The sequence below is a fragment of the Ambystoma mexicanum genome, chromosome 6p (assembly GCF_040938575.1).
Source record: "Ambystoma mexicanum isolate Mex_15411 chromosome 6p, UKY_AmexF1_1, whole genome shotgun sequence".
Taxonomy (NCBI): Eukaryota; Metazoa; Chordata; class Amphibia; order Caudata; family Ambystomatidae; genus Ambystoma; species Ambystoma mexicanum.
This window is the reverse complement of record NC_090935.1, coordinates 2,470,399-2,758,756: the sequence shown is the minus strand read 5'-3', so window position 1 is coordinate 2,758,756 and position 288,358 is coordinate 2,470,399. Positions and strand designations below refer to the sequence as shown.

At 50.8% G+C, this 288,358-nt stretch overlaps 1 protein-coding gene across 2 annotated transcripts; it reads right to left on the bottom strand.

Annotated features, from left to right (window-relative positions):
* Positions 1-68,736: 68,736 nt before the first annotated feature.
* LOC138511112 (zinc finger protein 615-like) lies at positions 68,737-179,359 on the bottom strand. 2 transcript variants are annotated; one of them, XM_069626595.1, is made up of 3 exons: positions 179,271-179,359; positions 107,028-107,183; positions 68,737-71,522 (listed from the first exon to the last, which is right to left on the bottom strand). In XM_069626595.1, exon 3 carries the CDS (start codon positions 71,066-71,068, stop codon positions 69,395-69,397), a length of 1,674 nt encoding a protein of 557 aa, XP_069482696.1. In that variant the 5' UTR covers positions 71,069-71,522; positions 107,028-107,183; positions 179,271-179,359; the 3' UTR covers positions 68,737-69,394. The 2 variants fall into 2 exon arrangements, with proteins under 2 accessions (XP_069482696.1, XP_069482697.1); XM_069626596.1 differs by lacking the exon at positions 107,028-107,183 and having other exon boundaries at positions 179,271-179,358.
* Positions 179,360-288,358: the final 108,999 nt, after the last annotated feature.

Below are 288,358 nucleotides of genomic sequence, written 5' to 3'. Positions count from 1 at the left end.
ATCTCTTATGCACAGAATGAGCATTTCTATTTTTTTACATTTCACTGACTGAAATGAGGAGTATATAGACACAGCTCTCCATCCATGTTACTTAAGGGTACAAATGCCTAAGATGGTTGGTTGTGACACACTCACTGGGATGTGCAAGCGCGGTTGGACTGAGGGCCACTTGCCCGTCGCAACCAAGCTCTCCAAATACACCCATGTCACCATTAGAATAAGAGGTCCTTGGCGCCGTCTTTGGTGGCTGTGAGAAGATTGCTTAATGTATCTGAGACCAATATGTCTTCATTAATTACCCGTAACACAAAGAGACACCTTTCAAATGAATAGACAGAAGAACCTAATTTCCATTGTTTATTTCGGTAAAACAAAGCACAGTGTACTAGAGAGGCGGCGCATCCTCTGACGGGCCCATAGGTCAGAACTCACCCTCTAGTACCTGTAAAACAAGATAGCTGCACCAAGTGAGACATGGGGGTGCAGGATTCACTTACTCCAACACAATTCAATAAGGACATCTCAATAGTTTGGCAAAGGGAAGTCAGTTTAATGACAAGTACATAAAACGGGGAAACAAATGTGAATCAGCAGTGTTGCGATCGCCTGTCTCGCTTCAACTTCCTCGAACTTCATGCAAACAGTAACATTTATACTCAAAGCTCGTCATCATTGACGTCCAACTCTAAAAGTTTGTCATGCAATATAATTGGTTAGGAAAGGTAACTTTAGTATAGGTGCTATATCTGTATATGGTAACAGAGCATGCAGATTGGATACCTCTTATCTGGTGGGCTTCTAGGCCCATCCCTCTACATCACACGTGATAGACGTCACTACAAGTACGAGGTCCTATTGGTTCTACTATCTATAGGACCCTAGATTACTTGGTCCATTGTAATTGGGTAGGTTACACCCCTAGACATAAATCTCCACTTTAATTAGCAGCATGCAGGATGGACACCCAGGTGCCTAGTGCCCCAAGATTCACCCTGCCTCCTTTCCCTCAATCAGTGCTTTAGGGCTGTGTGTCAATTAGTTGGCTGTGTATGGCCTCGAAACTGTAGCCTCTTATCTGGAGAAGTTATGGCATCCTTGGTCCTGGGTGACATCAGACGCTGGTAACTCTTCGCGCTTGGCGAGTCAGGTGTCTGTTCACTGTGAATCTGATTGAATTCCCTTCTTTTCGAGTATTTGATTCTCCTTCGGTCTCGCCACCTGCCTGGGCCCCCCTTATCTTGACCTTCACGGGGCAGGCTGGTATGCTCTGAAGTTTCGATTCTTCAGAGTTGCTGCTCTTCTCCCTTCCTTAGGTTGACCTCGAATTCCCAGGCATGAGCTGCTTCTTTGCTGAGTTTCGATTCCGCTCTTCCTTCTGGCTTTAGCAGGAATATGAAACCTGGCCTGGTAGGCCTCTCGTCGCCTGGACCTACTTCTGCTTACAAAATGGAGTCACACTTGTATAGTGTGCTTTATTGAGGTAGATATATGGTTGGCGCTTGCCGCTCTATTATTCTACTAACCATTCCAAGCCTATTTACATGTGTTAGCTGGTTGGATACTTCCATTTTGTTTTACAGCGATGTTTCCTTTCGTTTCAACATCGTCTCCTCTTCTGCATCCATTACATCTGTTTTCATAGCTACTCGCACTGGCGTGTTATCTTTGGTTGTCGTTTTCGTTCATCCATTAGTCTGTCCGGGCCCGTGTGTCATTACCACTTGCCATCCATTAGGGCTCTTTGGGTCTCTTCGTGGATAGTCTGTGGGTGTTCTTCATTTCGTGTCAGCTGCTGGTACGGTTGTCTAAGAGGGTACCGTGCAGCCCATGGTTGTCTGGTTATGGGTGCTTCAACAGGTATGGCTCTTCTGATGTACACTGGGCAGAGTCCAAGTGCAGCTCTCTGTTGGTTCATCTGCTCCTCATACGTCACATACCTTGGCGAGTATGTTTCTGGTACCTCGAAATGTGGGGCAGGGGTGCAGGTCATGTCTGGGACCTCCTCTACAACAGCATAACAACATGACAGAAAGATTAACAATTAACAATATTACACTAAATTAAAATAGCTAAAATTAGGCCCAACAACCATAAAAAGACTAAACTACAACACTCAAGATCGAACTGATCTAAACAGAGATTCTCTCCAAAACAGAGCAGATTTCAAAAAAGTCAACACAGCCCAACCCACTTCTACAGAATCCACCCGCAGCAAGTAATACAATGCCGGCTCGTAACAACGAAAGCCCAAACCCACCAATACAGGTTTCAGAGTATGCTCTCTAATAACTGAAAAAGCTAGGCCGAACACGAGAAAGCGTGCCAAGTCCTCCTTAGGCGCCCCACAAAGCAAACACGATTGGTCCGCAGTCCGCTTGAGCCTCGCTGCCAACACAGCTCTTAAAAGAATACAGTTAAAACATGCCCTAGAAATAAGAATATGTTGAAACGGGTGCTGTGCGCAGCTCAAATACTTGTTATGTTATATTCATTTATATAGCGCACGGCCGCCCGAAGGCATCATGACGCTAGAGAGGGAGATCAGACCAATCAGTGTTGAATCACAGCATGAGACGTAGAAAAGGGTCGTTTTACATGCTCTTCTAAAAGCTTGATGATTGCAAATGTTCCTCATTACAGAGGGCAGGCCGTTCCATAGGTTAGCCGCAACTATGGAAAAGGCCCAACCACCTATCCTAGTACGCCGGAACCTCGGAACAACAAGGAGGTCAGCGGTGGAAGAGCGGAGATTCCATTCTGGATGGTAACGAAGAAATTTGGCCTGCAGAAACTCAGCCCTTTGGCTGTGAATAGCCCCATGGACTATGAATATAGCCTTGAAGCTGATACGCTGCTTGACCGGCAGCCAGTGAAGCGAACGCAGCACCGGGGTGATATGAGCTCCATATGGGGTGCCCGTAGCCAGCCTGGCCGCCAGGTTCTGTACCGTTGTAACCGTTGTATCAGGCAGATTGGCTGGGCCAGATTCAAAGAGTTACAATAGTCCAAGCGTGATAGGACCAACGCTGAAACTACCGGAGGACTAAGAGGTTCAGGTAACATAGGGAGGACCTTCTTCAGAATCTTAAGTTGATAGTGGCCTGCTTGGCACACAGCTGCAACTTGGTTTGTCATGGAGAGAGAGGCAGAAAGAATAACCCCAAGCATTTTTACCTTGCTAAATGGGCAAGGGAGGGGACCAAGAGTAGGGGGCCAGAAGGCAGTATCCCATAGTGAAGGATCCAGGGGACATCCCACCACCAGCACCTCAGTCTTATCTCCGTTAAGCTTTAGTGAGTTGTAGTCCATCCAGTCGCCAATGGCCCTCAAACAGTCACGAAGGCACGACGACACCTCCGCTAGATTTGCAAGCCAGGAGACGAAATAATGCAATATTTTCTATTGGCCGGTCTCATGATCTCCAAAGACTCTCTCTTGGTCTGAAGAGACCGGAGTACACTGTTTTTGTAGAGATTACATCCTTCTTAGAAAAAAGGGTTGCAGTGGAAAAGATGTGAACCACGCCCGCCTCAAACAGCACGGTTTTCACATACCTCAACCATGGGGTCCTCAAAAGGGGATCCATGCACACAGGGTGACTAACCAGTTCATGGGTCAAGGTAGGTTTGGCGTTGCCCCAAATTCTTAGCCAATGACGAACTACGAAATTGGGGGCAGACTCAGGTAGCCCCTAAGTGCTCTTGAAAAAAGTGTTCTCAACCAACTGGATAGCATCATTTTTGCCAAATCCCAGAGTTCTATGCCATATCTTGCCACAGAAGAAGCTTTGCCCTGAAAGACTTAGGGCCTCATTACACAGATGGCGGTAAGGATTTACCGGTAAAATACCGGTACCGGTAAATCCTTACCGCCTTACTACGAGGTCCCTTTGCGGGTTGGGGGATTTATCACCTGCTTTTTGCAGGCATTAAAAACCAACCCGCAAAGGGACCCAGGGAGCTAATTATGATACCGCAATTTGCGGTACCGTAATTAGCGCCTTCCCCATTCCCATTGAGCCCTATGGGGCAAAAATGGGAATGGGGAAGGGCAATGGTGGAAGGGGGAATTACCGCCCCGCCAACCTTGGAATGGGGCGGTAATTCCCCTTTCCACCAAGGCGGTGCCGGTATTTTACCGGCATGAACCATGACGCTAATAGCGCCATGGTTCTCCGCCATCCGTGTAATGAGGCCCTTAGAGTATTTGCTCAATTGGTTTTATTTTAAATGACCCCAAAGCTCTTGCTACCCTAATTGCCTGCTTAAATCTCAGGGTTGGCTTCTCCACATGTGCCTCTGCCCTACAATTCGATGCGAACCTCACCCCCAGCTAATCAAACTGAGCCACTCTTGGGAGTAGCTCTCTTTTATAAAAAATATCTGAAAACCTCGGAGGGTGTTTCCTCCTGTGGGAAACCATCACAGCTGACTTCTGAGCATTTATCTTTAGACCAAGGGTATCCGTGAATTGGGCATAATCATCAATGAGGCACTGAAGAGACCTAGGTGTGCAAGTGAATAAAACTGTGTCGTCTGCATAGGCAAGTAAGGGCGGATGCTTTTAGCCCAGGCTGGGAAAGTCACAATTAGATTTAAGTAAATGGTCATAGAGGCCATTTATATAAATACAAAGGCCCTCATTACAAGTCAGGCGGTGGACCATGGTGCTACTAGCACCATGGTCCATGCCGGATTCCACCATGGTGGATGGCGGAATTACCGCCCCATTCCAAGGTGAGTGGGGCGGTAATTCCCCATTCACCATTTGCCCTTCCCCATTCCCATTTTTGCCCCATAGGGCATAATGGGGATGGGGAAGGCGCTAATTACGGCACAATAAATTACGGTGCCGTAATTAGCACCAAGGTCGCTTAGCGCCTTGGACTTTAACGCCTGCAAAAAGTGTGAATCAGGCGTTAAGGGTTAACGGCGCCGATGGCGCCGTTAATCCCTTAACGCCTGACTTGTAATGAGGGCCAAAAAAGCAAAGGGGCAAAAACACAGCCTTGATGTACTCCTCATTTGACTTAAAACAAAAGGATGAAATGTCGAGTATGTCCACTCCTCACTCAGGCCACCATCGTGTGATGTAATCCTTCTAAAAGATCCACCACGGCACCAGGGCAATTCATGGATCTGAGCATGCTCCATCGCCTGCCACGATTGACCTTGTCAAATGCAGTGCTCAGGGTATAACGTCATTTCATCGCAGTCATATTTACGGCTGCCTTCCAAACGAGTATAAAATTATGAAAAAGGTTATCGAAATTATTTGGTGGGTGGGAAAGGGCAGATAAGGTGTTGGGGGTGAGTAATAGTTAAAAATCGGTGGGGGAGGAGGCCTTGGGGGGGTAACCTCCACCCACCAAAAAAAAGAATTGGATGACCTTTTTTGTAATTTTGTACTCGTTTAAAAGGCAGTCACAAAAATGACTGGGGAAGAAAGAACATAGAATTGTGCTCAGATCCATGAAAGCCAGATAGATAGGTCCATCCTTGATAAAGAAAGAATGCACCACCACCAGATCACTGTTCAAGGCCTGTTCATGACTTGAAAAATCATTAGGTTTATGCTGAACAATAATCAAATAATTTTGTAACCCATAAAAATACAGAATATCGTTATGATACTGTTTAAAAAAATACTTAGATTTGGGACATGGTGATTAAGAATGACAGCCGAATACCAGAGTATTTTTTTTGTTGTAGAAACATAGGGTTGTTTGGTACATTTTGTAACCATTTTCCAAGCGCTCTGATGCAGGCGTTGTTCTGTGTGGCTCCTTATCCGGTTCTTGACCAACTCTTTGTCCTCAAGATTGGGGCGAAACATTGACCCATAGCCACAAACATAAGCACTTACAGACACGGGTAAAGATATATTGCGCCTCATTACGAGGTAGGAGGTAGCCATGGTGCTATTAGCATCATGGCTACCCCCTTATTGCAATCAGGGTCCGGGTTCTCGAAATAGGGACTTACCGGGTCATTCCAACCTTGGAGGACCTGGTAAATCCCCATTCCGAGAACCATTCCCCATTCCCATTCGAGCCCCCATAGGGCTCAATGGGAATGGGGAAGGAGCTTATAACAGGCCCGCAAATAGCGGGTCCGTTATTAGCTCCCTGATCCCTTAGCGGCTCCCGCTAAGGGCGCCTGCTAAAACCAGCCGTCCTTAGCGGGATCCGCTAAGGGACCTCGGAATAGGACGGTAAGGGATTAGCGGCACCGGTCTCCTTACCGGTGCCCATTAACCCTTACCGCCCACCTCGTAATGAGGCCCATTGAATTAACTGATCATTAGACATTCACTATGGTAGTGTCTTTCTGAATTAAAAACAAAAAGATTCTCCCCGGAAAAATCCATTGAAAGGAAAGTATGTTTACATTAAATTTAGCCAAGAAGTTTGAATTCAGTTGCTTCTAGTAATACTTTGCACTGCCTAAGTGCAATAGTCAGTCTTACAGATAAGTGGAGTCCAAGCCATTTTTCATCCCTAAACACAGGCAAATACCCCAAACAAAAAAAGGGACTAAAAATAAAGCAAAAATAGAAAAGCATGGGCACATAGTTGCCTGAACCCGTCCCCCCCCAGAGCTCGAGGCACATGTTCCGATCAGTGGTACCAGCAGACCAGTGCCGCAGGAAGAAGCACTGATATCATGGGCCTCATTACATGGTAGGCGGTAAATCCTTACCGCCTTACTACGAGGTTCCTTTGCGGGTTGGGGAATTTAACGCCTGCTTTTTGCAGGCGTTAAACATCCAACCCGCAAAGGGACCAGGGAGCTAATTACGGTACCGCAATTTGCGGTACCGTAATTAGCACCTTCCCCATTCCCATTATGCCCTGTGGGGCAAAAATGGGAATGGGGAAGGGCAATGGAGGAAGGAATAGGGCGGTAATTCCTCTTTCCTCCAAGGCGGTACCGGTAAATTACCGGCATGAACCATGGCGCTAATAGCGCCATGGTTTACCTCCTACCGTGTAATGAGGCCCCATGACTTGCTGATCTGTAGAGGGACTTTCACGTAAAGAGGCATATTTTAATTGTCATGAATCACTCGGTGCAAAGAGGTATGCATTACAAAAAGATATCATTTCTACACTTACAATATAGTAATATATTTGTATCAAACTAAACAAATACTCCCATTGGATAGTCTCATGAAATAATACACAGACAATAGTTGCCGCTTCCTGGGTCTCTGCTGAAATGATCTTTGCGTGCCAGCAGAGCCCCTTTTATTGCAGGAGCTTTCTCTTAAAGGGGCACCAAACCCACACATAACTGGGCCACACACAACCACCTACACGACTCTGCTCATGGTCCTGCTAGGATTTTTCCTACCCAGATGAAGTAACATTTTACTTCACCATTCACCAATTGGATGCAATGTGCAGTCTTTAGGGCCATTTTAAGGCGAATTTGGCATCTCTCTGTCGCAGCATAGCCCAGGAACTGGCCCTGACTGCACTATATTAGCCATGGCACTTTAAAGGGTTAAAGGGTCTGCGTTTTGCTTTTTCACCTTCTACAACACAAAGATACTTAGCTAAGGTGAACGATAACGATGTATCCATCACCAACGCGAATAAATATGAGCAGAGGTTCGTGCCATTGATATGCCAGGGTGAAGTGCTTCCATACCTCCATCCATAGAGGCTTGTTTCAGAAAAAGAGACAGTCCTACTGAGCCTGACCAGCGTAAGCCTATCATTTCCTTAAATGTCTCTTATGAGAGCTAGGCCCCACTGTACCTTCAAGAGGCCCTTTGCATATATTTGCTGTCCTCTGCAAACATCAGACAAAGGATCTGTAGCCCACATGGCCACGATATGCTTTCTGTCACCTGTGCTTAAAGCACGGGTTCGCTGGCAGCCATTTTGAACCATGCCCCCCCTGCTCATGTCGCACATTTACTGCAGCACCAACCTAAGCCGCTTTGGCTCTTAGTCCCAAAATGAACGCCCCGATTGGAAGCTAAATAGAGTAAACCATGCTCATGTGTGCTTTTGTTTCAGGAAATATCTATGTGTGCAGCTAGGTGTGAAGAAAATGCAGTAATTCGAGGTTAAAAGAATTCTGGGCAGTCGGTACAGCCGTGTCCTCATTGCAAACCTATCAGAAGTGATGCCAGCCTTTCTGCCATAGAGTGGCAAGGCGGGTGCAACTCCAGACGCTAGGGGGCACCAATGTTTAACCTACAGGCAAGTCAGGTCCAGGTGCAACAACAGTCGCTTGTGGGCATCAATTTTCAATCTAATTGACAAGCTATGGGTCTAACCTGCCTGATTACCAGTGGTAAGATTGTTAGGAGCCGGCTCCCAATAAGGTCCATGATGAACGATGTATTGACAAGCTATGGGTCTAACCTTCCCGATTACCAGTGGTAAGATTGTCAAGAGCCGGCTCCCAATAAGGTCCACGATGAACGATATATTGACAAGCTATGGGTCTAACCTGCCCGATGACCAGTGGTAAGATTGTCAGGAGCTGGCTCCCAAAAAGGTCCACGATGAACGATGTATTGACAAGATATGGGTCTAACGTGCCCGAATACTAGTGGTAAGAATGCCAGGAACCGGCTCCCAATAAGGTCCACGATGAATGATGTATTGACAAGCTATGGGTCTAACCTGCCCGATTACCTGTGGTAAGATTGTCAGGAGCCGGCACCCAATAAGGTCCACGATGAACGATGTATTGACAAGCTATGGGTCTAACCTGCCCCATTACCAGTGGTAAGATTGTCAGGAGCTGGCTCCCATTAAGGTCCACGATGAACGATGTATTGACAAGCTATGGGTCCAACCTGCCCCATTACCAGTGGTAATATTGTCAGGAGCCGGCTCCCAATAAGGTCCACGATGAACGATGTATTGACAAGCTATGGGTCTAACCTGCCCCATTACCAGTGGTAAGATTGTCAGGAGCCGCCTCCCAATAAGGTCCACGATTAACGATGTATTGACAAGCTATGGGTCTAACCTGCCCGATGACCAGTGGTAAGATTGTCAGGAGCCGGCTCCCAATAAGGACCACGATGAACGATATATTGACAAGCTATGGGTCTAACCTGCCCGATTACCAGTGGTAAGATTGCCAGGAGCCGGTTCCCAATAACTTCCATAATGAACGATGTATTGACAAGCTATGGGTCTAACCTGCCCGATTACCAGTGGTAAGATTGTCAGGAGCCGGCTCCCAATAAGGTCCACGATGAACAATGTATTGACAAGATATGGGTCTAACGTGCCCGAATAACAGTGGTAAGAATGCCAGGAGCCGGCTCCCAATAAGGTCCACGATGAACGATGTATTGACAAGCTATGGGTCTGACCTGCCCGATTACCAGTGGTAAGATTGTCAGGAGCCAGCTCCCAATAAGGTCCACGATGAACGATGTATTGACAAGCTATGGGTCTAACCTGCCCCATTACCAGTGGTAAGATTGTCAGGAGCCGGCTCCCATTAAGGTCCACGATGAACGATGTATTGACAAGCTATGGGTCCAATCTGCCCGATTACAAGTGGTAAGATTGGCAGGAGCCGCCTCCCAATAAGGTCCATGATTAACGATGTATTGACAAGCTACGGGTCTAACCTGCCCGATGACCAGTGGTAAGATTGTCAGGAGCCGGCTCCCAGTAAGGTCCACGATGAACAATGTATTGACAAGCCATCCGTCTAACCTGCCCGATGGCCAGTTCAGTAGGCTATTGTGAGGACTGGCTTAATATTCTTTAGCACCACTTGACATGTTCCTGAGGTGAAACACTTGTGTATAGGCACGTTATAAATGCCTTATCATATCATATCATAGCATAAAGAACTGTCATGGTGTTATTTCTGAGAGGCGTGTCTCCTGGATCGAAGCTTCATGAGCACCATTGTCCCAGAATTTAATGATCAACAACATCTCCAAGTCGATAATTAGCTGGCGGGGTCTGAGCCCCGAGATGAGATTGGGTCATCGCGACTCGGCCTGCAGGCACGAAATGCTTGCAAAAACATGGCAATTTCCACACCTTCCCAGACCGCGGAGCCTTGCGGCCTGCGCCGAGTGCAATCCACATGAGGACTATCGTGTCGAGCTAAAGATGTCCGACACCCTGCTTTTCACCTAGCTGTGACAAAATGACTGAACCCTCAAGCCTTTCCCAAACCTACGGCACTGGTCATTGCAGCTGAACACTCAACAAACCATTCATTTAAATGGAAGAGAACTTGCTACTCCCAGACTCAAAAACACTCAAGGGGTGGCCGTGTGAGCCCTCTACAAAAAGGTGCACAGATGCACTGCTGTCGCCACTCCCATCCCCTTCTCAGCACCTACTTTCACTGGGCCTGGAAAACTCTGGAATCTGGAGTCTGACTTCAGGGAACTGATAATTCAAACCCTGAAAAGGATGGGATCTACGTTCATTTCTCTTTCTCTCTCCCTTTTTCCATCTTTATGTGTGTACAAAGTACGTCTTGTGCGTCTCTCCTTTTCATTGTTTTGTGCGTCTGTGCTTTCATTTCAGGAAAGAAGAAGATGGACGTTACTAATGTAAATAATTTGTGAAGTAGGCACCCGAGTTGGTGATGCACGAATGAGAGAATATGGACCTATGTCTATTATTCTAGATCAGCAATTTCTGTATGTCTCTGTGTAATATCGCTCGTACTGTTGGGAGTGTATTGGGGAGGGTGTTAATGGGGATGTCCTAAAAAGGGGCAATGGTGGAAATAGGATTGTATATTATCCAAATGGAATCCAAATGTAAGTATACTCCTGGTTGCGCCAGACCATCAGTTTACTAAATTCTTTTTTGGTGAGAGAAGAATAATCACAACTGTGCTTCTTATTCGTTTTCGTATGCACATCCTTTATTGTTATACATTTTCAGAACTCTCTACACGTTTATCACCCTTTTATGGTAAAAGGGCTCATCAGGAGAGTATCGAGTGAATAAGAAAAGTTTCATATTCTTAGGCATTCATGTATGTAAGCATTCATTGAAATTCAACAAAGTGAAAGCGAAGATGAGAAAAAACAAAAAACAGTTTGTTTTTGCAATAAGGCATAAATGAAAAAATGAAAAAGAACCTAAATAAAATCATGTGAACATACTTTGAACACAACAGGCCATCTTAATATCATAAAGTCTACTTTCTTTTTTATAGGCTTCCTTGTCAATCTTTACCATTGGCTTATTTAAAGCTAGAAAGTTGTGAGAAACTTTAGGTTTGTTAGAGGGCTACTCACCTATTTGTACACACTCGGGAAGCGTAGTGTGCACTTTCTTCTAATGCAATAGTTTTTCTTCAATTTTATAATCACAGATCTCTTTTAAATTCTAGGTCTTTTCAGTTGCTGGAACTAAGTTAGAAAGGGAAAAACAGCCATATTTTTGACTGTTATTCTGATAACATATAATCGTAGATTCCCCCATCTTTAAGGTTGTCACTTATGCAGCTTTTATGTAGAGGATACGATTGTACTTTCATGCAGGAGATCTGATGCATAAAGCCCAAACAAATTTGTGGACTTTTATAGGTCGGGTAGATGCTGAGGTGACATCATCACGCTCGTATGATGCGTGTGCGATGATGTCATCCCGTAGGAGCAGCGTAGCCATTTTGGATGAAATTGTTTTTATTTATTTTGATATTGCAATGTTGTTTTCGTCTAGTGTCAGCATATAAGGATTCGGACAAAACAATGAATTACTTCTTCTTCTGGGAATTTACTAATAATACTGTCATTATGGTTTGTCTCTTAGATCATTAAGGAATAGAAAAGTAGAAATGTAAATGTTTAGACCAAACCATTTGTGAAGATTTACAATTTGTAATGTTACAACAGTTTGCCTATTAAAGCTAAAATACAGGTATATTCCTGAGTTATTTTAATAAGTCCCTTTCTCATTACTCATCTAACAATAGTACATAAGGGTAGAGAAAATACCTGCAATGCAAGGAAAATTTTGTACATTTCTACAGCCAGTTAGAAAACTCATGATCACAATTTAAGCCTTTTTGCCTCAATATTAACTCTTTGATTCCACCTCTAGGTAGGTAGTTAATTTGTTCTAACCCATATATTATCATCTGTTCTGCATTTAGGCCAGGGTGCTCCGTATTGCAGTGGATTGCAAGGGGTATCTTGAGTCATTTTTCCTAATTGCCCGAAGAGGTTTGAAGACGCTGGTTTAAGGCATCTGATGGTGCTCCCAATATAAAGTTTCATGCAGACACACTTTATGCCGTATATTCCAAATGTACTATTACAGGTCATTAGCTGTAAGGCTGGCCTTTCCTTTCCATTGGGTAGAGGGATGTTCTTTGCTCCATTTGCAATTTCATCAACTGTAGATTCCACATGGAGGCTTCTGAGATCTTTTGTTTTTAGAGGTTTCAGATGACTTGGGCTAATTATGTTTTTCAAAGTCGGTGCTCTCCGATAACATATACAAGGCGCTCATCTTTGCTTTCACAGTGTTTAATTTCAATGAATGCTTACATACATGAATGCCTAAGAAGGTGAAACCTTTCTTATTCACTCGATACTCTCCTGATGAGCCCTTTGACCATAAAAGGGTGAAACACGTGTAGAGAGTTCTGAGAATTCTGAAAATGTATAACAATTAAGGATGTGCATACGGAAACTATGAGAAGCACAGTTGTGATTATTCTTCTCTCACCAAAAAAGAATTTAGTAAACTGATGGTCTGGCCCAACCGGAAGTAGACTTACATTCGGATTCTATATGCTCCATCTCTAGCAATCAAGATACCAGTATATACCCTGTGCAGACAACCAACAATTAAAACAAACAATTGTGTCTGGATTGTGTCATATTGTCCAAATGGGATGATACATATACATTTTAATAATACGAGTGTATTTAAATATATTACCACTAATGTGAACACTAACAATAATAATGGAAATGCATTGAATGACTCTAATATTCAGGATAGGTTGGTGGGGGAGCAGAGAATAGGTTGGTTTCATTAAGTATGATATGGTCTACCACTGCAATATAATGTTATCTTTAATAGCACCATTAAAGTGGCGGCCATCCCTGAAAGCATGTATAGAAAAATGAAAAGAGAAGTACGACAAAAGTATGACACATACCAAAGGCTGGGTTTGGATGTGAGTCTATTCACCATCCTGACTTCACCAACTTAGGGTATTCTGTGTGAGTGCAGTGGGGAGAAACGCTGTGAATGGAAGCTGTTATGCGTGTTCACTCATTCCACACACGTCGTCAGGGGCTCCCATGGTGTAAATACTGCAAGCAGTCCCAATTATAGAGGCACAATGCCTAGTGCATCTTGCACTATGCAGAATAAAGCAGCGTTCCAGGCACATAGTGTGCAACTGCACATGGTGGGTTCTGTGAGGAAGACATGGTATCGAAGTAAGACAGACACAAGTGACCACAGTTCAAGGGTGTTTATTGAACTTTCACATATGAGCACAAAACACCTATCTAAACCTAAATCCCAGATAGGAGGAAGCTACAACCATAAAAATAATAATAACGCAGTCCTAGAGAGTCTCGTCAAAATAAAAGGGCCTATACCAAAAAATAAAACTATTGCCAATCCTTACCGCCAAGCTGCAAATAGTGTGGGTTAATGTTCATGAGAAAGAAAGAAGTGTTCACAAAATGATAAGTCAGGATGTTCGGGCCGTTGACCTACGTTTTCAGCACACTGCAAGGCAGTTCACTCGAGCTAGGGACACACTCTGGCTTCCTCGACACAAGGATAAAGTTCCAATACCAGCATCAGGGCCTTCTATGCCCAAGTCTCTTTCCTCTTCAAAGTTTCTTGATTCAGAGGGCCTGATGCACAGAACAAAAAAAAATAGAAAGTTATTTTCTTCTTATAATTTTCTATTTCGGGTGTCTCACCCTCGATCCCCCTCAGTCGGGCTCAGATCCCTTTTCCGTTACTGCGGATCCCCCTTCTTCCAGACTCAGATTCCTTTACTTTAATGTTCAGAAACTATTCTTTCTCAGGTGACTCACGGTTCTCCCTGGGTCCCCCTCAGCCGCGCTCAGATCCCTTCTTTATATTTAATTAGTGTACCTCAGCTGGGCTCATACCAATTGCAGTTCACTTTACACTTATCGAAGAATTTCAAATGTGCACAGGGTTTAGCTTGACCTGTCGCAGGGCCACTTCGACATGAAGTTATTTTTACAATATAGTTGCCAGTAATTTGGATACCAAACAGAGACCTTCGACTGAGCACCCATGTGGCGCCGGACTACTCTGTACATGGAATCTTCAAAGTACATTCATGTCGCGCACTCCACTCCCTCTGGGGTTCCCATTCCTCATCCCCGTGCCCCGAACACCCCTCGCACTCTTGCCCGGTTCCGGGACTCACAGGTTGTCTCTTCGCCCCACTTGCCACGGCGCCGACTGCCACGAAGCTTGGGTCAGCATGCTCTTTGCACGTGGAGACGTCGACCTCCCTGGCATCTTCCGTGGCGGCTGCTAGACCGACTTCTTCCGCGTCACATGACCGCCGCCTTCCGCTCACGTGTTTCTGGACTACACTCACGTGATGTGCTCGCGGGTCATGTGACTGGGAGGAATTAGCAGCGCCAGTATTTAAACAGCTCGGTAACGGGGCTTCGGTGCTTCACAGCTGTTTCTTCGGATTCCTGTATGGCGCTACATACCTTTTTGTTTCACACCTTTTGGATCTTGACCTCGGATTTGTTTCACGGACTGGCAACGGATAACCCTTGGCTTTGATACTTGCTTTTGGATCTTTATTACGACCACGGACTGCTTCACGGACTCCTTCTACGTTTCGCCCTGCTTGTGCGGATTCTGGCATCAGGTGGGCCTGGCACTTGCAACCTTGCTGGGATACATACATTCTGGAAGAACAGCTTTGCTGGGTCTCGGAACCTTCCCATAGGTTAACCGCCACTCCACAGACATCTTTTGGTAAGACCGTTCCACTTACTTGTTGATTGGTTGTTGATACTGTTTTGGCTTGACACTTTACCGGTGTTTCCTTTACAGTGGTTCGGGGTTCCACGAGTACCGCAGTTCCGGAAAGAACATCTCCCACCTGTGGCCTCAAGGGCGGCACAGAGAGTGACTCTGATTCTCTCTGTGCGGCACTTGTGGAAAGAGGACTCTTTGGCTACACGACAGTCAAGACACAACAATTCACTCCCTTAGTTTCCACTTATTCGCACCTCTCGTTACATGCGCTTCAAACACTGTTCTTTGTGGTATTTTGCTGCTTGCAACCTTGGTTCAAACACAAGTTTATTCTGTATCAGTTTCTCCGACTTATCGACTGTGCTGCTTTTAATAGCGCAGCTTTATTGCAGGAGCCAAGGACAGTACCACGCAATCGCTCTTCCCGCCTATGTTATCAACATGGGAGTGGTCCGGATACCTTTGATGCACGGTGTAGGACAGATTAGCATCAGTTCCCAGTCTTAGGCTTCTCACTCTCCCAGACACGATAAGGTAATGGTTTCTTGAGGTCAAGGGCACTTCCCTCCATGCAACCCTCTCCGGTCTCGCCTCCTTTCTCCTTGTGTTAAATCGCCATCTTGGAACTGCTGCTACCTCGTGTGCTTTTCCTCTCTCAGAGCGTGCTTATGAATTCTGCATGTGTGGGAAAGTCTGATGGGAGTCAGGTGTGTGTAATGATCAGTAATTGCTTAACTAGTACTTTTTGACCTATGGAAAACAATCTTAAGCTCACCTTTTTGTCGTAAGTGGATTTTTGTTGGATTTGGGCTTTTTCCATATGGTTACAGACTAGATCTCGAACAAGTCTCATATGCTCTCGCAATCTGATAGCACTTTGCTATAGGGGAATGGGTGCCACTTCTCATTCTTCCCAGGTCTCCCGCAGCATGTCCAGGACATCTCTATGTTCACTACCATAGAGTAGTTCAAAAGGAGAGACTCCAGTGGATGCCTAAGGACTTTCCCTACATGCAAATAGTTCCCAGGGAATCATTCAGTCCCAGTACTTCCTGTCTTTATCTACCAACTTTCTTAGGATCATTTTATGTGTTTTATTGAATCTCTCTACCAAACCATCTGTTTGGGGATGGTACACAGAGGTTTGTAAGGTGGTAATATGGAGTAGCTCTTTGACGTCAGCCATGAGCTTGCTCATAAAATTTGCACCTTGATCCGTCACGATTTCCTTGGGAAAGCCAACCCTGGAAAAATACAGTAGGAGGTGCTTTAGAATTTACTGTGTGGTATTGTTCCGCATAGGGAATGCCTCAGGGTATCTGGTTGCATAGCCAACCATCACGACAACTTATTTGTTGCCCAGTCTAGATGTTTCTAGAGGTCCAATGATGTCCATCCTGATTCTTGAAAAAGGGACTTCTATGATTGGTAAAGGATTCAGATTGGCAGGCAATCCGATGTGAGTGCTGGTTTTCTGACATATTTCACACGTCTGAATACAGGCTTTTATATCAGTGTGGATACCTGGTCAGTAGAACTTCCCACTGATATGTGCCTGTGTTTTAGATTGTCCTAAGTACCCCCCGTCAGATTAGAATGTGCAAACTCTAGCACAATTTTTTAGTGGGATTACTAGTTGCGTTTTACTTAAGCCTTCTATAGATGTTTCTTTTCTAAACAGCAACCCCTGCTTTAAGAGGAAAAAAATGGCTCCCCTTTTCTATACCTTCTTCTTCTGAAATAGCTTGTAAAAAAGCTCCAGCAAGGGCTGGATAATTTTGCTGGGCGAAGGCTAGGTCGGGATACATGGTAGGCTCTTCTCCCTTTCTCCCTTCGATGTTAGGAGGTGCATCAGCTTCCCCAAAGCCTAAGCTACCTATTTCTGTTTTGTCTGGTTCACTTTCTTTAAAATGCGTAAATGGAGCCTTTTCCAGAATTCCTTGGGCAATTTGGTCTCAACGATGTACTTCAAATGGGATTTCACCATGACTCTGTGAGAGAACCTTTATGGGCCTCATTACGAGTCCGGTGATAACCGTGCCGTTGCTACTGGCGGGTTTCCGCCGGACTCGTAACATTTTACTGGCGCCTGACTTCCCGGTGCTACCGGGACATTACACGCCTAGCGGACCGGGAAGTCAGGCGCTCGTAAAATGTTAGTCCCCATTCCCATAGAGTCCCATAGGACTCTATGGGGGTGAGGACTTGGAAGCGCTGTCACCGTTGCTAAAGGTGGCAGTGCTTCCATGAAGAGTCTGCCTACCGTGGCCGCTGCACCCGGCAGGGTCAGACCTTATGGGCAAAGTGGCCCCAGCAGGTAAAGTCATAGTTTGCCGGTCCAGAAAAAAGAGTGCCGGTGCGCTTACCAGCAACCTTGTTTCTGGATCGGCAAACTTGTAATGAAGCCCTATGTCTCCCCAGAAGTCGGGATCGATGACGCCTGCTATTATGTCTATACCAAACTTCCAAGCCAGGCCAGATTTTGGGGCCAATCTTATGTAACACCCAGGAGGGAGTTTTAAAACCAAGTCTGTGGGAATCATTCCTCTTTTCCCAGGAGGGATAGTAGCCACTTTACTGCTACAGATATCAAAGCCTATTGATTCTTTTCATGGAGGCTCTATGACTAAGCTTCTGAAATTGAGGTTTCCCCAATTGTTTTCAATTTCGTCACTTCCCACTCTAACACCATATGTAAGGAAGGCATGGTATTGAGGTAAGACAGACACAAGTGACCACAGTTCAATGACGTTTATTGAACTTTCACATGGGGGTGAGAATTGACTATCTAAACCTAAATCTAAGATGGGAACAAGTTACGACCATCAAAATAAAAATAAAGTAGTCCTAGTGGAGTCAAAATAAACAGGCCTATACTAAAAAAAAAAAATATATTGCCACTCCTTATTACAAGTTACAAATAGTGTTGCGTTTCAGTCTTACTGCATTTGGCTAATGAGAAAAATAATGAAAGCTTTGACAGTATGTATATGTATCTGTCCTCTAGCTATAGAACTGTGTAAGCATGTTCTTCATGTATGCAAATGTGTGTTCGTGTAATGCAGTGCAGGGCGCAAGTGTGCTTCATGACTAACGCTGCAATGTCGTGGTGCACTAATGACGTCAGCACAGTGGCTTCTTGGTGCTTAATCGAGACTGCCCATTAGGGTATGCCCATCCACAATCTCTGTTGTGTCCCCTATACCTGTAAAGACATGCCCTGGATTCGGTCTGAATGGCTGACTGAGGGAGTACCTCTCTGCGTATGAGTCAGCCTGTGGTGCACTTGGTGTTCGCCTGAAATAAGATGGGTGTTTTAGAGCATTCCTGGCCCTCTGTCCTTTCATGCTCATGGGGGTGCGGGGGGGCATTGCTGGGACCCTCTATTCATTCATGAGCAAGAAAGAAGTGTTCACAAAATGATAAGTCAGGATGTTTGGGCCGTTGGCCTCCCTTCACCGTGTTTTCAGCACAGGGCAAGGCGGTTCACTCAAGCCAAGCACACACTCTGGCTTACTCGACACAGGGATACAGTTCCAATTCCAGCATCAGGGCCTTCTGTGCCCTAACCTCTTTCCTCATCAAAGTCTCTTGATTCAGAAGGCCTGATGTAAAAAACAAAAAAAAATAGAAAGTTCTTTCCTTCTTACAATTTTATACTTCAGGTGTCTTAACCTAGATCTCTCTCAGCCGGGCTTGGATCCCTTTTCCGTTACCCCTCAGCTTGGCTCAGATCCCTCCTTTACATTGAATTAGTCTCCCTCACCAATTGCAGTTCACTTTACACTTATTGAAGACTTTCAAATGTGCACAGGGTTTAGCTTGACCCGTCGCAGGACCACTTATACGATATAAAATTTGTTTTTACAATATAGTTGCTAGTCACTTGGATACCAAACCGAGACCTTTGAATGAGCACCTATGTGGTATCGGACCACTCTGTAGACGGTATCTTCAAATTACATTCACTCCTTAACTCATTACACGCGTTTCAAGCACGTTCTTTGTGGAATTCTTCATACAATGTTGCTGCTTGCAACCTTGGTTAAAACACAAGTTGATTTTGTATCCGTTTCCCTGACAGTGCTGTGCTGCTTTTACTCGTGCACAGTACCACAGTGGCAATCGCTCGTCCTGGCCTGGGCTATTCACACAGGAGTGCCCCCGATATCTTTGATGCACAGTGTAGGACAGATGAGCGTCATTTCCCAGTCTTAGGCTTCTTACTCTCCAAGGCTCATGAAAGTAACAGTTTCTCAAGGTCAAGGGCACTTTCCTCCTTGCAACCCACTCCGGTATCACCGTCTTTCTCATTGTGTTAAATCGCCATCTTGGAACTGTGCTGTAATGGGCATCTGTGTGTGGATGCAGGCTGGCGATGTCACATGGAACCTGGAGTGTTGGTGTGGCTCGGTTCTATGGGTTCCTACAGTGACATTTGGAGTTGCTGTGCTGGCTGGGGTGGATGTCCCAGTATTTCTATTAGCTAACTTACCTGTGCTCACAGTTAGGCATAAACATACCCATAACTTACCTCCTGACTCCAGCATAGTGTGTGAGCCTGAGTACCCCATTACTTCAAACTGCTGCTTCCTCGTGTACTTTTCCCTCGCTCAGAGTGTGCTTTCGTGCTCCGCCTTTTATCTGTGTAGGGAAGTGTGATGGTGTGTGTACTGATCAGTAATTGCCTGAACATGGTGTTGGTCCATTGTTGCTCATGATGAAATGCCCGTGAGAAAGTGTTTGCGTTGGGAAAGGGGTGGGGGTTTTCAGCTGCTAGGTATTGATGGGATGGAAATGAGCCTATCCCACTCCCCTAGGTGATTAAGGCGAATGCCATACAAGGCAATGGGCCTCATTACACGGACGGCGGTAAGGGTTAACGGTCACCGTTAATGGCAACGGTGACCGTTAACCCTTACCGCCGTACTACGAGGTCCCTTTGCGGGTTGGAGGAATTAACGCCTGCTTCTTGCAGGCGTTAAGTACCAACCCGCTAAGGGACCTCGGAGCTAATTACGGCACCGCAAAATTGCGGTGCCGTAATTAGCGCCTTCCCCATTCCCATAGAGCCCTATGGGGCAGAAATGGGAATGGGGAAGGGCAATGGCGGAAGGGGGATTTACCGCCCCTCCAACCTTGGAATGGGGCGGTAAATCCCCTTTCCGCCAAGGCGGTGCCGGTAATTTACCGGCATGGTCCAGGGTGCTAATAGCACCCTGGATTACCGCCTTCCGTGTAATGAGGCCCAATGTAACATACAAGGGAGGAGCAGCCCCCATCATCTGGTCTCATACAAAGGCACTGCAGCGCATAGAAGTAGCTGTATAGTACTAGAAATGCCCATAACCCACAGCTCCATTTTGTATTAGGCCCAGAAAGGACAAGCTGCAGGTTTGCACTGCTCATGTCCCGAGTTCACACAGGGTTACAAAGCCCAAGACCCCCAGGTCAAAACCTCCATAAAGTGCCCACCGCAGAACTAAAGCCTACACAACTGTATTTCTCTCTAGCAGCAACAGCAACTAGCAGTCCGGGTAGTTGGAATGGGGACTTACCGGGACATTCTGACCTATGCGGACCCGGTAAGTCCCCATTTAGAAAACCATTCCCCATTCCCATTTGAGCCCCCATAGGGCTCTATGGGGAAGGAGCTAATTGCGGGCCCGTTATTAGCTCCATGGTCCCTTAACGGGTCCCGCTAAGGACGGCTGGTCAAACCAGCCGGTCCTGGTGGGACCCGCTAAGGGACCTCGGAATGTGGCAGTAGGGGGTTAACGGCACCGGCATCCTTACCAGTGCCGTTAACCCCCTGCCATACTCAGAATGACCCCCTGTGTTTTATGCATGCCCTGACCTTCACCGTGAGGATGATCCCAGCTGACCAACGTGCCTCAAGATCGTCAGAGAAGGATCAGCCAATTACCGCCTGACATCCCATATGGAGTAGGCCCATGTGTAGGGTGCCACCAATCAGTGGCACAAACCCGTACTATATGTGAATGTTAGGCAGTATTATATGCAGTACCCTTTGGTAACACCACACACAATTAAGAATACAAGTTACAGTACAAATTCACCTTTGGTACAAGCCTGTACTACACAGTAAAAGTGGTAGCGATGGCTGAGCAGCCAGACTTATCTCAAGAGTAGAGTGAGCAGTATCAATAGTTACACAAAGGACAGCAATTACTATGATACAAACAAACACTGACTCAAGGTTTCTGAGTAAAAGAATATACATTTATTTACCCATCAGTTGTATAACATCTCACTAAAGTAAAGCAGTTTAAAAATCACACTCTTAATACACCACACCACTCCCAATAGATTCCAGACAAGTTAAGCTCACAAATGAAGTGGGAGCAAAATGTCACTGCAGCAATTTAAAAGGGAGGGAAAGACAAACTTAGGCAGAAATTGAGCAGCACCAACAGGTAAGTAAGCAGGGCAATCTAGAAAGCGGAACTACAGTGATGGAATCGAATCAAAAAAGCTTAGGGCCAAAGTCAATAGGACAAAAGTCTTTTGCTCAAGATCACACAGTCCAGGGTAGTTTGCGGTTAAGTCTTTGCCAAGAGTTCCGGACGAAGTTGGTTGGTAGAAAAGTTAGTTTAAAGAGTAAGAAGGACAAGCCCTCGGATTGGAGAAAGATTTCACACACTTTCACCACGGCTGAACGAAACGAAAAACCGGATTTGCACAGTACCTTAAAACGGAGAGGGAGCTGTAGCAGAGGCGGACATATCTGGCAGTTCCTGCAAGGTCATGGTTCCTGAAGCGACTGTCAGACTGACATGAAGTTGGAAGACTGGAGGGTCCTGCACTGCCCAGGGAAGAAACCAGCAGCAAAGCAACGAATAAAAGGTGCACTCCTTAAAACCCAAGCAGGGTCCGACCTTCCTGGCTATCCGGTTCATTGTAGCTCTGTACAGCAAATTCAACCAGAGGAGGGAGTCATGGCTTGCAGTTTGGGCGAACTGGTTAGTCCCACCAGCTCAGGGGAAGAAGATTCTTGGTAGGTCTTCTCTGTCGTTGGAGCTTGAAGATTAGGACCTGCAGCAGGGCTTCACTGGGCGGTTCAGTCGTTGTAAGGGTCCTCTTCTGTCAGCTCCTCGCCGGTTCTCTCATTCCAGTGGCGAATCTGCCTTTCCAGAACCAGTGATCTGCTTTTTATGCAGTTTTCCCCAATTCACACAGCCTGGCTGTCAATCACAAAGCAGGGTGGCTGTCCGGCCGGAACAGTCACCACAGCCAATCATTTCAGTGTGTGACATGAGTCTCCGAGGAGACCTTGTACAGGGAGTCCTAAACCCCTCCCTCACATCCTGTCCCCCCCAGACATGCAGGCGCCTAAGGAGGGCTTCTGAGTAGAAGCCTGTGAAAAGACGGTGAACAAAGGAAGCAATCCTGGTTTGGCACGCAGAGTAAACACGAGAAAGACTTTTACAACAAGAAATGGCGAATAAACCCAGCCGGAACCGAAATAAAACATAGATGGTCTAACGGGTTTAAGTTCGAGGCTACCAAGATAGCCTAAAACAATACCAAGGTTATTTAAGATAACCGCGGTAGGAAAAATAGGGTAGTCACCACTGCCACCAGCCAAGTCTTGATGAAAAGGGAGTGAAACAATGCTCCAAGAGAAACAGACAAAAAGGGATCACTAGTAACCCTTTCCAGTACTCTATGTAAGATAGGGTTGTACTGGGCCTGTGGTTTTACAGAGGCTAATAAAGTTAATGGCAACTTTGTGTGTTCTGGGAGACAGTAGTCAGTCCCAGAAAATGGAGTCTGAGTTGGGAAGTCTAAAAGACAACCCTGTGTCACTGCACTGAAGGTGCTGTGTAACACACAGTAAAAATATGATGCCTGTGGAGTAGGTGAGGCTCCACAGTCTATGAACACAAACATGTTAAACGCACACAGCAAAACACATGTAAGAGTGGGTAAAAAGGCTCACACTCTTAACAGGTTAAAAAAATAAATCCTAGAAATCCAGAAAAGCTGCTGAGGGACTCAGTAGGTAAGGGAAATTCTGGAGAATTCTCCCTAACACTGAATGACGATTTTATTGTTTATAAACCCATGCTTGTGAATGTAAGACCAGAGCGCTCTCGAGCAGCAGATTCCTTTGCTGGCATTTGTATTCTGTGCAATTAAACCTTGTTATCCTTGCAAAGCTATCTCTTGGCCTATTTCCCTAGCAGTATGTATTTACTCTGGAGTGTGCGTATAGAGGGAATTGCCTTAATTTGGTGAAACCTATTACGCGATTCCACCGCCCCCGTACTTGTGGTGATATCTAGGAGTCCTGTCTGTACGCAGTGGAAGTGGCCTTTGTGGGTGCATCTTTGCAGAATTCCCGCCTGCTCCTTGGAGCGGGGTGCGGCCCCAGGGAGAGGCCCATACCTGTTGTGGATTCCCCACAAACTGAGGATTTTGGAAAAACATGGACACGTGAGTATAGATTGCAAGAGATAACAATGTTTAGGGTTGGGTATGGAGCTGCATGAAAGGAGAAACACACAGTGAAAGTATAGTTGTTTCTTTTTAGCTGTATATATAAGAGATAAAAGGAGTAAAGATAGGGAGCCTCTCCGAGAGAGGGGAGAAGGTGGATCCAAAGTGCACTGTCTCGACCAGTCCTGGAAGAAAGAATACAAGGAAAGATGAGGAGCTCTGTATAGTTAGAGAACTTGGGAAGAGTTGTTGTTGTTTTAGTTTAGCATATTATTTTAGTTTGTTTTGTTATCATATCTCTTTTAAGTGCGGAGGAAGCACAGGAGGGGTGCGTAGGGAGTGTGTCTGTGTGCAAGTAAGAAGAATGTTATGAGAGTGAAAGATGGTGTTCTAGAATGGGGGAAAGAATTAAAGTGACTGTTCGTTTTTTGGCCTATTAGGGCATCATTACGACCCTGGCGCTAAGGGGTTAATGGCGCTGTAAAAGGCTGCGGCGCCGTTAACCCCTTAGCGCCTAATTACGAGGTCCCTTTGTGGCTCCCGACCTTAACGGCTGGTCTGGACCAGCCGTTAAAGTAGGGACCCGCAAAGGGACCTTGAAGGTAATTATGGTACCGTAATTTACGGTACCGTAATTACCGCCTTCCCATTCCCATTGAGCCCTATGGGGCAAAAATGGGAATGGGGAAGGGCCAATGGTGCATGGGGAATTACCGTCCCGCCAACCTTGGAATGGGGTGGTAATTCCCCATTGCACCATGGCTGACTCGTTACAATACCGGCAGCAACCATGGTGCTAATAGCGCCATTGGTTACCGCCGTTGTTGTAATAAGGGCCTTAGTGTTTCAACTGTATTTACTGACAACATAGATATGACTAGAATGTATATGCTTTAAAAGGGTGATGGGGGGGAACAGAGCAAATTGTACTTTTTCTCAACCTTAAGGGGGATCACATGGATAAGGACATTTCTGACACGACACAGACTAAGCCTCAGTATGGGGACAGACACACCCCTAGACCACATATGTAAGGCCCTACTGTCAAACGATCAAGAAGTATCACTATCAATGTGCAACGGAAACTAAAAGAGAAGGTATGCCCCATTCCTGGCCAGAGGGGGATGTTAAGATGGATTTCTGAACTCTGACCTGGAGGGGCAGAGGTTCAGAAGGCCAGCCAATGTTCTTGCAACAGGGTAACCTCTGGACAAGCCAGACCAATCAGGGTAACTATGGCAGGCGGTCAAGACTAAGGGGGTCATTACGACTTTGGAGGTAGCCATGGCGCTATTAGCGCCATGGCTGCCTCCAACATCATGTCCGGGTCCGGTCTGGTGGAGGGGGGTCTTACCGGGACATTCCGCCCTAGGTGGACCCGGTAAGTCCCCATTCCAAATGCCATTCCCCATTCCCATTTGAGCCCCCATAGGGCTCAATGGGAATGGGGAAGTATGATATGGTATGATATGATATGATATGATATGGCATTTGTAACGCGCCTATACACAAGTGTTTCAAGGCGCGACGAGGCAGGGAGGGGGGAACAAGGGGAAGACAGACAACGATCCTACTAGGCCAGGTGTCATTCAGACCGCGCAAGTGCAGGGGTAGGGGGAAGGGAAAAAGTGCAAGGGGGAGGGGGGGTGAGTGCAGTACAAATAAGTAGAATAGAATAAAATAATAAATAAATAGGGCCAGCTGGTGGCAAGTGCAAGGTAAGTGCAGACAAGTGCTGGGGGGGGGGCTGTAGTGATACAGAGACAGTCCCACAGTGCAGGGGTTGCCAGGGAGGCAGTGCAAGTGAAGAGTGACTGGGCCCTGGACCGAGGTCGTTGAAAGTGGCCCAGTTGCAGAATCAGTGCAGTTTTGGTGAAGAATTTAGCAGGGGAGAGGGAGAGAGAAAGCAGAAGTGAAGAGGAAGGTTTTGAGGTGCTTCCGCAATTTGCGTTACCGTTATTAGCAACCTGGTCCCTTAGCGGGAGCCGTAAAGGAAGTGTGGTCAGACCACACGTTCTTCACGGTTCCCGCCAAGGGACCTCAAAATCAGGCGGTAAGGGATTACCGGCACCGGTCTCCTTACCGGTGCCCGGTATCCCTTACCGCCCACCTCGGACTGAGGCCCTAAGTTTCAGGAGGGGTGAGGGACCTCAATGAGCACACAAAGCAAGGACACTTACAAATGACTCCAGACAGGTGTTATATCAAAAATATAGACACATTTATTATAAGGCCTTTGTAACATAGACCATAGCAAAAGAATCACAGTAACACCAAGTAAACCAACACAACACTATCAACACAATGGGCCTCATTACGACCTGGGCTGTAAGGAATTACCGGTACCGGTAAGGGCACCGGTACTGGTAATCCCTTACAGCCCTATTCCGAGGTCCCTTTGTAGGTCCTCCCTTAACACCTGGTTTTACCAGGCATTAAGGACGGGACCCGCAAAGGGACTTTGGAGGTAATTACGGTACCGCAATTTGCGGTACCGTAATAACCGCCTTCCCCATTCCCATTGAGCCCTATGGGGGCTCAAATGGGAATGGGGAAGTACCGCCCCCGCCAACCTTGGAATGGGGCGGTAATTGCTCCATTCACCAAGGCGGAGTCAAGTATGGGTTTGGGGGCAGCCATGGAGCTAATAGCTCCATGGTTACCTCCAACCTCGTAATGAGGCCCAATGTATATACAAGACCATTGGGGTCCAAAGGGTTAAATGCACGAAATATGTCGACAACCTAGATGGGAAAGAATCAGGCAGTGCAGATAGTCTTTAGGCCCCTTTGACATCGGCAATACACCTAACTAAAAGGCAGTCCACGCCCTAAGAAGAGAGGAGCCTTGTGCTCAATAGTATATGCAATGCAAATGCACACAGTTGTTCCAATGGGCAGAACAGGGTCTCTTCAGGGGTCTCTAGTAGCTCGGGACGGTGGATGAGGAGATGCAGAACAAGTTCCCGCTATTCAAGAAGGACTTCCACTTGAAGGAAGAGGCAGTTTGAGAGTTTGGGATGGAGTCGCTATTTCGCAATAGCAGTGGAAAGGAGAGGGACCCCCAGGGGCCACTAGTGCATAAAAATGGGCCCTTGTACTAGGGGCCACCGGTTGGGGTATTGAGTACTCACTGGTCCCCGATGCAAGCGGACCCCAACTTTGGCAGGTGTTAGGCGGAAACCTGTGCAGTTCCCTCTGGGACCACTGCAAAAGATTTAGGACTACAGGTGTTTGGCAGTAAACCCACTTGGTAGCAGTCTGTACCACACAGATTCACTTGGTAGCTGTGGCTGAACAGTCAGACTTCCCTCAAGAAGAGTTAGGCAGTATGTGGAGTATACAAAATAGGGCAATTTACACAGTAGAACAAGCAAACACGGAACAGAGCTTCGGTGTAAAGATATATAGTTATTTATTTATAAAAACACATCTATGAAAAACACATTGGCACTAATACGGCAAACAACTTCAATTACAATTGCTATAAGTAAATCAATCCCCCTAACAATAGTTCGACAAGTCTAGGTTCAACGGCACCACTTATTTGCAGACAGAGGTGAATGCTTTAACCTAGATGGTACTCTAGTATTCGTTAGGACGGGAGAGAAAAGGCAGGTTATGAAATCAACTCGGTACCAACACTTTTACGACCAAATGCAAGACAAGTAAGGCAGGGTCTACTGTACATTGCAAAGTTCAGAGGCCAAGCCCACTCAGAGAGAGGCAAGGCTATATGTCCCAAAAAGTATCACAGTGGAAATGCACTTTGAGTCCTTGGCGCAAATTGTCACAGAAAGATTGGACCAGTTCAGAACAGAAAGTTAAGAAGCCTTGGAGGCGACCCAATGGAGAGGCGAGGATTAAGACACCTCACGCTAACCGACACAAGGGAAGCCAGGCGGACACGGTACTTTGTATGTGGAGAGACAGCTCCGGCGGGGGCAGTTGTTCCTGGTGGTGGATGCAAGTCGGGGCTTTGCCAAGAGAAGAGATGCTCTCATCGTCGAAGGAAAGTTGAAGATTGTTGCACCACCAGGGAAGAGACCAGCTGCGGAGTGCTCCGTCACAAGGCACCACCTTTTGGTCACGGTACGGGTTAGTGGCTATCCGGTTGCCGGGGTGCTCAGCACGGGCAATTCGACCACTACGCCCTGGAAGCGAAGAAAAAGCAAAGGGGACTGGTTGTTCCCACCAGTCACAGGAAGAGACTCTCCAGCTGGGAGATCTCCTCTGTCGTTGGGAAGTGGTGAGTCGGTTCAGCAGGGCTCCACCAGAGGTGTCGTCGTTGCAGGTCGGCTCAGCTTTACCCTCGTCGGATTCGTAGGTCCTGTGGCGACTTCTGAAGATCCGGTCCCAAAAGCCCTGCTTTTATGCAGAAAACCCCCATTCATTCAGCCTAGCTGTCAAAAAAAAAAAAACGCTAAGTGGTGAGTGGGGTGGCTCACCACTTGGGCCAATCACACCAGAGTGCGACTTGAGTTGGCAAGGCAACTCAGTCCAGGGTGCCTAAACCCCCTCCCACACCCCCTGTCGTACCCAGACAGAATGGCACCACTTTGGAGGGCCTCTGTGCAGAAGCCCGCCAAAAGTGGAACAAAGGGCTCAACCTTTGGTTTAGGAGTCACAGAGACGAACACAGATGCCATTTTAAAAACTGAGTTCTGGCAGAAAATACCAACCGATAGATTTATTTAAGATAAATAAACCGGTGGTATGTTAGAGATTAACGAGAAAAAGTATTAACCTCCAACAATGGGAAGAATCCCATAGGGTTATATTCGGGGTCAAATATAACAAGTAGTTTCCACTGCCACCAGCCAAAACTCGACGAGGGGGGACGGGACAGTGCCCCCTCGAATAACAGACCCGGGGGTAATCGAATTACCCCTACTAGTACGTCCACAATAGGATGGTTTGTAATAGTTCTGTTAGTAAATTTAGGTCTAGTAAAGCCAATGGTGACTTTACATGCCCTGGGAGACAGTAGTCAGTCCCAGGCTATGGAGTCTATGGCGGGGATCCTCTAGGACGCCCCAGTGTTACGGCACAGAAGGTGCGGTGTAACACACATAGAAAAACATATGAGACCCTATGGAGTAAAAGACCCCATAGCCCATAGAACACATTGACATTCAAAGGAATTAACCACATTCATGTCCAAGAGTGGGAGAAAAAGAGTCTCACTCTTGGCAGGATGGAAAAAAACAAACTCCAGAAATCCAGCAAAGCTGCTGGGGGACTCACTAGGTTAGGAAATTCAGCCTAAACAGAGAATTCTCCCTAACACTCGCCCTCCCGCCCCCAGAATAAGGGACAGGAGGATTTAATCCACTCCTGGATGAATCTCATACCTCTAGTCGATGACATACATCCTAGAGAGACCATCAGCATTTTGGTGGTGACAACCTGACCTGTGCTCAATGGTGAAATCAAACCCTTGCAGGCAGATCGACCATCTCAGTAGTTTTGGGTTTTCCCCTTTCATTTGCATTAACCATCTCAAGGGTTGGTGGTCAGTCTGAATGACAAAAGTAGAACCATACATGTATGGCCTAAACTTCTTCAGAGCCCACACGATAGCAAAGCATTCTCTTTCGATTGTTGCCCACCTTGTTTCAGGATCCTTCAGCTTGCGGCTGATGAAGCAAACGGGGTGCTCCCTACCTTTCCCATCCAGTTGACTGAGTACGGCACCTATTCCTACATTTGAAGCATCTGTCTGCACAATGAAAGTTTGGTGGTAATCAAGAGCTCTGAGTACTGGGGCTTGGCAAAGAGCCTTTTTCAGGTTTTCAAAAGCCTGATTGCACTCCTCGTTCCATCTAAACTTTTTAGGAAATTTGGGAGAGGAGATGACATTCAGAGGAGAAGCTATGGTCCCATAGTTCTCAATGAAATTCCTGTAATACCCAGTGAGGCCTAGGAAGGCTCTCACTTGGGTCTGAGTAGTAGGTGTTGTCCAATTTTGCACAGCTTCAATCTTACTGAGCAAAGGCCTTATTTCTCCACCTCCTACCTCATGTCCAAGATAGACTACCTTACTCTGTCCAATTTGGCATTTACTCACCTTTATGGTCAGATTGGCTCGTCCAAGAGCCTGCAAAACATCTCTCAGGTGGGTTACATGTTCTTCCCAGGAATTGCTCAACACTGCTGTGTCATCCAAGTATGCCATGCAGAAGTCATCCATCCCATTCAGGACCTGGTTTACCATCCGTTGAAATGTAGCAGGTGCATTTTTCAATCCGAAAGGCATTACCTTAAACTGGTATAAGCCAACGTGGGTAGAAAATGCAGTTTTCTCCTAGGCATGGTCTGTCAGGGCTATTTGCCAATAGCCTGACGTCAAGTCAAATATGCTGAGGAACTTGGCTTCGCCAAGTTTATCCACCAACTCATCTGTTCTTGGCAAAGGGTGGGCATCAGTCTTGGTGACTGCATTAAGAGCTCTATAATCCACGCAGAATCTAAGTTCTTTAGATCCGGCCTTTGGTACTAACACAACTGGGCTAGACCATGGACTAGTAGAGGGCTCTATTACCCCGAGATCAAGCATCTTGCTGACCTCAACTTTGATGTGGATTCGTACGTTTTCTGACATTCGGTATCCTCTGCTTTTGACTGGCAGACAGTCACCAGTGAGTATGTCGTGCTGGCCCCAAGGGGTCAAGCCTGGTGAAAGCGAGAACAGAGAGGCAAACTGATTCAACATAGATTTGCACTCTTCTTGTTGCTCGGGTGTCAGATTTGAAGAGATATTTACTCCTTCAATTTTTTCGTCTAAAGGTAAGCCTCTGAGGAGATCCGGAAGAGCTTCACTCTCTTCTTCTTCCTCTGCTGATGCTAGAAGCAACACTCCTACATCAGGTCTTGAGACATACGCTTTGAGTCGGTTGGTGTGGAAGACTGTCGGAGCCTCCTTGGGATTTCCCAAGTCCACCAGATAGTTGACCTCTCCGAGTTTACCCACAACTCTGAAGGGTCCCATCCATTTGTCTTGAAAGGCCCTCTTCCTTGTTGGGATCATAACGAGAACGAGCTGGTCTTGAGCGAACTCAACCATGTTAGCTTTTTGATCATGCCAGTGCTTGACCAACGCTTGTCCAGCTTTCAAGTTATCGCTTGGTTCTGTCATCATGTGCGACATTCTCCTCCGGAGACCTATCACGTAGTCAGTCACTCTGACTGGCTTGGGGGAAGGAGCACTCGCCAACCCCTCCTTAATCGGGGCCAATGGACCTCTGATGGGATGACCATAGAGAAGCTCAAAGGGAGAATAACCTACTCCCTCCTGAGGGACTTCTCTATAAGCAAAGAGAAGGCATGGCAGTAGAAGGTCCCACTTACGTTCAAGGGGTTCTTCTAAAGCACCTATCATGCTCTTTATGGTTCGGTTGAACCGTTCTACCAACCCATTGGTTTGTGGGTAGTAAGCCGTTGAGAACTTGTAAGTAACTCCACAGGTTTTCCACATGGCTTTCATGTAGTGGGACATAAAGTTTGACCCCCTGTCAGAGATTACTTCCTTAGGAAACCCGTCCCTGGTAAAAATACCAAGGAGGGCCTTAGCCACAGCCGGAGCTGTAACAGTCCTCATAGGAATTGCCTCAGGATACCTAGTAGCATGGTCTACTACAACAAGTATAAATCTGTTGCCTGAGGAAGTTGAGGATCAAGGGGACCAACAATGTCAATCCCTACTCTCTCAAATGGGACTCCCACAACTGGGAGAGACACTAACAGTGCCACATTCTTGGAACCAACCTTACCAGAGGTCTGGCAGGTGTGGCAGCTCCTGAAGTGTTTTTCTACTTCGGCCCCCATCTTCGGCCAATAAAAGTAGAGAGAGAGCCTTTCCTTAGGCTTCTTGAAACTCAAGTGACCAGCCAAAGGAATCTCATGGGCTAACTGCAAGAACTGTGGTCTGTTCTCTTGGGGTACTACAAGTCGTTTGTAGTCTCCAGGTGCAGACTCGGTCGGTTCACTGTAGAAGAGGCCATCTTCCCAGTGCAACCTGTATTTCCCAGGCTCTTGCCCTTCATCCTAAGCTTCTGCCTCGTGGCAAAAACCTTCCAGAGTTGGACATTCTCTCTGTCCCTTACTGAAGTCTGCCCTGCTGGGTCCACCTTCTGCCAGTAAAGACTGCAGCTCAGGATGGTCAACAGGATCCAGATCTCCAATGAGTTCCTGGCCTTCCATTAGCTCTTCTTCAGAGTCTAATTCTACCACACAGGGTTGTACCTCCCTCTCAGCCTCCGCTGGAGGGGTAGTTACGGGTGTAACTTTGGACAATCGCGGGGAAGTCCTTGTTGGCTGCACTGAAATGCGGGCTGCGGGTTTCGGTATAGAAGTCTTAGGTTTCCCTTTCGCTTCTGATTTCTTGGAGACAGCAGCTGACAATTCCAGTGGAGCAGGAGTGATATCTTTCTTCATCATCTCCTAGAGAGTACCTCGCATGGTTCTCTCCCTTGCAGGTCTGGTTAGCTCCTGTAACTGTTTACTAGGAGGTCTGGGGGTATGCGACACAACTCAGAGAGTTTTCAAATCGTTACCCAACAGAACGCGTCCTGGTACCTCACTCTGTATGCTGACAGGTATCTTCACAGTCATGTCGTTACACTGGATGAGAACTGGTAATTGGGGAAGCATCTGCACAGGCCCTCCAGCTAACTTGGTGAGGCATTTGGGTGCCTTAGCAAGATCCTCAGCCTGAAAAAAAGATGTATCCACAACAGTTATGCTGGCCCCAGTGTCCCTAATGGCAGGAGTCTCCTGACCATTCACCTGGACACTGTCCTTATAATACTCTTTAGTATTATCGGGGATAGAATTATAGACATCTAAATTCTGTTGATCCCACAACCCTAGAGATACTAAAGAAACACTGAGACTACAATGGGTTCATCAGCCAGCAGTATAAAGTTTCCACTTGCCATTTGGACTTCCTCCTCTGGAGTAAAAGACCCCATAGCCCATAGAACACATTGGCATTCAAAGGAATTAACCACATTCATGTCCAAGAGTGGGAAAAAAGAGTCTCACTCTTGGCAGGATGGAAAAAAACAAACTCCAGATATCCAGCAAAGCTGCTGGGGGACTCACTAGGTTAGGAAATTCAGCCTAAACAGAGAATTCTCCCTAACAGCAGGTCAGTCCACTTCGCTTGAAGGTTGGAATGCAGAAAAAAGGACGTCTTGGCACCTTTTAGTTCCTGAGATACAGCGTTCATTCCCAAACGGGACAGTGGTGATTTCTCTGCTCTGGGTGGATGAATTGACCCAGTTTCACTGCAGCAGGCTTCAGGAGCAAGAGGATCACAAATGCAGTGGACTTACAAAGGACATTGCTGCGGCAAGACAACACGGTAACCGCGTTTACTCTGGTCATGATGCACTCGTCTATCTTCAGACCTGGGAACACCCAGTGTACGAAATTCGGTGTGAGGGTGCAGAGCTAGTAGTATAGCAAGTTTCGAGGGCCTCCTCAAAACGGCGGCAGTGACAGAGCAAAGCAACTGGGTAAGCTGGTCAGTCCACTGGTTGGCCCACGACACTTCCGAGAAAGCTTCCTTGCAGAGTTTGATGAACGTGACGAGAATAGTTGGTCCCACTAATCCAATCTGTCGAAGCGTCTTCGCAGACCTTCTAGGATGACCAGATGCAGAGGGGTCCCACGGGACAACAGTGGGCTCAGGGTGCCAAACCTTCCAGCGGGTCACCAGCGGTTCCTCGAGTCAGCTTCATAGTGGCAGCATACTTGCATCCTATCCTTTGTTCAGTGTGAACTCAGGAGATCGACATGGTAGTGGTGTTTTCAGCCTCCTCTTATCCAAAGTTCCCTTCGCGCCAATACAGAGGGGACCCAATCGGAGATCTGCTCACAAAAACACATTCCATACGGGGACCAATCACGGACCACGGTGGTCCTAGTCATTCATGGAACTCCAGACTCTCTGGCACCCAGGATGTGTATTGGAACCAGACGATCCAGCCCACATCCTGGAGGCACACACACAAGGCATGCAGAAGCCTGCGAAAGCATTGGGATTTGCGGGAAAGTGCATGACCAAATAAGGACTGACCCGGGTTGAACAAAGAACCGTGTGGCATGGCCATTTTGGGGCCAGGCCACCTATTCGTGCCAAATGCAGTTAACATGACAGGAAAGGGTTAAAAAGAATGCGAAAAGATAGCTGCCACCAGTCTTATCCATGACACATCTGCACAGTTCATAAAAAGTCCAGCGAGAGTTTCTATGGCTTTAGGAAAAGGACTATCACCCACGTGTGCTGTATGGTAAGATACATTGCACACTTGTTACATGTTGCACAACAGTTGCAACATGAGGAAAGGACTAAGGGAAACAAAGTCTCCCAGTACTGACTGTATTAAGAGCACGTTTCCCCATAAAAAGTGAGCGAAAGCCCAGAGGAGTGCAGCTGAGGGCTGTGCTTCTCTGGCAAAGTCACTCAATGGTGTCTAAATAGCAGCAAAAAGTTTGGGGGTTGACACATGGAGGGAAAATTACATACAATTATGAAATCTTTCCTAACACTCGCCCTTCCAAGACTAAGGACAGGGTGAACTAATCCATCCCTGGATGAGGTTCTTGTTCAGGTCGGTTAAACATTCTGGTCAACCCATCAGCATTGCTATGTTGGACACCTGGCCTATGCTCAATAGTGAAGTCAAAGCCTTTCAGACTTATGGACCACCTAAGCAACTTTGGATTCTCCCCCTTCATGTTCATTAGCCACTTTAAGGTCTTATGGTCAGTTTGCTCAGTGAAGTGGGTCCCATAGAGCTAGGGCCTCAGCTTCCTTAGGGCCCACACAACAGAGAAACATTCTTTCTCTACTAAGGACCATCTGAGCTCTCTGTCCTTAAGCTGGCGACTAATGAAGCCAATAGGGTGTTCCTTACCCTTCTCATCTATGTCAATATTGCATAACGGAGAGGGATATCAATCCCCTCTCCCAAATCACAGAAGCCAAATAGATCGACCCTCCCACCGTGGGTGGCACGGGTGCCTGAATGTTAATAATACAGGGAACCACGTGGCAGCCAATGGGGGGAAGACAGAGTTAGGGAAAGGGGATGGAATGACAAAGGTAAGGTAGGGGAAAGAAACATGCATACATAGACAGGAAGACCTAACGACTCCTAGCACCTGCCTGACAAGAAAATACACCTGACTTATTACCTCATGAACACTACTCTCCACCTCTTACTTTTAACCTGGGTATATGGCACTAGTAAAGAATGACATATGCAACATAGAGGTTAGTGGTCTTGACTTAAAAGACACATAGCACCAATAACCAACTTCTCATACACAGAACGTAATATTGCGTAAGCATGATGGCACAAACATAGGGGGTTCCCTGTAATGACTGTGACAGAGACACGTGGCCCTAAATGGGCAAGCAGAAGCCACAAAACAAGGAGCATAGCTCTGTACATGTAGTGAAACTAAACATCTTGTGTGCAAAAGCACCATTCACTGGCATTAACTGTTCTCCCAACACCTCCAAAGCGAATCAGTTCTTTTCTGTGTTTTAACAAAGAATGTCTGTAAGACCCTACAGGCACAGCAGGCATATATGATCTATGAAGGCTTCTTTAGCAAGTAGACACTTAACTGCATGCTCCTAAGGCATTCCGGACCCGAGGTAGTGAAGCAGAGTTTTGCGCCTGGCTACCTCCCTTCATCGCCGCGACCCAGGTATTAGCAGAGTAATAGGCAAACATATACAAGACTTGTGAGCCACTTAACTGGATGTCCAGGCGCCTCATAAGGACACACGGACCTGAAGAAATGAAGCAGAGTATCAGCGCTGCATGCTCCTCTCACCGCGGTGAGGCGACTCTCTCCATGCACGAAGATGTCGGGAGCGCTTAATCCAATGCCCCACCAGAGTTTGTTCCGCCTGCTCGCCTGACCATATCTCCAGTTTGGGACCTCACTGCCGCTGCCGCAGCGGTTGGTGGTTATAAGCAAGTCCCTGAGATTGCCTACAGCTGCTGAGTGGCACGCATGGGGAACTACACAATGCCCCATTGCCTACTGGGAAGTGTAGTTTCCCCACTTTACTTTCGTATTACACGCCTTTTCGTGCCCAACCGCTAACTCCTGACAATCTACTTGTGATAGTACAGCTCCTATCCCAGTGTCAGAGGCATCTGTCTGCACAATAAAAGGTATTTGTTAATCAGGGGCCCTGAGAACAGGGGCCTGGCACAAGGAATCTTTTAAGCCATTAAAGGCCTTCCCACATTCTTCAGACCAAATTATCTTCTTGGGTTTCTTTGTAGTAGTGAGAGCAGTCAGAGGGGCAGCTATGGTACCATAGTCTGCCATGAGTTTCTGTAGTACCCAGTGAGTCCCAAAAAGGCTCTCAATTGGGTCTGAGTAGTGGGGGTAGGCCAGTCTTGTACTGCCTGTACTTTACTGGGCAGAGGCTGTATCCTCCCTCCACCTACTTCATGTCCAAGGTAGACCACTGATCCTTGTCTAATCTGGCACTTACTGGCCTTTATGGTCAAGTGGGCCTTCTGAAGAGCCTGTAACACAATCCCAAGGTGTTTCACATGGTCTTCCCAGGTGGCACTGAAAACTGCTATATCATCCAGATATGCAAGACAGAATTCATCCAACCCATTCAACACATCATTCACAAGCCTCTGGAAAGTTGCAGGGGCATTCTTCAACCCAAAAGGCATTACCCTGAACTAGTAAAGACCCTCTGGTGTTGAGAAAGTGGTCTTCTCCTTGGCATGTTCTGCAAGGGCTATTTGTCAATAGCCTGTAGTGAGGTCAAACGTGCTGTGGTACTTGGAGGCACCCAAAGTATCCACAATCTCATCTGTCCTAGGCACCGGGTGCACATCTGCCTTGGTGACAGCATTCAGAGCCCTGTAATCCACACAGAACCTGTCATGATGCCTACCTCTAAGGAGCCAGGCCGGGCCCAGCAACCCCAGAGGCAGACATCATTTTCCCCAGGGAAGTCTCAGCGGGCCCAAGTCGGGGCCCTTTGGACTCAGTCGTGGCGCCTTAGGCGCCAGGCTCATAGCGGGCGCCAGGCTCATAGAAGAGTATATGTGTTGAAGTGCTTGGGTGCACACTTACCTGATGCAGACCTTGCTGCTTCATCAAGGCCCTCTTGAGGCCTGAATGGGACTACTTAACCTGTAGGACTACTTCACCACCCGGGTGTGGTCGGGGAAGGATACATACCTGATTGGTGGAAGGATACATACCAGGAACTTCTTCCAAGGCTATTTAAACCCCACCCGAACAGCCACACATGCTTCGCGTTGTTCTGCACCTAGCTGCTGGATGCTCACTGTGTCAGCTCCTGCATCCTGACTTCAGCCACGCCTGCCAGCACCCTGGAACACCTGCAAGGGGAGAAAGGAAGAGAATAGGAGAAGAAAAGCCCTTACCTGCTAAATCTGAGTCATTTCTCCAACGGCCCTGAAAAGGAAGACATCATTTTAAAGACATTTCGTTTCGATCGCTGCAGCGCTGCATTTTACTCACCTTTGCAAGGCGCTTCCATCTTCAGCAGCGATCTTCCGGATTCAGCTACGCCCCGGCGCCTAGAGGAAAAAAGACAAGAACAAAGGTGAGAGGGAGAAAAGGAATAAGGAAAGCTCAGTTTCCTTTTAAGTCTTACCTGTTGGATTATTCCCACTGCATTTCGGGTCCTGCCGCTTCCTGGCATCTCCGGACCCCGGCCCCTATGGGGAAAAAAGACAAAGACATTGAATGAGCGAATGCAAAGACATTACCTGAGCGCTCATCCAGAACTGTTTCACTTCGGGTCGGCGCCATATCTCCGGCACTCCGAACCCCGGCCCCTAAGGGGAAAAAGACATAAGCATTAGCGCTTGCTGCAATTAGACAACAAACATTATTATTAAGCTTGAACTTTTGAACAGAACTTTTACAGCGCCTTACCTGAACAGTCAAGCTTACCTGAACTCCCATCAATCCTCAATCCAGTGAAGTAACTGGGTTTCAATGCGCCCCTGCATCAGAAGCAGGATGGAGAGCTCATCCTTCCAAACCCTAAGGAGGATATCCAACGAGCCAGGGAAGCCAGAATAGAGGGGCCCTTCCTGTCCATCTTCAGAGTTCTGCGCCTTCGACGCCGCGCCTCCGTGGGAACCAGGTGAGCGTTACAGAACCTGATTTCAGAAGTACCTGCCTTTGGAACCAAAACCACTGGGCTGGACCAAGGACTACTGGAGGGTTCAATCACCCCTAGATCCAACATTTTGTTGACCTCTGACTTAATGGAAGACCTTACTTTGTCTGACATTCTGTATCCCCTACTTTTGGTAGGTATACTGTCTCCTGTGTCAATGTTATGTTTGCACCAAGGTGTCAAACCAAGGGACAGTGAAAGCAAGGGGGGGGAAGTTGCCTAAGCAAACCGTTCACCTCAGCCTGTTGATCAGAGGTCAGGTGAGGGGCCACTTGGACACCCTCAATGGAGCTGTCTGAAGGACTGCCTTGGAACAGGTCAGAGAGAGGTTCTCACTCCTCTTCCTCAACATCTGAAGCCAGCAGCAGTGCAGCAATTTCAACTCTTTGGATGAAAGCCTTCAGTCTATTTACATGGAACACTTTTGGAGCCTGTCCAGCCCTTCCAAGATCCAATAAATAGTTGAACTCACCCAGTGACTCCACCACTGTGTAAGGGCCTGACCATTTGTCCTGTATAGCTCTAGGCCTTATAGGATTCATGATCAGGACTTGCTGACCAGGTGTGAAATTGATGAGGGAAGCCTTCTGGTCATACCAATTTTTCACCAGAGCTTGCCCTGCCTTCAACTTTTCACTAGCCAGACCCATAAGGAGTACCATACTTTTTCTGAGCCCTAGCACATAGTCTACTACGCTGGTAGTGATGGGGGGAGTGGGCATCTCTCATCCCTCCTTGACTATGGCTAAGGGTCCCCTTAAAGGGTGACCAAACAGAAGTTCAAAGGGGCTGAAACCAACACCCTCTTGTGGTACTTCTCTGTAGGCAAACAGTAAGCATGGTAACAGAAGATCCCATTTTCTTCTTTGAGGTTCTTCCAGAGCCCCAATCATGCTTTCAAGGTTCTGTTAAACCTTTCAACCAGACCATTGGTCTGTGGGTGGTATGCGGATGAAAACTTATATGCGACACCACATTCCTTCCACATGGCCTGCATAAAATTTGACATAAAGTTGCTCATCCTATCAGACACAACTTCTTTAGGGAAGCCAACCCTAGTAAATATGGCAAGCAAAGCTTTTGCAGCTGACTTGGCAGTCACAGTTTTCAATGGATGGCCTCAGGATACCTGGTGGCATAGTCAACACTACTCACGGAGTGGGAACTAAGTGCGGTTGATGCCGCTGGCAAATGCGTCGCCGATCGTAACAGGGATCGCGATGGTCCCGCCGTTTGGTGGGGAGTTGCGGCGGTCAAGTTGGACCAGGCAAGACGGGGGCCGGAGGCAAGGAAGTCGGAGTTGTGGTTTTAAAGGGGGAGAGATGACCAGAACTCTGCCTCCCGATCACGTGACTTGTGGGTCACGTGAGCACGGAAATCCAATAAAAACAGCAGGACAAACCAATGGAGGCAGAAGGGAACGGCCGACGACCAGAGAAAGGAGTGTGACCCGACGGAAAGAGTGCCAGACAGCTTGATGAGAGCAGCCGTCCTAACTCCAGACAAGGTGGCAAGGGCATCACCTGTGAGGGTAAGAGCAGAGAACCTTAGGGCACATGTTAAACCCCTCTCATATTACATAACGGGACATAGATCCAAGGCCAAATATCTGATATATTCTCTCTCTATTGCTTCAGAACACACCATATTGAGCTGTGTTTCCCCTGGGACAATGGAAGAAGACTGACTTTAAAGAAGTGCTACACGTCAACCTAATTGATTATAGAAAATAGGAATCTGTCAAACCATTAATGTAGGTTAGTATAAAGGAGTACATGTGGGTATAGAGTACGATGTTAGGGGTAATAGATTAATGACCAAGTTAAGCTGTGTAAGTTGGCTCACTCGCGATTTATTGGTTACAGGAACGCCCCCCAGCGATCCTAGTGATTTCCATCCGCTTGAGAGTCATGCAATTCCATCATTAGAGGGCCTTGGAAATCGAATTTAAAACCAGAAGAACCCCATAAAGAAGACAAACAAAAAGAAGTCAGCTAACAGAAGGTAAAAATATTGAGGTTTACTCCGCCACCCCACGTAGTAACCTTGTTACTAACTATTGATTGGTGAGATACCTAGTAAAGGTGCCTAAGATCATAAGAGACCACAATGTAGTAAATGAAATGTTGTTAATCATTGTTGGGAGACACAGAGGTGTACCCGTGTTGAACTGTGTCTTAGAAAAACCTAGGAGCTAAAGAGGGGCAGAGATGTGATGCCATGATAGATGTAAAGAAGGTGATAATCTAAAAAATGATACCCTTCTGCTGATGATCGATACATAGCAGGTTGTGCATAGTAAAAATGTCAACCGGGATGATATTTCGAATACTAAATTTCGTCTATCCCACACTTGCTTCCCACAGCTTATCCATTGTGAAGGTTGGACCCTAAAGAAAAGTGTGACGGAATCCCATAGAAAGGGGTTTCCCACAAGAGATTAGGTCTACAAGAAGACTATCAAGATTGTACATTTAATTGATTGTTGTGTAAATGTTTACCCCTGAAGAATTTCCTTGTTATTAGTGTGAAAGTGTGGAAGGAATGAAACATGTCGGGTATGGTTTGAATGTTGTATGAAAGTAAGCATGGGTTTTATGAAGACAAAGTGAAAGGTTTTTATGGACTAAGTTGTTTGGCTCTATGATAGAGGTAAGCACCTTGTAGATCCAGTTTAAGAAATGAATTTTGTAAAATATTAAATGGTCTAAAGATACATGAGATTAAATGTGCACAGCGAAAATGTATGATAATGTTGCAGATACTGTGATTCGGTATACAACTTGAACAATTCTCCATATTAATGGAGCTGTGAAAAAAAGAAAAAAGATAAAAAAGCTTTTTTTACTGTTGAAACATGAAAAATAAATAACTATTTTTGATAATATGTGGAACAGTTTATGACTACTAATCTCACACAGTAAGGTTCAACCTTCTATGGACTTGGGGAAGCAAGAGACCGAGTGAACATTATGTATTGTTTGAAAAGTTCTGTTTTTAGAGGGCTGTTCACTCTTGGTCGTAGAAAATATTACCTCTAGTCTCTCTAAGTTGATTGATGGTCGACCAGCACCAGGATAAACCTATTGCCTGAGGATGTTTGGGGGTCAATGGGACCAGCAATGTCAATCCCTACCCTCTCAAATGGTACCCCTACGACTGGGATTGGTACCAATGGAGCTTAGATTGTTGGAACACTCTTAACAGATAACTGGCAGGAGGCACAACTCCTGCAGTGACTTTCTACTTGCACCCCCATCTTGGCCCAGTAGAAGTGCATAGATAATCTTTGCTTGGTTCTCTTGATTCCAAGGTGACCAGCAAGGGGCACCTCATGCGCCAGCTGAAGGAGGAGGGTCTTGCAGCAAGGGGAACCACCAACCTCCTATGGTCTCCATCTGTAGACTCTGTGGGCTTACTATACAGGAGCCCACCTTCCCAGTAAACCCTGTGCTTCCCAGGAGGTTCACCCTAAAGCTGGGAGCAGGCCTGTCTCCTTAGGCCTTCCAGAGATGGGCACTCACATTGGCCCTTACTAAATTCTTCCCTGTCAGGACCACCTTATACTAACATTGTCTTTTATCTATTGGTTGGTCAATTTGCGTTTTCAAGTTAATCAGGGCTGTATCTGTGCCATGAAGGGGTCTGAAATCTGATTTAATTAATCCTAGAAGGTTGTTAGATTCTAAATACAGCTGTATTTGGATGTAGGTGGCTTTATCAATTATCTTGAGTAAGAATGGGACAGTTGTTATCGGCCTATAATTGGTAGGGATAGTTGGGTCCAGTGAGGCTTTTATTTAGCAGGGTTAGTACCCAGGCATCCTTGAGGTTGTTTGGCACATTAGCACAGCGGAATGATGTATTTATTAATTTGGTAATTAAAGGAGCCAAGTCTCTGGCAGCCTCTTTGATAATTTGTGCTGGGCATAGGTCTCCCTGGCACCTCAAAGGTTTAAGAGAGGCGATGATCTTTTCCACCTCTTGTGAGGTGACTTGAGAGAATTCAAATTGTTGTATGTGATTAAATGAAACTTTTAGTGGGATGTCATTGGTGGTAGGATTGCTCAAGATAAGTTTCTTTGGGGGTCATTACGACCCATGGTGTTAAGGGTTTAACGGCGCCGTAAAAGGTGTCGGCGCCGTTAAACCCTTAACGCCTGATTACAAGGTCCCTTTGCGGGACTCGACCTTAACGGCTGGTTTTACCAGCTGTTAAAGTAGGGTGCCGCAAAGGGACCTCGGTGCTAATTACGGTACCGCAATTTGCGGTACCGTACTTAGCGCCTTCCCCAGTCCCATTGAGCCCTATGGGGCGAAAATGGGAATGAGGAAGGGCATTGTTGAAATAGAGAAATACCGCCCCACCAACCTTGGAATGGGGCGGTATTTCCCCATTTGACCATGGCGGACTCGTTACAACACCGGCACCAACCATGGTGCTAATAGCGTCATGGTTTAGCGCCGGTGTTGTAATGAGGGCCTTTGTTTCAATTTTGTTTTGGAGAGTGGCAATTTTGTTTGATAAAGCGTTTTGAATGTTGGTACACCATACTTTATTTTGTATGCTGGCGTCTTCTGGTGGAGTGGGGGTTTCCAATTCCCTCAGAATCACAAAGAGTTCCTTGGTACTGGAATTAGCTTTATTGATTATGTCGTTGTACTCATCACGTTGAGTTCATAGTATTTTTGATTTGTACTTAGTGAACATTTTGGTCAAATTCTGTTTATTTTCTTTGGAAGGCGAGTTTTTCCATAAGGCTTCTATTTTTCTTCTCTCAGCTTGAAGAACTTTTAACTGAGGTGTAAACCAGGAATTAAGATGATCTCTGGGTTTATCTTTTCGTGATTTGATAGGAGCTATCTTATCTAATGCTAGTGCGATAGATGAGTTATATAGGTCTACTAGGGCAGCAGGATCAGAAGACTCTGGTGCCGCATTCAAGGTAGGGATCACTAGAGGCATGAGATTGCCCTTAGTGATATTTCGTTTGTTCCTGGTCGGGAGAGGTGGGGCAATCGAAATGGACTTAGTTAATGGGCGTTTAGCCCATGTGGTGAAAGAAACTAGGTTATGGTCAGTCCATGACTGAGATTCAATCGCTGTAATTGCTGTCTCACTATTTAAGTCTGCGACCCAGTCTAATCTGCCTTTCTCATGGGTAGGCTGGTTGACTCTTTGTGTGAGGCCGAATTCAGTGGGGGTTTCAGCGAGTGTCTTGGCATGTTGGCCATTGGCGTCACAAAAGCCCAAGTTAAAGTCACTGAGCAGAAGTATTTGTGACAAGAGTTTAGATACTGATAATATGGTCATAACGTCTTCCTCAAAGCAATTGATAGGACCTGGGGGTCTATAGATTAGGTGAATGGTTAAAGTACTTGACTTAGATGTGGTTATTTTAGCCGTGAGTAATGCACATGATATCATAGTAGGGGAGGTGGCAATTCTCAGTATTAGGTTAGATTTAGCTATCAGGGCGATGCCACCTCCTTTTGAAGTGGATCTATCTGCTCTCACAATAGTGTAAGGGTCAGGTATAGCCAATAGCAGGGATTGGCCGAGGGAGTTAAGATTCCATTGCTTAATACATGGTGGGTGAGCAAAGGTCCCATTGTTTCATGTAATGTTAATAAGGTAAGGGCACAATATTTTCATGTATCATTGGTTTGATGCCCCATTGTTTCATGTATCCATGTTTAGATGCCCCATATGTGATGTGACTTCCACCACTAACATACCTGAAGCATATTTCATGTTACTTTTACTGCTAAGCGCGGCTTTCTTCACTTTCCCGTCGTCCCAGAACTTGCCGTCTTTGGCTCCCCAATATGGATGCAAATATCCGCTGCTCTTGCTGCGGGTTGCCTGAAAATGGATATCATTTAAAAATACAAGAGGTGAGGAATCTACACGCTAGGTCTAAGGGGTCCCCCCATGTACTTGCCAGGAATCACCCCATGTTGTGTTCAGAGGGACTGGTCCTAGTCAGACATCTTCTGCCATGTTATCACGGAACAATCCAACACATACTGCGGTGCTTGCAGGCCCATAGACAGTGCCCTCATTTGGGGGTGCAGTGGAATGGTATTCATGGCTATAACTGTATAAACCCTTTTGATGAGGTCCAAATGTGAAATATGAGAATTCAGAAGGTGAACCTGAAAATGGAGCTGCACAAGGCTGGTAGCGGGGATGAAAAACACACCCGACTTACAGGTAAGTAAACATCTCCAACGAAATATAAAGTGTCTCAATGTATCAGATACGTAGAAAAGTTCCAGAGGGATTCAGATCCAGAAAAGTCTCTTTCCCGGAAGGGAAAATGCAGTGATATGTGAAACAAAGGCTCAGCATTTTGTAGGAGAGACGAAGGGAGGCCACGTGTGCAAGCAGGGACGGCCTTTGACAGGAAATGTTTAACTTTAGCATCATTTTTTGGAAAGGAGTATTTCTGGAGGACCAGTGAGCTGGGCTCGAAGAGGGGGTATTTTAACCAGTCAAGAAAGAGGTGAGGAAGAAGAGGCAAGAGTTGAAGAAAACAGCAAATAAAAGACTCAACAGTAATGCCAGACAGTCAGGGGCGCAATACCCTGGCACAAAATAACACAGTTCTGTCTGCAGCAGGCGGCTGATGGTTCCCGGGAGCGTTTGCTCTTCATGTTGTTTGGCGACCACCTTAGGCTCCAGTGAATACACACTGGTGCAGGATGGATTCCAGGCTCTTGGGAGAGGTTTTATTGAGGATTGCAATACCCAGGACAAGTGGCAAAGGTCCAGCCCAGAGGAGTGGACATGCAGAACGGCTGTGATCGGCAGTAGTCATTGATGCAGACTTCCCACGTCATCCTCATGCACCGTTTCTGGCTTCTAATGCTGGGGTGTGGAGAGGAACCCCTGAAAAGAAGGATGATTGAAGACTTGCTTGTAGAGTCACATGAGAGAGGCACCAGCCATGGAATACAGTCTGGGAGGAGAGTTTAGCGGTGGTGGTATCCAGATATCCAGCCCTGAAGCGGCACCAAGCCTCCAAATACTTGGCCCCGAAGCAGCACCAAGTCTCAAGATACCTGGCCCTGAAGAGGCACCAAGTCTCCAGATACCTGCCCTGAAGCGGCACCAAGTCTCCAGATACCTGGCTCTGAAGCGGCACAAAGTCTTCAGATACCTGGCATTGAAGCGGCACCAAGTCTCCAGATACCTGGCCCCGAAGCAGCACCAAGTCTCCAGATACCTGGCCCCGAAGCAGCACCAAGTCTCCAGATACCTGGCTCTGAAGTGGCACAAAGTCTTCAGATACCTGTCCCTGAAGCTTCACCAAGTCTCCAGATACCTGGCTCTGAAGCGGCACCAAGAATCCAAATACCTGGCATTGAAGCAGCACCAAGTATCCAGATACCTGGCTCTGAAGCGGCACAAAGTCTTCAGATACCTGGCATTGAAGCGGCACCAAGTATCCAGATATCCAGCCCTGAAGCGGCACCAAGCCTCCAAATACTTGGCCCCGAAGCAGCACCAAGTCTCAAGATACCTGGCCCTGAAGAGGCACCAAGTCTCCAGATACCTGCCCTGAAGCGGCACCAAGTCTCAAGATACCTGGCCTTGAAGCAGCACCTGCTCCTAGGTTGAACGATGGAGGCATGGTGCCGCCCCAGCTCTCGAATGAGGGGCCACAGATCCTACAGGGCCCACAATCTCTACCACAGGAGGCTCGCTTTGAGGCACCATAGGCTGGGCCACAGAATCTCACAGGGACCTGGTCCACCAGACCACCTCCATGTCTGCCTCTTCCCAGCCTTCTCCTTGCTCCTCTCTTCCGCACGCCATCCCCTGAACTTACCACCTCCTCCTCTTTACATCAAGTCCTCTGCTGATGTACCACTCTCTAAGTCCTTTGGTTCTATTTTCACCACGTTCTCCGCTGCTTTCCGCCCTTCAGTTCTATGAGGGTCTTATGCTCCTCTATCCTTTCCAACCTCCTCCACTCTCGCTCCTTCACCAAACTCCAGCTTCCGTCCACTCTGAGGCCTGGTATTTATATGCAATCCTTCTATCCCCGGATGCTGGGCTTGTTCTACAGGATGCACATAAGCCATGCCTCATGGGTTAGGTGGTGGCAGTCACACCATGGTCATCCCTTATCACAAGCCATGCCTCATAGGGCAGGTGGTGGCAGCCAGCCACACCATGGGCATCCCTTATCACAAGCCATGCCTCATGGGGCAGGTGGTGGCAGCCACACCATGGTGATCTCTTATCACAAGCCATGCCCCATGGGGCAGGTGGGGGCAGCCAGCCACACCATGGGCATCCCTTATCACAAGCCATGCCTCATGGGGCAGGTGGTGGCGGCCACACCATGGCCATTCCTTATCACAAGCCATGCCTCATGAGGCAGGTGGTGGCAGCCACACCATGGTCATCCCTTATCACAAGCCCTTCCTCATGGGGCAGGTGGGGGCGGTCACATCATGGTCATCCCTTCTCACAAGCCATGCCTCATGGGGCAGGTGGTGGCGGCCACACCATGGCCATTCCTTATCACAAGCCATGCCTCATGAGGCAGGTGGTGGCAGCCACACCATGGTCATCCCTTATCACAAGCCCTTCCTCATGGGGCAGGTGGCGGGGGCCACACCATGGTCATCCCTTCTCACAGCCATGCCTCATGGGGCAGGTGCTGGCGGCCACACCATGGTCATCCCTTCTCACAAGCCATGCCTCATGGGGCAGGTGCTGGCGGCCACACCATGGTCATCCCTTATCACAAGCCATGCCTCATGGGGCAGGTGGTGGCGGCCACACCATGGTCATCCATTCTCACAAGCCATGCCTCATGGGGCAGGTGGTGGCGGCCACACCATGGTCATCCCTTCTCACAAGCCATGCCTCATGGGGCAGGTGCTGGCGGCCACACCATGGTCATCCCTTCTCACAAGCCATGCCTCATGGGGCAGGTGCTGGCGGCCACACCATGGTCATCCCTTATCACAAGCCATGCCTCATGGGGCAGGTGGTGGCGGCCACACCATGGCCATCCCTTATCACAAGCCATGCCTCATGGGGCAGGTGCTGGTGGCCACACCATGGTCATCCCTTATCACAAGCCATGCCTCATGGGGCAGGTGCTGGCTGCCACACCATGGTCATCCCTTATCACAAGCCCTGCCTCATTGGGCAGGTGGTGGTGGCCACACCATGGCCATCCCTTTTCACAAGCTGTGCCTCATGGGGCAGGTGGTGGCAGCCACACCATGGTCATCCCTTATCACAAACCGTGCCACATGGGGCAGGTGGTGGCAGCCAGCCACACCATGGTCATCCCTTATCACAAGCCATGTCTCATGGGGCAGGTGGCAGCAGCCACACCATGGCCATCCCTTATCACAAGCATTGCCTCATGGGGCAGGTGGTGGTGCCACACCATGGCCATGCCTTATCACAAGCATTGCCTCATGGGACAAGTGGTGGCAGCCACACCATGGCCATCCCTTATCATAAGCATTGCCTCATGCGGCAGGTGGTGGTGCCACACCATGGCCATGCCTTATCACAAGCCATGCCTCATGGGGCAGGTGGTGGCAGCTGTAAAGACTGGTAGGGGGGTGTCTGTACTTCCGCCCTCTATATGGTAGAGGTGAGGAACAGCAGACCCCAGCCAAGATTCTCTATAAGGTAGCAATGGATAAGGTAGCAATGGACGAGCAATCAAGGCCTAGCTTCTCAGGAGGTGATGCGGGCTGGTTCTTAAGTACAGTGTAGTCCCCGAACCCCCACAAAGGAATGTCCACACACTGTATTACTGAAAACACAGTCTTTATATAATTAATATTCAAAGGTATGTACACGATCACAATAACGCACTTTGTACGTGGAAGTCAATAATGATAAATATATACAGTTCTAAAGTGGTACCACTAATGTTATCCAATCTCATTAAAGTGCATCAACTGTACGGTTAAAATGTCACACAGATTAATAATGAGGAAACCAGCAATAGTGATAGGCAGGAACGTAAGATGGTTGAAACAATAGGCAGAATACTGACCCCTACCACGAGGCACAGTTCTGTGTGGAGATCCCCCCCACCTGGGCAACCTGTAAATAAACATATATCGCACAAGCCCATGATCAATAGTCTCACTTCTTCCTAATAAGGTTTTGCCCCCCCCCCCCAATGTACCTGGTGGAGTAGAGGTCTCCGACGATGCGCCGACCGATCCTTCTTGAGTGACTCCCTTTCAGGCAGGAGCCACGGATCATCGAGAGGTGACGAGGACCTTGGCGTTCTGTGTCGGGAAATCGATGGCCCTTCTTGAGTGCCCTCCCTTTAAGGCAGGAGTCACGGGTCGTCGAACGTCCGACGGTGAACCGGTTGAACTATGGCCTTGAAGTGGCAGCTTCGTTCCTGGCGGTGCTCATCGATGACAGAGCGTTGGCGTCCTGCAAGGAAGAGGCGTGCGTGGCACGTCGGTGACGATAGTTCTGGACCGCAAAGAGATGATGAAGAACTGTGGCCCAGCAAGGACGTTGAGTCGTCGGCATCTCTGTGATCTTTAGGTGGCGGGAAACCCACCGGTGGATACTCTTAGGCGCGTCGACGGTCGGGCCTTCTCCAGCGGTAGACAAGCGGGTGACGATGCAGATGAGAGCGTCCGATGATCAATTGAAGTTCTTAGGCAAACGGGAGCACTGCGGCTCCGGTCGGCGACAGCGGCGGACAACAGTCCGAGTGCTTCTCCTTGGAGTTCTGCAGCAGTCCCCGTATCGGTCGGCATCCTGTCAAAGGTCTGTCTATCAAGGAGCGTTGGCAAAGATCAGCTGTGCCCGATGGTCCCTCGTAGCTCAGGAATAGGGCGCCTTACCAGGTCCTCTCTGGGTCAGTCCTTGGAAACACAGCAGCTTTCAGATTGCGAGAAAGAGCAACAGCACTCCTTCTCGTCCAGCAGGGGTTCCAGGTGAAGCGTCAGTTACTCCAGTTACTCGTCGTAGTGGACTTCAGCTTCTGAACACGATTCCTAGCAGTGAGAGGTCCCCAGATATACTGTTGATCTCCCATTCATTCCGCTGGGTCACATTCAAGCATCCAATCACGACTACGGGCATTCATGCAGGCAGGCAGCCAATCAGGCACACGAGGTATTCAGGCCATTCACTTCTCTCCAGACACTCACAACAAGTTATGTGTATTGGGACAAGTACCGAGCCATTTAACACTCCAAGCTGCATTCATACCGGTTTCAGGCAGGGCTGTCTCAGTCATTGTGTCAACCACCAGACACTAGACATCCACAACACAGAATGCATATTCGTCACACACTCTATTCACCCGGGTCCCACCCACAGGAGGTACCCACAACATACATCACCGGGAAGGCTCCAGCTAGTCTGGCCGGGCCTTCACAACAACACCATATATGGCATTTCCACCCAACAGCCAGTCAGGGGGAAGGGACAGAGTCAGAGCTTCCCAGGACTTTGGAAAATCAAGAGAATGGGAAATAGAAAGCAAGAGGCCACCATGGCCATCTTGTTTTCCATCAGGAATCAACTGATCCCAATGGCAGGGCCGGGGTATCCCAAAATGGAGGATACTCCGCGCACCTGTCAAATTCAGCATGGAGCTGCCACCAGCCTATACCCTGCTCTGCGTGCCGCCCACAGGTGCCCAAAAACATACACTAGGGGCACAGGGTTGTACCCCCACCCATGGGTGCCATAAGGGTATCCCACGGGTCCGTTCACCAAACCAAAACAGAGAGAGCTGCACCGCCAGGAGTCCCACATGAACTCCTGCACGGAAAACATGACAGAACACACGATAAAAAGCAGTAAAGGACAAGGATACGGAGGCCCTGTCCCTCCAATGCATTTCCAGCATCACAGTCGCTCCCCCAGACTGAGGTGGAGGGTGCCTAATCTCCCACGGGATAGACACCCTCATCCAGACGGTCAAAATACCTTCTGGAAAGGCCATCTGCATTATCGTGACTCTTCCCTGGTCTGTGCTCTATGGTGAAGTCTAGCCCTTGCAGGCTAATGGACCACCTGAGCAGTTTCGGGTTCTCACCCTTCATCTGCATAAGCCACTTCAGGGGCTTATGATCTGTTTGGACCTTGAAGGTAGACCCCATAAGGTAGGGCCTAAAATGCCTAAGGCTCCAAACTATACTAAAACATTCCTTTTCAACAGTAGCCCACCCAAGTTCTCTACCCTTGAGTTGTCATATAACTTGGACAAGACAGCTCCAATTCCGGTGTTGCAGGCATCGGTCTGGACGATAAAGGGTCGGCTGTAGTCAGGCGCACACAACACGGGTGCTCGACACAGATTTTCTTTCAAGCCATCAAAGGCCCTCTGACAGTCTTCATTCCAATTGACCTTCCTAGGCTGCTTGGGTGAAGTCAGAGCTGTCAGTGGTGCAGCTATGGTTCCATAATCCGCCATGAAATTGCGCGAATACCCGGTGAGGCCCAAAAAGGCTCTCACCTGGGTTTGAGTAGTGGGAGTCTCCCAGTCCTGCACATCCTGTACCTTACTGGGGAGAGGTTGGATTTGACCCCCTCCTACCTCATGACCAAGATACGTGACTTTCGGGGGATTCTTCAACCAAAAAGGCATGACCCTAAACTGGTAGAGTCCCTTTGGTGTTGAGAACGCCGTCTTTTCCTTGGCATGATCCGTCAGAGCTATTTGCCAATAGCCTGAGGTGAGGTCAAAGGTGCTCACAAATTTGGCAGCACCTATGGTGTCCACGAGCTCATCAGCCCTGGGCAATGGGTGCGCGTCAGTTTTTGTGACGGCATTGACTCCTCGGTAGTCCACACAGAACCTCCAATCCTTGGTACCTGCCTGGGAACTTGCCTTGGGGACAAGGACCACGGGACTGGACCAGGGACAGGTTGAGGGTTCAATAACACCCAGATCCAACATCTTGGCGACCTCAGCCTGGATGTGGTTCTTAACCGTATCTGATATTCGGTAGCTCCTGCTCTTGACAGGCACGCTGTCACTAGTGTCAATCTCGTGCTTACACCACAGTGTAAGGCCTGGCGTCAGTGAAAACAGAAAGGCATACTGCTGGAGCAAAGTCCTGCAGGCCCTCTGCTGCTCGGTTGTCTCGGTTGTCAAATCTTGAGAGAGCTGCACTCCCTCCACTGAGCCATCCTGAGGGTTGCTATGCAGCAAGTCTGGAAGGGGCTTACTCTCATCCTCTTCTTGCTCTGAAGCTAGCAAGATACATGAGACTTCTGCTCGCCTGTGGAAAGGCTTGAGCCTATTAACATGGAATACCTGAGGGGCTACCCCTGGGATTCCCATGTCAACCAGGTAATTGACCTCGCCCATCTTGGAGATTATTCTGAAGGGTCCAGTCCATTTATCTGCCAATGCCCGAGGCTTGGTAGGCTCCATCACAAGGACCTCCTGTCCCGGAGTCCAATCCACTTGCGATGCTTTAAGGTTGTGCCAGTATTTGTTCAATTCCTGGCTGGCCTTGAGATTCGCCGTTGTTTGACCCATCATCTGTGTCATCCTCCATCTGAGGCCTAACACATAGTCCCCCACTTGCTTGGCGGGACCGGGAGGGGTGGCTTCCAAAACTTCTCTGATCAAGGCGAGGGGCCCCCTCACGGGATATCCAAAGAGTAACTCAAAGGGGCTGAAACCAACACCCTATTGAGGTACCTCTCTGTAAGCAAACAGCAGGCATGGCAGGAGAAGATCCCATTTCCTCCTTAGGGGCTCTTCCAAAGCACCTAGCATGCCCTTGAGAGTTTTAATAAATCTCTCAACCAGACCCTTGGTCTGGGGTTGGTAAGAAGTGGAGAACTTGTAGGTTACCCCACACTCTTTCCACATGGTTTTCATGTAATTAGACATGAAGTTGGATCCTCGGTCAGAGACAACCTCCTTGGGGAATCCAATATGGGTGAAAATGCCCAGGAGGGCCCGGGCAACCACCTTGGCAGTAGCAGTCCAAAGGGGTATAGCCTCAGGGTCCCTGGTGGCATGATCTACCAAAACCAGGATGAACCGATGTCCACCTGATGTGGGAGGGTCAAGGGGACCGACGATGTCGATGCCCACCCTCTGAAACGGTGTGTCAACCACTGGCAATGGTTGCAGTGGGGCGATGACACTGCCTCCAGTTTTGCCAGACAACTGACAAGTTGGGCAGGTCCTGCAGTGTGACTCCACTTCTACTCCCATCCGAGGCCAGTAGAAATGGGCAGAGAGCCTCTGATTAGTCTTCTTGGTGCCAAGATGACCAGCCAAGGGCACCTCATGCGCCAACTGCAGTAGGAAGGGCCTGCAAACCTGGGGTACCACCAACCTCTTGAAGGCACCAGGTTCAGGCTTAGTGGGCTCACTAACAAGGAGCTCACCCTCCATATAAATCCGGAATGTCCTAGGCACTTCTCCTTGTGCCTGGTACAGGGCCTGTTTCCTCAGACCCTCGAGAGAGGCACACTCTCTCTGTCCTTTACAGAAGTCTGCCCGGGAGGGTCCTCCTTCAGCTAACAAGCATTGAAGATCGGGATGATCCTCCGGGTTGAGAACCTCTCCCACAGGAGAGTCTTCTGGCTCTTCTCCCACAGGAGTTGAGACGGGGTTTACCACTGGACCCAGCCCGTCCGGAGCATGGATCCCAATAGGGTGCTGTAGGAACAGCAGGAAGAGAAGGAGCTCCCTCCACAGAGGTGGCCTTCTTGCTCTTCCTTTGTCGTGCCTTAGGCCGCACCTTGGCTCGGGTACCTGACTCACAGCCAGACCCGGTGTCACCTGTGACCTAGTGACCGCAGCAGCAGTCATCGGAAGACCATCTGTGATCAATCCCAACTCGACTAGATCGTTACCTAACAGAATGTTAGCAGGGACGTTGTCCTGAACCAGGACAGGAAGCTTTGCTGTCTTGTCTCCAATTACGAGTGTGACTCGGGCTACAGGCGATAACTTGGGAGGCCCACCAGCTAACCTGGTGGTTCTCAGAGGAGCATCTACATAGTCCTCTGGCTTGAGCAGTGTCCTGTCCACCACTGTCATGCTTGCCCCAGTGTCTCTCAAACCAGTAGAAGGCTGACCATTCAGGAGGACACTTCTCAAAAATCTACAGGTGTTCTGTGGTATAGTCGCCAGTACTTCCGCGTACTGGTCCCAGGCCCCAAGGGACACTAAGGAAATCTCTACAGGAGCACCAAATGTGATTCCTGTAGAGGAGGGGAGGACAGTGGCCTCCACCTCAGACATGGGGTAAGGGTAGGTCAGGCTTACAACCTGTACTCCGAGTGCCTTACCTTTACACTTGGAGTCACCCATTTTGTGATCCAGAGCCCCACAGTCCCAACAAGTGCCGGGAGTGCAGGGTATGGTACTGGAACCACCAGGAGCCTGCTTTGCGGCAGGTGGACCACTACTCTTATTCCCACCCACAGATGACTTATCCCCACTAGATTTTTTGGGTCTTAGGAGAGGAGGGTTTAGGTTTATTCGACTGTGACTGCGTTTGGGACTCCTCAGCTTTCTGAGAGGCCCCCTTTTCTTTGTCCTTGTCCTTCCCACTGGAGTCCTTAGGGGACACCCGGTGGGAGACCCACTTGTCAGCCAACCTAATGGGATCCAACATGTTCTGGTCAGCAACATACTGACACAGCTCTGGTGAACAGGCTTCAGAAAAATGCTCAAAAAAACAACAGGTGGGACAATTCAACAAAAGTTTTCACCTTGTAACCATCAATCCATCCCATCATATTCATGTGCGCAGCACTCACCCAGTCAACCCAAGACACATTCTCTCTTTTCTTAAAAGCCCTGAACCTTTTAAGGTATTGGGTAGGCGTCTTGCCAAACTTGGCAATCAAAGCAGATTTCATACACTCATACGGACCCCTTTCTTCCACACTCAGCTTCAGAATACAGTCATATCCAGTTTGAGGCACTCTGCTTAGCAAACACTTAGCCCAATCTCTTTTGTCAACATCATGAATTGCACAAGCCATTTCAAATGTTTCAATCCATTGGAGGATATCAGAACCCTCCGAAAACACACCAACCAAATCCTTCATAAAATTAGTTGCCGGGGACCTGACACTCTCACTGGGTTTCGCTGAAGTCTCCACTAGCTGGATTCTCTGACATTCAGTGTCCTTGTCTTTGAGTTCAAGATCCCTATTCTTGAGCACCACTTGTTGCGCCAACTCCTCCTTCTTAAGCTCAGCATCTATTTCCAACTTGCGATATTCAAAAGCCAATTTCATCCTTTATAACTCAAGCTCCAATGTATTGCTGGGGTTCGGAACAGAGGCAGCAGGAATGGCGACATTCCTAGAAACAGATTCAGTAGCAACCCCAGGGGCAGAGTCCTCATTGGTTGCGTCCCCCCCCTCATCAAGAGTTTCACCATCGGTCTGGTAGTCCACCAGGGCAGCTATCAGCTCAGCCCTAGACTTATCCACAAAGTCTAACTCCCTGGCTTCACAAGCACTCTGGAGAGCCTCTAAGCTCATCCGAGTCAATTTACCATTCACAATAGACTCCATTGCTTGTAATGCAGTTATTTTGTACACGCCCAAACCTTAATCTAATAAAGTGCAGATATTTTGTAAGTGGCACGGTTATACACTGATTCTTAAAACCATAAGCATCCCACCGCTACCACCAGTGTAAAGACTGGTAGGGGGTGTCTGTACTTCCGCTTTCTATATGGTAGAGAGGAGGCACAGCGGACCCCAGCAAAGATTCTCTATAAGGTAGCAATGGACGAGCAATCAAGGCCTAGCTTCTCAGGAGGTGATGCGGGCTGGTTCTTAAGTACAGTGTAGTCCCCGAACCCCCACAAAGGAATGTCCACACACTGTATTACTGAAAACACAGTCTTTATATAATTAATATTCAAAGGTATGTACACGATCACAATAACGCACTTTGTACGTGGAAGTCAATAATGATAAATATATACAGTTCTAAAGTGGTACCACTAATGTTATCCAATCTCATTAAAGTGCATCAACTGTACGGTTAAAATGTCACACAGATTAATAACGAGGAAACCAGCAATAGAGATAGGCAGGAACGTAAGATTTATTTGCATTTATCAAGCACGCTTGCAGCCCATAAGGCATCGAGACGCGGTTACAGATGATAAGCAGACTAGATTTACAGGCGGGTGCTCATGGTTACACGGTAACAAACAAATATGCAGGGAATTGTTCAAACCAACTCGTGATAGATATTCTGTTTAGACAAAGAGTCTAGTTTTAATAGCCTTGCAGAAGGCTAGGTGTGATTCAATCAGTCGTAGGTGAGGTGGCATTGCATTCCAGTGCCTGGCTGCTTGGGTGGGGAAGCTGGAGCCTCCAGCGCGCACCTTTCGTGAAGTGGGTGTGACAATCGTGTTGGCATAGCGTGATCTTAGGGGTCTGGTGGCCGTGTGCCTGATGATTCAGTCGGTCAGGTAAAGCGGTGTGAGCTCGTGGAGGCATTTGTGGGTGAGGGCAAGCGTTTTAAAGACAATTCTCTCTTTGACAGGGAGCCAGTGGGCCTGTCTTCTGATTTCAGAGATGTGGGCTCTTCTGGCGGTACCTGTGGCTGCCCTGAGCGCATTGTTTTGAGCTAGCTGCAATTTGGCAACGTTTTTGCTGGAGGTCCCAGCGAGGAGGGCATTGCAATAGCCTAGCCTTGACCCAATAATTGCCCTGGCAATGGTGAGGCAATTGTGGCGGGCCAGGAAGGGCCTAGCAGCGTTGAGGATTTTAGAGTAATAGGCTGAGGAGGTGGCAATAGCATTGACCGGTCTGTCCATGGAGAGGTCCGAGTCAAGGTAGACTCAGAGGGTCTTAACATGGTTTGAGACCTTGATAGGAATGTTATCGATGGTGAAGGAGTAGTACTGGTCTCCAAGGTTGCCCAGTGTGAACGGTGATCCTATGAGGAGTTGTTCAGTTTTTTCACTATTGAGGCAGAGCCAGTTTTCTGCCATCCAGGATTGGATGGTGGAGTAGATAGTGGTGAGGGTGTTAGTGTCTGCTTGGTAGTCGCCCGAGAGTGGGATGAGTACCTGTGTGTCATCCGGTAATTGGTGTAGGATATGCCAAGGGAATCCAAGATGCTGAACAGGGGCCTTGTGAAAAGGTTGTAGAACGTAGGTGCTATACAGGACCCCTGGGGAACACCGCAGGTGAGGAGGCTCGGGTTGGCGGATGCAGACTCCGAGAAGACTTTCATGGCCCTTTCTTGGAGGAAGGAGGTGATCCATTGACAGGCTTTCAGGGAGAAGTTGGCTTGGGTGGCTAGATGGTGGCACAAGGTGTTGCGGTCCACGAGATCAAAGGCCGCGGATAGATCAAGGAGCAGTAGGAGAGCAGGTTTGCCTGCATCTCTAAGATCGTCCATTTGATTCTTAAGGTCTAGGAGGGCCGTCTCGGTGCCGTGCCGTGGGCGGAATCCAGATTGCCGCAGGCCTAGGAGCCGGTTATCCTCTAAAAACTTCTGGACTTGCAGGTAAGCTGCTTTGTCCAAAATTTTGAGCAGGAAGGGTACAGTGGTAATAGGTCTGTAATTACCAGGGACTGTGGGGTCAAGTGAGGGTTTTTTAAGGAGTGGGCACACCCAAGCTTCCTGGAGTCCAGACGGTACCTGGCCTGACTGGAAGTAGGGGTTGATAAAAGCTGTAAGGAAGGGTGCTAGGATAGGTGCCGAGTCTTTGATGAGGCTAGCTGGGCAGGCGTCGCCCTTGCAATTGGAGGGTTTGATGGAGTTGAGCAGGGTGATGACCTCTCGCTCAGTGACATCTTTGAATTCAAATAACGGGGAGGCGCTGGTCTTGATGGGTGGCTCAGCGTGCAGTTTGGCTATGATGTTGGAGAGGGCTTTTTGGTGGCCGCGGATTTTGGTTTGGAGGGTGTTGAGCTTGTCAAGCATGGCCGACTGAATGCTATTACACCACTTGTCATCTTTGATGATTGATGGGGGGGGGGGTGCAGATGGTTTTTCCAGTTCCCTAAAGATGGTGAATAGTTCCTTGGACCCTGACTTGGCTTCAGCGATCCTGGTGTTAAAGGAGGCAGCCTTCGCTAAGGTAATGTTAGTCTTGTAGGATTTGGAGATTGTTTTGAACTTCAATTTGGTGGCCTCAGAGGGGCTGGCTTTCCAGGCGGAGCGGGCTGTCCTTTTTTGCGCACGTTGATCAAGAAGTTCTTTGGAGAACCATGAGTTGGCATGTTTGGCTTTTCTTTTTTTGCGTAAGATGGTTGAAACAATAGACAGAATACTGACCCCTACCACGAGGCACAGTTCTGTGTGGAGATCCCCCCCACGTGGGCAACCTGTAAATAAAAATATATCGCACAAGCCCATTCCATATGATCAATAGTCTCACTTCTTCCTATTAAGGTTTTACCCCCCCCAATGTACCTGGTGGAGTAGAAGTCTCCGACGATGCGCCAACCGATCCTTCTTGAGTGACTCCCTTTCAGGCAGGAGCCACAGATCGTCGAGAGGTGTCGGGGAATCAACGGCCCTTCTTGATTGCCCTCCCTTTAAGGCCGGAGTCACGGGTCGACGAAAGTCCGACGGTGAACAGGTTGAACTATAGCCATGAAGTGGCAGCTTCATTCCTAGCTGTGCTCGTCGACGACAGAGCGTTGGCGTCCTGCAAGGAAGAGGCGTGCGGGGCACCTCGGTGACGATAGTTCTGGACCGCAAAGAGATGATGAAGAACTGTGGCCCAGCAAGGGCGTCGAGTCGTCGGTGTCTCTGTGGTCTTTATGTGGCGGGAAACCCACCGGTGGATCCTCTTCGACGCGTCGACGGTCGGGCCTTCTCCAGCGGGAGACAAGCGGGCGACGATGCAGACGAGAGCGTCCGATGATCAATTGAAGTTCTTAGGCAAACGGGAGCACAGCTGCTCTGGTCGGCGACGGCGGTCGTCGACAGTGGCGGACAACAGTCCGAGTGCTTCTCCTTGGAGTTCCGCAGCAGTCCCCATATCGGGTCAGCAGCCTGTCAAAGGTCTGTCTACCAGGGAGCGTTGGCAAAGATCAGCTGTGCCCGATGGTCCCTCGTAGCTCGGGAAGAGAGCGCCTTACCAGGTCCTCTCTGGGTCAGTCCTTGGAAACACAGCAGCCTTCAGATTGCGAGGGAGAGCAACAGCACTCCTTCTCGTCCAGCAGGGGTTCAAGGTCAAGCGTCAGTTACTCCAGTTACTCGTTGTAGTGGACTTCAGCTTCTGAGCACAATTCCTAGCAGTGAGAGGTCCCCAGATATACTGTTGATCTCCCATTCATTCCGCTGGGTCACACTCAAGCATCCAATCACGACTACGGGCATTCATGCAGGCAGGCAGCCAATCAGGCACACAAGGTATTCAGGCGATTCACTTCTCTCCAGACACTCACAACAAGTTATGTGTATTGGGACAAGTACCGAGCCATTCACCACTTCAAGCTGCATTCATACCGGTTTCGGGCAGGGCTGTCTCAGTCATTTTGTCAACCACCAGATACTAGACATCCACAACACAGAATGCATATTCGTCACACACTCTATTCACCCGGGTCCCACCCACAGGAGGTACCCACAACATACAGCACCGGGAAGGCTCCAGCTAGTCTGGCCGGGCCTTCACAACAACACCATATGTGGCATTTCCACCCAAAAGCCAGTCAGGGGGAAGAGACAGAGTCAGGGCTTCCCAGGACTTTGGAAAAACAAGGTAATGGGTAATAGAAAGCAAGAGGCCACCGGGGCCATCTTGTTTTCCATCAGGAATCAACTGATCCCAATGGCAGGGTGGATACTCCGCGCACCTGTCAAATTCAGCATGGAGCTGCCACCAGCCCATACCCTGCTCTGCAGGCCACCCACAGGTGCCCAAAAACATACACTAGGGGCACAGGGTTGTGCTCCCACCCATGGGTGCCATAAGAGTATCAGACACGTCCGTTCACCAAACCAAAAGAGAGAGAGAGCTGCACCACCAGGAGTCCCACATTAACTCCTGCGCGGAAAACACGACAGAACACACGATAAAAAGCAATAAAGGACAAGGATACGGATGCCCTGTCCCTCCGATGCATCTCCAGCATCACAGCAGCCACACCATTGTCATCCCTTATCACAAGCCATGCCTCATGGGGCAGGTGGCGGCAGCCACACCATGGCCATCCCTCATCACAAGCCATGCCGCATGGGGCAGGTGGCGGCAGCCACACCATGGCCATCCCTTATCACAAGCCATGCCTCATGGGGCAGGTGGTGGCAGCCACACCGTGGTCATCCCTTATACACCCCAGTGGTGAGGTGGGAGACACCATCACATAATATATTCTTGTTGGAGTAATAAATAAATAGGCAAACACATTTTACAACATCAAGTTCACAAAGGGGGACAATGATTACAACGGGGAACAAGAGTGTGTGGAAACTTTAGCCAAGAAGAGTGTGGATGAATCAACTTGTATTAGATGAAACAGATGAAGTGTGATCTATTCACTCACAATGTTGCATAAAACCAACACTACCTTCCCCCAAACATTTTTGACTTGTGATCAATAGATGGGTGTACACTACTAAATGTGTGCTCGTCCGAGATTACAGAACCAATCAACGCAGCTTGAGGTGAGAGTCGCACCTTGTATAGGACATCTCTGACCAAAGCGTGAATTCTTCGATGTTTGTTCTAATCACCCACGTGATACGATGACGAGCATCTTCTTTGCCTCCCGGCTCTTTAATGTAAAACAAAAAACACTGTAAAGGCTCTAAACAGATGAAAAATGATAAAGTTGACCAGTGAAAAAGAAAACCATTTGGAAATTCACATTCCCTAAATCCCACGGTACACTTAAATACCTTTTGATACAGATGAAGTCAACTACTTTTTTGTGTTTATATCTTTCATACCTTAGTAGTTGGGTTCCAATAGATTTAGACGTATGGCACTCTTTTAATATTAAGTTCAATTGTGCTATGTAAATGTAATATAATGTTTGCTACCTGCCTTGGAGCTTTTTGATTTTATTGTGTAGAGCACAGACCTATTTATTTAATGTATTTATTTGCATCGCGCCATAGCCCGCGGGCATCAGGGCACTAGACCTAACTCGAGAGAAGCAGATCATTCACATAGTGTGGGTAGCCAGCGGTAGGGCTGGCATCTTTCCACAGAAGTACAGTCCGGTGGATGAGGTCTGTGTGTGGTTGGCCACACCACTGGGATTAGCGCCTTGATCAGGTGCTGTTGAAATAGTCACTATTTGAGAGATTTGCAAAATTGGAGAATTGAACATAAAACTGAAATCAAGATGGCCACCCCGATACTTAAAGCAAATACATCGCCTCTGTTCCAGGAAGCAGTTTACTCCAAAGTAAAGACAGAAACACACATGGAGGTGCTAGTAACAATGTATTTGTAATGTTAACACAGTGACGTATTCGCTGAAGGTCAATATTCTTTTAATCACCATTTTATTCAGTTAATGAGCACACTTGGGTGGGGAGTACATTCAGCATCTCAGCTTTTCAAGGACCAATTTCATTTAGTAAACATTTTTTTAATCTGGTAAATGTTTTTGCTCACTATTTCTTCTTGGAATTTCAAGAGAACAGATACGATATCATTACTCCCACAACACTTTCATTTTTGACAGAAAAGTACAATTTAATTTCCAAATGTGCATGGGTTTTATTGCTTCAACTCAGTGAATACTTCCATTTGTCCTTTCTACTCTATTCACAAAATGTCTCCTTTTTTAAATACATTTACATATTTTTTAATCGAACACTTCACATCTTTTTCATGCACTTCACACCAAACTAATTTCCTTTAAAACTGTGCTTCAATAGTGGGCATGCACCCTCACTTATGCAAGTACCTCCCTATGCCGACCCAAGGCCAGGGAACTATCTAGCAGGGTCCTATGCCGACCCCAGGCCAGGGAACTATCTAGCAGGCTCCTATGCCGACCCTAGGCCAGGGAACTATCTAGCAGGCTCCGACTGGCCTATTGGTCATAGTCTCTGGGCTGAACCAAAAATGCAAAATGCTTGTGTGTGCCACTTTTTTGGCTCAAGGTGGGCCACTTTTTTGGCTAATGTGGGCCAGTTTGCTGAGTCACTATGCAGCCAATAGTTTTGACCAGCGTTGCTGAATATTCACGCGCAAAGGGCATCTGGCTGAACTACCTGGCTGTTGTGCTGTGGCTGCGTCTCTACATTGCAGTCAGCAATCTTTCAGCTGTGGGATCAGCTGTTTTGGAAATCCCGGCGAGAACGTGAGGCGAGTGAACACGGCGAGAGAAAGGCAATTGGCAGGCAGGAAAGGACAACTCCATTGCGCCGTAGCGCTGCCTGGCCCCGCCCCCTGCGACCCCCCCAGGAGGGAGGAGTGCTACAAAGCCTGCACCCAGACACCCTTGCGGCGCTAAGCCCAAGCGCGCAAAGGGCGTCTGGCTGAACTACCTGGCTGTTGTGCTGTTTGGCTGCTTGCTGTGGCTGTGACCCTACTCTGCGGCTGGTGGCAAACCGAGGCAAGTCAGATAAACACATAGCTTTAAGCGGTGCGGCGGAGAGGAGCACCCGACCAGGAGATTGAGTTTCCCCTCTCTCCTGGTGCAAATAGAGAGGAGCTGCACGATGGGACGCCTGAAAAGTGACACCTCAGATCCAGGGGCGGAAGAAAGGGTGAAACCCCGACAACAGGTAAGGCAGCGGGTTGCTTCCTATCCGGTTCCTGCTGTGGGCCAATCACCAACTACGGGAGGCCTCAATAAAGGCATGTTGCCTTGGATACAAAGCTGACTGGCCTTCCCGAAAGAAATAGTCCCAGAGCAGGACCAGCACCTTGCGGTTGAAATGGCCAGGGAAGAACCCGCCCCAACGGTCGTAGCACCTGAAGATGGAGAACTAGTCCAAATTACTAGCGGGGTTAGAGTCGCCCAAGATCAGAGCCCTCCTGGAGTGGAAAAGGGCCAGGAAGGGGCAAACCCAGTTAACTCTGCCAAACGAACAGGGTGACAAGATAAGCCCCCAGAGGGTCCAGGAGACTGATGAGGCCCCGAATGAGCCCATCCATTCGAAGACGCTGAGCGGGGAAGAATTTGTTGGGGAAATGCCCGACATAATCGAGGAGAATCTGACTATTGAACAATCAGAGCGGGAGGCTCCACTAGAGAAGGCGCTGGGAGTGCGGGGGGGAAGGGGTCGAAACATATGACCCAATAACAGCAGAGGAGGGGGGGGTCGACCAAAAAGACGCATCAGGAACAGGAGTTGCCTGTCCCAAAGCAGGGGAGGCAGTAATCCCTCGGGATAAAACACCAACTCTGAAGGGGGCGATCACAGTACCCTCTATTACTGAGAAAGAGATGCCCCAGAAAAAAAGCGGCCACCCAGAGCATACTACCCAGCTGGGGGGAATCCCCACGACCAAATGAGGGGCAGAGAATGTTGGACTCAAACCCTTTGAATGTCTCGGACCCAAGTCTGGGAGATCGCAGGGAACAGAGGAATGGCCACTTGCCGACCCTTCTCCCCCAAAGTGGTTGCAACGGCACGATCCATGAAACGCTTAGTAACTCAAACCTTGCTGCAAAATTAATCCTGGACATTTCAAACATTACTGATAAAATAGTAAGGGAGAAAAGGAGAAGTCTATCATTCATTAAGGATAAACTGGCAGCGCTTGATGATGAGGTGGACCTGACAGACCAACTGGATGCAAATATCTCACAAAGAGGGGGAAATTCACAGCAAAATACAGGTCCCAGACAAACGGATTACAGAAGCAAAGGTCTGCAGGGGCCGTTGAAAATGACACAGCCTATGAGTATTGATGACATTTCCATGGAAAAAATAAGCGATCTATTCTGCAAGGGAAAAAGGGACGACATGGCTCATATTCAGAATGTGATGATGGCATCTTTAAACATCACACTTGCCCCCTTCTTGAAGCTTTATGAGTCCATGAACGAAAACTTGCAGCTACTACACACCTTAGCATTAAAAACTGAGGAAGGAATGGGGGAAGCAACTGGATATGAGATTGCAAAAAGAGTCTGACCTGTCACACCAGTGGCAAAATCGCCTATGCGAACTGGCGCGCCAGGAATCCAACGATAAGCAACTCTTGATGGAAGCCATTCTTGAGGATCATAAGTGGATAAGGAAGCAAAATCAGCAGTCCTCCTTGAAAATAGATCCGAAACGAAACTCTGAAAAGGGACCAGGACTCGGAAGTGTCGAGGGGGAAAAACCCTGAAGTGATCAATGCAAAGGAAAAAACAGGCGGCCCCCTAATATTAGGGAAGGGCTTAAAGACAACTAGACCCAATAACTCAGACTGCCTATTGATAATAGACGACGAGGAAAAGAAATCAACGTATGCGATTTTCAAAGAACCTCCGCATCAAGCAGAAAAAAGGAGCGTGTGCCCAGAAGATCCTTCCCATGGCAAGAAAGGAACAAGTCAAAAGAAAGCAAAAAATCAAGCTCAAAAGCGTAAAGCAAATGGATCCAGAGCATTCTTGAGGAATATCAAATTGCCTATTGAGGAGAGGGAGGAGCCCCTACCTAAGAAGCCAAGGAGAGAACTAAGCTTGTCAGGACCATCAAAGGGGAAACCAGCGATCAAACAGAATGAAAAAGATTCTGATACAAGTGTCTGCTTGGGTGACCTCATAGAAACAGCTGAAGAACTCAAAGAGGATGAGCTGTGGGACAACATCAGCTTATCTGAATGGCAAGCAATAGACAACCATTTAGACTCTGCCCCAATGGAGAAAAGAAACGAGAAAACCCGAAGATCAAAGGAAAAAGAAACCCAACTTAAAAATAACAAACTATGAAGTGGACAACCAAAGATCTAAAGGTACCAACTGTCTGAAAGAGGAGCATCGAAATGAGAAAAGAAGCCCAGGGAAAAGGTACCAAGAAAACAGATCTCATAGGCGGTGTGACTCTCGAGAAAGCCTGCAAAGGAAGAAAAGGGACAGGTACCAAGGAAACAGATCCAATGGGAGAGCGAAATCTCACCACGAATATTGTGACGAAAGATTTAATGATAGTAAAGAAAAGAAGAGAGACATCATAGCCAAAGAGCCTCGATTAACTATAATGGACAGGAAAAGGAGCCCTAATAACACAACAAAAAACCCAGAGTTATTAAAGCAGCTGGAAGTCAGGCGAAATGAAAGACTCCAAACAAGCCCAGTCAATCGGCGTTATTCGAAAGAGAGAAAAACTCCGAGACATAGGAATCGAGAAAAGAAAACAAAAGTAAGCCAGCAAGGAGATGAACGGGAGACTGGGGGTAAGCATGGTCAATTTCATACATTGAGACTGGAACGGATGTGGAGTGACAGTAAACGGATAGTGCTGAACAGTGCTAGGGTGATGGCACTATTTAAAGACCTACCATCAACCTTGAGAGTCCATAGTGACGATGTGGCAATAGTCGAGTTTATCAATGAAAAAAAGCCGGATGTGGTCCTACTACATCTGAGGACAAGCAAATTGAAAAAGTCTGTGGGGGGTAAGGTACAACCTTGAGTCCTGGGGATACAGACTCGATGACCCAGGAAGAAAAAGTGATCAACGAGAGATAAAGACCGTCAGACCTCCTACAGTGAGGGTGGAAAAAATAATGAAAACCTTTGAAAGGAAAGCCGCGAACACAAGGCAGGAAGGAGGGTCAAAACAAAAGTCAAGTGCCAGACAACATCAGGAGGTTACAAGGGATCGTTGCTCAGATTTAACGAGCAATATAAATATCTACCGAAAGGCCACAGAGGGTCAATTAACAAAACTGAGATACACGATTGATCATTCAAATCAGAGGGAAAAGGGGACAGGAATCGGTACTCAGAGACTGAAAGAAGTGGAAACAAGAACCAACCCCACCATCATACCACAAAAAAAGAGACAATAGACTAATTGCAGTGGAAAAGGAATTAAACCTCTATTGGCATCATGGAACACACAGGGTTTTGGACATCTCTACTCGGGGGAGAGTAATTTCCTAGTGAAATATGAATTCATTTGTATACAAGAGAGCTAGATCAGAAGAACTCCGGTGTGTGAAGGCTATCAAGTCTACATAAATCTGGCACAGAAAGGACCCTTAGGAAGACCTCGGGCAGGGCTGGTAACCCTAGTGAAGGAGGACTGTCAATTGCAAGCACTAGAACATCAAACCCCGAACCCGTTTCTACAGATACTCAAAGTGGTGAAAAACAGAGGTAGAAATGAAAGGAGACTCCTTCTAATAAACACATATTGGAACCCCTCAGAAATAGCCACAAGTAAATATCTAGTGGAGATAATGAGGGCTATTGATGCAGCAATGTTAGAGGATGAGGGCCAATTGATCATTTTATGCGGGGACCTAAATATTAAACTGCTGGATGAAAAGGGACTGCTGAAAAGAAGACAGACTCTGCCGCCTAACGAAAAACTCTGGCTCGCAGAAATGGACACCAGGGAGATGTCTATGTTGAACGGTCAAACAGTAGGGGACCTCCCAGGATCAAACACCTGGACAGCAAACTCGAGGGCTGCTTGCCTTGACTACTGTTTCGTTGCCAGAAACACCTTACCCTGGATAAACTCCTTCAAAGTAGTCCATCAGATGGTTAGTGACCATGCCCTGCTTGAAACTGAACTTCTCTGGAAGACGGAAGAGCCGAAGTACCGAAACTTTCCCGAATTGGTGTTATCGGGCGGACGCACAAGGCTAAAAATAAAAGCGAGCTCTATTCCCCTAGTAGTAGAGCGACTGAAACATAACGTTGAAGAAAACCAAGACACAGTGGACTATGGTTGTCTTTTGAAGGAATTTGAGATTAAGATCGGCCCTAACAAAAAACAAGCGGTGATAAGGAAACATGCACACAACAAAATCTTGGTGGTGAAACGAAGGGAACACCGTACAGAATTGAGGCGTCTGTGGAAAAGCTCCCTCACTAATAAAGAGGAACTCGTAAGACTCTGCAAACAGGCTTATAAAAACTGGCTAAAATCCACCAGGATGTGGAGAGCACAATTAGATGCTGAAAAAATGATGGCAGCAATAACCACGTCTAACTCAAGGTCCTTATGGGAGATAATCAATAAAGGGGGAGAACTCCAGACCGCATTGACATCTAGTAATGTGTCAAAGGAGGATTGGGTGAAGTTCTATACAGATCTCTTTCAGGAGAAAGACCCTATTAAGACCGAGCAAAGATCAGGAAACGAATGGTCAATTGACATTGAACGGGAAGATATCCTAATAAGGATACAAAAGTTTAGTTCATCTCGAGCGGCTGGCCCGGACGGCATCTCTAACTGTATGCTCAAGGAAAACAAGGAAGAGTGGGCAGATTTCATCTTAATATTAGTCCAGCAAATCTTAAGAACAAGATCAATACCCCAATCCTGGAAGGAGGCCCTAGTAGTACCTAAATATAAGAAAGGAAATCGTAACAACCCGAGGAACTATAGGCCTGTCGCCCTACTCGACTGTATAGGAAAATTGTTCTGTTCCATTCTGCTGAGAGATCTGAAAAATTGGGCAATAAAGACAGGGATTCTCGATAAGAGACAAACGGCATTCATGAGCAGCGTGGGAACATCATTGAATCTATTAATCCTGAATATACTCCAGCTACGACCATTAGAACAAAAGAGGAAAATATACCTGGGCTTCGTCGACCTGGAACAGGCCTTCGATGGGATCTGCAGAGAACTCCTATGGGCCAAATTAAGAAAGTGGAACTGTCCGCAGGATCTGCTTGAGGCAATTCAGGAACTATATACCAACACTTCAGTTCAGATAGTTGTCACAAAACAAGGAGATCTGACAGAGAAAATACCGACATCTAAGGGCATAAAGCAAGGGTGTGCACTGGCACCTTTCCTGTTCATTCTGTACTTAGCAGATATGAAAGGATCCCAGGACCAAATCCGTGCATTTCCTCCAGTATTTCAGGACGAAGCCCTCTCATGGATGGTGTATGCAGACGACGTTGTATTCGTGGATCAAACCCCCTTAGGTCTGCAAAGGCGAATTGTGGAATTTAAGTCCTACTTAAATCAAAATCACCTGAAGGTCAATGTAAAAAAATCCATGATCTTAAATAATGCAGTCGGCGCGTGGATCCAGAGCCAATAAACAGAAAAAGGGATTCATCTGGTCATTGGACAACCACTCACTGGAAATAGTGGACTCAACAGTCTACCTAGGGGTACTAATCAATAAGAACATCAATGAGCAAGGGCAATTAGACTCCATCAAATCAAAGCTGATAAAACTAACTAACCAAGCTCGAGCTCTCCACCAACGTTACGGATCCTTCTCAATGCTGCCAGTAATCACATTTTACAAACAAAAGGTAGTGGCAAGCTTAACATACGGAGCAGAATCCCTGCTAAATCTCCATTGGAAAACATGGGATGTGCTAGAGGCTTTTTTCTGGAGAAGGGTACTCAGGCTCCCGAATTGCCTCCCTGTCTCGACAATAAGACACGAACTAAGACTGCAATCGATGGAGTCAACGGTCCTGTGGAAGACCCTCTCCTTATACCGGAAGTGTATCCTTGATAAGCCGTCCATCCCATTCGAATTGCTAGCCAAAAAAGAGGTAAAAAAGAAAGACTTCCATTTTGAGGCTTGGAAACAGAACTGTCTTAAAATATTGCAATATCACCACATCAAAATTGCAACGCTAAAAGAAAACCCTGAGAAAGCGAAGAAAAACATGCGGGAAAAAGACTGGAACTCCACGGATAATCGGAAAATGCAGAACACAAACTGCCATAACCTTACGTGGGGACGAAGGGCATTGAACGAACCTCCCCCTTATCTGCGTCGATTTCCCTCTTCAAAATATAGGGCCCTATTGATGAGATGCAGATTAAACATCCTGCCAACAAGAGAGGTCCAATGGATAAGGAAACAAATTCTAGTGGAAGACGCAAGATGCCGTTTCTGTAATGACCAGGAGATGTTGGAAACAGTGGAACATTGGCTGTTTTTTTGTCCAGAATTAAGCGCCCAAAGGAGCCTATATTTAGGCGAATGGGTGGTCAACATAAATGAAACAACGGCTGAGGAATACTGGGAACGAATCATGATGGTGCACAAAATCGGCCCCACCCTAGAAGCCCTAAGATTCATAGAATCGATCCTAAAGGGACTAAAGGACGGAAACGTGGAATCTGGAGAGGACGGACACACATTAAAACATTAAGCATAACGATGGGGGGGCTGGGGAAAAGGACTTGGATCTTCTTTCTTTTGTTAAAGGTTGAAAAGAAATGTAACCAATAAAACAATAAAAAAACAAAAAAAAAATCACATTTTATAAAAAAAGAAAACCTTGGGTACTATTCAAACAGTGTCATAAAAGGAATGAATAACCATTTGCAACTGTGGGCCACTTTTTCATTGGTGCCTGAGACAATTTTATGCTCCAGCTCGAACCTTCTATCTAGTAATCTTGCATGCTCCAATATAGATAGGCAATAGTGTAATACACTAGCAGGGGTCCTGAGGAGAACAGTGCTCCACTAGATATAGGCAATAGTGTAATAAAATAGAGGGGGGTCCTGAGGAGAAGGTTTAGGTTGAAATGCTAAAAAAAAAAAAGTTGAAATGACCAAAAGTTTGAAAAATGCTACCACCAAAGGATCGAACACCAAAAGTTCGATCCTTTGGTGGTAGCATTTAATAAAAACGGGGGCTGCAGGGGTGTCCCCCGTATTCCCCCGCTCACTATACTTTATGGTATAGTGAGCGGGGGCAGCCATCCTTGTAAAAAAAAAAAGTACGGAAGCAGGGGCTGCGGGGGTGTCCCCCACATTGCCCCGCTCACTATACTTCATGGTATAGTGAGCGGGGGCTGCGGGACACCCCCGCAGCCTTCTGTTAAAAAAAAAAAAAAAAGGAGCCTGCAGCGCTGGTTCCCTTTCACAGAAGTGAAAGGGAACTGGCGCTGCAGGAACCAGCGTGAAGATGAAGGTAAGTGGGGTTTGTGTGTGTTTGGGGGGGGGTGTTTAGGGGTGTGTGGGGGGGGGGTGTTTAGGGGTGTGTGGGGGGGTGTTTGGGTGTGTGTGTAGGGGTGGTGTGTGTGTGGGGGTGTTTGGGGGTATGTGGGGGGTGTGTGTGTGTGTGGGTGTTTGTGAATTATCGCGGCTGTAATGTTCGAAAACAAAGTGTTCAAACTTTTAGTTATTCAAACACTTTGGTTTCGGTCATTTCAGCCACGATAATTTTGGCTTCGGCCAAATCACTGGGATTCGACGAGAAGGGTTTTTCACTAGAGATAGGCAAACGTGTAATACACTAGAGGTGATCCTGAGGAGATGAGTGTTCTAATAGAGATAAGCAATAGTGTAATACACTAGAGGGGGTCCAGAGGAAAAGATTATTCCAATAGATATAGGCAATAACATAATACACTAGATGGGATCCTGAGGGGAAGAGTGTTCCTCTAGAAATAGGCAATAGTGTAATACACTAGAGTGGCTCACAAGGAGAAGAGTGTTCCACTAGAGATGGAGACTAGTGTAATACACTAGAGGGGGATCCTGGGGAGAACAGTGTTTCCCTAGAGATAGGCAATAGTGTAATAAACTACAATTGCCAAACTCAGTCCCATTGAAGAAGCACCGTCTCCTCTCTGAAGCTTCCATTGCAGATGAGGATTCACCACCTACGTGTCCTTTCTCCTGGCGGATAGTATCATCCTGAAGTGTTTCCCTATTAAGGAGACTGAAATGGATACAGAGGTTTATGTTTGCTCTGGTGCCCAATGAGGTTACTGTTCCGACTGAAGCTTTTTCCGCATTCACTGCACACATGAGGTTTCACCCCTGTATGTGTTCTATGGTGGATGGCAAGATTTTTCTTCACAGCAAACCCTTTCCCACATTCACTGCACTTGTGAGGTTTCTCACCTGTGTGTGTTCTGTGGTGGATAACCAGAATTCTCTTCTCAGCAAACCCTTTCCCACATTCAGTGCACTCATAAGGTTTCTCACCTGAATGTGTTCTCTGGTGGATAGTGAGCACTCCCTTCTGAGAAAACCCTTTCCCACATTCAGTGCACACATGAGGTTTCACACCTGTATGTGTTATCTGGTGACGGGCTAGCGCTCCCTTCACAGAAAACCCTGTCCCATATTCAATGCACTCATGAGGTTTCTCACCTGTATGTGTTCTCAGGTGGATAGTAAGTTGTCCCTTCTGAGAAAACCCTTTCCCACATTCAGTGCACACATGAGGTTTCTCACCTGAATGTGTTCTCTGGTGCATAGTGAGCACTCCCTTCTGAGAAAACCCTTTCCCACATTCAGTGCACACATGAGGTTTCACACCTGTATGTGTTCTCTGGTGGATAGTGAGTGTACCCTTATGAGCAAATTCTTTCCCACATGCAGTGCACTCATGAGGTTTCTCACCTGTATGTGTCATCTGGTGGTTAGTGAGCGCTCCCTTCCGAGCAAACGCTTTCCCACATTCAGTGCACACATGAGGTTTCTCACTTGTATGTGTTCTCTGGTGGATAGTAAGACTTCCCTTCTGAGAAAACCCTTTCCCACATTCACTGCACTCATGGGGTTTCTCGCCTGTATGTGTTCTCTGGTGGATAGTGAGCTTTCCCAACCGAGCAAACCCTTTCCCACATTCAGTGCACTCATGGGGTTTCTCGCCTGTATGTGTTCTCTGGTGGTTAATAAGAGCCCCCTTCTGAGCAAACCCTTTCCCACATTCAGTGCACTCATGTAATTTCTCACCTGTATGGGTACTCTGGTGGTTAATAAGAGCCCCCTTCTGAGCAAACCCTTTCCCACATTCAGTGCACTCATGTAATTTCTCGCCTGTATGTGTTCTCTGGTGGTTAATAAGAGCCCCCTTCTGAGCAAACCCTTTCCCACATTCAGTGCACTCATGTAATTTCTCACCTGTATGGGTACTCTGGTGGTTAATAAGAGCCCACTTCTGAGCAAACCCTCTCCCACATTCTGTGCACTCATGTGGTTTCTCACCTGTATGTGTTCTCTGGTGGTTAATAAGAGCCCCCTTCTGAGCAAACCCTTTCCCACATTCAGGGCACTCATGGGGTCTCTCACCTGTATGTGTTCTCAGGTGGATAGCAAGATTTCCCATAGCAGCGAACCCTTTCCCACATTCAGTGCACTCATGTGGTTTCTCACCTGTATGGGTTCTCTGGTGGTTAATAAGATCGCCCTTCTGAGCAAACCCTTTACCACAGTCAATACACACATCAGGTTTCTGGCCTGTATGTACTTGTTGGCAGATAAGTGTATCAGGCAAATGTACATTATTCTCAAATTCAGTGCACTGATGAGGATGTTTACCTATGTCCTCATGTGGGCAATACGTTTGTTTTTGAGATGGTAACATTCTCGACATGGTAAGCACGTGTATGGTTTCTTGCCAGTGTATTTTGACAGGCACTTAATAAAAGGCCCTTTTCCACTGATCCGTTCATCAAATTCAGGGCACAGGTGAGCTTTCTCGTATGTAGATCATTTCTGGTGACAAACACGCGTTTTCTCTGACTGAAGCTGTTAAAATATTCAGTGCATGGATGCTGTTAGTAATTAGATTTTATGGGTGTTTCCAAATAATTCTTTAAAGCAACTAGACTTACATTCAGAATGTATATAGACTAGCGCTCATATGTGTTCTCTCCGGAATAATAGGCAAAATAAAAGGCCTCGTCTCACTGCACATAAAGCACCGGTGCTATCATTATCAAACCCTATTGTGTAAGTTAGTCTGTAATGCTGGTTTCAGGCTTTCCACTTCATTAGTCCACAAATTTAACAATCACTGTCGTTGACTTTTCTGGGCCATCAGTCACCTATTGAAGGAAAATGAGAAGTACGTTATTAGTTTCAACACGTTCATAATCGCAGGCATCACATGTAACATGCAGAATGGTTCTCAGTAATAGTGCAATGGCGCTCAGTAATAGTGCAATGACTCAGTAATAGTGCAATGGCTCTCAGTAATAGTGCAATGGTGCTCAGTAATAGTGCAATGGTGCTCAGTAATAGTGATGTGCATTAGTAGATTACTCACATAGTAATGAGGCACCCTGATAGGTGGCAGATTAGTGGTGCTCCAATGAGAACCTTAAACGCGATAGAGGTGATTTGCAGTAGGAATAGTGATTTGCAGTAGGAATAGTGATTTGCAGTAGGAATAGTGCAATTTATACTTATTTAGAACGTTTTAGCATCCAAGAGTGAAAGAGAAAAAAAAAACAGAGTGGGTGCCAAACATTTTAAGTGTATATATAATCATCATTCTAAATGACTAAACTAGTGCCATAAAGCGCCCCATTTCCATGTACAAATTATAAAGGCAGGTGTTTGAGCCTAGGTCAGCAGTTATTCACCAATATGACACATTTGAGAACTCTATTGTGCAATTACCGATGACCTCATTTCATGCGGGCAAACACAAATCTATGCCAGCACTATTGAGGAAGCAAGGACTGAACTGAGATTGAAAGAAAAAGCACCAGTTTCATCCCATAGTGTGAATGGCACAGGCCCTGCTACACTGCATTTAAACATTGACTTTAAACAGATAATCTCGAAACACATCCCCCTTCCTTTCGGATTCACAGAAAGAACAAGCTTATGCCAGAGACCGATAGAATGAGGTAAAGTGTATGGGAGACTCCCCCCAACTTCCCTCTATTGTCCCATTTGACTTCCTAATTGTTTATACAAATGCCCTATTGCCATGTAATAAAGTTAATTGGCCCAAGGGGTACCACTTGTATTGCCCTGTACAAAATACCACAGGTTAAATCTCAGGAGGGGGACACACATGCAGTCTTACTGTTAAGGGGTGTGTGCAAATGGTTCTGTCACTTGCCAGTGTCCCAAAGCCTGTCTTTTTGTGGATTCTGATAAATGGACCCTACTTTCAAGATCAGCGTGCCCCTGCCCCCCCTGTGCTGTGCCCTAGAATAGGTTCAATCTCAGCGTGCCCCTGCACCCCCTGTGCTGTGCCCAAGAATAGGTTCAATCTCAGCGTGCCCCTGCACCCCCTGTGCTGTGCCCAAGAATAGCTTCAATCTCAGAGTGCCCCTGCACCCCCTGTGCTGTGCCCAAGAATAGCTTCAATCTCAGCGTGCCCCTGCACCCCCTGTGCTGTGCCCAAGAATAGGTTCAATCTCAGCGTGCCCCTGCACCCCCTGTGCTGTGCCCAAGAATAGCTTCAATCTCAGCGTGCCCCTGCACCCCCTTTGCTGTGCCCAAGAATAGCTTCAATCTCAGCGTGCCCCTGCACCCCCTGTGCTGTGCCCAAGAATAGGTTCAATCTCAGCGTGCCCCTGCACCCCCTGTGCTGTGCCCAAGAACAGGTTCAATCTCAGCGTGCCCCTGCACCCCCTGTGCTGTGCCCAAGAACAGGTTCAATCTCAGCGTGCCCCTGCACCCCCTGTGCTGTGCCCTAGAATAGGTTCAATCTCAGTGTGCCCCTGCACCTCCTGTGCTGTGCCCTAGAATAGGTTCAATCTCAGCGTGCCCCTGCACCCCCTGTGCTGTGCCCAAGAATAGCTTCAATCTCAGCGTGCCCCTGCACCCTCTGTGCTGTGCCCAAGAATAGGTTCAATCTCAGCGTGCCACTGTACTCTCTGTGCTGTGCCCAAGAATAGGTTCAATCTCAGCGTGCCCCTGCGCCCTCTGTGCTGTGACCAAGAACAGGTTCAATCTCAGCATGCCACTGTACTCTCTGTGCTGTGCCCAAGAATACGTTCAATCTCAGCGTGCCCCTGCACCCCCTGTGCTGTGCCCTAGAATAGGTTCAATCTCAGCGTGCCACTGTACCCTCTGTGCTGTGCCCAAGAATAGCTTCAATCTCAGCGTGCCCCTGCACCCTCTGTGCTGTGCCCAAGAATACGTTCAATCTCAGTGTGCCCCTGTACCCTCTGTGCTGTGCCCAAGAATACGTTCAATCTCAGCGTGCCCCTGCGCCCTCTGTGCTGTGACCAAGAACTCACTAAATGTCACCCTGAGAACTGCTCTCATCACATCTTTAGTATCTAGTGGGGATGGCGCCCCATCATTGCTAATATCCAACAACTTGGAAGGGAAAACAACGCAGAGCAACAGGGGTTCAAAACCCGGTCCCACGCTTAGAGACTGGACTCCAGCATGAAGAGCAATATACAAACCCATTTTAATGTTCATTCAATGTACTACCAAAATGAAAGAAGCTTTCTCACATACTCATTTCAAACACAACTGAATCCATTACTTCCAACAGGCAATCTGTTAATTTAATATTTGTCAATTCTTGGGGGATATAGGGATCCTATGATTGGAAAGGAGGCAAGTTGACATTTAACCCCAGATGCTTGTTTTACAGATGTCATTCTGCCAACACAGATTCACAACCATTCCTCCTCTCCAGTTTCACCCGGTGTCTAAAGGGAAGCAATATTTAAGCTGTGATGTCATTTCTGGAGCCTTCTCTGCAGGCACCGTCCAGCTCTGCGAGAAAAGCCTAATGAAAGCCTTACTACTTGCTAGTCCACTGTGGCCGGTGGTGTCCTGAGAGCAATCTCATGCTCGAGGATTGGGCAGTGTTGTAAGCTATTGAGACTTGCTCGCTATTCTAATGTGACCTGTGGTGCCCTGAGAGCAATCTCATGCTCGAGGCTTGGGCAGTAGGTTATCATGGCAGTGTTGCCATGATAACCTATTGAGACTTGCTCGCTAGGCCAATGTGACCTGTGGTGCCCTGGGAATTATCTCATGCTCAAGGCTTGGGCAGTGTTGACATTATAACCTACTGAGACTTGCCTATACCAGACAACTATGCCATCATTAGATGTGATAGGAGTACCAACCAATCCAAAGGTGGCATAATCTTCAAAAGCTCCCTTGGGCTCAGACCTACTCCGCACTCGCAGATCCCCTCTGCTGAATTGTTATCAGTCAAATTACCCATCTCGCCCAACCACATTGCATCAATGCACCTCATCTACAGGCCACCAGGACCTATCGCCTCCTTCACTGAGGATATCTCCACTATCCTTGCTGCCAACACTAAGCCAACGTCACAAATAATATTACTTGGAGACCTCAATCTCGGCGTCCAAGACCCGATTAATTCCATAGCCCTCGACCTTGCCAACTCCCTAACGGATCTAGGCTTCACTCACCACATGCAGCAAGCTACGCACATCAAGTGTAAAACCCTTAACTGGCTTACAGACTTGAACTGCACAATTAACCCGTTGTCAATAACACCATGCCTATGGTCAGACCACCACAAAATAATCTTCACCATCAAAGCCTCCCCTCTAAAACAAACATAGCACCTGCCATTCCTACTCGCAACAAGAAGGACATCACGAAGGAGAAACTGCTCCCTTTAATTATCCCCCTTCTTAATAATATGTCATCATCTAATTCTGACCCTACAGTCCTAGTGGACACCTATAACCTCACTAGCCTAAAAGCTCTAAACGCTATAGCCCCACTATAATTGCGTAAACCAAAACCACGTCCACATCTGAATTTGTGGTTTACACCTCATCTCAGAGACCTCTGCAAAGCTGAAAGTAATGCAGAGGCACATTGGAAAAGCACCATCTGGCGCTAATAAAAGTTCCCCGATTACTGCATCATCTAACTCCAAAGAAACTATATTCCATGCCAAAAAAGATGCTTACAACAATCATATCTTGCTGGCCGAATTTAATACTAAAGAGCTCTTTAAGATCCTTAAAGAACTCCCGTAGCCCCATTAGACCAGTGTATCACAGATTCCGCCTGGAGCACCAACACCCAGAAAGACCTTCTTGATAAAATCTCAACATTACAAACTAAAATTAACATTAAAAAAATGTAGTTTAGTCCCAGATCCTGTACTCAACTCTGCATTTAACACCACAACTTCACCACAACCTGCCAAACCATTCAGCTTCTCACCGCTTTCCACTTGAGAAGTAGAGAACATTATTAAAAAGCTGAAACCTTCCAACTGTTAAGGTGACTCCTGCCCAGCACCCATCATTAAGGAGGCGGCCCACGAGCTTGCTCCCTTTATCACTACCTTCATAAACGCTTCCTTTAAATCTGGGATTGTCCCGGACAACCTCAAGGATGCCTGGGTTATCCCCTTAATCAAAAAACCTACCCTTGAGCCTAGTAACCCGGCTAATTACAGACCCATTACCACGATGCCCTTCCTCCTAATAATTCTGGACAGGGCAGCCTATTTACACATTCAGGCTTACCTTAAATCGAACAAACTCCATGGCCACTGTCAATCGGGCTTCCGTCCTAGACACGGAACAGAAACTTCCCTTATTTACCTATAAACACAAATTTAAAAGATAAAGGCAAGCTGCCCTACTTCTATTGCTTGACCTATCGGCAGCTTTCGATTTGGTCAACCACCAAATTTTGTGCCAACATCTTAAAACTGCTGCCCACTTCTCAGACGAAGCCACCGCCTGGATCGGATCATTCTTGTCAAACAAAACCATGCGTGTCTTTTCACCGACCACTTCTGCTGAACCATCACCAGTCCTGTGTGGGGGTCCCACAAGGATCTTGTGTCTCCCTGACACTATACAATGTATTTACAAAACCCCTCTTCGATATTCTCGACTATCTGGGTGTCTCCTATACCAATTATGCTGATGACACCCAGATACTCATCCCTATCACTGGTAACCGTGCTATTGACTCTAAAGCACTTAACGATGTTTGCTCTGTCATCCACGCCTGGATGGCACATCATGGACTGTGTCTAAATGATGAAAAAACGGAGCTACTCACCCTAGGTTCACATACTAGACTCAGTAAACTGCACCTCACCTTCAAATCTTTCATTATTGACGGGAATAGCATTAACGTTTCTAATGATACAAAAACACTAGCAGGCCGATTCATGGAATCCCTTCCAAAAGTATTGCACGCGGCTGGCGCACAGCGTGCCCGTGCGAATGTCTGCGCCGGCCGCGTGCGATAAAACCAATTCCCGCGCACAGCGTATTCATGGATTCTCGCCTCCAAAAGCAGACGTGGCACAGAGTATCGCAGCGACCCTGCAGCAGCGCCAGTTACGCCCCCAAGAACGCCCTCGCGCAAGGAAATGCCATCAAGATCGCAAAACCATCGCAAAGGGCTGCGCCAACCCTGTACCAGTGCGAGAAGTAACACACGCGACCTGGGGGAGCGTGTGCGTGTATCACAGGGGTGCGCGAGAAGGTCCACACGCGATTGGCCTGGGCGCGTGTATTTCAGGTGCTCGCGGGTGGTTTCACACGCGATCGGGCCTGGGGGAGCGTGTGCGTGTATTTCAGGGGTGCGCGAGAAGTTCCACATGCGATTGGCCTGGGCGCGTGTATTTCAGAGGTGCGCGAGAAGTTCCACACGCGATTGGCCTGGGCGCGTGTATTTCAGGGGCTCGCGGGTGGTTTCACACGCGATCGGGCCTGGGGGAGCGTGTGCGTGTATTTCAGGGGTGCGCGAGAAGTTCCACACGCGATTGGCCTGGGCGCGTGTATTTCAGAGGTGCGCGAGAAGTTCCACACGCGATTGGCCTGGGCGCGTGTATTTCAGGGGCTCGCGGGTGGTTTCACACGCGATTGGCCTGGGCGCGTGTATTTCAGGGGCTCGCGGGTGGTTTCACACGCGATCGGGCCTGGGGGAGCGTGTGCGTGTATTTCAGGGGTGCGCGAGAAGTTCCACACACGATTGGCCTGGGCGCGTGTATTTCAGAGGTGCGCGAGAAGTTCCACACGCGATTAGCCTGGGTGCGTGTATTTCAGGGGCTCGCGGGTGGTTCCACACGCGATTGGCCTGGGCGCGTGTAATTCAGGGGTGCGCGGGAAGTTCCACACGTGAATTGCACGTGTGGGTCCTCCCAGGTGTCCCCTCTACACCCTCCACGGCCCCTGCAGGTGACTCACACCACAGCGGCCTACCCTGCACGTGTCCTGCAGGCACCCCATCCACCATGGCCATGACCCCCAGCCAACCTACATGTCAACTTGCACTACTGCCCACCAACGCATGTCCCCCTACACCCCCAGTCACCAGGGGCACCCTCCACCAGGCCCCCACCCATGTCTCCCACCACCCCCACCCCCCAGCAGTGCAGGGGCACCCACCACCAGGCCCCCACCCATGTCTCCCACCACCACCACCCCCACCCTCCCCAGTCACCAGGGGCAGCCTCCACCAGGCCCCCACCCATGTCCAACTCATGTTCCCCACCACCCCCACCCCCCAGCACTGTGGGGCACCTGCCAGCAGGCCCCCACCCATGTCCAACTCATGTTCCCCACCACCCCCACCCCCCAGCACTGTGGGGCACCTGCCAGCAGGCCCCCACCCATGTCCAACTCATGTTCCCCACCACCCCCACCCACCAGCACTGTGGGACACCTGCCAGCAGGCCCCCACCCATGTCCAACTCATGTTCCCCACCACCCCCACCCCCCCAGCACTGTGGGGCACCTGCCAGCAGGCCCCCACCCAGGTCCAACTCATGTTCCCCACCACCCCCAAGCACTGTGGGGCACCTGCCAGCAGGCCCCCACCCATGTCCAACTCATGTTCCCCACCACCCCCACCCCCCAGCACTGTGGGGCACCTGCCAGCAGGCCCCCACCCATGTCCCATCCATGCCCCCCTGCACCTGGGTCCCAACAATCCCCAATCATGTCCGTAATGCCCATCCTCCCCTGCCAAAAGGCCCAACCAACTATCACACCCACCCACATATCAAAGGCAATTACATGTTACACCCCCAATTCAAATAATGCAAATGAACACATATCTGTCACACACAATGGCTGCAAGTGAATGTCAAAACACTCAACATGACATGCCTGAAAGCAATGAGATGATACGACACATTGAAGAATGAAAAAAAAAAATGTATTGAACAGCAAGTAGAATTGAAATGAAATAAGAAAAACCACAAAGCAAATCAAACAAAACAAGATGAATGTCCAAGAAAATAATCCAAAAAATTAAAAAAAGCCAATGAAGAACTATTAACAAGATCATCCCGGGTCCATGAGCCCAACCAAATGAAACCTAACTATGACTACTAACTAAAAACTGAACTATATACAAAAATGTGGTGCATTGACCAATCGCAACCAAAAAAAAGAATAAAAAAATCAAAGGAAACCTAACACTAACTATACAACTATATACAAAGGCAGCGGGCTAGTCCGACGGCTCACTGGTTGTTGTCATGGGCCAGGGCATCATCGAACTCCTGGTCAATGGCTTGGAGGCGGGCATGTTCCCTGGCCCCGAGGTCCCGCAGGGATAATGCAGTGTCCAGCTCCATCTCCCTGCGAAGACCCTCAAGGCACTCAGCCCGCCTCAGCGCCCTCCGCATGCAGTCCTCCGCCCTTACCATTGTGAGCCGTTCCTCCTCTGCCCGCTGCCCTCCGCACCTATCCGCTGGCACAACCGCTCCCACACGGAAGCCACTCCCATTCCAGGGTTCTCCTGCCCTCCGGCCTATGCCTGCACCCCTGATGTTGATGGCCCCGAGCCATGATGCCTCCCACGTTGAGCCTGCTGCTGCCTCCGACGCAACTGCCTGTGCCAGCACGACGGCATCCAGGCTGATGGAAACCACCGACGCCGTCGTGCACGTGCACTGCCCGATGATGCCGTCACATCCTCCATCTGCTGGGGTCCAGTTGCTGTGTTGTCCACCCCTGCTGGACCTCCGACTCCCGACTGTGGCAGGGATGGGATCCCCACCGAGCTGGCTGCATTGGTCAGGGCAGGTCCACAGGGGGCCCTGGTGGTATCTGGGCCGGAAGACGGCAAGGAGAACGACTGGCGTATAGTCTCCACAGAGGAGGAGAGGGCCGCCAGATGGGCCGACACATGCAGGAAACCCCCGAACATGGCGATCCCAATTGGGCCACGTCGGCACGGTGCTCTTCGTGATGATGTGCGTGCTCCTCCTGGGAAGCACGCACGGCATCACGAATCACAGCCGTGCGCATCGCAACCCCAATCAGGACCTTCTCCATACAGCCAGGGGTCCCCTCGTCTGCAGGTGGAGGGGAGTCAGATGACATGGACATCCCCTCTACCTGCGGACGGGCCTGGGACGGGGCATCCCTGCTGGTGCATGGTGGTGCACCCACAGGGTCAGGGACAGCGACATGCACAGGCCCCTCCATGGTGACCTGTGCTGCCTCCTGCCCCTGGACTGCACCACTTGTACCAGCAGGGATGCCCCCACCAGGCCCCATGTGCGCCTCAGTGGCGGCCTCCTCCTCCTCTGTGGAAACCACCAACCTGGATGGCTCCTCACTGTCTACCGCCGTAGCAGGCCCCTGTGGGGGCTCACCCACCCCTTCCGCTGCAGCCATGGGGGCATCTCCGCCGCCTTGCTCCACAGCGCCGTCTCCGCCCTCTTCTTCACTAGCTGCTGCGTAGAGGGAGACATGAAACACAAGCATCAGGGTACTGTACAATGGTCCCCTAGACAGGAAGCAATAGCAGATGAGTGCCACTGTCAAAGTACACTTCCATCATGTCACTCGACAACACATGGGTCAGTCCAGGCAAAACACACACAGTGACAGTCATGGTGCATGCCATGGACAGTTCCATACATGTCCAATGGACTCTCGAATCATACAATGTAATGGTACTCACATGCATCATGGGTCATGCCTATCACATGCACACACTTCACCTCAGTCACATCCATCTGGCCCCGTACACCCCAATCACAGTGCATACAAGGATGACTAGGCTGCATCAGCACCCATCCCTCACCCCCACCCATGTCCAGGAACAGAGACTGCCATGCTCTCATGTGTGCAATCTGCACAGGGCTCCCCATGTCGCATTTGGACACATGCAACAACCGTGCGGTTCACACAATACTGGTCGCACATGCATTACCATGATGTCCCTGCACACATACATGCGTACATGGCCTATGGCCATGGCCTATGTCACACATGCAGGCAAGTATCAGACAACCAGCACACTGCAACATGCCCTGTCTCACACAGCAATGCTTGGCCACTTACCGCTCAACTCCAGACGGGTCTCCCTCTCAAGGACCTGGGCGTGGAGCGCTGGGTGTACGCGTTCCAGGACCCCCATCTGGATGGAACTCATGCGGCCCCGGCCCCCCTCCACGAGGCGCCGGGCCTTTATGAGGGTCCTGGACCTCAAGTCCTCCCAGCGCTTCTTGACCTTCTGGATGGTGCGGGTTGCCACCCCCTCCGCGTTGATGGCAACCACACAGTCGTCCCAGATCCTCTCCCGTCCTTCCTTGTTGGCGCGGGACGATCCGAAGAGGGCATCATACTGCCCCAGGACTTGCTCCACCAGGACACCAACAGTGAAGCTGGTGCCCCTCTGCCCCTCTGGCCGGGGGTTGCCACTGGTGTCAGATGTTGATGTGCCCGACATGGCAACCCCAGGGGTAGGAGTGGGTGGGCAACTGGGTCCTGGGGCTGGGCTGTGGAGCGATGTTATCTGAGTCGGGAGTCTTCTGTTCCAGCAGGGGTGGACACAGCAACTGGACCCCTGCAGATGGCTGATGTGCAGGCACCAAATGGCAGGGCACGGTGGCAGCAGGCAGGCGGCAGCAGCAGATGGCACGTGGGAGGCTGCTCGGGGCACTGGGGGGCAGTGATTCGGCCTTCTGGGCAGGAGCGTGGTCTTCCGTGTGTTTTCGCGTGGCCAGCTTGATACGGAGTGATTTGGCACGTGAAAATCCTGCACGTCAGCGTGAGATTCGAGGAAAGGGCCTTAGCGCGTAGGCGCGTCAGCACGCGTACGCGATTTCATTGGACCAAAGGCCCTTACAGCATAAGCGCGTCTGTGGAGTTTTGCGCACGGGCGTTGCCCTGGCAGGGCTTCTCTGTACGTGCTTTTCGTGTGGTGCGTGTGTTTTCCATCCGTTGGGGTTCACACGCTATTACTTCACAGCGGGTGTTGGCTACGCGTTCTTCTACACGCAAGGCAGACGGTGAGTGGTACCCCGCTCCCCCCCAGGCCCGATCGCGTGTACAAACACCCGCAAGCCCCTGGAATACACGTACCCCGCTCCCCCAGGCCTGATCGCGTGTAAAAACACCCGCGAGCCTCTGGAATACACATACCCCGCTCCCCCAGGCCCGATCGCGTGTAAAAACACCCGCGAGCCCCTGGAATACACGTACCCCGCTCCCCCAGGCCCGATCGCGTGTAAAAACACCCGCGAGCCTCTGGATTACACGTACCCCGCTCCCCCAGGCCCGATCGCGTGTAAAAACACCCGCGAGCCTCTGGAATACACGTACCCCGCTCCCCCAGGCCCGATCGCGTGTAAAACTTTGCGCGCACCCCTGGAATACCCGCACGCAGCCCAATCGCGTGTGGAACTTCACGCGCACCCCTGAAATACACGCGCCCAGCCAAAACGCGTGTGAAACTTCTCGCGCACCCCTGATATACACGCACCCAGCCAAAACGCGTGTATGACTTCGCGCGCACCCCTGAAATGCGCGCACCCCTGAAATGCACGCACACGCTCCCCCAGGCACAATCGCTGAGCTGTGTATACGGTATTTTTTAAGCGCACATTTTGGCGCACATGTATTGGGACGCTACCGCCTGCTTTCTGTGGCGTACGGGTATGGGCCTGTGCGCGTCTTTGGCCGTGCGCTGTTTTACCCGATTCGATTCCATGAATGCATGTTGTAGGCGAGCGTCTGGGCGTTCCGCGCACTTGCCTCCTGGACCTCCCCTGTGACGCCCACATTTTCACGAGTTGTTCCCCATTCCGCGTGTCACGCCCCGTTTTCCGCCTACTTTTGGGATGTGCGCCGCGCTATGTGCGAATTCGCTGTGGCTTTATCGCACAGCGTTAGATGACCTGTGCGCTAGCATGCGGCGCGCACTTTTTCAGCGCACATCCCACATTTTGCTCGTGCCCGTGCTTCCATGAATGGATGTGCGCTGTTTTCTGTGCGATATTCTGCGATTTTTTCTGTGGCACTACGAATCGCACGTTTTCGCACGCGTGCGCCGGTTTTTCCGCGCACATTATTTCCATGAATCGGCCTGCAGGTATCTATCTTGATTCCACCCTGTCACTCACAAGACAAACTAATGCTGTGGTATCAGCATCGGCCTACACTTGCAAGCTTATAACAGCATGTAGACCTTTCCCAACGGCCCCCAACTGCATCATCCTCGTCAGAACCCTTGTTATGGCAAACATTGATTATTTTAATGCCCTAGATTTAGGGACCAGCCAAAGAAATAGCAATAAGCTCCAGGTCACCCAGAAAAATGCTATAAGGGTAGCTCTCAACATCCCTAGGAAACTTCCTATCTCCGACACACAACATAGTCTACACTGGCTCCCTGTTGCCTAAAGAATATCACTCAGAACTCTTGCTTTGACTCACAAATCCCAAGCTAACCAGGCACCCATCCATCTTGCCTACGGCTTCACTGCCCACACTCCTAGCAGACCCTCAAGATCTGCTCAAGCCCACTCATTGTCTATTCCCAGACTGAAGCTCCAGAAGGCAGGTGGATCTAGTTTCCCAGTCCTGGGTGCCAAAATCTGGAATACATTACCTCCTACACTCAGAGCTGAACCTTCTTACCATGCATTTAAGAATAAAGTCAAAACTTGGCTCATCAAGCAGGACCACACTACGTCATTTACGTAAACTTGCCGCTCTTCTACAACCATCTCTCTTTACCTCCTGTAAATATACTTTCCTACGTTAGTAACTGTGCCTCTGTTATAAATATGTTACTCACTCTAGTTAATATTGCCTCTTTGTAAGGTATGTACTCCTTGCTGCATTTTGCCATTGATGTACATCACTGTTATCATATCTGATATCATAACCACCAATTGGTTATGCCTGAACGCTATGAAGACAGAGCTTATGATTTTTGGCTCACGACAGGCACAAACTAAGTTGGGACAAGAGTACGTGGGTTTCACTATCGATGGTAGTTTTATCAATACGGTTCGGAAAGTGAAAACTTTGGGTACATATATGAATAGCGAAGTCGACTGCCAAGCCCATGTCGCAGCTATTACTATCAGTACCAATCACTACCTTAAAGTGCTTAGGCAAATCGCTCCTCTAGTCTCGGTCGAGAATCGCACGAAACTTGTGAGAGCCGTTATTTTGCCTCGCATTGATTATTGCAATGCACTCTTGGGTGGAGCAAGCAATGCAGACATCCAAGAGTTACAAAAAATCCAAAATAAGGCTATTCGCGTCATTTTTAAAATGAAGTACTCCGAACCCACATCGATCGCCAGAAAAAAATTACACTGGCTCCCGGTAAAAAATAGAATCCAATTTAAATTGATGACCACATGCCACAAATGTATCTTTGGCAGCGCTCCGGCATACCTCAAAGATATCATTGCCATTTACCAGCCGAAGAGAAATCTCAGGTCAGCAGACGCCAATCTCCTTATACAACATCGAGTGAAACGCACCCGAGGTACGGGTAGAGCCTTCCATCTCCAAGGAGCTAAAGCATGGAATGCTCTGCCAACATTCTTGCGTAAAACTTCAGACCTCCTTACTTTCCGCAAACAACTAAAAACCTATCTCTTTCTTTTAGAGTAATCCCGTGGTAGTTCTTGCTACAGTATTCTGCTCTCGGCGTCTGGATGCCTACGGGCTTTGACGCGGTACAAATATATTAACATAACATAACATAACATGTGCCTTTCCTTGTAACCATTGAACCTTCCTTAAGAAATGCGCCCAGATGCCTTTGGGCCAGGTGCGCAATACAAATAAACAAACAAATGCTACCCTTTCCTCTCAGAATGGCTGGTGGCAGTGGTTTTACAACGAACTACGATGATTTTTTCCGACCGCTAACTGTTCGTAGCTCTGGTAGCGTTAAATCGCGGGAGCCATGTTTTTCAAGATGGCGTCTGAGCCTCCTTTGTTTAAAAAGATCCCAGTCTTTTTTTTTTTCGCCATTTATTTGTGGAAAAGTCCTTCTAGAGTTCGTCTCTGTGCGCCAATCCAGGTTTGGTCCATTCGTTCATTCGCCTTTGGCAGGCTTAAGGAGTGAAGACCGCCTCTGGCGCCCGAGTGTCTGGGATGGGCAGGAAGTGAGGGAGGTGCCCGAAACTCCCTGTGCTTAGTCTCCTAGGAGACCCAAGTGTACTCTGTGGTGATTGGCTGGCTGACTGTCCGGTAAGGACCGCCACCCTGCTGGGCGAGTGACAGCTAGGCTGGAATGAATGGGAGAGAGCTGAATAAAAGGCGAGTCTCTTGGCTTGGAAGGCAGAGTCGACCACTGGAACAAAAGAACCGAAGGCGAGCTTGAAAAGGACGGCTGCTGCAACTCCTGGACCGTTGGTTTGCCCGGTGAAGCCCTGCTGCAGGTCCGAATCGTCAAGTTCACCTCGACAGAGAAGCCCCTGCAAGGACGATTTCTTCCTTTGAGTTGGTGGGACCAATCAACTCGACACTAAGCCACCTGGATACTCATCTTGGAGCTGGTTGCAGTTTCCTCAGAGTGCTGCAGCAAACCGTATAGCCATGGAGAGAGACATCAGTTTGTGTGCTTGACTTACAGCTACCGGAATTGAAGTTTTGTGAAGCTTTTTGACTGTTCAAGTGCAGTGCAGGAGTCCCCCGAAGTCCTCCTTGTCCCCACGACTGAGGCCCAGGAGCAGCGAGATCTGCAGGAACTGCCAGGAACAGAAGTCATCAGCTGAATTTTTCTTCATTTGTAAGGTACTGTAAAACCAGACTGAGAGTACTTACCTCTCGCGGTTAAAGTGCTTGAAACTTTCCCAACGCACACGCCTAATCAGGTTGTGATCCAACATATGATTTTTCTTGCTACAAACTATTCCTTAGAACTTTTGCAGGCACTTTTCCATTTAACTACCAGAACTGCTTTATCCTATGCAAGACTTTACCACATTGACTTTGGCCTAGCATATTGAATTGAATCTTCTGGTGAACTCTAAATATTTGCACTGTCTGAGAATAATTGTAGCCTTTTACCAAACGGTACTGCTCTTTGATTCTGCTGTACTGCCGCCTTTGGATTTACAGGGTAATTCATAGAATTTCGCAGAAAAGTGTCGCAAGCGGCTGGCGCAGAGTGTCCGCGTGCGATTGTCTGCGCCAGGCACGTGCGCTAAAACCGATTTCCGCGCACAGCGTATTCATGGATTTTAGGCTCCCAAACCAGCCGTGGCGCAGAGTATCGCAGCGACCCTGCAGCAGCGCCAGTAACGCCCCCAAGAACGCCCTCGCGCAAGGAAAAGCCATCAAAATCGCTAAATCATCGCAAAGGGCTGCGCTAACCCTGGACCAGTTTACAGGGCTGCCAAACAAGGAACGCAAAGCGGGTAACGTGCATATCAGGGGTACGCGTGAAGTTATACACGCGATTAGCCAGGCTGCCAGGGTACGTGTATTTCAGGGGTGCGCGGGAAGTTCAACACGCGATAGTCCAGGGAACGTGTATTACAGGGGTACGCTGGAAGTTCAACACGCGATTGTCCGGGGAACGTGTATTACAGGGGTACGCGGTAAGTTCAACACGCGATTGTCCAGGGAACGTGTATTACAGGGGTACGCGGGAAGTCTTACATGCGATTAGCCAGGGCACGTGTAATACAGGGGTACGTGGGAATTATCACACGCGATTTGGCTGGGTACGTGTATTACAGGGGTACACGGGAAGTTCTACACGCGAATCGGCTGGGTACGTGTATTACAGGGGTGCGCGGGAATGATCACACGCAATTTGGCCTGGTACGTGTATTACAGGGGTGCGTGGTAATGATCAGACGCAATTTGGCTTGGTACGTGTATTACAGGGGTGCGTGGGAAGTTCTACACGCGATTGGCCAGGGTACGTGTATTACAGGGGTACGTGGGAATTATCACACGCGATTTGGCTGGGTACGTGTATTACAGGGGTACACGGGAAGTTCTACACGCGATTCGGCTGGGTACGTGTATTACAGGGGTGCGCGGGAATTCTCACATGCGGTTTGGCCAGGTACGTGTATTACAGGGTTGTGCGTGAATTATCACACGCAATTAGGCTGGGTGGGTCCTCACAGGTGTTCCCTGTACACCCTCCACGGCCCCAGCAGGCAGCCCACAAAACAGGGGACTACCCTGCACACCTGCTCATGTCCCCCTGCACCCCCAGCCCCCAGCAGTGCAGGGTCACCCTCCACCAGGCCCCCACTCATGTCTCCCACCACCCCCACCCCCCCAGCAGTGCAGGGTCACCCTCCACCAGGCCCCCACTCATGTCTCCCACCACCCCCACCCCCCTGCCACCATGGGCAGCCCCCACCAGGCCCCCACTCATGTCTCCCACCACCCCCACCCCCCAGCAGTGCAGGGTCACCCTCCACCAGGCCCCCACTCATGTCTCCCACCACCCCCACCCCCCAGCAGTGCAGGGGCACCCTCCACCAGGCACCCACTCATGTCTCCCACCACCCCCACCCCCCTGCCACCATGGGCAGCCCCCACCAGGCCCCCACTCATGTCTCCCACCACCCCCACCCCCCAGCAGTGCAGGGTCACCCTCCACCAGGCCCCCACTCATGTCCCCCTGCACCCCCACCCCCCCAGCAGTGCAGGGTCACCCTCCACCAGGCCCCCACTCATGTCTCCCACCACCCACACCCCCCAGCAGTGCAGGGGCACCCTCCACCAGGCCCCCACTCATGTCTCCCACCACCCCCACCCCCCAGCAGTGCAGGGTCACCCTCCACCAGGCCCCACTCATGTCTCCCACCACCCCCACCCCCCAGCAGTGCAGGGTCACCCTCCACCAGGCCCCCACTCATGTCCCCCTGCACCCCCACCCCCCAGCAGTGCAGGGTCACCCTCCACCAGGCCCCCACTCATGTCTCCCACCACCCCCACCCCCAGCAGTGCAGGGTCACCCTCCACCAGGCCCCCACTCATGTCTCCCACCACCCCCACCCCCCAGCAGTGCAGGGTCACCCTCCACCAGGCCCCCACTCATGTCCCCCTGCACCCCCACCCCCCAGCAGTGCAGGGTCACCCTCCACCAGGCCCCCACTCATGTCTCCCACCACCCCCACCCCCCCTGCCACCATGGGCAGCCCCCACCAGGCCCCCACTCATGTCTCCCACCACCCCCACCCCCCTGCCACCATGTGCAGCCCCCCACCAGGTCCTCACAATCCCCAATCATGTGCGTAATGGTCAGCCTCCACAGCCAAAAAGCCCTACCAAGTAACCCATTCACCCACATGGAAATGAAAACACATGTTACACCCCCAATGTTCATGAAGCAAATGAACCCATGTCCGTCACACACATATTTTCCAATTGAATGGGAAACCACACAACATGACATGCATGAAACCAATGAGATGAAACCACACAGTGAACAATGGAAAAAAAATGTATTGGACAAAAATACGAATGGTAAAGAAAGAAAAATGACTACAATGTAAATGTGAAAAAATAAGCTGCATGTCCGCATAAAAACACAAAAGTAGAAAATCAAATCCATAAAATTTTGTCCAAAGTGAAATGTAAAAACTCTCCATGCAACAAAGAACTATGTACAAAAATAACAAGGGTCCATCATCACAACTGAACTAAGGAAACCTCCTAAAAAACCTACCTAAATATCAACTATATACAAAAAGTGGAGCAGTGTCCGTCGACTCCAAATCATAAGAAAAAACAAAGGAAACCTAAAACTAAAGAACTATATACAAAGGCGGCGGGCAAGTCCAGCGGCTCACTCCGTGGTGTTCCGGGCCAGGGCATCATCGAACTCCTGTTCGATGTCCCGGAGGCGGTCCAGTTCCATGGCCCCGAGGGTCCGCAGGGACGACGCCGTGTCCTCCTCCAACCCCCTGCGGATTGCCTCGAGGCACTCGGCCCGCCTCAGGGCCCTCCGCATGGAGTTCTCCGCCCTGACCATTGTGAGCCGCGCCTCTTCCGCCCGCCGCCGCTCCGCACCTATGGCGTGGCCCAACCGCTGCCACACGGAAGACACTCTCTGTCCTGGGTCCTCCTGCCCTCCGGCCGATGCCTGCCCCTCCGATGTCGAAGGCCCCGAGCCTTCATGGCTCCCACCATGTTGCTGCTGCTGCTCTGCCTCTGCCCGTGCACTGCCTCCTGCTGCCTGCACATCCTCCGCCGGCTGGGGTGCAGTTGTTGATGTGGCCACCCCTGCTGGACGTCCGACTCCCGACTGTGGCAGGGATGCCTCCTCCACCAGCCTGGCCGCACTGTCAGAGGCAGCTCCACATGGCACCCAGGTGACTGATGGGTGGGAAGATGGCACAGAGGACGACTGGCGCGTAGGGGGTCCAGTTGAGGAGGGGGTCGGAACAAGCCCCATCAGACGGAGGAATCCGGTCTGGGTGACCTGTCCCAGCAGGCTGACGTGGTCAACGAGCCATTCGAGATGACGTGCAGTCTCTCCATGAAAAGACTGCAGGTCACCTCGCATGGCCCGTTGACACAACGCCACACCAGCCAGGACAGGCTCAACCCGGACCTGGATAGCCACGTCCGCAGGCAGAGGAAGGCCAGTTGACGTCAGCTCATCCCCTGCCTGGAAACGGGTCTGGACGTAGGCATCCCTGCTGGTGCAAGATGATGCAGGGACAGGATCGGGGACAGGATTGCACACAGGCACCTCCGCGGCGGCCTGTGCTGCCTCCTGTCCCTGGTCCTGGACTGCACCACTAGCACCAGTGGGATCCCCACCTCCAGACCCCGTCTCTGGTGCTTGCACGGCCTCCTCCTCACCAGACCCCCCACCAACCTGGATGACTCTGTGCCATCTTCCCCTGTTGGGCCCTGTGGGGTCCCAGCTGCCCCTTCTGCTGCCGAGGAGTCCAACTCCAACCTCCGCCTCTTGGACCACCCCCGGCAGCTGCGGCCTCGGACGCGGCACCGGACTCCTCACTCCCCGACGAGATGACAACACGGGAGGGGAGCCGGGCCTTGCGTCTCCGGCTGGCGGTCGGATCCCCGCCGCTGTGCTCCACAGCACCTTCTCCGCCCTCTTCATCAGTTGACGCTGCAGACAGGGAGAAACAAAACACAGGCATCAGGGCACTGTACAATGGACACATACACACATGACAGTTGCACATGAGTGGCATTGGCAAACCTCAGACATGTCATCACAATCCCCAACACACATGTCATTGCAACTCGCACACATGAGCCATACCACAGCCATATCGCAACTGCCACCACCATCCATACACATACAACAGCATGAGCAGCCAAAGGTGACCCAGACATCACATGCAACACAGGAAGTGCACCACACATGTACAGACACCACCACACTTGCATGCATGTCTACACCTCTGCCAAGTGTCGCACTGTTCAGACGGGCATCCATGTCACATCTGCCAATCAGGCTTACACATACCGCAGTCACATGCATCCATGTTGCATCACTGTTGCACCCTTGTCAAATACACACACATGCACATGTACACAGTGCTCATACATGCAGCCCAAAACAACATACATGCGTGACATCACGGACATGTCTACTTACATACACATACATACAAACATGTGTGCACGCACAACTGCATTTGCCATGCAAGCCTACACACACAAGCACCATCCATGTCTCACACATTACAGCCCTCGCATGTGTCAGCCTCACGGCCATGTACACCCCCACCCATACTCGACCCCATACAAACAGATGTGCAACCTGCACAATACCGAATAATCACCACACGCACTGCACACAATCAGGATGCATGTACACTCACCGCTCGACTCCAGACGGGTCTGCTTCTCCAGGACCTGGACGTGGAGCGCTGGGGATATGCGTTCCAGGACCCCCATCTGTTCTTCCGACAAGTGGCCCTGGCGCCCCTTGGCATCCGCTGCCTTCAAGAGGCGCCGGGCCTTGTTCAGGGTCCTGGACCTGAAGTCCTCCCAGCGCTTCCTGACATGTTGTAAGTCCCGGACTGCCACCCCCTCCGCGTTGATGGCAGTCACGATGTCAGTCCAGATCCGAGTCCGTCCTTCCTTGTCGGCGCGGGAACTTCCGAAGAGGGCATCATACTGCCCCAGGACTTGCTCCACCAGGACACCAACTTCGGTGGCACTGAAGCTGGTGGCCCTCTGCCTCTCTGGCCGAGGGTTGTCAGTGGTCACAGATGGTGTTTGCCCCGACATGACAACCCCAGAGGCAGGAGTGGGTGGGCAACTGGGTCCTGGGGCTGGGCTGTGGAGCGATGAAATTCCAGTCGGGAGTCTTCGGTTCCAGCGGGGGTGGTCACAGCAACAGCACCCCTGGCTGATGTGCAGGCAGCAAATGGCAGTGCACGTGGGCAGCAGGCAGTCAGGCAGCAGCAGATGGTAGGTGGGAGCGTGCTCGGGGCTCTGGGGGGCAGTAGTTCGGCCTTCTGGGCAGGAGCGTGGTCTTCCGTGTGCTTACGCGTGGCCAGCTTGGTACGGAGTGATTTGGCACGTGAAAATCCTGCACGTCAGCGTGAAAATCGAGGAAAGGCCCTTAGCGCGTAAGCGCGTCAGCACGCATACGCGATTCTATTGAACCAAAGGCCCTCAGCGCGTAAGCGCGTCTGTGACGTGACTCGCACGGGTGTTTCCCACACAGCACGTGATGACAGAGCACACGTGGAAAGACTGCACGTCAGAGACTCATCGCGTGTGATTGGTGGAAATGGCCCTACACGCAGAAGTGACAAAGCGTGTAATTGGTGGAAATGGCCCTACACGCAGAAGTGACAAAGCGTGTAATTGGTGGAAATGGCCCTACACGCAGAAGTGACAAAGCGTGTAATTGGTGGAAATGGCCCTAGCGCGTACACGCCGCGTAAGTGACGCTGGACGTGTGGGCCTGTATAAAAGGTACGCGTAGAACACCACTTCCTTGTACGTGCTTTTCATGGAGAGCGAGTGGGTGAATTCTGTACTTCTTGTCGTTTCACACGCGATTTACTTCACAGCGTTTCAAGTTCGTATTCCCTGTTACCTCTGACAGCTTTTTCTCTTCTTTCGCTTTTACTGGTTTACCTGGGCCTGTTCCCTCAAACAGTGTTCCCTTCTACTGTTGTCCTGTCTCCTCAGACAGCGTACAAATCTTCTTTTGGCGGGGGTGTTGCCAACCAAACGTGCTCCTTTTACACGCTCGTTTACCAGGCAGACGGTGAGTCACGCACGTATCTAACATCTGTGCTTGCCCCGTGTGTAGCCTACCCCTTCAGAGGTCATTCTAGGCTGCGTGTGACACGCATACGTTCATTCTTGTGTTTCTGGGTGCCACAGCGTAGTGCAGGTTTTTCTTTCTGCACACGTGGTCTAGGAGGGGTTGCGTGCACGTCATCTCCCTTTTTTAGGCCTCCTATGCGTTGCGTGACCCGTCATCTTTCCCCAGGGGTTACATTCAGCCTTGCTAGAGCACTAGGGTACAATTACCATCTGGTACCCAACCCCTTTGACCCCCAATTGCCCAGGACAATAGTCTACATCCACTCCCATACGCACATTAACATCAGTGCCATGGCTGGGAGGCGAGGATTCCGTAAGGGTGGCAAAGGTGGAAGAGCCACAAGTGGTGGCCGTGGTGGATCCGGTAGGGGACGTGGTCGTAACTTGCAGGGTGAGCCTGTCCCCCCATGTGTGGAGGACCAGTCACGGGCACCCATAATCCCCCCCCCCTCCTCCCCTCCCATTGAGGCTGATGTGGCTGACACCATCCATGCTCAGCCCTTGTTGGACCAGCCCATTGTGGCACCAGACCTGGCTGACTCCATGGCTGACTTCCAGGTCAGCAGGGCTACGACACGTGCGCTGGTGCACGTTGATGCCATCATGCCACGTGTATCTGGGGCAGCAAGGTCATCTGCTGCACCAAGGAGGCAGGGCGGAGAGGCTGCAGGGGCAGCTGCGGCTCCATCCACCCCAGCCCTCACACACCCAGCCAGGACAGTGTCGGTCCTAGTCCATGCTGCTGACATTCCCCCTGACACCATCACACTAGAGCCAATGCCTGCACCAACTCCCATGCTGAGTGTGCAATCCCACACTCCTGATACAGAGTCCACCAGGGCTCCTGCCCCTAGTGTCCAGAGCGGCGCAGGACACTCAGGATCACCACCACCTTCCAAGCGGAAGAGGAAGAGTGCTCGTCCGGCACAGGCTGATGCCCCAGACACGGCTACACAGTCCGGCCCGTCCAGGAAGCCCAGCTTCACGGATGACGAACTGAATGCACTTGTCGAGTATGTGTCCGGACATGACAACGAGATGGTCATTGTTGCAGGATCCAAGACCATACCTGCACAACGCCAGGCACACTGGCAGACCGTTGCGGACATCGTAAGTGCCCTTGGAATCGTGAGGCGCACAGCCAATGATTGCTATAAGCGCTGGAATGACCTAAAGCGCAGGGCAAAGAGTAAGCTGGCCTCAAGTCATGCCGCAACTCTAGTGACTGGAGGTGGGTCTCCAGTAGTAGACATGGAACTCACTCCACATGAGTCAGTCGCTGGGACCTACGTCACGGAGGAACAGATCCAAGGCGTGGGAGATCTGGCTGATTACGAGGCATTGTCCGGTGAGTGCACATGCATGTGTGTGTCATACATGTGCATGGTGTGTGTGTGAGGGCTTCCGTTTGTGTGCCAGGTGAGAGTGTGGGCGCCTGAGTCGTATGGGTCAGCCATGTGCTTCATGCAATACTCCCTGCGCAGCTGCATTTGGCCATAGCAGTATCCCTTCTGCCAACAGTAGACATCTAGCCCAACTGCACGCCAGTTGCCCTTGACGTGTCACCTTGCCACAACATATTTGCTTATTTTTCACTGTTCATTCAGTCAGTTTGTTTGCATTCCACCACTTTCACTAGGCATGTCGCTGTCCACTAGTCACATGTCTGACATGGGTATGGTAAAGTGGAGTGACTTTGTTACCTGGATATCATTTGTACACACATGTCCCTGTGCAATTGGACCATTTCAGACTGGCAGCTCCAGGTGAAAAATCTGACCTGTTCGAATTAGAAAAGCAATTACATGCGGGAACTGGACTGAATGAATAGGTGCTGCCCTCCTCTCCATCTTCACTCAATAGCAATGGTACATGCCATCTGTGTGATGGCATGTGTGTTTCACCTGGCAATCACAGGCCAATGTGTGATGCCACTGCCAGGCAGCATGCAGAAAATGTGTTCATCTTCCATCTTGGTGTCATCAGTGTGTGCCATTTGCCTGCACTTCATACGCAGTGAGGGTGCATGCATGGGAGGGTTTTAGTCATTTGGGACATGTGTCAATCAAGTACTGGTTTTCTTGCTTCTCAGCCCTCATTGTGTGCCATGGTGCTAATGCCTGTTTCCATTTCTTGGTTTTCATGTCTTTGCAGGGGAAGACGCACCTGATACTGCTGGGGTTGTGGAGATGGTGCTGACCCAGGAGGGGTCCGAGGGCCGACCAACCACCAGTGAGGGACGTGGTGTGGTGGTGGGGGAGAACCCACAAGTGCTGCAGGTCGTGCTCTCAAGGGGTGTCTCTGGCTGCACCTCCCCCGAGCTGTACTCAGGTGTTGATTCGGATGAGACCTACGTGCCGTCGCAGGTGAGTGTTCCAGGGAGGGATTCTGTTCTGTCTCACCCACCTGCACCAGGGTCAGAACCCTCCATGGGGATGTCAGTGTTGGCAGCTACGCCTTCGGTGGTTACGGATGCAGGGTCACACTCCGCAACATCTGATCCTGTTCCTGGGCCAGCAGATCAGAGGGGGAATGCAGTCCTGCAGCCTCAGGCAGTACTGGCACAGCAAGGCGCAGTTCGCCTTGCCCCAGACAGGTGTGGTGCCCGCCGACGTGGTGGCCGTACGCCACCCGGCAATACCGCATGGGAGCAATCCATTTACGGTATGGCAACCCAACAGGCTGCATCATCTGAGATGATGGCTCAGGCCATGGATAGGGTGGCCACTTCCATTGTCCCCCCAGAAAGGCTGATGGAGCGACTAGAGCAGGCAACCGACTCCATCTGCCAGTCACACAGGGAGGACATGTTGGGGTCCAACAGGGACAGGCGGGCGGCACTGGCGACTCTGCAGGAGGCCATCTCCATTGAGTCCCAGGGCCACAGGGAAGCCCTGAGGCAGGAGCTCCTTCACCTCAGGACGACTCTTGTTGAGCTTGAGGCTTCAACACACCAAAGGACAGAACAGCAGCTGGAGCGTCTCACCCGTACGCTCTCAGCTGAGATGCAGGCAACGAGGGCGGAGGTCCGGGCATCCCGTGAGTTGTTGCATGGGGACCTCCGCACACTCATCCTCCAGAACCAGACCTACCACACCCGCATGCTTGCAGCCATGGAGGAGCAGACTAGGGCCTTGCGTGGGCTGCCTCCCATAGTGCAACCACCTCCGGATGCAGCTGCACAGGGTGATAATAGCGACAGCAGTGATACTCCCACAATAGGGTAGCCGTGTGGGCCATGAGCCCATGGAGGTGTTTTATCTTCCCAGGATCCACGCAGGTGGGTTCTGGTGTGCATCCTGTCCTCGGACCTCCTGGGTGGCCTCCCCAACCCCCCCCCCCGGGCCCATCAATGGCCATTTTTGATTGTTTCTTATTTTTATTTTTATTTCTTTTATTCCCAATTTTTTTGGGACGATCTGTTGGCTTCGATCTGTTGGCTTCCGTGGTTCCTGTGGGCATACGCTGCATTGTGGCTGGGCACATGCAGGCTTGTAATGTATTTGGTTCAGATGCTTGGGTTTGAGTCACACACACCCCTCCTGCTTCCCGTTTCCATGGGCTTGCAAAGGGTATGCCCAAGTGACAGTGAATTACACAGTGACGTTGGACTCCCATGAGCTGTGTGGGCAGTCTGTAGTCAATACTGTGTATACATTCCTAGTGCATATTGCTGTTGTGTTGTACACTGCATGTTGCATTGATGTGTAACTCTTCTTCTGTGTCTACCTCCCAATTTGCAGGTCCCTTCCTCATGTCCACACAAGGAGCTCTAGTCTGGAGATGGGGTCCATGTTGGCAGCAGTGCACCTACAACTCTACATGGCGACAACACTGCACAGTTGGTAGTGGTGGGAGTGCAGGCATTTCCAGGTGGTGAGACTACTAATATGTAACATTTGTGATATGTTAATGGTAGTACGTGCTCATGTATGTTGTTGGTCCGGCATTGCTGTGAGCATTTCAGGTGTTGCAGGTTTCTAATAGGGACACTGTACATAGTGAGACTGATGTCATGTTGTGGGGATTACTTTGTTTACCTGCAATTAGCAGGCCATGGCACGGTGTGTCGTGTGGCGGTGCTGGGGTTGGGTTGGCTGACATGGCACTGTCCTCTTGTTGCATTTTGCAAGTGGGTATTCATTTTAGCTGCTTCAATGTGTAACTTCACAAAACTTGGGAGCACAGGGTGGGTGATGTGAGGTCATCCTCCCACTCACTCACCAGGTCCAGTATAATGTGTGGTGGAAACCTGTACCTCCCATACACCTGGTCATCAGGCATCCCGAAAAGGCTGGTTCTGGGTGTGAATATTCTGGCCCTGACTATCCTCCTCCTCCTCCTCCTTTGGTAGCCCACTGCCACTGCTGCTAGGAACGGTATGTTCATCCTGGCGTCTGAGCTTGTTATTGTTAAAGTCCGCAAATTTATGCTTTGCGCGTGTTCTAGGCGAGCGTGTGACCCGCGCACCCCTGGAATCCAGTTCCCAGTCCAATAGCGTGTGGAAATTCACACGCACCACGGGATACAGCGTGTGACCCGCGCACCCCTGGAATCCAGTTCCCAGTCCAATAGCGTGTGGAAATTCACACGCACCACGGGATACAGGTTCGCTGACGTACTTGCGTGTGTAAGTGCCCGCGCACCCATTAAATACACGTACATAGGCCAATCGCGTGTACGCGCACTTTTGTCCAATTACACGCGATGACACTCTGACGTGCAGTATTTCCACGTGTGCCCCGTCATCACGTGCTGAGTGGGGAACACCCGTGCGGGTCACGTCACAGACGCACTTACGCGCTGAGGGACTCTGGTCCAATAGAATCGCGTATGCGTGCTGACGCGCTTACGCGCTAAGGGCCTTTCCTCGGATTTCACGCTGACGTGCAGGATTTTCACGTGCCAAATCACTCCGTATCAAGCTGGCCACGCGTAAACACACGGAAGACCACGCTCCTGCCCAGAAGGCCGAGTTACTGCCCCCCAGTGCCCCGAGCAGCCTCCCACGTGCCATCTGCTGCTGCCTGCCTGCCTGCTGCCACCGTGCCCTGCCATTTGGTGCCTGCACAGCCATCTGCAGGGGTCCAGTTGCTGTGTCCACCCCTCCTGGAACTGAAGACTCCCGACTGGGATTACATCGCTCCACAGCCCAGCCCCAGGACCCAGTTGCCCACCAACACCTGCCTCTGGGGTTGCCATGTCGGGCACTTCCACATCTGGCACCAGTGGCAACCCCAGGCCAGAGGGGCAGAGGGGCACCAGCTTCACTGCCACCGAAGTTGGTGTCCTGGTGGAGCATGTCCTGGGGCAGTATGATGCCCTCTTTGGATCGTGCCGCGCCAGCAAGGAAGGACGGCAGAGGATCTGGGCCGACTGTGTGGTTGCCATCAACGCGGAGGGGGTGGCAACCCGCGACGTCCTGAAGATCAAGAAGCGCTGGGAGGACTTGAGGTCCAGGACCCTTGTGAAGGCCCGGCGCCTCGTGGAGGGGGGCCAGGGCCGCATGAGTTCCATCCAGATGAGGGTCCTGGAACGCGTACGCCCAGCGCTCCACGCCCAGATCCTTGAGAGGGAGGCCCGTCTGGAGTTGAGCGGTAAGTGTCCAAGCATTACTGTGTGAGACAGGGCATGTTGCAGTGTGCTGGTTCTATGATACTTGCCTGTATGTGTGCCATAGGCCATGTATGCATGTATGTGTGCAGGGACATCATGGTAATGCATGTGCGACCAGTGATGTGTGACCCACATGGTTGTTGCATGTGTTCAAATGCCGCATGGGGAGCCCTATGCAGATTTTGAACATGAGAGCATGCCAGTCTCTGTACCTGGACATGGGTGGGGGTGAGGGATGGGTGCTGATGCCAGGTACATATATGGTAGCCATGTCTGTGTGCCTGACCTGTGTGTCTGTGACTTGTGCATGCCATGGATGCATGACACATGTGTGTGACAATGCACAGATTCAGTGAAGCAGCCAAATTACCCTTGTATCCGCTGTGTTTGGTGTGTTTGGGGCCAGATGGATGTGACTGAGGTGAAATGTGTGCATGTGATAGGCATGAGCCATGATGCATGTGAGTTACATATCATTGAATGTTTCAAGAGTCCATTGGACATGCATGGAAATGTCCATGGCATGCACCATGCCTGTTACTGTGTGTGTTTTGCCTGGACTGACCCATGTGTTGTGGAGGGACATGATGGAAGTGTACTTTGACAGTGGTGCTCATCTGCTATTGCTTCCTGTCTAGGGGACCATTGTACAGTGCCCTGATGCTTGTGTTCTTTGTCTCCCTCTACGCAGCGGCTAGTGAAGAAGAGGGCGGAGACGGCGCTGTGGAGCAAGGCGGCGGGGATGCCCCCACGGCTGCAGCGGAAGGGGTGGGTGAGCCCCCACAGGGGCCTGCTACAGTGGGAGACGGTGAGGAGCCATCCAGGTTGGTGGTTTGCACAGAGGAGGAGGAGGCCGCCACTGGGGCACACATGGGGCCTGGTGGGGGCATCCCTGCTGGTGCAAGTGGTGCAGTCCAGGGCCAGGGGCAGGAGGCAGCACAGGTCACCGTGGAGGGGCCTGTGCATGTCGCTGTCCCTGACCCTGTGAGTGCACCACCATGCACCAGCAGGGATGCCCCGTCCCAGGCCCGTCCGCAGGTAGAGGGGATGTCCATGTCACCTGACTCCCCTCCACCTGCGGACGTGGTAACCCCTGGCCGTGCGGAGAAGGTCCTGATTGGGGTCGCGATGCGCACGGCTGTGATTCGTGATGCCGTGCGTGCTTCCCGGGAGGAGCACGCACGTCATCACGAAGTGCACCGTGCCGACGTGGCCCAATTGGGATCGGCCATGTTCGGGGGTTTCCTGCATGTGTTGGCCAATGTGGCGGCCCTCTCCTCCTCTGTGCAGGCTATCCACCAGTCGTTCTCCTTGCCGTCTTCCAGCCCAGATGCCACCAAGGCCCCCTGTGGACCTGCCCCGACCAATGCAGCCAGCTCGGTGGGGATCCCATCCCTGCCACAGTTGAGAGTCGGAGGTCCAGCAGGGGTGGACAACACAGCAACTGGACCCCAGCAGGTGGAAGATGTGACAGCATCATCAGGCAGGGCACGTGCACAACGGCGTCGGTGGTTTCCATCAGCCTGGATGCCGTCGTGCTGGCAGAGGCAGTGGCGTCGGAGGCAGCAACAGGCTCGACGTGGGAGGCATCATGGCTCGGGGCCTTCAAGATCAGAGGGGCAGGCATCGGCCGGAGGGCAGGGCAACCCTGGGATGGTGGTGTCTTCCGTGTGGGAGCAGTTGGTCCAGCGGATAGGTGCGGAGCGGCAGCGGGCGGAAGAGGAGCGGCTCACCATGGTCAGGGCGGAGTTCTCCATGCGTCGGGCGTTGAGGCGGGCTGAGTGCCTCGAGGAAGCTCGCAGGGAGTTTGAGCTGGACATGGGGTTATCCCTGCGAGACCTCGGGGCCAGGACAGAGTCCCGCCTCCAGGACATCGACATGGAGTTCGATGATGCCCTGGCCAGCAACATCACCGAGTGAGCCGCAGGACTTGCCCGCTGCCTTTTTTTATATAGTTATTTAGTGTTAGGTTTCCTTTATTAATTTTATTATTTTTTGGACCGCTCGGAAAAATGGCCACTTTTTTGTATATATTATTTTCATTAGGTAGTAGTAGGTTTCATTTATGGTGTTGGGCTCATGGACCCTGGAATTTTCGTGTATATAGTTTGATTTTTGAAGACATTTTTTTTTTATTAATTATTGTGTTCACCATGAGGAAATGGTTTTTCATTATTTTACTTCCACATGATTTTGCTTTGGACAACATTTGTTTTTGGATTACTTTGTTTATTTTATTTTTACATTTGTTCTCGGACATGGACCATTTATTTTGTTATCGCCATTGTTGTATGTTTTATTTTTTTACTTATTTTTCATCTTTAATACATGTTCTTTTTAACTTTCACTTGTGGTATTTTCTCATTGGTTTCATACATGTCATGATATGGGTTTTGACATTGACTTGCACCCATTGTGTATGTGTGTGTGACGGACATGTGTTCATTTACAGACTTGCCATTGGGGTTGTATCATGTAATTGCATTCACTATGTGGGTGGATGCAATCCTTGCCTGGGTGTTTGTGCTGGGTATGCTGCCCATTACTGCCATGATTGAGTATCGTCAGGACCTGGGGGCAGGGGGACATGAGTGGGGCCTGGTGGAGGGTGCCCCTGCACTGCTGGGGTGTGGGGGTGGTGGGAGACATGAGTGGGGGCCTGGTGGAGGGTGACCCTGGTGGCTGGGGGGTGGGGGTGGTGGGTGACATGAGTGGGGGCCTGGTGGAGGCTGCCCCTGCACTGCTGGGGTGTGGTGGGAGACATGAGTGGGGGCCTGGTGGAGGGTGACCCTGGTCGCTGGGGGGTGGGGGTGGTGGGTGACATGAGTGGGGGCCTGGTGGAGGCTGCCCCTGCACTGCTGGGGTGTGGGGGTGGTGGGAGACATGAGTGGGGGCCTGGTGGAGGGTGCCCCTGCACTGCTGGGGTGTGGGGGTGGTGGGAGACATGAGTGGGGCCCTGGTTAAGGGTGCCCCTGCACTGCTGCGGTGTGGGGGTGGTGGGAGACATGAGTGGGGGCCTGGTGGAGGGTGCCCCTGGTCGCTGGGGGGTGGGGGTGGTGGGTGACATGAGTGGGGGCCTGGTGGAGGGTGCCCCTGGTGGCTGGGGGTGTGGGGGTGGTGGTAGACATGAGTGGGGCCTGGTGGAGGGTGCCCCTGCACTGCTGGGGTGTAGGGGTGGTGGGAGACATGAGTGGGGGCCTGGAGAAGGGTGCCCCTGCACTGCTGGGGTGTGGGGGTGGTGGGAGACATGAGTGGGGGCCTGGCGGAGGGTGCCCCTGCACTGCTGGGGTGTGGGGGTGGTGGGAGACATGAGTGGGGGCCTGGTGGAGGGTGCCCCTGGTCGCTGGGGGGTGGGGGTGGTGGGTGACATGAGTGGGGGCCTGGTGGAGGCTGCCCCTGCACTGCTGGGGTGTGGGGGTGGTGGGAGACATGAGTGGGGGCCTGGTGGAGGGTGCCCCTGCACTGCTGGGGTGTGGGGGTGGTGGGAGACATGAGTGGGGCCTGGTGGAGGGTGCCCCTGCACTGCTGGGGTGTGGGGGTGGTGGGAGACATGAGTGGGGGCCTGGTGGAGGGTGACCCTGGTGGCTGGGGGGTGGGGGTGGTGGGTGACATGAGTGGGGGCCTGGTGGAGGGTGCCCCTGGTGGCTGGGGGGTGGGGGTGATAGGGGACATGGGTGGGGGCCTGGTGGAGGGTGACCCTGGTGGCTGGGGGGTGGGGGTGGTGCGAGACATGAGTTGGACATGGGTGGGGGCCTACTGGCAGGTGCCCCACAGTGCTGGGGGGTGGGGGTGGTGGGGGACATGAGTTGGACATGGGTGGGGGCCTGCTGGCAGGTGCCCCACAGTGCTGGGGGGTGGGGGTGCAAGGGGACATGTGTTGGTGTTCATTAGTTCAAGGAGACATGTGCCTTTGCTGGGGGGCATGCCCATGTTGGGTGGGCTGCCTGCGGGACATGACCAGGGATGCAGGGTAGTCCCCTGTGGTGTGGGCTGCCTGCAGGGGCCGTGGAGGGTGTACAGGGTACACCTGGGAGGACCCACACTGTCAAATCACATGTGGGACTCCCCGGCACCCCTGAAATACACGTACCGTGCAGAAATCGCGTGTAAAACTTCCCGCGCACCCCTGAAATACACGCGCCCAGGCTATTCGCGTGTAAAACTTCCCGCGCACCCCTGAAATACACACGCCCAGGCTATTCGCGTGTGGAACTTCCCGCGCACCCCTGAAATACATGCGCCCAGGCTATTTGCGTGTGGAACTTCCCGCGCACCCCTGAAATACACGCACCCAGCCTATTCGCGTGTGGAACTCCCCGCGCACCCCTGAAATACACGCGCCCAGGCTATTCGCGTGTGGAACTTCCCGCGCACCCCTGAAATACACGCGCCCAGGCTATTCGCGTGTGGAACTTCCCGCGAACCCCTGTAATACATGTAGCCCGCTCCCCCAGGCCCGATCGCGTGAGGAACTTCACGCGAACCCCTGTAATACACGTAGCCCGCTCCCCCAGGCCCGATCGCGTGAGGAACTTCACGCGAACCCCTGAAATACACGTAGGCCGCTCCCCCAGGCCCGATCGCGTGAGGAACTTCACGCGAACCCCTGTAATACACGTAGCCCGCTCCCCCAGGCCCGATCGCGTGAGGAACTTCACGCGAACCCCTGTAATACACGTAGCCCGCTCCCCCAGGCCCGATCGCGTGAGGATCTTCACGCGAACCCCTGTAATACACGTAGCCCGCTCCCCCAGGCCCGATCGCGTGTGAAACTTCACGCGAACCCCTGAAATACACGTAGCCCGCTCCCCCAGGCCCGATCGCGTGAGGAACTTCACGCGAACCCCTGTAATACACGTAGCCCGCTCCCCCAGGCCCGATCGCGTGAGGAACTTCACGCAAACCCCTGTAATACACGTAGCCCGCTCCCCCAGGCCCGATCGCGTGAGGAACTTCACGCGAACCCCTGTAATACACATAGCCCGCTCCCCCAGGCCCGATCGCGTGAGGAACTTCACGCGAACCCCTGAAATACACGTAGCCCGCTCCCCCAGGCCCGATCGCGTGAATAACTTCACGCGAACCGCTGTGATGCACGTACCCTGCAAATCGCGTGTGACACTTCCCGCGCACCCCGGTATACATGCACACGTATTTTTTGTCAGCGGGTGTCCGTGTTTGTGGGTACCCCTTTGCACGTCATTTTTCCTGGAGGGCCACAGTATGGGACATTCATCATGGCAGTATATAGGTGCTATTTGTTGGCGCACCTTTTGGCGCACATTTCTTACAGCCGCAGAGACGCTACCGCCTCCTTTCTTGTGGCGGTCGTGTTTGTGCCTGTGCGCTGGTTTGAGCGTGCGCTTTTTTCCCCTATTCTATTCCATGTATACGTGTTGTAGGCGAGCGTGTGGCCGTTCCGCGCACTTGTGCCCTGTACTTCCCCCGTGACGCCCACGTTTTGGCAAGTTGTTCCCCATTCCGAGTGTTACGCCCGTGTTCCGCCTACTTTTGTTGCGTGCGCCGCGCTATGTGCGAATTTCGCTGTGGCCTGTGCGATTTTCGCTGTGACCTGGCGCACGCTGTTAGATGGCCTGTGCGCCAACGTGCGCCAACGTGCGCCGCGCACTTTATCGCACATCCGCTGGTTTTCTCGCGCACGGCCTTCCATGAATCGACGTGCGCTGCTTTTTGTGCGATTTTCGCACTTGCACTGCGATTTTCGCTATTCCACTGCGATTCGCACGTTTTTGCCCACTTGCGCCGCGCTAATTATTCCATGAATCGGCCTCACAATCTGTTATATAACCTCTCTTGAACATCGCCTTCAGATTTCCGTGATATACTTACCATACGTCTGGGACCATACTCCATTCCTGATGATTTATCTCTTTGGTCATAAATGAATTTCATCACTGCCCCTGGTACAATCCATCTTGGATTTTGGGCCTTGAAAACGACCATTTGGGTCGAAGCACGTGTCGGCTGTACAGAAACCAATTAAAACAATCTTTGTGTCTATGCTAGATTTGCACTTTGTGAATATATCTACATAATTATTTTGAATCTATTTCATACCTGTTTGGCTTTGCGTGTTTGACTGCATTCCCATACTAATTGTAACTTCTAATTGACTTTGAGCCTTGGAAGGGTAGGCTCTGTGGGACTGTGCACGCAGCACGCCTGGGTCCCAACCCATAACTAAAGGTGGATAACCTAGTGCACAGGCACCTTTTTTCAAACCCACTCTTCTTATCCAGTGCACACCTAACATGAGGACCGACCCCAAATACCCTCTCGCAACTAACAAGATCCAACAACCAGCACTCACCGCTCCATCGTCTCATCATACTATCAGTCCGCTGGGATCACGGTTCAGACAGCCACTTCTCACCCATAGCCTCCAAAACAAATACACCAAACACCAACACCTACCTCACGCAAAGGGCAAACAGACTGCCCCCTCGCCCCCCGCAGGGTGCCGGGGATCCGTCCAGCATATCAGATGATCAAGGTAACCCACCCAGTGTTACTACTGGATGTACAACATGCAAAACTGACAGGAGACTAGCTAGCCCCGCCCCCTCCACATAATGGCATGTTAATTGCTGGGGATTCAAACCCCCACCCCCACCCCCACCCCCAAAACTATGGCATCTGATGGCAGGGTTGTGTACCTCCCTCCAAAAACCATGGCGTTATGCCGGGGTTGCAAACCCCCCTCCAAAACATGGCAACTGATGCCGGGGTTGTAAACCCCTCTCCAAAACCGTGGCATTATGCCGGGGTTGTAAACCACCCTCCAAAAACGTGGTATAAAGCCGGGGGACCAAACCCCCTTTCAGTAATGTGGCACCTGACCATACTCCCAATGCCTCTATACTGCCATTTCCACACCATGCACACCTTGTGATTATCTTCTTTTTGAACGTTAGACTACCAATAAATACCCAAGTCCAGAAATTGACAAAGAACCTGCGGAAGAAAATATTACGTTGTTGCCATTGTCACATAACACAACCTGACCAATGCATTTTTCTCCTCAATATTACATAACTAATATAACAGTCTAGTCAACAGAGGCCACAACATACATCCCCTCTTCGAGCAACTCCCACTCAGCAACAAGCAATTTCAGCACGTGTTTTAACTCAACAGGCTTAACTCAATACCGGTCTCACATCACAACTAAGCCTAGTATTCTCTGTTATAAACAGTTAGATCCCTAATGAAAACGGATGAAATCTGGATCCAGTTCTTCCAAAACAGCAATCAAGGTGTCAACTTCCTCTCCAAACAAAACTCTGCACGCACGACAATGGCCCCAAGTCTCTTTCCAATGAGGGTCTAGATCGTCAATAGCCGCCACACAGCCATCACATAGTGCAGCAAACCTACCACGGAACTTCCAAAAGTCATGGATATGCACTCTTGAATTCTCTCCCTGATGTGCGCCCACTGGTAATGGAGGTGGGCGCGCAACAGGGAGAGTACTTCCACTCTTCAAGTAACTCACACGCGTTTCAACTCAACAGAATCACTGAAACACCGGTCTCACATCACAACTAAACCTAATATCCTCTGTTATACACTGTAAGATCCCAAAAAAAACAGATGAAATCTGGATCCAGTTCTTCCAAGACAGCAATTGTAGTGTCAACTTCCTCTCCAAGCAAAACTCTGCACGCATGACAATGGCCCCAAGTCTCGTTCCAATGGGGATCTAGCCCATCTATAACCACCACACAGCCATCACAAAGTGCGGCACCCCTATCACGAAACTACCAAGAACTAGAAATGTGTCCTTTTAGATTTTCTCCCCCTTCCGTGCCCACTTCAATTATGGGCATATTTTCCCTCACAATTTGATGCCCGTGAAACGCTGCCGGCAACTCAGTCACAACACTAGCCTCTGTATTGGCCAGTCTAATCTTCTTTCCATACAGTGAGTCACCTTTCATAACATCTGTCATGATGGGCTCGAGTAGTGCTCCACCATCGCATCTCTGCTTGAAGCTGCGCCATCAGCGCAGACCTTCTGTTTCCCTAGGAGAGCAAGGCTCAGTTCTTTAGAGGAAGGGACAACCTCGATGTGCGTGGAATGAATCAACAATTCGGCTGTTGAATACTTGGCTAACGTCATCATTATACATCAGGCAGAATGACTAACGTAGCTCATGCCTCTGCAAAGCCGCCTGCTGCGTCTACTCAGGTAGCACGCCCCTGGGAGGTATGTCATTCACGCTCTGCTGCTTCTACTCAGGCAGTGCGCCCCTGGGAGGTATGTCCCTCGCGTTCTGCTGCGTCTACTCCTGCAGCGCGCCCCTGGGAGGTATGTCCTTCACGCTCTGCTGCATCTACTCAGGCAGCGCGCCCCTGGGAGGTATGTCCCCCACGCTCTGCTGCATCTACTCAGGCAGCGCGCCCCTGGGAGGTATGTCATTCACGCTCTGCTGCTTCTACTCAGGCAGTGCGCCCCTGGGAGGTATGTCCCTCGCGTTCTGCTGCGTCTACTCCTGCAGCGCGCCCCTGGGAGGTATGTCCTTCACGCTCTGCTGCATCTACTCAGGCAGCGCGCCCCTGGGAGGTATGTCCCCCGCGCTCTGCTGCATCTACTCAGGCAGCGCGCCCCTGGGAGGTATGTCCCTCGCGCTCTGCTGCATCTACTCAGGCAGCGCGCCCCTGGGAGGTAATTCCCTCACGCTCTGCTGCATCTACTCAGGCAGCGCGCCCCTGGGAGGTCATTCCCTCACGCTCTGCTGCATCTACTCAGGCAGCGCGCCCCTGGGAGGTATGTCCCTCACGCTCTGCTGCATCTACTCAGGCAGCGCGCCCCTGGGAGGTATGTCCCTCACGCTCTGCTGCGTCTACTCAGGCAGCGCGCCCCTGGGAGGCATGTCCCTCGCGTTCTGCTGCATCTACTCATGCAGTGCGCCCCTGGGAGGCATGTGCCTCACGCTCTGCTGCGTCTACTCATGCAGTGCGCCCCTGGAAGGTATGTCCCTCGCGCTCTGCTGCGTCTACTCATGCAGCGTGCCCCTGGGAGGTATGTGCCTCACGCTCTGCTGCGTCTACTCATGCAGTGCGCCCCTGGGAGGTATGTCCCTCACGCTCTGCTGTGCCTACAGACTCATTCCCGCACTGTCCCTCCTTGCAGTTGTGATCGTGCTGACCTTCACTATAACTGGCGTTTAATCACTTATGGGCACGTGTCTCTCACTGCTGCTGGCCCTGGCTCACTAGTAGCCGCGCTGAATCTCTCATTACAGACTCACCTTAAAGCAATAAAGTGGGAGTGCGCGCGCTAATACCACTTCAGTTTCGTCGTATTGCTCTCAGCAAAAATTCTTCCATAGTAAGATTACCCCCGATTACTAGTAGGCCTTTCCTCATTTCTCCATGAAGCTGCATTCCAGCCCCCAAGTGCCCCTCACTGCTCAAGGCCCAACTATGGGCTAGGGTTTGGCTCACCTTAGGTGCCGGTAGATGTCTCTTTTTCTTCTGGTTCTAGACCACACTTCAGCTCTGCAGTCTTCTGCTTCTTCTCAACTTCCCCTTTATTTATATTTTCCGTTTAGGCATGGTTCATGGGTTCTTTGAGATGCTGGTCGCCACGGTTAGATCCCGCTACAACAAAGAGGAGACAGAAGCACTCTGCAAGTAAGTCCTTTACTTAGGCTCAAGTTACAGGAATAAGGTAAGAATATGTAAGAGAAAGTAAGTTACATAAATGAGAAACATCCACCAGCCCCCTTACTCTAGACCAGGCTCTCTTCAACTGACACGCACCGGAACCTAGAGGAGAGAACATTCCAGGCACACCTGACTCAGGAAGACCAAGTCACAACACCAATCCACCTCATAAGGGAAAAATACTAAACACTAAGCAGTCGATTCATGGAATTAATGTGCGCCGAAAATTCCCGCGCAGAGGTGCCAAAACGTGCGATTCGCAGTAAAAGTGCGAAAATCGCAGGGAAACCAGCGCACATCGATTCATGGAAGTCCGTGCGTGAGAAAAACATTGGATGTGCGCTGAAAAAGTGAGCGGCGCATGCCGGCTCACAGGTCATCCAACGGCGTGCGCCACGGCCACTGCGAAATCGCACATAGCGCGGCGCACATCACAAAAGTATGCGGAACACGGGGCATAACACTCGGAATGGGGAACAACGCGTGAAAATATGGGCGCCACGGGGGATGTACGGGAGGCAAGTGCGCGGAACACTCACACGCTCGCCTACAACCCGTATTCATGGAATCTAATAGCGCAAACCAGTGCACGGTGAAAGACGCGCACAGGGCCACACAAGTCCGCCACAAGAAAGCAGGCGGTAGCATCCCTGCGCCTGAAATAAATGTGCGCCAAAAAGCAACCATATACAGCCATGATGAATGGTCCATACAGTGGCCCTCTAGGCCAAATGAGGTGCAAAGGGGTACCGACAAACACGGACACCCGCTGTGTGAAAATTAGCATCTGCGTGTATTACGGGGTTCGCGGGAAGTTCCACAGGCGATTGCCCTGGGTCCGTGTATTTCGGGGTGTGCGGGAAGGTTCACACGCGAATTAGCAGTGAAGTTCCACACGCAATTTCAGCAGGGTACGTGTACTCCGGGTGCGCGGCAAATTCCACATGCAAATCCAGCAGCCTACGTGTATTTCTGGGGTGCCGGGGAGTCCCACACGTGAATTGGCCGTGTGGGTCCTCCAAGCTGTTCCCTCTACACCCTCCACGGCCCCTGCAGGCGGCCCACACCACAGGGGACTACCCTGCACATGTCCCGCAGGCAGCCCATCCACCATGGCCATGCCCCCCAGCCAACCCACATATCACCTTGCACTACTGCCCACCAACGCATGTCTCCCAGCACCCTCACCCCCCAGCATCCAGGGGCACCCTCCACCAGGCCCCCCACTCATGTCTCCTTGCACCCCCACCCCACAGCATCCAGGGGCACCCTCCACCAGGCCCCCACTCCTTCCTACCGCCCCCCCACCCCCCAGCAGTGCAAATTATATCAGGGTTGCGCGTATAGTTTGACACGCGATATCAGCAGGGTACGCGTATTACGGGGTTCGCAGGAAGTTCCACACGCGATTTCCGCAGGGTACGTGTATTTCAGGGTGCACGGGAAGTTTCACACGTGAATTTGCAGGGTACGTGTATTTCGGGGTGCGCGGGAAGTTAGACACGCGACTGTGCCTGTGAGAGTGGGGTACGTGTATTCCAGGGGTGGGCGGGATTATTTACTTGCGACTGGGCCTGGGAGAGCGTGTTACGTGTATTGCTGGGGTGGGCGGGAAGATTTACACGCTTGCCTACAACGCGCCAAAAAATGAAAAGGACCAATCCTGAAACACGTACGCCAGCATGAAGCAGGCGCACGTCCCGCGCAGCATAAAAGAGTGCGCAAACAACAAACAAGCTGACGCCAGCATGAATATACCATTCCCAGCAGCAGTGGCCGTGGGATACCGCAGGAGGATAAGGATAGTCAGGGCCAGAATCTTCACACCCAGAACCAGACTATCTGGTATGCCAGATGACCAGGTGTATGGGAGGTACAGGTTTCCACCACACATAATACTCGACCTGGTCAGTGAGTGGGAGGATGACCTCACATCACCCACCCTGTGCTCCCAAGCACTCAGCCCCCTGGAGAAAGTCCTCAATGTACTGCACTTCTTGGCTACCGGATCATTTCAGCGGACAAGTGCCATAGTGGGGGGGGGGGTGTCACAGGCGAGGCAGTCACGGTGCCTACACCAGGTGTTGGCCATCATCACTGCACGCCCATCCGTCCGCAGGCACATATACCTGCCCAGAACACCTGCAGAAAGGCAGGCTGTCAGCCAGGATTTCTACAGGGTGGCACAATTCCCCAAAGTGCTTGGTGCCATTGATTGCACCCATGTGGCTCTACGTCACCCCAGGGCATCTGAGCACATCTATAGAAACCGCAAGCACTGGCATTCCATCAACGTCCAGGTAGTATGTGATGCCAAGGGAATCATCACCTCAGTATATACCAACTATCCAGGGTCCACCCACGACAGCTTCATTTACAGGATGTCAACCCTAAACCGGGACATGGAAAGCTGGGCGGCATGGCGATGCATGGCTGCTTGGTGAGTAGAAATGCCACAGCACACGCATGCATGACAGATACATAGTAATGCCAATACCCCACTAATGATCCCCATCACCACCTCCCCAGGGGACAGTGCCTACCCTCTGAGCGCACACACATGATGATGCCAATTCGGAACCCCATTACGCCTCCCGAGGTAAGATACAACACAGCCCATATTGCAACACGGGGCATAGTGAAACGCACATTCGGAGTGCTCAAGTCACGTTTTCGCTCCCTTGACCGTTCTGGCGGGCAGCTGTTATACGCTCCCCCAGTAGTGTGCAGGATCATAGTGGCAGCATGTGTCCTGCACAATGTTGCAACACGCCGGGGCCTGGCTGTGGACATGGTGGTGCCCCCACATCCCCAACCACATGCACGCCCGCTGCGCATGGGAGTGGAAAGGGCACGGGGTGAGGCAGCCCGTACGCAGCTGGTGGCCAATTACTTCACATAGAAAGCACACCCCTGTGGAGTGCACACAGCCCTGGCACATACCATCTGACAATCAATGATGACTCAATCTGACAACTATGATGAACAAAGGGACAGTCAACTGTCAGAACCATAGCAGCCTGAGATTGTTCATCTGGAAGTGTCACAATGTGTGCATCCCTACCTACACAAACACCACCAATGCAGTGTCATCAAAAGACACTTCCATGCAGCAAAAATGAATACCCACTTGCAAAATACAACATGAGAACAGTGCCATGTCACCCAACCCCTCCCCGGCCGCACAACACACCATGGCATGGCAGGTCATGTAATGTGAGAGCAAACAAATTAATCCCCACAACATGCCCCAAGTGTGACCAACTACAGTGTCCCTAATGGAAACTGGCCACACATGAAATGCTCACAGTAATGCAGGACCAACAACACACATTACCAAATACTTACCAAGAATACCAATCACCTACACAACCTCCAGCCTGCCATAAACATGACAGTACAGACTTAAAAAATTGGTAGCCTCATTACCTGATAATGCCAGCACTTCGAACACTTCCCAATATACAGTGTTAGCGCCACGCAAGTGTGTAGGTGCACTGCTTACAACATGGACTCCAGTCCCAAAGTAGACCGCCTTGTGAAGACATGAGAAATGGACCTGCAAATTAGGAGGATGAGATGGATGCAGAGGCACATATCAATACACCATGCAGTGTACAATACAACAACAATATGCACTAGGAATGTATACACAGTATTGACTACAGACTGCCCACACATCAAATGGGAGTCCAACGTCACCGTGTACGTCAATGTCACTTGGGCACACCCTTTGCAAGCCCATGGAAACGGGACGCAGGAGGGGTGTGTGTCACACAAACCCAAGCATCTGACCAAAATTCAGGACAAGCCTGCATGTGCCACATTACAGCATATGCCCATGGGAGCCACACAAGGCAAGACACTGTCCAAAAAATAAAAAATAAAAAAAAGTTAAAAAAAATCAAAAACGGCCATTAATGGGCCGGGGGGGGGGGGCACCCAGGAGGTCCGGGGACAGGGTGCACACCAAAACCCACCTGTGTGGATCTTGCGGAAAAAAAAAACACCTCCATGGGCTCATGGCCTGCACGGCTACCCTATTGTGAGAGATTCGCTGCTGTCGCTCTCCTCACCCTCTGCAGCTGCATCAGGAGGTGGTGGCACTATGGGAGGCAGCCCACGCAAAGCCCTAGTCTGGTCCTCCATGGCAGCAAGCATGCGGGTGTGGAAGGTCTGGTTCTGGAGGATAATTGTGCGGAGGCCCCCATGCAACAACTCACGGGATGCCCGGACCTCCGCCCTAGTTGCCTGCATCTCGGCTGAGAGCGTACGTGTGAGCCGCTCCAGCTGCTGTTCTGTCCTCGTGTTAGCTGAAGCCTCAAGCACAACCAGAGTTGCCCTGAGCTGACGGAGTTCCACCCTCAGGGCTTCCCTGTGGCCCTGGGACTCAATGGAAATGGCTTCCCGCAGAGTCTCCAGTGCCGCCCGCCTATCCCTGTTGGACACCAACATGTCCTCCCTGTGTGACTGGAGTCTGCTGCCTGCTGTAGTTGTTCAATTAGCCTTTCTTGGGGGACAATGGAAGTGGCACCCTATCCATGGCCTGAGCCATCATCTCAGTTGATGCTGCCTGTTGGTTTGCCATACCGTATATAGATTTCTCCCATGCAGTATTGCCAGGTGGCGTACGGCCACCGCGTCGGCGGGCACCACACCTGTCTGGGGCAAGGCGAACTGTGCCTTGCTGTGCCGGCACTGCCTGAGGCTGCAGGACTGCATTCCCCCTCTGATCTGCTGGCCCAGGAACAGGATCAGATGTAGCGGAGTGTGACCCTGCATCCGTAACCACCACAGGCGGACCTACCAACACTGACATCCCCATTGAGGGTTCTACCCCTGGTGCAGGTGGGTTGGACAGTACAGAATCCCTCCCAGAAACACTTACCTGCGACGGCACATAGGTCTCATCATCCGAATCGACACCTGAATAGAGCTCGGGGGAGGTGCACCCAGAGACACCCCTTGAGATGACGGCCTGCAGCAAGTGTGGGATCTCACCCACCACCACACCACGTCCCTCACTGGTGCCTGGTCGGGCCCGAGACCCCCTCCTGGGTCTGCACCATCTCCACAACCCCAGCAGTATCAAGTGCGTCATCCCCTGCAAAGACATGAAAGAAAAGAAATGGGAACAGGCATTAGCAAAATGGAACACCATTAGGGCTGAGAAGCAACAGAAACAGTACTTCATTGACACATGTCCCACATGACTATAACCCTCCCATGCATGCACTGTCACTGCGTATGAAGGGGAGGCAAATGGCACACATTGATGACACCAAGATGGAAGACCAACAAATTTGCTGCATGCTGCCTAGCAGTGCCATCACACATTGGCCTGTTATTGGCATGTCCAATACACATAAATGACACATGCCATCACACAGATGGCATGTACCCTAGCCATGTCACACATGTGACAATAGGACTGAGAAATGCCTAGTGAAAGTGGTGGAATGCAGACAATCAGCCTGAATGAACACAGAATAACATGCAACTATGCTGTGGCAAGATGACAATTCAAGGGCAACTGGCGTGAGGTTGGGCTGAATGTCTACTGTTGCCAGAAGGGATACTGCAACGCCCAAATCCTGGTGCGCAGAATGTTTTGGATGAAGCACATGGGTGGCCCAAACCACTCGGGCACACACCCCCTCACCTGGCACTCAGAAGCACTCACACACACGCCATGCACATGGATGACACACATGCATGTGCACTCACCGGATAATGCCTCGTAATCTGGCAGGTCTCCCACGCCTTGGATCTGTTCCTCCGTGACTTAGGTCCCAGCAACATACTCATGTGGAGTGAGTTCTATGTCCTCTGCCGGAGACCCACCTCCAGTCACTAGAGTTGCGGCATGACTTGAGGCCAGCTTTTTCTTTGCCCTGCGCTTAAGGTCATTCCAGCGCTTGTAGCAATCATTAGCTGTGCGCCTCACGAATCCAAGGGCACTTATGAGTTCCGCAATGGTCTGCCAGTGTGCCTGACATTGTGCAGGCGTGGTCTTGCATCCTGCAGTAATCACCATTTCGGTGTCATGTGCGGACACATACTCCACAAGTGCATAAAGTTCGACCCGATTGAAGCAGGGCTTCCTTGGTGGGCCGGACTGTGTAGCCATGTCTGGGGCATCAGCCTGTACTGGACGAGCACTCTTCCTCTTCCGCTTGGAAGGTGGGTGGTGGTACCGAGTGTCCTACACTGCTCTGGACACTAAGGGCAGGAGCCCCGGTGGACTGTGGACTAGGAGTGTGGGAATGGACACTCACCATGGGAGTTGGTGCAGACATTAGCTGAAGTGTGATGTGGTCAGGGGGGGGGAACGTCAGCAGGATGGACTAGGACCGACACTGTCCTGGCTGGGACACTCAGAGCTGGGGTGGATGGAGCCGCAGCTGCCCCTGCAGCCTCCCCACCCTGCCTACTCGGGGCAGCAGATGACATAGCTGCCCCTGATCCACGTGGGCTGGTGACACCAACGTGCACCGCCACACGTGCCCTAGTCCTGGAAGTCAGCCATGGAGTCATCCAGTGCCAGGTCTGGTGCCACAATGGGCTGGTCCAACAAGGGCTGAGCAGGGATGGTGTCAGCCACGTTACCCTCAACCAGGGGGGGGGGGCATGGGTGTCCCTGGCTGGCCACCCACACATAGGGGGCTAGGGGCACCCTGCAAGTCCTGGCCACGTCCCCTACCATATCCACCACGGCCACCTCTTGTGGCTTGCCCACCTTTGCCACCCTTAACGCGTGCTCGCCTCCCAACCATGGCACTGATGTTGTTCGTATGGGAGTTGCAGTAAACTATTGTCCTGGGCAATTGGGGGTCAAAGGGGTGGGGTACTAGATGGAATTCGTACCCTAGTGCTTTAGCAAGGCTGTATGTGAGATGACGGGTCACGCAACGCACAGGCACCCCGAAAAAGGTAGATAATGTGCACGCAACCCCTCCTAGACCAAGTGCGTGGAAAAAAAAAAACCTGCACTACGCTGTGGCACCCAGAAACACAAAAATGAACGTATGCGTGTCACATGCAGCCTAGACTGACCTCTGAAGGGGTAGGCAACACACGGGGCAAGCACAGATGTCAAATACGTGCGCAACTCAACGTCTGCCAGGAAAAATCGCGTGTAAAATACGCGCGTTGGCAACACCCCCGCCAAAAGAAGAACTGTACGCTGTCTGAGGAGACAGGACAACAGGAGAAGTGAACGCTGTTTGAGGAAACAGGCCCAGGAAAAAGACAAAAAGCTGTCAGAGGTAAAAGGGAGTACGAACTTGGAACGCCGTTAAGTAAATCGCATGTGAAGCGACAAGAAGTACAGATTTCACCCACTCGCTCTCCACGAAAAGCACGTACAAGGAAATGGCGTTCTACACGTACCTTTTAAACATGCCCACACGTCCAGCGTAACTTCTGCGTGTACGCGCTAAGGCCCCATCCTCCAATTACACGCGCTGACACTCTGACGTGCAGTCATTGGACGTGTAACATGCACCCGAGTACAGGGAAACGCCCGCGCACGCACATCAAAGACGCGCATACGCGCTGTTGGCCTTTGGACCAATGAATTCGCGTACGTGTGCTGGCGCGCTTACGCCCTTTCCTCGAATTACACGCAGACGTGATGGATTTTCACATGCCAAATCACCCTGTATCAAGCTGGCCACGCGTAAGCACACAGAAGACCACGCTCCTACCCAGAAGGCCGAATTACTGCCCCACAGACCCCTGAGCACGCTCCCACCTGCCATTTGCTGCAGCCTGATTGCCTGCTGCCCACGTACCCTGCCATTTGCTGCCTGCACATCAGCCAGGGATGCTGTTGCTGTGACCACCCCTGCTGGAACCGAAGACTCCCGACTGGGATTCCATCGCTCCACAGCCCAGCCCCAGAACCCAGTTGCCCACCCACTCCTGCCTCTGGGGTTGTCATGTCGGGCACTGCAACATCTGGCACCACTGACAACCTCCGGCCAGAGAGGCAGAGGGGCACCAGCTTCACTGCCACCGAAGTTGGTGCCCTGGTGGAGCAAGTCCTGGGGCAGTATGATGCCCTCTTCGGAAGTTCCCGCGCCGACAAGGGACGGACGGACTCGGATCTGGACGGACATCGTGACTGCCATCAACGCGGAGGGGGTGGCAGTCCGTGACTTCCAACATGTCAAGAAGCGCTGGGAGGACTTCAGGTCCAGGACCCTCAACAAGGCCCGGCGCCTCTTGAAGGCAGCCGATGCTAAGGTGCACCAGGGCCACTTGTCAGAAGATCAGATGAGGGTCCTGGAACGCATATCCCCAGCGCTCCACGTCCAGGTCCTTGAGAGGCAGACCCGTCTGGAGTCGAGCGGTAAGTGTACATGCATCATGATTGTAAGCTGTGCGTGTGGTGATGTGCCAGTAGTGTGCAGGTTGCACATCTGTTAGTATGGGGCCGAGTATGGGTGGGGGTGTACAGGGCCGTGAGGCTAACACATGCAAGGGCTGTCATGTGTGAGACATGGATGGTGCTTGTGTGTGTAGGTTTGCATGCCAAATGCAGTTGTTTGGGCACACATGTTTGGATGAATGTGTATGTAAGTAGGCGTGTTCGTGATGTCACACATGTATTTTTTCAGCTGCATGTATCAGCACTGTGTACATGTGCATGTGTGTGTATTTGACAAGGGTGCAACAGTGATGCAACATGGATGCATGTGACAGCGGGATGTGGAAGCCCGATTGGCAGATGTGACATGGATGCCCATCTGAACACTGCGACAGTTGGCAGAGGTGTACACATGCATGCAAGTGTGGTGGTGTGTGTGTTTGTGTAGTGCACTCCCTGTGTTGCATGTGATGTCTGGCTCACCTTTGCCTGCTCATGCTGTTGAATGTGTATGGATGGTGCTGGCAGTTGCGATATGGCTGTGGTATGGCTCATGTGTGCAAGTTGAAATGACATGTGTTGGCGATTGTGATGCCATGTCTGAGGTTTGACAATGCCACTCATGTACAACTGTCATGTGTGTATGTGTCCATTGTACAGTGCCCTGATGCATGTGTTTTATTTCTCCCTGTCTGCAGTGTCAACTGATGAAGAGGGCGGAGAAGGTGCTGTGGAGCACAGCGGCGGGGATCGCACCGCCAGCCGGAGACGCAAGGCCCGGCTCCCCTCCCAGGTTGTGATCTCGTCGGGAAGTGAGGAGTCCGGTGCCGCGTCCCAGGTCGCAGCTGCCGGGGGGAAGGTCCAAGAGGCGGAGGTTGGAGTTGGACTCCTCGTAAGCAGAAGGGGCCGCTGGGACCCCACAGGGCCCAACGGGGGGAAGATGGCACGAAGTCATCCAGGTTGGTGGGGGTTTGGTGGAGGAGGAGGCCGTGCAAGCAACAGAGACGGGGTCTGGAGGTGGGGTTTCCACTGGTGCAGTGCAGGACCAGGGACAGGAGGCAGCACAGGCCGCCGTGGAGGTGCCTGTGTGCAATCCTGTCCCTGATCCTGTCACTGCATCATCTTGCACCAGCAGGGATGCCTACGTCCAGACCAGTTTTCAGGCAGGGGATGAGCTCACAACAACTGGCCTTCCTCTGCCTGCGGACGTGGCTATCCGGGTCCGGGTTGAGCCTGTCCTGACTGGTGTGGCGTTGCGTCAACGGGCCATGCGAGGTGACCTGCAGTCTTCTCTTGAGGAGACTGCACGTCATCTCGAATGGCTCGTTGACCGTGTCGGCCTACTGGGACAGGTCACCCAGGCCGGATTCCTCCGTTTGATGGGGCTTGCTCAGACCCCCTCCTCAACTGAACCCCTTATGCGCCAGTCGTCCTCCATGCCATCTTCCCACCCATTAGTCACCTGGGTGCCCTGTGGAGCTTCCTCTGACGGTGCGGCCAGGCTGGTGGAGGAGGCATCCCTGCCACAGTCGGGAGTCGGACGTCCAGCAGGGGTGGCCACATCAACGACTGCACCCCAGCCAGTGGAGGATGTGCAGGCAGCAGGAGGCAGTGCACGGGCAGAGGCACAGCAGCAGCAGCAGCGAGGTGGGAGCCATGATGGCTCGGGGCCTTCGACATCGGAGGGGCAGGCATCGGCAGGAGGACCCAGGACGGGAAGTGTCTTCCGTGTGGCAGCGGTTGGGCCACGCCATAGATGCGGAGCGGCAGCGGGAGGAAGAGGCACGGCTCACGATGGTCAGGGCGGAGAACTCCATGGAGGACCACCGCCTCCGGGACATTGAGCAGGACATTGAGCAGGAGTTTGATGATGCCCTGGCCCGGAACATCCCGAAGTGAGCAGTCGGACTAGCCCGCTGCCCTTGTAAATAGTTCTGTAGTTAGTGTTAGGTTTCCTTTGGTTTTGATTTTTTTTTTGGACAATGGGCCACATTTTTGAATATAGTTTCTTTTTTTTTAGGTAGTGTTATTAGATAGGTTTCATTTCTTCTGTTGGGATCATGAACCCTGGATTGTTTATCTGTATATAGTTGACTGTTGGATTTTCAATTTTTTTTTTATGATTTACCCATGGAGCAATGGTTTTCGATTTTAATTTTCCATTGGATTTACTTTTGTGGACTGTGACTTTGGACACCTTTCCTTTGGATTTTGATTTGTGGTTTTGCATTATTTCACGGACATGCTGTTTTTTTTTTTTAATTCCCATTTTTGTTTGTTTATTTTTGATTCAATTTATGTTGCTTTTAATACATATTTTTTGTTCAACCTTCAATGTGTAGTATCTCATTGGTTTTATGCATATCATGATATGGGTTTTGACATTCACTGACACCCATCGGATGTATGTGAGGGACATGTGTTCATTTCAAAACTTGCAATTGGGGTTCTATCATGTTATTGCCATTTCTAAGTGGGTGTATGCAATACTCGGGTGGGTGTTTGGCATTTGGAGGCTGACCATAAGGGCCAGGGATCTAGATTGTGATGACATGTTGGCTGGGGGACATGTGTGGGGGCCTGGTGGAGGGTGCCCCACAGTGCTGGGGAGTGGGGGTGCAGGGAGACATGAGTTGGACATGAGTGGGGGCCTGGTGGAGGGTGCCCCTGACTGGTGGTGGGGTGTGGGTGCAGGGAGACATGAGTTGGACATGAGTGGGGGCCTGGTGGACGGTGCCCCGGGATGCTGTGGGGTGGGGGTGCTGGGAGACATGAGTGGTGGCCTGGTGGAGGGTGCCCCTGGATGCAGGGGGGTGGGGGTGCTGGGAGACATGAGTGGGGGCCTGGTGGAGGGTGCCCCTGGATGCTGGGGGGTGGGGGTGCAGGGAGATATGAGTTGGACATGAGTGGGGGCCTGGTGGACGGTGCCCCGGGATGCTGGGGGTGCAAGGAGACATGAGTGGGGGCCTGGTGGAGGGTGCCCCTGGATGCAGGGGGGTGGGGGTGCAGGGGGACATTAGTGGGGGCCTGGTGGAGGGTGCCCCACAGTGCAGGGGGGTGGGGGTGCTGGGGGACATGAGTGGGGGCCTGGTGGAGGGTGCCCCTGACTGGTGGGGGGTGGGGGTGGGTGTGCAGGGGGACATGAGTGGGAGCCTGGTGGAGGGTGCCTCTGGATGTTGGGGGTGGGGGCGCAGGGGGACATGAGTGGGGGCCTGGTGGAGGGTGCCCCCGGATGTTGGGGGTGCAGGGAGACATGAGTGGGGGCCTGGTGGAGGGTGCCCCTAAATGCAGGGGGGTGGGGGTGCTGGGAGACATGAGTGGGGGCCTGGTTGAGGGTGCCCCTGACTGGTGGGGGTGCTGGGAGACATGAGTGGGGGCCTGGTGGTGGGTGCCCCTGGATGCTGGGGGGTGGGGGTGCAAGGAGACATGAGTTGGACATGAGTGGAGGCCTGGTGGAGGGTGCCCCTGGATGCTGGGGGGTGGGGGTGCAAGGGGACATGGGTGGGGGCCTGGTGGAGGGTGCACCAAAGTGCTGGGGGTGGGGGTGCTGGGAGACATGAGTGGGGGCCTGGTGGAGGGTGCCCCTGGATGCAGGGGGGTGGGGGTGCAGGGAGACATGAGTTGGACATGAGTGGGGGCCTGGTGGACGGTGCCCCGGGATGCTGGGGGGTGGGGGTGCAAGGAGACATGAGTGGGGGCCTGCTGGAGGGTGCCCCTGGATGCAGGGGTGGGGGTGCTGGGAGACATGAGTGGGGGCCTGGTGGAGGGTGCCCCTGGATGCAGGGGGGTGGGGGTGCAGGGAGACATGAGTGGGGGCCTGGTGGAGGGTGCCCCTTACTGGTGGGGGGGTGGGTGCAGGGGGACATGAGTGGGGGCCTGGTGGAGGGTGCCCCTTACTGGTGGGGGGGTGGGGGTCCAGGGGGACATGAGTGGGGGCCTAGTGGAGGGTGCCCCTGACTGGTGGGGGGGTGCAGGGGGACATGAGTGGGGGCATGGTGGAGGGTGCCCCTGGACGCTGGTGGGTGGGGGTGCTGGGAGACATGAGTGGGGGCCTGGTGGAGGGTGCCCCTGGATGCTGGGGGTGCAGGGGGGCATGAGTGGGGGCCTGGTGGAGGGTGCCCCTGGATGCAGGGGAGTGGGGGTGCTGGGAGGCATGAGTGGGGGCCTGGTGGAGGGTGTCCCTGACTGGTGGGGGTGCTGGGAGACATGTGTGGGGGCCTGGTGGAGGGTGCCCCGGGATGCTGGGAGGTGGGCGTGCAAGGAGACATGAGTGGGGGCCTGGTGGAGGGTGACCCTGGATGCAGGGGGGTGGGGGTGCAGGGAGACATGAGTTGGACATGAGTGGGGGCCTGGTGGAGGGTGCCCATGACAGGTGGGGGTGCAGGGGGACATGAGTTGGACATGAGTGGGGGCCTGGTGGAGGGTGCCCCTGACTGGTGGGTGGGGGTGCAGGGGGACATGAGTGGGGGCCTGGTGGAGGGTGCCCCACAGTGCTGGGGGGTGGGGGTGCTGGGAGACATGAGTAGGGCCCTGGTGGAGGGTGCCCCACAGTGCTGGGGGGTGGGGGTGCAGGGGGGCATGAGTGGGGGCCTGGTGGAGGGTGCACCAAAGTGCTGGGGGTGCTGGGAGACATGAGTGGGGGCCTGGTGGAGGGTGCCCCTGGATGCTGGGGGGTGGGGGTGCTGGGAGACATGAGTTGGACATGAGTGGGGGCCTGGTGGAGGGTGCCCCTGGATGCTGGGGGATGGGGGTGCAAGGAGACATGAGTGGGGGCCTGGTGGAGGGTGCCCCTGGATGCAGGGGGGTGGGGGTGCTGGGAGACATGAGTGGGGGCTTGCTGACAGATGCCCTGTACTGCTAGGGGGTGGGGGTGCTGGGAGACATGAGTGGGGGCCTGGTGGAGGGTGCCCCTGACTGGTGGGGGTGCAGGGGGACATGAGTGGGGGCCTGGTGGAGGGTGCCCCTGACTGGTGGGGGTGCAGGGGGACATGAGTGGGGGCCTGGTGGAGGGTGCCCCTGACTGGTGGGGGTGCAGGGGGACATGAGTTGGGGCCTGGTGGAGGGTGCCCGACAGTGCTGGGGGGTGGGGGTGCAGGGGGACATGAGTGGGGGCCTGGTGGAGGGTGCCCCCAACTGGTGGGGGTGCTGGGAGACATGAGTGGGGGCCTGGTGGAGGGTGCCCCACAGTGCTGGGGGGTGGGGGGTGCTGGGAGACATGAGTGGGGGCCTGGTGGAGAGTGCCCCTGGATGCTGGGGGGTGCAAGGAGACATGAGTTGGACATGAGTGGGGGCCTGCTGGCAGGTGCCCTGCACTGCTGGGGGGTGGGGGTGCTGGGAGACATGAGTGGGGGCCTGGTGGAGGGTGCCCCTGGATGCTGGGGGGTGGGGGTGCAGGGGGCCATGAGTGGGGGCCTGGTGGAGGGTGCCCCTGGATGCTGGGGGTGGGGGTGCAGGGGGACATGAGTGGGGGCCTGGTGGAGGGTGCACCAAAGTGCTGGGGAGTGGGGGTGCAGGGGGACATGCGTTGGTGGGCAGTAGTGCAAGGTGACATGTGGGTTGGCTGGGGGGCATGGTGGATGGGCTGCCTGCGGGACATGTGCAGGGTAGTCCCCTGTGGTGTGGGCCGCCTGCAGGCGCCGTGGAGTGCGTAGAGGGAACACCTGGGAGGACCCACACGGGCAATTCACGTGTAGTGCTCCCCGCGCACCCCTGAAATACACGTGCCCTGATGGAATCGCGTGTGATACTTCCCGCGCACCCCTGAAATGCACGTACCCTGCTGATTGTGCGTGTGATTCTTCCCGCGCACCCCTGGCATACACGTACCCTGATGGAATCGCGTGTGATACTTCCCGCGCACTGTTAGGCGGAAACCTGTGCAGTTCCCGCTGGGACCACTGCAAAAGATTTAGGACTACAGGTGTTTGGCAGTAAACCCACTTGGTAGCAGCGTGTACTACACAGATTCACTTGGTAGCTGTGGCTGAGCAGTCAGACTTCCCTCAAGAAGAGTTAGACAGTATGTGGAGTATACAAAATAGGGCAATTCTACACAGTAAAACAAGCAAACACGCAACAAGGCTTCGGTGTAAAGATATAAAAGGTATTTAATGTTAAAGGTCATTTGTACCGCGCACTATCACCACCGGAGTGGTCCCCTGGCGCTCTGGCGGCTCTGAAAGAGGGGGGGGGTGGGTTAGTGGGTGGAGGCTGGAAAAGTGCAAGATTGCAGTGATGTGCTGTTGGCAAATTGTTATGGAAAGATTGGACCAATTTAGAACAGAAAGTTAAAGAACGCTCCGAGGCGACCCAATGGAAAGGCGAGGATTAAGACACCTCACTCGATCCGGCAGAAAGGGAAGCCAGGCGGACACGGTACCTTGTTTGTGGGGAGACCGCTCCGGAGGGGGCAGTTGTTCCTGGTGGTGGATGCACGTCCGGTCTTTGCCAAGAGAAGAGATGATCCCGTCGTCGAAGGAAAGTTGAAGATTGTTGCACCACCAGGGAAGAGACCAGCCGCGGAGTGCTCCGTCACAAGGCACCACCTTTTGGTCGCGGTACAGGGGTAGTGGCTATCCGGTTGCCGAGGTGCTCTGCACGGGCAATTCGACCACTGCGTCCTGAAGCGAAGAAAAAGCAGGGGAAGAGACTCTCCGGCAGGGAGATCTCCTCTGTTGTCGGGAAGTGGTGAGTCGGTTCAGCAGGGCTCCACTGGAGGTGTCGTCGTTGCAGGTCAGCTCAGCTTTACCCTTCTCGGATTCTTAGGTCCTGTGGTGACTTCTGAAGATCCAGTCCCAAAAGCCCTGCTTTTATGCAGAAAACCCCCATTCATTCAGCCTAGCTGTCAATCAAAACATGCTAAGTGGTGAGCGGGGAGGCTCACCACTTGGGCCAATCACACCAGAGTGTGACCGGAGTTGGCAAGGCAACTCAGTCCAGGGTGCCTAAACCCCCTCCCACAACCCTGTGGTAACCCAGACAGAATGGCACCACTTTGGAGGGTCTCTGTACAGAAGCCCGCCAAAAGTGGAACAAAGGGCTCAACCTTTGGTTTAGGAGTCACAGAGACGAACACAGACGCCATTTTAAAAACCGAGTTCTGGCAGAAAATACCATCCACCATCCGATATACTTATTTAAGATAAGTAAACCGGTGGTATGTTAGAGATTAACGGGAAAAAGGTATTAATCTCCAACAATGGGAAGAATCCCATAGGGTTATATTCGGGGTCGAACATAACAAGTAGTTTCCACTGCCACCAGCCAAACCTCGACGAGGGGGGGACGGGACAGTGCCCCCTCGAATAACAGACCCAGGAGTAATCGAATTACCACTACTAGTACGTCCACAATAGGATGGTTTGTACTAGTTCTGTTAGTAAATTTAGGTCTAGTAAAGCCAATGGTGACTTTACATGCCCGGGGAGACAGTCAGTCCCCCGGGTATGGAGTTTATGATGGAGGTCCGCTAGGACGCCCCAGTGCTACGGCACGGAGGGTGCGGTGTAACACACATAGCAAAACATACGAGACCCTATGGAGTAAAAGACCCCATAGAACACATTGACATTCAAAGGAATTACACACAAGAGTGGGAGAAAAAGAGTCTCACTCTTGGCAGGATGGAAAAAAACAAACTCGAAATCCAGCAAAGCTGCTGGGGGACTCACTAGGTTAGGAAATTCAGCCTAAACAGAGAATTCTCCCTAACACGCACCCCTGAAATGCACGTACCCTGCTGATTTTGCATGTGATACTTCCCGCGCACCACTGAAATACATGTACCCTGATGGAATCGCGTGTGATACTTCCCACGCACCCTGAAATGCACGTACCCTGCTGATTTTGCAACACTGAAATACATGTACCCCGATGGAATCGTGTGTGATGCTTCCCGCGCACTACTGAAATACACGTTCCCCGCTTGGCGTTTGCTGTTTGGCTGCCCTGTGAACTGGTCCAGGGTTAGCGCAGCCCTTTGCGATGATTTGGGAATTTTGAAGGCTTTTCCTTGCGCGAGGGCGTTCTTGGGGACCTAACTGGCACTGCTGCAGGGTCGCTGCACCACTCTGCGCCACGGCTGGTTTTTGAGGCTAAAATCCATGAATACGCTGTGCGATGAAAATGATTTTATCGCACGCGGCTGGCGCAGTGAATCGCACGGGGACACTGTGTGCCAGCCACGTGCGCCACTTTTGTGCGAAATTCTATGAATTACCCTGTAAAGGTGTGTCTAGTAAATAGAACCTAGAGGAGGGAACATTCCACACATACTGCACTGACTCAGGAAGACTGAGTCACAACACCAATCCACCTCATAGGAGAAACATACTAAAACACTAAAGGTGTGTCTAGTAAATAGAAACTAGAGGAGGGACCATTCCACACATGCTGCACTGACTCAGGAAGACCAAGTCACAACACCAATCCACCTCATAAGGGAAAAAATACTAAAGGTGTGTCTAGCAAATAGAACCTAGAGGAGGGACCATTCCACACATACTGCACTGACTCAGGAAGACCAAGTCACAACACCAATCCACCTCATAAGGGAAAAATACTAAACACTAAAGGTGTGTCTAGTAAATAGAACCTAGAGGAGGGACCATTCCACACATACTGCACTGACTCAGGAAGACCAAGTCACAACACCAATCCACCTCATATGGGAAAAATACTAAAGGTGTGTCTAGTAAATAGAACCTAGAGGAGGGACCATTCCACACATACTGCACTGACTCAGGAAGACCACGTCACAACACCAATCCACCTCATACGGGAAAAATACTAAACACTAAAGGTGTGTCTAGCAAATAGAACCTAGAGGAGGGACCATTCCACACTGACTCGGGAAGACCAAGTCACAACACCGATCCACCTCATACGGGAAAAATACTAAACACTAAAGGTGTGTCTACCAAATAGAACCCAGAGGAGGGAACATTCCACACATACTGCACTGACTCGGGAAGACCGAGTCACAACACCAATCCACCTCATAAGGGAAAAATACTAAACACTAAAGGTGTGTCTAGCAAATAGAACCCAGAGGAGAGAACATTCCACACATACTGCACTGACTCAGGACGACCACGTCACAACACCAATCCACCTCATAAGGGAAAAATACTAAACACTAAAGGTGTGTCTAGTAAATAGAACCTAGAGGAGGGAACATTCCACACATACTGCACTGACTCAGGAAGACTAAGTCACAACACCAATCCACCTCATACGGGAAAAATACTAAACACTAAAGGTGTGTCTAGTAAATAGAACCTAGAGGAGAGACCATTCCACACATACTGCACTGACTCAGGAAGACCACCGATCCACCTCATAAGGGAAAAATACTAAACACTAAAGGTGTGTCTAGTAAATAGAACCCAGAGGAGGGAACATTCCACACATATTGCACTGACTCAGGAAGACCAAGTCACAACACCGATCCACCTCATAAGGGAAAAACACTAAACACTAAAGGTGTGTCTAGTAAATAGAACCTAGAGGAGGGACCATTCCACACATACTGCACTGACTCAGGAAGACCACGTCACAACACCAATCCACCTCATAAGGGAAAAATACTAAACACTAAAGGTGCGTCTAGTAAATAGAACCTAGAGGAGGGAACATTCCACACATACTGCACTGACTCAGGAAGACCAAGTCACAACACCAATCCACCTCATAAGGGAAAAATACTAAACACTAAAGGTGTGTCTAGTAAATAGAACCTAGAGGAGGGACCATTCCACACTGACTCAGGAAGACCAAGTCACAACACCGATCCACCTCATACGGGAAAAATACTAAAATACTAAAGGTGTGTCTAGTAAATAGAACCTAGAGGAGGGAACATTCCACACATACTGCACTGACTCAGGAAGACCAAGTCACAACACCAATCCACCTAATACGGGAAAAATACTAAACACTAAAGGTGTGTCTAGTAAATAGAACCTAGAGGAGGGAACATTCCACACATACTGCACTGACTCAGGAAGACCAAGTCACAACACCGATCCACCTCATAAGGGAAAAATACTAAAATACTAAAGGTGTGTCTAGCAAATAGAACCTAGAGGAGGGAACATTCCACACATACTGCACTGACTCAGGAAGACCGAATCACAACACCAATCCACCTCATAAGGGAACAATACTAAACACTAAAGGTGTGTCTAGTAAATAGAACCCAGAGGAGGGACCATTCCACACATACTGCACTGACTCAGGAAGACCGAGTCATAACACCAATCCACCTCATAAGGGAAAAATACTAAACACTAAAGGTGTGTCTAGTAAATAGAACCTAGAGGAGGGAACATTCCACACATACTGCACTGACTCAGGAAGACCACGTCACAACACCAATCCACCTCATAAGGGAAAAATACTAAAGGTGTGTCTAGTAAATAGAACCCAGAGGAGGGAACATTCTACACATACTGCACTGACTCAGGAAGACCAAGTCACAACACCGATCCACCTCATAAGGGAAAAATTCTAAACACTAAAGGTGTGTCTAGTAAATAGAACCTAGAGGAGGGAACATTCCACACATACTGCACTGACTCAGGAAGACCGAGTCATAACACCAATCCACCTCATAAGGGAAAAATACTAAACACTAAAGGTGTGTCTAGTAAATAGAACCTAGAGGAGGGAGCATTCCACACATACGGCACTGACTCAGGAAGACCACGTCACAACACCAATCTACCTCATAAGAGAAAAATACTAAACACTAAAGGTGTGTCTAGTAAATAGAACCCAGAGGAGGGAACATTCCACACATACTGCACTGACTCAGGAAGACCAAGTCACAACACCAATCCACCTCATAAGGGAAAAATACTAAACACTAAATGTGTGTCTAGTAAATAGAACCTAGAGGAGGGACCATTCCACACATACTGCACTGACTCAGGAAGACCGAGTCACAACACCAATCCACCTCATAAGGGAACAATACTAAACACTAAAGGTGTGTCTAGTAAATAGAACCTAGAGGAGGGACCATTCCACACATACTGCACTGACTCAGGAAGACCACGTCACAACACCAATCCACCTCATAAGGGAAAAATAGTAAACACTAAAGGTGTGTCTAGTAAATAGAACCTAGAGGAGGGAACATTCCACACATACTGCACTTACTCAGGAAGACCACGTCACAACACCAATCCACCTCATAAGGGAAAAATACTAAACACTAAAGGTGTGTCTAGTAAATAGAAAATAGAGGAGGGAGCATTCCACACATACTGCACTGACTCAGGAAGACCACGTCACAACACCAATCCACCTCATAAGGGAACAATACTAAACACTAAAGGTGTGTCTAGTAAATAGAACCTAGAGGGGGGACCATTCCACACATAGTGCACTGACTCAGGAAGACCACGTCACAACACCAATCCACCTCATAAGGGAAAAATACTAAACACTAAAGGTGTGTCTAGTAAATAGAACCTAGAGGAGGGAGCATTCCACACATACTGCGCTGACTCAGGAAGACCACGTCACAACACCAATCCACCTCATAAGGGAAAAATACTAAACACTAAATGTGTGTCTAGTAAATAGAACCTAGAGGAGGGAACATTCCACACATACTGCACTGACTCAGGAAGACCACGTCACAACACCAATCCACCTCATAAGGGAAAAATACTAAACACTAAAGGTGTGTCTAGTAAATAGAACCTAGAGGAGGGAGCATTCCACACATACTGCACTGACTCAGGAAGACCACGTCACAACACCAATCCACCTCATAAGGGAAAAATACTAAACACTAAAGGTGTGTCTAGTAAATAGAACCCAGGGGAGGGAACATTCCACACATACTGCACTGACTCAGGAAGACCACGTCACAACACCAATCCACCTCATAAGGGAACAATACTAAACACTAAAGGTGTGTCTAGTAAATAGAACCTAGAGGAGGAACCATTCCACACATACTGCACTGACTCAGGAAGACCAAGTCACAACACCAATCCACCTCATAAGGGAAAAATACTAAAGGTGTGTCTAGTAAATAGAACCCAGAGGAGGGAACATTCTACACATACTGCACTGACTCAGGAAGACCGAGTCACAACACCGATCCACCTCATACGGGAAAAATACTAAACACTAAAGGTGTGTCTAGTAAATAGAACCTAGAGGAGGGAACATTCCACACATAGTGCACTGACTCGGGAAGACCACGTCACAACACCAATCCACCTCATAAGGGAAAAATACTAAACACTAAAGGTGTGTCTAGCAAATAGAACCCAGAGGAGGGAACATTCCACACATACTGCACTGACTCAGGAAGACCAAGTCACAGCACCAATCCACCTCATAAGGGAACAATACTAAACACTAAAGGTGTGTCTAGTAAATAGAACCTAGAGGAGGGACCATTCCACACATACTGCACTGACTCAGGAAGACCACGTCACAACACCAATCCACCTCATAAGGGAAAAATAGTAAACACTAAAGGTGTGTCTAGTAAATAGAACCTAGAGGAGGGAACATTCCACACATACTGCACTGACTCAGGAAGACCACGTCACAACACCAATCCACCTCATAAGGGAAAAATACTAAACACTAAAGGTGTGTCTAGTAAATAGAAAATAGAGGAGGGAGCATTCCACACATACTGCACTGACTCAGGAAGACCACGTCACAACACCAATCCACCTCATAAGGGAACAATACTAAACACTAAAGGTGTGTCTAGTAAATAGAACCTAGAGGGGGGACCATTCCACACATAGTGCACTGACTCAGGAAGACCACGTCACAACACCAATCCACCTCATAAGGGAAAAATACTAAACACTAAAGGTGTGTCTAGTAAATAGAACCTAGAGGAGGGAGCATTCCACACATACTGCGCTGACTCAGGAAGACCACGTCACAACACCAATCCACCTCATAAGGGAAAAATACTAAACACTAAATGTGTGTCTAGTAAATAGAACCTAGAGGAGGGAACATTCCACACATACTGCACTGACTCAGGAAGACCACGTCACAACACCAATCCACCTCATAAGGGAAAAATACTAAACACTAAAGGTGTGTCTAGTAAATAGAACCTAGAGGAGGGAGCATTCCACACATACTGCACTGACTCAGGAAGACCACGTCACAACACCAATCCACCTCATAAGGGAAAAATACTAAACACTAAAGGTGCGTCTAGTAAATAGAACCCAGGGGAGGGAACATTCCACACATACTGCACTGACTCAGGAAGACCACGTCACAACACCAATCCACCTCATAAGGGAACAATACTAAACACTAAAGGTGTGTCTAGTAAATAGAACCTAGAGGAGGAACCATTCCACACATACTGCACTGACTCAGGAAGACCAAGTCACAACACCAATCCACCTCATAAGGGAAACATACTAAACACTAAAGGTGTGTCTAGTAAATAGAACCTAGAGGAGGGAGCATTCCACACATACTGCACTGACTCAGGAAGACCACGTCACAACACCAATCTACCTCATAAGAGAAAAATACTAAACACTAAAGGTGTGTCTAGCAAATAGAACCCAGAGGAGGGAACATTCCACACATACTGCACTGACTCAGGAAGACCAAGTCACAACACCGATCCACCTCATACGGGAACAATACTAAACACTAAAGGTGTGTCTAGTAAATAGAACCCAGAGGAGGGACCATTCCACACATACTGCACTGACTCAGGAAGACCGAGTCATAACACCAATCCACCTCATAAGGGAAAAATACTAAACACTAAAGGTGTGTCTAGTAAATAGAACCTAGAGGAGGGAACATTCCACACATACTGCACTGACTCAGGAAGACCACGTCACAACACCAATCCACCTCATAAGGGAAAAATACTAAAGGTGTGTCTAGTAAATAGAACCCAGAGGAGGGAACATTCTACACATACTGCACTGACTCAGGAAGACCAAGTCACAACACCGATCCACCTCATAAGGGAAAAATTCTAAACACTAAAGGTGTGTCTAGCAAATAGAACCTAGAGGAGGGAACATTCCACACATACTGCACTGACTCAGGAAGACCGAATCACAACACCAATCCACCTCATAAGGGAACAATACTAAACACTAAAGGTGTGTCTAGTAAATAGAACCTAGAGGAGGGAACATTCCACAAATACTGCACTGACTCAGGAAGACCAAGTCACAACACCAATCCACCTCATACGGGAAAAATACTAAAGACTAAAGGTGTGTCTAGTAAATAGAACCTAGAGGAGGGAACATTCCACACATAGTGCACTGACTCAGGAAGACCGAGTCACAACACCAATCCACCTCATAAGGGAAAAATACTAAATACTAAAGGTGTGTCTAGTAAATAGAACCTAGAGGAGGGAACATTCCACACATACTGCACTGACTCAGGAAGACCAAGTCACAACACCAATCCACCTCATAAGGGAAACATACTAAAACACTAAAGGTGTGTCTAGTAAATAGAACCCAGAGGAGGGAACATTCCACACATACTGCACTTACTCAGAAAGACCAAGTCACAACACCAATCCACCTCATAAGGGATAAATACTAAAATACTAAAGGTGTGTCTAGTAAATAGAACCTAGAGGAGGGAACATTCCACACATACTGCACTGACTCAGGAAGACTGAGGCACAACACCAATCCACCTCATAAGGGAAAAATACTAAAGGTGCGTCTAGTAAAAAGAACCTAGAGGAGGGAACATTCCACACATACTGCACTGACTCAGGAAGACCACGTCACAACACCAATCCACCTCATAAGGGAAAAATACTAAACACTAAAGGTGTGTCTAGTAAATAGAACCTAGAGGAGGGAGCATTCCACACATACTGCACTGACTCAGGAAGACCACGTCACAACACCAATCCACCTCATAAGGGAAAAATACTAAACACTAAAGGTGTGTCTAGTAAATAGAACCTAGAGGAGGGAACATTCCACACATACTGCACTGACTCAGGAAGACCGAGTCATAACACTAATCCACCTCATAAGGGAAAAATACTAAACACTAAAAGTGTATCTAGTAAATAGAACCTAGAGAAGGGAACATTCCACACATACTGCACTGACTCAGGACGACCACCGATCCACCTCATAAGGGAAAAATACTAAACACTAAAGGTGTGTCTAGTAAATAGAACCCAGAGGAGGGAACATTCCACACATACTGCACTGACTCAGGAAGACCACACATACTGCACTGACTCAGGAAGACCAAGTCACAACACTAATCCACCTCATAAGGGAAAAATACTAAACACTAAAGGTGTGTCTAGTAAATAGAACCTAGAGGAGGGACCATTCCACACTGACTCGGGAAGACCAAGTCACAACACCGATCCACCTCATACGGGAAAAATACTAAACACTAAAGGTGTGTCTAGCAAATAGAACCTAGAGGAGGGAACATTCCACACATACTGCACTGACTCAGGAAGACCGAATCACAACACCAATCCACCTCATAAGGGAACAATACTAAACACTAAAGGTGTGTCTAGTAAATAGAACCTAGAGGAGGGAACATTCCACAAATACTGCACTGACTCAGGAAGACCAAGTCACAACACCAATCCACCTCATACGGGAAAAATACTAAAGACTAAAGGTGTGTCTAGTAAATAGAACCTAGAGGAGGGAACATTCCACACATAGTGCACTGACTCAGGAAGACCGAGTCACAACACCAATCCACCTCATAAGGGAAAAATACTAAATACTAAAGGTGTGTCTAGTAAATAGAACCTAGAGGAGGGAACATTCCACACATAGTGCACTGACTCAGGAAGACCGAGTCACAACACCAATCCACCTCATAAGGGAACAATACTAAACACTAAAGCTGTGTCTAGTAAATAGAACCTAGAGGAGGGAACATTCCACACATACTGCACTGACTCAGGAAGACCACGTCACAACACCAATCCACCTCATAAGGGAAAAATACTAAACACTAAAGGTGTGTCTAGTAAATAGAACCTAGAGGAGGGAGCATTCCACACATACTGCACTGACTCAGGAAGACCACGTCACAACACCAATCCACCTCATAAGGGAACAATACTAAACACTAAAGGTGTGTCTAGTAAATAGAACCTAGAGGAGGGACCATTCCACACATAGTGCACTGACTCAGGAAGACCGAGTCACAACACCAATCCATCTCATAAGGGAACAATACTAAACACGAAAGGTGTGTCTAGTAAATAGAACCTAGAGGAGGGACCATTCCACACATAGTGCACTGACTCAGGAATACCAAGTCACAACACCAATCCACCTCATAAGGGTGTGTCTAGTAAATAGAACCTAGAGGAGGGAACATTCCAAACATACTGCACTGACTCAGGAAGACCAAGTCACAACACCAATCTACCTCATAAGAGAAAAATACTAAATACTAAAGGTGTGTCTAGCAAATAGAACCCAGAGGAGGGAACATTCCACACATACTGCACTGACTCAGGAAGACCAAGTCACAACACCAATCTACCTCATAAGAGAAAAATACTAAATACTAAAGGTGTGTCTAGCAAATAGAACCCAGAGGAGGGAACATTCCACACATACTGCACTGACTCAGGAAGACCACGTCACAACACCAATCCACCTCATAAGGGAAAAATACTAAACACTAAAGGTGTGTCTAGTAAATAGAACCTAGAGGAGGGAGCATTCCACACATACTGCACTGACTCAGGAAGACCACGTCACAACACCAATCCACCTCATAAGGGAAAAATACTAAACACTAAAGGTGTGTCTAGTAAATAGAACCTAGAGGAGGGAACATTCCACACATACTGCACTGACTCAGGAAGACCAAGTCACAACACCAATCCACCTCATAAGGGAAAAATACTAAAGGTGTGTCTAGTAAATAGAACCCAGAGGAGGGAACATTCCACACATACTGCACTGACTCAGGAAGACCACGTCACAACACCAATCCACCTCATAAGGGAAAAATACTAAAGGTGTGTCTAGTAAATGAAACCCAGAGGAGGGAACATTCCACACATACTGCACTGACTCAGGAAGACCAAGTCACAACACCAATCCACCTCATAAGGGTGTGTCTAGTAAATAGAACCTAGAGGAGGGAACATTCCAAACATACTGCACTGACTCAGGAAGACCACGTCACAACACCAATCCACCTCATAAGGGAAAAATACTAAACACTAAAGGTGCGTCTAGTAAATAGAACCTAGAGGAGGGAACATTCCACACATACTGCACTGACTCAGGAAGACCAAGTCACAACACCAATCCACCTCATAAGGGAAAAATACTAAACACTAAAGGTGTGTCTAGCAAATAGAACCCAGAGGAGGGAACATTCCACACATACTGCACTGACTCAGGAAGACCGAGTCACAACACCAATTCACCTCATAAGGGAAAATACTAAAACACTAAAGGTGTGTCTAGTAAATAGAACCCAGAGGAGGGAACATTCCACACATACTGCACTGACTCAGGAAGACCAAGTCACAACACCAATCTACCTCATAAGAGAAAAATACTAAACACTAAAGGTGTGTCTAGCAAATAGAACCCAGAGGAGGGAGCATTCCACACATACTGCACTGACTCAGGAAGACCACGTCACAACACCAATCCACCTCATAAGGGAAAAATACTAAACACTAAAGGTGTGTCTAGTAAATAGAACCTAGAGGAGGGAGCATTCCACACATACTGCACTGACTCAGGAAGACCACGTCACAACACCAATCCACCTCATAAGGGAAAAATACTAAACACTAAAGGTGTGTCTAGTAAATAGAACCTAGAGGAGGGAACATTCCACACATACTGCACTGACTCAGGAAGACCACGTCACAACACCAATCCACCTCATAAGGGAAAAATACTAAACACTAAAGGTGTGTCTAGTAAATAGAACCTAGAGGAGGGAGCATTCCACACATACTGCACTGACTCAGGAAGACCCTGTCACAACACCAATCCACCTCATAAGGGAACAATACTAAACACTAAAGGTGTGTCTAGTAAATAGAACCTAGAGGAGGAACCATTCCACACATACTGCACTGACTCAGGAAGACCACGTCACAACACCAATCCACCTCATAAGGGAACAATACTAAACACTAAAGGTGTGTCTAGTAAATAGAACCTAGAGGAAGGAACATTCCACACATACTGCACTGACTCAGGAAGACCAAGTCACAACACCAATCCACCTCATAAGGGTGTGTCTAGTAAATAGAACCCAGAGGAGGGAACATTCCACACATACTGCACTGACTCAGGAAGACCAAGTCACAACACCAATCCACCTCATAAGGGAAAAATACTAAAATACTAAAGGTGTGTCTAGTAAATAGAACCTAGAGGAGGGAACATTCCACACATACTGCACTGACTCAGGAAGACCACACATACTGCACTGACTCAGGAAGACCACGTCACAACACCAATCCACCTCATAAGGGAAAAATACTAAACACTAAAGGTGTGTCTAGTAAATAGAACCTAGAGGAGGGACCATTCCACACTGACTCAGGAAGACCAAGTCACAACACCGATCCACCTCATACGGGAAAAATACTAAAATACTAAAGGTGTGTCTAGTAAATAGAACCTAGAGGAGGGAACATTCCACACATACTGCACTGACTCAGGAAGACCAAGTCACAACACCAATCCACCTAATACGGGAAAAATACTAAACACTAAAGGTGTGTCTAGTAAATAGAACCTAGAGGAGGGAACATTCCACACATACTGCACTGACTCAGGAAGACCAAGTCACAACACCGATCCACCTCATAAGGGAAAAATACTAAAATACTAAAGGTGTGTCTAGCAAATAGAACCTAGAGGAGGGAACATTCCACACATACTGCACTGACTCAGGAAGACCGAATCACAACACCAATCCACCTCATAAGGGAACAATACTAAACACTAAAGGTGTGTCTAGTAAATAGAACCCAGAGGAGGGACCATTCCACACATACTGCACTGACTCAGGAAGACCGAGTCATAACACCAATCCACCTCATAAGGGAAAAATACTAAACACTAAAGGTGTGTCTAGTAAATAGAACCTAGAGGAGGGAACATTCCACACATACTGCACTGACTCAGGAAGACCACGTCACAACACCAATCCACCTCATAAGGGAACAATACTAAACACTAAAGCTGTGTCTAGTAAATAGAACCTAGAGGAGGGAACATTCCACACATACTGCACTGACTCAGGAAGACCACACATACTGCACTGACTCAGGAAGACCAAGTCACAACACTAATCCACCTCATAAGGGAAAAATACTAAACACTAAAGGTGTGTCTAGTAAATAGAACCTAGAGGAGGGACCATTCCACACTGACTCGGGAAGACCAAGTCACAACACCGATCCACCTCATACGGGAAAAATACTAAACACTAAAGGTGTGTCTAGCAAATAGAACCTAGAGGAGGGAACATTCCACACATACTGCACTGACTCAGGAAGACCGAATCACAACACCAATCCACCTCATAAGGGAACAATACTAAACACTAAAGGTGTGTCTAGTAAATAGAACCTAGAGGAGGGAACATTCCACAAATACTGCACTGACTCAGGAAGACCAAGTCACAACACCAATCCACCTCATACGGGAAAAATACTAAAGACTAAAGGTGTGTCTAGTAAATAGAACCTAGAGGAGGGAACATTCCACACATAGTGCACTGACTCAGGAAGACCGAGTCACAACACCAATCCACCTCATAAGGGAAAAATACTAAATACTAAAGGTGTGTCTAGTAAATAGAACCTAGAGGAGGGAACATTCCACACATAGTGCACTGACTCAGGAAGACCGAGTCACAACACCAATCCACCTCATAAGGGAACAATACTAAACACTAAAGCTGTGTCTAGTAAATAGAACCTAGAGGAGGGAACATTCCACACATACTGCACTGACTCAGGAAGACCACGTCACAACACCAATCCACCTCATAAGGGAAAAATACTAAACACTAAAGGTGTGTCTAGTAAATAGAACCTAGAGGAGGGAGCATTCCACACATACTGCACTGACTCAGGAAGACCACGTCACAACACCAATCCACCTCATAAGGGAACAATACTAAACACTAAAGGTGTGTCTAGTAAATAGAACCTAGAGGAGGGACCATTCCACACATAGTGCACTGACTCAGGAAGACCGAGTCACAACACCAATCCATCTCATAAGGGAACAATACTAAACACGAAAGGTGTGTCTAGTAAATAGAACCTAGAGGAGGGACCATTCCACACATAGTGCACTGACTCAGGAATACCAAGTCACAACACCAATCCACCTCATAAGGGTGTGTCTAGTAAATAGAACCTAGAGGAGGGAACATTCCAAACATACTGCACTGACTCAGGAAGACCAAGTCACAACACCAATCTACCTCATAAGAGAAAAATACTAAATACTAAAGGTGTGTCTAGCAAATAGAACCCAGAGGAGGGAACATTCCACACATACTGCACTGACTCAGGAAGACCAAGTCACAACACCAATCTACCTCATAAGAGAAAAATACTAAATACTAAAGGTGTGTCTAGCAAATAGAACCCAGAGGAGGGAACATTCCACACATACTGCACTGACTCAGGAAGACCACGTCACAACACCAATCCACCTCATAAGGGAAAAATACTAAACACTAAAGGTGTGTCTAGTAAATAGAACCTAGAGGAGGGAGCATTCCACACATACTGCACTGACTCAGGAAGACCACGTCACAACACCAATCCACCTCATAAGGGAAAAATACTAAACACTAAAGGTGTGTCTAGTAAATAGAACCTAGAGGAGGGAACATTCCACACATACTGCACTGACTCAGGAAGACCAAGTCACAACACCAATCCACCTCATAAGGGAAAAATACTAAAGGTGTGTCTAGTAAATAGAACCCAGAGGAGGGAACATTCCACACATACTGCACTGACTCAGGAAGACCACGTCACAACACCAATCCACCTCATAAGGGAAAAATACTAAAGGTGTGTCTAGTAAATGAAACCCAGAGGAGGGAACATTCCACACATACTGCACTGACTCAGGAAGACCAAGTCACAACACCAATCCACCTCATAAGGGAAAAATACTAAACACTAAAGGTGTGTCTAGTAAATAGAACCTAGAGGAGGGACCATTCCACACATAGTGCACTGACTCAGGAAGACCAAGTCACAACACCAATCCACCTCATAAGGGTGTGTCTAGTAAATAGAACCTAGAGGAGGGAACATTCCAAACATACTGCACTGACTCAGGAAGACCACGTCACAACACCAATCCACCTCATAAGGGAAAAATACTAAACACTAAAGGTGCGTCTAGTAAATAGAACCTAGAGGAGGGAACATTCCACACATACTGCACTGACTCAGGAAGACCAAGTCACAACACCAATCCACCTCATAAGGGAAAAATACTAAACACTAAAGGTGTGTCTAGCAAATAGAACCCAGAGGAGGGAACATTCCACACATACTGCACTGACTCAGGAAGACCACGTCACAACACCAATCCACCTCATAAGGGAAAAATACTAAACACTAAAGGTGTGTCTAGTAAATAGAACCTAGAGGAGGGAGCATTCCACACATACTGCACTGACTCAGGAAGACCACGTCACAACACCAATCCACCTCATAAGGGAAAAATACTAAACACTAAAGGTGTGTCTAGTAAATAGAACCTAGAGGAGGGAACATTCCACACATACTGCACTGACTCAGGAAGACCACGTCACAACACCAATCCACCTCATAAGGGAAAAATACTAAACACTAAAGGTGTGTCTAGTAAATAGAACCTAGAGGAGGGAGCATTCCACACATACTGCACTGACTCAGGAAGACCCTGTCACAACACCAATCCACCTCATAAGGGAACAATACTAAACACTAAAGGTGTGTCTAGTAAATAGAACCTAGAGGAGGAACCATTCCACACATACTGCACTGACTCAGGAAGACCACGTCACAACACCAATCCACCTCATAAGGGAACAATACTAAACACTAAAGGTGTGTCTAGTAAATAGAACCTAGAGGAAGGAACATTCCACACATACTGCACTGACTCAGGAAGACCAAGTCACAACACCAATCCACCTCATAAGGGTGTGTCTAGTAAATAGAACCCAGAGGAGGGAACATTCCACACATACTGCACTGACTCAGGAAGACCAAGTCACAACACCAATCCACCTCATAAGGGAAAAATACTAAAATACTAAAGGTGTGTCTAGTAAATAGAACCTAGAGGAGGGAACATTCCACACATACTGCACTGACTCAGGAAGACCACACATACTGCACTGACTCAGGAAGACCACGTCACAACACCAATCCACCTCATAAGGGAAAAATACTAAACACTAAAGGTGTGTCTAGTAAATAGAACCTAGAGGAGGGACCATTCCACACTGACTCAGGAAGACCAAGTCACAACACCGATCCACCTCATACGGGAAAAATACTAAAATACTAAAGGTGTGTCTAGTAAATAGAACCTAGAGGAGGGAACATTCCACACATACTGCACTGACTCAGGAAGACCAAGTCACAACACCAATCCACCTAATACGGGAAAAATACTAAACACTAAAGGTGTGTCTAGTAAATAGAACCTAGAGGAGGGAACATTCCACACATACTGCACTGACTCAGGAAGACCAAGTCACAACACCGATCCACCTCATAAGGGAAAAATACTAAAATACTAAAGGTGTGTCTAGCAAATAGAACCTAGAGGAGGGAACATTCCACACATACTGCACTGACTCAGGAAGACCGAATCACAACACCAATCCACCTCATAAGGGAACAATACTAAACACTAAAGGTGTGTCTAGTAAATAGAACCCAGAGGAGGGACCATTCCACACATACTGCACTGACTCAGGAAGACCGAGTCATAACACCAATCCACCTCATAAGGGAAAAATACTAAACACTAAAGGTGTGTCTAGTAAATAGAACCTAGAGGAGGGAACATTCCACACATACTGCACTGACTCAGGAAGACCACGTCACAACACCAATCCACCTCATAAGGGAAAAATACTAAAGGTGTGTCTAGTAAATAGAACCCAGAGGAGGGAACATTCTACACATACTGCACTGACTCAGGAAGACCAAGTCACAACACCGATCCACCTCATAAGGGAAAAATTCTAAACACTAAAGGTGTGTCTAGTAAATAGAACCTAGAGGAGGGAACATTCCACACATACTGCACTGACTCAGGAAGACCGAGTCATAACACCAATCCACCTCATAAGGGAAAAATACTAAACACTAAAGGTGTGTCTAGTAAATAGAACCTAGAGGGAACATTCCACACATACTGCACTGACTCAGGAAGACCACGTCACAACAACAATCCACCTCATAAGGGAAAAATACTAAAACACTAAAGGTGTGTCTAGTAAATAGAACCTAGAGGAGGGAGCATTCCACACATACGGCACTGACTCAGGAAGACCACGTCACAACACCAATCTACCTCATAAGAGAAAAATACTAAACACTAAAGGTGTGTCTAGTAAATAGAACCCAGAGGAGGGAACATTCCACACATACTGCACTGACTCAGGAAGACCAAGTCACAACACCAATCCACCTCATAAGGGAAAAATACTAAACACTAAATGTGTGTCTAGTAAATAGAACCTAGAGGAGGGACCATTCCACACATACTGCACTGACTCAGGAAGACCGAGTCACAACACCAATCCACCTCATAAGGGAACAATACTAAACACTAAAGGTGTGTCTAGTAAATAGAACCTAGAGGAGGGACCATTCCACACATACTGCACTGACTCAGGAAGACCACGTCACAACACCAATCCACCTCATAAGGGAAAAATAGTAAACACTAAAGGTGTGTCTAGTAAATAGAACCTAGAGGAGGGAACATTCCACACATACTGCACTTACTCAGGAAGACCACGTCACAACACCAATCCACCTCATAAGGGAAAAATACTAAACACTAAAGGTGTGTCTAGTAAATAGAAAATAGAGGAGGGAGCATTCCACACATACTGCACTGACTCAGGAAGACCACGTCACAACACCAATCCACCTCATAAGGGAACAATACTAAACACTAAAGGTGTGTCTAGTAAATAGAACCTAGAGGGGGGACCATTCCACACATAGTGCACTGACTCAGGAAGACCACGTCACAACACCAATCCACCTCATAAGGGAAAAATACTAAACACTAAAGGTGTGTCTAGTAAATAGAACCTAGAGGAGGGAGCATTCCACACATACTGCGCTGACTCAGGAAGACCACGTCACAACACCAATCCACCTCATAAGGGAAAAATACTAAACACTAAATGTGTGTCTAGTAAATAGAACCTAGAGGAGGGAACATTCCACACATACTGCACTGACTCAGGAAGACCACGTCACAACACCAATCCACCTCATAAGGGAAAAATACTAAACACTAAAGGTGTGTCTAGTAAATAGAACCTAGAGGAGGGAGCATTCCACACATACTGCACTGACTCAGGAAGACCACGTCACAACACCAATCCACCTCATAAGGGAAAAATACTAAACACTAAAGGTGTGTCTAGTAAATAGAACCCAGGGGAGGGAACATTCCACACATACTGCACTGACTCAGGAAGACCACGTCACAACACCAATCCACCTCATAAGGGAACAATACTAAACACTAAAGGTGTGTCTAGTAAATAGAACCTAGAGGAGGAACCATTCCACACATACTGCACTGACTCAGGAAGACCAAGTCACAACACCAATCCACCTCATAAGGGAAAAATACTAAAGGTGTGTCTAGTAAATAGAACCCAGAGGAGGGAACATTCTACACATACTGCACTGACTCAGGAAGACCGAGTCACAACACCGATCCACCTCATACGGGAAAAATACTAAACACTAAAGGTGTGTCTAGTAAATAGAACCTAGAGGAGGGAACATTCCACACATAGTGCACTGACTCGGGAAGACCACGTCACAACACCAATCCACCTCATAAGGGAAAAATACTAAACACTAAAGGTGTGTCTAGCAAATAGAACCCAGAGGAGGGAACATTCCACACATACTGCACTGACTCAGGAAGACCAAGTCACAGCACCAATCCACCTCATAAGGGAACAATACTAAACACTAAAGGTGTGTCTAGTAAATAGAACCTAGAGGAGGGACCATTCCACACATACTGCACTGACTCAGGAAGACCACGTCACAACACCAATCCACCTCATAAGGGAAAAATAGTAAACACTAAAGGTGTGTCTAGTAAATAGAACCTAGAGGAGGGAACATTCCACACATACTGCACTGACTCAGGAAGACCACGTCACAACACCAATCCACCTCATAAGGGAAAAATACTAAACACTAAAGGTGTGTCTAGTAAATAGAAAATAGAGGAGGGAGCATTCCACACATACTGCACTGACTCAGGAAGACCACGTCACAACACCAATCCACCTCATAAGGGAACAATACTAAACACTAAAGGTGTGTCTAGTAAATAGAACCTAGAGGGGGGACCATTCCACACATAGTGCACTGACTCAGGAAGACCACGTCACAACACCAATCCACCTCATAAGGGAAAAATACTAAACACTAAAGGTGTGTCTAGTAAATAGAACCTAGAGGAGGGAGCATTCCACACATACTGCGCTGACTCAGGAAGACCACGTCACAACACCAATCCACCTCATAAGGGAAAAATACTAAACACTAAATGTGTGTCTAGTAAATAGAACCTAGAGGAGGGAACATTCCACACATACTGCACTGACTCAGGAAGACCACGTCACAACACCAATCCACCTCATAAGGGAAAAATACTAAACACTAAAGGTGTGTCTAGTAAATAGAACCTAGAGGAGGGAGCATTCCACACATACTGCACTGACTCAGGAAGACCACGTCACAACACCAATCCACCTCATAAGGGAAAAATACTAAACACTAAAGGTGTGTCTAGTAAATAGAACCCAGGGGAGGGAACATTCCACACATACTGCACTGACTCAGGAAGACCACGTCACAACACCAATCCACCTCATAAGGGAACAATACTAAACACTAAAGGTGTGTCTAGTAAATAGAACCTAGAGGAGGAACCATTCCACACATACTGCACTGACTCAGGAAGACCAAGTCACAACACCAATCCACCTCATAAGGGAAACATACTAAACACTAAAGGTGTGTCTAGTAAATAGAACCTAGAGGAGGGAGCATTCCACACATACTGCACTGACTCAGGAAGACCACGTCACAACACCAATCTACCTCATAAGAGAAAAATACTAAACACTAAAGGTGTGTCTAGCAAATAGAACCCAGAGGAGGGAACATTCCACACATACTGCACTGACTCAGGAAGACCAAGTCACAACACCGATCCACCTCATACGGGAACAATACTAAACACTAAAGGTGTGTCTAGTAAATAGAACCCAGAGGAGGGACCATTCCACACATACTGCACTGACTCAGGAAGACCGAGTCATAACACCAATCCACCTCATAAGGGAAAAATACTAAACACTAAAGGTGTGTCTAGTAAATAGAACCTAGAGGAGGGAACATTCCACACATACTGCACTGACTCAGGAAGACCACGTCACAACACCAATCCACCTCATAAGGGAAAAATACTAAAGGTGTGTCTAGTAAATAGAACCCAGAGGAGGGAACATTCTACACATACTGCACTGACTCAGGAAGACCAAGTCACAACACCGATCCACCTCATAAGGGAAAAATTCTAAACACTAAAGGTGTGTCTAGCAAATAGAACCTAGAGGAGGGAACATTCCACACATACTGCACTGACTCAGGAAGACCGAATCACAACACCAATCCACCTCATAAGGGAACAATACTAAACACTAAAGGTGTGTCTAGTAAATAGAACCTAGAGGAGGGAACATTCCACAAATACTGCACTGACTCAGGAAGACCAAGTCACAACACCAATCCACCTCATACGGGAAAAATACTAAAGACTAAAGGTGTGTCTAGTAAATAGAACCTAGAGGAGGGAACATTCCACACATAGTGCACTGACTCAGGAAGACCGAGTCACAACACCAATCCACCTCATAAGGGAAAAATACTAAATACTAAAGGTGTGTCTAGTAAATAGAACCTAGAGGAGGGAACATTCCACACATACTGCACTGACTCAGGAAGACCAAGTCACAACACCAATCCACCTCATAAGGGAAACATACTAAAACACTAAAGGTGTGTCTAGTAAATAGAACCCAGAGGAGGGAACATTCCACACATACTGCACTTACTCAGAAAGACCAAGTCACAACACCAATCCACCTCATAAGGGATAAATACTAAAATACTAAAGGTGTGTCTAGTAAATAGAACCTAGAGGAGGGAACATTCCACACATACTGCACTGACTCAGGAAGACTGAGGCACAACACCAATCCACCTCATAAGGGAAAAATACTAAAGGTGCGTCTAGTAAAAAGAACCTAGAGGAGGGAACATTCCACACATACTGCACTGACTCAGGAAGACCAAGTCACAACACCAATCCACCTCATAAGGGAAAAATACTAAACACTAAAGGTGTGTCTAGTAAATAGAACCTAGAGGAGGGAGCATTCCACACATACTGCACTGACTCAGGAAGACCACGTCACAACACCAATCCACCTCATAAGGGAAAAATACTAAACACTAAAGGTGTGTCTAATAAATAGAACCTAGAGGAGGGACCATTCCACACATACTGCACTGACTCAGGAAGACCAAGTCACAACACCAATCCACCTCATAAGGGTGTGTCTAGTAAATAGAACCCAGAGGAGGGAACATTCCACACATACTGCACTGACTCAGGAAGACCGAATCACAAAACCAATCCACTTCATAAGGGAACAATACTAAACACTAAAGGTGTGTCTAGTAAATAGAACCCAGAGGAGGGAACATTCCACACATACTGCACTGACTCAGGAAGACCAAGTCACAACACCAATCCACCTCATAAGGGAAAAATACTAAAGGTGTGTCTAGTAAATAGAACCCAGAGGAGGGAACATTACACACATACTGCACTGACTCAGGAAGACCAAGTCACAACACCAATCCACCTCATAAGGGAAAAATACTAAAACACTAAAGTTGTGTCTAGCAAATAGAACCCAGAGGAGGGAACATTCCACACATAGTGCACTGACTCAGGAAGACCACGTCACAACACCAATCCACCTCATAAGGGAAAAATACTAAACACTAAAGGTGTGTCTAGTAAATAGAACCTAGAGGAGGGAGCATTCCACACATACTGCACTGACTCAGGAAGACCACGTCACAACACCAATCCACCTCATAAGGGAAAAATACTAAACACTAAAGGTGTGTCTAGTAAATAGAACCTAGAGGAGGGAGCATTCCACACATACTGCACTGACTCAGGAAGACCGAGTCATAACACCAATCCACCTCATAATGGAAAAATACTAAACACTAAAGGTGTGTCTAGCAAATAGAACCCAGAGGAGGGAACATTCCACACATACTGCACTTACTCAGGAAGACCACACATACTGCACTGACTCAGGAAGACCACGTCACAACACCAATCCACCTCATAAGGGAACAATACTAAACACCAAAGGTGTGTCTAGTAAATAGAACCTAGAGGAGGAACCATTCCACACATACTGCACTGACTCAGGAAGACCAAGTCACAACACCAATCCACCTCATAAGGGAAAAATACTAAAGGTGTTTCTAGTAAATAGAACCCAGAGGAGGGAACATTCTACACATACTGCACTGACTAAGGAAGACCAAGTCACAACACCAATCTACCTCATAAGAGAAAAATACTAAACACTAAAGGTGTGTCTAGTAAATAGAGCCTAGAGGGAGCATTCCACACATAGTGCACTGACTCAGGAAGACCGAGTCATAACACCAATCCACCTCATAAGGGAAAAATACTAAACACTAAAGGTGTGTCTAGTAAATAGAACCCAGAGGAGGGAACATTCCACACATACTGCACTGACTCAGGAAGACCACGTCACAACACCAATCCACCTCATAAGGGAAAAATACTAAACACTAAAGGTGTGTCTAGTAAATAGAACCTAGAGGAGGGAGCATTCCACACATACTGCACTGACTCAGGAAGACCACGTCACAACACCAATCCACCTCATAAGGGAAAAATACTAAACACTAAAGGTGTGTCTAGTAAATAGAACCTAGAGGAGGGAACATTCCACACATACTGCACTGACTCAGGAAGACCACGTCACAACACCAATCCACCTCATAAGGGAAAAATACTAAACACTAAAGGTGTGTCTAGTAAATAGAACCTAGAGGAGGGAACATTCCACACATACTGCACTGACTCAGGAAGACCACGTCACAACACCAATCCACCTCATAAGGGAAAAATACTAAACACTAAAGGTGTGTCTAGTAAATAGAACCTAGAGGAGGGAGCATTCCACACATACTGCACTGACTCAGGAAGACCCTGTCACAACACCAATCCACCTCATAAGGGAACAATACTAAACACTAAAGGTGTGTCTAGTAAATAGAACCTAGAGGAAGGAACATTCCACACATACTGCACTGACTCAGGAAAACCAAGTCACAACACCAATCCACCTCATAAGGGTGTGTCTAGTAAATAGAACCCAGAGGAGGGAACATTCCACACATACTGCACTGACTCAGGAAGACCAAGTCACAACACCAATCCACCTCATAAGGGAAAAATACTAAAATACTAAAGGTGTGTCTAGTAAATAGAACCTAGAGGAGGGAACATTCCACACATACTGCACTGACTCAGGAAGACCACACATACTGCACTGACTCAGGAAGACCACGTCACAACACCAATCCACCTCATAAGGGAAAAATACTAAACACTAAAGGTGTGTCTAGTAAATAGAACCTAGAGGAGGGACCATTCCACACTGACTCAGGAAGACCAAGTCACAACACCGATCCACCTCATACGGGAAAAATACTAAAATACTAAAGGTGTGTCTAGTAAATAGAACCTAGAGGAGGGAACATTCCACACATACTGCACTGACTCAGGAAGACCAAGTCACAACACCAATCCACCTAATACGGGAAAAATACTAAACACTAAAGGTGTGTCTAGTAAATAGAACCTAGAGGAGGGAACATTCCACACATACTGCACTGACTCAGGAAGACCAAGTCACAACACCGATCCACCTCATAAGGGAAAAATACTAAAATACTAAAGGTGTGTCTAGCAAATAGAACCTAGAGGAGGGAACATTCCACACATACTGCACTGACTCAGGAAGACCGAATCACAACACCAATCCACCTCATAAGGGAACAATACTAAACACTAAAGGTGTGTCTAGTAAATAGAACCCAGAGGAGGGACCATTCCACACATACTGCACTGACTCAGGAAGACCGAGTCATAACACCAATCCACCTCATAAGGGAAAAATACTAAACACTAAAGGTGTGTCTAGTAAATAGAACCTAGAGGAGGGAACATTCCACACATACTGCACTGACTCAGGAAGACCACGTCACAACACCAATCCACCTCATAAGGGAACAATACTAAACACTAAAGCTGTGTCTAGTAAATAGAACCTAGAGGAGGGAACATTCCACACATACTGCACTGACTCAGGAAGACCACACATACTGCACTGACTCAGGAAGACCAAGTCACAACACTAATCCACCTCATAAGGGAAAAATACTAAACACTAAAGGTGTGTCTAGTAAATAGAACCTAGAGGAGGGACCATTCCACACTGACTCGGGAAGACCAAGTCACAACACCGATCCACCTCATACGGGAAAAATACTAAACACTAAAGGTGTGTCTAGCAAATAGAACCTAGAGGAGGGAACATTCCACACATACTGCACTGACTCAGGAAGACCGAATCACAACACCAATCCACCTCATAAGGGAACAATACTAAACACTAAAGGTGTGTCTAGTAAATAGAACCTAGAGGAGGGAACATTCCACAAATACTGCACTGACTCAGGAAGACCAAGTCACAACACCAATCCACCTCATACGGGAAAAATACTAAAGACTAAAGGTGTGTCTAGTAAATAGAACCTAGAGGAGGGAACATTCCACACATAGTGCACTGACTCAGGAAGACCGAGTCACAACACCAATCCACCTCATAAGGGAAAAATACTAAATACTAAAGGTGTGTCTAGTAAATAGAACCTAGAGGAGGGAACATTCCACACATAGTGCACTGACTCAGGAAGACCGAGTCACAACACCAATCCACCTCATAAGGGAACAATACTAAACACTAAAGCTGTGTCTAGTAAATAGAACCTAGAGGAGGGAACATTCCACACATACTGCACTGACTCAGGAAGACCACGTCACAACACCAATCCACCTCATAAGGGAAAAATACTAAACACTAAAGGTGTGTCTAGTAAATAGAACCTAGAGGAGGGAGCATTCCACACATACTGCACTGACTCAGGAAGACCACGTCACAACACCAATCCACCTCATAAGGGAACAATACTAAACACTAAAGGTGTGTCTAGTAAATAGAACCTAGAGGAGGGACCATTCCACACATAGTGCACTGACTCAGGAAGACCGAGTCACAACACCAATCCATCTCATAAGGGAACAATACTAAACACGAAAGGTGTGTCTAGTAAATAGAACCTAGAGGAGGGACCATTCCACACATAGTGCACTGACTCAGGAATACCAAGTCACAACACCAATCCACCTCATAAGGGTGTGTCTAGTAAATAGAACCTAGAGGAGGGAACATTCCAAACATACTGCACTGACTCAGGAAGACCAAGTCACAACACCAATCTACCTCATAAGAGAAAAATACTAAATACTAAAGGTGTGTCTAGCAAATAGAACCCAGAGGAGGGAACATTCCACACATACTGCACTGACTCAGGAAGACCAAGTCACAACACCAATCTACCTCATAAGAGAAAAATACTAAATACTAAAGGTGTGTCTAGCAAATAGAACCCAGAGGAGGGAACATTCCACACATACTGCACTGACTCAGGAAGACCACGTCACAACACCAATCCACCTCATAAGGGAAAAATACTAAACACTAAAGGTGTGTCTAGTAAATAGAACCTAGAGGAGGGAGCATTCCACACATACTGCACTGACTCAGGAAGACCACGTCACAACACCAATCCACCTCATAAGGGAAAAATACTAAACACTAAAGGTGTGTCTAGTAAATAGAACCTAGAGGAGGGAACATTCCACACATACTGCACTGACTCAGGAAGACCAAGTCACAACACCAATCCACCTCATAAGGGAAAAATACTAAAGGTGTGTCTAGTAAATAGAACCCAGAGGAGGGAACATTCCACACATACTGCACTGACTCAGGAAGACCACGTCACAACACCAATCCACCTCATAAGGGAAAAATACTAAACACTAAAGGTGTGTCTAGTAAATAGAACCTAGAGGAGGGACCATTCCACACATAGTGCACTGACTCAGGAAGACCAAGTCACAACACCAATCCACCTCATAAGGGTGTGTCTAGTAAATAGAACCTAGAGGAGGGAACATTCCAAACATACTGCACTGACTCAGGAAGACCACGTCACAACACCAATCCACCTCATAAGGGAAAAATACTAAAACACTAAAGGTGCGTCTAGTAAATAGAACCTAGAGGAGGGAACATTCCACACATACTGCACTGACTCAGGAAGACCGAGTCACAACACCAATCTACCTCATAAGAGAAAAATACTAAACACTAAAGGTGTGTCTAGTAAATAGAACCCAGAGGAGGGAACATTCCACACATACTGCACTGACTCAGGAAGACCACGTCACAACACCAATCCACCTCATAAGGGAAAAATACTAAACACTAAAGGTGTGTCTAGTAAATAGAACCTAGAGGAGGGAACATTCCACACATAGTGCACTGACTCAGGAAGACCAAGTCACAACACCAATCCACCTCATAAGGGAAAAATACTAAACACTAAAGGTGTGTCTAGCAAATAGAACCCAGAGGAGGGAACATTCCACACATACTGCACTGACTCAGGAAGACCGAGTCACAACACCAATTCACCTCATAAGGGAAAATACTAAAACACTAAAGGTGTGTCTAGTAAATAGAACCCAGAGGAGGGAACATTCCACACATACTGCACTGACTCAGGAAGACCAAGTCACAACACCAATCTACCTCATAAGAGAAAAATACTAAACACTAAAGGTGTGTCTAGCAAATAGAACCCAGAGGAGGGAGCATTCCACACATACTGCACTGACTCAGGAAGACCACGTCACAACACCAATCCACCTCATAAGGGAAAAATACTAAACACTAAAGGTGTGTCTAGTAAATAGAACCTAGAGGAGGGAGCATTCCACACATACTGCACTGACTCAGGAAGACCACGTCACAACACCAATCCACCTCATAAGGGAAAAATACTAAACACTAAAGGTGTGTCTAGTAAATAGAACCTAGAGGAGGGAACATTCCACACATACTGCACTGACTCAGGAAGACCACGTCACAACACCAATCCACCTCATAAGGGAAAAATACTAAACACTAAAGGTGTGTCTAGTAAATAGAACCTAGAGGAGGGAGCATTCCACACATACTGCACTGACTCAGGAAGACCCTGTCACAACACCAATCCACCTCATAAGGGAACAATACTAAACACTAAAGGTGTGTCTAGTAAATAGAACCTAGAGGAGGAACCATTCCACACATACTGCACTGACTCAGGAAGACCACGTCACAACACCAATCCACCTCATAAGGGAACAATACTAAACACTAAAGGTGTGTCTAGTAAATAGAACCTAGAGGAAGGAACATTCCACACATACTGCACTGACTCAGGAAGACCAAGTCACAACACCAATCCACCTCATAAGGGTGTGTCTAGTAAATAGAACCCAGAGGAGGGAACATTCCACACATACTGCACTGACTCAGGAAGACCACACATACTGCACTGACTCAGGAAGACCACGTCACAACACCAATCCACCTCATAAGGGAAAAATACTAAACACTAAAGGTGTGTCTAGTAAATAGAACCTAGAGGAGGGACCATTCCACACTGACTCAGGAAGACCAAGTCACAACACCGATCCACCTCATACGGGAAAAATACTAAAATACTAAAGGTGTGTCTAGTAAATAGAACCTAGAGGAGGGAACATTCCACACATACTGCACTGACTCAGGAAGACCAAGTCACAACACCAATCCACCTAATACGGGAAAAATACTAAACACTAAAGGTGTGTCTAGTAAATAGAACCTAGAGGAGGGAACATTCCACACATACTGCACTGACTCAGGAAGACCAAGTCACAACACCGATCCACCTCATAAGGGAAAAATACTAAAATACTAAAGGTGTGTCTAGCAAATAGAACCTAGAGGAGGGAACATTCCACACATACTGCACTGACTCAGGAAGACCGAATCACAACACCAATCCCCCTCATAAGGGAACAATACTAAACACTAAAGGTGTGTCTAGTAAATAGAACCCAGAGGAGGGACCATTCCACACATACTGCACTGACTCAGGAAGACCGAGTCATAACACCAATCCACCTCATAAGGGAAAAATACTAAACACTAAAGGTGTGTCTAGTAAATAGAACCTAGAGGAGGGAACATTCCACACATACTGCACTGACTCAGGAAGACCACGTCACAACACCAATCCACCTCATAAGGGAAAAATACTAAAGGTGTGTCTAGTAAATAGAACCCAGAGGAGGGAACATTCTACACATACTGCACTGACTCAGGAAGACCAAGTCACAACACCGATCCACCTCATAAGGGAAAAATTCTAAACACTAAAGGTGTGTCTAGTAAATAGAACCTAGAGGAGGGAACATTCCACACATACTGCACTGACTCAGGAAGACCGAGTCATAACACCAATCCACCTCATAAGGGAAAAATACTAAACACTAAAGGTGTGTCTAGTAAATAGAACCTAGAGGGAACATTCCACACATACTGCACTGACTCAGGAAGACCACGTCACAACAACAATCCACCTCATAAGGGAAAAATACTAAAACACTAAAGGTGTGTCTAGTAAATAGAACCTAGAGGAGGGAGCATTCCACACATACGGCACTGACTCAGGAAGACCACGTCACAACACCAATCTACCTCATAAGAGAAAAATACTAAACACTAAAGGTGTGTCTAGTAAATAGAACCCAGAGGAGGGAACATTCCACACATACTGCACTGACTCAGGAAGACCAAGTCACAACACCAATCCACCTCATAAGGGAAAAATACTAAACACTAAATGTGTGTCTAGTAAATAGAACCTAGAGGAGGGACCATTCCACACATACTGCACTGACTCAGGAAGACCGAGTCACAACACCAATCCACCTCATAAGGGAACAATACTAAACACTAAAGGTGTGTCTAGTAAATAGAACCTAGAGGAGGGACCATTCCACACATACTGCACTGACTCAGGAAGACCACGTCACAACACCAATCCACCTCATAAGGGAAAAATAGTAAACACTAAAGGTGTGTCTAGTAAATAGAACCTAGAGGAGGGAACATTCCACACATACTGCACTTACTCAGGAAGACCACGTCACAACACCAATCCACCTCATAAGGGAAAAATACTAAACACTAAAGGTGTGTCTAGTAAATAGAAAATAGAGGAGGGAGCATTCCACACATACTGCACTGACTCAGGAAGACCACGTCACAACACCAATCCACCTCATAAGGGAACAATACTAAACACTAAAGGTGTGTCTAGTAAATAGAACCTAGAGGGGGGACCATTCCACACATAGTGCACTGACTCAGGAAGACCACGTCACAACACCAATCCACCTCATAAGGGAAAAATACTAAACACTAAAGGTGTGTCTAGTAAATAGAACCTAGAGGAGGGAGCATTCCACACATACTGCGCTGACTCAGGAAGACCACGTCACAACACCAATCCACCTCATAAGGGAAAAATACTAAACACTAAATGTGTGTCTAGTAAATAGAACCTAGAGGAGGGAACATTCCACACATACTGCACTGACTCAGGAAGACCACGTCACAACACCAATCCACCTCATAAGGGAAAAATACTAAACACTAAAGGTGTGTCTAGTAAATAGAACCTAGAGGAGGGAGCATTCCACACATACTGCACTGACTCAGGAAGACCACGTCACAACACCAATCCACCTCATAAGGGAAAAATACTAAACACTAAAGGTGTGTCTAGTAAATAGAACCCAGGGGAGGGAACATTCCACACATACTGCACTGACTCAGGAAGACCACGTCACAACACCAATCCACCTCATAAGGGAACAATACTAAACACTAAAGGTGTGTCTAGTAAATAGAACCTAGAGGAGGAACCATTCCACACATACTGCACTGACTCAGGAAGACCAAGTCACAACACCAATCCACCTCATAAGGGAAAAATACTAAAGGTGTGTCTAGTAAATAGAACCCAGAGGAGGGAACATTCTACACATACTGCACTGACTCAGGAAGACCGAGTCACAACACCGATCCACCTCATACGGGAAAAATACTAAACACTAAAGGTGTGTCTAGTAAATAGAACCTAGAGGAGGGAACATTCCACACATAGTGCACTGACTCGGGAAGACCACGTCACAACACCAATCCACCTCATAAGGGAAAAATACTAAACACTAAAGGTGTGTCTAGCAAATAGAACCCAGAGGAGGGAACATTCCACACATACTGCACTGACTCAGGAAGACCAAGTCACAGCACCAATCCACCTCATAAGGGAACAATACTAAACACTAAAGGTGTGTCTAGTAAATAGAACCTAGAGGAGGGACCATTCCACACATACTGCACTGACTCAGGAAGACCACGTCACAACACCAATCCACCTCATAAGGGAAAAATAGTAAACACTAAAGGTGTGTCTAGTAAATAGAACCTAGAGGAGGGAACATTCCACACATACTGCACTGACTCAGGAAGACCACGTCACAACACCAATCCACCTCATAAGGGAAAAATACTAAACACTAAAGGTGTGTCTAGTAAATAGAAAATAGAGGAGGGAGCATTCCACACATACTGCACTGACTCAGGAAGACCACGTCACAACACCAATCCACCTCATAAGGGAACAATACTAAACACTAAAGGTGTGTCTAGTAAATAGAACCTAGAGGGGGGACCATTCCACACATAGTGCACTGACTCAGGAAGACCACGTCACAACACCAATCCACCTCATAAGGGAAAAATACTAAACACTAAAGGTGTGTCTAGTAAATAGAACCTAGAGGAGGGAGCATTCCACACATACTGCGCTGACTCAGGAAGACCACGTCACAACACCAATCCACCTCATAAGGGAAAAATACTAAACACTAAATGTGTGTCTAGTAAATAGAACCTAGAGGAGGGAACATTCCACACATACTGCACTGACTCAGGAAGACCACGTCACAACACCAATCCACCTCATAAGGGAAAAATACTAAACACTAAAGGTGTGTCTAGTAAATAGAACCTAGAGGAGGGAGCATTCCACACATACTGCACTGACTCAGGAAGACCACGTCACAACACCAATCCACCTCATAAGGGAAAAATACTAAACACTAAAGGTGTGTCTAGTAAATAGAACCCAGGGGAGGGAACATTCCACACATACTGCACTGACTCAGGAAGACCACGTCACAACACCAATCCACCTCATAAGGGAACAATACTAAACACTAAAGGTGTGTCTAGTAAATAGAACCTAGAGGAGGAACCATTCCACACATACTGCACTGACTCAGGAAGACCAAGTCACAACACCAATCCACCTCATAAGGGAAACATACTAAACACTAAAGGTGTGTCTAGTAAATAGAACCTAGAGGAGGGAGCATTCCACACATACTGCACTGACTCAGGAAGACCACGTCACAACACCAATCTACCTCATAAGAGAAAAATACTAAACACTAAAGGTGTGTCTAGCAAATAGAACCCAGAGGAGGGAACATTCCACACATACTGCACTGACTCAGGAAGACCAAGTCACAACACCGATCCACCTCATACGGGAACAATACTAAACACTAAAGGTGTGTCTAGTAAATAGAACCCAGAGGAGGGACCATTCCACACATACTGCACTGACTCAGGAAGACCGAGTCATAACACCAATCCACCTCATAAGGGAAAAATACTAAACACTAAAGGTGTGTCTAGTAAATAGAACCTAGAGGAGGGAACATTCCACACATACTGCACTGACTCAGGAAGACCACGTCACAACACCAATCCACCTCATAAGGGAAAAATACTAAAGGTGTGTCTAGTAAATAGAACCCAGAGGAGGGAACATTCTACACATACTGCACTGACTCAGGAAGACCAAGTCACAACACCGATCCACCTCATAAGGGAAAAATTCTAAACACTAAAGGTGTGTCTAGCAAATAGAACCTAGAGGAGGGAACATTCCACACATACTGCACTGACTCAGGAAGACCGAATCACAACACCAATCCACCTCATAAGGGAACAATACTAAACACTAAAGGTGTGTCTAGTAAATAGAACCTAGAGGAGGGAACATTCCACAAATACTGCACTGACTCAGGAAGACCAAGTCACAACACCAATCCACCTCATACGGGAAAAATACTAAAGACTAAAGGTGTGTCTAGTAAATAGAACCTAGAGGAGGGAACATTCCACACATAGTGCACTGACTCAGGAAGACCGAGTCACAACACCAATCCACCTCATAAGGGAAAAATACTAAATACTAAAGGTGTGTCTAGTAAATAGAACCTAGAGGAGGGAACATTCCACACATACTGCACTGACTCAGGAAGACCAAGTCACAACACCAATCCACCTCATAAGGGAAACATACTAAAACACTAAAGGTGTGTCTAGTAAATAGAACCCAGAGGAGGGAACATTCCACACATACTGCACTTACTCAGAAAGACCAAGTCACAACACCAATCCACCTCATAAGGGATAAATACTAAAATACTAAAGGTGTGTCTAGTAAATAGAACCTAGAGGAGGGAACATTCCACACATACTGCACTGACTCAGGAAGACTGAGGCACAACACCAATCCACCTCATAAGGGAAAAATACTAAAGGTGCGTCTAGTAAAAAGAACCTAGAGGAGGGAACATTCCACACATACTGCACTGACTCAGGAAGACCAAGTCACAACACCAATCCACCTCATAAGGGAAAAATACTAAACACTAAAGGTGTGTCTAGTAAATAGAACCTAGAGGAGGGAGCATTCCACACATACTGCACTGACTCAGGAAGACCACGTCACAACACCAATCCACCTCATAAGGGAAAAATACTAAACACTAAAGGTGTGTCTAGTAAATAGAACCTAGAGGAGGGAGCATTCCACACATACTGCGCTGACTCAGGAAGACCACGTCACAACACCAATCCACCTCATAAGGGAAAAATACTAAACACTAAAGGTGTGTCTAGTAAATAGAACCCAGGGGAGGGAACATTCCACACATACTGCACTGACTCAGGAAGACCACGTCACAACACCAATCCACCTCATAAGGGAACAATACTAAACACTAAAGGTGTGTCTAGTAAATAGAACCTAGAGGAGGAACCATTCCACACATACTGCACTGACTCAGGAAGACCAAGTCACAACACCAATCCACCTCATAAGGGAAACATACTAAACACTAAAGGTGTGTCTAGTAAATAGAACCTAGAGGAGGGAGCATTCCACACATACTGCACTGACTCAGGAAGACCACGTCACAACACCAATCTACCTCATAAGAGAAAAATACTAAACACTAAAGGTGTGTCTAGCAAATAGAACCCAGAGGAGGGAACATTCCACACATACTGCACTGACTCAGGAAGACCAAGTCACAACACCGATCCACCTCATACGGGAACAATACTAAACACTAAAGGTGTGTCTAGTAAATAGAATCCAGAGGAGGGACCATTCCACACATACTGCACTGACTCAGGAAGACCGAGTCATAACACCAATCCACCTCATAAGGGAAAAATACTAAACACTAAAGGTGTGTCTAGTAAATAGAACCTAGAGGAGGGAACATTCCACACATACTGCACTGACTCAGGAAGACCACGTCACAACACCAATCCACCTCATAAGGGAAAAATACTAAAGGTGTGTCTAGTAAATAGAACCCAGAGGAGGGAACATTCTACACATACTGCACTGACTCAGGAAGACCAAGTCACAACACCGATCCACCTCATAAGGGAAAAATTCTAAACACTAAAGGTGTGTCTAGCAAATAGAACCTAGAGGAGGGAACATTCCACACATACTGCACTGACTCAGGAAGACCGAATCACAACACCAATCCACCTCATAAGGGAACAATACTAAACACTAAAGGTGTGTCTAGTAAATAGAACCTAGAGGAGGGAACATTCCACAAATACTGCACTGACTCAGGAAGACCAAGTCACAACACCAATCCACCTCATACGGGAAAAATACTAAAGACTAAAGGTGTGTCTAGTAAATAGAACCTAGAGGAGGGAACATTCCACACATAGTGCACTGACTCAGGAAGACCGAGTCACAACACCAATCCACCTCATAAGGGAAAAATACTAAATACTAAAGGTGTGTCTAGTAAATAGAACCTAGAGGAGGGAACATTCCACACATACTGCACTGACTCAGGAAGACCAAGTCACAACACCAATCCACCTCATAAGGGAAACATACTAAAACACTAAAGGTGTGTCTAGTAAATAGAACCCAGAGGAGGGAACATTCCACACATACTGCACTTACTCAGAAAGACCAAGTCACAACACCAATCCACCTCATAAGGGATAAATATTAAAATACTAAAGGTGTGTCTAGTAAATAGAACCTAGAGGAGGGAACATTCCACACATACTGCACTGACTCAGGAAGACTGAGGCACAACACCAATCCACCTCATAAGGGAAAAATACTAAAGGTGCGTCTAGTAAAAAGAACCTAGAGGAGGGAACATTCCACACATACTGCACTGACTCAGGAAGACCAAGTCACAACACCAATCCACCTCATAAGGGAAAAATACTAAACACTAAAGGTGTGTCTAGTAAATAGAACCTAGAGGAGGGAGCATTCCACACATACTGCACTGACTCAGGAAGACCACGTCACAACACCAATCCACCTCATAAGGGAAAAATACTAAACACTAAAGGTGTGTCTAATAAATAGAACCTAGAGGAGGGACCATTCCACACATACTGCACTGACTCAGGAAGACCAAGTCACAACACCAATCCACCTCATAAGGGTGTGTCTAGTAAATAGAACCCAGAGGAGGGAACATTCCACACATACTGCACTGACTCAGGAAGACCGAATCACAAAACCAATCCACTTCATAAGGGAACAATACTAAACACTAAAGGTGTGTCTAGTAAATAGAACCCAGAGGAGGGAACATTCCACACATACTGCACTGACTCAGGAAGACCAAGTCACAACACCAATCCACCTCATAAGGGAAAAATACTAAAGGTGTGTCTAGTAAATAGAACCCAGAGGAGGGAACATTCCACACATACTGCACTGACTCAGGAAGACCAAGTCACAACACCAATCCACCTCATAAGGGAAAAATACTAAAACACTAAAGTTGTGTCTAGCAAATAGAACCCAGAGGAGGGAACATTCCACACATAGTGCACTGACTCAGGAAGACCACGTCACAACACCAATCCACCTCATAAGGGAAAAATACTAAACACTAAAGGTGTGTCTAGTAAATAGAACCTAGAGGAGGGAGCATTCCACACATACTGCACTGACTCAGGAAGACCACGTCACAACACCAATCCACCTCATAAGGGAAAAATACTAAACACTAAAGGTGTGTCTAGTAAATAGAACCTAGAGGAGGGAGCATTCCACACATACTGCACTGACTCAGGAAGACCGAGTCATAACACCAATCCACCTCATAATGGAAAAATACTAAACACTAAAGGTGTGTCTAGCAAATAGAACCCAGAGGAGGGAACATTCCACACATACTGCACTTACTCAGGAAGACCACACATACTGCACTGACTCAGGAAGACCACGTCACAACACCAATCCACCTCATAAGGGAACAATACTAAACACCAAAGGTGTGTCTAGTAAATAGAACCTAGAGGAGGAACCATTCCACACATACTGCACTGACTCAGGAAGACCAAGTCACAACACCAATCCACCTCATAAGGGAAAAATACTAAAGGTGTTTCTAGTAAATAGAACCCAGAGGAGGGAACATTCTACACATACTGCACTGACTCAGGAAGACCGAGTCACAACACCAATCCACCTCATAAGGGAAAAATACTAAAACACTAAAGGTGTCTAGTAAATAGAACCTAGAGGATGGAACATTCCACACATACTGCACTGACTCAGGAAGACCATGTCACAACACCAATCCACCTCATAAGGGAAAAATACTAAACACTAAAGGTGTGTCTAGTAAATAGAACCCAGAGGAGGGAACATTCCACACATACTGCACTGACTCAGGAAGACCAAGTGACAACACCAATCCACAACATAAGGGAAAAATATTGAAATACTAAAGGTGTGTCTAGTAAATAGAACCCTGAGGAGGGAACATTCCACACATACTGCACTGACTCAGGAAGACCAAGTCACAACACCAATCCACCTAATAAGGGAAAAATACTAAACACTAAAGGTGTGTCTAGTAAATAGAACCTAGAGGAGGGAGCATTCCACACATACTGCACTGACTCAGGAAGACCACGTCACAATACCAATCCACCTCATAAGGGAAAAATACTAAACACTAAAGGTGTGTCTAGTAAATAGAACCCAGAGGAGGGAACATTCCACACATACTGCACTGACTCAGGAAGACCTAGTCATAACACCAATCCACCTCATAAGGGAACAATACTAAACACTAAAGGTGTGTCTAGTAAATAGAACCTAGAGGAGGGACCATTCCACACATACTGCACTGACTCAGGAAGACCGAGTCATAACACCAATCCACCTCATACGGGAAACATACTAAACACTAAAGGTGTGTCTAGTAAATAGAACCTAGAGGAGGGAACATTCCACACATACAGCACTGACTCAGGAAGACCAAGTCACAACACCAATCCACCTCATAAGGGAAAAATACTAAAACACTAAAGGTGTGTCTAGTAAATAGAACCTAGAGGAGGGAGCATTCCACGCATACTGCACTGACTCAGGAAGACCACGTCACAACACCAATCCACCTCATAGGGGAACAATACTAAACACTAAAGGTGTGTCTAGTAAATAGAACCTAGAGGAGGGACCATTCCACACATAGTGCACTGACTCAGGAAGACCAAGTCACAACACCAATCCACCTCATAAGGGAACAATACTAAACACTAAAGGTGTGTCTAGTAAATAGAACCTAGAGGAGGGACCATTCCACACATAGTGCACTGACTCAGGAAGACCAAGTCACAACACCAATCCACCTCATACGGGAAAAATACTAAACACTAAAGGTGTGTCTAGTAAATAGAACCTAGAGGAGGGAACATTCCACACATACTGCACTGACTCAGGAAGACCGAGTCATAACACCAATCCACCTCATACGGGAAACATACTAAACACTAAAGGTGTGTCTAGTAAATAGAACCTAGAGGAGGGAACATTCCACACATACTGCACTGACTCAGGAAGTCCAAGTCACAACACCAATCCACCTCATAAGGGAAAAATACTAAAACACTAAAGGTGTGTCTAGTAAATAGAACCTAGAGGAGGGAGCATTCCACGCATACTGCACCGAATCAGGAAGACCACGTCACAACACCAATCCACCTCATAGGGGAACAATACTAAACACTAAAGGTGTGTCTAGTAAATAGAACCTAGAGGAGGGAGCATTCCACACATACTGCACTGACTCAGGAAGACCAAGTCACAACACCAATCCACCTCATAAGGGTGTGTCTAGTAAATAGAACCCAGAGGAGGGAACATTCCACACATACTGCACTGACTCAGGAAGACCAAGTCACAACACCAATCCACCTCATAAGGGTGTGTCTAGTAAATAGAACCCAGAGGAGGGAACATTCCACACATACTGCACTGACTCAGGAAGACCGAGTCATAACACCAATCCACCTCATAAGGGAAAAATACTAAACACTAAAGGTGTGTCTAGTAAATAGAACCTAGAGGAGGGAACATTCCACACATACTGCACTGACTCAGGAAGACCAAGTCACAACACCAACCCACCTCATACGGGAAAAATACTAAACACTAAAGGTGTGTCTAGTAAATAGAACCTAGAGGAGGGAACATTCCACACATACTGCACTGACTCAGGAAGACCAAGTCACAACACCAATCCACCTCATAAGGGAAACATACTAAAGGTGTGTCTAGTAAATAGAACCCAGAGGAGGGAACATTCCACACATACTGCACTGACTCAGGAAGACCAAGTCACAACACCAATCCACCTCATAAGGGAAAAATACTAAAACACTAAAGGTGTGTCTAGCAAATAGAACCCAGAGGAGGGAACATTCCACACATAGTGCACCGACTCAGGAAGACCACGTCACAACACCAATCCACCTCATAAGGGAAAAATACTAAACACTAAAGGTGTGTCTAGTAAATAGAACCTAGAGGAGGGAGCATTCCACACATACTGCACTGACTCAGGAAGACCACGTCACAACACCAATCCACCTCATAAGGGAAAAATACTAAACACTAAAGGTGTGTCTAGTAAATAGAACCTAGAGGAGGGAGCATTCCACACATACTGCACTGACTCAGGAAGACCACCTCACAACACCAATCCACCTCATAAGGGAACAATACTAAACACTAAAGGTGTGTCTAGTAAATAGAACCTAGAGGAGGAACCATTCCACACATACTGCACTGACTCAGGAAGACCAAGTCACAACACCAACCCACCTCATAAGGGAAAAATACTAAAGGTGTTTCTAGTAAATAGAACCCAGAGGAGGGAACATTCTACACATACTGCACTGACTAAGGAAGACCAAGTCACAACACCGATCCACCTCATAAGGGAACAATACTAAACACTAAAGGTGTGTCTAGTAAATAGAACCTAGAGGAGGGACCATTCCACACATACTGCACTGACTCAGGAAGACCACGTCACAACACCAATCCACCTCATAAGGGAAAAATACTAAACACTAAAGGTGTGTCTAGTAAATAGAACCTAGAGGAGGGAGCATTCCACACATACTGCACTGACTCAGGAAGACCGAGTCATAACACCAATCCACCTCATAATGGCAAAAATACTAAACACTAAAGGTGTGTCTAGCAAATAGAACCCAGAGGAGGGAACATTCCACACATACTGCACTTACTCAGGAAGACCACACATACTGCACTGACTCAGGAAGACCACGTCACAACACCAATCCACCTCATAAGGGAACAATACTAAACACTAAAGGTGTGTCTAGTAAATAGAACCTAGAGGAGGAACCATTCCACACATACTGCACTGACTCAGGAAGACCAAGTCACAACACCAATCCACCTCATAAGGGAAAAATACTAAAGGTGTTTCTAGTAAATAGAACCCAGAGGAGGGAACATTCTACACATACTGCACTGACTCAGGAAGACCGAGTCACAACACCAATCCACCTCATAAGGGAAAAATACTAAAACACTAAAGGTGTCTAGTAAATAGAACCTAGAGGATGGAACATTCCACACATACTGCACTGACTCAGGAAGACCATGTCACAACACCAATCCACCTCATAAGGGAAAAATACTAAACACTAAAGGTGTGTCTAGTAAATAGAACCCAGAGGAGGGAACATTCCACACATACTGCACTGACTCAGGAAGACCAAGTGACAACACCAATCCACAACATAAGGGAAAAATATTGAAATACTAAAGGTGTGTCTAGTAAATAGAACCCTGAGGAGGGAACATTCCACACATACTGCACTGACTCAGGAAGACCAAGTCACAACACCAATCCACCTAATAAGGGAAAAATACTAAACACTAAAGGTGTGTCTAGTAAATAGAACCTAGAGGAGGGAGCATTCCACACATACTGCACTGACTCAGGAAGACCACGTCACAATACCAATCCACCTCATAAGGGAAAAATACTAAACACTAAAGGTGTGTCTAGTAAATAGAACCCAGAGGAGGGAACATTCCACACATACTGCACTGACTCAGGAAGACCTAGTCATAACACCAATCCACCTCATAAGGGAACAATACTAAACACTAAAGGTGTGTCTAGTAAATAGAACCTAGAGGAGGGACCATTCCACACATACTGCACTGACTCAGGAAGACCGAGTCATAACACCAATCCACCTCATACGGGAAACATACTAAACACTAAAGGTGTGTCTAGTAAATAGAACCTAGAGGAGGGAACATTCCACACATACAGCACTGACTCAGGAAGACCAAGTCACAACACCAATCCACCTCATAAGGGAAAAATACTAAAACACTAAAGGTGTGTCTAGTAAATAGAACCTAGAGGAGGGAGCATTCCACGCATACTGCACTGACTCAGGAAGACCACGTCACAACACCAATCCACCTCATAGGGGAACAATACTAAACACTAAAGGTGTGTCTAGTAAATAGAACCTAGAGGAGGGACCATTCCACACATAGTGCACTGACTCAGGAAGACCAAGTCACAACACCAATCCACCTCATAAGGGAACAATACTAAACACTAAAGGTGTGTCTAGTAAATAGAACCTAGAGGAGGGACCATTCCACACATAGTGCACTGACTCAGGAAGACCAAGTCACAACACCAATCCACCTCATACGGGAAAAATACTAAACACTAAAGGTGTGTCTAGTAAATAGAACCTAGAGGAGGGAACATTCCACACATACTGCACTGACTCAGGAAGACCGAGTCATAACACCAATCCACCTCATACGGGAAACATACTAAACACTAAAGGTGTGTCTAGTAAATAGAACCTAGAGGAGGGAACATTCCACACATACTGCACTGACTCAGGAAGTCCAAGTCACAACACCAATCCACCTCATAAGGGAAAAATACTAAAACACTAAAGGTGTGTCTAGTAAATAGAACCTAGAGGAGGGAGCATTCCACGCATACTGCACCGAATCAGGAAGACCACGTCACAACACCAATCCACCTCATAGGGGAACAATACTAAACACTAAAGGTGTGTCTAGTAAATAGAACCTAGAGGAGGGAGCATTCCACACATACTGCACTGACTCAGGAAGACCAAGTCACAACACCAATCCACCTCATAAGGGTGTGTCTAGTAAATAGAACCCAGAGGAGGGAACATTCCACACATACTGCACTGACTCAGGAAGACCAAGTCACAACACCAATCCACCTCATAAGGGTGTGTCTAGTAAATAGAACCCAGAGGAGGGAACATTCCACACATACTGCACTGACTCAGGAAGACCGAGTCATAACACCAATCCACCTCATAAGGGAAAAATACTAAACACTAAAGGTGTGTCTAGTAAATAGAACCTAGAGGAGGGAACATTCCACACATACTGCACTGACTCAGGAAGACCAAGTCACAACACCAACCCACCTCATACGGGAAAAATACTAAACACTAAAGGTGTGTCTAGTAAATAGAACCTAGAGGAGGGAACATTCCACACATACTGCACTGACTCAGGAAGACCAAGTCACAACACCAATCCACCTCATAAGGGAAACATACTAAAGGTGTGTCTAGTAAATAGAACCCAGAGGAGGGAACATTCCACACATACTGCACTGACTCAGGAAGACCAAGTCACAACACCAATCCACCTCATAAGGGAAAAATACTAAAACACTAAAGGTGTGTCTAGCAAATAGAACCCAGAGGAGGGAACATTCCACACATAGTGCACCGACTCAGGAAGACCACGTCACAACACCAATCCACCTCATAAGGGAAAAATACTAAACACTAAAGGTGTGTCTAGTAAATAGAACCTAGAGGAGGGAGCATTCCACACATACTGCACTGACTCAGGAAGACCACGTCACAACACCAATCCACCTCATAAGGGAAAAATACTAAACACTAAAGGTGTGTCTAGTAAATAGAACCTAGAGGAGGGAGCATTCCACACATACTGCACTGACTCAGGAAGACCACCTCACAACACCAATCCACCTCATAAGGGAACAATACTAAACACTAAAGGTGTGTCTAGTAAATAGAACCTAGAGGAGGAACCATTCCACACATACTGCACTGACTCAGGAAGACCAAGTCACAACACCAACCCACCTCATAAGGGAAAAATACTAAAGGTGTTTCTAGTAAATAGAACCCAGAGGAGGGAACATTCTACACATACTGCACTGACTAAGGAAGACCAAGTCACAACACCGATCCACCTCATAAGGGAACAATACTAAACACTAAAGGTGTGTCTAGTAAATAGAACCTAGAGGAGGGACCATTCCACACATACTGCACTGACTCAGGAAGACCACGTCACAACACCAATCCACCTCATAAGGGAAAAATACTAAACACTAAAGGTGTGTCTAGTAAATAGAACCTAGAGGAGGGAGCATTCCACACATACTGCACTGACTCAGGAAGACCGAGTCATAACACCAATCCACCTCATAATGGCAAAAATACTAAACACTAAAGGTGTGTCTAGCAAATAGAACCCAGAGGAGGGAACATTCCACACATACTGCACTTACTCAGGAAGACCACACATACTGCACTGACTCAGGAAGACCACGTCACAACACCAATCCACCTCATAAGGGAACAATACTAAACACTAAAGGTGTGTCTAGTAAATAGAACCTAGAGGAGGAACCATTCCACACATACTGCACTGACTCAGGAAGACCAAGTCACAACACCAATCCACCTCATAAGGGAAAAATATTAAAGGTGTTTCTAGTAAATAGAACCCAGAGGAGGGAACATTCTACACATACTGCACTGACTAAGGAAGACCAAGTCACAACACATATCTACCTCATAAGAGAAAAAAACTAAACACTAAAGGTGTGTCTAGTAAATAGAGCCTAGAGGGAGCATTCCACACATAGTGCACTGACTCAGGAAGACCGAGTCATAACACCAATCCACCTCATAAGGGAAAAATACTAAACACTAAAGGTGTGTCTAGTAAATAGAACCCAGAGGAGGGAACATTCCACACATACTGCACTGACTCAGGAAGACCGAGTCACAACACCAATCCACCTCATAAGGGAAAAATACTAAAACACTAAAGGTGTCTAGTAAATAGAACCTAGAGGATGGAACATTCCACACATACTGCACTGACTCAGGAAGACCACGTCACAACACCAATCCACCTCATAAGGGAAAAATACTAAACACTAAAGGTGTGTCTAGTAAATAGAACCCAGAGGAGGGAACATTCCACACATACTGCACTGACTCAGGAAGACCAAGTCACAACACCAATCCACAACATAAGGGAAACATATTAAAATACTAAAGGTGTGTCTAGTAAATAGAACCCTGAGGAGGGAACATTCCACACATACTGCACTGACTCAGGAAGACCAAGTCACAACACCAATCCACCTAATAAGGGAAAAATACTAAACACTAAAGGTGTGTCTAGTAAATAGAACCTAGAGGAGGGAGCATTCCACACATACTGCACTGACTCAGGAAGACCACGTCACAATACCAATCCACCTCATAAGGGAAAAATACTAAACACTAAAGGTGTGTCTAGTAAATAGAACCTAGAGGAGGGACCATTCCACACATACTGCACTGACTCAGGAAGACCGAATCACAACACCAATCCACCTCATAAGGGTGTGTCTAGTAAATAGAACCCAGAGGAGGGAACATTGCACACATACTGCACTGACTCAGGAAGACCAAGTCACAACACCAATCCACCTCATAAGGGTGTGTCTAGTAAATAGAACCTAGAGGAGGGAGCATTCCACACATACTGCACTGACTCAGGAAGACCACGTCACAACACCAATCTACCTCATAAGAGAAAAATACTAAACACTAAAGGTGTGTCTAGCAAATAGAACCCAGAGGAGGGAACATTCCACACATACTGCACTGACTCAGGAAGACCAAGTCACAACACCGATCCACCTCATACGGGAAAAATACTAAACACTAAAGGTGTGTCTAGTAAATAGAACCTAGAGGAGGGAACATTCCACACATAGTGCACTGACTCGGGAAGACCACGTCACAACACCAATCCACCTCATAAGGGAAAAATACTAAACACTAAAGGTGTGTCTAGCAAATAGAACCCAGAGGAGGGAACATTCCACACATACTGCACTGACTCAGGAAGACCGAGTCACAACACCAATCCACCTCATAAGGGAACAATACTAAACACTAAAGGTGTGTCTAGTAAATAGAACCTAGAGGAGGGACCATTCCACACATACTGCACTGACTCAGGAAGACCACGTCACAACACCAATCCACCTCATAAGGGAAAAATACTAAACACTAAAGGTGTGTCTAGTAAATAGAACCGAGAGGAGGGAACATTCCACACATACTGCACTGACTCAGGAAGACCACGTCACAACACCAATCCACCTCATAAGGGAAAAATACTAAACAATAAAGGTGTGTCTAGTAAATAGAACCCAGAGGAGGGAGCATTCCACACATACTGCACTGACTCAGGAAGACCAAGTCACAACACCAATCCACAACATAAGGGAAAAATATTAAAATACTAAAGGTGTGTCTAGTAAATAGAACCCTGAGGAGGGAACATTCCACACATACTGCACTGACTCAGGAAGACCACGTCACAACACCAATCCACCTCATAAGGGAAAAATACTAAACACTAAAGGTGTGTCTAGTAAATAGAACCTAGAGGGGGGACCATTCCACACATAGTGCACTGACTCGGGAAGACCACGTCACAACACCAATCCACCTCATAAGGGAAAAATACTAAACACTAAAGGTGTGTCTAGTAAATAGAACCTAGAGGAGGGAGCATTCCACACATACTGCACTGACTCAGGAAGACCACGTCACTATACCAATCCACCTCATAAGGGAAAAATACTAAACACTAAAGGTGTGTCTAGTAAATAGAACCCAGAGGAGGGAACATTCCACACATACTGCACTGACTCAGGAAGACCACGTCACAACACCAATCCACCTCATAAGGGAACAATACTAAACACTAAAGGTGTGTCTAGTAAATAGAACCTAGAGGAGGGACCATTCCACACATACTGCACTGACTCAGGAAGACCAAGTCACAACACCAATCCACCTCATAATGGAAAAATACTAAACACTAAAGGTGTGTCTAGCAAATAGAACCCAGAGGAGGGAACATTCCACACATACTGCACTTACTCAGGAAGACCACACATACTGCACTGACTCAGGAAGACCACGTCACAACACCAATCCACCTCATAAGGGAAAAATACTAAACACTAAAGGTGTGTCTAGTAAATAGAGCCTAGAGGAGGGAACATTCCACACATACTGCACTGACTCAGGAAAACCACGTCAACACCAATCCACCTCATAACGGAAAAATACTAAAACACTAAAGGTGTGTCTAGTAAATAGAACCTAGAGGAGGGAACATTCCACACATACTGCACTGACTCAGGAAGACCACGTCACAACACCAATCCACCTCATAACGGAAAAATACTAAACACTAAAGGTGTGTCTAGTAAATAGAACCCAGAGGAGGGAACATTCCACACATACTGCACTGACCAAGTCACAACACCAATCCACCTTATAAGGGAAAAATACTAAACACTAAAGGTGTGTCTAGTAAATAGATCTAGAGGAGGGAGCATTCCACACATACTGCACTGACTCAGGAAGACCACGTCACAATACCAATCCACCTCATAAGGGAAAAATACTAAACACTAAAGGTGTGTCTAGTAAATAGAACCCAGAGGAGGGAACATGCCACACATACTGCACTGACTCAGGAAGACCGAGTCATAACACCAATCCACCTCATAAGGGAAAAATACTAAACACTAAAGGTGTGTCTAGTAAATAGAACCTAGAGGAGGGAACATTCCACACATAGTGCACTGACTCAGGAAGACCGAGTCACAACACCAATCCACCTCATAAGGGAAAAATACTAAAACACTAAAGGTATGTCTAGCAAATAGACCCTAGAGGAGGGAGCATTCCATACATAGTGCACTGACTCAGGAAGACCGAGTCACAACACCAATCTACCTCATAAGAGAAAAATACTAAACAATAAAGGTGTGTCTAGTAAATAGAACCCAGAGGAGGGAACATTCCACACATACTGCACTGACTCAGGAAGACTGAGTCACAACACCAATCCACCTCATAAGGGAAAAATACTAAAACACTAAAGGTGTGTCTAGTAAATAGAACCTAGAGGATGGAACATTCCACACATACTGCACTGACTCAGGAAGACCACGTCACAACACCAATCCACCTCATAAGGGAAAAATACTAAACACTAAAGGTGTGTCTAGTAAATAGAACCCAGAGGAGGGAACATTCCACACATACTGCACTGACTCAGGAAGACCAAGTCACAACACCAATCCACAACATAAGGGAAAAATATTAAAATACTAAAGGTGTGTCTAGTAAATAGAACCCTGAGGAGGGAACATTCCACACATACTGCACTGACTCAGGAAGACCAAGTCACAACACCAATCCACCTCATAAGGGAAAAATACTAAACACTAAAGGTGTGTCTAGTAAATAGAACCTAGAGGAGGGAACATTCCACACATACTGCACTGACTCAGGAAGACCACGTCACAACACCAATCCACCTCATAAGGGAACAATACTAAACACTAAAGGTGTGTCTAGTAAATAGAACCTAGAGGAGGGACCATTCCACACATAGTGCACTGACTCAGGAAGACCAAGTCACAACACCAATCCACCTCATAAGGGATAAATACTAAAAACTAAAGGTGTGTCTAGTAAATAGACCCTAGAGGGAACATTCCACACATACTGCACTGACTCAGGAAGACCACGTCACAACACCAATCCACCTCATAAGGGAAAAATACTAAACACTAAAGGTGTGTCTAGTAAATAGAACCTAGAGGAGGGACCATTCCACACATAGTGCACTGACTCAGGAAGACCGAGTCACAACACCAATCCACCTCATAAGGGAACAATACTAAACACTAAAGCTGTGTCTAGTAAATAGAACCTAGAGGAGGGAACATTCCACACATACTGCACTGACTCAGGAAGACCACGTCACAACACCAATCCACCTCATAAGGGAAAAATACTAAACACTAAAGGTGTGTCTAGCAAATAGAACCCAGAGGAGGGAACATTCCACACATACTGCACTGACTCAGGAAGACCGAGTCATAACACCAATCCACCTCATAATGGAAAAATACTAAACACTAAAGGTGTGTCTAGCAAATAGAACCCAGAGGAGGGAACATTCCACACATACTGCACTTACTCAGGAAGACCACACATACTGCACTGACTCAGGAAGACCACGTCACAACACCAATCCACCTCATAAGGGAAAAATACTAAACACTAAAGGTGTGTCTAGTAAATAGAGCCTAGAGGAGGGAACATTCCACACATACTGCACTGACTCAGGAAGACCACGTCACAACACCAATCCACCTCATAAGGGAACAATACTAAACACTAAAGGTGTGTCTAGTAAATAGAACCTAGAGGAGGGACCATTCCACACATAGTGCACTGACTCAGGAAGACCAAGTCACAACACCAATCCACCTCATAAGGGATAAATACTAAAAACTAAAGGTGTGTCTAGTAAATAGACCCTAGAGGGAACATTCCACACATACTGCACTGACTCAGGAAGACCACGTCACAACACCAATCCACCTCATAAGGGAAAAATACTAAACACTAAAGGTGTGTCTAGTAAATAGAACCTAGAGGAGGGACCATTCCACACATAGTGCACTGACTCAGGAAGACCGAGTCACAACACCAATCCACCTCATAAGGGAACAATACTAAACACTAAAGCTGTGTCTAGTAAATAGAACCTAGAGGAGGGAACATTCCACACATACTGCACTGACTCAGGAAGACCACGTCACAACACCAATCCACCTCATAAGGGAAAAATACTAAACACTAAAGGTGTGTCTAGCAAATAGAACCCAGAGGAGGGAACATTCCACACATACTGCACTGACTCAGGAAGACCGAGTCATAACACCAATCCACCTCATAATGGAAAAATACTAAACACTAAAGGTGTGTCTAGCAAATAGAACCCAGAGGAGGGAACATTCCACACATACTGCACTTACTCAGGAAGACCACACATACTGCACTGACTCAGGAAGACCACGTCACAACACCAATCCACCTCATAAGGGAAAAATACTAAACACTAAAGGTGTGTCTAGTAAATAGAGCCTAGAGGAGGGAACATTCCACACATACTGCACTGACTCAGGAAGACCACGTCACAACACCAATCCACCTCATAAGGGAACAATACTAAACACTAAAGGTGTGTCTAGTAAATAGAACCTAGAGGAGGGACCATTCCACACATAGTGCACTGACTCAGGAAGACCAAGTCACAACACCAATCCACCTCATAAGGGATAAATACTAAAAACTAAAGGTGTGTCTAGTAAATAGACCCTAGAGGGAACATTCCACACATACTGCACTGACTCAGGAAGACCACGTCACAACACCAATCCACCTCATAAGGGAAAAATACTAAACACTAAAGGTGTGTCTAGTAAATAGAACCTAGAGGAGGGACCATTCCACACATAGTGCACTGACTCAGGAAGACCGAGTCACAACACCAATCCACCTCATAAGGGAACAATACTAAACACTAAAGCTGTGTCTAGTAAATAGAACCTAGAGGAGGGAACATTCCACACATACTGCACTGACTCAGGAAGACCACGTCACAACACCAATCCACCTCATAAGGGAAAAATACTAAACACTAAAGGTGTGTCTAGCAAATAGAACCCAGAGGAGGGAACATTCCACACATACTGCACTGACTCAGGAAGACCGAGTCATAACACCAATCCACCTCATAATGGAAAAATACTAAACACTAAAGGTGTGTCTAGCAAATAGAACCCAGAGGAGGGAACATTCCACACATACTGCACTTACTCAGGAAGACCACACATACTGCACTGACTCAGGAAGACCACGTCACAACACCAATCCACCTCATAAGGGAAAAATACTAAACACTAAAGGTGTGTCTAGTAAATAGAGCCTAGAGGAGGGAACATTCCACACATACTGCACTGACTCAGGAAAACCACGTCACAACACCAATCCACCTCATAAGGGAAAAATACTAAACACTAAAGGTGTGTCTAGTAAATAGAACCTAGAGGAGGGACCATTCCACACATAGTGCACTGACTCAGGAAGACCACGTCACAACACCAATCCACCTCATAAGGGAAAAATACTAAACACTAAAGGTGTGTCTAGCAAATAGAACCCAGAGGAGGGAACATTCCACACATACTGCACTGACTCAGGAAGACCGAGTCATAACACCAATCCACCTCATAATGGAAAAATACTAAACACTAAAGGTGTGTCTAGCAAATAGAACCCAGAGGAGGGAACATTCCACACATACTGCACTTACTCAGGAAGACCACACATACTGCACTGACTCAGGAAAACCACGTCACAACACCAATCCACCTCATAAGGGAAAAATACTAAACACTAAAGGTGTGTCTAGTAAATAGAACCTAGAGGAGGGACCATTCCACACATAGTGCACTGACTCAGGAAGACCACGTCACAACACCAATCCACCTCATAAGGGGAAAATACTAAACACTAAAGGTGTGTCTAGTAAATAGACCCTAGAGGAGGGAGCATTCCACACGGACTCAGGAAGACCAAGTCACAACACCAATCCATCTCATAAGGGAAAAATACTAAACACTAAATGTGTGTCTAGTAAATAGGACCTAGAGGAGGGAGCATTCCACACATACTGCACCGACTCAGGAAGACCACGTCACAACACCAATCCACCTCATAAGGGAACAATATAAAACACTAAATGTGTGTCTAGCAAATAGAACCCAGAGGAGGGAACATTCCACACATACTGCACTGACTCAGGAAGACCGAGTCATAACACCAATCCACCTCATAAGGGAAAAATACTAAACACTAAAGGTGTGTCTAGTAAATAGAACCTAGAGGAGGGACCATTCCACACATACTGCACTGACTCAGGAAGACCACGCCACAACACCAATCCACCTCATAAGGGAAAAATACTAAACACTAAAGGTGTGTCTAGTAAATAGAACCCAGAGGAGGGAACATTCCACACACACTGCACTGACTCAGGAAGACCGAGTCACAACACCAATCCACCTCATACGGGAAAAATACTAAACACTAAAGGTGTGTCTAGTAAATAGAACCTAGAGGAGGGACCATTCCACACATACTGCACTGACTCAGGACGACCGAGTCACAACACCAATCTACCTCATAAGAGAAAAATACTAAACACTAAAGGTGTGTCTAGTAAATAGAACCCAGAGGAGGGAACATTCCACACATACTGCACTGACTCAGGAAGACCAAGTCACAACACCAATCCACCTCATAAGGGAAAAATACTAAACACTAAAGGTGTGTCTAGTAAATAGAACCCAGAGGAGGGAACATTCCACACATACTGCACTGACTCAGGAAGACCAAGTCACAACACCAATCCACCTCATAAGGGAACAATACTAAACACTAAAGCTGTGTCTAGTAAAGAGAACCTAGAGGAGGGAACATTCCACACATACTGCACTGACTCAGGAAGACCACGTCACAACACCAATCCACCTCATAAGGGAAAAATACTAAACACTAAAGGTGTGTCAAGCAAATAGAACCCAGAGGAGGGAACATTCCACACATACTGCACTGACTCAGGAAGACCGAGTCATAACACCAATCCACCTCATAATGGAAAAATACTAAACACTAAAGGTGTGTCTAGCAAATAGAACCCAGAGGAGGGAACATTCCACACATACTGCACTTACTCAGGAAGACCACACATACTGCACTGACTCAGGAAGACCACGTCACAACACCAATCCACCTCATAAGGGAAAAATACTAAAACACTAAAGGTGTGTCTAGTAAATAAAACCCAGAGGAGGGAACATTCCACACATACTGCACTGACTCAGGAAGACCACGTCACAACACCAATCCACCTCATAAGGGAAAAATACTAAACACTAAAGGTGTGTCTAGTAAATAGAGCCTAGAGGAGGGAACATTCCACACATACTGCACTGACTCAGGAAGACCACGTCACAACACCAATCCACCTCATAACGGAAAAATACTAAACACTAAAGGTGTGTCTAGTAAATAGACCCTAGAGGGAGCATTCCACACATAGTGCACTGACTCAGGAAGACCACGTCACAACACCAATCCACCTCATACGGGAAAAATACTAAACACTAAAGGTGTGTCTAGTAAATAGATCTAGAGGAGGGAACATTCCACACATACTGCACTGACTCAGGAAGACCGAGTCATAACACCAATCCACCTCATAACGGAAAAATATAAACACTAAAGGTGTTTCTAGTAAATAGAACCCAGAGGAGGGAACATTCCACACATACTGCACTGACTCAGGAAGACCACGTCACAACACCAATCCACCTCATAAGGGAAAAATACTAAAACACTAAAGGTGTGTCTAGTAAATAGAACCTAGAGGAGGGAACATTCCACACATACTGCACTGACTCAGGAAGACCGAGTCACAACACCAATCCACCTCATAAGGGAAAAATACTAAAACACTAAAGGTATGTCTAGCAAATAGACCCTAGAGGAGGGAGCATTCCATACATAGTGCACTGACTCAGGAAGACCGAGTCACAACACCAATCTACCTCATAAGAGAAAAATACTAAACACTAAAGGTGTGTCTAGTAAATAGACCCTAGAGGGAGCATTCCACACATAGTGCACTGACTCAGGAAGACCACGTCACAACACCAATCCACCTCATAACGGAAAAATACTAAACACTAAAGGTGTGTCTAGTAAATAGAACCCAGAGGAGGGAACATTCCACACATACTGCACTGACTCAGGAAGACCAAGTTACAACACCAATCCACCTCATACAGGAAAAATACTAAAGGTGTGTCTAGTAAATAGAACCCAGAGGAGGGAACATTCCACACATACTGCACTGACTCAGGAAGACCGAGTCACAACACCAATCCACCTCATAAGGGAAAAATACTAAACACTAAAGGTGTGTCTAGTAAATAGAACCTAGAGGAGGGAACATTCCACACATACTGCACTGACTCAGGAAGACCACGTCACAACATCAATCCACCTCATAAGGGAAAAATACTAAACACTAAAGGTGTGTCTAGCAAATAGAACTCGAGAAGAGGTTGAATAATATCGATTACAGGGTCATGAACGCTGATCCTACCATGGCAAACGGGAACCAACTTGACTGGGTTGTTACGCATAACCTAGAGACTAGTGGGTAAACAACCATGCCGTGCATTTGGACAGACCACTTTAAAGTCTCATTCACTTTGTCCATAAAATATCCTCAACAGAAAAATAACTGTAATGAGCAGAAGAGACTACATAGCAGGAATTACAAGAAAATTGAGACCGCACACCTAGAACAGTACATAATGAAAGTTTTGAGGGAATCCAAAGAGGAGGATTTGTGTGATGAACTCATCTCAAACTATATATACACCATGTAAAAGAGCTGGCGGACCCGAGGGCACCACTAAGGTCTAAATTGGTCAGACCAAATATAAACCATCAAAAATGGTTTGACTCCAAATTAGTAGAGCTAAAGAAAGGAAAAAGGGAAGAGAGGGCGGCTGGCTGAAGAACCCATCGTAGGCCAATAAGTAAAGTTGGAAAGAAATTGAGAAACCTTTGTGAAGCAAAAATGACCTACTTTAACGAACAAATTAGGTCAGCCGCAAATTCCGCCAGTAGAAGCCAAAATCATTAGCATCTATGTTTACACCGTCCCAGGAAGATTGCAATATGGTTCAGGCAGCCTTCTCAAACAACATTAAAAGCGACAGGGATCTGATAATAGATGCTCAGATATCATTCAAGGTCCAGGTCGACCCGCCCATCATGAGAAAATCATTGAATCATCAAGAAACTTTCAATTTCCATGATGTCACAATTGAAGACGTGGCTAAATCGCTGTCCTCAATGAAACCTATATCATGTGCCGAAAATGTCCTCCCTCTGAAGATGATTCTGGAGAATATAAAGATCTTTGCCCCACTGCTCACTAAGACTGTTAATGCAACCTTCAACGACTTAGTGCCAACAAGCATCAAAACAGTAACCATCACACCACTGGTGAAGAAACCAGTGTTAGATCAAAGTGAACCTGTAATTTTGAGGCCTATAACAAATTGTAATTTCCTCCTTAAGGAGATTGATAAGATTGCCACGGTTCAACTGCAGTCCCATGTTGAAAGAAAACACGATATTACATAATCGACAGTCGGGTCTCCGAGCAGGTCATAGCACGGGAAGAGCAATGCTTGATTGACAAACGCACACGCTCACCATAATAGACAAAGGGAACACATGGCTACTAATACTCCTCGATCTAAGTGCCACACTCATTCTTTTGGACCATGAACAGCTCCAACAGTTACTAGAGAAGGTGGCAAATTGCTCCAAAGGAGCCAGCAGCTGGTTGGCTTCTTTCCTTACAGAGAGGAAATCTAAGGTCCATTGGGGAGATACATTTTCCCATGAGACCTCCATACTCTGTGATGTCCCTCAAGGTGCCAGTTTATCACCGTTCTTTTTCAACCTCTATCTCAGATCCATCTGCGTAGATTTAGATGACATCGGTGCACATTTCACCAACTACGCAGACGATACCCAGTTGGTGGTAGAGCCGAGTGGTAACTACTCACAGGATATTGCCAAAGTAAAGGCCCTATATAAATCAATTGAAACACGTGTGTGTAGGCGCATTATAAATGCCAGATATCATATCATATCATGGACAACATTTGGATGTGCCTTAATGGCAACAAAACAGAGCTGATGGTTTTCGGCTCTCACCAAGCTCGGGCCAAGTTGGCCCCTCAGTACGAGCCATTTCACATCAGAGACTACCCCATACAGGTAGTAGGCAAAGTGAAGACACACGGGATGTTTTTGGAAGGCTCAATGAGTGCAGAAGCATAGGTTATATTTGTGAGTGAAAACGGTCCCTTCCATCTTCAGCTCCTTAGAGCAATGCAACCTTACCCGAGTGTGGGAAACCGCGCAGCCATCACCTGAGCTACCATATTGTCTCGGATGGACTATGGCAAAGCTCTACTACTAGGAATAAGTGGTGCATAACAAAATGCCAAGTGATTCAGAACAACAAAGAATAGTGAAAAAGAAAACCAGGAAAGAGCACATCAGCAAAGACGGAAGGGACATGCATTGGCTGTCTGTGGAAGGCAGGATCCAGTTCAAGGCTTTGACCCTGGTTCATAGAGGTCTACATGGGAAAGCTCCAGCATACCTGAAGGAAAAGATCACTCGCTATGTACCGGGGCAAGCCGTGAGATCAGAAGCACAGGACCAGATCACTAATGCACCTCACAAGTGATCCAATGGCTTGGGTAATGCCTTCCCTATAAAGGCTGCAACCAAATGGAAAAACCTACCACTATAACTAAGACTAGAGTCTACACCACCTTCAGAAAGAAACTTAAAACTCCCCTATTTCAGTGAAACCAGGTCAGGGTTTGACTAGCTTAGTGAGACAGTACTCTATCAGGTTTCTTGTTAATTGTCCTGTCATACCGTTAGTCCCCTGTCTATTCCTTATTGTTGGCGCACCGATGCCTGGGGTCTAACGGCACGGTACAAGTAAATACATTGAAATAAAATAACAAATACAAATCAAGATATGGGTTGCGATGGGGAGAAAGGGTGGGAGGAATGGAGACTCTTTGGGCCAGCATATCAAGCTACGGAATGTGACAGGGGCGCAGGGGTCGGGACTGGGACATAGATTCTTTTTGATTGGGTGGAAGAAATTTGTCTTCAGGGGACCCCTGAAATAAGTTGAACATGTTGCAAATCTGACTTTTTAATCACTGTTTAAGGATAAATGTGCATTACAAAATGCACACTTTTACCTTCATCCAAACTCTCCGTTTAGGGGCTGGGATTGCTCGTTATTCTTCTTTGCTCAATGCAACATGAGGCCACTTTGAAAACAATATCCAGGGCCACTATTGGTTCCTATCCCAGTCACAGTGTACGATGATGGGGAGGGGGGACACTGTACAGAAACGGACAAGGAGAGCACGAGTATGCAGGCCATGAGACAAGCCACATCAGACACAAAGAACAACGTGTGCAGCGAGGCATACATAGATCACTGCAGTTATTTACCTTTTGTAGTCTGTGCTCCTTGGTTTTTGCTGAACACAAGGACATACCATTTGCATTTCAATTAAGCCAGGAATTAAGAGCCATTAAAAAAAATTACATTTCAAAAAGGGGCGGGCCAAGTGAATGACATGACGTCATCACCTCCTTGTGGGCAAGTGTCCCGCAACAGACTATCAAAGAGTTGGCCACCCTAGTAGGGACTCGCCCATCCCTACCCAGCTTCACATTGGCTAAAATGCAAACAGTTTTCCCAAACTGGCTCAAGTACCTCCTTTCTGCGGGAGGGTCTGAGAGATGAGCAGGAGGCAGGGGAGGGGGAGGGGGTCTGAGATATGAGCAGGTGGCAGGGGAGGGGGTCTGAGATATGAGCAGGAGGCAGGGGAGGGGGTCTGAGATATGAGCAGGAGGCAGGGGAGGGGGTCTGAGATATGAGCAGGAGGCAGGGGAGGGGGTCTGAGATATGAGCAGGAGGCAGGGGAGGGGGTCTGAGATATGAGCAGGAGGCAGGGGAGGGGGTCTGAGAGATGAGCAGGAGGCAGGGGAGGGGGTCTGAGATAGGAGGAAGGGGAGGGGGGCTCAGAGAGAGGAACAGGGGGCGAGGGGGTCTGAGAGAGGAGCAGGAGGCGGGGGAGGGGGTCTGGGAGATGAGCAGGAGGCGGGCTGGGAGATGAGCAGGAGGCAGGGGCGTCTGGGAGATGAGCAGGAGGCAGGGGCGGGGGTCAGAGAGATGAGCAGGAGGCAGGGGAGGGGGTCAGAGAGATGAGCAGGAGGCAGGGGAGGGGGTCTGAGATAGGAGGAAGGGGGGGGCTCAGAGAGAGGAACAGGGGGCGGGGGGGTCTGAGAGATGAGCAGGAGGCAGGGGAGGGGGTCTGAGAGATGAGCAGGAGGCAGGGGAGGGGGTCTGAGATAGGAGCAGGAGGCGGGGGAGGGGGTCTGGGAGATGAGCAGGAGGCGGGGGAGGGGGTCTGGGAGATGAGCAGGAGGCGGGGGAGGGGGTCTGGGAGATGAGCAGGAGGCGGGGGAGGGGGTCTGGGAGATGAGCAGGAGGCGGGGGAGGGGGTCTGGGAGATGAGCAGGAGGCGGGGGAGGGGGTCTGAGATAGGAGGAAGGGGAGGGGGGGCTCAGAGAGGAACAGGGGGCGGGGGGGTCTGAGAGGAGCAGGAGGCAGGGGAGGGGGTCTGGGAGATGAGCGGGAGAGGGGGTCAGAGAGATGAGCAGGAGGCAGGGGAGGAGGTCTGGGAGATGAGCAGGAGGCGGGCTGGGAGATGAGCAGGAGCGTCTGGGAGATGAGCAGGAGGCAGGGGAGGGGGTCTGGGAGATGAGCGGGGGAGGGGGTCAGAAAGATGAGCAGGAGGCAGGGGAGGGGGTCTGGGAGATGAGCAGGAGGCAGGGGAGGGGGTCTGAGAGATGAGCGGGGGAGGGGGTCAGAAAGATGAGCAGGAGGCAGGGGAGGGGGTCTGGGAGATGAGCAGGGGGCAGGGGAGGGGGTCAGAGAGATGAGCAGGAGGCAGGGGAGGGGGTCAGAGAGATGAGCAGGAGGCAGGGGAGGGGGTCAGAGAGATGAGCAGGAGGCAGGGGAGGGGGTCAGAGATGAGCAGGAGGCAGGGGAGGGGGTCAGAGAGATGAGCAGGAGGCAGGGGAGGGGGTCAGAGAGATGAGCAGGAGGCAGGGGAGGGGGTCTGGGAGATGAGCGGGGGAGGGGGTTAGAGAGATGAGCAGGGGGCAGGTGAGGAGGTCTGGGAGATGAGCAGGAGGCAGGGGAGGGGGTCTGGGAGATGAGCAGGGGGCAGGTGAGGAGGTCTGGGAGATGAGCAGGGGGCGGGGGCGCTCACCCGCGCTCAGAAGCTCCGGAGCGAACCCCCGGGCCGGCGACGTCCACAGCAAAGCCGGGTGCGGGCTGTTTTCCGTGGCTCCTTTCTGCGCATGCTCGAGTGGGACACTGCCTATCCTGCGCATGCTTGAGGTGAGAACGCTCTATCGGAGCATGCGCATTCCTGAGATACGATTACCATTGTGAAGAAGCGCATGCGCATGAGAGGGATACGGAAGTGAGCGTGCGTACTACTGATACACTGATCCCTGGAGCGCGCACGCAAAGGGGACACCGGAAACTGCTCGCTCAACACGCACCGGAAGTGCAGCAAGAGGCGAAACGCAAAAATATCACATCATTATCATTGCAACTCCGTCCATATCTGTCACTAAAGCTTCCTGGATGGATGCTGATGTTTAATATCGGGACAAGGGTACTGTCTCACAGATTTAAACTGAGACTATTTGCATTTCTGTTCTTTTTTGTAGCTTTTGGAAGCTGGTGATTTAAAGTCTCCAACACGTACATGTCGTCCTTCTAGGCACCTGGAGAGAGAATGAATCACAGAAAGTGGGAGAAACTAATGTTCCCATAGGATTGCATTGGGGTGAGATTTATTTAGGCGGGAGAAAGTAACCTTGGCATGTTTGACCCGGGAGGATAGCTCAGAAGCACAGAAGCAAGACGACAGAAAACAACACAGGTTCGATCCCCGGGTCCGTGCTTAGTAACCTCTGGGCATCTAAGCACATTATAAATACGCAACTAAGACCAAAACAATTACGCAACTAAAAAACAAACAATTCCTGTAACAGCGCCTCGATGCCCGCGGACTGTGCGAATGCTTTAAAAATTCTAAAAATAAAATAAAAGAAAGAGAGGTCCTTATCGTGTGTTGATTCCCAGTTCAGTGGAGGTGATGGCGAAAGTGTGTTTCGTCTTCAATAAGTTCCATGTTGCACTCCTTACGACGGATTCTCTCATCAGGTGTGTCTGTGTTTGCCTCTTTCACGCACCCTCTTTTATCATTCCTTCCATATTTAATCACTCTTTGTTTTTGATGGGTTTGTATATCAAAGGCATGAAATCAATCAAGCCGACCTACCTGAATTTTTGATTTAATTCAAAATCAAATATATAGATTGTTCCCGCCTGTTAGGGAGAATTCTCTGTTTAGGCTGAATTTCCTAACCTAGTGAGTCCCCCAGCAGCTTTGCTGGATTTCTTGGGTTTATTTTTTTCTCCTGCCAAGAATGAGCCTCTTTTACCCTCACTCTTGGACATGATTTGAGTGTGTTCCTTTGATTCTATATGTGTTTAATGGGCTATGGGGTCTTTTACTCCATGGGGCCTCATGTGTTTTTTTGATGTGTGTTACACAGGACACTCAGTGCAGTAACACAGGGGTGTCATAGTGGCCCCCAAACATAGACTCCATACCCTGGGACTGACTACTGTCTCCCAGGGCATGTAAAGTCACCATTGACTTTACTAGTCTTGAATTCTGAACAGAACCAGTACAAACCATCATATTGTGGACGTACTGGTCGGGGCAATTCGATTGCCCCGGGGTCTGTTGTTCGAGGGGGCACGTCTCCGTCCGCCCTGATCGAGTTTTGGCTGGTGACAGTGGATACTACTCGAAATATTCAACCGCGAATATTTCCCTATGGGATTTTCCCATTGTTCGAGACTAATACTTTTTACCATTGCCTCGAACATACCGCAGGTTTATTTATTTAATAATAATCCTCCGGTTGGTAGTTTTTTGCCGAAACTCGGTTCTAAAATAGCGTATGTGTTCACTTCTGTGACTCTAACCCAAAGTTGAGCCCTTTGTTCCACTTTTGGCGGGCTTCTACACAGAAGCCCTCCAAGGTGGTGCCATTCTGTCTGGGTACCACAGGGGGTGTGGGAGGGGGTTTAGGCACCCTGGACTGAGTTGCCTTGCCAATTGGCCCAAGTGGTGAGCCGCCCCGCTCACCACTTAGCATGTTTGAATGACAGCTAGGCTGAATGAATGGGGGTTTGCTGCATAAAAGCAGGGTATCTGGGACTGGTTCTTCAGAAGTCGCCACAGGACCTAGGAATCCGACGAGGGAGCTGCTGAGCCGACCTGCAACGATGACACCACTGGTGGAGCCCTGCTGAACCGACTCTTCACCCCCAACGACAGAGAAGATCTCCAGTCCGGAGAGTCTTCTTCCTTTGACTGGTGGGGATAACCAGTTTTACCTTCCTTTTCCGCTCCTGGAACATCTCGTGGCCGTCCTACCTGTGCCAAGCACTTTTGGTAGTCGGAATACCACGTTTTTACCGCAACCACGAACAAAGGGTTGTACCCTGTGGCTGGGTAACTCCACGGCTGGCCTCATCCCTGGCAGTGCAACGACCTTCATCTTTCCTCTTCCTTGAGACCTTTTCTTCCTTGAGACGATGCTGCGACTTGCACCCACAGCCAGGAACATCTGCCCCCGCTGGAGGATCCTTTCCACATCAGGTACTGTGTTTCGCCCGGCTTCCCTTGCAAACGATTGTACGAGGTAGTTTTAGCCCTCGGCCTTCGATCCTGGTTAGCCTGGGACACCCTAACTAATCTTTTCTAAAGCTCACTTCCTTCTTTAAAGAACTCTTTGCAAGACTTTGTGACTCTGTCTAACCGTGTGATCCTGGACACATTTGTGCCTAACTCTCTCTAAGAGCGGGCCCGGCCTTTGGACTTTGACCCACCGATAGACTCTGCCTTTTCTTGCCTTGCATTATCGTTCTAAAGTCTGTGTGTTGTGTGCTTTCCTAATCTCTGTCTTTTCCCTCCCAATTTCGTTAACCTATCAGAGTGCCATCTTTAGTTAAGCGCTCACCTCTGTCTGGAAATAAGTGGTGTTAACTAAGACTTGTCTGATAGGGAATCTGTGGAGTACATAGTAATAGTAACAGTGTTTTTGAAGTGTTTCATAATAATAGTGCTGGAGTGTTTCTCTAAGTGTGTCTTTTTAAATAAATAATGATATACCGTGAAACCCAAGCTCTTGTCAGTGTTTGCTTGTGCTATTGTGTCTGAGTGCCTATTGTGTATACTTTACATACTGCCTAACTCTTCTTGAGGGAAGTCTGACTGCTCAGCCACAGCTACCAACAGTGAATCGGTGTGGTACAGACTGCTACCAAGTGGGTTTACTGCCAACACCTGCAGTCCTAAATCTTTTGCAGTGTTACCAAAAGGAACTGCACAGGTTTCTGCCTAACACCGCCTTTGTTCTCAACCTTTAATGGCATCTGGGTGGGTGAAAACACCAGATTTTGTATTGGGCGGGTGAAAGCCCATTGATTGCTATGGGCGTGTATGGAGCTTGGTGGGTGAGACAGCTTCCTAAGTGTCGGCTGACACCCACCAAAAGCAGGTGAGTTGGCAGATATGGTTCAGAGCAGTGGAGCTCTGTGCAGGGTGTGGGTAGCTGGCATATAGGGAGCTATCTTATGAGCAGCGGAGCTCTGTACAGCGTGTGGGTAGCTAACATTTGGGGAGCTATCTCGAGAACTGTGGATCTCTCGACAGAGTGTGGGTAGCTGGCATATGGGGAGCTATCTCATGAGCAGCAGAGCTCTGTACATGGTGTTGGTAGCTGGCATTTGGGGAGCTATCTCGAGAGCAGCGGAGCTCTGTACAGGGTGTGGTTAGCTGGCATATGGAGAGCTATCTCGAGAGCTCGAGAGCTGTGGAGCTCTGTACCGGGTGTGGGTAGCTGGCATATGGGGAGCTATCTCATGAGCAGGGGAGCTCTGTACATGGTGTGGGTAGCTGGCATATGGGGAGCTATCTTGAGAGCAGTGGAGCTCTGTACAGGGTGTGGGTAGCTGGTATAAGGGGAGCTATCTCATGAGCTGTGGAGCTCTGTACAGGGTGTGGGTAGCTGGCATATGGGGAGCTATCTCATGAGCAGCAAAGCTTTGTACAGGGTGTGGGTAGCTGGCATTTGGGGAGCTATCTGGAGAGCAGTGGAGTTCTGTACAGGGTGTGGGTAGCTGGCATTTGGGGAGCTTTCTCAAGAGCAGTGGAGCGCTGTACCTGGAGTGGGTAGCTGGCATATGGGGAGCTATCTCGAGAGCTGTGGAGCTCTGTACAGGGTGTGGGAAGCTGGCATATGCAGAGCTATCTCGAGAGCAGTGGAGCTCTGTATAGGTTGTGGGTAGCTGGCATATGGGGAGCTATCTGGAGAGCAGTGGAGCTCTGTACTGGGCGTGGGTAACTGGCATATGGGAAGTGATCTCGAGAAAAGTGGAGCTCTGTACAGGGTGTGGGTAGCTGGCATATGGGGAGCTATCTCATGAGCAGCGGAGCTCTGTACAGGGTTTGTGGGTAGCTGGCATTTGGGGAGCTATCTTGAGAGCAGCAGAGCTCTGTACAGGGTGTGGGTAGCTGGCATTTGGGGAGCTATCTGGAGAGCAGTGGAGCTCTGTACAGGTTGTGGGTAGCTGGCATATGGGGAGCTATCTCATGACCAGTGGAGCTCTGTACAGGATTTCGGTAGCTGGCATTTGGGGAGCTATCGCGAGAGCAACAGAGCTCTGAACAGGGTGTGGGTAGCTGGCATATGGGGAGCTATCTCATGAGCAGCGGAGCTCTGCCCAGGGTGTGGGTAACTGGCATATGGGGAGCTATCTCGAGAGCAGTGGACCTCTGTACAGTGTGTGGGTAGCTGGCATATGGGGAGCTATTTGGAGAGCAGTGGAGCTCTGTACTGGGTATGGGTAACTGGCATATGGGGCGCTATCTCTAGAGAAGCAGAGCTCTGTACAGGGTGTGGGTAACTGGCATATGGGAAGCGATCTCAAGAGCAGTGGAGCTCTGTACATGGTGTCGGTAGCTGGCATTTGGGGTGCTATCGCGAGTGCAACAGAGCTCTGTACAGGGTGTGGGTAGCTGGCATTTGGGGAGCTATCTCGAGAGCAGTGGAGCTCTGTACAGGGCATTGGTAGCTGGCATATGGAGAGCTATCTCATGAGCAGTGGAGCTGTGTACAGGGTTTGGGTAGCTGGCATTTGGGGAGCTATCTCGAGAGCAGTGGAGCTCTGTATAGGGTGTGGGTAACTGGCATATGGGAAGCGATCTCGAGAGCAGTGGAGCTCTGTACAGGGTGTGGGTAGTTGGCACATGGGGAGCAATCTCTAGAGCAGCGGAGCTCTTTACAGGGTATGGGTAGCTGTCATATGGGGAGCAATCTCGAGAGCAGTGTAACTCTGTTCAGGGTGTGGGTAGCTGGCATATGGGGTGCAATCTCGAGAGCCATAGAGCTATGTGCAGGGTGTGGGAAGCTGGCATATGGGGGGCTATCTCAAGAGCCATGGAGCTCTGTACAGGGTGTGGGTAGCTGGCATTTGGGGAGCTATCTCGAGAGCTGTGGATCTCTGTACAGGGTTTGGGTAGCTGGCATATGGGGAGCTATCTGGAGAGCAGTGGAGCTCTGTACAGGGTGTGGGTAGTTGGTATTTGGGGAGCTATCTGGAGAGCAGTGGAGCTCTGTACAGGGTATGGGTAGCTGGCATATGGGGAGCTATCTCATGAGCAGTGGATCTCTGTACAGGGTGTCGGTAGCTGGCATTTGGGGTGCTATCTCGATAGCAATGGAGCTCTGTACAATGTGTGAGTAGCTGGCATAAGGGGAGCTATCTCATGAGCAGCGGAGTTCTGCCCAGGGTGTGGGTAGCCTGCATATGGGGAGCTATCTCGAGAGCAGTGGAGCTCTGTACCAGGTGTGGGTAGCTGGCATATGGGGAGCTATCTCGAGAGCAGCAGATTTCTGTACAGGGTGTGGGTAGTTGGTATTTGGGGAGCTATCTGGAGAGCAGTGGAGCTCTGTACAGGGTGTGGGTAGCTGGCATATGGGGAGCTATCTCATGAGCAGTGGATCTCTGTACAGGGTGTCGGTAGCTGGCATTTGGAGTGCTATCAAGAGATCTGTGGAGCTCTGTACAGGGTATGGGGAGCTGGTATATGGGGAGCTATCCTGAGAGCCGTGTAGCTCTGTACTGGGTGTGGGTAGACGGGATATAGGGGGCTATCTCGATAGCAGTGGAGCTCTGTACAGGGTGTCGGTAGCTGACATTTGGGAAGCTATCTCGAGAGCTGTGGATCTCTGTACAGGGTGTGGGTAGCTGGCATATGGGGAGCTATCTCGAAAGCTGTGGAGCCCTGTACAGGATGTGGGTAGCTGCCATATGGGGAGCTATCTCGAGAGCCGTGGAGCTCTATACTTGGTGTGGGTAGTTGGCATATGGGGGGCTTTCTCGATAGCAGTGGAGCTCTGTACAGGGTGTGGGTAGCTGGCATATGGGGAGCTATCTCGAGAGCAGTGGAGCTCAGTACCGGGTGTGGGTAGTTGGCATATGGGGAGCTATCTCGAAAGCTGTGGAGCCCTGTACAGGATGTGGGTAGCTGCCATATGGGGAGCTATCTCGAGAGCCGTGGAGCTCTATACTTGGTGTGGGTAGTTGGCATATGGGGGGCTTTCTCGATAGCAGTGGAGCTCTGTACAGGGTGTGGGTAGCTGGCATATGGGGAGCTATCTCGAGAGCAGTGGAGCTCTGTACAGGTGTGGGTAGCTGGCATATGGAGAGCCATCTCGAGAGCTGTGGAGCTCTGTACTGGGTGTCGGCAGCTGGCATATGGGGATCTATCTCATGAGCAGCAGATCTTTGTACAGGGTGTGGGTAGCTGGCATTTGGGAAGCTATCTGGAGAGCAGTGGAGCTCTGTACTGGGTGTGGGTAACTGGCATATGGGAAGTGATCTCGAGAGCAGCGGAGCTCTGTTCAGGGTTTGAGTATCTGGCATATGGGGAGCTATCTTCTGAGCAGCAGAGCTCTGTACAGGGTGTGGGTAGCTGGCATAAGGGGAGATATCTCATCAGCAGCGGAGCTCTGCCTAGAGTGTGGGTAGCCTGGATATGGGGAGCTATCTCGAGAGCAGTGGAGCTCTGTACCTGGTGTGGGTAGCTGGCATATGGGGAGCTATCTCAAGAGCAATGGAGCTCTGTACAGGGTGTGGGTAGCTGGTATTTGGGGAGCTATCTCAAGAGCAATGGAGCTCTGTACAGTGTGTGGGTAGCTGGCATATGGGGAGCTATCTCGAGAACAATGGAGCTCTGTACAATGTGTGAGTAGCTGGCATAAGGGGAGCTATCTCATGAGCAGCGGAGCTCTGCCCAGGGTGCGGGCAGCCTGCATATGGGGAGCTATCTCGAGAGCAGTGGAGCTCTGTACCAGTTGTGGGTAGCTGGCATATGGGGAGCTATCTCGAGAGCAGCAGAGTTCTGTACAGGTTGTGGGTAGTTGGCATATGGGGAGCTATCTCATGAGCAGCGGAGCTCTGTACAGGGTGTGGGTAGCTGGTATTTGGGGAGCTATCTGGAGAGCAGTGGAGCTCTGTACAGGGTGTGGGTAGCTGGCATATGGGGAGCTATCTCATGAGCAGTGGAGCTCTGTACAGGATGTCGGTAGCTGGCATTTGGGGAGCTATCTCGAGATCTGTGGAGCTCTGTACAGGGTATGGGGAGCTATCCTGAGAGCCGTGGAGCTCTGTACTTGGTGTGGGTAGATGGCTTATGGGAAGCGATCTCAAGAGCAGTGAAGCGCTGTACAGGGTGTGGGTAGCTGGCATATCGGGAGCTATCTCATGGGCAGTGGAGCTCTGTACAGGGTGTCTGTAGGTGGCATTTGGGGTGCTATCTCGAGAGCAACAGAGCTTTGTACAGGGTGTGGGTAGCTGGCATATGGAGAGCTATATCATAAGCATTGGAGCTCTGTACAGCGTATGGGTAGCTGGCATTTGGGGAGCTATCTCAAGAGCAGTGGAGCTCTGTAAAGGGTGTGGGTAGCTGGCATATGGAGAGCCATCTGGAGAGCAGTGGAGCTCTGTACAGGGTGTGGGTAACTGGTATATGGGAAGCGATCTCGAGAGCAGTGGAGCTCTGTACAGGGTGTGGGTAGCTGGCATATGGAGAGCTATCTCATGAGCAGTGGAGCTCTGTACAGGGTTTGGGTAGCTGGCATTTGGGGAGCTATCTCGAGAGCAGTGGAGCTCTGTACAGGGTGTGGGTAACTGGTATATGGGAAGCGATCTCGAGAGCAGTGGAGCTCTGTACAGGGTGTGGGTAGCTGGCATATGGAGAGCTATCTCATGAGCAGTGGAGCTCTGTACAGGGTTTGGGTAGCTGGCATTTGGGGAGCTATCTCGAGAGCAGTGGAGCTCTGTACAGGGTGTGGGTAACTGGTATATGGGAAGCGATCTCGAGAGCAGTGGAGCTCTGTACAGGGTGTGGGTAGCTGGCATATGGAGAGCTATCTCATGAGCAGTGGAGCTCTGTACAGGGTTTGGGTAGCTGGCATTTGGGGAGCTATCTCGAGAGCAGTGGAGCTCTGTACAGGGTGTGGGTAACTGGTATATGGGAAGCGATCTCGAGAGCAGTGGAGCTCTGTACAGGGTGTGGGTAGCTGGCATATAGGGAGCAATCTCCAGAGCAGCAGAGCTCTTTACAGGATTTCGGTAGCTGGCATTTGGGGAGCTATCTTGAGATCTGTGGAGCTCTGTACAGGGTATGGGGAGCTAGTATATGGGGAGCTATCCTGAGAGCCGTGGAGCTCTGTACTGAGTGTGTGTAGATGGTATATGGGGGTCTATCTCGATAGCTGTGGAGCTCTGGACAGGGTGTGGGTAGCTGCCTTATGGGGAGTAATCTCGAGAGCTGCGTAACTCTGTTCAGGGTTTGGGTAGCTGGCATATGGGGTGCAATCTTGAGAGCCATAGAGCTCTGTGCAGGGTGTGGGAAGCTGGCATATAGGGAGCTATCTCATGAGCAGTGGAGCTCTGTACAGGGTGTGGGTAGCCTGCATATGGGGAGCTATCTCGAGAGCTGTGGAGCTCTGCCCAGGGTGTGGGTAGCTGGCATATGGGGAGCAATCGCGAGAGCAGTGGAGCTCTGTACCAGGTGTGGATAGCTGGCAAATGGGGAGCTATTGCGATAGCAGTGGAGCTCTGAACAGGGTGTAGCTAGCTGGCATATGGGGAGCTATCTCATGAGCAGCGGAGCTCTGCCCAGGGTGTGGGTAGCCGGCATATGGGGAGCTATCTCAAGAGCAGTGGAGCTCTGTACCAGGAGGGGGTAGCTGGCATATGGGGAGCTATCTCCAGAGCAGCAGAGTTCTGTACAGGGTGTGGGTAGCTGGCATTTGGGAGCTTTCTCGAGAGCAGCAGAGCTCTGTACAGGGTATGGGGAGCTGGTATACGGGGAGTTATCTCGAGAGCAATGGAGCTCTGTACAGTGTGTGGGTAGCTGGCATAAGGGGAGCTATTTCATGAGCAGCGGAGCTCTGCCCAGGGTGTGGGTAGCCTGCATATGGGGAGCTATCTCGAGAGCAGTGGAGCTCTGTCCCAGTTCAGGGTAGCTGGCATATGGGGAGCTATCTCGAGAGCAGCAGAGTTCTGTACAGGGTGTGGGTAGTTGGCATATGGGGAGCTATCTCATAGCAGCGGAGCTCTGTACAGGATTTCGGTAGCTGGCATTTGGGGAGCATTCTCGAGATCTGTGGAGCTCTGTACAGGGTATGGGGAGCTAGTATATGGGGAGCTATCCTGAGAGCCGTGGAGCTCTGTACTGAGTGTGTGTAGATGGTATATGGGGGTCTATCTCGAGAGCAGCGTAGCTCTGTTCAGGGTTTGGGTAGCTGGCATATGGGGTGCAATCTTGAGAGCCATAGAGCTCTGTGCAGGGTGTGGGAAGCTGGCATATGGGGAGCTATCGCGATAGCAGTGGAGCTCTGAACAGGGTGTGGGTAGCTGGCATATGGGGAGCTATCTAATGAGCAGCGGAGCTCTGCCCAGGGTGTGGGTAGCCGGCATATGGGGAGCTATTTCGATAGCAGTGGAGCTCTGTACCAGGTGGGGGTAGCTGGCATATGTGGAGCTATCTAGAGAGCAGCAGAGTTATGTACAGGGTGTGGGTAGCTGGCATATGGGGAGCTATCTGGAGAGCAGTGGAGCTCTGCACAGGGTGTGGGTAGCTGGCATTTGGGGAGCTATCTGGAGAGCAGTGGAGCTCTGTAAAGGGTGTGGGTAGCTGGCATATAGGGAGCTATCTCATGAGCAGCAGAGCTCTGGACAGGGTGTCGGTAGCTTGCATTTGGAGAGCTTTCACGAGAGCAGCGGAGCTCTGTACAGGGTATGGGAAGCTGGCATATGGGGAGCTATCTGGAGAGCAGTGGAGCTCTGTACCAGGTGTGGGTAGCTGGCATTTGGGGAGCTATCTGGAGAGCAGTGGAGCTCTGTACTGGGTGTGGGTAACTGGCATATGGGAAGTGATCTCGAGAGCAGAGGAGCTCTGTTCAGGGTGTGAGTATCTGGCATATGGGGAGCCATCTCGAGAGCAATGGAGCTCTGTACAGTGTGTGGGTAGCTGGCATAAGGGGAGATATCTCATGGGCAGCGGAGCTCTGCCCAGAGTGTGGGTAGCCTGCATATGGGGAGCTATCTCGAGAGCAGTGGAGCTCTGTACCTGGTGTGGGTAGCTGGCATATGGGGAGCTATCTCGAGAGCAATGGAGCTCTGTACAATGTGTGAGTAGCTGGCATAAGGGGAGCTATCTCATGAGCAGCGGAGCTCTGCTCAGGGTGCGGGTAGCCTGCATATGGGGAGCTATCTCGAGAGCAGTGGAGCTCTGTACCAGTTGTGGGTAGCTGGCATATGGGGAGCTATCTCGAGAGCAGCAGAGTTCTGTACAGGGTGTGGGTAGTTTGCATATGGGGAGCTATCTCATGAGCAGCGGAGCTCTGTACAGGGTGTCGGTAGCTGGCATTTGGGGAGCTATCTCGAGATCTGTGGAGCTCTGTACAGGGTATGGGGAGCTGGTATATGGGTAGCTATCCTGAGAGCCGTGGAGCTCTGTACTGGGTGTGGGTAGTTGGCATATGGGAAGCGATCTAAGCGCAGTGAAGCTCTGTACAGGGTGTGGGTAGCTGGCATATCGGGAGCTATCTCATGAGCAGTGGAGCTCTATACAGGGTGTCGGTCGGTGGCATTTGGGGTGCTATCTCGAGAGCAACAGAGCTTTGTACAGGGTGTGGGTAGCTGGCATATGGAGAGCTATATCATAAGCAGTGGAGCTCTGTACAGCATGTGGGTAGCTGGTATTTGGGGAGCTATCTCAAGAGCAGTGGAGCTCTGTACAGGGTGTGGGTAGCTGGCATATGGAGAGCTAACTCATGAGCAGTGGAGCTATGTACAGGGTGTGGGTAGCTGGCATTTGGGGAGCTATCTCAAGAGCAGTGGAGCTCTGTACAGGGTGTGGGTAACTGGTATATGGGAAACGATCTCGAGAGCAGCGGAGCTCTGTACAGGGTGTGGGTAGCTGGCATATAGGGAGCAATCTCTAGAGCAGCGTAGCTCTGTTCAGGGTGTGGGCAGCCTGCATATGGGGAGCTATCTTGAGAGCTGTGGAGCTCTGCCCAGGGTGTGGGTAGCTGGCATATGGGGCGCAATCGCGAGAGCAGTGGAGCTCTGTACCACGTGTGGATAGCTGGCATATGGGGAGCTATTGCGATAGCAGTGGAGCTCTGAACATGGTGTGGGTAGCTGGCATATGGGGAGCTATCTCATGAGCAGCAGAGCTCTGCCCAGGGTGTGGGTAGCCGGCATATGGGGAGCAATCGCGAGAGCAGTGGAGCTCTGTACCAGGTGTGGATAGCTGGCATATGGGGAGCTATTGCGATACCAGTGGAGCTCTGAACAGGGTGTGGGTAGCTGGCATATGGGGAGCTATCTCATGAGCAGCTGAGCTCTGCCCCGGGTGTGGGTAGCCGGCATACGGGGAGCTATCTCGAGAGCAGTGGAGCTCTGTATCAGGTGGGGGTAGCTGGCATATGGGGAGCTATCTCGGGAGCAGCAGAGTTCTGTACAGGGTGTGGGTAGCTGGCATATGGGGAGCTATCTGGAGAGAAGAGGAGCTCTGTACAGGGTGTGGGTAGCTGGCATTTGGGGAGCTATCTGGAGAGCAATGGAGCTCTGTACAGGGTGTGGGTAGCTGGCATTTAGGGAGCTATCTCATGAGCAGCGGAGCTCTGTACAGGGCGTCGGTAGCTGGCATTTGGGGAGCTTTCTCGAGAGCAGCGGAACTCTGTACAGGGTATGGAGAGCTGGTATTCGGGGAGCTATCTCGAGAGCAATGGAGCACTGTACAGGGTGTGGGTAGCTGGCATTTGGGGAGCTATCTGGAGAGCAGTGGAGATCTGTACAGGGTGTGGGTACCTGGCATATAGCTAGCTATCTCATGAGCAGCGGAGCTCTGTACAGGGCGTCGATAGCTGGCATTTGGGGAGATTTCTCGAGAGCAGCGGAGCTCTGTACAGGGTATGGGGAGCTGGTATACGGGGAGCTATCTCATGAGCAGTGGAGCTCTGTACAGGATTTCGGTAGCTGGCATTTGGGGAGCTATCTCAAGATCTGTGGAGCTCTGTAAAGGGTATGGGGAGCTGGTATTTGGGGAGCATATCCTGAGAGCCGTGGAGCTCTGTACTGGGTGTGGGTAGAAGGTATATGGAGGGCTATCTCAATAGCAGTGGAGCTTTGTACAGGGTGTGGGTAGCTGCCATATGGGGAGCTATCTTATGAGGAGCGGAGCTCTGTACAGGTTGTGGGTAGCTGACATTTGGGGAGCTATCTCAAGAGCTGTGGATCTCTGTACAGGGGGTGGGTAGCTGGCATATGGGGAGCTATCTCTAGAGAAGCAGAGCTCTGTACAGGGTGTGGGTAACTGGCATATGGGAAGCGATCTCAAGAGCAGTGAAGCTCTGTACATGGTGTGGGTAGCTGGCATATGGGGATCTATCTCATGAGCAGTGGAGCTCTGTAAAGGGTGTCGGTAGCTGGCATTTGGGGTGCTATCGTGAGATCAACAGAGCTCTGTACAGGGTGTGGGTAGCTAGCATTTGGGGAGCTATCTCGAGAGCAGCAGAGTTCTGTACAGGGTGTGGGTAGCTGGCATATGGGGATCTATCTGGAGAGCAGTGGAGCTCTGTACAGGGTGTGGGTAGCTGGCATTTGGGGATCTATCTGGAGAGCAGTGGAGCTCTGTACAGGGTGTGGGTAGCTGGCATATATGGAGCTATCTCATGAGCAGCAGAGCTCTGTACAGGGTTCGGTATCTGACATTTGGGGAGCTTTCTCGAGAGCAGCGGAGCTCTGTACAGGGTATGGGGAGCTGGTATATGGGGAGCTATCTCGAGAGCAATGGAGCTCTGTACAGTGTGTGGGTAGCTGGCATAAGGGGAGCTATCTCATGAGCAGCGTAGCTCTGCCCAGGGTGTGGGTAGACTGCATATGGGGAGCTATCTCGAGAGCAGTGGAGATCTGTACTGGTTGTGGGTAGCTGGCATATGGGGAGCTATCTCGAGAGCAGCAGAGTTCTGTACAGGGTGTGGGTAGTTGGGATATGGGGAGCTATCTCATGAGCAGTGGAGCTCTGTACAGGATTTCGGTAGCTGGCATTTGGGGAGCTATCTCAAGATCTGTGGAGCTCTGTAAAGGGTATGGGGAGCTGGTATTTGGGGAGCTATCCTGAGAGCCGTGGAGCTCTGTACTGGGTGTGGGTCGAAGGTATATGGAGGGGTTTCTCAATAGCAGTGGAGCTCTGTACTGGGTGTGGGTAGCTGCCATATGGGGAGCTATCTTATGAGCAGCGGAGCTCTGTACAGGTTGTGGGTAGCTGACATTTGGGGAGCTATCTCGAGAGCTGTGGATCTCTGTACAGGGTGTGGGTAGCTGGCATATGGGGAGCTATCTCAAGAGCTGTGGAGCCCTGTACAGGGCGTGGGTAGCTGCCATATGGGGAGCTATCTCGAGAGCCGTGGAGCTCTATACTTGATGTGGGTAGTTGGCATATGGGGGGCTTTCTCCATAGCAGTGGAGCTCTGTACAGGGTGTGGGTAGCTGGCATATGGGGAGCTATCTCGAGAGCAGTGGAGCTCTGTACTGGGTGTGGGTAGTTGGCATATGGGGAGCTATCTGGAGAGCAGTGGAGCTCTGTACAGGGTGTGGGTAGCTGGCATATGGGGAGCTATCTGGAGAGCAGTGGAGCTCTGTACTGGGTATGGGTAACTGGCATATGGGGAGCTATCTCTAGAGAAGCAGAGCTCTGTACAGGGTGTGGGTAACTGGCATATGGGAAGCAATCTCAAGAGCAGTGAAGCTCTGTACAGGGTGTGGGTAGCTGGCATATGGGGAGCTATCTCATGAGCAGTGGAGCTCTGTACAGGGTGTCGGTAGCTGGCATTTGGGGTGCTATCGCGAGAGCAACAGAGCTCTGTACAATGTGTGAGTAGCCGACATATGGGGAGCTATCTCGAGAGCAGTGGAGCTCTGTACCAGTTGGGGGTAGTTGGCATATGGGTAGCTATCTTGAGAGCAGCAGAGTTCTGTACAGGGTGTGGGTAGCTGGCATATGGGGTGTTATCTGGAGAGCAGTGGAGCTCTGTACAAGGTGTGGGTAGCTGGCATTTTGGGGAGCTATCTGGAGAGCAGTGGAGCTCTGTACAGGGTGTGGCTAGCTGGCATATGGGGAGCTTTCTCGAGAGCAGCAGAGCTCTGTACAGGGTATGGGGAGCTGGTATATGCGGAGCTATCTCGAGAGCAATGGAGCTCTGTACAGTGTGTGGGTAGCTGGCATATGGGGAGCTATCTCGAGAGCAATGGAGCTCTGTACAATGTGTGAGTAGCTGGCATAAGGGGAGCTATCTCATGAGCAGCGGAGCTCTGCCCAGGGTGTGGGTAGCCTGCATATGGGGAGCTATCTCGATAGCAGTGGAGATCTGTACTGGTTGTGGGTAGCTGGCATATGGGGAGCTATCTCGAGAGTAGCAGAGTTCTGTACAGGGTGTGGGTAGTTGGCATATGGGGAGCTATCTCATGAGCAGTAGAGCTCTGTACAGGATTTCGGTAGCTGGCATTTGGGGAGCTTTCTCAAGATCTGTGGAGCTCTGTAAAGGGTCTGGGGAGCTGGTATTTGGGGAGCTATCCTGAGAGCCGTGGAGCTCTGTACTGGGTGTGGGTAGAAGGTATATGGGGGGCTATCGCAATAGCAGTGGAGCTCTGTACAGGGTGTGGGTAGCTGCCATATGGGGAGCTATTTTATGAGCAGCGGAGCTCTGTACAGGTTGTAGGTAGCTGACATTTGGGGAGCTATCTCGAGAGCTGTGGATCTCTGTACAGGGTGTGGGTAGCTGGCATATGGGGAGCTATCTCGAGAGCAGTGGAGCTCTGTACCGGGTGTGGGTAGTTGGCATATGGGGAGCTATCTCAAGAGCTGTGGAGCCCTGTACAGGGCGTGTGTAGCTGCCATATGGGGAGCTATCTCAGGAGCAGTGGAGCTCTGTACTGGGTATGGGTAACTGGCATATGGGGATCTATCTCTAGAGAAGCAGAGCTCTGTACAGGGTGTGGGTAACTGGCATATGGGAAGCGATCTCAAGAGCAGTGAAGCTCTGTACAGGGTGTGGGTAGCTGGCATATGGGGAGCTATCTCATGAGCAGTGGAGCTCTGTACAGGGTGTCGGTAGCTGGCATTTGGGGTGCTATCGTGAGAGCAACAGAGCTCTGTACAGGGTGTGGGTAGCTGGCATTTGGGGAGCTATCTCGAGAGCAGTGGAGCTCTGTACAGGGTGTGGGTAGCTGGCATATGGGGAGCTATCTCATGAGCAGCGGAGCTCTGCCCAGGGTGTGGGTAGCTGGCATATGGGGAGCTATCTCGAGAGCAGTGGAGCTCTGTACAGTGTGTGGGTAGCTGGCATATGGGGAGCTATTTGGAGAGCAGTGGAGCTCTGTACTGGGTGCGGGTAGCCTGCATATGGGGAGCTATCTCGAGAGCAGTGGAGCTCTGTACTGGGTATGGATAACAGGCATATGGGGAGCTATCTCTAGAGAAGCAGAGCTCTGTACAGGGTGTGGATAACTGGCATATGGGAAGCGATCTCAAGAGCAGTGGAGCTCTGTACAGGGTGTCGGTAGCTGGCATTTGGGGTGCTATCGCGAGTGCACCAGAGCTCTGTACAGGGTGTGGGTAGCTGGCATTTGGGGAGCTATCTCAGGAGCAGTGGAGCTCTGTACAGGGTGTGGGTAGCTGGCATTTGGGGAGCTATCTCGAGAGCAGTGGAGCTCTGTGTAGGGTGTGGGTAACTGGCATATGGGAAGCAATCTCGAGAGCAGTGGAGCTCTGTACAGGGTGTGGGTAGTTGGCACATGGGGAGCAATCTCTAGAGCAGCGGAGCTCTTTACAGGGTGTGGGTAGCTGTCATATGGGGAGCAATCTCGAGAGCAGTGTAACTCTGTTCAGGGTTTGGGTAGCTGGCATATGGGGTGCAATCTCGAGAGCCATAGAGCTATGTGCAGGGTGTGGGAAGCTGGCATATGGGGGGCTATCTCAAGAGCCATGGAGCTCTGTACAGAGTGTGGGTAGCTGGCATTTGGGGAGCTATCTCGAGAGCTCTGGATCTCTGTACAGGGTGGTTTGGGTAGCTGGCATATGGGGAGCTATCTCATGAGCAGCAGAGCTCTGCCCAGGTTGGGGTAGCTGGCATATGGGGAGCTATTTCGAGAGCAATTGAGCTCTGTACAGTGTGTGGGTAGCTGGCATGTGGGGAGCTATCTCGAGAGCAATGGAGCTCTGTACAATGTGTGAGTAGCTGGCATAAGGGGAGCTATCTCATGAGCAGCGGAGCTCTACCCAGGGTGTGGGTAGCCGGCATATGGGGAGATATTTCGAGAGCAGTGGAGCTCTTTACCAGGTGTGGGTAGCTGGCATATGGGGAGCTATCTCGAGAGCAGCAGAGTTCTGTACAGGGCTATCTCATGAGCAGCGGAGCTCTGTACAGGGTGTGGGTAGTTGGTATTTGGGGAGCTATCTGGAGAGCAGTGGAGCTCTGTACAGGGTGTGGGTAGCTGGCATATGGGGAGCTATCTCGAGAGCTGTGGAGCCCTGTACAGGGTGTGGGAAGCTGCCATATGGGGAGCTATCTCGAGAGCCGTGGAGCTCTATACTTGGTGTGGGGAGTTGGCATATGGGGGGCTTTCTCGATAGCAGTGGAGCTATGTACAGGGTGTGGGTAGCTGGCATATGGGGAGCTATCTCGAGAGCAGCAGAGTTCTGTACAGGGTGTGGGTAGTTGGCATATGGGGAGCTATCTCATGAGCAGCGGAGCTCTGTACAGGGTGTGGGTAGTTGGTATTTGGGGAGCTATCTGGAGAGCAGTGGAGCTCTGTACAGGGTGTGGGTAGCTGGCATATGGGGAGCTATCTCGAGAGCTGTGGAGCCCTGTACAGGGTGTTGGTAGCTGCCATATGGGGAGCTATCTCGAGAGCCGTGGAGCTCTATACTTGGTGTGGGGAGTTGGCATATGGGGGGCTTTCTCGATAGCAGTGGAGCTATGTACAGGGTGTGGGTAGCTGGCATATGGGGAGCTATCTCATGAGCAGCAGAGTTTTCTACAGGGTGTGGGTAGCTGGCATTTGGGGAGCTATCTGGAGAGCAGTGGAGCTCTGTACTGGGCATGGGTAACTAGCATATGGGAAGTGATCTTGAGAGCAGCGGAGCTCTGTTCAGGGTGTGAGTATCTGGCATATGGGGAGCTATCTTCTGAGCAGCAGAGCTCTGTACAGGGTATGGGGACCTGGTATATACGGAGCTATCTCGAGAGCAATGGAGCTCTGTACAGTGTGTGGGTAGCTGTCATAAGGGGAGATATCTCATGAGCAGCGGAGCTCTGCCCAGAGTGTGGGTAGCCTGCATATGGGGAGCTATCTCGAGAGCAGTGGACCTCTGTACCAGGTGTGGGTAGCTGGCATATGGGGAGCTATCTTGTGAACAGCTGAGCTCTGTACAGGGTGTGGGTAGCTGGTATTTGGAGAGCTATCTCGAGAGCAATGGAGCTCTGTACAGTGTGTGGGTAGCTGGCATATGGGGAGCTACCTCGAGAGCAATGGAGCTCTGTACAATGTGTGAGTAGCTGGCATAAGGGGAGCTATCTCATGAGCAGCGGAGCTCTGCCCAGGGTGTGGGTAGCCTGCATATGGGGAGCTATCTCGAGAGCAGTGGAGCTCTGTCCCAGTTGTGGGTAGCTGGCATATGGGGAGCTTTCTCGAGAGCAGCAGAGTTCTGTACAGGGTGTGGGTAGTTCACATATGGAGAGCTATCTCATAAGCAGTGGAGCTCTGTACAGCGTGTGGGTAGCTGGCATATGGGGAGCTATCTGGAGAGCAGTGGAGCTCTGTACAGGGTGTGGGTAACTGGCATATGGAGAGCTATTTCATGAGCAGTGGAGCTCTGTACAGGATGTCGGTAGCTGGCATTTGGGGAGCTATCTCAAGATATGTGGAGCTCTGTACAGGGTATCAGGAGCTGGTATATGGGGAGCTATCCTGAGAGCCATGGAGCTCTGTACTGGGTGTGGGTAGATGGCATATGGGAAGCGATCTCATGAGCAGTGGAGCTCTGTACAGCATGTGGGTAGCTGGCATTTGGGGAGCTATCTCATGAGCAGTGGAGCTCTGTACAGGGTGTGGGTAGCTGGCATATGGAGAGCTATCTCATGAGCAGTGGAGCTCTGTACAGGGTTTGGGTAGCTGGCATTTGGGGAGCTATCTTGAGAGCAGTGGAGCTCTGTACAGGGTGTGGGCAACTGGTATATGGGAAAAGATCTGGAGAGCAGTGGAGCTCTGTACAGGGTGTGGGTAACTGGCATATGGAGAGCTATTTCATGAGCAGTGGAGCTCTGTACAGGATGTCGGTAGCTGGCATTTGGGGAGCTATCTCAAGATATGTGGAGCTCTGTACAGGGTATCAGGAGCTGGTATATGGGGAGCTATCCTGAGAGCCATGGAGCTCTGTACTGGGTGTGGGTAGATGGCATATGGGAAGCGATCTCATGAGCAGTGGAGCTCTGTACAGCATGTGGGTAGCTGGCATTTGGGGAGCTATCTCATGAGCAGTGGAGCTCTGTACAGGGTGTGGGTAGCTGGCATATGGAGAGCTATCTCATGAGCAGCGGAGCTCTGTACAGGGTGTGGGTAGCTGGCATATAGGTAGCAATCTCTAGAGCAGCGGAGCTCTGTACAGGGTGTGGGTAGCCTGCATATGGGGAGCTATCTCGAGAGCTGTGGAGCTCTGGCCAGGGTGTGGGTAGCTGGCATATGGGGAGCAATCGCGAGAGCAGTGGAGCTCTGTACCAGGTGTGGACAGCTGGCATATGGGGAGCTATTGCGATAGCAGTGGAGCTCTGAACAGGGTGTGGGTAGCTGGCATATGGGGAGCTATCTCGAGAGCAGTGGAGCTCTGTACCAGGTGGGGGTAGCTGGCATATGGGGAGCTATCTCGAGAGCAGCAGAGTTATGTACATGGTGTGGGTGGCTGGCATATGGGGAGCTATATGGAGAGCAGTGGAGCTCTGTACAGGGTGTGGGTAGCTGGAATTTGGGGAGCTATCTGGAGAGAAGTGGAGCTCTGTACAGGGTGTGTGTAGCTGGCATATGGGGAGCTATCTCGATAGCAATGGAGCTCTGTACAATGTGTGAGTAGCTGGCATAAGGGGAGCTATCTCATGAGCAGTGGAGCTCTGTACAGGGTGTGGGTAGCTGGCATATGGGGAGCTATCTCGAGAGCAGTGGAGCTCTGTACAGGGTGTGGGTAGCTGGCATATGGGGAGCTATCTCATGAGCAGTGGAGTTCTGTACAGGGTGTGGGTAGTTGGTATTTGGGGAGCTATCTGGAGAGCAGTGGAGTTCTGTACAGGGTGTGGGTAGCTGGCATATGGGGAGCTATCTCATGAGCAGTGGATCGGTTTACAGGGTGTCAGTAGCTGGTATTTGGATAGCTATCTCGAGAGCAATGGAGCTCTGTACAGTGTGTGGGTAGCTGGCATATGGGGAGCTATCCTGAGAGCCGTGGAGCTCTGTACAATCTGTGAGTAGCTGGCATAAGGGGAGCTATCTCATGAGCAGCGGAGCTCTGCCCAGGGTGTGGGTAGCCTGCATATGGGGAGCTATCTCGAGAGCAGTGGAGCTCTGTCCCAGTTGTGGGTAGCTGGCATATGGGGAGCTATCTCGAGAGCAGCAGAGTTCTGTACAGGGTGTGGGTAGTTGACATATGGAGAGCTATCTCATAAGCAGTGGAGCTCTGTACAGCGTGTGGGTAGCTGGCATATGGGGAGCTATCTGGAGAGCAGTGGAGCTCTGTACAGGGTGTGGGTAACTGGCATATGGAGAGCTATTTCATGAGCAGTGGAGCTCTGTACAGGATGTCGGTAGCTGGCATTTGGGGAGCTATCTCAAGATATGTGGAGCTCTGTACAGGGTATCAGGAGCTGGTATATGGGGAGCTATCCTGAGAGCCATGGAGCTCTGTACTGGGTGTGGGTAGATGGCATATGGGAAGCGATCTCAAGAGCAGTGAAGCTCTGTACAGGGTGTGGGTAGCTGGCATATGGAGAGCTATCTCATGAGCAGCGGAGCTCTGTACAGGGTTTGGGTAGCTGGCATTTGGGGAGCTATCTTGAGAGCAGTGGAGCTCTGTACAGGGTGTGGGTAACTGGTATATGGGAAAAGATCTTGAGAGCAATTGAGCTCTGTACAGGGTGTGGGTAGCTGGCATATAGATAGCAATCTCTAGAGCAGCGGAGCTCTGTACAGGGTGTGGGTAGCCTGCATATGGGGAGCTATCTCGAGAGCTGTGGAGCTCTGCCCAGGGTGTGGGTAGCTGGCATATGGGGAGCAATCGCGAGAGCAGTGGAGCTCTGTACCAGGTGTGGACAGCTGGCATATGGGGAGCTATTGCGATAGCAGTGGAGCTCTGAACAGGGTGTGGGTAGCTGGCATATGGGGAGCTATCTCGAGAGCAGTGGAGCTCTGTACCAGGTGGGGGTAGCTGGCATATGGGGAGCTATCTCGAGAGCAGCAGAGTTATGTACATGGTGTGGGTAGCTGGCATATGGGGAGCTATCTGGAGAGCAGTGGAGCTCTGTACAGGGTGTGGGTAGCTGAAATTTGGGGAGCTATCTGGAGAGAAGTGGAGCTCTGTACAGGGTGTGTGTAGCTGGCATATGGGGAGCTATCTCATGAGCAGCGGAGTTCTGCCCAGGGTGTGGGTAGCCTGCATATGGGGAGCTATCTCGAGAGCAGTGGAGCTCTGTACCGGGTGTGGGTAGCTGGCATATGGGGAGCTATCTCATGAGCAGTGGAGTTCTGTACAGGGTGTGGGTAGTTGGTATTTGGGGAGCTATCTGGAGAGCAGTGGAGTTCTGTACAGGGTGTGGGTAGCTGGCATATAGGTAGCAATCTCTAGAGCAGCGGAGCTCTGTACAGGGTGTGGGTAGCCTGCATATGGGGAGCTATCTCGAGAGCTGTGGAGCTCTGCCCAGGGTGTGGGTAGCTGGCATATGGGGAGCTATCTCATGAGCAGTGGATCTCTGTACAGGGTGTCGGTAGCTGGCATTTGGGGTGCTATCAAGAGATCTGTGGAGCTCTGTACAGGGTATGGGGAGCTGGTATATGGGGAGCTATCCTGTGAGCCGTGTAGCTCTGTACTGGGTGTGGGTAGACTGGATATAGGGGGCTATCTCGATAGCAGTGGAGCTCTGTACAGGGTGTGGGTAGCTGACATTTGGGAAGCTATCTCGAGAGCTGTGGATCTCTGTACAGGGTGTGGGTAGTTGGCATATGGGGAGCTATCTCGAAAGCTGTGGAGCCCTGTACAGGATGTGGGTAGCTGCCATATGGGGAGCTATCTCGAGAGCCGTGGAGCTCTATACTTGGTGTGGGTAGTTGGCATATGGGGGGCTTTCTCGATAGCAGTGGAGCTCTGTACAGGGTGTGGGTAGCTGGCATATGGGGAGCTATCTCGATAGCAGTGGAGCTCTGTACAGGGTGTGGGTAGCTGGCATATGGAGAGCCATCTAGAGAGCTGTGGAGCTCTGTACTGGGTGTGGGTAGCTGGCATATGGGGAGCTATCTCGAGAGCAATGGAGCTCTGTACAATGTGTGAGTAGCTGGCATAAGGGGAGCTATCTCATGAGAAGCGGAGCTCTGCCCAGGGTGCGGGTAGCCTGCATATGGGGAGCTATCTCGAGAGCAGTGGAGCTCTGTACCAGTTGTGGGTAGCTGGCATATGGGGAGCTATCTCGAGAGCAGCAGAGTTCTGTACAGGGTGTGGGTAGTTTGCATATGGGGAGCTATCTCATGAGCAGCGGAGCTCTGTACAGGGTGTCGGTAGCTGGCATTTGGGGAGCTATCTCGAGATCTGTGGAGCTCTGTACAGGGTATGGTGAGCTGGTATATGGGTAGCTATCCTGAGAGCCGTGGAGCTCTGTACTGGGTGTGGGTAGTTGGCATATGGGAAGTAATCTCGAGAGCAGTGGAGCTCTGTGCATGGTGTGGGTAGCCGGCATATGGGGAGCAATCGCGAGAGCAGTGGAGCTCTGTACCAGGTGTGGATAGCTGGCATATGGGGAGCTATTGCGATAGCAGTGGAGCTCTGAACATGGTGTGGGTAGCTGGCATATGGGGAGCTATCTCATGAGCAGCAGAGCTCTGCCCAGGGTGTGGGTAGCCGGCATATGGGGAGCAATCGCGAGAGCAGTGGAGCTCTGTACCAGGTGTGGATAGCTGGCATATGGGGAGCTATTGCGATACCAGTGGAGCTCTGAACAGGGTGTGGGTAGCTGGCATATGGGGAGCTATCTCATGAGCAGCTGAGCTCTGCCCCGGGTGTGGGTAGCCGGCATATGGGGAGCTATCTCGAGAGCAGTGGAGCTCTGTACCAGGTGGGGGTAGCTGGCATATGGGGAGCTATCTCGGGAGCAGCAGAGTTCTGTACAGGGTGTGGGTAGCTGGCATATGGGGAGCTATCTCGATAGCAGTGGAGCTCTGTACAGGGTGTGGGTAGCTGGCATATGGGGAGCTATCTCATGAGCAGTGGAGCTGTGTACAGGGTGTGGGTAGCCTGCATATGGGGAGCTATCTTGAGAGCTGTGGAGCTCTGCCCAGGGTGTGGGTAGCTGGCATATGGGGAGCTTTCTCGAGAGCAGCGGAACTCTGTACAGGGTATGGAGAGCTGGTATTCGGGGAGCTATCTCGAGAGCAATGGAGCTCTGTACAGGGTGTGGGTAGCTGGCATTTGGGGAGCTATCTGGAGAGCAGTGGAGATCTGTACAGGGTGTGGGTAGCTGGCATATAGGGAGCTATCTCATGAGCAGCGGAGCTCTGTACAGGGCGTCGATAGCTGGCATTTGGGGAGCTTTCTCGAGAGCAGCGGAGCTCTGTACAGGGTATGGGGAGCTGGTATACGGGGAGCTATCTCATGAGCAGTGGAGCTCTGTACAGGATTTCGGTAGCTGGCATTTGGGGAGCTATCTCAAGATCTGTGGAGCTCTGTAAAGGGTATGGGGAGCTGGTATTTGGGGAGCATATCCTGAGAGCCGTGGAGCTCTGTACTGGGTGTGGGTAGAAGGTATATGGAGGGCTATCTCAATAGCAGTGGAGCTCTGTACAGGGTGTGGGTAGCTGGCATTTTGGGAGCTATCTCGAGAGCAGTGGAGCTCTGTACAGGGTGTGGGTAACTGGTATATGGGAAGCGATCTCGAGAGCAGTGGAGCTCTGTACAGGGTGTGGGTAGCTGGCATTTGGGGAGCTATCTCATGAGCAGCGGAGCTCTGTACAGGGTGTGGGTAGCCTGCATATGGGGAGCTATCTTGAGAGCTGTGGAGCTCTGCCCAGGGTGTGGGTAGCTGGCATATGGGGAGCAATCGCGAGAGCAGTGGAGCTCTGTGCCAGGTGTGGGTAGCTGGCATATGGGGAGCTATCTCATGAGCAGCGGAGCTCTGCCCAGGGTGTGGGTAGCCGGCATATGGGGAGCAATCGCGAGAGCAGTGGAACTCTGTACCAGGTGTGGATAGCTGGCATATGGGGAGCTATTGCGATAGCAGTGGAGCTCTGAACATGGTGTGGGTAGCTGGCATATGGGGAGCTATCTCATGAGCAGCGGAGCTCTGCCCAGGGTGTGGGTAGCCGGCATATGGGGAGCAATCGCGAGAGCAGTGGAGCTCTGTACCAGGTGTGGGTAGCTGGCATATGGGGAGCTATTGCGATAGCAGTGGAGCTCTGAACATGGTGTGGGTAGCTGGCATATGGGGAGCTATCTCATGAGCAGCAGAGCTCTGCCCAGGGTGTGGGTAGCCGGCATATGGGGAGCAATCGCGAGAGCAGTGGAGCTCTGTACCAGGTGTGGATAGCTGGCATATGGGGAGCTATTGCGATACCAGTGGAGCTCTGAACAGGGTGTGGGTAGCTGGCATATGGGGAGCTATCTCATGAGCAGCTGAGCTCTGCCCCGGGTGTGGGTAGCCGGCATATGGGGAGCTATCTTGAGAGCAGTGGAGCTCTGTACCAGGTGGGGGTAGCTGGCATATGGGGAGCTATCTCGGGAGCAGCAGAGTTCTGTACAGGGTGTGGGTAGCTGGCATATGGGGAGCTATCTGGAGAGCAGTGGAGATCTGTACAGGGTGTGGGTAGCTGGCATATAGGGAGCTATCTCATGAGCAGCGGAGCTCTGTACAGGGCGTCGATAGCTGGCATTTGGGGAGCTTTCTCGAGAGCAGCGGAGCTCTGTACAGGGTATGGGGAGCTGGTATACGGGGAGCTATCTCATGAGCAGTGGAGCTCTGTACAGGATTTCGGTAGCTGGCATTTGGGGAGCTATCTCAAGATCTGTGGAGCTCTGTAAAGGGTATGGGGAGCTGGTATTTGGGGAGCATATCCTGAGAGCCGTGGAGCTCTGTACTGGGTGTGGGTAGAAGGTATATGGAGGGCTATCTCAATAGCAGTGGAGCTCTGTACAGGGTGTGGGTAGCTGCCATATGGCGAGCTATCTTATGAGGAGCGGAGCTCTGTACATGTTGTGGGTAGCTGACATTTGGGGAGCTATCTCAAGAGCTGTGGATCTCTGTACAGGGTGTGGGTAGCTGGCATATGGGGAGCTATCTCTAGAGAAGCAGAGCTCTGTACAGGGTGTGGGTAACTGGCATATGGGAAGCGATCTCAAGAGCAGTGAAGCTCTGTACATGGTGTGGGTAGCTGGCATATGGGGAGCTATCTCATGAGCAGTGGAGCTCTGTAAAGGGTGTCGGTAGCTGGCATTTGGGGTGCTATCGTGAAATCAACAGAGCTCTGTACAGGGTGTGGGTAGCTAGCATTTGGGGACCTATCTCGAGAGCAGTGGAGCTCTGCACAGGGTGTGGGTAGCTGGCATATGGGGAGCTATCTCGAGAGCAGCAGAGTTCTGTACAGGGTGTGGGTAGCTGGCATATGGGGATCTATCTGGAGAGCAGTGGAGCTCTGTACAGGGTGTGGGTAGCTGGCATTTGAGGAGCTATCTGGAGAGCAGTGGAGCTCTGTACAGGGTGTGGGTATCTGGCATATATGGAGCTATCTCATGAGCAGCAGAGCTCTGTACACGGTTCGGTATCTGACATTTGGGGAGCTTTCTCGAGAGCAGCGGAGCTCTGTACAGGGTATGGGGAGCTGGTATATGGGGAGCTATCTCGAGAGCAATGGAGCTCTGTACAGTGTGTGGGTAGCTGGCATAAGGGGAGCTATCTCATGAGCAGCGGAGCTCTGCCCAGGGTGTGGGTAGCCTGCATATGGGGAGCTATCTCGAGAGCAGTGGAGATCTGTACTGGTTGTGGGTAGCTGGCATATGGGGAGCTATCTCGAGAGCAGCAGAGTTCTGTACAGGGTGTGGGTAGTTGGGATATGGGGAGCTATCTCATGAGCAGTGGAGCTCTGTACAGGATTTCGGTAGCTGGCATTTGGGGAGCTATCTCAAGATCTGTGGAGCTCTGTAAAGGGTATGGGAGCTGGTATTTGGGGAGCTATCCTGAGAGCCGTGGAGCTCTGTACTGGGTGTGGGTAGAAGGTATATGGAGGGGTTTCTCAATAGCAGTGGAGCTCTGTACTGGGTGTGGGTAGCTGCCATATGGGGAGCTATCTTATGAGCAGCGGAGCTCTGTACAGGTTGTGGGTAGCTGACATTTGGGGAGCTATCTCGAGAGCTGTGGATCTCTGTACAGGGTGTGGGTAGCTGGCATATGGGGAGCTATCTCAAGAGCTGTGGAGCCCTGTACAGGGCGTTGGTAGCTGCCATATGGGGAGCTATCTCAAGAGCAGTGGAGCTCTGTACAGTGTGTGGGTAGCTGTCATAAGGGGAGATATCTCATGAGCAGCAGAGCTCTGCCCAGAGTGTGGGTAGCCTGCATATGGGGAGCTATCTCGAGAGCAGTGGAACTCTGTACCAGGTGTGGGTAGCTGGCATATGGGGAGCTATCTTGTGAACAGCTGAGCTCTGTACAGGGTGTGGGTAGCTGGTATTTGGAGAGCTATCTCGAGAACAATGGAGCTCTGTACAGTGTGTGGGTAGCTGGCATATGGGGAGCTACCTCGAGAGCAATGGAGCTCTGTACAATGTGTGAGTAGCTGGCATAAGGGGAGCTATCTCATGAGCAGCGGAGCTCTGCCCAGGGTGTGGGTAGCCTGCATATGGGGAGCTATCTCGAGAGCAGTGGAGCTCTGTCCCAGTTGTGGGTAGCTGGCATATGGGGAGCTATCTCGAGAGCAGCAGAGTTCTGTACAGGGTGTGGGTAGTTCACATATGGAGAGCTATCTCATAAGCAGTGGAGCTCTGTACAGCGTGTGGGTAGCTGGCATATGGGGAGCTATCTGGAGAGCAGTGGAGCTCTGTACAGGGTGTGGGTAACTGGCATATGGAGAGCTATTTCATGAGCAGTGGAGCTCTGTACAGGATGTCGGTAGCTGGCATTTGGGGAGCTATCTCAAGATATGTGGAGCTCTGTACAGGGTATCAGGAGCTGGTATATGGGGAGCTATCCTGAGAGCCATGGAGCTCTGTACTGGGTGTGGGTAGATGGCATATGGGAAGCGATCTCAAGAGCAGTGAAGCTCTGTACAGGGTGTTGGTAGCTGGCATATGGGGAGTTTTCTCATGAGCAGTGGAGCTCTGTACAGGGTGTGGGTAGCTGGCATATGGAGAGCTATCTCATGAGCAGTGGAGCTCTGTACAGGGTTTGGGTAGCTGGCATTTGGGGAACTATCTTGAGAGCAGTGGAGCTCTGTACAGGGTGTGGGCAACTGGTATATGGGAAAAGATCTTGAGAGCAGTGGAGCTCTGTACAGGGTGTGGGTAGCTGGCATATAGGTAGCAATCTCTAGAGCAGCGGAGCTCTGTACAGGGTGTGGGTAGCCTGCATATGGGGAGCTATCTCGAGAGCTGTGGAGCTCTGCCCAGGGTGTGGGTAGCTGGCATATGGGGAGCAATCGCGAGAGCAGTGGAGCTCTGTACCAGGTGTGGACAGCTGGCATATGGGGAGCTATTGCGATAGCAGTGGAGCTCTGAACAGGGTGTGGGTAGCTGGCATATGGGGAGCTATCTCGAGAGCAGTGGAGCTCTGTACCAGGTGGGGGTAGCTGGCATATGGGGAGCTATCTCGAGAGCAGCAGAGTTATGTACATGGTGTGGGTAGCTGGCATATGGGGAGCTATCTGGAGAGCAGTGGAGCTCTGTACAGGGTGTGGGTAGCTGGAATTTGGGGAGCTATCTGGAGAGAAGTGGAGCTCTGTACAGGGTGTGTGTAGCTGGCATATGGGGAGCTATCTCGATAGCAATGGAGCTCTGTGCAATGTGTGAGTAGCTGGCATAAGGGGAGCTATCTCATGAGCAGTGGAGCTCTGTACAGGGTGTGGGTAGCTGGCATATGGGGAGCTATCTCGAGAGCAGTGGAGCTCTGTACCGGGTGTGGGTAGCTGGCATATGGGGAGCTATCTCATGAGCAGTGGAGTTATGTACAGGGTGTGGGTAGTTGGTATTTGGGGAGCTATCTGGAGAGCAGTGGAGTTCTGTACAGGGTGTGGGTAGCTGGCATATGGGGAGCTATCTCATGAGCAGTGGATCGGTTTACAGGGTGTCGGTAGCTGGTATTTGGAGAGCTATCTCGAGAGCAATGGAGCTCTGTACAGTGTGTGGGTAGCTGGCATATGGGGAGCTATCCTGAGAGCCGTGGAGCTCTGTACAATCTGTGAGTAGCTGGCATAAGGGGAGCTATCTCATGAGCAGCGGAGCTCTGCCAGGGTGTGGGTAGCCTTCATATGGGGAGCTATCTCGAGAGCAGTGGAGCTCTGTCCCAGTTGTGGGTAGCTGGCATATGGGGAGCTATCTCGAGAGCAGCAGAGTTCTGTACAGGGTGTGGGTAGTTGACATATGGAGAGCTATCTCATAAGCAGTGGAGCTCTGTACAGCGTGTGGGTAGCTGGCATATGGGGAGCTATCTGGAGAGCAGTGGAGCTCTGTAGAGGGTGTGGGTAACTGGCATATGGAGAGCTATTTCATGAGCAGTGGAGCTCTGTACAGGATGTCGGTAGCTGGCATTTGGGGAGCTATCTCAAGATATGTGGAGCTCTGTACAGGGTATCAGGAGCTGGTATATGGGGAGCTATCCTGAGAGCCATGGAGCTCTGTACTGGGTGTGGGTAGATGGCATATGGGAAGCGATCTCAAGAGCAGTGAAGCTCTGTACAGGGTGTTGGTAGCTGGCATATGGGGAGCTTTCTCATGAGCAGTGGAGCTCTGTACAGCATGTGGGTAGCTGGCATTTGGGGAGCTATCTCATGAGCAGTGGAGCTCTGTACAGGGTGTGGGTAGCTGGCATATGGAGAGCTATCTCATGAGCAGCGGAGCTCTGTACAGGGTTTGGGTAGCTGGCATTTGGGGAGCTATCTTGAGAGCAGTGGAGCTCTGTACAGGGTGTGGGTAACTGGTATATGGGAAAAGATCTTGAGAGCAATGGAGCTCTGTACAGGGTGTGGGTAGCTGGCATATAGATAGCAATCTCTAGAGCAGCGGAGCTCTGTACAGGGTGTGGGTAGCCTGCATATGGGGAGCTATCTCGAGAGCTGTGGAGCTCTGCCCAGGGTGTGGGTAGCTGGCATATGGGGAGCAATCGCGAGAGCAGTGGAGCTCTGTACCAGGTGTGGACAGCTGGCATATGGGGAGCTATTGCGATAGCAGTGGAGCTCTGAACAGGGTGTGGGTAGCTGGCATATGGGGAGCTATCTGGAGAGCAGTGGAGCTCTGTAGAGGGTGTGGGTAACTGGCATATGGAGAGCTATTTCATGAGCAGTGGAGCTCTGTACAGGATGTCGGTAGCTGGCATTTGGGGAGCTATCTCAAGATATGTGGAGCTCTGTATAGGGTATCAGGAGCTGGTATATGGGGAGCTATCCTGAGAGCCATGGAGCTCTGTACTGGGTGTGGGTAGATGGCATATGGGAAGCGATCTCAAGAGCAGTGAAGCTCTGTACAGGGTGTTGGTAGCTGGCATATGGGGAGCTTTCTCATGAGCAGTGGAGCTCTGTACAGCATGTGGGTAGCTGGCATTTGGGGAGCTATCTCATGAGCAGTGGAGCTCTGTACAGGGTGTGGGTAGCTGGCATATGGAGAGCTATCTCATGAGCAGCGGAGCTCTGTACAGGGTTTGGGTAGCTGGCATTTGGGGAGCTATCTTGAGAGCAATGGAGCTCTGTACAGGGTGTGGGTAACTGGTATATGGGAAAAGATCTTGAGAGCAATGGAGCTCTGTACAGGGTGTGGGTAGCTGGCATATAGATAGCAATCTCTAGAGCAGCGGAGCTCTGTACAGGGTGTGGGTAGCCTGCCTATGGGGAGCTATCTCGAGAGCTGTGGAGCTCTGCCCAGGGTGTGGGTAGCTGGCATATGGGGAGCAATCGCGAGAGCAGTGGAGCTCTGTACCAGGTGTGGACAGCTGGCATATGGGGAGCTATTGCGATAGCAGTGGAGCTCTGAACAGGGTGTGGGTAGCTGGCGTATGGGGAGCTATCTCGAGAGCAGTGGAGCTCTGTACCAGGTGGGGGTAGCTGGCATATGGGGAGCTATCTCGAGAGCAGCACAGTTATGTACATGGTGTGGGTAGCTGGCATATGGGGAGCTATCTGGAGAGCAGTGGAGCTCTGTACAGGGTGTGGGTAGCTGGAATTTGGGGAGCTATCTGGAGAGAAGTGGAGCTCTGTACAGGGTGTGTGTAGCTGGCATATGGGGAGCTATCTCATGAGCAGCGGAGTTCTGCCCAGGGTGTGGGTAGCCTGCATATGGGGAGCTATCTCGAGAGCAGTGGAGCTCTGTACCGGGTGTGGGTAGCTGGCATATGGGGAGCTATCTCATGAGCAGTGGAGTTCTGTACAGGGTGTGGGTAGTTGGTATTTGGGGAGCTATCTGGAGAGCAGTGGAGTTCTGTACAGGGTGTGGGTAGCTGGCATATAGGTAGCAATCTCTAGAGCAGCGGAGCCCTGTACAGGGTGTGGGTAGCCTGCATATGGGGAGCTATCTCGAGAGCTGTGGAGCTCTGCCCAGGGTGTGGGTAGCTGGCATATGGGGAGCTATCTCATGAGCAGTGGATCTCTGTACAGGGTGTCGGTAGCTGGCATTTGGGGTGCTATCAAGAGATCTGTGGAGCTCTGTACAGGGTATGGGGAGCTGGTATATGGGGAGCTATCCTGAGAGCCGTGTAGCTATGTACTGGGTGTGGGTAGACGGGATATAGGGGGCTATCTCGATAGCAGTGGAGCTCTGTACAGGGTGTGGGTAGCTGACATTTGGGAAGCTATCTCGAGAGCTGTGGATCTCTGTACAGGGTGTGGGTAGCTGGCATATGGGGAGCTATCTCGAGAGCAGTGGAGCTCAGTACCGGGTGTGGGTAGTTGGCATATGGGGAGCTATCGCGAAAGCTGTGGAGCCCTGTACAGGATGTGGGTAGCTGCCATATGGGGAGCTATCTCGAGAGCCGTGGAGCTCTATACTTGGTGTGGGTAGTTGGCATATGGGGGGCTTTCTCGATAGCAGTGGAGCTCTGTACAGGGTGTGGGTAGCTGGCATATGGGGAGCTATCTCGAGAGCAGTGGAGCTCTGTACAGGGTGTGGGTAGCTGGCATATGGAGAGCCATCTCGAGAGCTGTGGAGCTATGTACTGGGTGTCGGCAGCTGGCATATGGGGATCTATCTCATGAGCAGCGGATCTTTGTACAGGGTGTGGGTAACTGGCATATGGGAAGTGATCTCGAGAGCAGCGGAGCTCTGTTCAGGGTTTGAGTATCTGGCATATGGGGAGCTATCTTCTGAGCAGCAGAGCTCTGTACAGGGTGTGGGTAGCTGGCATAAGGGGAGATATCTCATCAGCAGCGGAGCTCTGCCTAGAGTGTGGGTAGCCTGGATATGGGGAGCTATCTCGAGAGCAGTGGAGCTCTGTACCTGGTGTGGGTAGCTGGCATATTGGGAGCTATCTCAAGAGCAATGGAGCTCTGTACAGGGTGTGGGTAGCTGGTATTTGGGGAGCTATCTCAAGAGCAATGGAGCTCTGTACAGTGTGTGGGTAGCTGGCATATGGGGAGCTATCTCGAGAACAATGGAGCTCTGTACAATGTGTGAGTAGCTGGCATAAGGGGAGCTATCTCATGAGCAGCGGAGCTCTGCCCAGGGTGCGGGTAGCCTGCATATGGGGATCTATCTCGAGAGCAGTGGAGCTCTGTACCAGTTGTGGGTAGCTGGCATATGGGGAGCTATCTCGAGAGCAGCAGAGTTCTGTACAGGGTGTGGGTAGTTGGCATATGGGGAGCTATCTCATGAGCAGCGGAGCTCTGTACAGGGTGTGGGTAGCTGGTATTTGGGGAGCTATCTGGAGAGCAGTGGAGCTCTGTACAGGGTGTGGGTAGCGGGCATATGGGGAGCTATCTCATGAGCAGTGGAGCTCTGTACAGGGTTTGGGTAGCTGGCATATGGGGTGCAATCTTGAGAGCCATATAGCTCTGTGCATGGTGTGGGAAGCTGGCATATAGGGAGCTATCTCAAGCGCCATGGAGGTCTGTACAGGGTGTGGGTAGCTGGCATTTGTTGAGCTATCTCATGAGCAGCGGAGCTCTGTACAGGGTGTGGGTAGCTGGCATAAGGGGAGATATCTCATGAGCAGCGGAGCTCTGCCCAGGGTGCGGGTAGCCTGCATATGGGGAGCTATCTCGAGAGCAGTGGAGCACTGTACCAGTTGTGGGTAGCTGGCATATGGGGAGCTAGTGCGATAGCAGTGGAGCTCTGTACAGGGTGTGGGTAGCTGGCATAAGGGGAGATATCTCATGAGCAGCGGAGCTCTGCCCAGGGTGCGGGTAGCCTGCATATGGGGAGCTATCTCGAGAGCAGCGGAGCTCTGTACCAGTTGTGGGTAGCTGGCATATGGGGAGCTATCTCATGAGCAGCGGAGCTCTGTACAGGGTGTCGGTAGCTGGCATTTGGGGAGCTATCTCGAGATCTGTGGAGCTCTGTACAGGGTATGGGGAGCTGGTATATGGGTAGCTATCCTGAGAGCCGTGGAGCTCTGTACTGGGTGTGGGTAGTTGGCATATGGGAAGCGATCTCAAGAGCAGTGAAGCTCTGTACAGGGTGTGGGTAGCTGGCATATCGGGAGCTATCTCATGAGCAGTGGAGCTCTGTACAGCATGTGGGTAGCTGGTATTTGGGGAGCTATCTCAAGAGCAGTGGAGCTCTGTACAGGGTGTGGGTAGCTGGCATTTGGAGAGCTATATCATAAGCAGTGGAGCTCTGTACAGCATGTGGGTAGCTGGTATTTGGGGAGCTATCTCAAGAGCAGTGGAGCTCTGTACAGGGTGTGGGTAGCTGGCATTTGGAGTGCTAACTCATGAGCAGTGGAGCTATGTACAGGGTGTGAGTAGCTGGCATTTGGGGAGCTATCTCGAGAGCAGTGGAGCTCTGTACAGGGTGTGGGTAACTGGTATATGGGAAACGATCTCGAGAGCAGCGTAGCTCTGTACAGGGTATGGGGAGCTAGTATATGGGGAGCTATCCTGAGAGCCGTGGAGCTCTGTACTGAGTGTGTGTAGATGGTATATGGGGGTCTATCTCGATAGCAGCAGAGCTCTGTACAGGGTGTGGGTAGCTGGCACATAGGGAGCAATCTCGAGAGCAGCGTAGCTCTGTTCAGGGTTTGGGTAGCTGGCATATGGGGTGCAATCTTGAGAGCCATATAGCTCTGTGTATGGTGTGGGAAGCTGGCATTTGTTGAGCTATCTCATGAGCAGCGGAGCTCTGTACAGGGTGTGGGTAGCCTGCATATGGGGAGCTATCTTGAGAGCTGTGGAGCTCTGTACCAGGTGTGGATAGCTGGCATATGGGGAGCTATCTCATGAGCAGCGGAGCTCTGCCCAGGGTGTGGGTAGCCGGCATATGGGGAGTAATCGCGAGAGCAGTGGAGCTCTGTACCAGGTGTGGATAGCTGGCATATGGGGAGCTATTGCGATAGCAGTGGAGCTCTGAACAGGGTGTGGGTAGCTGGCATATGGGGAGCTATCTCATGAGCAGCTGAGCTCTGCCCCGGGTGTGGGTAGCCGGCATATGGGGAGCTATCTCGAGAGCAGTGGAGCTCTGTACCAGGTGGGGGTAGCTGGCATATGGGGAGCTATCTCGGGAGCAGCAGAGTTCTGTACAGGGTGTGGGTAGCTGGCATATGGGGAGCTATCTGGAGAGAAGAGGAGCTCTGTACAGGGTGTGGGTAGCTGGCATTTGGGGAGCTATCTGGAGAGCAATGGAGCTCTGTACAGGGTGTGGGTAGCTGGCATATAGGGAGCTATCTCATGAGCAGCGGAGTTCTGTACAGGCCGTCGGTAGCTGGCATTTGGGGAGTTTTCTCGAGAGCAGCGGAACTCTGTACAGGGTATGGAGAGCTGGTATTCGGGGAGCTATCTCGAGAGCAATGGAGCTCTGTACAGGGTGTGGGTAGCTGGCATTTGGGGAGCTATCTGGAGAGCAGTGGAGATCTGTACAGGGTGTGGGTAGCTGGCATATAAGGAGCTATCTCATGAGCAGCGGAGCTCTGTACAGGGCGTCGATAGCTGGCATTTGGGGAGCTTTCTCGAGAGCAGCGGAGCTCTGTACAGGATATGGGGAGCTGGTATACGGGGAGCTATCTCATGAGCAGTGGAGCTCTGTACAGGATTTCGGTAGCTGGCATTTGGGGAGCTATCTCAAGATCTGTGGCGCTCTGTAAAGGGTATGGGGAGCTTGTATTTGGGGAGCATATCCTGAGAGCCGTGGAGCTCTGTACTGGGTGTGGGTAGAAGGTATATGGAGGGCTATCTCAATAGCAGTGGAGCTCTGTACAGGGTGTGGGTAGCTGCCATATGGGGAGCTATCTTATGAGGAGCGGAGCTCTGTACAGGTTGTGGGTAGCTGACATTTGGGGAGCTATCTCAAGAGCTGTGGATCTCTGTACAGGGTGTGGGTAGCTGGCATATGGGGAGCGATCTCAAGAGCAGTGAAGCTCTGTACATGGTGTGGGTAGCTGGCATATGGGGAGCTATCTCATGAGCAGTGGAGCTCTGTAAAGGGTGTCGGTAGCTGGCATTTGGGGTGCTATCGTGAGATCAGCAGAGCTCTGTACAGGGTGTGGGTAGCTAGCATTTGGGGACCTATCTCGAGAGCAGTGGAGATCTGCACAGGGTGTGGGTAGCTGGCATATGGGGAGCTATCTCGAGAGCAGCAGAGTTCTGTACAGGGTGTGGGTAGCTGGCATATGGGGATCTATCTGGAGAGCAGTGGAGCTCTGTACAGGGTGTGGGTAGCTGGCATTTGGGGATCTATCTGGAGAGCAGTGGAGCTCTGTACAGGGTGTGGGTAGCTGGCATATATGGAGCTATCTCATGAGCAGCAGAGCTCTGTACAGGGTTCGGTATCTGACATTTGGGGAGCTTTCTCGAGAGCAGCGGAGCTCTGTACAGGGTATGGGGGGCTGGTATATGGGGAGCTATCTCGAGAGCAATGGAGCTCTGTACAGTGTGTGGGTAGCTGGCATAAGGGGAGCTATCTCATGAGCAGCGGAGCTCTGCCCAGGGTGTGGGTAGCCTGCATATGGGGAGCTATCTCGAGAGCAGTGGAGATCTGTACTGGTTGTGGGTAGCTGGCATATGGGGAGCTATCTCGAGAGCAGCAGAGTTCTGTACAGGGTGTGGGTAGTTGGGATATGGGGAGCTATCTCATGAGCAGTGGAGCTCTGTACAGGATTTCGGTAGCTGGCATTTGGGAAGCTATCTCAAGATCTGTGGAGCTCTGTAAAGGGTATGGGGAGCTGGTATTTGGGAAGCTATCCTGAGAGCCGTGGAGCTCTGTACTGGGTGTGGGTAGCTGCCATATGGGGAGCTATCTTATGAGCAGCGGAGCTCTGTACAGGTTGTGGGTAGCTGACATTTGGGGAGCTATCTCGAGAGCTGTGGATCTCTGTACAGGGTGTGGGTAGCTGGCATATGGGGAGCTATCTCAAGAGCTGTGGAGCCATGTACAGGGCGTGGGTAGCTGCCATATGGGGAGCTATCTCGAGAGCCGTGGAGCTCTATACTTGATGTGGGTAGTTGGCATATGGGGGGCTTTCTCCATAGCAGTGGAGCTCTGTACAGGGTGTGGGTAGCTGGCATATGGGGAGCTATCTGGAGAGCAGTGGAGCTCTGTACAGGGTGTGGGTAACTGGTATATGCGGAGTTATCTCATGAGCAGTGGAGCTCTGTACAGGGTGTCGGTAGCTGGCATTTGGGGTGCTATCGCGAGAGCAACAGAGCTCTGTACAATGTGTGAGTAGCTGGCATATGGGGAGCTATCTCATGAGCAGCAGAGCTCTGCCCAGGGTGTGGGTAGCCAACATATGGGGAGCTATCTCGAGAGCAGTGGAGCTCTGTACCAGTTGGGGGTAGTTGGCATATGGGTAGCTATCTCGAGAGCAGCAGAGTTCTGTGCAGGGTGTGGGTAGCTGGCATATGGGGTGTTATCTGGAGAGCAGTGGAGCTCTGTACAGTGTGTGGGTAGCTGGCATTTGGGGAGCTATCTGGAGAGCAGTGGAGCTCTGTACTGGGTGTGGCTAGCTGGCATATGGGGAGCTTTCTCAAGAGCAGCGGAGCTCTGTACAGGGTATGGGGAGCTGGTATATGCGGAGCTATCTCGAGAGCAATGAAGCTCTGTACAATGTGTGAGTAGCTGGCATAAGGGGAGCTATCTCATGAGCAGCGGAGCTCTGCCCAGGGTGTGGGTAGCCTGCATATGGGGAGCTATCTCGATAGCAGTGGAGATCTGTACTGGTTGTGGGTAGCTGGCATATGGGGAGCTATCTCGAGAGTAGCAGAGTTCTGTACAGGGTGTGGGTAGCCGACATATGGGGAGCTATCTCGAGAGCAGTGGAGCTCTGTACCAGTTGGGGGTAGTTGGCATATGGGTAGCTATCTCGAGAGCAGCAGAGTTCTGTGCAGGGTGTGGGTAGCTGGCATATGGGGTGTTATCTGGAGAGCAGTGGAGCTCTGTACAGTGTGTGGGTAGCTGGCATTTGGGGAGCTATCTGGAGAGCAGTGGAGCTCTGTACTGGGTGTGGCTAGCTGGCATATGGGGAGCTTTCTCAAGATCTGTGGAGCTCTGTAAAGGGTATGGGGAGCTGGTATTTGGGGAGCTATCCTGAGAGCCGTGGAGCTCTGTACTGGGTGTGGGTAGAAGGTATATGGGGGGCTATCTTAATAGCAGTGGAGCTCTGTACAGGGTGTGGGTAGCTGCCATATGGGGAGCTATTTTATGAGCAGCGGAGCTCTGTACAGGTTGTAGTTAGCTGACATTTGGGGAGCTATCTCGAGAGCTGTGGATCTCTGTACAGGGTGTGGGTAGCTGGCATATGGGGAGCTATCTCGAGAGCAGTGGAGCTCTGTACCGGTTGTGGGTAGTTGGCATATGGGGAGCTATCTCAAGAGCTGTGGAGCCCTGTACAGGGCGTGTGTAGCTGCCATATGGGGAGCTATCTCGAGAGCCGTGGAGCTCTGTACAGGGTGTGGGTAGCTGGCATGTGGGGAGTTATCTCGAGAGCAGTGGAGCTCTGTACAGGGTGTGGGTAGCTGGCAAATGGGGAGCTATCTGGAGAGCAGTGGAGCTCTGTACTGGGTATGGGTAACTGGCATATGGGGATCTATCTCTAGAGAAGCAGAGCTCTGTACAGGGTGTGGGTAACTGGCATATGGGAAGCGATCTCAAGAGCAGTGAAGCTCTGTACAGGGTGTGGGTAGCTGGCATATGGGGAACTATCTCGAGAGCAGTGGAGCTCTGTACAGGGTGTGGGTAGCTGGCATATGGGGAGCTATCTCATGAGCAGCGGAGCTCTGCCCAGGGTGTGGGTAGCTGGCATATGGGGAGCTATTTGGAGAGCAGTGGAGCTCTGTACTGGGTATGGATAACAGGCATCTGGGGAGCTATCTCTAGAGAAGCAGAGCTCTGTACAGGGTGTGGATAACTGGCATATGGGAAGCTATCTCAAGAGCAGTGGAGCTCTGTACAGAGTGTCGGTAGCTGGCATTTGGGGTGCTATCGCGAGTGCAACAGAGCTCTGTACAGGGTGTGGGTAGCTGGCATTTGGGGAGCTATCTCGAGAGCAGTGGAGCTCTGTACAGGGCGTTGGTAGCTAGCATATGGAGAGCTATCTCATGAGCAGTGGAGCTCTGTACAGGGTGTGGGTAGCTGGCATTTGGGGAGCTATCTCGAGAGCAGTGGAGCTCTGTGTAGGGTGTGGGTAACTGGCATATGGGAAGCAATCTCGAGAGCAGTGGAGCTCTGTACAGGGTGTGGGTAGTTGGCACATGGGGAGCAAGCTCTAGAGCAGCGGAGCTCTTTACAGGGTGTGGGTAGCTGTCATATGGGGAGCAATCTCGAGAGCAGTGTAACTCTGTTCAGGGTTTGGGTAGCTGGCATATGGGGTGCAATCTCGAGAGCCATAGAGCTATGTGCAGGGTGTGGGAAGCTGGCATATGGGGAGCTATCTCGAGAGCTGTGGATCTCTGTACAGGGTGGTTTGGGTAGCTGGCATATGGGGAGCTATCTCATGAGCAGCAGAGCTCTGCCCAGGTTGGGGTAGCTGGCATATGGGGAGCTATCTCGAGAGCAATTGAGCTCTGTACAGTGTGTGGGTAGCTGGCATGTGGGGAGCTATCTCGAGAGCAATGGAGCTCTGTACAATGTGTGAGTAGCTGGCATAAGGGGAGCTATCTCATGAGCAGCGGAGCTCTACCCAGGGTGTGGGTAGCCGGCATATGGGGAGATATTTCGAGAGCAGTGGAGCTCTTTACCAGGTGTGGGTAGCTGGCATATGGGGAGCTATCTCGAGAGCAGCAGAGTTCTGTACAGGGTGTGGGTAGTTGGCATATGGGGAGCTATCTCATGAGCAGCCGAGCTCTGTACAGGGTGTGGGTAGTTGGTATTTGGGGAGCTATCTGGAGAGCAGTGGAGCTCTGTACAGGGTGTGGGTAGCTGGCATATGGGGAGCTATCTCGAGAGCTGTGGAGCCCTGTACAGGGTGTGGGTAGCTGCCATATGGGGAGCTATCTCGAGAGCCGTGGAGCTCTATAATTGGTGTGGGGAGTTGGCATATGGGGGGCTTTCTCGATAGCAGTGGAGCTATGTACAGGGTGTGGGTAGCTGGCATATGGGGAGCTATCTCATGAGCAGCAGAGTTTTCTACAGGGTGTGGGTAGCTGGCATTTGGGGAGCTATCTGGAGAGCAGTGGAGCTCTGTACTGGGCATGGGTAACTAGCATATGGGAAGTGATCTTGAGAGCAGCGGAGCTCTGTTCAGGGTGTGAGTATCTGGCATATGGGGAACTATCTTCTGAGCAGCAGAGCTCTGTACAGGGTGTGGGGACCTGGTATATACGGAGCTATCTCGAGAGCAATGGAGCTCTGTACAGTGTGTGGGTAGCCTGCATATGGGGAGCTATCTCGAGAGCAGTGGAACTCTGTACCAGGTGTGGGTAGCTGGCATATGGGGAGCTATCTTGTGAACAGCTGAGCTCTGTACAGGGTGTGGGTAGCTGGTATTTGGAGAGCTATCTCGAGAGCAATGGAGCTCTGTACAGTGTGTGGGTAGCTGGCATATGGGGAGCTATCTCGAGAGTAATGGAGCTCTGTACAATGTGTGAGTAGCTGGCATAAGGGGAGCTATCTCATGAGCAGCGGAGCTCTGCCCAGGGTGTGGGTAGCCTGCATATGGGGAGCTATCTCGAGAGCAGTGGAGCTCTGTCCCAGTTGTGGGTAGCTGGCATATGGGGAGCTATCTCGAGAGCAGCAGAGTTCTGTACAGGGTGTGGGTAGTTGACATATGGAGAGCTATCTCATAGGCAGTGGAGCTCTGTACAGCGTGTGGGTAGCTGGCATATGGGGAGCTATCTGGAGAGCAGTGGAGCTCTGTACAGGGTGTGGGTAACTGGCATATGGAGAGCTATTTCAAGAGCAGTGGAGCTCTGTACAGGATGTCGGTAGCTGGCATTTGGGGAGCTATCTCAAGATATGTGGAGCTCTGTACAGGGTATCAGGAGCTGGTATATGGGGAGCTATCCTGAGAGCCATGGAGCTCTGTACTGGGTGTGGGTAGATGGCATATGGGAAGCGATCTCAAGAGCAGTGAAGCTCTGTACAGGGTGTTGGTAGCTGGCATATGGGGAGCTTTCTCATGAGCAGTGGAGCTCTGTACAGCATGTGGGTAGCTGGCATTTGGGGAGCTATCTCATGAGCAGTGGAGCTATGTACAGGGTGTGGGTAGCTGGCATATGGAGAGCTATCTCATGAGCAGCGGAGCTCTGTACAGGGTTTGGGTAGCTGGCATTTGGGGAGCTATCTTGAGAGCAGTGGAGCTCTGTACAGGGTGTGGGCAACTGGTATATGGGAAAAGATCTTGAGAGCAGTGGAGCTCTGTACAGGGTGTGGGTAGCTGGCATATAGGTAGCAATCTCTAGAGCAGCGGAGCTCTGTACAGGGTGTGGGTAGCCTGCATATGGGGAGCTATCTCGAGAGCTGTGGAGCTCTGCCCAGGGTGTGGGTAGCTGGCATATGGGGAGCAATCGCGAGAGCAGTGGAGCTCTGTACCAGGTGTGGACAGCTGGCATATGGGGAGCTATTGCGATAGCAGTGGAGCTCTGAACAGGGTGTGGGTAGCTTACATATGGGGAGCTATCTCGAGAGCAGTGGAGCTCTGTACCAGGTGGGGGTAGCTGGCATATGGGGAACTATCTCGAGAGCAGCAGAGTTATGTACATGGTGTGGGTGGCTGGCATATGGGGAGCTATCTGGAGAGCAGTGGAGCTCTGTACAGGGTGTGGGTAGCTGGAATTTGGGGAGCTATCTGGAGAGAAGTGGAGCTCTGTACAGGGTGTGTGTAGCTGGCATATGGGGAGCTATCTCGATAGCAATGGAGCTCTGTACAATGTGTGAGTAGCTGGCATAAGGGGAGCTATCTCATGAGCAGTGGAGCTCTGTACAGGGTGTGGGTAGCTGGCATATGGGGAGCTATCTCGAGAGCAGTGGAGCTCTGTACCGGGTGTGGGTAGCTGGCATATGGGGAGCTATCTCATGAGCAGTGGAGTTCTGTACAGGGTGTGGGTAGTTGGTATTTGGGGAGCTATCTGGAGAGCAGTGGAGTTCTGTACAGGGTGTGGGTAGCTGGCATATGGGGAGCTATCTCATGAGCAGTGGATCGGTTTACAGGGTGTCGGTAGCTGGTATTTGGCGAGCTATCTCGAGAGCAATGGAGCTCTGTACAGTGTGTGGGTAGCTGGCATATGGGGAGCTATCCTGAGAGCCGTGGAGCTCTGTACAATCTGTGAGTAGCTGGCATAAGGGGAGCTATCTCATGAGCAGCGGAGCTCTGCCCAGGGTGTGGGTAGCCTGCATATGGGGAGCTATCTCGAGAGCAGCAGAGTTCTGTACAGGGTGTGGGTAGTTGACATATGGAGAGCTATCTCATAAGCAGTGGAGCTCTGTACAGCGTGTGGGTAGCTGGCATATGGGGAGCTATCTGGAGAGCAGTGGAGCTCTGTACAGGGTGTGGGTAACTGGCATATGGAGAGCTATTTCATGAGCAGTGGAGCTCTGTACAGGATGTCGGTAGCTGGCATTTGGGGAGCTATCTCAAGATATGTGGAGCTCTGTACAGGGTGTGGGTAGCTGGCATATGGAGAGCTATCTCATGAGCAGTGAAGCTCTGTACAGGGTGTTGGTAGCTGGCATATGGGGAGCTTTCTCATGAGCAGTGGAGCTCTGTACAGCATGTGGGTAGCTGGCATTTGGGGAGCTATCTCATGAGCAGTGGAGCTCTGTACAGGGTGTGGGTAGCTGGCATATGGAGAGCTATCTCATGAGCAGCGGAGCTCTGTACAGGGTTTGGGTAGCTGGCATTTGGGGAGCTATCTTGAGAGCAGTGGAGCTCTGTACAGGGTGTGGGTAACTGGTATATGGGAAAAGATCTTGAAAGCAATGGAGCTCTGTACAGGGTGTGGGTAGCTGGCATATAGATAGCAATCTCTAGAGCAGCGGAGCTCTGTACAGGGTGTGGGTAGCCTGCATATGGGGAGCTATCTCGAGAGCTGTGGAGCTCTGCCCAGGGTGTGGGTAGCTGGCATATGGGGAGCAATCGCGAGAGCAGTGGAGCTCTGTACCAGGTGTGGACAGCTGGCATATGGGGAGCTATTGCGATAGCAGTGGAGCTCTGAACAGGGTGTGGGTAGCTGGCATATGGGGAGCTATCTCGAGAGCAGTGGAGCTCTGTACCAGGTGGGGGTAGCTGGCATATGGGGAGCTATCTCGATAGCAGCAGAGTTATGTACATGGTGTGGGTAGCTGGCATATGGGGAGCTATCTGGAGAGCAGTGGAGCTCTGTACAGGGTGTGGGTAGCTGGAATTTGGGGAGCTATCTGGAGAGAAGTGGAGCTCTGTACAGGGTGTGTGTAGCTGGCATATGGGGAGCTATCTCATGAGCAGCGGAGTTCTGCCCAGGGTGTGGGTAGCCTGCATATGGGGAGCTATCTCGAGAGCAGTGGAGCTCTGTACCGGGTGTGGGTAGCTGGCATATGGGGAGCTATCTCATGAGCAGTAGAGTTCTGTACAGGGTGTGGGTAGTTGGTATTTGGGGAGCTATCTGGAGAGCAGTGGAGTTCTGTACAGGGTGTGGGTAGCTGGCATATAGGTAGCAATCTCTAGAGCAGCGGAGCTCTGTACAGGGTGTGGGTAGCCTGCATATGGGGAGCTATCTCGAGAGCTGTGGAGCTCTGCCCAGGGTGTGGTTAGCTGGCATATGGGGAGCAATCGCGAGAGCAGTGGAGCTCTGTACAGGGTGTGGACAGCTGGCATATGGGGAGCTATTGCGATAGCAGTGGAGCTCTGAACAGGGTGTGGGTAGCTGGCATATGGGGAGCTATCTCGAGAGCAGCGGAGCTCTGCCCAGGGTGTGGGTAGCTGGCATTTGGGGTGCTATCAAGAGAAATGTGGAGCTCTGTACAGGGTATGGGGAGCTGGTATATGGGGAGCTACCTCGATAGCAATGGAGCTCTGTACAATGTGTGAGTAGCTGGCATAAGGGGAGCTATCTCATGAGCAGCGGAGTTCTGCCCAGGGTGTGGGTAGCCTGCATATGGGGAGCTATCTCGAGAGCAGTGGAGCTCTGTACCGGGTGTGGGTAGTTGGTATTTGGGGAGCTATCTGGAGAGCAGTGGAGTTCTGTACAGGGTGTGGGTAGCTGGCATATGGGGAGCTATCTCATGAGCAGTGGATCGGTTTACAGGGTGTCGGTAGCTGGCATTTGGGGTGCTATCAAGAGAAATGTGGAGCTCTGTACAGGGTATGGGGAGCTGGTATGTGGGGAGCTATCCTGAGAGCCGTGGAGACCTGTACAGGGTGTGGGTAGCTGGCATATGGAGAGCCATCTCAAGAGCTGTGGAGCTCTGTACTGGGTGTCGGTAGCTGGCATATGGGGATCTATCTCATGAGCAGCGGAGCTTTGTACAGGGTGTGGGTAGCTGGCATTTGGGGAGCTATCTGGAGAGCAGTGGAGCTCTGTACTGGGTGTGGGTAGACGGGATATAGGGGGCTATCTCGATAGCAGTGGAGCTCTGTACAGGGTGTGGGTAGCTGACATTTGGGAAGCTATCTCGAGAGCTGTGGATCTCTGTACAGGGTGTGGGTAGCTGGCATATGGGGAGCTATCTAGAGAGCAGTGGAGCTCAGTACCGGGTGTGGGTAGTTGGCATATGGGGAGCTATCTCGAGAGCTGTGGAGCCCTGTACAGGATGTGGGTAGCTGCCATATGGGGAGCTATCTCGAGAGCCGTGGAGCTCTATACTTGGTGTGGGTAGTTGGCATATGGGGGGCTTTCTCGATAGCAGTGGAGCTCTGTACAGGGTGTGGGTAGCTGGCATATGGAGAGCTATCTCGAGAGCAGTGGAGCCCTGTACAGGGTGTGGGTAGCTGGCATATGGAGAGCCATCTCGAGAGCTGTGGAGCTCTGTACAGGGTGTCGGTAGCTGGCATTTGGGGTGCTATCAAGAGATCTGTGGAGCTCTGTACAGGGTATGGGGAGCTGGTATATGGGGAGCTATCCTGAGAGCCGTGGAGCTCTGTACAGGGTGTGGGTAGCTGACATTTGGGAAGCTATCTCGAGAGCTGTGAATCTCTGTACAGGGTGTGGGTAGCTGGCATATGGGGAGCTATCTCGAGAGCAGTGGAGCTCAGTACCGGGTGTGGGTAGTTGGCATATGGGGAGCTATCTCGATAGCAGTGGAGCTCTGTACAGGGTGTGGGTAGCTGACATTTGCGAAGCTATCTCGAGAGCTGTGGAGCCCAGTACAGGATGTGGGTAGCTGCCATATGGGGAGCTATCTCGAGAGCCGTGGAGCTCTGTACTGGGTGTCGGTAGCTGGCATATGGAGAGCCATCTCGAGAGCTGTGGAGCTCTGTACTGGGTGTCGGTAGCTGGCATATGGGGATCTATCTCATGAGCAGCCGAGCTTTGTACAGGGTGTGGGTAGCTGGCATTTGGGGAGCTATCTGGAGAGCAGTGGAGCTCTGTACTGGGTGTGGGTAACTGGCATATGGGAAGTGATCTCGAGAGCAGCGGAGCTCTTTTCAGGGTTTGAGTATCTGGCATATGGGGAGCCATCTCGAGAGCTGTGGAGCTCTATACAGGGTGTGGGTAGCTGGCATATGGAGAGCCATCTTGAGAGCTGTGGAGCTCTGTACTGGGTGTCGGTAGCTGGCATATGGGGATCTATCTCATGAGCAGCAGAGCTCTGTACAGGGTGTGGGTAGTTGGCATATGGGGAGCTATCTCTTGAGCAGTGGAGCTCTGTACAGGGTGTGGGTAGCTGGTATTTGGGGAGCTATCTCAAGAGCAATGGAGCTCTGTACAGTGTGTGGGTAGCTGGCATATGGGGAGCTATCTCAGGAACAATGGAGCTCTGTACAATGTGTGAGTAGCTGGCATAAGGGGTGCTATCTCATGAGCAGCGAAGCTCTGCCCAGGGTGCGGGTAGCCTGCATATGGGGAGCTATCTCGAGAGCAGTGGAGCTCTGTACCAGTTGTGGGTAGCTGGCATATGGGGAGCTATCTCATGAGCAGCGGAGTTCTGTACAGGGTGTGGGGAGCTGGTATATGGGGAGCTATCTCGAGAGCAGTGGAGCTCTGTACAGGATGTGGGTAGCTGGCATTTGGGGAGCCATCTGGAGAGCAGTGGAGCTCTGTACAGGGTATGGGGAGCTGGTATATGGGGAGCTATCTCGAGAGCAGTGGAGCTCTGTTCCAGTTGTGGGTAGCTGGCATATGGGGAGCTATCTCGAGAGCAGCAGAGTTCTGTATAGGGTGTGGGTAGTTGGCATATGGGGAGCTATCTCATGAGCAGCGGAGCTCTGTACAGGGTGTGGGTAGCTGGTATTTGGGGAGCTATCTGGAGAGCAGTGGAGCTCTGTACAGGGTGTGGGTAGCTGGCATATGGGGAGCTATCTCATGAGCAGTGGAGCTCTGTACAGGATGTCGATAGCTGGCATTTGGGGAGCTATCTCGAGATCTGTGGAGCTCTGTACAGGGTGTCGGTAGCTGGCATTTGGGGTGCTATCAAGAGATCTGTGGAGCTCTGTACAGGTTATGGGGAGCTGGTATATGGGGAGCTATCCTGAGAGCCGTGGAGCTCTATACTTGGTGTGGGTAGTTGGCATATGGGGGGCTTTCTCGATAGCAGTGGAGCTCTGTACAGGGTGTGGGTAGCTGGCATATGGGGAGCTATCTCGAGAGCAGTGGAGCCCTGTACAGGGTGTGGGTAGCTGGCATATGGAGAGCCATCTCGAGAGCTGTGGAGCTCTGTACAGGGTGTCGGTATCTGGCATTTGGGGTGCTATCAAGAGATCTGTGGAGCTCTGTACAGGGTATGGGGAGCTGGTATATGGGGAGTTATCCTGAGAGCCGTGGAGCTCTGTACTGGGTGTGGGTAGACGGGATATAGGGGGCTATCTCGATAGCAGTGGAGCTCTGTACAGGGTGTGGGTATCTGACATTTGGGAAGCTATCTCAAGAGCTGTGGATCTCTGTACAGGGTGTGGGTAGCTGGCATATGGGGAGCTATCTCGAGAGCAGTGGAGCTCTGTACAGGGTGTGGGTAGCTGACATTTTGGAAGCTATCTCGAGAGCTGTGGAGCCCTGTACAGGATGTGGGTAGCTGGCATATGGAGAGCCATCTCGAGAGCTGTGGAGCTCTGTACTGGGTGTCGGTAGCTGGCATATGGGGATCTATCTCATGAGCAGCCGAGCTTTGTACAGGGTGTGGGTAGCTGGCATTTGGGGAGCTATCTGGAGAGCAGTGGAGCTCTGTACTGGGTGTGGGTAACTGGCATATGGGAAGTGATCTCGAGAGCAGCGGAGCTCTTTTCAGGGTTTGAGTATCTGGCATATGGGGAGCTATCTTCTGAGCAGCAGAGCTCTGTACAGGGTATGGGGAGCTGGTCTATGGGGAGCTATCTCGAGAGCAGTGGAGCTCTGTACCTGGTGTGGGTAGCTGGCATATGGGGAGCTATCTCGAGAGCAGCAGAATTCTGTACAGGGTGTGGGTAGTTGGCATATGGGGAGCTATCTCTTGAGCGGTGGAGCTCTGTACAGGGTGTGGGTAGCTGGTGTTTGGGGAGCTATCTCAAGAGCAATGGAGCTCTGTACAGTGTGTGGGTAGCTGGCATATGGGGAGCTATCTCAAGAACAATGGAGCTCTGTACAATGTGTGAGTAGCTGGCATAAGGGGAGCTATCTCATGAGCAGCGGAGCTCTGCCCAGGGTGCGGGTAGCCTGCATATGGGGAGCTATCTCGAGAGCAGTGGAGCTCTGTACCAGTTGTGGGTAGCTGGCATATGGGGAGCTATCTCGAGAGCAGCAGAGTTCTGTACAGGGTGTGGGTAGTTGGCATATGGGGAGCTATCTCATGAGCAGCGGAGCTCTGTACAGGATGTGGGTAGCTGGTATTTGGGGAGCTATCTGGAGAGCAGTGGAGCTCTGTACATGGTGTGGGTAGCTGGCATATGGGGAGCTATCTCATGAGCAGTGGAGCTCTGTACAGGATGTTGGTAGCTGGCATTTGGGGAGCTATCTCGAGATCTGTGGAGCTCTATACAGGGTATGGGGAGCTGGTATATGGGGAGCTATCCTGAGAGCCGTGGAGCTCTGTACTGGGTGTTGGTAGATGGCTTATGGGAAGCGATCTCAAGAGCAGTGAAGCTCTGTACAGGGTGTGGGTAGATGGCATATCGGGAGCTATCTCATGAGCAGTGGAGCTCTGTACAATGTGTCGGTAGGTGGCATTTGGGTGCTATCTCGAGAGCAACAGAGCTTTGTACAGGGTGTGGGTAGCTGGCATATGGAGAGCTATATCATAAGCAGTGGAGCTCTGTACAGCGTATGGGTAGCTGGCATTTGGGGAGCTATCTCAAGAGCAGTGGAACTCTGTACAGGGTGTGGGTATCTGGCATATGGAGAGCTAACTCATGAGCAGTGGAGCTCTGTACAGGGTGTGGGCATCTGGAATTTTGGGAGCTATCTCGAGAGCAGTGGAGCTCTGCACAGGGTGTGGGGAACTGGTATATGGGAAGCGATCTCGAGAGCAGCGTAGCTCTGTTCAGGGTTTGGGTAGCTGGCATATGGGGTGCAATCTTGAGAGCCATAGAGCTCTGTGCAGGGTGTGGGAAGCTGGCATATAGGGAGCTATCTCAAGAGCCATGGAGCTCTGTACAGGGTGTGGGTAGCCTGCATATGGGGAGCTATCTCGAGAGCTGTGGAGCTCTGCCCAGGGTGTGGGTAGCCGGCATATGGGGAGCAATCGCGAGAGCAGTGGAGCTCTGTACCAGGTGTGGATAGCTGGCATATGGGGAGCTATTGCGATAGCAGTGAAGCTCTGAACAGGGTGTGGGTAGCTGGCATATGGGGAGCTATCTCATGAGCAGCGGAGCTCTGCCCAGGGTGTGGGTAGCCGGCATATGGGGAGCTATCTCGAGAGCAGTGGAGCTCTGTACCAGGTGGGGGTAGCTGGCATATGCGGAGCTATCTCCAGAGCAGCAGAGTTCTGTACAGGGTGTGGGTAGCTGGCATTTGGGAGCTTTCTCGAGAGCAGTGGAGCTCTGTACAGGGTATGGGGAGCTGGTATACGGGGAGTTATCTCGAGAGCAATGGAGCTATGTAGAGTGTGTGGGTAGCTGGCATATGGGGAGCTATCTCGAGAGCAATGGAGCTCTGTACAATGTGTGAGTAGCTGGCATAAGGGGAGATATCTCATGAGCAGCGGAGCTCTGCCCAGGGTGTGGGTACCCTGCATATGGGGAGCTATCTCGAGAGCAGTGGAGCTCTGTACCAGTTCAGGGTAGCTGGCATATGGGGAGCTATCTCAAGAGCAGCAGAGTTCTGTACAGGGTGTGGGTAGTTGGCATATGGGGAGCTATCTTGAGATCTGTGGAGCTCTGTACAGGGTATGGGGAGCTGGTATATGGGGAGCTATCCTGAGAGCCGTGGAGCTCTGTACTGAGTGTGTGTAAATGGTATATGGGGGTCTATCTCGATAGCAGCAGAGCTCTTTACAGGGTGTGGGTAGCTGGCATATGGGGTGCAATCTTGAGAGCCATAGAGCTCTGTGCAGGGTGTGGGAAGCTGGCATATAGGGAGCTATCTCAAGAGCCATGGAGCTCTGTACAGGGTGTGGGTAGCTGGCATTTGGGGAGCTATCTCATGAGCAGTGGAGCTCTGTACAGGGTGTGGGTAGCCTGCATATGGGGAGCTATCTCGAGAGCTGTGGAGCTCTGCACAGGGTGTGGGTAGCTGGCATATGGGGAGCTATTGCGATAGCAGTGGAGCTCTGAACAGGGTGTGGGTAGCTGGCATATGGGGAGCTATCTCTAGAGCAATGGAGCTCTGTACAATGTGTGAGTAGCTGGCATAAGGGGAGCTATCTCATGAGCAGCGGAGCTCTGTACAGGGTGTGGGTAGCTGGCATATGGAGAGCTATCTCATGAGCAGCGGAGCTCTGTACAGGGTTTGGGTAGCTGGCATTTGGGGAGCTATCTTGAGAGCAGTGGAGCTCTGTACAGGGTGTGGGTAACTGGTATATGGGAAAAGATCTTGAGAGCAGTGGAGCTCTGTACAGGGTGTGGGTAGCTGGCATATAGGTAGCAATCTCTAGAGCAGCGGAGCTCTGTACAGGGTGTGGGTAGCCTGCATATGGGGAGCTATCTCGAGAGCTGTGGAGCTCTGCCCAGGGTGTGGGTAGCTGGCATATGGGGAGCAATCGCGAGAGCAGTGGAGCTCTGTACCAGGTGTGGACAGCTGGCATATGGGGAGCTATTGCGATAGCAGTGGAGCTCTGAACAGGATGTGGGTAGCTGGCATATGGGGAGCTATCTCGAGAGCAGTGGAGCTCTGTACCAGGTGGGGGTAGCTGGCATATGGGGAGCTATCTCGAGAGCAGCAGAGTTATGTACATGGTGTGGGTAGCTGGCATATGGGGAGCTATCTGGAGAGCAGTGGAGCTCTGTACAGGGTGTGGGTAGCTGGAATTTGGGGAGCTATCTGGAGAGAAGTGGAGCTCTGTACAGGGTGTGTGTAGCTGGCATATGGGGAGCTATCTCGATAGCAATGGAGATCTGTACAATGTGTGAGTAGCTGGCATAAGGGGAGCTATCTCATGAGCAGTGGAGCTCTGTACAGGGTGTGGGTAGCTGGCATATGGGGAGCTATCTCGAGAGCTGTGGATCTCTGTACAGGGTGTGGGTAGCTGGCATATGGGGAGCTATCCCATGAGCAGCGGAGCTCTGTACAGGGTGTGGGTAGCGAGCACATGGGGAGCTATCTCGAGAGCTGTGGAGCTCTGCCCAGGGTGTGGGTAGCTGGCATATGGGGAGCAATCTCGAGAGCAGTGGAGCTCTGTACCAGGTGTAGATAGCTGGCATATGGGGAGCTATCGCGATAGCAGTGGAGCTCTGAACAGGGTGTGGATAGCTGGCATATGGGGAGCTATCTCATGAGCAGCGGAGCTCTGCCCAGGGTGTGGGTAACCGGCATATGGGGAGCTATCTCGAGAGCAGTGGAGCTCTGTACCAGGTGGGGGTAGCTGGCATATGGGGAGCTATCTCGAGAGCAGCAGAGCTATGTACAGGGTGTGGGTAGCTGGCATATGGGGAGCTATCTGGAGAGCAGTGGAGCTCTGTATAGGGTGTGGGTAGCTGGCATTTGAGGAGCTATCTGGAGAGCAGTGGAGCTCTGTACAGGGTGTGGGTAGCTGGCATATAGGGAGCTATCTCATGAGCAGCAGATCTCTGCACAGGGTATGGGGAGCTGGTATATGGGGAGCTATCTTGAGAGCAATGGAGCTCTGTAAAGTGTGTGGGTAGCTGGCATATGGGGAGCTATCTCGAGAGCAATGGAGCTCTGTACAATGTGTGAGTAGCTGGCATAAGGCGAGATATCTCATGAGCAGCGGAGCTCTGCCCAGAGTGTGGGTAGCCTGCATATGGGGAGCTATCTCGAGAGCAGCAGAATTCTGTACAGGGTGTGGGTAGTTGGCATATGGGGAGCTATCTCATATGCAGCGGACCTCTGTACAGGGTGTGAGTAGATGGTATTTGGGGAGCTGTCTGGAGAGCAGTGGAGCTCTGTACAGGGTGTGGGTAGCTGGCATTTGGGGAGCCATCTGGAGAGCAGTGGAGCTCTGTACAGGGTATGGGGAGCTGGTATATGGGGAGCTATCTCGAGAGCAAAGGAGCTCTGTACAATGTGTGAGTAGCTGGCATAAGGGGAGATATCTCATGAGCAGCGGAGCTCTGCCCAGAGTGTGGGTAGCCTGCATATGGGGAGCTATCTCGAGAGCAGTGGAGCTCTGTACCAGGTGTGGGTAGCTGGCATATGGGGAGCTATCTCCAGAGCAGCAGAATTCTGTACAGGGTGTGGGTAGTTGGCATATGGGGAGCTATCTCATGTGCAGGGGAGCTCTGTACAGGGAGTGGGTAGCTGGTATTTGGGGAGCTATCTGGAGAGCAGTGGAGCTCTGTACAGAGGGTGGGTAGCTGGCATATGGGGAGCTATCTCATGAGCAGTGGAGCTCTGTACAGGGAGTCGGTAGCTGGCATTTGGGGAGCTATCTCGAGATCTGTGGAGCTCTGTACAAGGTATTTGGAGCTGGTATATGGGGAGCCACCCTGAGAGCTGTGGAGCTCTGTACTGGGTGTGGGTAGTCGGCATATGGGGGGTTATCTCGATAGTAGTGGAGCTCTGTACAGTGTGTGGGTAGCTGGCATATGGGGAGCTATCCTATGAGCAGCGGAGCTCTGTACAGGTTGTGGGTAGCTGACATTTGGGGAGTTATCTCGAGAGCTGTTGATCTCTGTACAAGGTGTGGGTAGCTGGCATATGGGGTGCTATCTCGAGAGCTGTGGAGCCCTGTAAAGGGTGTGGTAAGCTCCCATATGGGGAGCTATCTCGAGAGCCGTGGAGCTCTATTCTTGGTGTGGGTAGTGAGCATATGGGGGGCTTTCTCGAGAGCAGTGGAACTCTGTACCAGGTGGGGGTAGCTGGCATATGGGGAGCTATCTCGAGAGCAGCAGATTTCTGTACAGGGTGTGAGTAGCTGGTATTTGGGGAGCTATCTGGAGAGCAGTGGAGCTCTGTACAGAGTGTGGGTAGCTGGCATATGGGGAGCTATCCCATGAGCAGTGGAGCTCTGTACAGGGTGTGGGTAGCTGGCATATAGGAAGCTATCACATGAGCAGTGGAGCGCTGTACAGGGTGTCAGTAGCTGGCATTTGGGGAGCTTTCTCAAGAGCAGCAGAGCTCTGTACAGGGTATGGGGATCTGGTATATGGGGAGCTATCTCGAGAGCAATGGAGCTCTGTACAGTGTGTGGGTAGTTGGCATATGGGGAGCTATCTCGAGAGCAATGGAGCTCTGTACAATGTGTGAGTAGCTGGCATAAGGGGAGCTATCTCATGAGCAGCGGCGCTCTGCCCAGGGTGTGGGTAGCCTGCATATGGGGAGCTATCTCGAGAGCAGTGGAGCTCTGTACCAGGTGTGGGTAGCTGGCATATGGGGAGCTATCTCGAGAGCAGCAGAGTTCTGTACAGGGTGTGGGTAGTTGGCATATGGGGAGCTATCTCATGTGCAGCGGAGCTCTGTACAGGGTGTGAGTAGATGGTATTTGGGGAGCTATCTGGAGAGCAGTGGAGCTCTGTACAGAGTGTTGGTAGCTGGCATATGGGGATCTATCTCATGAGCAGTGGAGCTCTGTATAGGCTGTGGGTAGCTGACATTTGGGGAGCTATCTCGAGAGCTGTGGATCTCTGTACAGTCTGTGGGTAGCTGGCATATGGGGAGCTATCTCGAGAACAGTGGAGCTCTGTACCAGGTGGGGGTAGCTGGCATATGGGGAGCTATCTCGAGAGCAGCAGAGTTAAGAACAGGGTGTGGGTAGCTGGCATATGGGTGCTATCTAGAGAGCAGTGGAGCTCTGTACAGGGTGTGGGTAGCTGGCATTTGAGGAGCTATCTGGAGAGCAGTGGAGCTCTGTACAGGGTGTGGGTAGCTGGCATATAGGGAGCTATCTCATGAGCAGCGGAGCTCTGCACAGGGTATGGGGAGCTGGTATATGGGGAGCTATCTTGAGAGCAATGGAGCTCTGTAAAGTGTGTGGGTAGCTGGCATATGGGGAGCTATCTCGAGAGCAATGGAGCTCCGTACAATGTGTGAGTAGCTGGCATAAGGCGAGATATCTCATGAGCAGCAGAGCTCTGCCCAGAGTGTGGGTAGCCAGCATATGGGGAGCTATCTCGAGAGCAGCAGAATTCTGTACAGGGTGTGGGTAGTTGGCATATGGGGAGCTATATCATATGAGGCGGACCTCTGTACAGGGTGTGAGTAGATGGTATTTGGGGAGCTGTCTGGAGAGCAGTGGAGCTCTATACAGGGTGTGGGTAGCTGGCATTTGGGGAGCCATCTGGAGAGCAGTGGAGCTCTGTACAGGGTATGGGGAGCTGGTATATGGGGAGCTATCTCGAGAGCAGTGGAGCTCTGTACCAGGTGTGGGTAGCTGGCATATGGGGAGCTATCTCGAGAGCAGCAAAATTCTATACAGGGTGTGGGTAGTTGGCATATGGGGAGCTATCTCATATGCAGCGGACCTCTGTACAGGGTGTGAGTAGATGGTATTTGGGGAGCTGTCTGGAGAGCAGTGGAGCTCTGTACAGGGTGTGGGTAGCTGGCATTTGGGGAGCCATCTGGAGAGCAGTGGAGCTCTGTACAGGGTATGGGGAGCTGGTATATGGGGAGCTATCTCGAAAGCAGTGGAGCTCTGTACCAGGTGTGGGTAGCTGGCATATGGGGAGCTATCTCGAGAGCAGCAAAATTCTATACAGGGTGTGGGTAGTTGGCATATGGGGAGCTATCTCATATGCAGCGGACCTCTATACAGGGTGTGAGTAGATGGTATTTGGGGAGCTGTCTGGAGAGCAGTGGAGCTCTGTACAGGGTGTGGGTAGCTGGCATTTGGGGAGCCATCTGGAGAGCAGCGGAGCTCTGTACAGGGTATGGGGAGCTGGTATATGGGGAGATATCTCGAGAGCAATGGAGCTCTGTACGGTGTGTGGGTAGCTGGCATAAGGGGAGATATCTCATGAGCAGCGGAGCTCTGCCCAGAGTGTGGGTAGCCTGCATATGGGGAGCTGTCTCGAGAGCAGTGGAGCTCTGTACCAGGTGTGGGTAGCTGGCATATGGGGAGCTATCTCCAGAGCAGCAGAATTCTTCTGTACAGGGTGTGGGTAGTTGGCATATGGGGAGCTATCTCATGTGCAGGGGAGCTCTGTACAGGGTGTGGGTAGCTGGTATTTGGGGAGCTATCTGGAGAGCAGTGGAGCTCTGTACAGAGTGTGGGTAGCTGGCATATGGGGAGCTATCTCATGAGCAGTGGAGCTCTGTACAGGGTGTCGGTAGCTGGCATTTGGGGAGCTATCTCGAGATCTGTGGAGCTCTGTACAGGGTATTTGGAGCTGGTATATGGGGAGCCACCCTGAGAGCCGTGGAGCTCTGTACTGGGTGTGGGTAGATGGCATATGGGGGGCTATCTTGATAGTAGTAGAGCTCTGTACAGTGTGTGGGTAGCTGGCATATGGGGATCTATCTTATGAGCAGCAGAGCTCTGTACAGGTTGTGGGTAGCTGACAATTGGGGAGCTATCCCGAGAGCTGTGGATCTCTGTACAGGGTGTGGGTAGCTGGCATATGGGGAGCTATCTCGAGAGCTGTGGAGCCCTGTAAAGGGTGTGGTAAGCTCCCATATGGGGAGCTATCTCGAGAGCCGTGGAGCTCTATACTTGGTGTGGGTAGTTAGCATATGGGGGGCTTTCTCGATAGCATTGGAGCTCTGTACAGGGTGTGGGTAGCTGGCATATGGGGAGCTATCTCATGAGCAGCAGAGCTCTGCCCAGGGTGTGGGTAGCCGGCATATGGGGAGCTATCTCGAGAGCAGTGGAACTCTGTACCAGGTGGGGGTAGCTGGCATATGGGGAGCTATCTCGAGAGCAGCAGAGTTCTGTACAGGGTGTGGGTAGCTGGGATATGGGGAGCTATCTCATGTGCAGCGGAGCTCTGTACAGGGTGTGAGTAGCTGGTTTTTGGGGAGCTATCTCATGAGCAGTGGAGCTCTGTACAGGGTGTCGGTAGCTGGCAGTTGGGGAGCAATCTCGAGATCTGTGGAGCTCTATACAGGGTATGGAGAGCTGGTATATGGGGAGCTATCCTGAGAGCCGTGGAGCTCTGTACTGGGAGTGGGTAGATGGCATATGGGGGGCTATTTTATGAGCAGCGGAGCTCTGTACAGGTTGTGGGTAGCTGACATTTGGGGAGCTATCTCGAGAGCTGTGGATCTCCGTACAGGCTGTGGGTAGCTGGCATATGGAGAGCTATCTCGAGAGCAGCAGAGCTCTGTACCAGGTGGGGGTAGCTGGCACATGGGGAGCTATCTCGAGAGCAGCAGAGTTCTGTACAGGGTGTGGGTAGCTGGCATATGGGGAGCTATCTGGAGAGCAGTGGAGCTCTGTACAGGGTGTGGGTAGCTGGAATATGGGGAGCTATCTCGAGAGCAATGGAGCTCTGTACAGGGTGTCGGTAGCTGGCATTTGGGGAGCTTTCTAGAGAGCAGCGGAGCTCTGCCCAGGGTGTGGGTAGCCTGCATATGGGGAGCTATCTCGAGAGCAGTGGAGCTCTGTACCAGGTGTGGGTAGTTGGGATATGGGGAACTATTTCGAGAGCAGTGGAGCTCTGCACAGGGTGTGGGTAGCTGGCTTATGGGGAGCTATCTCGAGAGCAGCGGAGCTCTGTACAGGGTGTTGGTAGCTGGCATATGGGGACTTATCTCGAGAGCTGTGGATCTCTGTACAGGGTGTGGGTAGCTGACATATGGGGAGCTATCTCGAGAGCAGTGGAGCTCTGTACCGGGTGTGGGTAGTTGGCATATGGGGAGCTATCTCGAGAGCTGTGGAGCCCTGTATAGGGGGTGGGTAGCTGCCAAATGGGGAGCTATCTCCACAGCCGTGGAGCTCTATAATTAGTGCGGGTAGTTTGCATATGGGGGGCTTTATCGATAGCAGCAGAGCTCTGTACAGGGTGTGGGTAGCTGGCATATGGGGAGCTATCTTCTGAGCAGCAGAGCTCTGTACAGGGTGTCGGTAGCTGGCATTTGGGGAGCTTTCTCGAGATCAGCGGAGCTCTGTGCAGGGTATGGGGAGCTGGTATATGGGGAGCTATCTCGAGAGCAATGGAGCTTTGTACAATGTGTGAGTAGCTGGCATATGGGGAGCTATCTTCTGAGTAGCAGAGCTCTGTACAGGTTGTGAGTAGCTGACATTTGGGGAGCTATCTCATGAGCAGTGGAGCTCTGTACAGGATTTCGGTAGCTAGCATTTGGGGAACTATCTCGAGAGCTGTGGATCTCTGTACAGGGTGTGGGTAGCTGGCATATGGGGAGCTATCTGGAGAGCAGTGGAGCTCTGTACAGGGTGTGGGTAGCTGGCATTTGGGGAGCTATCTGGAGAGCAGTGGAGCTCTGTACAGGGTATGGGTAGCCTGCATATGGGGAGCTATCTCGAGAGCAGTGGAGCTCTGTACCAGTTGTGGGTAGCTGGCATATGGGGAGCTATCTCGAGAGCAGCAGATTTCTGTACAGGGTGTGGGTAGTTGGCATATGGGGAGCTATCTCATGAGCAGTGGAGCTGTGTACAGGATTTCGGTAGCTAGCATTTGGGGAACTATCTCGAGATCTGTGGAGCTCTGTACAGGGTATGGGGAGCTGGTATATGGGGAGCTATCCTGAGAGCCGTGGAGCTCTGTACTGGGTGTGGGTAGATGGTATATGTGGGACTATCTCAATAGCAGTGGAGCTCTGTACAGGGTGTGGGTAGCTGGCATATGGGGATCTATCTCGAGAGTTGTGGAGCCCTGTACAGGGTGTGAGTAGCTGGCATAAGCAGAGCTATCTCATGAGCAGCGGAGCTCTGTACAGGTTGTGGGTAGCTGACATTTGGGGATCTATCTCGAGAGTTGTGGAGCCCTGTACAGGGTGTGAGTAGCTGGCATAAGCAGAGCTATCTCATGAGCAGCGGCGCTCTGCCCAGGGTGTGGGTAGCCTGCATATGGGGAGCTATCTCGAGAGCATTGGAGCTCTGTACCAGTTGTGGGTAGCTGGCATATGGGGAGCTATCTCGAGAGCAGCAGAGTTTTGTACAGGGTGTGGGTAGTTGGCATATGGGGGGCTATCTCATGAGCAGTTGAGCTCTGTACAGGATTTCAGTAGCTGGCATTTGGGGAGCTTACTCGATAGCTGTGGATATCTGTACAGGGTGTGGGTAGCTGGCATATGGGGAGCTATCTCGAGAGCAGAGGAGCTCTGTACCGGGTGTGGGAAGTTGGCATATGGGGATCTACCTCGAGAGCTGTGGAGCCCTGTACAGGGCGTGGGTAGCTGCCATATGGGGAGCTATCTCGAGAGCCGTGGAGCTCTATACTTGGTGTGGGTAGTTGGCATATGGGGGGCTTTCTCAATAGCAGTGGAGGTCTGTACAGGGTGTGGGTAGCTGGCATATGGGGAGCTATCTCAAGAGCAGTGGAGCTCTGTACAGGGTGTGGGTAGCTGGCATATGGAGAGCTATCTGGAGAGCAGTGGAGCTCTGTACTGGGTATGGGTAACTGGCATATGGGGAGCTATCTCTAGAGAAGCAGAGCTCTGTACAGGGTGTGGGTAACTGGCATGCGGGAAGCGATCTCAAGAGCAGAGAAGCTCTGTACAGGGTGTGGGTAGCTGGCATATGGGGAGCTATCTCATGAGCAGTGGAGCTCTGTACAGGGTGTCGGTAGCTGGCATTTGGGGTGCTATCGCGAGAGCAACAGAGGTCTGAACAGAGGGTGTGGGTAGCTGGCATAGGGAGAGCTATCTCATGAACAGTGGAGCTCTGTACAGCATGTGGGTAGCTGGCATTTGGGGAGCTATCTCGAGAGCAGCAGAGCTCTGTACAGGGCGTAGGTAGCTGGCATATGGAGAGCTATCTCATGAGCAGTGGAGCTCTGTACAGGGTGTGGGTAGCTGGCATTTCGGGAGCTATCTCGAGAGCAGTTGAGTTCTGTACAGGGTGTGGCTAACTGGCATATGGGAAGCGATCTCGAGAGCAGGGGAGCTCTGTACAGGGTGTGGGTAGCTGGCATATGGGGAGCAATCTCTAGAGCAGGGGAGCTCTTTACAGGGTGTGGGTAGCTGTCATATGGGGAGCAATCTCGATAGCAACGTAGCTCTGTTCAGGGTTTGGGTAGCTGGCATATGGGGTGCAATCTCGAGAGCCATAGAGCTATGTGCAGGGTGTGGGAAGCTGGCATATGGGGGGCTATCTCAAGAGCCATGGAGCTCTGTACAGGGTGTGGGTAGCTGGCATTTGGGGAGCTATCTCGAGAGCTGTGGATCTCTGTACAGGGTGTGGGTAGCTGACATATGGGGAGCTATCCCATGAGCAGCGGAGCTTTGTACAGTGTGGGGTAGCGAGCATATGGGGAGCTATCTCGAGAGCTGTAGAGCTCTGTACCAGGTGGGGGTAGCTGGCATATGGGGGGCTATCTCAAGAGCCATGGAGCTATGTACAGGGTGTCGAGACCTGGCATATGGGGAGCTATCTCATGAGCAGTGGAGCTCTGTACAGGGTGTGGGTAGCCTGCATATGGGGAGCTATCTCGAGAGCTGTGGAGCTCTGCCCAGGGTGTGGGTAGCCGGCATATGGGGAGCAATCGCGAGAGCAGTGGAGCTCTGTACCAGGTGTGGATAGCTGGCATATGGGAAGCTATTGCGATAGCAGTGAAGCTCTGAACAGGGTGTGGGTAGCTGGCATATGGGGAGCTATCTCATGAGCAGCGGAGCTCTGCCCAGGGTGTGGGTAGCCGGCATATGGGGAGCTATCTCGAGAGCAGTGGAGCTCTGTACCAGGTGGGGGTAGCTGGCATATGCGGAGCTATCTCCAGAGCAGCAGAGTTCTGTACAGGGTGTGGGTAGCTGGCATTTGGGAGCTTTCTCGGGAGCAGTGGAGCTCTGTACAGGGTATGGGGAGCTGGTATACGGGGAGTTATCTCGAGAGCAATGGAGCTATGTAGAGTGTGTGGGTAGCTGGGATATGGGGAGCTATCTCGAGAGCAATGGAGCTCTGTACAATGTGTGAGTAGCTGGCATAAGGGGAGCTATCTCATGAGCAGCGGAGCTCTGCCCAGGGTGTGGGTAGCCTGCATATGGGGAGCTATCTCGAGAGCAGTGGAGCTCTGTACCAGTTCAGGGTAGCTGGCATATGGGGAGCTATCCCATGAGCAGCGGAGCTTTGTACAGGGTGGGGTAGCGAGCATATGGGGAGCTATCTCGAGAGCTGTAGAGCTCTGTACCAGGTGGGGGTAGCTGGCATATGGGGGGCTATCTCAAGAGCCATGGAGCTATGTACAGGGTGTGGGTAGCTGGCATTTGGGGAGCTATCTCGGGAGCTGTGGATCTCTGCCCAGGGTGTGGGTAGCTGGCATATAGGGAGCAATTTCGAGAGCAGTGGAGCTCTGTACCGGGTGTAGATAGCTGGCATATGGGGAGCTATCGCGATAGCAGTGGAGCTCTGAACAGGGTGTGGGTAGCTGGCATATGGGGAGCTATCTCATGAGCAGCGGAGCTCTGCCCCAGTGTGGGTAACCGGCATATGGGGAGCTATCTCGAGAGCAGTGGAGCTCTGTACCAGGTGGGGGTAGCTGGCATATGGGGAGCTATCTCGAGAGCAGCAGAGTTATGTACAGGGTGTGGGTAGCTGGCATATGGGGAGCTATCTGGAGAGCAGTGGAGCTCTGTACAGGGTTTGGGTAGCTGGCATTTGAGGAGCTATCTGGAGAGCAGTGGAGCTCTGTACAGGGTGTGGGTAGCTGGCATATAGGGAGCTATCTCATGAGCAGCGGAGCTCTGCACAGGGTGTCGGTAGCTGGCATTTGGAGAGCTTTCTCGAGAGCAGCGCAGCTCTGTACAGGGTATGGGGAGCTGGTATATGGGGAGCTATCTTTAGAGCAATGGAGCTCTGTAAAGTGTGTGTGGGTAGCTGGCATATGGGGAGCTATCTCGAGAGCAATTGAGCTCTGTACAATGTGTGAGTAGCTGGCATAAGGGGAGATATCTCATGAGCAGCGGAGCTCTGCCCAGAGTGTGGGTAGCCTGCATATGGGGAGCTATCTCGAGAGCAGTGGAGCTCTGTACCAGGTGTGGGTAGCTGGCATATGGGGAGCTATCTCGAGAGCAGCAGAATTCTGTACATGGTGTGGGTAGTTGGCATATGGGGAGCTATCTCATATGCAGCGGACCTCTGTACAGGGTGTGAGTAGATGGTATTTGGGGAGCTGTCTGGAGAGCAGTGGAGCTCTGTACAGGGTGTGGGTAGCTGGCAGTTGGGGAGCCATCTGGAGAGCAGTGGAGCTCTGTACAGGGTATGGGGAGCTGGTATATTGGGAGCTATCTCGAGAGCAATGGAGCTTTGTACGGTGTGTGGGTAGCTGGTATATGGGGAGCTATCTCATGAGCAGTGGAGCTCTGCCCAGAGTGTGGGTAGCCTGCATATGGGGAGCTATCTCGAGAGCAGTGGAGCTCTGTACCAGGTGTGAGTAGCTGGCATATGGGGAGCTATCTCCAGAGCAGCAGAATACTGTACAGGGTGTGGGTAGTTGGCATATGGGGAGCTATCTCATGTGCAGGGGAGCCCTGTAAAGGGTGTGGGTAGCTGGTATTTGTGGAGCTATCTGGAGAGCAGTGGTGCTCTGTACAGAGTGTGGGTAGCTGGCATATGGGGAGCTATCTCATGAGCAGTGGAGCTCTGTACAGGGTTTCGGTAGCTGGCATTTGGGGAGCTATCTCGAGATCTGTGGAGCTCTGTACAGGGTATTTGGAGCTGGTATTTGGGGGGCCACCCTGAGAGCCGTGGAGCTCTGTACTGGGTGTGGGTAGAATGCATATGGGGGGCTATCTTATGAGCGGCGGAGCTCTGTACAGGTTGTGGGTAGCTGATATTTGGGGAGCTATCTCGAGAGCTGTGGAGCCCTGTACAGGGCATGGGTAGCTGGCATATGGGGAGCTATCTCGAGAGCCATGGAGCTCTATACTTGGTGTGGGTAGTTGGCATATGGGGGGCTTTCTCAATAGCAGTGGAGCTCTGTACAGGGTGTGGGTAGCTGGCATATGGGGAGCTATCTCAAGAGCAGTGGAGCTCTGTACAGGGTGTGGGTAGCTGGCATATGGGGAGCTATCTGGAGAGCAGTGGAGCTCTGTACTGGGTATGGGTAACTGGCATATGGGGAGCTATCTCATGAGCAGTGGAGCTCTGTACAGGGTGTCGGTAGATGGCATTTGGGGTGCTATCGCGAGAGCAATAGAGGTCTGTACAGGGTGTGGGTAGCTGGCATATGGAGAGCTATCTCATGAGCAGTGGAGCTCTGTACAGGGTGTGGGTAGCTGGCATTTCGGGAGCTATCTCGAGAGCAGTTGAGTTCTGTACAGGGTGTGGGTAACTGGCATATGGGAAGCGATCTCGAGAGCAGTGGAGCTCTTTACAGGGTGTGGGTAGCTGTCATATGGGGAGCAATCTCGATAGCAACGTAGCTCTGTTCAGGGTTTGGGTAGCTGGCATATGGGGTGCAATCTCGAGAGCCATAGAGCTATGTGCAGGGTGTGGGAAGCTGGCATATGGGGGGCTATCTCAAGAGCCATGGAGCTCTGTACAGGGTGTGGGTAGCTGGCATTTGGGGAGCTATCTCGAGAGCTGTGGATCTCTGTACAGGGTGTGGGTAGCTGGCATATGGGGAGCTATCCCATCAGCAGCGGAGCTCTGTACAGGGTGTGGGTAGCGAGCACATGGGGAGCTATCTCGAGAGCTGTGGAGCTCTGCCCAGGGTGTGGGTAGCTGGCATATGGGGAGCTATCACGATAGCAGTGGAGCTCTGAACAGGGTGTGGGTAGCTGGCATATGGGGAGCTATCTCATGAGCAGCGGAGCTCTGCCCAGGGTGTGGGTAACCGGCATATGGGGAGCTATCTCGAGAGCAGTGGAGCTCTGTACCAGGTGGGGGTAGCTGGCATATGGGGAGCTATCTCGAGAGCAGCAGAGTTATGTACAGGGTGTGGGTAGCTGGCATATGGGGAGCTATCTGGAGAGCAGTGGAGCTCTGTACAGGGTGTGGGTAGCTGGCATTTGAGGAGCTATCTGGAGAGCAGTGGAGCTCTGTACAGGGTGTGGGTAGCTGGCATATAGGGAGCTATCTCATGAGCAGTGGAGCTCTGTACAGGGTGTGGGTAGCTGGTATTTGGGGAGCTGTCTGGAGAGCAGTGGAGCTCTGTACAGGGTGTGGGTAGCTGGCATTTGGGGAGCCATCTGGAGAGCAGTGGAGCTCTGTACAGGGTATGGGGAGCTGGTATATGGGGAGCTATCTCGAGAGCAGTGGAGCTCTGTACCAGGTGTGGATAGCTGGCATATGGGAGCTATCTCGAGAGCAGCAGAATTCTGTACAGGGTGTGGGTAGTTGGCATATGGGGAGCTATCTCATATGCAGCGGACCTCTGTACAGGGTGTTAGTAGATGGTATTTGGGGAGCTGTCTGGAGAGCAGTGGAGCTCTGTACAGGGTGTGGGTAGCTGGCATTTGGGGAGCCATCTTGAGAGCAGTGGAGCTCTGTACACGGTATGCGGAGCTGGTATATGGGGAGCTATCTCGAGAGCAATGGAGCTCTGTACGGTGTGTGGGTAGCTGGTATACGGGGAGCTATCTCGAGAGCAAAGGAGCTCTGTACAATGTGTGAGTAGCTGGCATAAGGGGAGATATCTCATGAGCAGCGGAGCTCTGCCCAGAGTGTGGGTAGCCTGCATATGGGGAGCTATCTCGAGAGCATTGGAGCTCTGTACCAGGTGTGGGTAGCTGGCATATGGGGAGCTATCTCCAGAGCAGCAGAATTCTGTACAGGGTGTGGGTAGTTGGCATATGGGGAGCTATCTCATGTGCAGGGGAGCTCTGTACAGGGTGTGGGTAGCTGGTATTTGGGGAGCTATCTCGAGATCTGTGGAGCTCTGTACAGGGTATTTAGAGCTGGTATATGGGGAGCCACCCTGAGAGCCGTGGAGCTCTGTACTGGGTGTGGGTAGATGGCATATGGGGGGCTATCTCGATAGTAGTGGAGCTCTGTACAGTGTGTGGGTAGCTGGCATATGGGGAGCTATCTGATGAGCAGCGGAGCTCTGTACAGGTTGTGGGTAGCTGACATTTGGGGAGCTATCTCGAGAGCTGTGGATCTCTGTACAGGGTGTGGGTAGCTGGCATATGGGGAGCTATCTCAAGAGCTGTGGAGCCCTGTAAAGGGTGTGGTAAGCTCCCATATGGGGAGCTATCTCGAGAGCCGTGGAGCTCTATACTTGGTGTGGGTAGTTAGCATATGGGGGGCTTTCTCGATAGCAGTGGAGCTCTGTAAAGGGTGTGGGTAGCTGCCATATGGGGAGCTATCTCGAGAGCCGTGGAGCTCTATACTTGGTGTGGGTAGTTAGCATATGGGGGGCTTTCTCGATAGCAGTGGAGCTCTGTAAAGGGTGTGAGTAGCTGGCATATGGGGAGCTATCTCGAGAGCAGTGGAACTCTGTACCAGGTGGGGGTAGCTGGGATATGGGGAGCTATCTCATGTGCAGTGGAGCTCTGTACAGGGTGTGAGTAGCTGGTATTTGGGGAGCTATCTGGAGAGCAGTGGAGCTCTGTACAGGGTGTGGGTAGCTGGCATATAGGAAGCTATCTCATGAGCAGTGGAGCGCTGTACAGGGTGTCGGTAGCTGGCATTTGGGGAGCTTTCTCAAGAGCAGCAGAGCTCTGTACAGGGTATGGGGAGCTGGTATATGGGGAGCTATCTCGAGAGCAATGGAGCTCTTTACAGTGTGTGGGTAGTTGGCATATGGGGAGCTATTTCGAGAGCAATGGAGCTCTGTACAATGTGTGAGTAGCTGGCATAAGGGGAGCTATCTCATGAGCAGCGGCGCTCTGCCCAGGGTGTGGGTAGCCTGCATATGGGGAGCTATCTCGAGAGCAGTGGAGCTCTGTACCAGGTGTGGGTAGCTGGCATATGGGGAGCTATCTCGAGAGCAGCGGAGTTCTGTACAGGGTGTGGGTAGTTGGCATATGGGGAGCTATCTCATGTGCAGCGGAGCTCTGTACAGGGTGTGAGTAGATGGTATTTGGGGAGCTATCTGGAGAGCAGTGGAGCTCTGTACAGAGTGTTGGTAGCTGGCATATGGGGAGCTATCTCATGAGCAGTGGTGCTCTGTACAGGGTGTCGGTAGCTGGCATTTGGGGAGCTATCTCGAGATCTGTTAAGCTCTGTACAGGGTATGGGGAGCTGGTATATGGGGAGCTATCCTGAGAGCCGTGGAGCTCTGTACTGCGAGTGGGTAGATGGCATATGGGGGGTTATCTTATGAGCAGTGGAGCTCTGTACAGGTTGTGGGTAGCTGACATTTGGGGAGCTATCTCGAGAGCTGTGGATCTCTGTACAGGCTGTGGGTAGCTGGCATATGGGGAGCTATCTCGAGAGCAGTGGAGCCCTGTACCAGGTGGGGGTAGCTGGCATATGGGGAGCTATCTCGAGAGCAGCAGAGTTAAGAACAGGGTGTGGGTAGCTGGCATATGGGGAGCTATCTGGAGAGTAGTGGAGCTCTGTACAGGGTGTGGGTAGCTGGCATTTGAGGAGCTATCTGGAGAGCAGTGGAGCTCTGTACAGGGTGTGGGTAGCTGGCATATAGGGAGCTATCTCATGAGCAGCGGAGCTCTGCACAGGGTATGGGGAGCTGGTATATGGGGAGCTATCTTGAGAGCAATGGAGCTCTGTAAAGTGTGTGGGTAGCTGGCATATGGGGAGCTATCTCGAGAGCAATGGAGCTCTGTACAATGTGTGAGTAGCTGGCATAAGGCGAGATATCTCATGAGCAGCAGAGCTCTGCCCAGAGTGTGGGTAGCCAGCATATGGGGAGCTATCTCGAGAGCAGCAGAATTCTGTACAGGGTGTGGGTAGTTGGCATATGGGGAGCTATATCATATGCAGCGGACCTCTGTACAGGGTGTGAGTAGATGGTATTTGGGGAGATGTCTGGAGAGCAGTGGAGCTCTGTACAATGTGTGAGTAGCTGGCATAAGGCGAGATATCTCATGAGCAGCGGAGCTCTGCCCAGAGTGTGGGTAGCCTGCATATGGGGAGCTATCTCGAGAGCAGTGGAGCTCTGTACCAGGTGTGGGTAGCTGGCATATGGGGAGCCATCTGGAGAGCAGTGGAGCTCTGTACAGGGTATGGGGAGCTGGTATATGGGGAGCTATCTCGAGAGCAGTGGAGCTCTGTACCAGGTGTGGGTAGCTGGCATATGGGGAGCTATCTCGAGAGCAGCAGAATTCTGTACAGGGTGTGGGTAGTTGGCATATGGGGAGCTATCTCATATGCAGCGGACCTCTGTACAGGGTGTGAGTAGATGGTTTTTGGGGAGCTGTCTGGAGAGCAGTGGAGCTCTGTACAGGGTGTGGGTAGCTGGCATTTGGGGAGCCATCTGGAGAGCAGTGGAGCTCTGTACAGGGTATGGGGAGCTGGTATATGGGGAGCTATCTCGAGAGCAATGGAGCTCTGTATGGTGTGTGGGTAGCTGGTATATGGGGAGCTATCTCGAGAGCAAAGGAGCTCTGTACAATGTGTGAGTAGCTGGCATAAGGGGAGATATCTCATGAGCAGCGGAGCTCTGCCCAGAGTGGGGGTAGCTGGCATATGGGGAGCTATCACGAGAGCAGCAGAGTTATGTACAGGGTGTGGGTAGCTGGCATATGGGGAGCTATCTGGAGAGCAGTGGAGCTCTGTACAGGGTGTGGGTAGCTGGCATTTGAGGAGCTATCTGGAGAGCAGTGGAGCTCTGTACAGGGTGTGGGTAGCTGGCATATAGGGAGCTATCTCATGAGCAGCGGAGCTCTGTACAGGGTGTGGGTAGCTGGTATTTGGGGAGCTGTCTGGAGAGCAGTGGAGCTCTGTACAGGGTGTGGGTAGCTGGCGTTTGGGGAGCCATCTGGAGAGCAGTGGAGCTCTGTACAGGGTATGGGGAGCTGGTATATGGGGAGCTATCTCGAGAGCAGTGGAGCTCTGTACCAGGTATGGGTAGTTGGCATATGGGGAGCTATCTCCAGAGCAGCAGAATTCTGTACAGGGTGTGGGTAGTTGGCATATGGGGAGCTATCTCATGTGCAGGGGAGCTCTGTACAGGGTGTGGGTAGCTGGTATTTGGGGAGCTATCTGGGGAGCAGTGGAGCTCTGTACAGAGTGTGGGTAGCTGGCATATGGGGAGCTATCTCATGAGCAGTGGAGCTCTGTACAGGGTGTCGGTAGCTGGCATTTGGGGAGCTATCTCGAGATCTGTGGAGCTCTGTACAGGGTATTTGGAGCTGGTATATGGGGAGCCACCCTGAGAGCCGTGGAGCTCTGTACTGGGTGTGGGTAGATGGCATATGGGGGGCTATCTCGATAGTAATGGAGCTCTGTACAGTGTGTGGGTAGCTGGCATATGGGGATCTATCTTATGAGCAGCGGAGCTCTGTACAGGTTGTGGGTAGCTGACATTTGGGGAGCTATCTCGAGAGCTGTGGATCTCTGTACAGGGTGTGGGTAGCTGGCATATGGGGAGCTATCTCGAGAGCTGTGGAGCCCTGTAAAGGGTGTGGTAAGCTCCCATATGGGGAGCTATCTCGAGAGCCGTGGAGCTCTATACTTGGTGTGGGTAGTTAGCATATGGAGGGCTTTCTCGATAGCAGTGGAGCTCTGTACAGGGTGTGGGTAGCTGGCATATGGGGAGCTATCTCATGAGCATCAGAGCTCTGCCCAGGGTGTGGGTAGCCGGCATATGGGGAGCTATCTCGAGAGCAGTGGAACTCTGTACCAGGTGGGGGTAGCTGGCATATGGGGAGCTATCTCGAGAGCAGTGGAACTCTGTACCAGGTGGGGGTAGCTGGCATATGGGGAGCTATCTCGAGAGCAGCAGAGTTCTGTACAGGGTGTGGGTAGCTGGGATATGGGGAGCTATCTCATGTGCAGCGGAGCTCTGTACAGGGTGTGAGTAGCTGGTTTTTGGGGAGCTATCTGGAGAGCAGTGGAGCTCTGTACAGAGTGTGGGTAGCTGGCATATGGGGAGCTATCTCATGAGCAGTGGAGCTCTGTACAGGGTGTGGGTAGCTGGCATTTGGGGAGCTTTCTCAAGAGCAGCAGAGCTCTGTACAGGGTATGGGGAGCTGGTATATGGGGAGCTATCTCGAGAGCGATGGAGCTCTGTACAGTGTGTGGGTAGTTGGCATATGGGGAGCTATCTCGAGAGCAATGGAGCCCTGTACAATGTGTGAGTAGCTGGCATAAGGATAAGGGGAGCTATCTCATGAGCAGCGGCGCTCTGCCCAGGGTGTGGGTAGCCTGCATATGTGGAGCTATCTCGAGAGCAGTGGAGCTCTGTACCAGGTGTGGGTAGCTGGCATATGGGGAGCTATCTCGAGAGCAGCAGAGTTCTGTACAGGGTGTGGGTAGTTGGCATATGGGGAGCTATCTCATGTGCAGCGGAGCTCTGTACAGGGTGTGAGTAGATGGTATTTGGGGAGCTATCTCATGAGCAGTGGAGCTCTGTACAGGGTGTCGGTAGCTGGCATTTGGGGAGCTATCTCGAGATCTGTTAAGCTCTGTACAGGGTATGGGGAGCTGGTATATGGGGAGCTATCCTGAGAGCCGTGGAGCTCTGTACTGCGAGTGGGTAGATGGCATATGGGGGGTTATCTTATGAGCAGTGGAGCTCTGTACAGGTTGTGGGTAGCTGACATTTGGGGAGCTATCTCGAGAGCTGTGGATCTCTGTACAGGCTGTGGGTAGCTGGCATATGGGGAGCTATCTCGAGAGCAGTGGAGCTCTGTACCAGGTGGGGGTAGCTGGCACATGGGGAGCTATCTCGAGAGCAATGGAGCTCTGTACAATGTGTGAGTAGCTGGCATAAGGTGAGCTATCTCATGAGCAGTGGAGCTCTGCCCAGGGTGTGGGTAGCCTGCATATGAGGAGCTATCTCGAGAGCAGTGGAGCTCTGTACCAGGTGTGGTTAGTTGGCATATGGGGAACTATTTCGAGAGCAGTGGAGCTCTGTACAGGGTGTGGGTAGCTGGTTTATGGGTAGCTATCTCATGAACAGCGGAGCTCTGTACAGGGTGTGGGTAGCTGGCATATGGGGACTTATCTCGAGAGCTGTGGATCTCTGTACAGGGTGTGGGTAGCTGGAATATGGGGAGCTATCTCAAGAGCAGTGTAGCTCTGTACCGGGTGTGGGTAGTTGGCATATGGGGAGCTATCTCGAGAGCTGTGGAGCCCTGTACAGGGTGTGGGTAGCTGCCATATGGGGAGCTATCTCTAGAGCCGTGGAGCTCTATAATTGGTGCGGGTAGTTTGCATATGGGGGGCTTTATCGATAGCAGTGGAGCTCTGTACAGGGTGTGGGTAGATGGCATATGGGGAGCTATCTCGAGAGCAGTGGAGCTCTGTACAGGGTGTGGGTAGCTGGCATATGGAGAGCTATCTCGAGAGCTGTGGAGCTCTGTACTGGGTGTGGGTAGCTGGCATATGGGGAGCTATCTCATGAGCAGCGGAGCTTTGTACAGGGTGTGGGTAGCTGGCATTTCGTGAGGTATCTGGATAGCAGTGGAGCTCTGTACTGGGTGTGGGTAACTGGCATATGGGAAGTGATCTTGAGAGCAGTGGAGCTCTGTACAGGGTGTGGGTAGCTGGCATACGTGGAGCTATTTTATGAGCAGCGGAGTTCTGTACAGGGTGTGGGTAGTTGGCATATGGGGAGCTATCTCATGTGCAGCGGAGCTCTGTACAGGGTGTGAGTAGATGGTATTTGGGGAGCTATCTGGAGAGCAGTGGAGCTCTGTACAGAGTGTTGGTAGCTGGCATATGGGGAGCTATCTCATGAGCAGTGGAGCTCTGTACAGGGTGTCGGTAGCTGGCATTTGGGGAGCTATCTCGAGATCTGTTAAGCTCTGTACAGGGTATGGGGAGCTGGTATATGGGGAGCTATCCTGAGAGCCGTGGAGCTCTGTACTGCGAGTGGGTAGATGGCATATGGGGGGTTATCTTATGAGCAGTGGAGCTCTGTACAGGTTGTGGGTAGCTGACATTTGGGGAGCTATCTCGAGAGCTGTGGATCTCTGTACAGGCTGTGGGTAGCTGGCATATGGGGAGCTATCTCAAGAGCAGTGGAGCTCTGTACCAGGTGGGGGTAGCTGGCATATGGGGAGCTATCTCGAGAGCAGCAGAGTTAAGAACAGGGTGTGGGTAGCTGGCATATGGGGAGCTATCTTGAGAGCAATGGAGCTCTGTAAAGTGTGTGGGTAGTTGGCATAGGGGGAGCTATCTCGAGAGCAATGGAGCTCTGTACAATGTGTGAGTAGCTGGCATAATGGGAGATATCTCATGAGCAGCGGAGCTCTGCCCAGAGTGTGGGTAGCTGGTATTTGGGGAGCTGTCTGGAGAGCAATGGAGCTCTGTACAGGGTGTGGGTAGCTGGCATATAGGGAGCTATCTCATGAGCAGCGGAGCTCTGTACAGGGTGTGGGTAGCTGGTATTTGGGGAGCTGTCTGGAGAGCAATGGAGCTCTGTACAGGGTGTGGGTAGCTGGCATTTGGGGAGCCATCTGGAGAGCAGTGGAGCTCTGTACAGGGTATGGGGAGCTGGTATATGGGGAGCTATCTCGAGAGCAGTGGAGCTCTGTACCAGGTGTGGATAGCTGGCATATGGGAGCTATCTCGAGAGCAGCAGAATTCTGTACAGGGTGTGGGTAGTTGGCATATGGGGAGCTATCTCATATGCAGCGGACCTCAGTACAGGGTGTTAGTAGATGGTATTTGGGGAGCTGTCTGGAGAGCAGTGGAGCTCTGTACAGGGTGTGGGTAGCTGGCATTTGGGGAGCCATCTGGAGAGCAGTGGAGCTCTGTACACGGTATGCGGAGCTGGTATATGGGGAGCTATCTCGAGAGCAATGGAGCTCTGTACGGTGTGTGGGTAGCTGGTATACGGGGAGCTATCTCGAGAGCAAAGGAGCTCTGTACAATGTGTGAGTAGCTGGCATAAGGGGAGATATCTCATGAGCAGCGGAGCTCTGCCCAGAGTGTGGATAGCCTGCATATGGGGAGCTATCTCGAGAGCAGTGGAGCTCTGTACCAGGTGTGGGTAGCTGGCATATGGGGAGCTATCTCCAGAGCAGCAGAATTCTGTACAGGGTGTGGGTAGTTGGCATATGGGGAGCTATCTCATGTGCAGGGGAGCTCTGTACAGGGTGTGGGTAGCTGGTATTTGGGGAGCTATCTCGAGATCTGTGGAGCTCTGTACAGGGTATTTAGAGCTGGTATATGGGGAGCCACCCTGAGAGCCGTGGAGCTCTGTACTGGGTGTGGGTAGATGGCATATGGGGGGCTATCTCGATAGTAGTGGAGCTCTGTACAGTGTGTGGGTAGCTGGCATATGGGGAGCTATCTTATGAGCAGCGGAGCTCTGTACAGGTTGTGGGTAGCTGACATTTGGGGAGCTATCTCGAGAGCTGTGGATCTCTGTACAGGGTGTGGGTAGCTGGCATATGGGGAGCTATCTCGAGAGCTGTGGAGCCCTGTAAAGGGTGTGGTAAGCTCCCATATGGGGAGCTATCTCGAGAGCCGTGGAGCTCTATACTTGGTGTGGGTAGTTAGCATATGGGGGGCTTTCTCGATAGCAGTGGAGCTCTGTAAAGGGTGTGGGTAGCTGGCATATGGGGAGCTATCTCATGAGCAGCAGAGCTCTGCCCAGGGTGTGAGTAGCTGGCATATGGAGAGCTATCTCGAGAGCAGTGGAACTCTGTACCAGGTGGGGGTAGCTGGGATATGGGGAGCTATCTCATGTGCAGTGGAGCTCTGTACAGGGTGTGAGTAGCTGGTATTTGGGGAGCTATCTGGAGAGCAGTGGAGCTCTGTACAGAGTGTGGGTAGCTGGCATATGGGGAGCTATCTCATGAGCAGTGGAGCTCTGTACAGGGTGTGGGTAGCTGGCATATAGAAAGCTATCTCATGAGCAGTGGAGCGCTGTACAGGGTGTCGGTAGCTGGCATTTGGGGAGCTTTCTCAAGAGCAGCAGAGCTCTGTACAGGGTATGGGGAGCTGGTATATGGGGAGCTATCTCGATAGCAGTGGAGCTCTGTACAGGGTGTGGGTAGCTGGCATATGGGGAGCTATCTCATGAGCATCAGAGCTCTGCCCAGGGTGTGGGTAGCCGGCATATGGGGAGCTATCTCGAGAGCAGTGGAACTCTGTACCAGGTGGGGGTAGCTGGCATATGGGGAGCTATCTCGAGAGCAGTGGAACTCTGTACCAGGTGGGGGTAGCTGGCATATGGGGAGCTATCTCGAGAGCAGCAGAGTTCTGTACAGGGTGTGGGTAGCTGGGATATGGGGAGCTATCTCATGTGCAGCGGAGCTCTGTACAGGGTGTGAGTAGCTGGTTTTTGGGGAGCTATCTGGAGAGCAGTGGATTTCTGTACAGAGTGTGGGTAGCTGGCATATGGGGAGCTATCTCATGAGCAGTGGAGCTCTGTACAGGGTGTGGGTAGCTGGCATTTGGGGAGCTTTCTCAAGAGCAGCAGAGCTCTGTACAGGGTATGGGGAGCTGGTATATGGGGAGCTATCTCGAGAGCGATGGAGCTCTGTACAGTGTGTGGGTAGTTGGCATATTGGGAGCTATCTCGAGAGCAATGGAGCCCTGTACAATGTGTGAGTAGCTGGCATAAGGATAAGGGGAGCTATCTCATGAGCAGCGGCGCTCTGCCCAGGGTGTGGGTAGCCTGCATATGTGGAGCTATCTCGAGAGCAGTGGAGCTCTGTACCAGGTGTGGGTAGCTGGCATATGGGGAGCTATCTCGAGAGCAGCAGAGTTCTGTACAGGGTGTGGGTAGTTGGCTTATGGGGAGCTATCTCATGTGCAGCGGAGCTCTGTACAGGGTGTGAGTAGATGGTATTTGGGGAGCTATCTCATGAGCAGTGGAGCTCTGTACAGGGTGTCGGTAGCTGGCATTTGGGGAGCTATCTCGAGATCTGTTAAGCTCTGTACAGGGTATGGGGAGCTGGTATATGGGGAGCTATCCTGAGAGCCGTGGAGCTCTGTACTGCGAGTGGGTAGATGGCATATGGGGGGTTATCTTATGAGCAGTGGAGCTCTGTACAGGTTGTGGGTAGCTGACATTTGGGGAGCTATCTCGAGAGCTGTGGATCTCTGTACAGGCTGTGGGTAGCTGGCATATGGGGAGCTATCTCGAGAGCAGTAGAGCTCTGTACCAGGTGGGGGTAGCTGGCAAATGGGGAGCTATCTCGAGAGCAATGGAGCTCTGTACAATGTGTGAGTAGCTGGCATAAGGTGAGCTATCTTATGAGCAGTGGAGCTCTGCCCAGGGTGTGGGTAGCCTGCATATGAGGAGCTATCTCGAGAGCAGTGGAGCTCTGTACCAGGTGTGGTTAGTTGGCATATGGGGAACTATTTCGAGAGCAGTGGAGCTCTGTACAGGGTATGGGGAGCTGGTATATGGGGAGCTATCTCGAGAGCAGTGGAGCTCTGTACCAGGTGTGGATAGCTGGCATATGGGAGCTATCTCGAGAGCAGCAGAATTCTGTACAGGGTGTGGGTAGTTGGCATATGGGGAGCTATCTCATATGCAGCGGACCTCTGTACAGGGTGTTAGTAGATGGTATTTGGGGAGCTGTCTGGAGAGCAGTGGAGCTCTGTACAGGGTGTGGGTAGCTGGCATTTGGGGAGCCATCTGGAGAGCAGTGGAGCTCTGTACACGGTATGCGGAGCTGGTATATGGGGAGCTATCTCGAGAGCAATGGAGCTCTGTACGGTGTGTGGGTAGCTGGTATACGGGGAGCTATCTCGAGAGCAAAGGAGCTCTGTACAATGTGTGAGTAGCTGGCATAAGGGGAGATATCTCATGAGCAGCAGAATTCTGTACAGGGTGTGGGTAGTTGGCATATGGGGAGCTATCTCATGTGCAGGGGAGCTCTGTACAGGGTGTGGGTAGCTGGTATTTGGGGAGCTATCTCGAGATCTGTGGAGCTCTGTACAGGGTATTTAGAGCTGGTATATGGGGAGCCACCCTGAGAGCCGTGGAGCTCTGTACTGGGTGTGGGTAGATGGCATATGGGGGGCTATCTCGATAGTAGTGGAGCTCTGTACAGTGTGTGGGTAGCTGGCATATGGGGAGCTATCTTATGAGCAGCGGAGCTCTGTACAGGTTGTGGGTAGCTGACATTTGGGGAGCTATCTCGAGAGCTGTGGATCTCTGTACAGGGTGTGGGTAGCTGGCATATGGGGAGCTATCTCGAGAGCTGTGGAGCCCTGTAAAGGGTGTGGTAAGCTCCCATATGGGGAGCTATCTCGAGAGCCGTGGAGCTCTATACTTGGTGTGGGTAGTTAGCATATGGGGGGCTTTCTCGATAGCAGTGGAGCTCTGTAAAGGGTGTGGGTAGCTGGCATATGGGGAGCTATCTCATGAGCAGCAGAGCTCTGCCCAGGGTGTGAGTAGCTGGCATATGGAGAGCTATCTCGAGAGCAGTGGAACTCTGTACCAGGTGGGGGTAGCTGGGATATGGGGAGCTATCTCATGTGCAGTGGAGCTCTGTACAGGGTGTGAGTAGCTGGTATTTGGGGAGCTATCTGGAGAGCAGTGGAGCTCTGTACAGAGTGTGGGTAGCTGGCATATGGGGAGCTATCTCATGAGCAGTGGAGCTCTGTACAGGGTGTGGGTAGCTGGCATATAGGAAGCTATCTCATGAGCAGTGGAGCGCTGTACAGGGTGTCGGTAGCTGGCATTTGGGGAGCTTTCTCAAGAGCAGCAGAGCTCTGTACAGGGTATGGGGAGCTGGTATATGGGGAGCTATCTCGATAGCAGTGGAGCTCTGTACAGGGTGTGGGTAGCTGGCATATGGGGAGCTATCTCATGAGCATCAGAGCTCTGCCCAGGGTGTGGGTAGCCGGCATATGGGGAGCTATCTCGAGAGCAGTGGAACTCTGTACCAGGTGGGGGTAGCTGGCATATGGGGAGCTATCTCGAGAGCAGTGGAACTCTGTACCAGGTGGGGGTAGCTGGCATATGGGGAGCTATCTCGAGAGCAGCAGAGTTCTGTACAGGGTGTGGGTAGCTGGGATATGGGGAGCTATCTCATGTGCAGCGGAGCGCTGTACAGGGTGTGAGTAGCTGGTTTTTGGGGAGCTATCTGGAGAGCAGTGGATTTCTGTACAGAGTGTGGGTAGCTGGCATATGGGGAGCTATCTCATGAGCAGTGGAGCTCTGTACAGGGTGTGGGTAGCTGGCATTTGGGGAGCTTTCTCAAGAGCAGCAGAGCTCTGTACAGGGTATGGGGAGCTGGTATATGGGGAGCTATCTCGAGAGCGATGGATCTCTGTACAGTGTGTGGGTAGTTGGCATATGGGGAGCTATCTCGAGAGCAATGGAGCCCTGTACAATGTGTGAGTAGCTGGCATAAGGATAAGGGGAGCTATCTCATGAGCAGCGGCGCTCTGCCCAGGGTGTGGGTAGCCTGCATATGTGGAGCTATCTCGAGAGCAGTGGAGCTCTGTACCAGGTGTGGGTAGCTGGCATATGGGGAGCTATCTCGAGAGCAGCAGAGTTCTGTACAGGGTGTGGGTAGTTGGCTTATGGGGAGCTATCTCATGTGCAGCGGAGCTCTGTACAGGGTGTGAGTAGATGGTATTTGGGGAGCTATCTCATGAGCAGTGGAGCTCTGTACAGGGTGTCGGTAGCTGGCATTTGGGGAGCTATCTCGAGATCTGTTAAGCTCTGTACAGGGTATGGGGAGCTGGTATATGGGGAGCTATCCTGAGAGCCGTGGAGCTCTGTACTGCGAGTGGGTAGATGGCATATGGGGGGTTATCTTATGAGCAGTGGAGCTCTGTACAGGTTGTGGGTAGCTGACATTTGGGGAGCTATCTCGAGAGCTGTGGATCTCTGTACAGGCTGTGGGTAGCTGGCATATGGGGAGCTATCTCGAGAGCAGTGGAGCTCTGTACCAGGTGGGGGTAGCTGGCAAATGGGGAGCTATCTCGAGAGCAATGGAGCTCTGTACAATGTGTGAGTAGCTGGCATAAGGTGAGCTATCTTATGAGCAGTGGAGCTCTGCCCAGGGTGTGGGTAGCCTGCATATGAGGAGCTATCTCGAGAGCAGTGGAGCTCTGTACCAGGTGTGGTTAGTTGGCATATGGGGAACTATTTCGAGAGCAGTGGAGCTCTGTACAGGGTGTGGGTAGCTGGTTTATGTGTAGCTATCTCATGAACAGCGGAGCTCTGTACAGGGTGTGGGTAGCTGGCATATGGGGACTTATCTCGAGAGCTGTGGATCTCTGTACAGGGTGTGGGTAGCTGGAATATGGGGAGCTATCTCAAGAGCAGTGTAGCTCTGTACCGGGTGTGGGTAGTTGGCATATGAGGAACTATCTCGAGAGCTGTGGAGCCCTGTACAGGGTGTGGGTAGCTGCCATATGGGGAGCTATCTCTAGAGCCGTGGAGCTCTATAATTGGTGCGGGTAGTTTGCATATGGGGGGCTTTATCGATAGCAGTGGAGCTCTGTACAGGGTGTGGGTAGATGGCATATGGGGAGCTATCTCGAGAGCAGTGGAGCTCTGTACAGGGTGTGGGTAGCTGGCATATGGAGAGCTATCTCGAGAGCTGTGGAGCTCTGTACTGGGTGCGGGTAGCTGGCATATGGGGAGCTATCTCATGAGCAGCGGAGTTCTGAACAGGGTGTGGGTAGTTGGCATATGGGGAGCTATCTCGAGATCTGTTAAGCTCTGTACAGGGTATGGGGAGCTGGTATATGGGGAGCTATCCTGAGAGCCGTGGAGCTCTGTACTGCGAGTGGGTAGATGGCATATGGGGGGTTATCTTATGAGCAGTGGAGCTCTGTACAGGTTGTGGGTAGCTGACATTTGGGGAGCTATCTCGAGAGCTGTGGATCTCTGTACAGGCTGTGGGTAGCTGGCATATGGGGAGCTATCTCAAGAGCAGTGGAGCTCTGTACCAGGTGGGGGTAGCTGGCATATGGGGAGCTATCTCGAGAGCAGCAGAGTTAAGAACAGGGTGTGGGTAGCTGGCATATGGGGAGCTATCTTGAGAGCAATGGAGCTCTGTAAAGTGTGTGGGTAGTTGGCATAGGGGGAGCTATCTCGAGAGCAATGGAGCTCTGTACAATGTGTGAGTAGCTGGCATAAGGGGAGATATCTCATGAGCAGTGGAGCTCTGCCCAGAGTGTGGGTAGCCTGCATATGGGGAGCTATCTCGAGAGCAGCAGAATTCTGTACAGGGTGTGGGTAGTTGGCATATGGGGAGCTATATCATATGCAGCGGACCTCTGTACAGGGTGTGAGTAGATGGTATTTGGGGAGCTGTCTGGAGAGCAGTGGATCTCTGTACAGGATGTGGGTAGCTGGCATTTGGGGAGCCATCTGGAGAGCAGTGGAGCTCTGTACAGGTTGTGGGTAGCTGACATTTGGGGAGCTATCTCGAGAGCTGTGGATCTCTGTACAGGCTGTGGGTAGCTGGCATATGGGGAGCTATCTCGAGAGCAGTGGAGCTCTGTACCAGGTGGGGGTAGCTGGCACATGGGGAGCTATCTCGAGAGCAATGGAGCTCTGTACAATGTGTGAGTAGCTGGCATAAGGTGAGCTATCTCATGAGCAGTGGAGCTCTGCCCAGGGTGTGGGTAGCCTGCATATGAGGAGCTATCTCGAGAGCAGTGGAGCTCTGTACCAGGTGTGGTTAGTTGGCATATGGGGAACTATTTCGAGAGCAGTGGAGCTCTGTACAGGGTGTGGGTAGCTGGTTTATGGGTAGCTATCTCATGAACAGCGGAGCTCTGTACAGGGTGTGGGTAGCTGGCATATGGGGACTTATCTCGAGAGCTGTGGATCTCTGTACAGGGTGTGGGTAGCTGGAATATGGGGAGCTATCTCAAGAGCAGTGTAGCTCTGTACCGGGTGTGGGTAGTTGGCATATGGGGAGCTATCTCGAGAGCTGTGGAGCCCTGTACAGGGTGTGGGTAGCTGCCATATGGGGAGCTATCTCTAAAGCCGTGGAGCTCTATAATTGGTGCGGGTAGTTTGCATATGGGGGGCTTTATCGATAGCAGTGGAGCTCTGTACAGGGTGTGGGTAGATGGCATATGGGGAGCTATCTCGAGAGCAGTGGAGCTCTGTACAGGGTGTGGGTAGCTGGCATATGGAGAGCTATCTCGAGAGCTGTGGAGCTCTGTACTGGGTGTGGGTAGCTGGCATATAAGGAGCTATCTCATGAGCAGTGGAGCTTTGTACAGGGTGTGGGTAGCTGGCATTTCGTGAGGTATCTGGATAGCAGTGGAGCTCTGTACTGGGTGTGGGTAACTGGCATATGGGAAGTGATCTTGAGAGCAGTGGAGCTCTGTACAGGGTGTGGGTAGCTGGCATACGTGGAGCTATTTTATGAGCAGCAGAGTTCTGTACAGGGTGTGGGTAGTTGGCATATGGGGAGCTATCTCATGTGCAGCAGAGCTCTGTACAGGGTGTGAGTAGATGGTATTTGGGGAGCTATCTGGAGAGCAGTGGAGCTCTGTACAGAGTGTTGGTAGCTGGCATATGGGGAGCTATCTCATGAGCAGTGGAGCTCTGTACAGGGTGTCGGTAGAGTAGCTGGCATTTGGGGAGCTATCTCGAGATCTGTTAAGCTCTGTACAGGGTATGGGGAGCTGGTATATGGGGAGCTATCCTGAGAGCCGTGGAGCTCTGTACTGCGAGTGGGTAGATGGCATATGGGGGGTTATCTTATGAGCAGTGGAGCTCTGTACAGGTTGTGGGTAGCTGACATTTGGGGAGCTATCTCGAGAGCTGTGGATCTCTGTACAGGCTGTTGGTAGCTGGCATATGGGGAGCTATCTCGAGAGCAGTGGAGCTCTGTACCAGGTGGGGGTAGCTGGCATATGGGGAGCTATCTCGAGAGCAGCAGAGTTAAGAACAGGGTGTGGGTAGCTGGCATATGGGGAGCTATCTTGAGAGCAATGGAGCTCTGTAAAGTGTGTGGGTAGTTGGCATAGGGGGAGCTATCTCGAGAGCAATGGAGCTCTGTACAATGTGTGAGTAGCTGGCATAAGGGGAGATATCTCATGAGCAGTGGAGCTCTGCCCAGAGTGTGGGTAGCCTGCATATGGGGAGCTATCTCGAGAGCAGCAGAATTCTGTACAGGGTGTGGGTAGTTGGCATATGGGGAGCTATATCATATGCAGCGGACCTCTGTACAGGGTGTGAGTAGATGGTATTTGGGGAGCTGTCTGGAGAGCAGTGGATCTCTGTACAGGATGTGGGTAGCTGGCATTTGGGGAGCCATCTGGAGAGCAGTGGAGCTGTGTACAGGGTATGGGGAGCTGGTATATGGGGAGCTATCTCGAGAGCAGTGGAGCTCTGTACCAGGTGTGGGTAGCTGGCATATGGGGAGCTATCTCGAGAGCAGCAGAATTCTGTACAGGGTGTGGGTAGTTGGCATATGGGGAGCTATCTCATATGCAGCGGACCTCTGTACAGGGTGTGAGTAGATGGTATTTGGGGAGCTGTCTGGAGAGCAGTGGAGCTCTGCACAGGGTGTGGGTAGCGAGCATATGGGGAGCTATCTCGAGAGCTGTAGAGCTCTGTACCAGGTGGGGGTAGCTGGCATATGGGGGGCTATCTCAAGAGCCATGGAGCTATGTACAGGGTGTGGGTAGCTGGCATTTGGGGAGCTATCTCGGGAGCTGTGGATCTCTGCCCAGGGTGTGGGTAGCTGGCATATAGGGAGCAATTTCGAGAGCAGTGGAGCTCTGTACCGGGTGTAGATAGCTGGCATATGGGGAGCTATCGCGATAGCAGTGGAGCTCTGAACAGGGTGTGGGTAGCTGGCATATGGGGAGCTATCTCATGAGCAGCGGAGCTCTGCCCCAGTGTGGGTAACCGGCATATGGGGAGCTATCTCGAGAGCAGCAGAGTTATGTACAGGGTGTGGGTAGCTGGCATATGGGGAGCTATCTGGAGAGCAGTGGAGCTCTGTACAGGGTGTGGGTAGCTGGCATTTGAGGAGCTATCTGGAGAGCAGTGGAGCTCTGTACAGGGTGTGGGTAGCTGGCATATAGGGAGCTATCTCATGAGCAGCGGAGCTCTGCACAGGGTGTCGGTAGCTGGCATTTGGAGAGCTTTCTCGAGAGCAGCGCAGCTCTGTACAGGGTATGGGGAGCTGGTATATGGGGAGCTATCTTTAGAGCAATGGAGCTCTGTAAAGTGTGTGTGGGTAGCTGGCATATGGGGAGCTATCTCGAGAGCAATTGAGCTCTGTACAATGTGTGAGTAGCTGGCATAAGGGGAGATATCTCATGAGCAGCGGAGCTCTGCCCAGAGTGTGGGTAGCCTGCATATGGGGAGCTATCTCGAGAGCAGTGGAGCTCTGTACCAGGTGTGGGTAGCTGGCATATGGGGAGCTATCTCGAGAGCAGCAGAATTCTGTACATGGTGTGGGTAGTTGGCATATGGGGAGCTATCTCATATGCAGCGGACCTCTGTACAGGGTGTGAGTAGATGGTATTTGGGGAGCTGTCTGGAGAGCAGTGGAGCTCTGTACAGGGTGTGGGTAGCTGGCAGTTGGGGAGCCATCTGGAGAGCAGTGGAGCTCTGTACAGGGTATGGGGAGCTGGTATATTGGGAGCTATCTCGAGAGCAATGGAGCTTTGTACGGTGTGTGGGTAGCTGGTATATGGGGAGCTATCTCATGAGCAGTGGAGCTCTGCCCAGAGTGTGGGTAGCCTGCATATGGGGAGCTATCTCGAGAGCAGTGGAGCTCTGTACCAGGTGTGAGTAGCTGGCATATGGGGAGCTATCTCCAGAGCAGCAGAATTCTGTACAGGGTGTGGGTAGTTGGCATATGGGGAGCTATCTCATGTGCAGGGGAGCCCTGTAAAGGGTGTGGGTAGCTGGTATTTGTGGAGCTATCTGGAGAGCAGTGGTGCTCTGTACAGAGTGTGGGTAGCTGGCATATGGGGAGCTATCTCATGAGCAGTGGAGCTCTGTACAGGGTGTCGGTAGCTGGCATTTGGGGAGCTATCTCGAGATCTGTGGAGCTCTGTACAGGGTATTTGGAGCTGGTATTTGCGGAGCCACCCTGAGAGCCGTGGAGCTCTGTACTGGGTGTGGGTAGAATGCATATGGGGGGCTATCTTATGAGCGGCGGAGCTCTGTACAGGTTGTGGGTAGCTGATATTTGGGGAGCTATCTCGAGAGCTGTGGAGCCCTGTACTGGGCATGGGTAGCTGGCATATGGGGAGCTATCTCGAGAGCCATGGAGCTCTATACTTGGTGTGGGTAGTTGGCATATGGGGGGCTTTCTCAATAGCAGTGGAGCTCTGTACAGGGTGTGGGTAGCTGGCATATGGGGAACTATCTCAAGAGCAGTGGAGCTCTGTACAGGGTGTGGGTAGCTGGCATATGGGGAGCTATCTGGAGAGCAGTGGAGCTCTGTACTGGGTATGGGTAACTGGCATATGGGGAGCTATCTCATGAGCAGTGGAGCTCTGTACAGGGTGTCGGTAGATGGCATTTGGGGTGCTATCGCGAGAGCAATAGAGGTCTGTACAGGGTGTGGGTAGCTGGCATATGGAGAGCTATCTCATGAGCAGTGGAGCTCTGTACAGGGTGTGGGTAGCTGGCATTTCGGGAGCTATCTCGAGAGCAGTTGAGTTCTGTACAGGGTGTGGGTAACTGGCATATGGGAAGCGATCTCGAGAGCAGTGGAGCTCTTTACAGGGTGTGGGTAGCTGTCATATGGGGAGCAATCTCGATAGCAACGTAGCTCTGTTCAGGGTTTGGGTAGCTGGCATATGGGGTGCAATCTCGAGAGCCATAGAGCTATGTGCAGGGTGTGGGAAGCTGGCATATGGGGGGCTATCTCAAGAGCCATGGAGCTCTGTACAGGGTGTGGGTAGCTGGCATTTGGGGAGCTATGTCGAGAGCTGTGGATCTCTGTACAGGGTGTGGGTAGCTGGCATATGGGGAGCTATCCCATCAGCAGCGGAGCTCTGTACAGGGTGTGGGTAGCGAGCACATGGGGAGCTATCTCGAGAGCTGTGGAGCTCTGCCCAGGGTGTGGGTAGCTGGCATATGGGGAGCTATCACGATAGCAGTGGAGCTCTGAACAGGGTGTGGGTAGCTGGCATATGGGGAGCTATCTCATGAGCAGCGGAGCTCTGCCCAGGGTGTGGGTAACCGGCATATGGGGAGCTATCTCGAGAGCAGTGGAGCGTACCAGGTGGGGGTAGCTGGCATATGGGGAGCTATCTTGAGAGCAGCAGAGTTATGTACAGGGTGTGGGTAGCTGGCATATGGGGAGCTATCTGGAGAGCAGTGGAGCTCTGTACAGGGTGTGGGTAGCTGGCATTTGAGGAGCTATCTGGAGATCAGTGGAGCTCTGTACAGGGTGTGGGTAGCTGGCATATAGGGAGCTATCTCATGAGCAGCGGAGCTCTGTACAGGGTGTGGGTAGCTGGTATTTGGGGAGCTGTCTGGAGAGCAGTGGAGCTCTGTACAGGGTGTGGGTAGCTGGCATTTGGGGAGCCATCTGGAGAGCAGTGGAGCTCTGTACAGGGTATGGGGAGCTGGTATATGGGGAGCTATCTCGAGAGCAGTGGAGCTCTGTACCAGGTGTGGATAGCTGGCATATGGGAGCTATCTCGAGAGCAGCAGAATTCTGTACAGGGTGTGGGTAGTTGGCATATGGGGAGCTATCTCATATGCAGCGGACCTCTGTACAGGGTGTTAGTAGATGGTATTTGGGGAGCTGTCTGGAGGGCAGTGGAGCTCTGTACAGGGTGTGGGTAGCTGGCATTTGGGGAGCCATCTGGAGAGCAGTGGAGCTCTGTACACGGTATGCGGAGCTGGTATATGGGGAGCTATCTCGAGAGCAATGGAGCTCTGTACGGTGTGTGGGTAGCTGGTATACGGGGAGCTATCTCGAGAGCAAAGGAGCTCTGTACAATGTGTGAGTAGCTGGCATAAGGGGAGATATCTCATGAGCAGCGGAGCTCTGCCCAGAGTGTGGGTAGCCTGCATATGGGGAGCTATCTCGAGAGCAGTGGAGCTCTGTACCAGGTGTGGGTAGCTGGCATATGGGGAGCTATCTCCAGAGCAGCAGAATTCTGTGGGGGGTTATCTTATGAGCAGTGGAGCTCTGTACAGGTTGTGGGTAGCTGACATTTGGGGAGCTATCTCGAGAGCTGTGGATCTCTGTACAGGCTGTGGGTAGCTGGCATATGGGGAGCTATCTCGAGAGCAGTGGAGCTCTGTACCAGGTGGGGGTAGCTGGCACATGGGGAGCTATCTCGAGAGCAATGGAGCTCTGTACAATGTGTGAGTAGCTGGCATAAGGTGAGCTATCTCATGAGCAGTGGAGCTCTGCCCGGGGTGTGGGTAGCCTGCATATGAGGAGCTATCTCGAGAGCAGTGGAGCTCTGTACCAGGTGTGGTTAGTTGGCATATGGGGAACTATTTCGAGAGCAGCGGAGCTCTGTACAGGGTGTGGGTAGCTGGCATATGGGGACTTATCTCGAGAGCTGTGGATCTCTGTACAGGGTGTGGGTAGCTGGAATATGGGGAGCTATCTCAAGAGCAGTGTAGCTCTGTACCGGGTGTGGGTAGTTGGCATATGGGGAGCTATCTCGAGAGCTGTGGAGCCCTGTACAGGGTGTGGGTAGCTGCCATATGGGGAGCTATCTCTAGAGCCGTGGAGCTCGATAATTGGTGCGGGTAGTTTGCATATGGGGGGCTTTATCGATAGCAGTGGAGCTCTGTACAGGGTGTGGGTAGATGGCATATGGGGAGCTATCTCGAGAGCAGTGGAGCTCTGTACAGGGTGTGGGTAGCTGGCATATGGAGAGCTATCTCGAGAGCTGTGGAGCTCTGTACTGGGTGTGGGTAGCTGGCATATGGGGAGCTATCTCATGAGCAGCGGAGCTTTGTACAGGGTGTGGGTAGCTGGCATTTCGTGAGGTATCTGGATAGCAGTGGAGCTCTGTACTGGGTGTGGGTAACTGGCATATGGGAAGTGATCTTGAGAGCAGTGGAGCTCTGTACAGGGTGTGGGTAGCTGGCATACGTGGAGCTATTTTATGAGCAGCGGAGTTCTGTACAGGGTGTGGGTAGTTGGCATATGGGGAGCTATCTCATGTGCAGCGGAGCTCTGTACAGGGTGTGAGTAGATGGTATTTGGGGAGCTATCTGGAGAGCAGTGGAGCTCTGTACAGAGTGTTGGTAGCTGGCATATGGGGAGCTATCTCATGAGCAGTGGAGCTCTGTACAGGGTGTCGGTAGCTGGCATTTGGGGAGCTATCTCGAGATCTGTTAAGCTCTGTACAGGGTATGGGGAGCTGGTATATGGGGAGCTATCCTGAGAGCCGTGGAGCTCTGTACTGCGAGTGGGTGGATGGCATATGGGGGGTTATCTTATGAGCAGTGGAGCTCTGTACAGGTTGTGGGTAGCTGACATTTGGGGAGCTATCTCGAGAGCTGTGGATCTCTGTACAGGCTGTGGGTAGCTGGCATATGGGGAGCTATCTCAAGAGCAGTGGAGCTCTGTACCAGGTGGGGGAAGCTGGCATATGGGGAGCTATCTCGAGAGCAGCAGAGTTAAGAACAGGGTGTGGGTAGCTGGCATATGGGGAGCTATCTTGAGAGCAATGGAGCTCTGTAAAGTGTGTGGGTAGTTGGCATAGGGGGAGCTATCTCGAGAGCAATGGAGCTCTGTACAATGTGTGAGTAGCTGGCATAAGGGGAGATATCTCATGAGCAGCGGAGCTCTGCCCAGAGTGTGGGTAGCCTGCATATGGGGAGCTATCTCGAGAGCAGCAGAATTCTGTACAGGGTGTGGGTAGTTGGCATATGGGGAGCTATATCATATGCAGCGGACCTCTGTACAGGGTGTGAGTAGATGGTATTTGGGGAGCTGTCTGGAGAGCAGTGGATCTCTGTACAGGATGTGGGTAGCTGGCATTTGGGGAGCCATCTGGAGAGCAGTGGAGCTCTGTACAGGTTGTGGGTAGCTAACATTTGGGGAGCTATCTCGGGAGCTGTGGATCTCTGTACAGGCTGTGGGTAGCTGGCATATGGGGAGCTATCTCGAGAGCAGTGGAGCTCTGTACCAGGTGGGGGTAGCTGGCACATGGGGAGCTATCTCGAGAGCAATGGAGCTCTGTACAATGTGTGAGTAGCTGGCATAAGGTGAGCTATCTCATGAGCAGTGGAGCTCTGCCCAGGGTGTGGGTAGCCTGCATATGAGGAGCTATCTCGAGAGCAGTGGAGCTCTGTACCAGGTGTGGTTAGTTGGCATATGGGGAACTATTTCGAGAGCAGTGGAGCTCTGTACAGGGTGTGGGTAGCTGGTTTATGGGTAGCTATCTCATGAACAGCGGAGCTCTGTACAGGGTGTGGGTAGCTGGCATATGGGGACTTATCTCGAGAGCTGTGGATCTCTGTACAGGGTGTGGGTAGCTGGAATATGGGGAGCTATCTCAAGAGCAGTGTAGCTCTGTACCGGGTGTGGGTAGTTGGCATATGGGGAGCTATCTCGAGAGCTGTGGAGCCCTGTACAGGGTGTGGGTAGCTGCCATATGGGGAGCTATCTCTAAAGCCGTGGAGCTCTATAATTGGTGCGGGTAGTTTGCATATGGGGGGCTTTATCGATAGCAGTGGAGCTCTGTACAGGGTGTGGGTAGATGGCATATGGGGAGCTATCTCGAGAGCAGTGGAGCTCTGTACAGGGTGTGGGTAGCTGGCATATGGAGAGCTATCTCGAGAGCTGTGGAGCTCTGTACTGGGTGTGGGTAGCTGGCATATAAGGAGCTATCTCATGAGCAGCGGAGCTTTGTACAGGGTGTGGGTAGCTGGCATTTCGTGAGGTATCTGGATAGCAGTGGAGCTCTGTACTGGGTGTGGGTAACTGGCATATGGGAAGTGATCTTGAGAGCAGTGGAGCTCTGTACAGGGTGTGGGTAGCTGGCATATGGGGAGCTATCTCATGTGCAGCAGAGCTCTGTACAGGGTGTGAGTAGCTGGCATATGGGGAGCTATCTGGAGAGCAGTGGAGCTCTGTACAGAGTGTTGGTAGCTGGCATATTGGGAGCTATCTCATGAGCAGTGGAGCTCTGTACAGGGTGTCGGTAGCTGGCATTTGGGGAGCTATCTCGAGATCTGTTAAGCTCTGTACAGGGTATGGGGAGCTGGTATATGGGGAGCTATCCTTAGAGCCGTGGAGCTCTGTACTGCGAGTGGGTAGATGGCATATGGGGGGTTATCTTATGAGCAGTGGAGCTCTGTACAGGTTGTGGGTAGCTGACATTTGGGGAGCTATCTCGAGAGCTGTGGATATCTGTACAGGCTGTGGGTAGCTGGCATATGGGGAGCTATCTCGAGAGCAGTGGAGCTCTGTACTAGGTGGGGGTAGCTGGCATATGGGGAGCTATCTCGAGAGCAGCAGAGTTAAGAACAGGGTGTGGGTAGCTGGCATATGGGGAGCTATCTTGAGAGCAATGGAGCTCTGTAAAGTGTGTGGGTAGTTGGCATAGGGGGAGCTATCTCGAGAGCAATGGAGCTCTGTACAATGTGTGAGTAGCTGGCATAAGGGGAGATATCTCATGAGCAGTGGAGCTCTGCCCAGAGTGTGGGTAGCCTGCATATGGGGAGCTATCTCGAGAGCAGCAGAATTCTGTACAGGGTGTGGGTAGTTGGCATATGGGGAGCTATATCATATGCAGCGGACCTCTGTACAGGGTGTGAGTAGATGGTATTTGGGGAGCTGTCTGGAGAGCAGTGGATCTCTGTACAGGATGTGGGTAGCTGGCATTTGGGGAGCCATCTGGAGAGCAGTGGAGCTCTGTACAGGGTATGGGGAGCTGGTATATGGGGAGCTATCTCGAGAGCAGTGGAGCTCTGTACCAGGTGTGGGTAGCTGGCATATGGGGAGCTATCTCGAGAGCAGCAGAATTCTGTACAGGGTGTGGGTAGTTGGCATATGGGGAGCTATCTCATATGCAGCGGACCTCTGTACAGGGTGTGAGTAGATGGTATTTGGGGAGCTGTCTGGAGAGCAGTGGAGCTCTGCACAGGGTGTGGGTAGCGAGCATATGGGGAGCTATCTCGAGAGCTGTAGAGCTCTGTACCAGGTGGGGGTAGCTGGCATATGGGGGGCTATCTCAAGAGCCATGGAGCTATGTACAGGGTGTGGGTAGCTGGCATTTGGGGAGCTATCTCGGGAGCTGTGGATCTCTGCCCAGGGTGTGGGTAGCTGGCATATAGGGAGCAATTTCGAGAGCAGTGGAGCTCTGTACCGGGTGTAGATAGCTGGCATATGGGGAGCTATCGCGATAGCAGTGGAGCTATGAACAGGGTGTGGGTAGCTGGCATATGGGGAGCTATCTCATGAGCAGCGGAGCTCTGCCCCAGTGTGGGTAACCGGCATATGGGGAGCTATCTCGAGAGCAGTGGAGCTCTGTACCAGGTGGGGGTAGCTGGCATATGGGGAGCTATCTCGAGAGCAGCAGAGTTATGTACAGGGTGTGGGTAGCTGGCATATGGGGAGCTATCTGGAGAGCAGTGGAGCTCTGTACAGGGTGTGGGTAGCTGGCATTTGAGGAGCTATCTGGAGAGCAGTGGAGCTCTGTACAGGGTGTGGGTAGCTGGCATATAGGGAGCTATCTCATGAGCAGCGGAGCTCTGCACAGGGTGTCGGTAGCTGGCATTTGGAGAGCTTTCTCGAGAGCAGCGCAGCTCTGTACAGGGTATGGGGAGCTGGTATATGGGGAGCTATCTTTAGAGCAATGGAGCTCTGTAAAGTGTGTGTGGGTAGCTGGCATATGGGGAGCTATCTCGAGAGCAATTGAGCTCTGTACAATGTGTGAGTAGCTGGCATAAGGGGAGATATCTCATGAGCAGCGGAGCTCTGCCCAGAGTGTGGGTAGCCTGCATATGGGGAGCTATCTCGAGAGCAGTGGAGCTCTGTACCAGGTGTGGGTAGCTGGCATATGGGGAGCTATCTCGAGAGCAGCAGAATTCTGTACATGGTGTGGGTAGTTGGCATATGGGGAGCTATCTCATATGCAGCGGACCTCTGTACAGGGTGTGAGTAGATGGTATTTGGGGAGCTGTCTGGAGAGCAGTGGAGCTCTGTACAGGGTGTGGGTAGCTGGCAGTTGGGGAGCCATCTGGAGAGCAGTGGAGCTCTGCCCAGAGTGTGGGTAGCCTGCATATGGGGAGCTATCTCGAGAGCAGTGGAGCTCTGTACCAGGTGTGAGTAGCTGGCATATGGGGAGCTATCTCCAGAGCAGCAGAATTCTGTACAGGGTGTGGGTAGTTGGAAAATGGGGAGCTATCTCATGTGCAGGGGAGCCCTGTAAAGGGTGTGGGTAGCTGGTATTTGTGGAGCTATCTGGAGAGCAGTGGTGCTCTGTACAGAGTGTGGGTAGCTGGCATATGGGGAGCTATCTCATGAGCAGTGGAGCTCTGTACAGGGTTTCGGTAGCTGGCATTTGGGGAGCTATCTCGAGATCTGTGGAGCTCTGTACAGGGTATTTGGAGCTGGTATTTGCGGAGCCACCCTGAGAGCCGTGGAGCTCTGTACTGGGTGTGGGTAGAATGCATATGGGGGGCTATCTTATGAGCGGCGGAGCTCTGTACAGGTTGTGGGTAGCTGATATTTGGGGAGCTATCTCGAGAGCTGTGGAGCCCTGTACAGGGCATGGGTAGCTGGCATAGGGGAGCTATCTCGAGAGCCATGGAGCTCTATACTTGGTGTGGGTAGTTGGCATATGGGGGGCTTTCTCAATAGCAGTGGAGCTCTGTACAGGGTGTGGGTAGCTGGCATATGGGGAGCTATCTCAAGAGCAGTGGAGCTCTGTACAGGGTGTGGGTAGCTGGCATATGGGGAGCTATCTGGAGAGCAGTGGAGCTCTGTACTGGGTATGGGTAACTGGCATATGGGGAGCTATCTCATGAGCAGTGGAGCTCTGTACAGGGTGTCGGTAGATGGCATTTGGGGTGCTATCGCGAGAGCAATAGAGGTCTGTACAGGGTGTGGGTAGCTGGCATATGGAGAGCTATCTCATGAGCAGTGGAGCTCTGTACAGGGTGTGGGTAGCTGGCATTTCGGGAGCTATCTCGAGAGCAGTTGAGTTCTGTACAGGGTGTGGGTAACTGGCATATGGGAAGCGATCTCGAGAGCAGTGGAGCTCTTTACAGGGTGTGGGTAGCTGTCATATGGGGAGCAATCTCGATAGCAACGTAGCTCTGTTCAGGGTTTGGGTAGCTGGCATATGGGGTGCAATCTCGAGAGCCATAGAGCTTTGTGCAGGGTGTGGGAAGCTGGCATATGGGGGGCTATCTCAAGAGCCATGGAGCTCTGTACAGGGTGTGGGTAGCTGGCATTTGGGGAGCTATCTCGAGAGCTGTGGATCTCTGTACAGGGTGTGGGTAGCTGGCATATGGGGAGCTATCCCATCAGCAGCGGAGCTCTGTACAGGGTGTGGGTAGCGAGCACATGGGGAGCTATCTCGAGAGCTGTGGAGCTCTGCCCAGGGTGTGGGTAGCTGGCATATGGGGAGCTATCACGATAGCAGTGGAGCTCTGAACAGGGTGTGGGTAGCTGGCATATGGGGAGCTATCTCATGAGCAGCGGAGCTCTGCCCAGGGTGTGGGTAACCGGCATATGGGGAGCTATCTCGAGAGCAGTGGAGCTCTGTACCAGGTGGGGGTAGCTGGCATATGGGGAGCTATCTTGAGAGCAGCAGAGTTATGTACAGGGTGTGGGTAGCTGGCATATGGGGAGCTATCTGGAGAGCAGTGGAGCTCTGTACAGGGTGTGGGTAGCTGGCATTTGAGGAGCTATCTGGAGAGCAGTGGAGCTCTGTACAGGGTGTGGGTAGCTGGCATATAGGGAGCTATCTCATGAGCAGCGGAGCTCTGTACAGGGTGTGGGTAGCTGGTATTTGGGGAGCTGTCTGGAGAGCAGTGGAGCTCTGTACAGGGTGTGGGTAGCTGGCATTTGGGGAGCCATCTGGAGAGCAGTGGAGCTCTGTACAGGGTATGGGGAGCTGGTATATGGGGAGCTATCTCGAGAGCAGTGGAGCTCTGTACCAGGTGTGGATAGCTGGCATATGGGAGCTATCTCGAGAGCAGCAGAATTCTGTACAGGGTGTGGGTAGTTGGCATATGGGGAGCTATCTCATATGCAGCGGACCTCTGTACAGGGTGTTAGTAGATGGTATTTGGGGAGCTGTCTGGAGAGCAGTGGAGCTCTGTACAGGGTGTGGGTAGCTGGCATTTGGGGAGCCATCTGGAGAGCAGTGGAGCTCTGTACACGGTATGCGGAGCTGGTATATGGGGAGCTATCTCGAGAGCAATGGAGCTCTGTACGGTGTGTGGGTAGCTGGTATATGGGGAGCTATCTCGAGAGCAAAGGAGCTCTGTACAATGTGTGAGTAGCTGGCATAAGGGGAGATATCTCATGAGCAGCGGAGCTCTGCCCAGAGTGTGGGTAGCCTGCATATGGGGAGCTATCTCGAGAGCAGTGGAGCTCTGTACCAGGTGTGGGTAGCTGGCATATGGGGAGCTATCTCCAGAGCAGCAGAATTCTGTACAGGGTGTGGGTAGTTGGCATATGGGGAGCTATCTCATGTGCAGGGGAGCTCTGTACAGGGTGTGGGTAGCTGGTATTTGGGGAGCTATCTCGAGATCTGTGGAGCTCTGTACAGGGTATTTAGAGCTGGTATATGGGGAGCCACCCTGAGAGCCGTGGAGCTCTGTACTGGGTGTGGGTAGATGGCATATGGGGGGCTATCTCGATAGTAGTGGAGCTCTGTACAGTGTGTGGGTAGCTGGCATAGGGAGAGCTATCTTATGAGCAGCGGAGCTCTGTACAGGTTGTGGGTAGCTGACATTTGGGGAGCTATCTCGAGAGCTGTGGATCTCTGTACAGGGTGTGGGTAGCTGGCATATGGGGAGCTATCTCGAGAGCTGTGGAGCCCTGTAAAGGGTGTGGTAAGCTCCCATATGGGGAGCTATCTCGAGAGCCGTGGAGCTCTATACTTGGTGTGGGTAGTTAGCATATGGGGAGCTTTCTCGATAGCAGTGGAGCTCTGTAAAGGGTGTGGGTAGCTGGCATATGGGGAGCTATCTCATGAGCAGCAGAGCTCTGCCCAGGGTGTGGGTAACCGGCATATGGGGAGCTATCTCGAGAGCAGTGGAGCTCTGTACCAGGTGGGGGTAGCTGGCATATGGGGAGCTATCTTGAGAGCAGCAGAGTTATGTACAGGGTGTGGGTAGCTGGCATATGGGGAGCTATCTGGAGAGCAGTGGAGCTCTGTACAGGGTGTGGGTAGCTGGCATTTGAGGAGCTATCTGGAGAGCAGTGGAGCTCTGTACAGGGTGTGGGTAGCTGGCATATAGGGAGCTATCTCATGAGCAGCGGAGCTCTGTACAGGGTGTGGGTAGCTGGTATTTGGGGAGCTGTCTGGAGAGCAGTGGAGCTCTGTACAGGGTGTGGGTAGCTGGCATTTGGGGAGCCATCTGGAGAGCAGTGGAGCTCTGTACAGGGTATGGGGAGCTGGTATATGGGGAGCTATCTCGAGAGCAGTGGAGCTCTGTACCAGGTGTGGATAGCTGGCATATGGGAGCTATCTCGAGAGCAGCAGAATTCTGTACAGGGTGTGGGTAGTTGGCATATGGGGAGCTATCTCATATGCAGCGGACCTCTGTACAGGGTGTTAGTAGATGGTATTTGGGGAGCTGTCTGGAGAGCAGTGGAGCTCTGTACAGGGTGTGGGTAGCTGGCATTTGGGGAGCCATCTGGAGAGCAGTGGAGCTCTGTACACGGTATGCGGAGCTGGTATATGGGGAGCTATCTCGAGAGCAATGGAGCTCTGTACGGTGTGTGGGTAGCTGGTATACGGGGAGCTATCTCGAGAGCAAAGGAGCTCTGTACAATGTGTGAGTAGCTGGCATAAGGGGAGATATCTCATGAGCAGCGGAGCTCTGCCCAGAGTGTGGGTAGCCTGCATATGGGGAGCTATCTCGAGAGCAGTGGAGCTCTGTACCAGGTGTGGGTAGCTGGCATATGGGGAGCTATCTCCAGAGCAGCAGAATTCTGTACAGGGTGTGGGTAGTTGGCATATGGGGAGCTATCTCATGTGCAGGGGAGCTCTGTACAGGGTGTGGGTAGCTGGTATTTGGGGAGCTATCTCGAGATCTGTGGAGCTCTGTACAGGGTATTTAGAGCTGGTATATGGGGAGCCACCCTGAGAGCCGTGGAGCTCTGTACTGGGTGTGGGTAGATGGCATATGGGGGGCTATCTCGATAGTAGTGGAGCTCTGTACAGTGTGTGGGTAGCTGGCATATGGAGAGCTATCTTATGAGCAGCGGAGCTCTGTACAGGTTGTGGGTAGCTGACATTTGGGGAGCTATCTCGAGAGCTGTGGATCTCTGTACAGGGTGTGGGTAGCTGGCATATGGGGAGCTATCTCGAGAGCTGTGGAGCCCTGTAAAGGGTGTGGTAAGCTCCCATATGGGGAGCTATCTCGAGAGCCGTGGAGCTCTATACTTGGTGTGGGTAGTTAGCATATGGGGGGCTTTCTCGATAGCAGTGGAGCTCTGTAAAGGGTGTGGGTAGCTGGCATATGGGGAGCTATCTCATGAGCAGCAGAGCTCTGCCCAGGGTGTGAGTAGCTGGCATATGGGGAGCTATCTCGAGAGCAGTGGAACTCTGTACCAGGTGGGGGTAGCTGGGATATGGGGAGCTATCTCATGTGCAGTGGAGCTCTGTACAGGGTGTGAGTAGCTGGTATTTGGGGAGCTATCTGGAGAGCAGTGGAGCTCTGTACAGAGTGTGGGTAGCTGGCATATGGGGAGCTATCTCATGAGCAGTGGAGCTCTGTACAGGGTGTGGGTAGCTGGCATATAGGAAGCTATCTCATGAGCAGTGGAGCACTGTACAGGGTGTTGGTAGCTGGCATTTGGGGAGCTTTCTCAAGAGCAGCAGAGCTCTGTACAGGGTATGGGGAGCTGGTATATGGGGAGCTATCTCGATAGCAGTGGAGCTCTGTACAGGGTGTGGGTAGCTGGCATATGGGGAGCTATCTCATGAGCATCAGAGCTCTGCCCAGGGTGTGGGTAGCCGGCATATGGGGAGCTATCTCGAGAGCAGTGGAACTCTGTACCAGGTGGGGGTAGCTGGCATATGGGGAGCTATCTCGAGAGCAGTGGAACTCTGTACCAGGTGGGGGTAGCTGGCATATGGGGAGCTATCTCGAGAGCAGCAGAGTTCTGTACAGGGTGTGGGTAGCTGGGATATGGGGAGCTATCTCATGTGCAGCGGAGCTCTGTACAGGGTGTGAGTAGCTGGTTTTTGGGGAGCTATCTGGAGAGCAGTGGAGCTCTGTACAGAGTGTGGGTAGCTGGCATATGGGGAGCTATCTCATGAGCAGTGGAGCTCTGTACAGGGTGTGGGTAGCTGGCATCTGGGGAGCTTTCTCAAGAGCAGCAGAGCTCTGTACAGGGTATGGGGAGCTGGTATATGGGGAGCTATCTCGAGAGCGATGGAGCTCTGTACAGTGTGTGGGTAGTTGGCATATGGGGAGCTATCTTGAGAGCAATGGAGCCCTGTACAATGTGTGAGTAGCTGGCATAAGGATAAGGGGAGCTATCTCATGAGCAGCGGCGCTCTGCCCAGGGTGTGGGTAGCCTGCATATGTGGAGCTATCTCGAGAGCAGTGGAGCTCTGTACCAGGTGTGGGTAGCTGGCATATGGGGAGCTATCTCGAGAGCAGCAGAGTTCTGTACAGGGTGTGGGTAGTTGGCATATGGGGAGCTATCTCATGTGCAGCGGAGCTCTGTACAGGGTGTGAGTAGATGGTATTTGGGGAGCTATCTCATGAGCAGTGGAGCTCTGTACAGGGTGTCGGTAGCTGGCATTTGGGGAGCTATCTCGAGATCTGTTAAGCTCTGTACAGGGTATGGGGAGCTGGTATATGGGGAGCTATCCTGAGAGCCGTGGAGCTCTGTACTGCGAGTGGGTAGATGGCATATGGGGGGTTATCTTATGAGCAGTGGAGCTCTGTACAGGTTGTGGGTAGCTGACATTTGGGGAGCTATCTCGAGAGCTGTGGATCTCTGTACAGGCTGTGGGTAGCTGGCATATGGGGAGCTATCTCGAGAGCAGTGGAGCTCTGTACCAGGTGGGGGTAGCTGGCACATGGGGAGCTATCTCGAGAGCAATGGAGCTCTGTACAATGTGTGAGTAGCTGGCATAAGGTGAGCTATCTCATGAGCAGTGGAGCTCTGCCCAGGGTGTGGGTAGCCTGCATATGAGGAGCTATCTCGAGAGCAGTGGAGCTCTGTACCAGGTGTGGTTAGTTGGCATATGGGGAACTATTTCGAGAGCAGTGGAGCTCTGTACAGGGTGTGGGTAGCTGGTTTATGGGTAGCTATCTCATGAACAGCGGAGCTCTGTACAGGGTGTGGGTAGCTGGCATATGGGGACTTATCTCGAGAGCTGTGGATCTCTGTACAGGGTGTGGGTAGCTGGAATATGGGGAGCTATCTCAAGAGCAGTGTAGCTCTGTACCGGGTGTGGGTAGTTGGCATATGGGGAGCTATCTCGAGAGCTGTGGAGCCCTGTACAGGGTGTGGGTAGCTGCCATATGGGGAGCTATCTCTAGAGCCGTGGAGCTCTATAATTGGTGCGGGTAGTTTGAATATGGGGGGCTTTATCGATAGCAGTGGAGCTCTGTACAGGGTGTGGGTAGATGGCATATGGGGAGCTATCTCGAGAGCAGTGGAGCTCTGTACAGGGTGTGGGTAGTTGGCATAGGGGGAGCTATCTCGAGAGCAGTGGAGCTCTGTACAGGGTGTGGGTAGATGGCATATGGGGAGCTATCTCGAGAGCAGTGGAGCTCTGTACAGGGTGTGGGTAGATGGCATATGGGGAGATATCTCATGAGCAGCGGAGCTCTGCCCAGAGTGTGGGTAGCTGGCATATGGGGAGCTATATCATATGCAGCGGACCTCTGTACAGGGTGTGAGTAGATGGTATTTGGGGAGCTATCTGGAGAGCAGTGGATCTCTGTACAGGGTGTGGGTAGCTGGCATATGGAGAGCTATCTCGAGAGCTGTGGAGCTCTGTACTGGGTGTGGGTAGCTGGCATATAAGGAGCTATCTCATGAGCAGTGGAGCTCTGTACTGGGTGTGGGTAACTGGCATATGGGAAGTGATCTTGAGAGCAGCAGAGTTCTGTACAGGGTGTGGGTAGTTGGCATATGGGGAGCTATCTCATGTGCAGCAGAGCTCTGTACAGGGTGTGAGTAGATGGTATTTGGGGAGCTATCTTATGAGCAGTGGAGCTCTGTACAGGTTGTGGGTAGCTGACATTTGGGGAGCTATCTCGAGAGCTGTGGATCTCTGTACAGGCTGTGGGTAGCTGGCATATGGGGAGCTATCTCGAGAGCAGTGGAGCTCTGTACCAGGTGGGGGTAGCTGGCATATGGGGAGCTATCTCGAGAGCAGCAGAGTTAAGAACAGGGTGTGGGTAGCTGGCATATGGGGAGCTATCTTGAGAGCAATGGAGCTCTGTAAAGTGTGTGGGTAGTTGGCATAGGGGGAGCTATCTCGAGAGCAATGGAGCTCTGTACAATGTGTGAGTAGCTGGCATAAGGGGAGATATCTCATGAGCAGTGGAGCTCTGCCCAGAGTGTGGGTAGCCTGCATATGGGGAGCTATCTCGAGAGCAGCAGAATTCTGTACAGGGTGTGGGTAGTTGGCATATGTGGAGCTATATCATATGCAGCGGACCTCTGTACAGGGTGTGAGTAGATGGTATTTGGGGAGCTGTCTGGAGAGCAGTGGATCTCTGTACAGGATGTGGGTAGCTGGCATTTGGGGAGCCATCTGGAGAGCAGTGGAGCTCTGTACAGGGTATGGGGAGCTGGTATATGGGGAGCTATCTCGAGAGCAGTGGAGCTCTGTACCAGGTGTGGGTAGCTGGCATATGGGGAGCTATCTCGAGAGCAGCGGAGTTCTGTACAGGGTGTGGGTAGTTGGCATATGGGGAGCTATCTCATGTGCAGCGGAGCTCTGTACAGGGTGTGAGTAGATGGTATTTGGGGAGCTATCTGGAGAGCAGTGGAGCTCTGTACAGAGTGTTGGTAGCTGGCATTTGGGGAGCTATCTCGAGATCTGTTAAGCTCTGTACAGGGTATGGGGAGCTGGAATATGGGGAGCTATCCTGAGAGCCGTGGAGCTCTGTACTGCGAGTGGGTAGATGGCATATGGGGGGTTATCTTATGAGCAGTGGAGCTCTGTACAGGTTGTGGGTAGCTGACATTTGGGGAGCTATCTCGAGAGCTGTGGATCTCTGTACAGGCTGTGGGTAGCTGGCATATGGGGAGCTATCTCGAGAGCAGTGGAGCTCTGTACCAGGTGGGGGTAGCTGGCATATGGGGAGCTATCTCGAGAGCAGCAGAGTTAAGAACAGGGTGTGGGTAGCTGGCATATGGGGAGCTATCTGGAGAGTAGTGGAGCTCTGTACAGGGTGTGGATAGCTGGCATTTGAGGAGCTATCTGGAGAGAAGTGGAGCTCTGTACAGGGTGTGGGTAGCTGGCATATAGGGAGCTATCTCATGAGCAGCGGAGCTCTGCACAGGGTATGGGGAGCTGGTATATGGGGAGCTATCTTGAGAGCAATGGAGCTCTGTAAAGTGTGTGGGTAGCTGGCATATGGGGAGCTATCTCGAGAGCAATGGAGCTCTGTACAATGTGTGAGTAGCTGGCATAAGGAGAGATATCTCATGAGCAGCAGAGCTCTGCCCAGAGTGTGGGTAGCCAGCATATGGGGAGCTATCTCGAGAGCAGCAGAATTCTGTACAGGGTGTGGGTAGTTGGCATATGGGGAGCTATATCATATGCAGCGGACCTCTGTACAGGGTGTGAGTAGATGGTATTTGGGGAGCTGTCTGGAGAGCAGTGGATCTCTGTACAGGATGTGGGTAGCTGGCATTTGGGGAGCCATCTGGAGAGCAGTGGAGCTCTGTACAGGGTATGGGGAGCTGGTATATGGGGAGCTATCTCGAGAGCAGTGGAGCTCTGTACCAGGTGTGGGTAGCTGGCATATGGGGAGCTATCTCGAGAGCAGCGGAGTTCTGTACAGGGTGTGGGTAGTTGGCATATGGGGAGCTATCTCATGTGCAGCGGAGCTCTGTACAGGGTGTGAGTAGATGGTATTTGGGGAGCTATCTGGAGAGCAGTGGAGCTCTGTACAGAGTGTTGGTAGCTGGCATATGGGGAGCTATCTCATGAGCAGTGGTGCTCTGTACAGGGTGTCGGTAGCTGGCATTTGGGGAGCTATCTCGAGATCTGTTAAGCTCTGTACAGGGTATGGGGAGCTGGTATATGGGGAGCTATCCTGAGAGCCGTGGAGCTCTGTACTGCGAGTGGGTAGATGGCATATGGGGGGTTATCTTATGAGCAGTGGAGCTCTGTACAGGTTGTGGGTAGCTGACATTTGGGGAGCTATCTCGAGAGCTGTGGATCTCTGTACAGGCTGTGGGTAGCTGGCATATGGGGAGCTATCTCGAGAGCAGTGGAGCTCTGTACCAGGTGGGGGTAGCTGGCATATGGGGAGCTATCTCGAGAGCAGCAGAGTTAAGAACAGGGTGTGGGTAGCTGGCATATGGGGAGCTATCTGGAGAGTAGTGGAGCTCTGTACAGGGTGTGGATAGCTGGCATTTGAGGAGCTATCTGGAGAGCAGTGGAGCTCTGTACAGGGTGTGGGTAGCTGGCATATGGGTGCTATCTAGAGAGCAGTGGAGCTCTGTACAGGGTGTGGGTAGCTGGCATTTGAGGAGCTATCTGGAGAGCAGTGGAGCTCTGTACAGGGTGTGGGTAGCTGGCATATAGGGAGCTATCTCATGAGCAGCGGAGCTCTGCACAGGGTATGGGGAGCTGGTATATGGGGAGCTATCTTGAGAGCAATGGAGCTCTGTAAAGTGTGTGGGTAGCTGGCATATGGGGAGCTATCTCGAGAGCAATGGAGCTCTGTACAATGTGTGAGTAGCTGGCATAAGGAGAGATATCTCATGAGCAGCAGAGCTCTGCCCAGAGTGTGGGTAGCCAGCATATGTGGAGCTATCTCGAGAGCAGCAGAATTCTGTACAGGGTGTGGGTAGTTGGCATATGTGGAGCTATATCATATGCAGCGGACCTCTGTACAGGGTGTGAGTAGATGGTATTTGGGGAGCTGTCTGGAGAGCAGTGGATCTCTGTACAGGATGTGGGTAGCTGGCATTTGGGGAGCCATCTGGAGAGCAGTGGAGCTCTGTACAGGGTATGGGGAGCTGGTATATGGGGAGCTATCTCGAGAGCAGTGGAGCTCTGTACCAGGTGTGGGTAGCTGGCATATGGGGAGCTATCTCGAGAGCAGCAGAATTCTGTACAGGGTGTGGGTAGTTGGCATATGGGGAGCTATCTCATATGCAGCGGACCTCTGTACAGGGTGTGAGTAGATGGTATTTGGGGAGCTGTCTGGAGAGCAGTGGAGCTCTGCACAGGGTGTGGGTAGCGAGCATATGGGGAGCTATCTCGAGAGCTGTAGAGCTCTGTACCAGGTGGGGGTAGCTGGCATATGGGGGGCTATCTCAAGAGCCATGGAGCTATGTACAGGGTGTGGGTAGCTGGCATTTGGGGAGCTATCTCGGGAGCTGTGGATCTCTGCCCAGGGTGTGGGTAGCTGGCATATAGGGAGCAATTTCGAGAGCAGTGGAGCTCTGTACCGGGTGTAGATAGCTGGCATATGGGGAGCTATCGCGATAGCAGTGGAGCTCTGAACAGGGTGTGGGTAGCTGGCATATGGGGAGCTATCTCATGAGCAGCGGAGCTCTGCCCCAGTGTGGGTAACCGGCATATGGGGAGCTATCTCGAGAGCAGCAGAGTTATGTACAGGGTGTGGGTAGCTGGCATATGGGGAGCTATCTGGAGAGCAGTGGAGCTCTGTACAGGGTGTGGGTAGCTGGCATTTGAGGAGCTATCTGGAGAGCAGTGGAGCTCTGTACAGGGTGTGGGTAGCTGGCATATAGGGAGCTATCTCATGAGCAGCGGAGCTCTGCACAGGGTGTCGGTAGCTGGCATTTGGAGAGCTTTCTCGAGAGCAGCGCAGCTCTGTACAGGGTATGGGGAGCTGGTATATGGGGAGCTATCTTTAGAGCAATGGAGCTCTGTAAAGTGTGTGTGGGTAGCTGGCATATGGGGAGCTATCTCGAGAGCAATTGAGCTCTGTACAATGTGTGGGTAGCTGGCATATGGGGAGCTATCTCGAGAGCAGCAGAATTCTGTACATGGTGTGGGTAGTTGGCATATGGGGAGCTATCTCATATGCAGCGGACCTCTGTACAGGGTGTGAGTAGATGGTATTTGGGGAGCTGTCTGGAGAGCAGTGGAGCTCTGTACAGGGTGTGGGTAGCTGGCAGTTGGGGAGCCATCTGGAGAGCAGTGGAGCTCTGTACAGGGTATGGGGAGCTGGTATATTGGGAGCTATCTCGAGAGCAATGGAGCTTTGTACGGTGTGTGGGTAGCTGGTATATGGGGAGCTATCTCATGAGCAGTGGAGCTCTGCCCAGAGTGTGGGTAGCCTGCATATGGGGAGCTATCTCGAGAGCAGTGGAGCTCTGTACCAGGTGTGAGTAGCTGGCATATGGGGAGCTATCTCCAGAGCAGCAGAATTCTGTACAGGGTGTGGGTAGTTGGCATATGGGGAGCTATCTCATGTGCAGGGGAGCCCTGTAAAGGGTGTGGGTAGCTGGTATTTGTGGAGCTATCTGGAGAGCAGTGGTGCTCTGTACAGAGTGTGGGTAGCTGGCATATGGGGAGCTATCTCATGAGCAGTGGAGCTCTGTACAGGGTGTCGGTAGCTGGCATTTGGGGAGCTATCTCGAGATCTGTGGAGCTCTGTACAGGGTATTTGGAGCTGGTATTTGCGGAGCCACCCTGAGAGCCGTGGAGCTCTGTACTGGGTGTGGGTAGAATGCATATGGGGGGCTATCTTATGAGCGGCGGAGCTCTGTACAGGTTGTGGGTAGCTGATATTTGGGGAGCTATCTCGAGAGCTGTGGAGCCCTGTACTGGGCATGGGTAGCTGGCATATGGGGAGCTATCTCGAGAGCCATGGAGCTCTATACTTGGTGTGGGTAGTTGGCATATGGGGGGCTTTCTCAATAGCAGTGGAGCTCTGTACAGGGTGTGGGTAGCTGGCATATGGGGAACTATCTCAAGAGCAGTGGAGCTCTGTACAGGGTGTGGGTAGCTGGCATATGGGGAGCTATCTGGAGAGCAGTGGAGCTCTGTACTGGGTATGGGTAACTGGCATATGGGGAGCTATCTCATGAGCAGTGGAGCTCTGTACAGGGTGTCGGTAGATGGCATTTGGGGTGCTATCGCGAGAGCAATAGAGGTCTGTACAGGGTGTGGGTAGCTGGCATATGGAGAGCTATCTCATGAGCAGTGGAGCTCTGTACAGGGTGTGGGTAGCTGGCATTTCGGGAGCTATCTCGAGAGCAGTTGAGTTCTGTACAGGGTGTGGGTAACTGGCATATGGGAAGCGATCTCGAGAGCAGTGGAGCTCTTTACAGGGTGTGGGTAGCTGTCATATGGGGAGCAATCTCGATAGCAACGTAGCTCTGTTCAGGGTTTGGGTAGCTGGCATATGGGGTGCAATCTCGAGAGCCATAGAGCTATGTGCAGGGTGTGGGAAGCTGGCATATGGGGGGCTATCTCAAGAGCCATGGAGCTCTGTACAGGGTGTGGGTAGCTGGCATTTGGGGAGCTATGTCGAGAGCTGTGGATCTCTGTACAGGGTGTGGGTAGCTGGCATATGGGGAGCTATCCCATCAGCAGCGGAGCTCTGTACAGGGTGTGGGTAGCGAGCACATGGGGAGCTATCTCGAGAGCTGTGGAGCTCTGCCCAGGGTGTGGGTAGCTGGCATATGGGGAGCTATCACGATAGCAGTGGAGCTCTGAACAGGGTGTGGGTAGCTGGCATATGGGGAGCTATCTCATGAGCAGCGGAGCTCTGCCCAGGGTGTGGGTAACCGGCATATGGGGAGCTATCTCGAGAGCAGTGGAGCGTACCAGGTGGGGGTAGCTGGCATATGGGGAGCTATCTTGAGAGCAGCAGAGTTATGTACAGGGTGTGGGTAGCTGGCATATGGGGAGCTATCTGGAGAGCAGTGGAGCTCTGTACAGGGTGTGGGTAGCTGGCATTTGAGGAGCTATCTGGAGATCAGTGGAGCTCTGTACAGGGTGTGGGTAGCTGGCATATAGGGAGCTATCTCATGAGCAGCGGAGCTCTGTACAGGGTGTGGGTAGCTGGTATTTGGGGAGCTGTCTGGAGAGCAGTGGAGCTCTGTACAGGGTGTGGGTAGCTGGCATTTGGGGAGCCATCTGGAGAGCAGTGGAGCTCTGTACAGGGTATGGGGAGCTGGTATATGGGGAGCTATCTCGAGAGCAGTGGAGCTCTGTACCAGGTGTGGATAGCTGGCATATGGGAGCTATCTCGAGAGCAGCAGAATTCTGTACAGGGTGTGGGTAGTTGGCATATGGGGAGCTATCTCATATGCAGCGGACCTCTGTACAGGGTGTTAGTAGATGGTATTTGGGGAGCTGTCTGGAGGGCAGTGGAGCTCTGTACAGGGTGTGGGTAGCTGGCATTTGGGGAGCCATCTGGAGAGCAGTGGAGCTCTGTACACGGTATGCGGAGCTGGTATATGGGGAGCTATCTCGAGAGCAATGGAGCTCTGTACGGTGTGTGGGTAGCTGGTATACGGGGAGCTATCTCGAGAGCAAAGGAGCTCTGTACAATGTGTGAGTAGCTGGCATAAGGGGAGATATCTCATGAGCAGCGGAGCTCTGCCCAGAGTGTGGGTAGCCTGCATATGGGGAGCTATCTCGAGAGCAGTGGAGCTCTGTACCAGGTGTGGGTAGCTGGCATATGGGGAGCTATCTCCAGAGCAGCAGAATTCTGTGGGGGGTTATCTTATGAGCAGTGGAGCTCTGTACAGGTTGTGGGTAGCTGACATTTGGGGAGCTATCTCGAGAGCTGTGGATCTCTGTACAGGCTGTGGGTAGCTGGCATATGGGGAGCTATCTCGAGAGCAGTGGAGCTCTGTACCAGGTGGGGGTAGCTGGCACATGGGGAGCTATCTCGAGAGCAATGGAGCTCTGTACAATGTGTGAGTAGCTGGCATAAGGTGAGCTATCTCATGAGCAGTGGAGCTCTGCCCGGGGTGTGGGTAGCCTGCATATGAGGAGCTATCTCGAGAGCAGTGGAGCTCTGTACCAGGTGTGGTTAGTTGGCATATGGGGAACTATTTCGAGAGCAGCGGAGCTCTGTACAGGGTGTGGGTAGCTGGCATATGGGGACTTATCTCGAGAGCTGTGGATCTCTGTACAGGGTGTGGGTAGCTGGAATATGGGGAGCTATCTCAAGAGCAGTGTAGCTCTGTACCGGGTGTGGGTAGTTGGCATATGGGGAGCTATCTCGAGAGCTGTGGAGCCCTGTACAGGGTGTGGGTAGCTGCCATATGGGGAGCTATCTCTAGAGCCGTGGAGCTCGATAATTGGTGCGGGTAGTTTGCATATGGGGGGCTTTATCGATAGCAGTGGAGCTCTGTACAGGGTGTGGGTAGATGGCATATGGGGAGCTATCTCGAGAGCAGTGGAGCTCTGTACAGGGTGTGGGTAGCTGGCATATGGAGAGCTATCTCGAGAGCTGTGGAGCTCTGTACTGGGTGTGGGTAGCTGGCATATGGGGAGCTATCTCATGAGCAGCGGAGCTTTGTACAGGGTGTGGGTAGCTGGCATTTCGTGAGGTATCTGGATAGCAGTGGAGCTCTGTACTGGGTGTGGGTAACTGGCATATGGGAAGTGATCTTGAGAGCAGTGGAGCTCTGTACAGGGTGTGGGTAGCTGGCATACGTGGAGCTATTTTATGAGCAGCGGAGTTCTGTACAGGGTGTGGGTAGTTGGCATATGGGGAGCTATCTCATGTGCAGCGGAGCTCTGTACAGGGTGTGAGTAGATGGTATTTGGGGAGCTATCTGGAGAGCAGTGGAGCTCTGTACAGAGTGTTGGTAGCTGGCATATGGGGAGCTATCTCATGAGCAGTGGAGCTCTGTACAGGGTGTCGGTAGCTGGCATTTGGGGAGCTATCTCGAGATCTGTTAAGCTCTGTACAGGGTATGGGGAGCTGGTATATGGGGAGCTATCCTGAGAGCCGTGGAGCTCTGTACTGCGAGTGGGTGGATGGCATATGGGGGGTTATCTTATGAGCAGTGGAGCTCTGTACAGGTTGTGGGTAGCTGACATTTGGGGAGCTATCTCGAGAGCTGTGGATCTCTGTACAGGCTGTGGGTAGCTGGCATATGGGGAGCTATCTCAAGAGCAGTGGAGCTCTGTACCAGGTGGGGGAAGCTGGCATATGGGGAGCTATCTCGAGAGCAGCAGAGTTAAGAACAGGGTGTGGGTAGCTGGCATATGGGGAGCTATCTTGAGAGCAATGGAGCTCTGTAAAGTGTGTGGGTAGTTGGCATAGGGGGAGCTATCTCGAGAGCAATGGAGCTCTGTACAATGTGTGAGTAGCTGGCATAAGGGGAGATATCTCATGAGCAGCGGAGCTCTGCCCAGAGTGTGGGTAGCCTGCATATGGGGAGCTATCTCGAGAGCAGCAGAATTCTGTACAGGGTGTGGGTAGTTGGCATATGGGGAGCTATATCATATGCAGCGGACCTCTGTACAGGGTGTGAGTAGATGGTATTTGGGGAGCTGTCTGGAGAGCAGTGGATCTCTGTACAGGATGTGGGTAGCTGGCATTTGGGGAGCCATCTGGAGAGCAGTGGAGCTCTGTACAGGTTGTGGGTAGCTAACATTTGGGGAGCTATCTCGGGAGCTGTGGATCTCTGTACAGGCTGTGGGTAGCTGGCATATGGGGAGCTATCTCGAGAGCAGTGGAGCTCTGTACCAGGTGGGGGTAGCTGGCACATGGGGAGCTATCTCGAGAGCAATGGAGCTCTGTACAATGTGTGAGTAGCTGGCATAAGGTGAGCTATCTCATGAGCAGTGGAGCTCTGCCCAGGGTGTGGGTAGCCTGCATATGAGGAGCTATCTCGAGAGCAGTGGAGCTCTGTACCAGGTGTGGTTAGTTGGCATATGGGGAACTATTTCGAGAGCAGTGGAGCTCTGTACAGGGTGTGGGTAGCTGGTTTATGGGTAGCTATCTCATGAACAGCGGAGCTCTGTACAGGGTGTGGGTAGCTGGCATATGGGGACTTATCTCGAGAGCTGTGGATCTCTGTACAGGGTGTGGGTAGCTGGAATATGGGGAGCTATCTCAAGAGCAGTGTAGCTCTGTACCGGGTGTGGGTAGTTGGCATATGGGGAGCTATCTCGAGAGCTGTGGAGCCCTGTACAGGGTGTGGGTAGCTGCCATATGGGGAGCTATCTCTAAAGCCGTGGAGCTCTATAATTGGTGCGGGTAGTTTGCATATGGGGGGCTTTATCGATAGCAGTGGAGCTCTGTACAGGGTGTGGGTAGATGGCATATGGGGAGCTATCTCGAGAGCAGTGGAGCTCTGTACAGGGTGTGGGTAGCTGGCATATGGAGAGCTATCTCGAGAGCTGTGGAGCTCTGTACTGGGTGTGGGTAGCTGGCATATAAGGAGCTATCTCATGAGCAGCGGAGCTTTGTACAGGGTGTGGGTAGCTGGCATTTCGTGAGGTATCTGGATAGCAGTGGAGCTCTGTACTGGGTGTGGGTAACTGGCATATGGGAAGTGATCTTGAGAGCAGTGGAGCTCTGTACAGGGTGTGGGTAGCTGGCATATGGGGAGCTATCTCATGTGCAGCAGAGCTCTGTACAGGGTGTGAGTAGCTGGCATATGGGGAGCTATCTGGAGAGCAGTGGAGCTCTGTACAGAGTGTTGGTAGCTGGCATATTGGGAGCTATCTCATGAGCAGTGGAGCTCTGTACAGGGTGTCGGTAGCTGGCATTTGGGGAGCTATCTCGAGATCTGTTAAGCTCTGTACAGGGTATGGGGAGCTGGTATATGGGGAGCTATCCTTAGAGCCGTGGAGCTCTGTACTGCGAGTGGGTAGATGGCATATGGGGGGTTATCTTATGAGCAGTGGAGCTCTGTACAGGTTGTGGGTAGCTGACATTTGGGGAGCTATCTCGAGAGCTGTGGATATCTGTACAGGCTGTGGGTAGCTGGCATATGGGGAGCTATCTCGAGAGCAGTGGAGCTCTGTACTAGGTGGGGGTAGCTGGCATATGGGGAGCTATCTCGAGAGCAGCAGAGTTAAGAACAGGGTGTGGGTAGCTGGCATATGGGGAGCTATCTTGAGAGCAATGGAGCTCTGTAAAGTGTGTGGGTAGTTGGCATAGGGGGAGCTATCTCGAGAGCAATGGAGCTCTGTACAATGTGTGAGTAGCTGGCATAAGGGGAGATATCTCATGAGCAGTGGAGCTCTGCCCAGAGTGTGGGTAGCCTGCATATGGGGAGCTATCTCGAGAGCAGCAGAATTCTGTACAGGGTGTGGGTAGTTGGCATATGGGGAGCTATATCATATGCAGCGGACCTCTGTACAGGGTGTGAGTAGATGGTATTTGGGGAGCTGTCTGGAGAGCAGTGGATCTCTGTACAGGATGTGGGTAGCTGGCATTTGGGGAGCCATCTGGAGAGCAGTGGAGCTCTGTACAGGGTATGGGGAGCTGGTATATGGGGAGCTATCTCGAGAGCAGTGGAGCTCTGTACCAGGTGTGGGTAGCTGGCATATGGGGAGCTATCTCGAGAGCAGCAGAATTCTGTACAGGGTGTGGGTAGTTGGCATATGGGGAGCTATCTCATATGCAGCGGACCTCTGTACAGGGTGTGAGTAGATGGTATTTGGGGAGCTGTCTGGAGAGCAGTGGAGCTCTGCACAGGGTGTGGGTAGCGAGCATATGGGGAGCTATCTCGAGAGCTGTAGAGCTCTGTACCAGGTGGGGGTAGCTGGCATATGGGGGGCTATCTCAAGAGCCATGGAGCTATGTACAGGGTGTGGGTAGCTGGCATTTGGGGAGCTATCTCGGGAGCTGTGGATCTCTGCCCAGGGTGTGGGTAGCTGGCATATAGGGAGCAATTTCGAGAGCAGTGGAGCTCTGTACCGGGTGTAGATAGCTGGCATATGGGGAGCTATCGCGATAGCAGTGGAGCTATGAACAGGGTGTGGGTAGCTGGCATATGGGGAGCTATCTCATGAGCAGCGGAGCTCTGCCCCAGTGTGGGTAACCGGCATATGGGGAGCTATCTCGAGAGCAGTGGAGCTCTGTACCAGGTGGGGGTAGCTGGCATATGGGGAGCTATCTCGAGAGCAGCAGAGTTATGTACAGGGTGTGGGTAGCTGGCATATGGGGAGCTATCTGGAGAGCAGTGGAGCTCTGTACAGGGTGTGGGTAGCTGGCATTTGAGGAGCTATCTGGAGAGCAGTGGAGCTCTGTACAGGGTGTGGGTAGCTGGCATATAGGGAGCTATCTCATGAGCAGCGGAGCTCTGCACAGGGTGTCGGTAGCTGGCATTTGGAGAGCTTTCTCGAGAGCAGCGCAGCTCTGTACAGGGTATGGGGAGCTGGTATATGGGGAGCTATCTTTAGAGCAATGGAGCTCTGTAAAGTGTGTGTGGGTAGCTGGCATATGGGGAGCTATCTCGAGAGCAATTGAGCTCTGTACAATGTGTGAGTAGCTGGCATAAGGGGAGATATCTCATGAGCAGCGGAGCTCTGCCCAGAGTGTGGGTAGCCTGCATATGGGGAGCTATCTCGAGAGCAGTGGAGCTCTGTACCAGGTGTGGGTAGCTGGCATATGGGGAGCTATCTCGAGAGCAGCAGAATTCTGTACATGGTGTGGGTAGTTGGCATATGGGGAGCTATCTCATATGCAGCGGACCTCTGTACAGGGTGTGAGTAGATGGTATTTGGGGAGCTGTCTGGAGAGCAGTGGAGCTCTGTACAGGGTGTGGGTAGCTGGCAGTTGGGGAGCCATCTGGAGAGCAGTGGAGCTCTGCCCAGAGTGTGGGTAGCCTGCATATGGGGAGCTATCTCGAGAGCAGTGGAGCTCTGTACCAGGTGTGAGTAGCTGGCATATGGGGAGCTATCTCCAGAGCAGCAGAATTCTGTACAGGGTGTGGGTAGTTGGAAAATGGGGAGCTATCTCATGTGCAGGGGAGCCCTGTAAAGGGTGTGGGTAGCTGGTATTTGTGGAGCTATCTGGAGAGCAGTGGTGCTCTGTACAGAGTGTGGGTAGCTGGCATATGGGGAGCTATCTCATGAGCAGTGGAGCTCTGTACAGGGTTTCGGTAGCTGGCATTTGGGGAGCTATCTCGAGATCTGTGGAGCTCTGTACAGGGTATTTGGAGCTGGTATTTGCGGAGCCACCCTGAGAGCCGTGGAGCTCTGTACTGGGTGTGGGTAGAATGCATATGGGGGGCTATCTTATGAGCGGCGGAGCTCTGTACAGGTTGTGGGTAGCTGATATTTGGGGAGCTATCTCGAGAGCTGTGGAGCCCTGTACAGGGCATGGGTAGCTGGCATAGGGGAGCTATCTCGAGAGCCATGGAGCTCTATACTTGGTGTGGGTAGTTGGCATATGGGGGGCTTTCTCAATAGCAGTGGAGCTCTGTACAGGGTGTGGGTAGCTGGCATATGGGGAGCTATCTCAAGAGCAGTGGAGCTCTGTACAGGGTGTGGGTAGCTGGCATATGGGGAGCTATCTGGAGAGCAGTGGAGCTCTGTACTGGGTATGGGTAACTGGCATATGGGGAGCTATCTCATGAGCAGTGGAGCTCTGTACAGGGTGTCGGTAGATGGCATTTGGGGTGCTATCGCGAGAGCAATAGAGGTCTGTACAGGGTGTGGGTAGCTGGCATATGGAGAGCTATCTCATGAGCAGTGGAGCTCTGTACAGGGTGTGGGTAGCTGGCATTTCGGGAGCTATCTCGAGAGCAGTTGAGTTCTGTACAGGGTGTGGGTAACTGGCATATGGGAAGCGATCTCGAGAGCAGTGGAGCTCTTTACAGGGTGTGGGTAGCTGTCATATGGGGAGCAATCTCGATAGCAACGTAGCTCTGTTCAGGGTTTGGGTAGCTGGCATATGGGGTGCAATCTCGAGAGCCATAGAGCTTTGTGCAGGGTGTGGGAAGCTGGCATATGGGGGGCTATCTCAAGAGCCATGGAGCTCTGTACAGGGTGTGGGTAGCTGGCATTTGGGGAGCTATCTCGAGAGCTGTGGATCTCTGTACAGGGTGTGGGTAGCTGGCATATGGGGAGCTATCCCATCAGCAGCGGAGCTCTGTACAGGGTGTGGGTAGCGAGCACATGGGGAGCTATCTCGAGAGCTGTGGAGCTCTGCCCAGGGTGTGGGTAGCTGGCATATGGGGAGCTATCACGATAGCAGTGGAGCTCTGAACAGGGTGTGGGTAGCTGGCATATGGGGAGCTATCTCATGAGCAGCGGAGCTCTGCCCAGGGTGTGGGTAACCGGCATATGGGGAGCTATCTCGAGAGCAGTGGAGCTCTGTACCAGGTGGGGGTAGCTGGCATATGGGGAGCTATCTTGAGAGCAGCAGAGTTATGTACAGGGTGTGGGTAGCTGGCATATGGGGAGCTATCTGGAGAGCAGTGGAGCTCTGTACAGGGTGTGGGTAGCTGGCATTTGAGGAGCTATCTGGAGAGCAGTGGAGCTCTGTACAGGGTGTGGGTAGCTGGCATATAGGGAGCTATCTCATGAGCAGCGGAGCTCTGTACAGGGTGTGGGTAGCTGGTATTTGGGGAGCTGTCTGGAGAGCAGTGGAGCTCTGTACAGGGTGTGGGTAGCTGGCATTTGGGGAGCCATCTGGAGAGCAGTGGAGCTCTGTACAGGGTATGGGGAGCTGGTATATGGGGAGCTATCTCGAGAGCAGTGGAGCTCTGTACCAGGTGTGGATAGCTGGCATATGGGAGCTATCTCGAGAGCAGCAGAATTCTGTACAGGGTGTGGGTAGTTGGCATATGGGGAGCTATCTCATATGCAGCGGACCTCTGTACAGGGTGTTAGTAGATGGTATTTGGGGAGCTGTCTGGAGAGCAGTGGAGCTCTGTACAGGGTGTGGGTAGCTGGCATTTGGGGAGCCATCTGGAGAGCAGTGGAGCTCTGTACACGGTATGCGGAGCTGGTATATGGGGAGCTATCTCGAGAGCAATGGAGCTCTGTACGGTGTGTGGGTAGCTGGTATACGGGGAGCTATCTCGAGAGCAAAGGAGCTCTGTACAATGTGTGAGTAGCTGGCATAAGGGGAGATATCTCATGAGCAGCGGAGCTCTGCCCAGAGTGTGGGTAGCCTGCATATGGGGAGCTATCTCGAGAGCAGTGGAGCTCTGTACCAGGTGTGGGTAGCTGGCATATGGGGAGCTATCTCCAGAGCAGCAGAATTCTGTACAGGGTGTGGGTAGTTGGCATATGGGGAGCTATCTCATGTGCAGGGGAGCTCTGTACAGGGTGTGGGTAGCTGGTATTTGGGGAGCTATCTCGAGATCTGTGGAGCTCTGTACAGGGTATTTAGAGCTGGTATATGGGGAGCCACCCTGAGAGCCGTGGAGCTCTGTACTGGGTGTGGGTAGATGGCATATGGGGGGCTATCTCGATAGTAGTGGAGCTCTGTACAGTGTGTGGGTAGCTGGCATAGGGAGAGCTATCTTATGAGCAGCGGAGCTCTGTACAGGTTGTGGGTAGCTGACATTTGGGGAGCTATCTCGAGAGCTGTGGATCTCTGTACAGGGTGTGGGTAGCTGGCATATGGGGAGCTATCTCGAGAGCTGTGGAGCCCTGTAAAGGGTGTGGTAAGCTCCCATATGGGGAGCTATCTCGAGAGCCGTGGAGCTCTATACTTGGTGTGGGTAGTTAGCATATGGGGAGCTTTCTCGATAGCAGTGGAGCTCTGTAAAGGGTGTGGGTAGCTGGCATATGGGGAGCTATCTCATGAGCAGCAGAGCTCTGCCCAGGGTGTGGGTAACCGGCATATGGGGAGCTATCTCGAGAGCAGTGGAGCTCTGTACCAGGTGGGGGTAGCTGGCATATGGGGAGCTATCTTGAGAGCAGCAGAGTTATGTACAGGGTGTGGGTAGCTGGCATATGGGGAGCTATCTGGAGAGCAGTGGAGCTCTGTACAGGGTGTGGGTAGCTGGCATTTGAGGAGCTATCTGGAGAGCAGTGGAGCTCTGTACAGGGTGTGGGTAGCTGGCATATAGGGAGCTATCTCATGAGCAGCGGAGCTCTGTACAGGGTGTGGGTAGCTGGTATTTGGGGAGCTGTCTGGAGAGCAGTGGAGCTCTGTACAGGGTGTGGGTAGCTGGCATTTGGGGAGCCATCTGGAGAGCAGTGGAGCTCTGTACAGGGTATGGGGAGCTGGTATATGGGGAGCTATCTCGAGAGCAGTGGAGCTCTGTACCAGGTGTGGATAGCTGGCATATGGGAGCTATCTCGAGAGCAGCAGAATTCTGTACAGGGTGTGGGTAGTTGGCATATGGGGAGCTATCTCATATGCAGCGGACCTCTGTACAGGGTGTTAGTAGATGGTATTTGGGGAGCTGTCTGGAGAGCAGTGGAGCTCTGTACAGGGTGTGGGTAGCTGGCATTTGGGGAGCCATCTGGAGAGCAGTGGAGCTCTGTACACGGTATGCGGAGCTGGTATATGGGGAGCTATCTCGAGAGCAATGGAGCTCTGTACGGTGTGTGGGTAGCTGGTATACGGGGAGCTATCTCGAGAGCAAAGGAGCTCTGTA

Bases quoted from the DNA above. Each gene is read 5' to 3' on its own strand.
- LOC138511112 (XM_069626595.1), bottom strand. From the start codon at position 71,068: ATGTCGAGAATGTTACCATCTCAAAAACAAACGTATTGCCCACATGAG.